The following is a 243,793-nucleotide window of genomic DNA, read 5'->3' as shown; positions in this document are numbered from 1 at the left end:
GTTTCTGGCCTCAACCACCACATGAATGAATAGGTATTCTCTTTGCCTGTGTTTGACTTATCTCTCATGGGACTTTTGTCTCACTCATGTTTTACGGCACACGTGAATTAACCATAGACTGTTAACTCATTAAAACTGTGTTGAATTAAATAACATTGGTATAAAAACACCGAGGTGAATTCAGGTCATATGGGACAGTTTTTGGTAGATGCTCCGGTAGACTCATATAAAAACTATTAACTCGCTCCAATGATGTTTCATTGAATCATTTTAGGTCTTATCAACATTTTATGTTTTAATTAAATGGGAATAGCCTAGCCTACTTTTTTTTTTTTAGGCTACACACCTTCAAACATAACATGACACCCTTTTTCGTTTGGGCACCATGTTCAGGTAATGTGGGACAGTTTGTTTGGTAAAGTGGCCTGGCACATGAGTTTTTTCTGCGACACCAACAAATTTCAGGCATCCTCGGTCCCGAGACACACACGACCGCGCGAGTGCACGCACACGAGGCGGCGCCAAACAGGAAGAAAAGAGCGACTCCAAGCACCGTGAACCTGTTGAATGGTGTCAAACTGACGAGCAACAGCAGGTGAGCGACAGAGCGATTTTTTTTTTTTTGGAGTGATACGATAGACAACGGCAAAAATAAAAAGTCTGGTGTGTGAACGCAATTTAAGCGATGCCAGCCGCCATTCAAAATCAACAGAAGTAGAAGGCGATGTCTTAAATTGTGGATAATAGGGTATAATCCATGTTGTGGGTAGATTATGAGCTGACGGTAAATAGTTTTATTCAGGCTCCTGTTAATTTGTTAAACGACAGGATAAACAGGAGTCGGTTTGCTCTGAACTTCTGTTGGTCATTTTTCAAAGTCAGAGCAACTGTAATTACTGTAAAAACAGGTCAAATCAGTTGTTCACTTTAAACTTTAAGTTTCACTTAAGATTACAGTTAAGATTTTTGCTGACTTGTCAAAGTGAAATTGAAACTACACAAAAGATGCTTTAACTTCAACTTACAGTATCATGTTGCAAAGACATGTGCTCATAGTTCACTGTAGTCAGAGCTGTGGACAGACTTTGATCAGAGCAATGAGCTGTAAAAACAAAACAAACAAGCAAAAAACAGAATCAGCAGATCCTGTTTTCTTAACCAAAAATAAAACCTTCCTGACCCACAAGAACCAGGTGATCTACTGGTCACTGCTGATTTTACATGATCTACTTTCTACTTCCAGATCTTCTCCCCCAGGTTTTTAAAACTCACCTCATCCCAGATCTCAGTGACGTTGTGTCTTCAGAGCAAGAAAACAACAAAACTGCCATTGAAGATGACGTCTTGTATAAATCATCTGACAACTGCTACTTTGTTGGTAACGTTGTTTTTTTGTTTTGTTGGTAAAGTTGTAAATTGCAGATAATCACAGGAAGCCTGTGTTTACTGTGTCGTAGAGTAAATGTCACACTGCTGCTCCTCTCCATCATCTCTGTTTTTATAAACCTTTTTCTCTTCTGACTCTGTGTCTCTCTGTCATTCATATTCAATCATTTCAGGATCCTGAAAAACACTGTGGGCTCCTCAGTGCTCACATGGTAGAGTCAGTGTGTATCATTCAGGCTCCTAACCACAGCAGGCATGGTTTTAATGTGACCTGTTGCTCTTTGCAGAAAGTCACGTCCTCTGTCTCTGACTCTCACTGTGACAATAATACAGGCAAAAGTCAGATATGACATCAGCTGAACTATGTGAACATCTGGCAGGAAGTGTTTAAAAAAATGTTTTCAAACTTGTGTGTGTGGGTTGTTCCCTTTGAGAATCAGGGTGCAGCTACATTACAGCTTCATATTCTCTCTCTACACTGAGATGAGTCGGGTTTTAATTCACCACCAGCACCTGTTAATTATAAATCAAGTTTAATGGTTAAATGAAGATAAGAGGAACTCCCACACAGCAGCAATATAATGGTGGACTTTGATAGACAATAATAATATGGAATGATTAAAATCAGTGCAGTGAGCAACACATTTTCCTCTTGTTGTTCCATAACATCAGTAAGTGTCAGTGCAGAGGTTTCTGGGGAACAGTCCCAACAGTAGGCTACATGCTACATTTTTGTCAAAGTGCTTCACGCAAATGAATACTGGATCTCTTATTAATACTGGGTTTTAAAAGGTAAAAAAAAGTATCCCTGTGATATATCTTTATTTTTGTAGTGGGTAACAAACATTTAGCAAATGATAAATGGACATGAATTAACTCTCAGGAAGTTTTACATTTTTTGACAATGACTATGTCTCTTATAGTAATATGTTGATGTCAGAGAATACTAACAGCTCTTACCAGATCTTACGTGTGCAGCAACTTTAGCATTTCTTGTTTGAAATGACTGAATCCATATGATTATCTTTAGTTACAACTTTCTTATGTAGGTTTTATAGTAGACAGAGGTCAACTGGGTTTTGTCTATAGCAGGTTAAACTGCTTTTTCTTTGCATGTTTGCAAGTCCTGTGTCAAAATTTACTGACACAAAATATTTTGTTGTTCTTCACAGATACTTATGATGAGAGTCTCCAGAGGAAACACACTCACATGCCCTCCAACAGAGTACCAGATAGGAAATGAATGTTGTCCCATGTGTCCAGCTGGTAAGATCCAACTTAATGACATCATTTTACTGCCATGTCAGTAAAAGTGCTGTGAAAAGTCAGATTTTTTGGCAGCATGAAGAATGACATTTTTCCTTTTTACAATTTTTACCTTCAATTTAACAGTTTTTCACACAAACACAGTAGTAATGTATTATCCTGTATGAAAATTCATTGTTGGTTTTCTTCTCCACAGGAGAAAGAGTTAAAACAGATTGCACAGAGTCCATAATAACTTCCTGTCTGCCCTGTATTGACGGAACATTTGTGAGTCAACCAACTGGACTTAAACAATGTTTTCCTTGCACAAGCTGCAATCCAGGTAAATTTCTGTTAATACTTTTTCATTGTTTGTAAAAAAAAAAAAAAGCGTGTGTCTAAACTAAGCAGAAGTAAGCGTTATTTATGTGTTAATATAAGTCTTAAATAGTTATATCTTCCGACAGCAATCACTTACATAGAGTGTTTGGACCGAAACACGGGTCTGTCAGTCACTCTGCTCTGCTCTGAGCCGAGGAGAAAACTTTTCTTGTATCCTACAAGTTTTATCCAATGAGGAGAGAGAACGGCATGCAGGGCTGTGTGTGCAGCCAGAGCCAGTCTGGTGCAGCCAAGGGATGCGCCTGAATGTGGTGACATAGGGACGAGGGCGGTTATGGTGCGTTCAAGGCAACTCGTAGCTCGTGTTTTTCCGACCTGTGAAGTAGTACCAGTTCGATCTGGTACGAGTTCATGGGTCGGAAGTTACGAGTGGCCGTTATAGTGACTTTCACAGGTAAAACAGATCGGAAAAACACGAGTGGGTTGCCTGGAACGCTACAAAGTCGTAAGTCGTGACTTGAAGCTGTAATTTACGGTTTCAAAAGCCTGCCTAGAACGCAGCATTAGCCAAAACGACCGGATCGCTTACTTCTGCTTTAATTAAAATCATTAAGTTAGAATATCACTACAGATCCCCCGGTGTGAGATACGAGACAACTGGTAAAGATTGATTTGACAGAGTCTCTGTAAAGACGCAAAAACTTTCATTCATTCAGAGTTAAATGGATGTTAGTAATTTTACATTGATAATGATAAGGATTCGATTCATGGAGAAATAATCTTGTGAAAAAGGTGTGTACTGCAAGACCAGTCAAAACATAGTCATGAGACATTTACATGGTGATGGCTTTTTATGAAAACACATGTTTTTTTCGGGGTTTAACCACATGTAACCTCTGTGTGTTGACAGGTTCTGGTCTGAGAACAAAGCGTTTATGTACAACAACATCTGATACAGTTTGTGAACCACTGGAAGGACACCACTGTATAGACCCTAAAGGGAACAGCTGTCTGGTAGCAAGGAAACACAAAACATGTCTACCAGGAGAATTCATCAGTGAAAAAGGTTGGTTCCCTTCTTCTGACTTTAAGATTGCACTGTAGGTTATAAGGTCCAATATTTATAGTTATAAGAAGTAAAAACCATCTCAAATAGTTTTACAATCTTCCCTCTCAGGCTTCTTCCTGAAGATCCACTAACAACAATTCGATGAGCCAAGTTTGTGATTCAGTTTGATGATTGGCTCACTGTTTTTCTAGTTACTCATGGCCAAACTAATGACAGGTAACAGGATATAGTCTGCCCCTGTAGCTTGGTAAAACTCACCTATACACATGATCAGTCAGTGCTGAAATGAGCAGAGCTGATGTTGGCTGGATTTTGTGTAGAGCTATATGCTATACACTGAAGCTTTGGATCTGGTCAGGTGTAAACTATTGCAAGATTCAGTCTGCACATAAAACCAAAAAACACACATAAAACAATAACAGCTGATTTTCAGTCCACATGGAACTCATAAAACATTAAACATGAGAAGTCCTCAAAACTGCTGAAAAGTGTCAATGTATTAAACTCTTTCAAAGGCAGAACAAAGCAGTTCTTTATTGAGATGAAAAAATATAGAAGATTTTAGATTAACACTCAGACATCGGATCTTCCAGGGTTCTACTGCTCTTTTCATTTCATTTAACCTTCATTAAAGTCCTGAGGAGTCACTGGTCTCAAGGACGTTACTGGGGGCAAAGCTGAAGGCAGTGAATGTCTCGTTGTGACATCACAAAGCTAACAAAGTCCTCACTTCTCATTTTAAGGCTCAGTTTCCAAATACACGCTGTGTGCACTTCTCTGTGAACCGAGCACTTTAAAGCTTTAAAGTATTACTATAGAACCAAGAGCTGCTTTAAAATAAAAAAAAGACATGTAAGTTGCAGTTGATACAATATGTAACTGTCAGCTTTTAGATGATCAACTGACTGCATGGAGGAGAAATAATAAAGCCGGTTCGTGATGTGTGGTGCATGTAAAATACCAAAAATGTAATTATAATGGAATAGAGAACATACCATACTGTGCCATATTTGATATTTACATTGGCTCTCTGCTGAGAAATGGTGTGAAAATTGAACGAATTTCTGTTTTCAACATGTCCCCAGTAAACTGTTGATAAGCATATCATTAAGTGATAGGAAAATAAACTGTGAAACTGTCCATGTGTCTAATCTGTGGTCACACACTGAAATGTTTCATTTTGCTGTACCCGTCTTGTCTTTCCATGTTTGAGGAGTTTGAGGTCACTGAAAACATTTGATTGTTCTGTCCTGACAGTAGTGAAAATGAAACAAGGTGCATTTCAGTTATTGATATTGCTGCTATCTGCCTGCTGGTGGACGGACCAATGAGCAGACAGAACACACTATTCTTCAATTCAAGAAAACAAGCAGGAAGACACTCACGGATGTGGGAAAAAAAGCAGAAAATCCAAACGCAGGAAACAGAGTAAAACACGGCTCAGGACAGATTCAGGAAGAGGACAGTGATGGACTGGCAGAGACTTCTATACACAAGAAAGGCAGGGAGGGTTAGGCTCAGGTGGAACATTTTAGGATGGAGCAGACACAGAGAATGACAGGAAGTAAACCACAAATAGAAACAGTGAACCCACAACAACAGCTATGTTGCCCAAAGGACAAACGTTTATAGTTACGGTTTAAAAACAGGGAAAATGGCATAATTAACTCATGCTTAAACATGTAGATAATATCAGTGTTGTGTACAGTAAACACTAGTTGGTTTGTTTATGAAGTTGATGAAACTTTGTCCTTTACACTGAATCAAAAATTCATCTTGTTCTGCTCTTATGAGAAAAAAGCTGCAGCTGAACATCTCATCAAATATTGAAGAATGAACGGGCACTTTGGAAACTGAAACAGAAATGTTCAATTTTAAATTATGAAATGTGATTCTTTCTGTCATGATACATATTAACTAGTTTCAACATGTGTGTTATTTGTGTTTGTACAGGAACAGCCTCCACAGACACTGAGTGCTCTAACTGCAGTGAAGGAACATTTTCTGATGGGACATTTACATCTTGTCGACCACACACACAGTGAGTGACACTTTACATCACACTAAGACACAAGGTTTCTAACAGCTGCAGTGAATGTGTAGTTTACCTGTAAAAATGTCTCTCTGTCATTCCAGATGTGAATCAGGAAGTAAGCTGGTAAAAGCAGGAACTACTGAAAGTGATGCTGAATGTGGAGAAGAGGAGAATTCAAATTTGACAGGGATTGTGGTCGGCATTGTAGCTGTACTGCTGCTTTTTTTATTGATCGTCATTGCTCTACTGGTTTACCGTTTCAGGAAGAAACTATGTCCAGGTAAGATCTGTGTGCAGTCAAATAAAGTGTTATGGTTTAATAGATTAGTCTGCTAAGTCATGATATTAAGATGTCTTTCATTGGTTTTGTTTTTAGGCAAAAACAGAAATCCTCCAGAGGTATGTTTGTTACTGTCTTTTACAAGCTGAATGGACTATATGGTCAGTAGCTGATAATACTTGGTTTATCTCTAATTCAATTATTTCATCTGTTTATTATTATTTCACCAAAAAGGAAAACGGACTTGATGGACCAGAAACAGAGATGTTGTCACAACAAACACCAGAATGAGGTAAGTCGGCCTGATAATTTTCCTTGTGTTCTCTGTCACTGACTGAGCTGACGTCACTGTGTGAATCTGAACAACTGAACCAGACGTTTCTGCTTTAACTGAACATGTTTCTCTCCACAGTATAAAAGACGACATGGAGACAAATTCAATCGCAGTGTCTGTTCACTGCAGAGTAAATGTGCTCAGTGACTTCAGCTTGGGTGATGAATGAATCGACCTCTGAGTCCTCAGCCTCTGCTTCCTTGACGGAAGGTGTGTCAGTGGGATTGAGGAGATCCTCGAAGTATTCCTTCCACCGCCCGACGATATCCCCAGTCGAGGTCAACAGCTCCCGACTTTTAAACCTAAGTCCCAATTTTTCGCCATAAGCAACAACCCCAGTCTGGTGGAGTTCACTAAAAAAGTTGACTATGATATTAAAAAACTGTTTGACAAACCCACCCCACCCCCACATGAACACAACCTGACACTCCCTGAATGTACAGCTTTAAATGATCTTCAGAACAATAAAGACATTATTATAGAACGAGCTGACAAGGGTGGAGCTGTGGTGGTGTGGTGTTATGATAAATATGTCCTTGAAGCCAGCTACAGAACATCCAGTACTACACTGAACTGAGTTCGAATCAAGGGGGCAGTTGTCGGTCTGAGAAGTGAAGCTCACTTCCGCATTCAAAAAGCTGCAATCCCCCCGGCTGTCGCTGGGGGCTGGCTCCAGAAGGGAGCAACTCCAATCGAGCCCCATGTTAAAATAGCCGATTTTACAGCTTAAAAAAACATATTTACAGCCTGGTACATTTTATTTTTTTGGTCTCAATCGATAGTTTCTACCCCCGCACACACTCTGAGGGGGGTGAATTTTTTTAAAACTCTACCGTTTTACCAGAGCGATAGATCTATCGCTCTGCGTTTTACTATTATTAGGGTTAAAGTTCTGGCCAATCAGGGCGCAGAACCGTTGAGTGACAGGTCCGGCGACCGCTGCTACGAGGCCAGTGGGCGGGCCCTCGGCCGGCCAACGGCCGCACCGCTCCAAATATGGCAAGTAGAATCCAACATGGCGCGGTTCTAACCCCCGTAGTAGCGGCACAAAACAGACTCCCCAAAACCAATGGCTGACGTCACGGACGCTACGTCCATTCTTTTTACAGTCTATGGTTCGAATCCCCTTCTACAAATGAAGGAGGAACTCACAGCTCTTCTGAATAGAGTTAAAGACTGTGGTTGGATCAATGCTCATGAACAAGGCTTCTTATTATGTGAACACCCAAGAATTGCTGCCTTTTACATATTACCAAAAGTACACAAATAACCTAAAGATAATCCGCCTGGTAGGCCAATTATATCTGCAAATGGTACTTTGACTGAACCGGCCTCACAGTTTATTGATTATTATTTAAAACCTTATGTTGATAAGTTACCTTCATATGTACGGGACACCACAGATGTTATAAATATAAACTGAACCAGGTTGATAATGCTATTTGGGACTTTATGGTCACTTTAGATGTTGAAGCACTTTATACCAACATTGATCACTCTGATAGATTGAGAGCTTTCAATCACTATTTATCTGACAGAGAGGGTTTAATGCCCCCTACTGGCTTTATAGTAGAGTCGACTGAATGGCTGCAATTGGCCGTGGCTACACTGGCAGCACATTCCTCCATGTTCAGCCATAGGTTTGTCCTACTGTGTGTATGTGTGTACATGTGGGCAAGGGTATGTGCATGGTAGTGTGCATGCGGCAGTACGGCCTTGCTTTTAACAACATAAAGCTCTTTGTGCTGCAAAACTGTATGAAAAATGTTTTTAAAATAAAGACTGATTTGATTTGAAATGGTCATTGGGTCAGCTGCTGTCTCCAGTGCGTGCAACCAGAAAGACTTGAGACATGTTCCTGCTGCTCACAACAGAGGGACAGAGGCCAACATGAGGAATTACAGGAAAAAAATGTAACTCAACAACTTGGGATATTATTTGATGGGTTGCCATGGCAGCAGGGGACAGGAGGAAGTTAAGCTGACAGGATATGAGGGAAAGCAGCTGAATCTCCTGGGGGCAGATGATATCCTGTGAAGTGCTTTGGCGGCCCGTGGACATATGTTATTGTCCTTTAATGCTTCCCCCTGATCACTGATGATGAAAATGTTGCCTGTGAACACGGTGGAGCGCAGCCAGCTGAGCAACACTTCCAGTCTACACAGGGATGTGGAAGTCCCAGGATGGGCCACACTACAGTGATTATCTGTCTCCAGCAGAGGGCGCTTCATACTAATGTCTGATCTTAACAGGAGGAAGCCAATGGAGCCTGAACCTGGGGCAATCCAGACTAATCTTAATGCTCTACTGACCTCCACAGTAAGACAACAGTTGGATGGATTTCTTTCCTCTTGAATAGGGTTAGGGTTAGACCCATCTGCACTGTGTATAGTGTGTACAGTACAATTATTTTTATTTTGTTTTTACTCTATTTTTATTTTAGAAATATTTATCTATCTATGATTTATTTAACTCTTATGTATAGACCTATCACTTTCATTTACTATTCAGGAACTTTGTAATAAAATAATTTCAATAAAGTAATTTCTGATTCTCTCATACGTTTCACCTACTGCAGTGACAATTTGCCTGTAATCAAAGTCAAACATAAGACAAAAGGGTCAAGAGGCCACTAATGTGCCATGGGAATACACTGTACATAGGTAAAACAAGTGCGGTGACTGTGCTGTCTTTGTCTTTTTGTGAATGTTATTCATACTAGAACATAAGAAGAAAAAAAAACACATCTTATGCTGAGCAACAACAAACAAACCAAACCAAAAACACCTAAATCAACAAACAAACAAACTTGAAACATATTAATTTTTAAAATTGTATTATCCATGTTCAATAAGTCAATCAGAGTTTGGCTGAGTTGAGATTAGGCTCTTATAAGTAAAATTGAAATGAACAAATTCACTTAGTAACCTAATAGGTAGGCTATTTGGTCAGGAGTACTAAGAGTGTAATGCAATAGCCTACTAGCACATTTTTACAAAATAAAGATGAATTTGAATTATGTTTGTTATTCATTCACCGTATAGTTTCTACTACGAGTAATTTGCTGATACAACAGCAGGTGGCGCTTAAAAACCGCATGATGTTGAGGCCTCAACCATCACATATGAATGAAATGTAGGTAGGTCTATTCTGTTTGCCTGTTTGCCTTGTCTTTCATGGGACTTTTCTCTCACATGTTTTCTCATGTTCTCACGTGAAGACTTTACTCATTAAAACTGCGTTGAATTAAATAACATTGGTATAATAACACTGATACAAAAAACATGCGAAAATTAACAGCAAACTATTTAAGGTAATTGAAGAGACAGCCTTTACTGTAATATGCTGGAATATGACAAGGAGACATCACAATAAAGTTGAATTACGTATTTGTTAGTTAAATAAAACCACCCCGAAACTACAAAGGAAATTTAAACTCAGCGAGTTAATAATTCACTGTCATACACTGGATACATACTTTCATGAATACTGAAGTGTTTGTGTTTATTTTTCCTCGAGACGCCCCGTTAGTAACAGTCTGGGACAGGTGAATTTGGATTACGGTAACCATAGTGAGCCATGAAACTGTGTCAAGTTACTTTGAGTTTACACTCGTGCGATCAGTGGTGAAGAGTCTTTACCTTCAAAATAAAAGCGCTATACTGCCCCCTAAGGCCAATCACAGCACATATCTATTGGCGTTTGTATTATTTTGAAACACCAAACCGGAAACAGCAACGTTATTCGATCCACTCTGACGATTCCTCCGCCAGCAAACCCTCTCTATGGTGTCTAAAGCAAAGAAACTTTAAAGTAGCTCGACAAGTGTACTTTGTGACACGGTCAGACGAAGCGGTAACTTACTTCTGCTCGTGTTATGTAAACTTTTTAGTTTTACCGACGTCACCGGGTATACGGCGAGTTTCAGGCCTGTCCCGTTCCCGTTTGGCTCGTTGGGAGGTGAACCGGACTGTACAATGCATATGCTAGCGTCAAACGGATCCATAATGGACCTGGGCACGGAGGTGGTGAAAATTAAAACACACTACAGTGGGTAAGTAGCTGTCCGGACTGAGGGAAGGGGTGGTAGACACTAGTTAGCTGTCAGCTAACGGTGATAAGGAGAAACACCTGTTGACAGGAGACTTCACAAAGTTTAAGCTAGGTCAGTCACTGTGTACCTGGACCATGCTAAACTCACCTGGTATCAGAACAATAATGAACATTTTAATTAATGACACGTGTGTTATGTTTCCAATGCTCCCCCACCCTGATACGAACATTTAATTCTTATCAATATATTTTTTTTATTTCATTTTGCTGCAGCATTTGATTTGTTATTACAAGGTGAGGGACATCATAATTTTTTGAACTCTGTCTGGAACTGTGCCATTGCACTCTATAATCCACTATCTTTTATTCTTTGCTTTAGTATCGAGTTGATGAAATTAACTTTGTTGTAACTGAGGTGCATCCAGTGTTATTATTGAATGAATGGTCAAGTGAATCTCTTTCTTTCAAAATTATTTTTATTGAGTTTTCCTTGAATGCATTTTAACAGCAAATGTCAGGGCACAAGGGATTCACTTCAACATTTAAAAAATAAATAAATAAAATAAATACATTATCAAAGTAAAAACAATGCCAAGAACATACAGAATCAAATCATACCAAAACAATGCAAGTTAAATAAAATAACCATATGAAAGAATGAATGGTCAAGTGAATCTCAATCTTGTTTTAAAAGAGACCTGAATGTGCATAAAAACTCAGCATAGTGAAACAGTTCATGAACAGACTGTCTGAAAAGAATTTACAAATTTACATCAAATTATATAACAAACACATGTGATAGTGTGATCTGGTTTGAGAGACAGATATATAACATAGTCATTTCCAAAAAGGGCTCTTTAAATACAGAGGTACCAATACACACCATCTCTCTCTATATTACAAAACTTTTTGTAAAACAACTAAGCCTTCTTCCAAACACTAACAAAAATGCAATGATGTCACTAGAAACAGCAACATAATGTTATTGGAGATCCTTGATGCTGAACTCTGTTTAATCCTTATTCCTCCTCCCAGTCTTTGTGCCGAGGTTTCACTGTTAATCACTATACATAATATTTAACGACTGTAAACCTGTCACTCCTGGATCGTATATCACTAGAGCACCGACCTGCACTGTTTGTGGACTTAAATCACAGCACGTCTCTATTTAAACACTCTGTGGGTCTGATTTTTTTTTTTTTTTTAAAGGCTGCCTCATCTTTTGTCCTTAGGGGTTATGTCATTTTTCACATTAAGTTCAGCTTGGATAGATAACACCAGTCTACTGTTTTTTAGCTCCAAAGATTACAAATATAGAAAGTTTTTATCTTCCAACAGTCTGGAAAATACGTTGTGCTTAATTTCTTCCTCCTTGACAGAAGCAATTCTTTAATTATCTTTTCCACTCAACAAAAACATTAACATTAACATTTCTGCAGCAGCTAGTTATCTTCTGAGACAGGTTGTAGGCTGGATCTTTGGTATGAGGTATTTCTGAATTTTTACTCCATAAAACACACAAGTGTACCTTGAGATTTGTCTCTTTTGGTCATCTTACAGTTAAAAATGCAGATGATTGGGCTTTACACATGACCTGCTCATCCTTAGACAGACATTGATTTGTGCTTGTATCACAGTACAGTGAGGAAATGCAGTGGTGGTATAATTTAAACATTTCATTTTTATCGATGTTGGTATAATTTGGGTTCTTCACCTTGAAACCAGAGATGGTTAGAATTACAAGAAGAGGCAAACAGTAAGGTTTTATACACCCCTGCATGTCTCCTAATCTAAACAACTCCATAGTATCATGGACAGCAGGTGAACGACGTTCATGTTTTAAACTGTCTGCCCTGACACCAAAGTGACAGACATGATAATGTAATGAAACTAACCAAATAAACAAAATATTTGGCACTGATTTGAGACTTTGGGTCCACTTTGATATGTGTAATAAGCTAATATAAGCCAATAATGGTGACCTGCTGGTTTACAGTGGTTTCAGAGAGTACCGCATTCACAGTGGGTGCACCTGACCACAGTTTGAAGCCACAACAAACGTTTTTTGATTTTTGGCAATTTTAAAGTCGGGGAATTTCATCCATTTTCAATTAAATTTCAATTAAATTTACAGCACAATCAAACATATACATCCGTGGGTCTGATTTCTCTCTGAGGCCACTGTGTTTGTGGGAATACATCGTTAGGAATTTGACATTGATAAAAAACAAAACAAATATACAGTAAATATCAATCTTACATAAGAACTGCCTACTATGCGCTGCCATGTATTGGTGCATGAATCAATGAATTATGTTGAGGAATGCCTTCTAGATCTGTGCTGGATTAACAGTAACAAGGTCCACAGTACACTGGGACTGGCACGCACCGGCATCCCATAATCAAGAGATCAGAAAAGGTTAAACAGACCAAAATATTGTGGTCTGAGAATGAACGGCCACCTTGTTAAAAGGTTTATTGAGCTACTTAGCATGAAGGACCACATAGCAGAATAACATTGTGATGAGTTGTCCTCAGCCCTGTTAACTTGGGGAGTGAAGGTTTTAAAATGACACTGGTCTATAATTTGTCTGTTCGTTCATCCATCATAGGTCATCATCAGTCTATCATAAAACAGACCTCCGTGTTCTTGAAGGGAACTGGGGGGCTTCAGCTGGCCTATTCATCTGGTCACTTTGTCCAGTTGTTGGACAGTGAGCTTGTAGGTAGTGTTAGGTGTTGGGCCACAATCTGGGATGTTTCCTTTGCGGGACAGGTGTCTTCCTGTCTTCTCAGGTGGCAGTACGCTGATGTTGAACTCACTTAAAACTCTGAATTAGGTCAGAACTGTTTCTCAGCTCTCAGCTTGGTCATATCCGCAAATGTATTTTTAGAGGGGAGTGTGTGTACACAGAGACTGGGGGGTGATGTGTCCCCATTAAACTCAGCCAGATCCAGTTAGTTTTTAGACACAACCCTCCTGAATGGCATAAGTATGTTGCACATACTGAGCAGACAGAGCACATTTACACTAGGCTGCACGATATTGGACAAAACTAACATTGTGATATTTTCTTTTCTGCAATATTAAGAAATATAGAGTGTTTCCCCTAAAGTGTATTTTTCCCCAACAGGACCCCCAACCAATTGTAGTCCATTATTTGGCCTAATGAATATTTTAATGGAAAAGACCAATAATATACGTCTAATGCGTTGCTGTTGTTTCATTACATTCATTACAATGCATTTCTCCTCTCAGTGATGGCACTCTCCCTCGCTCCTCTCACATGCACGTGCACTCAGTGAGGCCTCACGATTACAACTGTTGAGAACTCAAAGCGGAGCATGGAGCTGGTTCAGAGATGGAAGCAAAACATCTCTGAACCAGCTCCATGCTCCGCTTTGAGTTTTTCTGAAGCAAAACAAAAGTTAAAGGGACAACGACGAGTTTCTCCATCGGCAGAACGAAAAAATTCCGCGACAATAAAAAAGTCTCATATTAATGTGGATGAATCTACGTTACCCACACTTGTTAATGGGTCCATTTTCGATAAATATATCGTTTTGTCTCTATCGTTATTTTGTTATTATGTGGTGGTGGAAATGCTGCCTGGCGGGTCATGTGAATAACGCCGCCGAATCGCCGTTTATGGTTGGAACTACGACGGTATCTGATCGTCTTCGAACCTCTGACTTTCATTCTTGATGAATGAAAACATTCTTGGCCCCTTTAACATGTTATAAAAAAAAAGAGAAAACATCGCACCTCCTGCCATGTGACTATTGCACATGCGCACATCGTGATGATGATGGTCAAACAATATATCGTGCAGCCCTAATTTAGATTCTAAGTCACTATACAACTCACATTTACATGTTTTTGTGATTCAGTACAACAATCCAATTGAAGACCGGTCTTGGTCTCAAGACTTTGAGGGGGTCGAGACTGATTCAAGACCAAGACCTAATTCCCTTGGTCTTGGTCTTGACTCAGTCTTGAGCCCCTCAAAGTCTTGGTCTTGTCTTGGTCTTGACCACAACACCAATTAGTTTGTTCGAGAACTTTGATGGAATGAAATTCAGTGTGTTCACCACTGGCAATTTATTATAGAACAGGAAACATGATCAAAGATTAACATTGTTACTGACCAGACACTGGCTGCCATTGTGACATCTCTTCTTTACTACATAGGCTCCCAGTGACTGATTATGGACAAGAGGGCGAGAGGATGTTCCCATGTTTGCTAAAGAGTTTTAGTTTCATTTAGAGCTGCAGTCATTAGTTGTATTTCATGAAGTGATTGGTAATACATCACTTTAAAAAAAATCTTTTTTATAATAATTAGTCATTTTGACATCTACCATCAATAAAAAAGAATTATACAATATCATCACTGTAATCCTACATTCTGTATGTATGGCACATTGTATAGGTGTAACCTTTCTGTGTACGTGTCTGTGTGTGTGTCGCTCCACATCGACTCGTGTGGGTGTTAACGGTATGGGGCAATGCTTGCTGGGAAACAAGCTGTCCCTGCTCCACCTTGTCAGAGTCCAACAAACACTTGCCATAAACACTTGGCCACACACACCCAGAAACCTGTCGGACACACTCACACAGACTCAGTCACTCTGGCTCCTGCATGTATACCTTTTATAAAGTGTGTTTACGGTGGTGGTATTTGTTTACAGCATGAAAAAAAACACACACACACACCCATTCACACATCACTGGTGTGTTCAGCACTTGTTACTACTGTTGTGTGTGAGTAGGGCCCACAGTGTCGTATCCAGCAGCGACTGAGCAGTGAGGGTTGACGTTGAAACTGAACATGCACACCCTTCTCTAGACTGATAAGAGTACTTGAAGGTCGGCACTGATATAATATTCAGCTACACTGTGTTTTCAGTTTCAGGTCAAACCAATCCTTCATGGCCACTGGTTTCACTGGTTACCTGCTTCATTTATGATATTTAATACAGCATAGATAATAAATGACAGGGGAAGGGGCTTCACTCAATTGTGTAAAGATTGTCTTTCTAGTGACAACCAGGGCACAGTGGGTATTTAACTTGACTCATAAGCCTGTCTGTCGCCTGATTGATGAAGACAAACCTTTAGTCAGCGTTAGGCAGGGCAGGATATTAAACATCAGTATTTTGCCAATCCACATTTTGAATCATGATCTGAATCCTGTTTTCACCCTGTTTTTATTGTGAAAGTCCTGACTGGAAGTTTTAACTCAGCTCTTTCAGCCATTCTGCTGCTTCTTTTTGACATCAGTCTTCTGCTCACTTTTACTATTCTGTTGACAAAGTGTATCACAACTAATCACACTTTATGCTCAATTCAGTGGTTGTAAACCAGCTAGCCCCGCCCCACCCCACCTCCTGTTTCCCTGCCTGCAGGCAGATCACTGGTCCTGCAAACACACTCAAACTCCACTGACATGGCCAAGACTAGATGCTGGCTTTTGATACTGAATGTGTCAGTTAACTTCATGCAAGCTGGTAAGCAGCTGAGACTCACTGGAACCAGCAGTAAATGACTGCGTTTACATGGACTTCAGTATCCCAGTTTTGATGGTTATCCTGATTTTGATCAAATTCGGGAAACTGATTATTCAGTATCCCCGTATACATGATAAATACCAGTATCCTGGTTTCTGATTACTCCGTATTATGTGCGCATGCACGTTTAATGTTTATTGTTTACAACAGGAAGCGCGGACAATTGGAAATCTGTAATTTATTAGCGACAGACTTGAATAGGTCGGCATTTATATGTTTCCTTCCATCTAAACATCCTGTTATATTGAGCTATTTCATTACAGAAAGGCAAAATTCAGTTTTCACGTCATTCCAGAAATATGCTCTTGTCGCCACCATCTTGTTAGTTGTAACGTATCTAAGGTAACGGTTACATCAGTTGGCTGAAGCGGCGCCTGCGCAGATGGTGAGCGGCTTCCAGATATCGAGGTGAGGTGTTTACATGCTTCAGTATCCTAGTTTCTTTCGGAGTACTCCAGGCAGCAAAATTGTGTTTCTCAAAATCGGGATATCCTGATTTCTGAAATTGGAAAATGGTGTTTACATGCTCAAAATCAGGATACTTAAAAACCCTGATCAAAACCGAGATATTGAAGTCCATGTGTCAGTGATGCACAAAACACGCTGCCCAGTGTCCTCCTGACATTACACCATTAACTGTGTTATAAACCCAGGAAACAGTTTCCTCCATCCTTTAACCTGTTTGAGCAGCCAAACATTCTTTCAATAACATGTCAAATAACAACCAAACTAAAAGGATACCAAGAGTGAGCGACCATGTCTCTAACCTGCAGTGTCAGACCAGAGGAAAAGTTAACTCTGTATTCAGTGAGAGTGAAGAGTTTCATTTTGGTGTTGACTCCTTGAACCCCCTGAGGGATCTCTTGGTCTCCGCTTCACTTAGACAAAGTGACTCAATCTTGACATTTTCTGTGTGTGTGTGCATTCAGGGACATGTTGATCACAGACTTGGCTGCCAAGGTAACCTTTGTGGAGTTGTGTGACGAGGTGAGAACGATGTGCAGCGTTGCCAGGCAGCAGCCCATCACGCTCAAGTGGATCGATGATGAAGGTGGGTGCTCTACAAACCCTGTACATCAGTTTGTGTGATCTCATCCTGAAGGCAGCCTCTGTGCCCTTTCTGGGCGACTGCTAAATTCTGGCCCAGTGACAATTTTCTGGGCTACCGGCCAGTGTAAATCCATTAGCCTACTACTTTTTGCAAAAGTCTTTATTTGTTCAGAAATCTAAGTGAATGTTGCATAAATTAAGTGAGACTAGGTCAAAACCTTGTATATGTCTGTCTGCACTGCCTTTGGTTAAATCCTGATATTATCATTAACATCTTCTGTCAAAATCACCAAACACATCAGTAAAAGACAAAGGCTGTAGTACTGTGATTTTAACTTACAAAAGAGAGTAAACAGAAAACCTTAACTGGTGACAGCAGCGACATATTGTTGTCACTCCATCCCAACCCATTCTTGTGGACATGATATCCCAGTAACTTATTGATGTAAGTTCATGATGTGATGGCACATACATTCTCTGGGGCTCATGGATGAATTGCTTAGATTGTGGCAGTCAAAGGTCTAGATCACCACAAAACACATTTTTGTCTATAATGCAATAATTCATACTAAGTATGACCCAATTTAACATAAATAAACGCTAGACTCCAGCTCCATGCAGCAGAGTAGGAGGGCTGCTAGCTGTCCCGGATGCTAGCGAGTGCTAGTGGCAGATGCTATCCACCACCGCTATCACCTGCTAGCTCAACTCTAACTTCTGCTAGCGGTGGCGGCTAGCATCCGCCGCTAGCACCCGCTTCCCAGCTCACCACAACAACCCTTCTACTCGTTACAGCATAACACTCGAGGCTCCTGTTGTCAGTGACGTCCGGGTGACGTCCGGGTAATGGCAAGCCACTCCAGCGCTTCATTCGGACTGTATTTCCTTTTCTTTGCATCCTGACAACTGCTGCTGCTGCTGCTGCTGTCAGGGGCAGGAGGCTACACAGTTCAGCCTGAGAGGAGGGGCCCATGTTTTGTTTACAAACTGCAACAAACAAACCTCCAGACTCTAACTTTAATCAATGATGTAACTCAAGGAGAGGAGGAAAGATTGTCACATTATTTCCTTAAACTTAACAGGTTGGTGGAGGAAGGCAACTATGAGGCTCTAATCCCAGTAATAAACAAACCAACTTGTGTAAAAGCTGGACAGTTTCTCAAGTCTTTGTGCTACAGCCTCTCTAGCTACTCTGGTCAGCCTTTTTGATTTGGTTTTGATTACTTTAACTTTGTTGGGGGACAGTCATATGATCCTAGCCTGATGCATCAGCCGCTTATTTCATTACATTTTATATAGCGTCTGAACACGAGCCATAGGGATTCGGTTGCTTCCGGGAGGCGGTTGCTTACATCCGAAACGCATTGCTAGTTTCCTGACTACATGGTTGAGGCAAATTAAATTTGCCGGAACCAGTAGGCGGCGCTAGCCTGGCTAATATGATCCATCCTAAGACGGTATTTCTCAGTCTATGGATCTTTGATTAATATATTAATCATGATCATCAGAAATGCTTTTCACAATTTCCTAAATCCCAACGTTATGTGCTCAAATGTTTTGTCTGATTAGTTCCGAACTGAATATAATCTTTAAACAAATAAAAGCTGCACATTTTCAATTGAACAACTAATCTCTTTGTCAACTGATAGTTGCAGCTCTAATCAAGTAGTAATTATAACAGTGTTGATAGAAATGTGTTTCTGCTTGTGTGTGTGTGTGTGTGTGTGTGTGTGTGTGTGTGTGTGTGTGTGTGTGTGTGTGTGTGTGTGTGTGTGTGTGTGTGTGTGTGTGTGTGTGTGTGTGTGTGTGTGTGTGTGTGTGTGTGTGTGTGTGTGTGTGTGTGTGTGTGTGTGTGTGTGTAGGAGATCCTTGTACCATCTCATCTCAGATGGAGCTGGAGGAAGCGTTTCGTATTTACAACCGGACCAAGAAGTCTGGACTGCTGCTGCATGGTGAGATGGTTCTACATCTCATAACAATTTATATTTTACACACACACAGTATTTATTTATGAATGTATATATATATAAATTTATTAGGCATTTAAAGCCCCGGTACGAAGCTTTTAACTGGATTTATACGCAAAAGTCTCTGGTTTCTGCTGATGTGTCTCTACCTACAACAACAAATGAGCCCATCAGTGTGAAGATACACTATTTCTAAGTAGTCTAATTCTATACCTCTGGAAGGCATGGTTGGGTCAGACCACTGACGAAACGATACGAATAGATACATTACCTCATCCATATGCACACTGCAGATAGCTGCTAAAAAAAAAAAGTTTTCAAAGCAAGTCCCGTCTTCTTTCCGACGTTTCCAAAACAAATCTACACGCGCCGGCCAGACAATTGTCTTCATGACAGTGGGAAATGCAGTCTTAATTCCGGCAAAACACCACCGCTTTCGTCCACAGGGGCCGCCAAAATCAACACTAAATGAAAAGTCTGTACAGGGGCTTTAAATATGCACTACAACTACATGCTATGAAACTCTAATGCATCTCTATATGAGACTGAAAGACCATAGGCAAGTTTAGTACCTTAGCAATAGGTTAACAATTAAGGAGTGAGAAGGAACTCCACACACTCTATACGACCCTGTAGGCTTTTTTTTTTTTTAATTTTTAAATTTTTTACAATATTGTAATCTTCCCAAAGTGTGGAGATGACTTTGTGTTGAAGATGTTCGGGTATAAAAAGTTAAATTCATGCATAATTCAAGGTGTCAATGTGTCTTCTGCAGTCTTCCCCAGTATCCCGGAGCGGCCCGGTCTGCCCTGCCCTGGAGAAGACAGTGAGTAAATCAGCTTTTCACTCTTCATCCCCCGGTAGGTCCTAATTACAGGGAGACCCCTAGTGTTAGGTGGTCATGGATACACAAGATCCCATTAAACCAGGTTAAGCACCAGTGTAGAAACCTTTGGCGTAAGGAATAAACGGATGAGTAGAAGAGCTCTTTGGATCGCTATGGTTAGATGTTACTGTCAGTAGCTCTAGAGGTCCTAACTAAGTACAAACTCTCAGACAGTGATGATTAAGGATTCATTTCCTGCACTTAATCTTATCAAGACTTGTGACAAATACATCACATTTGGTTTATAAAAAAAAAAAAGTTATGAGCAGAATAACTGAAATACTACAGGCACTATAAAACTGTGGCCACAAAGTGTAATGATTAAATATAAAAAAAAAGCCAAAATGAGAAAATTATTCTGAAACTATGAAATCATTGTCACTTACATCATATCACACTATCAGAAATGAGTTTTCCCTGGAAGTTAAATGGCTTTTTTATCACTTGACATGAAATCCTGTCCTAACTCATGCATTCAGACGGCTTGGTAGAGGAAAGGATGTCAGGTCATTAAAATGGAAGCTTAAAGTCATTTCAGCTTTTGGGACATGACTGTGCTCAGCCAATTAAATGACTCTCTTATTAGAGTACACAGGATGTTGTGAGCAAATTGGACGGTTTGCAAAGGGTTCACTGTGGTAAGTGCACTCACTGATGGAGTCTTCACCTTTGATGAACTTATACGTATGAATTCAGTCTGCGGACCAATTGCAGACCGTCTTGACAGTGCTGACCTTTAAGATAATAGGGAGCCAGAGAGTCCAAAAATAGAAGAATCATATTAGTTGTGGTGGACCATCCAGTTTTGTACATATAGCAGTGCTCTGTCAGACTCGGAGTAGGAAATGTTCCACAGAAATACTGCCTCCAACTCCCAGCTCAACCCATTTCACATCCTCTGTGAGTATGACCAGGAAATATTCAGGTCTATAGTGGACGGATTGAAACCCACCAATGGCAAACTTCGGCCTTATGGTTGGAGAAAAGATGAGATGTCATCAAACCTCAGGGTTCATCCACTGTGGACCATGAATATCTACAGCAGTTTGGCCTGTAGTGACCAAACCATCTTTGACCGTCTGATATCTCCTTGGCTGGCCGTCCCCACTGACACATCTGAGTCAGGTGACTGTTGTTACATGCAGTGTCCTTATCTGAACATTTCCAGCATGGTTCTACCATTAGTGCATGATGTTTTCTCCCTAAAAATGCCTAAAGATTGTAATTGAGGTGTAATATCAGTTGAGCCATTAACTCAACCAGCCCCTGTACTACTGCTCTTTTTCTCTCACGTATTCCCATGTTGTTTGCTGCACTCCCTGGCTGTCAATTTGCTGTGACAGCATGTTTCAGCAGCTTGTGGACTGCAATGTGTGTGTGTGTGTGTGATTTTGTGTGTGTGTGTTTGATGGGGGGTCAGCCCTGTGCTTTTGCCCTGAGGCAGACCACGAGTGTACTGTGCGAAGAGCAGAGTGTGACTGTCATACTGTAGGTAGGTAAAGGATACGCACAGACACACACACACTTGCGTAGACACGACACACACCAGGTCAGTGTGTCTGTGTGCTAAGGCTTTGCTTCTTGTACCCGGTGGATGATATATAATGTTGTATATGTGACAATAATGACTGTGGCTTCCTGCTGTGTTTTCTCTTCCGTTGAAATCTCATTTACATGCTGTTGATGTAAATAAGTGGAAAGAGGGGGAGTGATAGAGCTGCTGTTTTCAGAGAGGAGGAGGGAGAGAAGAAGGAGGATGAGTTGAGGAGGAGGAGGAGAACACCAGTGTTTCTCATTCATTTGTAGTGTTTGTTGAAGAATGCTGCAGGAGTAGTTGGGTGCCTAAAAGTGAGCAGAATGATAAAGAGATGAGATGTTGTTGAGCTCTACAGTGTCACTCAGTTGAGGATACCAGGGACTTACTCATTTTGTAGCTTATTACTCATTTTTCTCCTCCACCCTCACATACTGTAAACTCAATAAGGAATGGATACAGATACACATTGTATATGAATACCAGTTACCAGCATTACACTGGGCATAATCTGACCATGAAGATGATTATAGACACAATGATAAACACAAGAACACCAGAATGTAGCTGTAAGCAGATTTGAAGATGTATTTGTTAATTTAGAATATTTACTAACTTCTCCAAAGGAAACAGGTTCTATAATGTTACAACTCAGTTTAACTATTAGTCAGTGTCCACAGAAGACAATACAGTTGTTCATAAGAACATTTAATAAACACTTGTATCTGATTATTTGCAAATTGATTATATTATGGGGACTACACTGCGACTATCAGCAATGACACAGAATAATGATGATAATCAATATCAGTAATCTGGATCTCTGCTCACTGCAGAATAAATGTTTGAGCGCTTGTTATATGGGACTGAATAACCGAACTGATTTTAGATCCAGATTAGCATTATACAATACAAATGAAAATAAAAAGTGGTGTAAAATGATAAAAAAAATAAATAAAAAGAGGCGTCTGAGTACACAGAGCTCTGTGTTTGTAGCAGTCCTGGGGAACTCTGTGTAACAAGATGAAGGGCTCTCGTCTGTACCCACACAGTGCAGCAGCTCTACAGGAGTCCCTTCTTTCTTCACATAAAAGGTGGCAACCCTAACTCATGCTGACCATGGCTGTCCACCACGTAGCAGATATCATGGCAACCCCTCCAATAGTCGATGAAGCCTTTCACTCTGAATCAGTGTCACAGTGGTTCTAGAGGAACAGTGAGGGAGGCACCAGATTCATTAGGATTCATCCTCGGGGGACAATGGGTATCTGTGCCACGCTAAATGGAAAAATTGAAAATAGTGGGCTGATGCAGCTTTCCCCCAAATCAAGCTGGCAATTATTTTTTCCATTATCTTGTCACTCCCCTTGTTACCAGCTGTCACAGTCTGACACCTCTGCCTTTGTTCTGTCCTGCAGTCCAATTAATTCCCAGTGTAGATACATCCAGTTTATTGTCTCGCATTTTATAGTAAATGTATCTTTCCAAAATAAACAGAGGAGGGGTGAGGGCTGGGTCAGGGTTAGAGGAGATCTTACTGCTCTATGGAGAAAACTGACCGAGGTCTGACAACAATGGACAAGTCACCCCTTTAAAGCAGCTTTTTTTTTTCAGGCTTAAAGTGTAATTTTGTGTGTGCGTGTGCGCACGCGCGTCTGTGTGTGTGTGTGTGTGTGTGTGTGTGTGTGTGTGTGTGTGTGTGTGTGCAGAGTGAACAAACCCCCTCTGTGTGAAGAGAGGATGATGGAGGATGGGAGGAGGTGGAAGTGTTGAAATCCTCGATGATGCGCGCGGTGGATGGAGGCTGCCCTGCCTTGCACTGGATTCTCTGGTAGAGAGCCAGCACCCCCCCTCCACACACACCCCCCACCCACACACACACACCGTCATCACCAGCACCAAGCCACACCCCTCCCCCTACAGCCCCACCCTCCTCCTTCCCCTCCCACTGCCACCACTTTTTCCCAGCATCCCCCTTGCTTTTCTCTCAGCTGTGTGGCACCGCTGTCTCTCCAGGGAGGAGCCTGCAGCGCTGCTGCATCACACAAGACACAGAGGCGGGTGAGGGACACAGTGTGAAAGTGAGAGATAGGGGGAGAGAGAGAGAGGGAGCATTGTACCGTGCAGATATCAGCTTTTAATATACAAGGCAGCCACTCCATTTTTTCCCCCTTTTATTCTTCTATTTTTGGCTCAGCCTGCCACAGCAAAAAAAACAAAACAGAGAGGTACGACTTAATCGCGGATAACACGTCCTAGGAGCAGACGGGAGAAACAGACAGAGAGAGAATTAAACAGCCTTGAGAAAAGCAAGGCGGCTCTATCAGCTGTGAGGAGAGAGAGGAGAAGAAAGGGCGAGCAAGAGAGGGAGGGAGGCAGGGAGCGAGGGAGGGAGGGAGGGAGGGAGGGAGGAAATAATTAAATAAATCCCACGGAGGAGAGAGAAAGAGGGAGGGATCGTCAGAGAGAGGGAGAAGGAGGGGATGTAGCAGTGTGTATCCTCGCCGGCTCAGCACACATACACATATACACATACACACACACACACATGTACACATACACACACGCACACTTAGCCTGGATAATGTGCTGAAAGAGGTGGAGAGAAAGGAAGAAGGCAAACCGGTGAGCTATCTATCTCTGCATACTTCCATCCATCCACCCATCCATCCATCCATCCACCCATCTTTTCATCAATCCGTCTGTTTTTTCACACCAAAGCCAGAGACAATGGATTTGGGGCGAGTGTGTCCTTGCCTGGGTTCTTGTGTGTCTCTGTGTGTGTGTGTGTGTTTGTGCCTGTGTGTGTGTGTGTGTGTGAAATCTGCCTCCATGATGATCATTTGTGATTGCTTCATGCCCGGCCGCTTGTCATGTCACGCATTGCAGGCAGGTATTGTGTGCATGCAACCTGCTAGCTCTGCTAGCATGGCTGGTGGCTGCTGCTGGCTGGCTGCCTTCGCTGTATGGTAGCCCTGGAAGGCTGTCTGTTTGGCAGTCCGCTCCGAGGATGCACCTGCCAACGAGTGCGACATGGTGTTGATGTGCATGCATGTTTGTGTGTGTGTTAATGGTGGCATTGTTATGACTGCCTGTGATTTAAGCATTATATCAGGGCCAGGGCTGCTCTGAAATTCAGATGTGTTGTAGTGAGGCATCTATGTCTGGCATAATGGCTGTAATGCAGGTTGATTGCACATTAGGACACTGTTACACCGGTTCTATTGGAATCCTTTAACCTAAATTGACTCTAATGGTCTAAATGTTGTTTCAGAGGTTTATCCATCTTGACAAGAATACATTTCTGTCAGAGAACCTGTTATTTTTAGCCCCCATGAAAATGTAATGTTATGGTAAAACAGCAGTGATGGCCAATTGATATGTCAACATTAAGACTGACTTTCAAAAATGTCTTTATCCAGTCTAAATGTAATGTAATGGTGGACAAACAAAATTCCTGTCTGTGTCTGTTAGTCAGGACATACAGTATGTAGGCCTATATATCTATGTGTGTGGGTGTGTGGGTGTGTGTATGTATGTGTGTGTATGGAGGGGGTCCATGGCATTGCTTGCCTGGTGGCTGTGCTCGTTTTTTACAGAGGAGAGGCTCAGGGAACAAAGAGTATAAAAATACCAAAAGTGCTCTTTCTTCCTCTCCTCTGTTTTTTACCCTCCCTCACTAAGAGAGAAAAGGGAGTCTAACACAGTTGTGTATGTGTTGTGAAAGCCTTCGGGGGAATTTTACACACCAATATCAATTTACTCGTCATGGTTATTACTGCTTAGCCTGAGAAAACAACTGTAATGTTGTCTGCGCCTCTGAAGGAGGTTTACCAGTTGTGAGGAAATAACCCTGGTGATGTCATCAGGGTTTTCTCAGCTTGGGCTTGGAGACAGCAACACGATAGAACAGTTTTTATTTTTGATAAAGGCCAGGAAAGCAGGGTCCATTGAATTGATATTATCCATATGATAATATCATGACACTTGTTTCTCAATATGATATTATTGCAATATTAAAAATATTGCTGCAATATATTGTACATATGTCTCCAAATAAAAACTCATTTTTTTCTAATAAGATAAACTTCTGAGTCTGTTCAGATCGATACTTGACGTCCATACATTGATTCAATATTGCCATGCAAAATATTGGGATACTATGCTGTATCGTTTTTTTCCCCCCCACCTCTAGTGAATTGCATCATGAATTCAGAGTTTTGGGGCCAAACCAGAGACAAAGAATTAAAATATGCACAAATGTATTGCATCAGTTTAAACCATGTACCTTGCAATTATCCCAATTTTATTAAAATGCTGCACTACATTGCAGAGGGACCTTTTCAGTGGTCAAAAATGATTAGTTCCAGGAAGACCAAAATGTTTTTCCCTATTAAAACAACAAAGCGTTTTGAATTAGCAGCAGCTCTAATTTCTGTCTTCAGCTAAGACGCCCTACAGTAACACTGGGACTTTATCAACAATGTTAACAGTACAGTTGGTATTTGCACCACTTGGGTATTTCGTGGCTCTGACATCAAACATTACACCTGGATTAACACACTAGTTTTCAGCCCTCTGCTACACTGTATTGTCTTGTAGAGCACACACACCATAGACACACCTGTCACCAGCCAGAAACACAGCAGCTGTAGTGCACTTGGGGATGAAAGGGTGAGCACAACCCTGAAATAAGTCTCAACAACACACATACACACCACATCAAGTGTGTGTGTGTGTGCGCCTACCTGCATTTGATGGCATTACTCCTCACACCTGAGTCTGGCCAGACAAACTTACAGTATACCTTCTAATGTTGGTGTAAAAAGTAAAAAACTGTGCTCGAGGATTATGGGTATTATACCGTTCAGAGCTAGCTGCAGGTTGTCTGATCAGATTGAATTGCCAGTATATTTCATTTCATTCAGAAACCATGGCAGATTTCTGTTTGGGGGTGTTGTTTTGTTTTGTGAATGGTAGATCAGTCCTGCCAATACCATGCTTACTTGAGACAGACGCTGCAGCAGTAGTGGTTGTTCGGGGCAGTTAATGTAATATTTTTCACATCGATTGAAGAAACGTGCCAGTAGCTATTTCTGTGAGTCGATTTACAACAGTAACATCAACTGTGTCCATCTAAACCACAACATCAAGCCCATGTGATTGGACGAAGCCTTTTGTCTTATTAATTCTACTTCTGTTTGTACTTCATGGAAAGAAAGCCGGTGTCCATCTGGAAAGGAAGCCAGGCTGTACTAATCCTCCAAGGCTCTCCCACCATTCATTGTCTTAGTGACATTGTGTTAATTTCTCCCGTGTATTCTTCGATGCTGGCCTGGTAGTAACGGGTCAGCCCTGTTTACTTTAAACATTTCTTTGCCTAAGGTGACAAGGCACTTTAGTGTCCAGCCTCTCTGTCCTTGGGCTGCTCTCTGCAGTGCTGAGAGGTGAATACTGAGTCGTAGTATTACATCCTACAGGCTATATCTGGTTTGGGAGCATTTGGGGCTGTAGTGGCCATGCTCCGTGCAATCTGAGTCATCCTGTGTATCGATCCCTACGCTGCTTCCAACTATTTATGAGCCTGTGTGGGACTGTGTGTGTGTGTGTCTGCTTTGAAGTTACTTTCCTGTGTGTCAGTTTTGCTGACTGGTCACTGACCTATTAATAGCATTTATGGATAATACTCAGTTGAACAGCTCAGTTTGCAATGCAGTCGTTGTTACCTAATGCTACATAATGATACATCTGCTGCTCCCATTTCCTCTTGTTAGTGGACGTGTGTGTATCAGTTCATAGCAGCAGCTGCAGCTCTCCTCTGGTTCTTCACTACACGAGTGAGCGGGCCCATTGGGACGGCATTATGGAGCCCTAGCCAGTCTGTGAGTGGTTGAACTGGTTAGATGGAGACCACCAGACTGGGTGGGCTGCTGCCTTCGGTGTCTGGCTGGTATGTGCCAGTGTGAGTTTCTAATGTAATGGGGGAGCTACATACTGTATATCTTCCTCATATTTTACTATGGTACTCCTCCAGTACTTATAGTTACCACCCAATACCATAACACACTGCACACACCAGCTCCCATGCTCCCAGTGTGTATACACTCCTCCCCAAATGCAAAAATAGAGTCTAATGCGTGTTTAACAGAAGTGTCCTTACCATCAAACAAGAGAGAGAGGGTTTTCCATCCCACAGTCACTGATCACATCAGATAAAGCTCAAATTATAAATGGGCATTTGGACAAAACCCTTCCAGCCTTGAGGGATTAGTCCTGAAATGTTTGCATTAGCAGTTATTGATGAGGGTAGTTGCTTCTGTTGATTAACATGCAGTGGTATTAGTGTCATGCACTATTAGTTCAAGAAACCAAAAGCACAAAAATGCAGCGATAGTCATTGCAACTTAGCCCTTTTTAAAAATATGACCCAAGGTCGTCATCATGCTTTATTGCCACAATGTATCTTAATAGAGAGCACACTTGGTGCGCTCAATACTGGCGCACTGTGGGATTACGTAAACTCATCAAGCCTGGCTGGGAACCAGCCATGGAGGGAAGCTACTTTGAAAATCCAATTTCAGCATACTCATTACTTGCCTTAAGTTGTAGCCACTGATGTAATCTCTGGGATGCCTAATCTGATTGCTTCTGTCAGATGTGGGTTCATTTACTTCCACGACACCACAAAACAAAATGTGCACTGAAATCACTTCTTACACCCTCATCAATAAGTAAAAGTAGGGAATCCTTATCAAAAATATATTAAAATATTTGATGTTATGTGTTTTCATCAACAAATGAGTGTGTTATACCCTGTTGATGTCATCTACTGTTGGTTATCTCGGGTTGGGTTTATCATGAATTCCATGTGATTGAGTTGGAGTTTCCCCAATGGCTGCCACTTTTTCAAAATGAAATGGACAAACATTTTCATATGGTACGTTTGCAGCCTTCAGTGTTGCAAACCATTCAGTTTTGAATTATATTGGTCAGATAATGGAGTTTGTAGGGAGGAACAAGAAGCTGAATGGGCCAGGCGACCGTGGCGGAGGGTAACCACAGTTAACACAGAATTAGGATCATGCAATTGAACACAAGGACAGAATATACTAGAACATAATGTTTGTACTTTGTTAAACCGGTGAAGAGGAGGAATGAGTCGGAGGTTTGAATACAGCTGTAGCTTGGGGAGTTGATGAGTTGATGAGAAGGTGTTCAGGTGGATTGGTGAGAGAAGGAATTGGGGAGCCGTGCCCACCCAGACATAAACAAACAAGGTGAAGCACAAACTGGCGACCACCCCATCACACTTTGTCGTAGCAATGTCACCATGTCTCCAGTTCTCAGCAGTGACTTTTGTGAGCATGATTATTCCGTAACTTACAGAAAGATGTGGAGACCCACATCTGTCATTAAACCACGCAGATGACCTCATTCTCAGAGGCTCCAGGTGAATATGTGGCTTCACAAGAAATACATTATTCTGGCATTGGGATCTGAGTCAGACAATGTTCCCTTTTGTCAGTTGTATCAAAAAAGTAGTAAACACTGGGGAGTCAGAGGAGACTTCAAGGAGTAACAGAAAAACTCCCCCGACCCCACAATAATGATTTCTTCTTCCTTTCATAGCCCCTGCACTCATTTACTCACGCTCACTATTCAAGGAAACAAGTGGCTGTTTGATGGCGTCTTGGGTGGCAGTTACACACTCATGCTGTTCATTTGGACTTTGCATTTTTTTTGTCTTGGTTCCCTGACACCCACACAGATCCACTATGGGATGTATGATGCAAGAGCCAGCAGCGTACACCAGTGTCTTAGAAATCAAGAGAGGGCCAGAGAGAGGGTGTCCTTATTTATGGACTCCCACCTGCTGTTGGTGGTGCAGTGGCTGGGTGGAGTTAAACCTCATGGGTAAAGTTTATTCTATTAAGCTTGGGTGTATAGAGGAGTATTACCACAAAAAAAGAAAGACAAATCACAAAGTCACATTTAATCTTAACAAGGAAAGCAGCAAGGAGCTTGCTCACAGCATCTCAAGTCCAGAGGGAAACCCAGGACTGTGAAATGTCACTGTGAAACCAACAGGGGATATCACAAGTCTGTGTTCATGTATTTCTACTGTGCCCACTGTTGCCCCCTGACAGTAGCTAGCGGTGGGCGATTGGGCCAGAACATCATACCACCATCTTTATAGGTGAATCAGGATCTGTGTCTCCTGACAGATTAGTCATCGTGATCACATGACTAATGCAATGCAATATGCAACTCAGAGGCCCGACCTACAGATCTCTGCATCCTGTTTGTCATTTTATTCTGAAAGTTTATTCTGAAAGTGAAGTTTCCGTCACTGTAACACTTTTTTTTGGGATGTTTAGACACTTATTTCAGCTGCTGTCCAAACAGCTGACAGTGAGCTTTTCAGACCTTATGTGTACGTGCCTGCTCTTAAATATGGATTTGTCTATTTCCAAATATTAGTCTTTTGTCTGAGCCATTGTCGGTGAAACCATCTCTTTTACAAAGAGGCACAAAAATAGAATGGAATCAATTGAGGTTAATGGTGTCTTATAGACAACAGACTGCATCACATCAGTGCAGCAGTGCAGAATTAATTCACTGTTACATGCAGGAACATAAAGCGGGACCAGTTCATCAGCTGCATCAGTAACAATAGTGTTATGTAACGTACTTGCAGGAATTAATCACCGCACTGAAGCTGTGACCCACCGCCTTAGGATGAAAATACAGCAGGCTTCCAACAACAACAGTCAGTGAACGCTATAGTAGCCTCCAGACAAGAACAGCTGCTTTGTTTACTGGCGTGATGTCACACAGCTTCCTGGTTTAACACCTCTGGTCTCTTTAATGTTATCCGTCCATTAAGCAGCGGCTACGGCCACAGTGTGATCTGCGGTGCCACAGGCAGTGCTGAGCCAGAGACCAATCATTTCCTCCGTGGCATTAAAGGAGAAGTCTGTGATTTGTTTTTTTGATTGCAGGATATTGATCACAACTGTCGACATTATGAGACATAAGTATCAAGTGCGACACCCAAGAACAATTTATTCCAAAACACTTGATCACTGTTAAGAGCTGTGTTTCTGTGTGCCTTGCACTTCTGAGCCCGTTCAGTTTGCGGTGGAGTATTTGTTGCCCCTCCAACTGTTGGACCCAAGAAGGGCGCTGCTGGCCAGATTTCCATCTGTCTCATAGTTGTCCTTAATTGCAGCGCTTGAGTAAATGTACTCAGTTACTTTTCACCGCTGACAGTGATCTACTGCTTACCCTGACCTTTCTGTCAAAGGGATGTACAGTTGTAATTTACCTCCCACAAGGCCTTTAGGTTCTCAGACAGAGACAGATTAAAAAATGAATGTTAAGAGCAACTCTGGATCATTGGGTCTCACACAACCTGACAGCGTGTTTGGCTGGAAGCTTCCTGTCAAATGTAGCTCAGGAGGTAGAGCGGGTCATCCGCTAATCGTAAGGTCTGTAAGGTCTGTGCTTTGATGAATGAACATGTGTGCATGAGTGAATTTGGCACATATTCCTAAGTGTTTGGAGTGGCTTTTGAGACTAAAATAGCTTTATATACGTGCAGTCAATTTACCATTTAAATGTCCATATACTGTAGTCAGAGACAAGATTCCCTACATTTAGTCTCCCCCAGTGACAAGTACATTGACTGACTGTTACATCAAAAAAAATTGTGGAGAACAAAGAACTTGTTTTTGGTTAATGTGAGTCCTCAGACATAGATGTCTATCTCCAAGCTGCAGTATTTCTCATAATGATGAAATACCACCAATAGGTCCACTATTAGTCTTAGAAATAATACTCAAAGTAGAACAAAAACCCATCAGCACCAGATGTGATAAAAACAACAGACAGAGTAATTCTGTGGGTCTCTAGATTCTGTTGCTCACCTTTCCTCATCCTGCTTCAAATGAACCCTTTGTTTGTGTTCTGCCCACATGAATGTTTCATGATGAACTCCATATCCCAGTGAAGGTCAAAGGGAATTCAGTGTTTTCGTTTTACCTAGAAATACAGCGCAGCGCAGCATCCAGTATCTACACATCAGCGCCATTATCCAGGGAAAGAGACAGTTTTAACCCAGTGTATGTTGCACTGAAGATATACTGTAGGTTGGGCTTTGGTCCAATGACTTCAGCACAGTGGCAGCAACTCCCATACTGTATACCCAGTGCCATTTAATGACTGTTTGAGGCAAAGCCATCTTCTGATGCAACATGGCAGACCCTTAAAGTCTGTTTAATCATATGCCAATAATAGGTAGCTAGTTGAGAATGCTTTGTTCTATTATGCTGCTCTCATTGTGAACTGGAAGTTCTTTATGGATTTTATTCATGTTGTGTTGAATGAATTACACCACTGATTCATTTTCTGCTTTCTATCCACATCCCTAGTGGAGAAATCCATGCATTATTGATAGTATTATATATATTATGTACACGTACATCAATAGTTGACATCCAGCTCATCCAGTCTGATTAAAATGCAACAGAATACAGGGTGTCTTGGTTTTAGCAGTGTGACAGTGATTTGTTAGTGGTTTTCTTCCTGTTAGAACATACTGTGCATTTATGAAGTGTGTATTGTTCTCGCCAGTGAAGGTCTCTCGTGAAAGAAACTATGAAACAATGTGACATTAAACTGAACAAATTACTTCAGGTTGTTGCCCAGGTTCTCATAGGTTAAAATTCAAAGTTATAGTGTTTATAGTGTTTACAGAGCTTCTGAGGGGCAGCTGGTCCTCACTGTCCTCGTGTTCAGGCTGAATTGTGCTTGACTTGTAAACACTGCATCACACAGGGGAGTTGGGTCACCTTGGTTTACCCATCTATTCTCTGAGAATGAGCATCAGACAGTTGTGTAATGCTCTTTTGTAACTATAGAAACCTGCCAGATGTCTTGTTTACTTGTCTCTATAATGTGTGAGAACTGTGGCCTCAGAATGGCTGGATACTTATTTACATACAGAAAGCTTTTTGAACTTTTTGATGTCGATTGTTAGTTGATGTCTGTGAGGATAGCTATTAGATCTGATTGGACTCACCAGAGTGTGATGATGACTGTCTGTGCACCGCTACCTTTGCAAAGTGGTTGCTGAAGTGAAGGAGCATTTTTTGGCCTCCCCTTGAAACAATTCTGGAGATATCACATAGCACAAACCCAGTTTTTAAAAAAATAAATTTTTGTTGTCTTAATAAGTCAGTCAGCAATAAAGAAATGGGGATAGCATGTAACTATTGACCCTTTTCCACTACACAGTTACAGCTCTACTCAGCTTGGCTCAACTCGGTTTAGATGCTTTTCCATCACAGCTGAGTTCTTCACAGTTCCTCCTCAGCGTGGGCGGGGTCGTCATAACTCGGCGGTTACGGCCGCGTCGTCTCGTTCTCTCTTTTTGATCCTCTCGTCAGCTCCAAACGCACTCGTCTGCACCTCGATTATGGACCACAGCCTGGTTTTCCACACAGCAGTCAGTTAACTCAGGTGTAAGAACAACAACAGTCTCAGTACAGATCAGTCGCTGTTGTCGTGTGTTTTTAAATTTAGCTGGTTTGATTCTTGTGTCTGACGTTGGACTTGCGACTCTTCCAGTGACGATGCTCTGGCAAATCAGGCAGTCGGTTGACGTCACATTTTAGTATCGCCTCGGCTCTCTTGGAACGAGAGCTGAGGCGTTACCAAGAAAGTACCAGGTACCGGGTAGGGGCTAGTGGAAAAGCAAAAAAACAAGTAGAGCTGAGCCAAGCCGAGTCGTGCTAGTGGAAAAGGGCCATAAGGTTCACAGCATGGACATGACCTGGGCCTGCTGTGGTCCATGTTTGGCACCTTAATCCCAGGGCCAACATGGCGCCCTTACTACAAGTAATACTTGAATGAAAAAATAGAAATCATCTGTGCAAAAACATTGAACAAGTTGTAGCCAGCTGGAACCAGCTGTATTGATAATCGAATAACTCAAACAAAAAAACATTTGATGGTTCCAACTTCTCAAAACGCGGGATTGGCTGCTTTTCTGATATCTGATATCTGAAATACCTTTGGTTTGTGGATTGTCAGTCAGCAAGACATTTCAACACATTTCAGTATTTTTTACACAGTTTATAGACAAAACAATGAATGGATCAGCCCTAAAATAGCTGTCAGATGAATTTATGATGAAAGCAGCCTTGCTCCTCATACGTACCAGTAGACCTCCTCCCACTGTTTTCCTTCTCCATGCACCGTGGAACTGCATCGCTGTAGCAAACTGAAAGTGTCATTTTGTAGAGCAATCTCACTGATGTACTGAACATCGTTACTGTTGTCAGCAGTCATGGGAACAACATGAACTAGACCCACTCTCTCTGTGGAGATATCAGCGTAATGGCAGAGGAGTGAAAACCAGAATTTCAGAGCAGATAGTCATTTGAAAAAGAGGCTGGTTACTTGTTTATTGGAAACATTATAAGCTTGCAAGTGCTGACACTGGAGTTCCCTCCAGACTAGAAACTATGCTGATATTAGTTGGATTTTGTTTACCATTCTTCTCCTACACAAAACTTGGGGAAACTGGGGCTGCAAGCGCATCAGCTCTTACTTACTTATTGAGAAACTCAGGATCAGGTCTTGTGCCTCATTCTGGCTGCCTGCTGCAGGTTTACGGCAGAAAGAACAGAGAGCATCTAGATGGTCAGAGAAGGAAACATCAGACAGACTCAACCAGATGTTTGAGCCTCAGCGGACTCAGCAGTGCAGTCTGTTGTCAGAGAAGAGCAGATGCATCAGAATGGTTAGCGCAGTTGGCATGTATTTCAACTATGGTAGGCTATGTGTTGTGTTATCTTAAAAAACACCATATGGATATGTTAACGAGGTTAAACACTTGATCTTCTCGAAGCGAAGTTTCCACCGGCGTGGCACACTTTCTGCTACCACTAATTACACAAAGGGACCTCATTTATCCCTGATGTTTGCAGTCTTACCTCCAGCTGACGGAGGAATTACTACCAGACTATGTCAGGTAAACAGTCTGGATGTTCAGGTCATCAGTGACAAAAATGTTCCACATTACATCCTTATACACACATGAAAAGCACTACGCTGGATCTGATGACTGTAATAATACTGAGACCCCTGAGTGTGCAATGGTTTTTCAGCAGTTTTTTTTAGTAATGGTTGTGTGTGTGTGTCACCTTCCTGCTGGCTCAGAGTCCATCACATGACCTGCAGTTTCTGCTGTGACCACTGAGCTGCATCTGAGTTGAGCCCGGTGCTGCTGCTGCTCCTGCCGGCTCAGGATGAATGTACCTCCACTGCTGCCTGTTAGCATGTCAGCGTAACCATGTCTCACCAGCTCCCAGTCTGACTCCAGCTGTCAGAGCTTAGCTCATATGACAAATAGGGGTCAAAACATGTCGTGATACCAGAGAAAGGATGAGGGTCTTAAAACTAATGCTCAGCTCTTTGTGACAGACTGGTCTGCTGGGGTGTTGGGTTGTCAGTGCAGCATCTGTGTTGCATCAGTGACAATGGGACATGTGACACAGGTGAGATATAGACACACTGCCATGATTCCCAAAACTACAACTAGTGGTCTAGAGCTGTAAGACCATGTAGCTGCAGCATCCTCAGCTTGATTCCTAATGGAGATCATTGTTGCATATCCTCCTCCCCCCGACCCCCCACCTCTCTCCACCGTCAGCTGTCAGATAAAGGCAAAAAGACTCTGCTGTGATGTCCACACGAGTCCCAAAAGGACAAAAAATGGAAGCTCTCCTAAAGAGTCAACATGACTGATGAATCACAAGGCACTGAAGACATTACTGAGTTCAACAAGCCGTAGCAAAACTGAGATATTTTAGCTAATAAGCCTAACGCAAGCTAATGCAGACAGACCATAGTGTTTAAATTCAGGTATCTTTTTAAATGTAACAGTCAGTCTGTCACTGCCTGGATGTGGGTGGGTGTTACATAGCTAGTACTGGTGCTGATGAGCACACGGTGCACTGTGAAGCTCTGCTGGGAGATTGAAAGAAGGCACAGAGAGAGAGAGAGAGAGAGAGAGAGAGAAGGAGAGAGACCCACACGAGTCAGCATGGAGGTCCTTCACGCATCGCAAGACTCAACTGTCAGAGTGTAGAAGCCAGTGCGGCAGTGATGACTTACTTTAGTCTGGGACACGCCGGGCACGACTGAAAGACAAAGGGGCAGGGGCAGGGGGCCACAGAGGGAGAATGTTAATAGACTGCATCAAACCAGGCGAATATTTTTGCTTCTCAGGCCTTTGTCCAGTGTGAGGGAAAGATTTCACACATGAAGCATTTACAAAGACATTTATAAAGTGATTTTCTTTCGACACACCAGAAACAAGGTCTTAGGTAATTGGGACTATGAATGTCATAACATATTGACAATACATCACACTTTTTTCATATTTTACCAAACATGTCCTTGGAAAATCACTGCAACTAATTCAAAATACACTTGAAAAACAGTTTTTATACATGCATTCTACAGCAAACACAACTAGCTGTCTGAGTAGCAGATGGACTGCTGTTTCTCTTTGTGACTGAGAAACTTTGTGTCGTTCAGTTCTCTCTTACTTCTTTCTTGTGGGTTTTCTCAGAATTTCCATAATGACAGCTGAGTTGTTATCCTCAACAACTGTTATCGGGAACGGTCTTGGGGTTTTCTTCTCACCTGTGCTTTGGCTGCTTCTTCTTTTTTTGTTTGCAGCCGTAAGATGAGCAATGTCTCTGGCCTTCATTTCAAGTTTTTCTTTGGTTCCCCCCCAGGGAGGTTATCACTGCCTTGCTGCTTTGGAGTGGAGGTCTGCATTTCAGTAGCTGTCGAGGGCTCAGTGTGCTGCTTTCACGGCTTGCACCTGTACCCAGGCATGCAGTATCCGGCTTGGTGAGGGAGGGAGGGGGCACATTCAGGATAGTACTTAGACACTTGTAGGCTAAAATCTTCTGTCATGATACATGTAATCTTATGTTATGGTAACAGTTGATAGCAATAATTGCAGTAATTGTTCTGTAAGGTAATGTTTAAAATAACCACTATTGTCCTTCAAGCTGTGTCAGCTGTGATGCCTCCTGCTCTGTATTTACAATTTGATTTCAGTGTTTCCCACAGAATTAGCTGCCAATTGTGGCTTTGGCTGTAGTGTATTAAAGCTGCTCCACTGCTTTGAAGCACTGGAGCTGTGTATGTTGCTCAGATTTTTACTCGTCACAAAAAATAAACAAAACAAAAAAAAAGGTTCTGGCTTTGTAAAATGAACTCATACAACTCAAACAGAAGAAGTCTGACTCATGACTGTTGTAATGACTCACTGCTGATAAAAATTATTTTAGTATCCTGTGTGTCATATTGATAAGTGTAACTCCTGTACTGTACGTGTAACTCATGGCGGTTCACGTCAGATCAGATCCCTTCAAACACAACAAACTGTTGCATTCTAAGTTATATCTGTAAAAGTTTCACTAACAGGGTTTGGACTTTTACTCTGGTCAACTTTCTTTCTACCTTCATCAGATTTCCTTAATGTTAGTGTCTTGGATCAATCAGAGTTTTTTGTATTCCATTACATTTTTGGCAAGTTGGAAAAAAAAAATTTGGATATTGGAAGGCTATATTAACAATAATTTCCTTATCCTCCTTTAAATTATAACCTTATGGCAAAGCTTATTATTATTAAGACCTGCTCAATTCAAAATCCATTTTTTTTACATAGTTTTTAAGTCCATATTTAGTTTTTTGTATAATGCAAGAGGTACCATGCGCATAATTAACTGTCAACACAATGACTGAGTTTTTCCACCTTGGAATTGCATTGAACCAATGACAGTCTCATAAAAAGACAAGTCAAGACACCTCGAGCTTCATACATCACAACCCTAAACAACCAATCCTGTCTATTTGCAGTGCCACTTAAGAGCAAACAGCATAAACAAATGCTAACTATTTAACCAGTTCACATATCTGACTTGCTTTACTATAAATTGCCACCATTTGATTGAACAAATAAATGAAAACATCAGTACACTGTAAGAGATCCATCCTCTACGTCTACGTCCAGCTCATGGTGAGGTCCTGTGTCAGCAGCAGAAGATACCTTTCAGAACTTAGCAGACATGTCACACATTATTTCCCTCACCTTGACTAATTGCCTCTAGCGAGTCATTTGCTCATTTAGATGGAATGAGAATGTCATATGCCATATGTCATTTGTGGTTACCACTAATGAGAGCAGCTGGACATGCATTCGGACTCCACACCCATAATGCTCCGCACACCTCTTGACTTATAAGCATCTCGGGCTCCAGAAATAGCAACAGTGGTTTTGTAATGTGTCAGGCCTCCCTGCTGCACTGCAGCACACCCACATGTTCTCCCCGCTGCTGATAACCAAGCAGCTGGGAAGCTTTCTAGCATTGATCTGAATGCAGAAGTTTGCCAGCTCTGTGAGGATACGTTTGATTTGCAAATAAATGATGTCATGTCTATCAGTAGTTGGCTGCATTCATCTGGAACTCACGTGTGGATTGTATATAACATTGAATATGGAGACGAATCTTGAACAGGACTAATCTTAATCTGGCTCACAGAAATGTACGTGAAGTAAGAATTCAAAGACATGGAAAACCTTGACATCACAGGTTTAGGATCTGTAAGAATATCAGTAGCAGCCTTCATAAGCCAATCCTGCTCAGAACATTTCCTGCACCCCCTGTGGTTGTCTCTTGTGAAGTCATCTGGACTAGGGTAGGTTTATTTCTCAGGAGCATCCCCCCCCCCCCCCCCCCCCAATACAGAGCTAACATAGTTCTGAAGCTGTCAATGGTAGCCTTGTTAGTGGAGCATTGATGGTGGCACAGCAGAGTGCCATTGTTCTGCCCTTAACACACTGTGGTTTCTATACTGACCGGAATGATGCATCGTGGATGACAGAAGCTCTCTCCTGAGACAGCACTGGGTTTGTGTTAAGACTATATGTTTGTCTTTTAATGGGCCATTTCGCTGAAACACACAAGTCAAGTATTAATTGTTCCTGGATTTTCCTTTTCATAACATGCTGTTGGCTGTAAATAGAAGGAGAAGGTTTATATATTCATTTTTATCATCTTAAAAGGCTGAATATAATTCAAATTCTACATTTGTAGCATATTATAACAGCAAAATCATGATGTTTTGACTTAAAGGGATAGTTCAACATTTTGGCAAATTGGCCCATTGCCATAATCCCTATAGTTTTAGGAGTAGGTTCGTTACCTTTAATTGTCGGTGCAAGCTGTTTTTAGAACGGCGGAGATAATAACAGAACGTTACGAGACAGAGTTGTTTTTGAGGAAAATGCAGAGACTGCTTGCCGAATAACTAACTAACTAACTAACTCACTAACTTGTAACGTTCCGCTATTATCTCATAGCGTAGTGAATGGGCAGGTCACAACTTGTCCACGAGAGTGTTTTGGAGTTGTTGGATTGTGTATTTGATGAATTTGATGAGGGAAACCAAGAAATCCCATTGGCCTCCGTAGCGTAGCTCTGAGCAGCTCGCTGCTCTGCTCCGCCGTTCTCAAAACAGCTTGCATCGACAATTAAAGGTAATGAACCTACTCCTAAAACTATAGGGATTATGGCAATGGGCCAATTTGCCAAAATGTTGAACTATCCCTTTAATGTTGCTGTTGCTGTGTTGATATTATGTGGGCAGATAGACAAGAAATAAGATTTTTACTTCCCAAAGCATATCATAGCTTTGTACAGTTATTGATTGCAAAGTTTTATATTCTTTGGAGCAAGGTAACAGAGAACCCGTCTTGTTATCAGCCACAACTATGTGGCTGGTTCTGTTGTTTACACCATTCGCGTCTGTGTTTGTGTGAGTCATTATGGTCCTGAAGAGACGCTCTGTAGTTATTTTCAGTGCCTTGGCTGCTGTTCAGTGTCACACCTGTCTAAGATGCAGGCACAAAACGTTACAGGTGTGTAGCTGAAATCAAAGTGAAGGCATAGTATCTTGAAGATGGGTGTGGATGGGTCTGAGCCAAGTCAGAAACCATCCAGTGTTATTGTGGCATTCCTAATAAACTGCTTGGTGAGTAAGCTTCCATCTGTGCTAAACAAACGTGACTACAAACAAACTTGACTGTCTTGAACATCATTGGAAATAGTAACAGAGACATTGACTAAATGGAAAATCGTTCAACTTTGTCTTACCTCTTGTAGCTGTAAATCTACAGTTGAGCTGACTCCTGTGTCTGCTTACAGAGGCCTGTACTGCGAAGGAGGCTCAACATACCTAGGCTTTGTGCTCAAGATGCAGCTCAACAAACCCTCAAGTCCGCAATCAGAGCTAAACGGTACTGTGACGGTGGTTATCAACTTAATTAGTCAAGTCCGGTTCTCAGCTTTGTGCTCTGCGCGCGTTCACATAAAAGGGGGCGTTTGACGTCATATTATTCTACTTCCGCACGAAATTGATCCACAACGGGCTGATTTCAGCCAAGACGAGTGCAATTGTTTTAATGGAGAGAGTATGAGCGATATTAAAAAAAAGCACGATCACAGCCTGAAGCAACAGTGTTGCTGCAAATATGACAAGAGAGGAGGCTGCTTTTAATTTTTCTGACAGCTCTTGCGCTACTTTTAAATATGAAGCTTTATCCATTTAAACTAGAGCAACATCAACTGTCATTTTAAATTGTTTTATATTGTTATATATTTCACTGATCGCAATTATAACGCGAGTGTGTGTTTTATTGGAAGCGAGGCTGGATAGGTTACAGTGAGGTTTTTTTTAGGTGCTGTAGCTACAAGCAAATCTCATAAACAAAGACCTTTTTAAATGTGAAAACAGCGGAGACTTATTCAAGATTTGCGTTTGGGCAACACTGAAATATAACAGGCGACACATCGGAATTAATTTATTCACGGCCACATTAAGTGAAATTATTAACTTTACCGATTATCCATCTGATTATCTGTCCTGCTGCGAGCGAACAACTTCTATCAGTGGTGACTGACTGTAGCCTATATAAAAGTAAAATATAGGCTATAGTCTAATGAGCTCCTGACGCTCAGCTCAACGGGTGAGGAGGCGGAGACTCAGCGGAGACGCTCAGAGAAAGTAAACAGCAGCGATCAGCTGATCTCTCCCTCCGTACAAACGCTCCGTTCTGATCCAGCTCCACTGGACTTTCAAAGTAAAGGTGCCGCCAGCTGTAAATGAGTTAAAATAGTGAAACAGCGGCGCTTTTATAGCCGGTTTTATGATTAAACTCGGAACATAACCTGGTCGGGACCAGGTTATGAGCTAAGCATAAGTTACCATGGTGATCTAGCCTCGTTAAAAGACAGCCACCGTCGCAGTACAGGAGAGGCTGGCTTTACACTCAACATACCTCGCTAACCCACTAAACTGGCTTCGCAGTACAGGCCTCAGGTGTAACTACCTGTTGTGGTGCTGCTTACACCCTCATGAGGGTTTGCATGTCCTCCCTGGGAGAGGGATGTGATGCTCTGCAGTAATTTGTCACATTTCTGTACATGTGGCATTGCATCGGACGGCGTCGAAATGCAACCCACTCCTTGTCTGTTGTCACAGCTGTTGACAGGTACTGAGCTGCACTAGGTCTCTCCAGCAGCCCAGTCCAACGCAGACCGCCAGCCTCTCAACACTGTTTATCACAGCTCTGATGCCACACCACTCAATTGACTTCCCCCTCTGGCTGTAATGGCTCGGATGATCCAGTTGCCATGCAGATGAGTATGATTGTGTGATGACTGCAGTGTGTTCAGCTGTGCAGAAGAGAGGGACACACACACACAGAGGGAGAGGAGAGTAAAGTGGCCTTGTATGATGTGTAAAGTAATAAATCAAATGAAGCCTCAGCAGAGGATGAGCAGCGCACAGGGAGGAACTCCAGTCAACTTTCACCCTCCAGGGGTATTTCCTGTCCAGTCTCACACACTGTCCCATTTGCTTTCTGTGGAGGTTTTGCCAAATCAGTTGGCATTGTATTGTGATTGTTTTGTCATTACGTGTGGGCACGCAACATTGACAGCACTGAAAATAATCTATTACCTCTACTGTACTATTCTCTGTCATAACAGTAAATAGTAATTGATGATGAGAGAATATGCACAGTTAAATTTGGTGATGAAATACGAGCAGCTGGATCCAGTGGTGTTGCTTCTACTGTGCAAACATACAGGAGCAGATTCCCAATTATACCTGCTTTTTAATACTTCCAGCCAAGGTTAAGAGTCGATTCCTTTGAGATTATTTCCCATCATGCACCTGGTGGTCATTTACAGGATGGAACTTTTTTTTTTATCTTTACATTTTTTGCAGGCTTAGTGCCATTATTATTAATATCATTATTATCAGAAGTAGTTTATAAAGTTAGTAACCTGACTACGTCTCTACTGAGATCATAAACCTACAACATGTTTGATCATCAGATCAGTCTGACAGTGAAATCATTTGATCATTTTGAGGGTTGGTGTGTAAGGTCAGCAAATATACTGTATGTGATTCTTAAAATTTTGATGCCTTTGACACTAATCAACCAATAAATCTGCCATCAACAATGAACTGGTTCAGCATATCAGGTGTAAGATCAGGTGATTTTTTTTTAGACTTTATTTATTTGCACATATAAAAAAGAACAAATACATGCACATATCTCTCTTGGTAGGGAGGAAGATACGAAAAATGTGCAGGTGATGTCGGAAACCTGAAAGGCTTATAGAATGACCTCACCTTGACCTAACAATAATTTAAACAAAGTAAAGAAATAATATTAACATAATGTGCAAGGTAGAGAAATTAAAAAAAATTGAAAATAAAATAAATGAAGTAAATAAAACTGATAATAGTAAAAATAGTAGGAGTAGTAATGATAATAACACAAAATAAATAAATAAATAAGATATCAGCCAGTCACAACTGAGCCACATCAAAATATGTATTTCCGTGTGCATAATGGCACAAAATCACAGAATTATTTATATCGAGGTGAATGTCCAGGTCGACTGAAAAATTCCCTCTGTTTTTATCTCCACTCCCCTGGACAAAGGTTATGTCTATAAAACAAAAACAAAGAGCTAAAAGAGGCTAAAAGACCCTAACTCAAACTGAAGACATCTGCAGATTTTGGTGATAAATCTCTGTGTGTTTGTCAAGTCAAGAAACACCTTTCACCTTATAAAGACATCAATCCATTTTTAATGTAAGGATACTACAGCTTGAAATAACCTGACTTCTTGTGCTGCTCACTGTACTCCTGTTTTTATTAAGTCAGAGCTCAGAATAATCTGAATGATTAGGTGGAGCCTGACCTTGGGCAAACACGACATTCCTCAGTATCCCAGCTGATATTAGCATAGCTGAGATAGTTTGGGTTTCTCATAGAGTGAGAGTTCATCTGGATCATTGTAAACAGAACAGCAAGTCGTTGTTAAGCCAGTGTAACAAAGAATGTTATCATGCCGCTTCGTTGACAGGAAGACGCTGTGTACGAGCATCAGAACATTGTGTAACTTGTCACTGACGTAGTTCATATGTTGTCTGACATGGAGACAACACTTCTAATCAGAGCATAAACTTACTGTGACGGAATCAAGGAATTAGCTTCGGAGACTGTCCGTCTCTTTATTTTCACATCACCAACTGTGCATGTATGTAGTTCAGGACTTTTATTTTGTCACTTGTCCTTGTTTGTACACTGATTACATAATGCAGCGACTGTGTGAGCCATCAAAGCCAACCCTAACCCCCAGCAGCAGGACATCAGCCTTGGTCTCTTGCCCATCGAGGAATCCCTGATTTCCCAGGAGTGATTGCATTGAGCTGTAAGCTTCAAGAAGCAATGGACTGACTTCTCATTACGGTGTCCTAGTGAGCTGTGTGTACTGTGTGGGCCTGCGAGTCAGTGCGAGACAGGCCCCTGCACGCCTTGATGAAAAAAAGGAAAAAAAAAAAACGATTCTCTGGCCTCTGTGAGGAATCACAGCCGTGTGTGTCTGATGCATTCACATTATTACTACGCAGGTTAAGCTCCTCCTTTTCATATTCATACCTGTCTTTGCTCAAGTAACGTTCTCATCTTGGGACCCAGGAAATCTCTCTTTAGGAAAGACAACAAATGAAAAACGGTTGAGCCCAAATTAATTTCAGTCTGTTGAAGATGTAAAAGAAGCAGGAATTTGACATTTCGGTGTGATCTTCAATGGGGGGTAGTTGGACCTACGTGGATTCCATTTAATAAGCCCAAGAACAGGCTGCCTTGTGAATAACTCACCGCTTGACAGGTTGCAGCTGCGTCTCAGCCATACATCCTTTAGCCTCTTTAACTTTTAGTGCTCAAGATAGGAGGCAGGTTAGATTTCTCCTCTCGTCATAGAATTGGCGCGTGAATAAATGGCAGAAAATACTTTGAGGGTCTGGGTTAAGCAGGACCAATACAGAAAAATCTCTGTAGGCTGTGTGCTATAGTATTATGGCTGCAGGGTCAAAAGGTCATCCAGTGGTTCCGGTGGTGCAGGGCCTCTCTCTTATCTTTTCCTCAACACAAGTTGCAAACACTTTCCCTCCAAACCCAAACTGGCAATATCTATCCATCCAACAGCTCAGTCCAGAGCGAGATATCTCAACAGCTATTAACCAGACTGCTGTGGGATTTCGTCTTGCTTTATATATAGCCCCCAGGGGAAGGCACTTAATGATTTTGGTGACTTCTTGACCTTTCATTTACTGCCACTGTCAGGCAAGCATTTCCTCTTGACACCACACTGGGCTGCTGTGTGTACAGTAGAGGCTGTAGTGACAATACATACGTACCAAAAGTGAAATTAGAGTGTAAAAGTAAAAATGACTTTGGTGTCCTGATATTCAAGACTAGGCCAAACCTTAGTTTTTGTCTAGACCATGTCGTAGGCTATTTTCATTCTGCCTACTGTCAGCTGCTTTCTGCTCTATATCTGTTTCCTTCTCTCCTACTTTCTGCACAGTATTTTATTACAGTTGAATTCACAATGAAGTTTTTTTCTCATAAAAATGTTCTTCTGTTTCTGCTGTCAGATGATAGACTAAGTTTGGAATAGTGACTGAAACACAGCTTCAGTTAACTCCATGTTGCTGCTCGGTTGCTAACATGCTGATTTAAAAATTGAGACTCAGTCTATCAACAGAAGAATATTAGTAAGACCACGACCATCTGAAAGAAGTGTAAACTGGAAGTTGAGTTGAAGTGACACAACTAGTCATGGTTGCACATATTGAGTCAACCGTGTCTCTGCAGAGACTCGTGATTCAGATTGTGGATCATGATTCTATCTTAAAACAGCGTTATAATATGATGTTCAGGCCAGATCGCCCACCACCCTAGGCTGCAGTATGTTCAAGCAATCAATAACACAATGATAAGCACCCTCTGATTCAGTTTGCAGCAAGTCTTAAAGGAAGTCTCTTCAACTGCTAAATGTCCCAGGTGTCTTGTCTGCTGTTCAGTCCTGGACAGGTACAGTAGTTCACTGCAGGTTTATCAGAGCTTTCTTTTCTGTGAACAGATGCCTGTAGGAGTTGATCAGCTACCAGTCAAACCAGCAGTAAAGGTTGTGTTGACTACAGGCTGCATATGTATTTGTATACTATATAAAATGTTGATGTGTCAATACAACAGGTCCTGATGGCAGGATCTTTCTTAGTTTGTAGAGAAAAATAATCCAATGCAGTTCCCTCTACCACTACTAGATGCTCACATCCTCACCTGCTGGTTGATGGGTGTTTATTTAGAAACTCTTTCAGCTTCACAACTAAATATTCTAACATTTCTATGCTGAAGGCAGTGAAAATAATTCTTGGTTCAGTGACTGTCTAACAGATCTCCTGGGCAGTAAGAGAGACCAGACTGTGCTTCTGGCAGACTACTTACTGTATATCATTAGATATTCTCAGAGGATCAACACAATAACACAGGTGTGAGCTGAGCCTGAGAACTTTATGCTGTTCAGTCATAGTGAGTCGAACAAAAATGATGAAATCTTCGTGCGTGCTAGTTTGATTCATTCATCCCCCTGTGATAGATGATATAAACCCACCTGTACCACTGATGCAAGGCAGACATTATGGCATCTACGGACGGTATGTTCCCCAAGATGTAAACTTAAACACAAAGTAAACTGTATACGGTGTAAGATACTTAACTAAACGCCAACATTGACATTTACAACCATAATGTACCTCAACATGCTGATGTAGGCCACCCAGTAATGAAACAAGAAAAAATGAGGTGGCACCACCATGGAGGAGAGGCCTGTGTAGTATGCATTTCTATATAAATTGGACTCTTTGTTCCAGACAGAGGTCGAAAGGAAGGATTCATTCAGAAACCTAGGAAACAGATAAGTGTAGGTTTAGGTAACATATTCCTCTGGGGGGCGTCGTTTAGCTCAGTTTGTAGAGCATGCGCCCCATATGCAGAGGCTATAGTCCTCGCTGCAGCCGGCCCTGTATCGAATCCCCACTCAGGTGGCCTTTTGCTGCATGTCATTCCCCCTTTCTCTGCCTCCCATTTCTGTCTCTCTCTACTATCGATTAAATGGGAGCCCAAAAAATATACTTTAATAGAACAACATATTCATCTGGATGCAATTGATCCTTCCACTCAGGTCCTAGTGTTTGATGCCCTGATTCAGACCACTGATCTCAGCTTTGTGCAGTTCTTTATAACCACTTCTGATCTCGATTTCCAAATATTTGAACTTTTCTTTTGACTTAAAGCAGAAGTAAGCGGAATGTTTGTGTTACTGTAAGTCTTAAATAGTTATATCTTCTGACAGCAATCACTTATATAGAGTGTTTGGTCTGAAACACGGGTCTGTCAGTCACTCTGCTCTGCTGTAAGCCGAGGAGAAAACTTTCCTTGTATCCTACAACCTTTATCCAATGAGGAGAGAGAACGGCATAAAGGGGCGGTCCTCAATACAAGGGATGCGCGTGAATGTGGTGACGTAGGGACGAGGGCGGGGACTGCTAACTCCATCCGCTGATAAGAAGTTAGCCAAAACGACCGGATCGCTTACTTCTGCTTTAAAGAGGGTGTCTTTTGTATATGTACTGATTGCCGTTATCCACAACTGATACGACTTCATTACATTAGAATGTGACCTGATCTATTCTTCTTCTTCCTCTGTGAGAGTGACTTGGTTTCTGGAAAAGCCCAGCCAACAAAGTCAGCTGTCTGCTGAAAGCAGTGCTTTCTCCTCTCCTCCTATTTTTACTAACTGGGTTGGAACTAAACCTTTAAGTAACATGGCAGTTGTCTTATCCAACTTGAATTTGGGTCATATCACCCTTCAGATGAAGAAATGTTTTACTTAAGGACCGATGATTCAAACTCTCTTTAACCTGTGCCTCTGAGACCAATCCCCATCTCCCAAATCCGCTGGAAAGAAATGATTAGAGCTCTGAGAACTGGGGCATTTTAAAATAAGACAACCCCTCTGCTGGTTGGCTTTATGGATTGCAGTTCATTTATATCATAAGCTTTTTTTTTTTTCCCCCCTCCGACACATCTGATGGGTTAGCCCATGCAGCATATGACTCTCGGGGAAGAGCTTATGAGCTTACAGTGTATTGAATGGTTCATGCAAAATTGAAAGAGAGCTGTTCTTTTTCCTCCTCACAACAAAGATGGTGAGTCAGAGATGAGTTGAGGTGAGAGGAAACATGTTATACAAAGATAGGTCTGTCTTCCTGCAGGGCTGTCAGGAAGGTGGCCATGCTTCTGTACCAGAGGGACCAGATCAGGGTTAAACGCTGCTCTTAGAGGACATTAGTTGTAAAATACCTTCTGGTGATGAACCTGGGGTCATAGGGTGTCTCTTAGTCTTTTATAATCAGACAACCTCAGCCAAAGGTAATTACCCCCTGATTTAAGTGGTGCCCTGGCTTCAATGCCTACCTGAGTTCAGATACTTAATCATGATTTTTTGATACCTTTGGTAAATTAACTGCAATTATATGGTGCTTTAATAGTCTTACCAGCTATTAAAAGCACTTTACAATGGAAGCCACATTCACATTCACGTTGAATATATACTTCTCAAATCAAAATATTGTTTAAATGTTGGTAGCAACACAAAAACTTTGCCTACAGTAAGTAAGCTAAAAAAAAACCCAGATGTAATAAGATATAGTATAAATAAGTAAAGCATGAGTCATGTTTCAGTTTAACCGACACTCGCCATTCTGATTCGGAAGTTTGATATCCAGCATTCAGATGTTGTCTGATCTAGGCAAGTTTATACAGTATAGCCCGTTTTACACACAGTTTTTCTCAAAGGGCTTCACACAGCATCATAACAACATCCTCTGCCCTTAGACCCTGCACCGAGACATATATCCGGACACTCAAGCATCTACAGTATTATGACTTGCAGCCCAATGCATGATAATAATAAGAAATAGTGTGTTTATTATTTATTCCATGATATTATTTTTAAGTGTTCAGCACATAATCAGCACAGCCTTAAAGCCACTGGTCTGGTCTCTACCTCTGCTGCTGACCTCGTTCTGTTGTGCAGCTGGATTTGGAGTGGTTGGCATGTCCCACTATTGAACCTCTGCAGTGAATAGCGCTAGCCCGGAGCACATCTGTTCAGGAGGCTAATCCACAAAAGGCTGGTCCCTTGCATAATGCTCCCACTGGGCAACCACTTACGCTGGCACAAACAAGCCGCGCAACAATGCGGCCGCTCACGCCGGCCTCGGTGTGGCCACATGCCGAGCAGAGAGAGAGAAGGACCGCTAAGCTGCTACGTTGAGCTGACTCGTGTTTGAGTGCTGTTAACTGTCTGTGGCAGAGCCGCTGGCCTCATTTCAGAGGCCTCTCCCCGGCTTTTCCCCTTTGTCTGACTCTCCCCTCTTTCTTACACTGATAACCCCTCCTCATCTGTCTCCTCTGCTTTCTTCGTCTCATATATGTCTGCCATTTACTTGCATTTGCCCTTTAGTCTGCATTCCTCTGCTCAGTGAGTGCACCACATGCCTGCCCAGGTTATCCTGTTTTTCTTTGTTGTTGTTGATATTTTGATTCCAAAGTATTTTGGTACAAAGCCCTGCAATCTTACAGTAATACAGTAATACAGAACAATGGTCTGTCAGTGCTTTATAGACAAAGGGTTTAAAACTCTATCAAGAGCAGGAAAGCTAGGATTTAGTCTGGCCATTAGGATTTAGGATAACTTTATTATATGTTGTGTGTAGCATTGTGGGTTTTTAAGTGTGTGTTATTCTGGCTAAGTTGACCGCGTGTGAAGCACCATTGTTACATTTCAGCACAAGCCACACAGTCAACCTTTGATATCCAGTGAGGGTGCATGCTCTCAGTGATTAGACCAGTGATTCCCAACCTGGGAGCCAGGGCCCACTGGTGGGCAGCCAAGGTATTACAAGTGAGCTGACAAATCATTTACAAAACAGTATGCAGCACTGTAAACACCTTGAGAAAACAAATCCTTGCAAGGTGGGTCCTGGCGGGCAGAGGTCGGAGCATGGCTGGGCATGATGACATCACAAAGTTGCAGAAGTAAAGGTCTGACGGCTCAGTTTCTGAATACAGCCTGTGTGCGTTTCTCTGTGGACTGAACACTTTGATACTTTTACAATATTAATATAAAATCTAAACCAGCTTTATAATCTGAAAAGTCTCACTTTATAAAATTTTGAATCTTGAAGAAATAATTTATTCTAATTGTAGTATTGTAGTAATGCATATAGTACCATATTATGGCAAGTCTGAGTATGTCCAGCCAACAAGGTGCAAATAAAGTTGGGTTGAAATGAACTGAACAGAATATGTGATAGTGAAGGAAGAATAGGTTTCAGAATTAGAAGGGAAATGTAGTGTAGTTCCTCCAACTGTTTGATCATTGTGGTGAGATGGCATCAAGTGTGAAAAGCTAATATTTTAAAACCTATGGAAAACACTATCGCTACTTTCAAGAATGTGAAAACAAGCTGCGGTAAGGCCTTAAAGAGGAGGATGTTTGTTTGAATGAAGTTATCTGGTGTGGCTGAAAGGACCGCGTGTGAGTGCCAATAACCACACAGAGTAAAGAGAAACGTCTTATCTCCACTTCCAATCGCTCAGTTCCTCCCAGTGGAGAACCTCTTTAAAGCCAGGCTGCCCTTGTTTTCTGATGGATCACCCTGCTCCCAGTCACAGCGACTGTCCGTTCAGTGTGAATCGGTGCTACACTACACCACCTGCTCCTGGTAGCGCCGCTGATAAAGTTAAAAGGTGTTGAAAGTTGCTTTGATAAAGCTGTGGGTCCGGCCTGGAGAGCAGCCTTCCACCCTCACTGTGAAGGAATGCAGAAAATGCTTGCACAACCTCCCCGGTATTGCAACACTGGCGGGCAAGGATAGACATAAATTTGTCCAAGTCTGTGTTTGGCCGGGGGAGATGAGGAGAGCTCTGGGTGTGCCTGTATATAATAATAACAGTAAATAATCACTGTTTTTTATGGTGGAATTTACTGTACTGGGTTTAATCATCACGTCATCCACGGCCTGAACTTGACTGAAGCTTCTTCTGGTTTTAGTTCTGATGATTTATATATATGAATTATGAATACTTCACTGGATCTTTGAGGTCAATCCTGCTATTGGTATTTAAGAGTTAAATATCTAATGATATGTGGGTGATAATATTTTAATTTACACAGTCACATAGCACAAACAAACAGTCTTGATACAGATCAATTAAACGTATTATGATACATTTATATTATTAAAAAGAGTTGTGACATGGATACTGAGCAGGACTTTTTACAGCTGAAAATAAATATCCCAGTGCTCTCTGGTGGACAACCTGAGTAGTAGAGACATTTTTTTTTACATGATCTCAAACCTAGTGTTACAGTTACTTTGAGTTAAGTTGAATTTATACAAATAAAAAGCAAAATGCTTTAGCATCAGATTCTTTAACAAATACATAGAAAGCAAATATTGAAGGATAAAGTCTTCTACTATCAGTTTCCTACCCAGAAGGCTCACTCTTACAGTATCTTCCTGCTTTACTTGTATTTTTTAAGCGTGAAATTGAATTTGGTTTTCCATGAATCCAGTTTTAAAAAAGAAAGAAAAAAGGCCATGAAACAGGCGACTTCAGGTGTTACGAAAGATTTAAGATTTAGTCTCACAGTCTGTGCTGGTGAAACCCAGCCAGTATGTGCCTCCATCACAAAAACAAACAAATACAAATCACAATTAAAGGTCATTTTGTTGTTGGTTCCATCATTCATTTCAAAAATGATGTTTTCCATTATTAGTTTCAACCCAGTCATTCGATTTGTTATATCCTGTAAAGGTGGAACTTGAAAGCACCACTGATTTTCGTCTTTAAAGACAGAATGACTTTGCTAAAGCAGAGGTTTTATTTTTGGCATGAAAAACAAACCCACAGGGTGGATGGTGGCAGTCTTCCTTGTTCTAATTTCAATATACAGGACCTCTGCCTCACACAGGACAGTGCAACATTATAGTAGATGATCATCTGTAGGTGATGCGCAGTCGCCTACGGTTTTCCCAAGAAAAACTATAAATGGTCCCAGAGACAGGTGTTGAGGAAGGTGTAGCTGTCATCCAGGATGTGCTCCAATAGGCACAGAACGGCCACTAAAAATAGTCCACAAGGTTTAAAATCAGGTTAAAAGGAGTTGTGTGCACAAGATGCTGCTGTTCAGTATCATCGGTTCAGAGACACTTCTGCCATCTTGTGGGCAAACGTGATGCAGCTGCAACATGGAGCAGACGGTGGGTTCCTCAGACTAACCTCAGTCATGTGGTGCGATCCTTATTCAGACAAGCACATGAAGATTTTTTTATTTGAGCGGCGTATTTCAGTATTTGAAATGTTTGCATAATCCCTCTGTGAAGTGTACTATCAGTAGTGTGTGCGGTGTGACAGGAAGATGAAGAGAAGCAGCCTGTAGGGGAGTGAAGGCAAATAAAGAGGGAGGGGGGGGGAGGAGAGAGCGACACAGAGACACAAGCGAAGCTGTTTGGTGAGAGCAGGAGGAGGAGGAGGAGGAGGAGGAGGAGGAGGAGGAAGAGGAGGAGGAAGACAGGATGAGGAGAGGAGTGGTGGAGGAGGTACTGGAGACTAGCATGAGATCCAGGGAGTGAAGGCGAGGAAGCGGTACCATTCAGCTGGAGGGATGCTGCTCACGCTGCTTTTCTACCTTCGAGTCAAAGGTAGGGGGATCTGGGGTCAGCGCGGTGGGCTCTGCCTCGGGGAACAGGACGGTGTTAGTTCACCTGAGGTCTGTGCAGCGACAGACACTCAGCAGAGAGGTTGCATTGGGAGTGAGTGAAGTCAAAGTAGGCTGCATTGCCTTTTATCTTCTGTAAGCGATGACATCATTAAGTATCAGCCGGTTAAGGATATAGGTTACTCTGCTGAGGCTGGATTCGTCTTTTTAATGCTAGTCATTTAAAATTGCTTTACTGTCTTGTTGCATGCATCCTTTGGGTTAAATACAAAGAGCTTGAACTAGATTCATTCTCCATAAGGTCAGCTAGACTCCATAGTAACTGTTAGTGTGTTTGGTCTTCACATCAGCAGCTGCATCTAAATTGAACATCCCCATGTTTTTCCTTGCTGGGAGCATGTGAGGCTCTGCTCTGTCATCTGCAGACTGTCAGCCCTGACAACCACTGCCTCTGGTTTGTCCTCAGTACCAGAGCAGCTGATTAGGATCTGTGTAACCTATTTACATCCCTCAGTCTTTCAGTCCCCCCCCCCCCCCGGGGAAGTGACCAGTAACAATGTTATAGTCAAGAAACTGTATGTCTCTCTCGATTTAAGGACAGTCTGGCTTCTGTTAACCACTCCCAGGAGGCTGAAGCAGTGCTCTACGTATTTATGGATTCAATCATGCAAATGAGTTATTTAAAATAATAACATCTGCCACAGAGTGAATTATGTTTGAAAACACAATTATTGGAGCTATTCAGAAAATAAACTAATATACTATCTGCACTTGATAAGCTTAGAGCTGATTATTTTTAGATTACACACAAGATGGATCTAGTCAACAGAAACACATATAAGCTTCAAATGAAAAGCAGTGAAGATCTCTGATTAATGAATTTACATTCTCTATTTGTTTATTTATACTAAATCAGGACGTCAGATTTAGATGTATAAATTTCACTTCAAGTGAGACCCTAGAGCAGAAAGTGAAGTGATGAACAAAAAGAAATACTAATTGCAGAGATTCAATTTCTGATGATTTAAGTATGTAACCGGGTATGTATTTCTCTAAACAAACATAACAATAAGTTAAAAATTCAAATACACAACCAGATAAAATGTACTCATATTTCATATTTATGCAATTGCTGTTAAAAAGAGTTCTAAAAGTAAAAAAAAAAAAAAAAAAAAAAAGGGAAAGAGGGATAAAAAAAATAGTGAAAAATTAAGCTACATGATAGTGACAATATTTGTTCAGCAGAATAATCTTCACTAATGAACAAAACTTTACACCACATCTACACCACAATCACACAAAGTTAGTAATAGTTTGTAAGAGTATAAACAGAATCAGGCTTTAGAGGTGGACTGGTCAGTGATCAGTTTTGTGGGATGATGTTTAACATCTCCAACAACCTTTTTAGTCTCATTTAGACACTTGTTAGTAACCGTCTTTTTTTAAGAGATGTAAAAATTTGAAGAAGTGACAATATATTTACTGATTATTTTGTGTGTTGAGCTTGCGTTCGCCACAAATTGACGTATTGCAGCAATCTAACCAAGAAGCCCCCAAAAAACCTGTCTTCAGGATGAGGGCACCGGAAGTGCTAAATTGCTAACTCATTTCTGGGTGGTAGGACTCCTTCCTGTGGCACTCCAGACACTGACCTCCCTCAGGGTCTGAAGTTTGCACAGATGTTATCACATGAACAAAGTTCCATGCTTTGATGTTATGTGGTGAAAATACTCCTCAAGAAGCACATACAGTAAGAAGACCTTGAGTAAAATGTCTTGTGTGGTCAAGCAGATAGTCCAAAACCCAAAGAGACTGAATTTTCAGTCATGCAACACAAGCAGCAGCAAATCCCCAGCTGAAAGCAGCTAATGACTCATAAGATTTTCCATCAGCCCATAAACTGAGTCATTATTTCAGCTTTACGCTGCAATCAATAACCTGAGGAACTGGTTTCATGTAGAAAACTGTGATAAGTTAAAAAGAAAACACCATAGCTGAGGTATTAGAAACGCTGAGGTCATGAACCCACACCACAGATGTTCTGAAGTCTCAAAAATCTTTTATTCGGGTTTTTCATATTTTATTTATTCACACCACTGGTTGGATGTTTTCTGAAGGTGAAGGTCTAAATGCTGTTTCAAAGCCCGCTCAACGATCTGGAGTCTAATTCTGGAGGGAAACTGCGTCTTCAGATATTTCTGAAATCATCATCATCTTTTTACTGCAGCATGTACAGTAAAGCTTCCAGAGACTTGACCTCAGTGTTGCCCAGAAACACCAGTATTGAAACTTTAATAGTTTAGGGTGGATATTTTGGATTATCTTGTACCTCAGAAATGTGTTTTTGCTTCATTTTCTGTTTGTGAACCTTAATTCAATACTTTGAATTATAAAATAAAGCAATAATAAATAAGCAAATAAAAAATGTCCCTCTGACTGTTGAAAAACAAGTCAATAGATTCATCATTAATGTAATTAATTCTTAGTTGCATCGGTGCAGATCTACACAAAAGACACAATAACCAAAGAGGAGAATGTAAAAAAGATTATATCTGGATCGTCAGCTGTCACTCAGAGTTACTGGAGGCCGTTCTAAACCAGTTCACCTGTCAGTCTGACATGAGATGGAGACAGAAGAGGCAATAAATCACCACGTTCAGCCAGATGATCGAACAAACCGTACAAGACAGACCTCTCGTAGTCATCACACAATTTTCTCCTCTCTCACTGAAGGAGTGTAGGTGTAGAGGAGCCTCCTCAGTAGATGATTGATCAGTCTGCCTTCTCTCACATTTTAGTGGATGGGCCTGTGGTGTTCAATGTCTTTTTGCTTTTCTGATTTCCAAACAAAAAGAAGAACAAGCCGGCTGTTCAGCGACAGAATCATGTTTCAGTTCTGTATCTGAATAAACATTGTTAATGAGATTTGAAATTGTACCAAGTAAGATTGCTTTCTGACTGAGTGTGGCTTGTCTGAGGCAAATAGAAATATTCCAGATGCTTCCGTATCATCTCTCTGTATTTAAACGTGCGTGTCTGTGATGTTTCGTAGGCTCGTAGATTACTGCAGATGTTGCACAGATTCTCTTGTTGATTATATAACACCACTGATTAGACTTGCATCTCTAGATCACTGCACAGCTTTTATTTAGTATCGGTGCGTGTGTTCAGAGTAAATGATGAGAAATGGAAACAGCAGCTTTACGCCTGTGGCAACTCGAGCTGCGTTGTGTTAAACTAAAATGCTGGTTAGTTGAGGTCATGATCAATCTGTGACCTTAACACAGAACTGTCAATACACACACATACATGTACACACCATTACACTACAGGGTGAGTGGTAGTGGATGTGCTGATTGAACACTCAGATCTCAGTTCCCCAGCAGCAGGACTGTTTGTGGTTAATATTCAGATGGTCAGGAATCAGTGACGCTGAGCTGACGGACTTTCAACACAGTTTCCAAACTTGCCAAAGTTTGTGTAAGTGTAATCGCCCAAAAGCTACGCCCTAGATTTTCTTTGGTGTATGGACCTAAATATTTGATGATCAGGTCACAACGTGCACCAAGAATACTTCATCAAACTTCCTGACCTCCCAATGTTCCTGTGAAAAAAAAAAGACAACACAATCATGAAAAAAAGAAACTACATGGTGACCTGCAGTTTTCAGAACAGGCCACTACTAATCCTTCACAGAGCTGGGAGGAAAGTGGCCACATTACATGCACACAGAAATCTGACGGCAGAAATCACACTATGTAAATACTCATGTCTGATTATATAAGAGACGAGGCAGTAACACACTTAATGTTTAAGTGTTTGAATCAGGCACTTAAACATGTATAGCAGATCATTAATAGGGATGTCACGAGAGGATTGGAGTCCTCAGAACTGAAGAGAGTGTGACTGTAAGACAAGGACATGGACAAGGAGATGAAGCAGGGGAGATAATGAACAGTAATTCAAAATCAGAACCCACCACGAAACGTGAGAAGTAGATTTTTATTTCTAGTGTGAAATTGAGTGTGTGTGTAGAAAGTTAGAAATGAAGACGTTAAATCAAAGGATAGAAAGCAGCAGTAATGTAGTGTTTGATGTCGTCATATCACTCCATCTTCAGTAGGGCTTTACCTTCAACCTTTGATCTGGGTTCATCAGTATGGGGCTCACAGCAGCTGCATAAAACACCTACTAATCAAAAAGAAGAGAGTTCCGGAGGGTGATCATCATTTTATCATTATTTGCCTCTTGTAAAAATAAAAAATAAAAACATTAAAACTACAACCATTGCTATAGCCATTGAGATATGACTACAGTAATGCTAACTATATAACAAGTATTGTAACAGTGACACCACCACATACTCAGTATATATTTTTTCTGGTAATAGCCAGTTGTCACCTCAGTGCTCATTAATGATTATTATTCAGGTTCCCTGGCTGTAACAGAGGGGTTTTCTACTGTCGTTGTATTCATGCTCTTAATGACCAACACAGAGACCCATCGCACAGATCGGAGGGACTGAGAGACGTTCGCGTTTCATCTCCCACACCTCGGCTCCCGGTGGTCCGACAAGGATGTAGAGCTAACACGTGATGGATCCGTTGCCATGGCGTCACCTAGAGCGGCTGACTCATCAGCATGTGACACTGACTTATCTGCGACCCAGGGAATCCCACACACACACACACACACACACTGACTGCGTGCCCGTCGTACAGTACTGTACGTCCATTCCTTCGCGGTCACTTTGAGAAAAACCCCTGCGGTCCTCATAAATCTCTCCACCACTCCTAAATCCGGATCTAATTCCAGTGATCCCTAATTTAAATTGGACTTGTTTTGTAATTTCATGCACTTTGCAACATCCCAACCCCCCCCACCCCCTTTTATCTGAAACACACTGATTAAAAGCACAAGTGAATAAATGCTTTAATTAAAAGTCCATCTAACAAAGTTAGTCATGCCTCTGTTGGGCATCCCCTATCATAGAGGTCTAATTGTGTCTGAAGAAGCCTCAGGGCTGTTTCATTGATGCCTCTCAGCTCCTTTGAAAGTAGAAGCCTGTAATAACCTTGCTTTATATAATGGCTCTCAACAGTTGGCAGCAGGAACAGAGCGTCCAGAAAATAACTTGGCACTTGGCAAAAGTTGACAAGTGCCGTGACAGATATACGTGCAGCCACACACACTGCTGATTGCTGCTGCTCATTGAAAACACACAGTACAGTACGGTGCACTCCCAGTCCTGTGGTCGTTTTTTTTTTTTTTTTTTTTTTTCCAAAGGGTAATTGAGGCGGGGGGCGGGTGTTGTTGGTAGAAACTTGTATGCGGCTACTTCCCTCTGAGTTAGAGGAACAATGTCTGGAAATGAGTCAAGCCCTTGTAAATGTCCTGTCCTGGAGGGACTTGGTAGTACCACCCTGTTGTCCCGCTACACGGCTCCAGCACCAGCAGGCCCTCTGCTCTTCTTTATACCTTCCACGGACAAAATGGCGGGACTGTGCGCGTTGGCCTTTGCTTCCGGAGGTGTAGTATTGTGTTTTGATGTCATGGTTTTACAGAAGCGCTTTGACTTGCTGTGCCTGCTCTGCCTGTTTTGTTCCTTTCGCTCTGTGTCTTTCTTAACTCTCATTCTGGCACCTTGGCAGTAAAATGGGGCAATGCAACACTCGTGCTTCTCCAGAGGGGCATGTTGTAATAGGTCAGCTGCTTGAAGGTCTGATAGTGGAGTGCGAGCGGTGTGTTGTTTCAGCACATGTCTGAAGCGGTGGTGGCGTTTCTAGTTCCTATGGCCTTCAGGCTGCTGGGACGGTCCTAGCAGGATGTAAACGAGAACTGATCCACCCTCCCTTATCCAGACACTGATTTTTAATTGGAAGCAGTAAGAAATAACATCTGTTATAACCAGAGGGGGATTTAAGGCGCTGCTGTTATCTATGGGAAAAGCATGGAAGGATGGATGCGGCAAGGAAATCCCACTGGTATATTTATCTTTAGTTTTGTTTGACACTGACTGATGCTGAGCCAATATTGTGGCAGTATTCACATCATCAGGACAACTTGACTTTGAGGAGAAGTTACTGGTCATCACACGTTGCTCCTGGTTCCACCTCAGGTTTGACATCACCTGCACCAGTGACACTCTGGTCAGTGTGTGATTTCATACTTCACATCGGGCTGTTATAATAGATGTTACCTAAAACCTGGTTTGTGCTTTGAAGCTAACTTCACTCATGAAATGATAACATTTTTATGGAGGTTCAAAAGCCAAATAAAACCAAATAAACGTGAGGTTAATTAGACTCAGCTCTGACAGAAAAGCATCAACACTAGCAGGATTATTCTCCACCAATTAAAGAAGATCTGATCAAAAGATCAGGAATAAAAGTCATTTCACTCTCTTTTTTTACTTTCTCATGTGCTGAGGATCAGATCAGAGTACACTCAGTGTAATTAATCCCTGATATGTTGACAAGAAGGGTGTCTAATTGGCTTCAAGTCTCACAAAATATAAATAAATAAAATATTACATATTTGTAACTAAATGTGCTAGCTGAAGTTACACAAGAACGTATATATCCATATAGTCTGTTTGATGAAAATCTCAGTTTATCAGCTCCATCAGGACTGCATGGGTGTGTTTCTGTCTAACTCTGCTGGTAATATAAGCAAACAACCCCACAGCTATCATCACATCTTGCTTTAAATGTTGCTGAACTCTGATTGGTGCATGAAAATGTATGACATCACCTTTTCCTAACTGGGCCCCACCCAATATACTGTAAAGCAGTTAGAAAAAAAGTTCAAAAAGTCATGGCAAAAATGCAAAGCGATAAACCTTCTCAGATTTTAACATGTTGATAGTCTAATCTAATCTATTATACAGCTAATCAAATCTATAAATATTGCTGATTCAGAAAAATCCTTTCAGTTTTGCTAGATTTATTGTTGCTTAATCATTTCATTCATGTAGTAATCAGTCTATGAGTGATAATTTATCAATTATAACAGATCCCAGACTCATCTTTAATAACAATATTGACTCTAGTTCAAAGTTTTGTCCTGTTTTCACTTCAGTGTTTTTCTATGGCGTAGTTTATACTGGTCATGATGCTACACAGTCAACTGCTGCCTCCATGGTGACAGGTGAAAGAGCAGAGAGCATCAAGGGAACATGAGAGACTCAGCTACATGTTTGAACCTCAGTCAGATCCACGCGTAGATGAGGAGTATGTTGTGACAAACGCTGGTTACCAGGGACAACCAGGTAGCTCACCTGGTGGAGTGTGCAGTATTTAGGTCTTGTCTTCCTCAAGTGTGGCCTGCAGGTCAACCGCTCTTCATCTCTCTCTCGCTCCCTCCCTCTACCTGTCTCTACCTCACTGTGACTATAATAAAGGCAACAACACAGAAGATCTAACTTGAACCAGTCTTCCATACATCAGCACTCTAAAGACACTGAGCTAAGAGGTGCAGTTTACCACTTTGTCAAAACATCTGTTGCACATCTATTATTTAATCCCATACACTGTATTTAGCATCTGATGTGGGCACCGAGGACGTGTAATATGACGCGTAGGTTCACAGACTCGGTGGGCACATCGTGTCGTTCCCGGCTCCCTGACTCAACCAGTCTGGGTGCAGAGGAAGAAATGTTGGGTAACTATGGAAACACAGCGTAGTGAATCTCCAAAGGCAGGCGGCACTCTCCTTCAGAGGCCTCAAGTTAACAGGATTAGAGGGAGTTCACAGATGAGACCCTGAAGAGCGGGGCCTCTTTGTGTCGTCCCCTTTGCTTCGCTTTCACTCTGATCTCCGCTGCCCCGACTCCGATACAAGAATCACAAAAACATTCATCACCAAAAGATGCATGGCTTCTCAGGGCTGCAGAGGTCTCTATGGACATTGTACTTCTGTTACCATCATTTTTGCTGCAGTGCTGCCCTTTAATCCCAGGCAGTACCTCATGTACTGACTGTCTGGTACTCTGTTAAAATCCCATTCTCTATGGCTGCTTATTTGCATACAGAGATCAACGCAACTTACATTTTGGCTGGGACTAGACTAAAGCTGTTCGTCAGTGTTGCTGGCCAAACTAAGGCAACATTAAATATGTATGTGTGTGTGTGTGTGTGTGTACTTGTAAAGCTATACATGTAAGGACCAGTTTGAGTTTTAAACCATCAGAGTGAGGACATTTAAGGAAAGTGAGGACATTTTGGCCGGTCCTCACTTACTCAGAGGGCTGTTTGAGGGTTAAGACTTGAGGTTATAATTAGGTTAAGAGTAATGGTTAAGGTTAGGCATTTGTTTTGGATGGTTAAGGTTAGGGTAAGGGGCTAGGGAAGGCATTATGTCAATGAGTGTCCTCACAATGACTGCTGTACAAACGTGTGTGTGTGTGTGTGTGTGTGTGTGTGTGTGTGTGTGTGTGTGTGTGTGTGTGTGTGTGTGTGTGTGTGTGTGTGTGTGTGTGTGTGTGTGTGTGTGTGTGTGTGTGTGTGTGTGTGTGTGTGTGTGTGTGTGTGTGTGTGTGTGTGTGTGTGTGTGTGTGTGTATAACATACAGCCTACAGTGTACATCTTTAGCCATGAATATTGAAAATCTTGCAGATTGCAGACGATAGACAAAGATGGCGATCCTTTTCTTAAATGACGAAAACGATGTGAGGCCCCGTTTGTGTTAAAACCATCTGGAACAAGAGTTCACCCCAGGGCATGCAAATTTAAACACAGCTCTGCACCCACTGCTCAAGAGATCCCAGTACAGCTGATATACAGTATGTTCAACTTGACTACGTGCAGCGGCACGAGTCGTTTCTCAGAAGAGCACGGGGTTATCGTTGTCAAGATATACTTTTATTTGCAGACAATGTCATCTTGACATCCTCATAACAAACTAATAATAGCTGGCGTGTGGTGGGCTGTGGCTACCATAGCAACAGAGGCAAAAAAAAAAAGAGAATGAATGAGTGGTGGAGGAGGATATCAAAACCGCACCCATGACTGGAGCAACCAACCAGACTGGAAAACCAGTTGAGACAGGAGGGAGGATGCTGGGAGAACAGCTAGTGAATAATGAGTGAGAGTCAGGAGGGCAGTGGCTGGCGTGGTTCACCCAACCACATGGTGTTGGGGATGATTGTTATGGCTGATATTTGATTGATTTGTACTGTATGATGGGACAATACTGCACTCTACTCAATGGCTGTAAAGGGACGCTACCAATTTATACTGTAGGTGTCAGCCCTGTGTCAGCCTGTGAAAATAATCAGGATTGATTGTTGTTGAGTGTTGTTTATAATAGGAAAAATATAGAAATAAGAATTCAGCTACTCTTGATGCCCGCTGCTGTTTTGCTGTGTGACAGTGCATCAAATTAAATTGTTCTACTCTCAGCTCTGTCTTACACAACACCCAGAAATCAAAATTTCCTGCCGCTAATAGAAATACGATGGTCGTCTATCATCATTTCCCACAGTAATCGCTGTTAGCTGTGACACTTTGTTCACTCTGAACCATGACTAAGTATATAAACAGCAGACATGATGCATTATGGTTATACAAACAGCTCACTGGCCTTGACAGGAGGGGTTAAACCTCCAGTCTCAGTGCTGTCACACAGACGAGCCAGGCCATTATGACCACTCACAGAGATAATGAATGACGCTGATTATGCTGTTAGAACGGTACACGACGAGCGCTGGGATGTAATTAGACTGTAAGTGAGCGGTGGATTCTCATAGTCGGTGTGTAGGACGTGGGGGGCTGGAAAGACCTGAGTGACTGTGACAAGCCGTCATGGCCAGACACCGGGGTCACAGCAGGGCTCCTGAGTCTAGTGAGGGTAGACTCTGAACCAGAGACAGGGTGTTGAATATGGCAGTCCATGAGTGCAGATGGTTCAGGTGTGAAGAACCACAGGCCACCTACTGTAGAAAGGTTCTGCAGAGATAAGAGAGAGAATCCAGGCTGTGGTGGTTTACAGCTGTTTTGGTGGCACCAGTATTTCAGGTTTGGTCGTAATGTAAAATTCAGTTTTGAGAAGATTTGGTAAAACTATGGTCATTCTGACTTTTCCTACATTTGATAATGGCTGAAACTGCTTTAGATAGTGTTATTGTAGAAGTCGTTTTTTTTTAGATGCTTTCTTTTAAATTCTTATTTCTTTTCCTTTCTCGTTCTTTCTTTTTCTGTAGTACTTTGAGATTGTTGGTTCAATATAAGTGCATTACAAATCAAATTCATTATTATTGTGTTATTATTATTAAAGCAGAAGTAAGCGGAATATTTGTGTTAATATAAGTCTAAATAGTTATATCTTCCGACAGCAATCACTTATATAGAGTGTTTGGTCCGAAACACGGGTCTGTCAGTCACTCTGCTCTGCTGTAAGCCGAGGAGAAAACTTTCCTATCCTACAACCTTTATCCAATGAGGAGAGAGAACGGCATAAAGGGGCGGTCCTCTCTGTGTGTGCAGCCAAGGGATGCGCGTGAATGTGGTGACGTAGGGACGAGGGCGGGGACTGCTAACTCCATCAGCTGACAGGAAGTTAGCCAAAACGACCGTATCGCTTACTTCTGCTTTAAGATTTTCTTTTTAATTTAGTGACTGTGCCTCATTTGTCAAGTCAAACCTCTGCAATGCAAGATGATTGCATAAACAGATTCACTGTATCCATCATGATTCATGTGTTATGTGGAGTCCATGGCAGGAATGGTTTTAGACACGAGCTACATGTCAGATCACATCACCTGACTGAGTGGATGAAAACATCACTTTAACACAGGAGGAGTTGTGTGAATCAACAAACTGGCAGCTCTCCGCTGTGTGCCCTGATTTCTTCCATCCACTTGTAATTCAGGAATTGCAGAGAAACTTTTAGCTAAACTCAGGAAACAGAAGTACTGTACATGTACTGTACATAGGCTTTATAAACTGGTGGTCCCACGATTTGGTTTTTAAAACACAGACTCGGTCCAAAGAGAACAGAGACAGGAACATCACCCTGAGCAGAAACACACTCAACTAATCTGATTTAAAAAGAAAAGGTCAGGTATTTATCCTCAACCTTAGTCATGTCTTTACATCTAGCATCATCATACTGAATAATCACAGCCTCATCTTGATAAAGATGAATGAAGGTTTATTAAACTCTTTGTTAGAGGGTGTAATGCTTCCTAATTATAAACTTGTGTTTAATTTGAGGACAGAAGCTCCCAGCTCCAACTCACTGCTAGGTGCCTGTTTATTCTCTGCAGTGTATTAATAGCTGACTGCATGCTCTTCTTATAAATAGCTACAGCTACACCTTCACAGTCTTGTCTGAACTAAAGACTTCATGGAGTTCATTCATCACCGGGAGTGAAAGAGAGGAAGGAGGGATGGACAGAGGGAAGAGCAGGATGAAGAGGGAGGGTTAAAGAAGGGAGCAGACTTCTTCTTCTACACTTTTCACCCCATCTGCTCCCCTCCCCTCTCAGTGCAGCACACCTCCACCCCCCCACCCCCCTCCGTCAGTCCTTCACCATGCGGCTACTCTACAACTGTTTACTCTCTCTTGTAGAATCGATCTATCGCCGCGGGGCCAGAAGATGGAGGAAACTCTACCGAGTCAACGGGCACCTCTTCCAGGCCAAGCGCTTTAACAGGGTGAGTGTGGAGCACACACACACAGACACACAGACACACACAGACACACACAGACACACACACACACACACACACACACACACACACACACACACACACACACACACACACACACACACACACACACACACACACACACACACACACACACACACACACACACACACACACACACTAACTGATGTCTTAACCAAGCCTCAGTCAGTTCAGTTAAATCATCAATGTTTATTTCTAGTGCAGGAAATAGGTATTTAATCTTCTCTAATAACTCATAACTAACCAGTTTTCCTGCACCCACATCTGTGCATGGTTGTGAATCTGTGCGTCAGTGTCTCTCTGCTTGTGCGTGCAGTGTACAGTAGAGTCTGTCATAAACATACTGCAGCTAAATTATATATGACAGGTAATCAAGTCACCGCTCCAGCTACGCTATCTGGATATTGATGCATATTTCATGGTGTCCTACTTATGGCTTGTTTAGCGGTTGTCTCATATCAGCTCTCAGCTTCATGCTACACACACACACACATACACACTTACCTGAATCCACATCTGGCCTCTCATCATCTCTCTTCCAAGATGTTAAAGGGCTGCACCTGCTCACTCCCCCTGCCTGTTGGAGAGGAAGACTCGAGCATTAAGTGTTCTTACTCCCTAATGCTAGATGTCCACTGTGGATGCCAGACAGAGAGAGACGTTAATGCTGTTTCGAACAGGTCCTAAGTACCTAATGTGTCTCCTCTGAAGGGGAAGAAAGAAGATCAGGTTCTTGTGGTGGGAGAACAAGGCGGAGTCTTCTCCCTTTTGTGGAGCGCGTTCACTTGAGACAGATTGTATCGATGATTTTGTCCCTTGTTTAACAGTTGAAAATTTAAGCCGAGGCAGCTTTTAGATGAACAGCCAGACAAAGAACATGAACAGTACAGTTCAGTCGCCGTGTATCAAGACTCGCCGGGAACGCCTCAGGAGAGAGGTCGCTTCGTTTTCATTGCAGTGGGTAAGAACTCAGTTTCTCTCGGTTCATTTTACAATTAGTTCAACACTTGCATTGTCAAGGTTATTGAAAACGCAGAAACACATTTACTACTGTACAAACAGCTCCAATAAGGCTTGCAGGCAGACGGGCTGATCAGCAGACAGACGGGTACACATGATGGTCTGGCTGATCACCATCAGCTGTAACAACAGCGTTGGGAGCAGCTCAGCCGACTGAAGGTCTGGGGGTCAGGAAGTTAATCAGCAGGGGGGCTGCTGATCATTGGCTTCAGGGACTAACATCTTATAAAACACTTTTTTTTTGTGGCACTCCAGCCTGTAGATATCTCACTGCAAAATCCAAGTCCCAAGGGAAAGGGAACTGCTCAAGGTGTTGAGGATCAGAGAGGAGGCAAGACGACTGAGAGGCAGGAAGAGAATCAGGGTTGTTTAAAAAGTCCTTTAACAGTCCAGTTAAGGGACTTTGTCTTCAGAGCAGCTTCTGTGTACTACCTTCTAGCAGTGATGGGAATAACGGCGTTATAAAATAACGGTGCTACTTTTTTCAGTAATGATTAATCAAAAAAGTTACTGTTTCCCTGTTTATAACGCTACCGTTACTGACAATAAGATGCGCCGTTACTTGACTCAAAAAGGCAGGCTCTGCGACGTAATTAATTACTTTTATAATGTTGTAATTCAGTTACTAACAGTTACTTTTTAGGGAAAGTAACTAGTAACTATAACTTTTTGTTTGTTTGTTTTTGTGTTCAAATTTTTATTTGATTTTATTTCATGACATATTCATTCATCCAAACCCCTTTGTCCCAAGGGTAACATTCTCCTGGTTGTGATTAAGATTTAACTGGTAATACAACACATACAGCAGGTTAACAGGCAGCAGCAGATAGGAACAGACAGCAGGCCTCAGATAGCAGGCACACAGGACGACAGAAGGGAAAGTAAACAGATGAAGGAGCTGGTGACAATGGCAGGTTTTGGTGACTAGGTAACCAGGCACATGTGTGTGAGTGGGCAGGAAGGAACAGGTGCTGAAGAAAAGAACCAGGTGTGTAAGAAAACAGGAAAATCATGGTGGAAAAACAGCATGAAGTGGATGAACATGGCCGGGGAGACGATGAAGGGATGAGCAGTGAGGCCGAGGAGAGCTGAGGAACAGATGGTGATGTAGACATAACTCCTGACAGCACTGCTGTAAGATACAACAGGGAAGTTTTAATTAAAGTTCAGAGTCAGAATGATCTTGGTTAGAAACACTTGAGATGTGTTTCATCCCATCGGAGAATTAATAACTCAGTGCAGCAACTTGCTGACTCGGTACTTTGCTCCAACATGTTGTTACTGCTGAGGCAACGTGGAGACCGACTCATTCAGTAAACATCATATACAGTGGGGTGAAAAGGTCTGAGACCACTTTCCACTTTCCACTTTCCAGTCAGTAACATTGTGTTTTGTAATGAAACACTTTGGACAATATGAGTCAGCAAGGAGAGCTCAGGCCCAGCCGCAGAGAGGAGACGGAGCCTGTAGACTGTGTTTCATGTTGTACATCCCACTCTCTGTTAAAACACTGGGTGGAGGTTTGTTTAAATATTTAAGGAATTATTCTCTCCGATCTCATCCTTATTTATGTTATCCATGTGGTGGTGGCAGTGACATGATGACTCCTTAGCTCACCTTTTTTTCCCTCAAACTCTCTCCCTGTATTTATCAAGTAAAGGAAAAAAAAAAGATTAAAAAAGCTTTAAAAACAGTTGGATGGACCGACAGATACTCACAACCATCATAATATGAATCCTATTGACTTTTTCAGTTTTGTGTAAAATATCTTGACAGCTATTGGATTCTCATCGGCCCTCGTCAATAATGAAAACATGAAGACTGCACCTTGTTAACACCAGCAGTGTTTTTCACCCTGAACATGTTGAGGTGCTGACGGGCAGCGCAGCCTCTGAGCTCCTCAGCGCGGCTGTGTAGACTGCTGTCGAACATGGAGGCCACAGACAGGGCAGGGCCGTCTTAACCAACTGAGAGACCAACACTGTGTCTTTTCATGGGACTTGTTGACAGGAAGACGACAGGAAAGTCATTTTCCTTTAAGTACAATACACATTCTCAACTTAGCATTTTGTGTGTGTATTGTTAACCAGTTGTTTTTTTTGGATTGGGTCTTTTTCTGACTGTTGTTGCTATGCCAGCTCCTCAGACTCTGGTTGGTTCTCTGTGTTGTCCTCTGCATATAAATAAGCAGACGAGAAGTAGGTCAGGTTTCTCCTCCCTTCTCTCACTCTATCACTCTCTACACGTTTGTCTCCATCTCTCCTCCCGGCTCCTGCTCCATCTCCCCCTGACGTTGCAGAGGAGAAAGCTGCTTTGTGAATCTCTTCCCATCAGACATAATAGGGTCTCTTTAGCTCCTGTCTCCCACGTGATGGAACAGAATACAGTCGCCCCCGCCTCCCCCCTCCCCCCCTCGGCTGTTTGCCTCCACAAGCACTCCATTAGGGAGATGACTGACACCAGCCTCTCGTGGTACGAGACAAGAAAATCCAAACAAGAAGGCTGCTGAGAGCTGTGAGCGAATCAGCACCACCGCTGACTGGAGATGTGTTATCTGAATGAGCTGAGGGGAAGTGGATGTGCAGGAACATTAATCTCAAGTGATGCTCGGGAAACTCGGTTATCTTTAAATGCCATGTTTTTATTCTGTTTGTCAAGTAGAAACGTCCCCTCTGGATCCAAATGAGCTTCAGATTTTTAAAGGAGTGATGTGGTTGAGTGGGAGAGACTTGTTCTCCGTTCCAGCTTTGAGAGGAGCTATTTGTTGGTTTTGCTGTTGCTACATACACTAGCTACTGTACATAGTTAGCATTAATAGCTGTTTACTTACTAGTCTTTCTAAGAGCTTCATCCATCATTGCACTTGAAAGGTATGAGGTCATAGTTTGGGCTGTCAAAGTTAACCTGATAAGTTGTAGGCGTTTCTCTTTGTGCTCATGGATCTCTTCTATTTGTTTCACAGTAGAAGTGACTTTATGATTTTAGTGTCCACTGAATGAATCATCTCACAGCTGCACGCTAATCTGTCTCTAACAATTTAGATAGTTCAGTTCAGTTCAGACAACCTTTTTCATCCCAAATGGGCAATTCATTTGCAGCTTCCCACATGCATATAAACAACCATCAGTTGAGACATAGGGGCTCATAGAACCAATCCACATCAGTAAAATCAAAACATCCAATGTTGTCAGTGTTGTCATGGTATTATTTGACTATATTTTAAAGGTACCATCCCAGGTGGCTAATGTTTGGCAAAATTATAAAAAGAAATCTGAGTATATCAGGTAATAGACAGTAATCAATTACATAAGTGATTTGACATATCAATGATGAAATTTGGTCATCTGTGTAATGAGCAGGGGCCAAAGTTTGGCCTACCAATCAAATTAGTCTCAGACAACTTTGGTTGGATGGCCTGTCTGTCAGTCAAACTGCCAAATCATGCAACCGCCATCTCCGTTTAGGGCACGCGTTTGTGTCGCGGACTTGTGGTGCCACAGAGATGAGAGGTTTGGTTTTCAGCACTGGTGTGGAAGGCAGAGAGCCTCCACTCTCCCTGCAACAAGCTACAAGTCATTTATCTAACATCACAATTAGTCCCAAGCCGTTTAATGACAGTAAATAACCTGCATAGTTCTTCTGCTCTGTGCTACTCCGATCAAAGCGGCGTCCCTAGCAACGGACTGTTTTACTTAGCAATGGTCTATTTAACGGTTTTGGTAATTCCTGATTTGATGGAGGGGGTGGATGCCTTTGTTTCAGTAAAGTTAAATTTGCATAACAGCATATTTGCCCACTATTAAACAAAAAAGGGCGATTAATGTACAATTTTCAATTTACAATTTTCTCCCAATTAAATATTTGAATTGATGGACAGCCCCACTTATTATATGCTTTCTGTGCAGGGACTTGGTTGCCCTCCTGGTGAGCATGCTAACTTCAGCTGAAGAAATGAAACGCACACTGCTGCCCGTCCAGTTCTGTAGATACTGCATCAGTTTATGGTGGAAATAGATTTCGTTGCTGTAATGACCTAATTTCACTGTACAGGATACTGCAGATTTCATTGGTCAGTTTGCTCTGATAAGACGTCCTTGTTGCAGATGAATCAGACATCATTTCTCAGCATATTATTCCAGGCACTCGTATGACCGGTGATGCTTCCTGCTGGGATGAGGCGGGGGCCGCCAATCGATAGAAGAAGCTTTTCTCATCCTCTGGTTGTCACGACCAGTGCAAACAGAGCAACCAAAAAAAACAAAAACACAAGGACACAACCCAAACACAGAACCGGAGGCAGAGCTCTTGCAGTTCAGTGGTGTTTCTACATTGTGGAGGCAGAGGAACAAAAAGCCTTATGGGATGGCGAAGGAGGCTAAGGTCAAAACCGCAGAGAGCAGTTCAATCAGGCAAACAGACCCAGTGAGGACCAGGGAGACACGCACAGTTACACAAACAGGGAAACAGTGGACACTCAGGGACGGCAGGCTGGGAGGACGAGTCGCACGCAGCAAACTTAACATCACGTTTTGACCTCTGAGATGTGACCAGGCTTTACAAATACATTAGAAAACAAAGGCAGGAAGTAAGAATAATAACAGGCACATGAGGTTAGTGATTTCAAAATAAAACGGGAAACACAAAACGTACAGTATCTTTATTCCCAAGATTCTGGTGTCTCCATTCACAGAGAATGGCAAAATAGAGTGGACACCACATCAGTGCCAGTGGCCCAATTTCACACAGGGTGCACACACAGGAAAAATAAAATATTCATTTAAAAGTCAACCGAGTAAAACATCAGGGGAGCAAGTGCTTCTACATGACAAACACACGCATCTGTGGGGGTTTCAGTTACACTGAGTTATTTTATTCAGGTTAACCTCAAATTGTGGTGAGGTCTTTTTCACTGGTCACGCTTGAATATCGCTACATGTCATGCGATGTAGGAGGAATATGTGGTAAATCCAGGAGTTAATGAAATTCCACATCAGAGCACAGACTCTGGGATTCTGGGATTAAATTTACATCCAAGAAGGAGATCCAACTAGTCACGGACATCACTGACACACACACGCACACACACACACACCGCTCTGATCTGAGGCACAGCATCAAGTTAATGTACCGTCACTGATCAGCACTCCTGTGGGGCTGATTTCGTTGTTGTTTTTTGCGGCTTTACGTAAATTGAACTCTTTCTTTAGATAATACAACAAGCCAAATGCTATATAGTCATAATTATTTGTTCTTGATATGAAACCTGTGTGTGATGGAATCTGTCAGTTCTTCTTTTCATTCACACCTCTGGTGTTTTGAACACTTCTCTGCACTCTGAGATTTTTGACTGGAATTGAAGTTGACTTTCTTGTCATCACATAAAAAAAAAAAAATACATGACATCAGATTCTTTTATAGTTGACAGTGTTTGCTGGATTACATACAGAGTCTGTCAGTGTTGTGAGCTGGAGGCAAGAACCAGGGGTGCAGCTTGTGAACAGGCCAGACAGGTGACTTCTGGGGGCCGCAGGGGGTCTGACAAACTTAACTCCACAGCAGAGTCTCCCCCTTAAAGACCCAAAGAACAATTTGCTAAACAAATTTGTTTTGGTTTTCATGGTTCTTTATAATCTGTATTCTGAAAATTCTATGAATATGAAAATTTTGAATGAATTAATGAGATTTCCCACATCTTTTGTTGATGCCAGATTATTTATTACATAATGGTAATGAATGCTAACTGCGGAGCCCTTTGCAAGTATTTGTCTAAAGCCTCAACAGACTCGTCCTTAAAAACACTGGCAACAAGCAAAGAAAAAAGCCATTTTCTCTGATTCGCAGACATTATTACTGCTATACCACTGTGTCATCCTCATCACTGTGCATTACTGTGTTAGCATTTAGCTCAAAGCATCACATTCCCCTGAGTGCAGCTTCACAGAGCACACTTCTAGACTCACTATTTACACAGTTGCAAAGCCTCTGCTGCACGTCTCTGATAGTCATAAAAGAAGCTTCAAGACGTCAGTCTGACTCGATTCGATTGCAATCTGTAACCTGAAACTGGGGGGAAAGCAGCGTGCGCCTGACTGTCTTCTAAGCTGTGGAATAAAAGGCATAGCTAATAGCGCTGCGTGTTTTCGAGCCTGTCTAAAGCCTGGTGCAGTGACAGGCATCCTCAGCAGCTCTTTTTTCCTCAGACTACTGATAATTCTCAGGTTGCGTGTGATGTGTTTGTGGTGTGTAGGAGAGAACAGAGGACGCAGCAAAAAGTATGTGATTAATTTATAAATGTTCGCCTTAACCTCTATGTAGAGTTAGATTTGAAAGACTGAGGGAAGCCTTTGAAGTCTCGCTGCATTTCCATGGCAACGGAGCCCTGACTGGGACTCTTTGTTCTTTACACTGTCAGCATATACACTCTGTGAATGAATGTTGTGGATGCACCGAAGTACACGCGCTGCATCTTAAGTGTTTGGTCTCCAGTGGACAATCGTAGCGGCACATTTATTGATGTCCAGGGACATTCAGCTGCAAACACAACATCCTGTGGTGCTAATACGTATGTGTAAGAGATACAACCTAAAAAAAAGAAAAAAAACTCGAATAAAGAACCAGTCAAAGACCAAGCAGTCTGGAGACCACGTTATGTAACAGAGCGAACTTCAGACAGTCTCAGCTCTACTATAGATGTCTGTGAGGAAAGGGAGGAGCCTGAGCCAGTGAGACATAACAATACACTGCACACAGGGTCGTAGTAAATGACACAGTCAAACCAGGAAACTAGAATGTAAACAAAAGAATAAATGTGGTCAGCTCGGCGTAGCTCTACAGTTGACCTGACTCCACCAGGACATGAAACTAACAGAATGGGCTCTATGCACAGCTCCACCACTTCCTGAATTTAAGGCAGCTCTTTTATTTCCTGTCTTACATTATTGGACAAACTGATTAATCCAGGTGTGTCTGAGTAGTCACAATGGTCAGACACACCTGGATTAATCAGTTTGTCCAATAATGTAAGACAGGAAATGAAGGACCTGCCTTAAATTCAGGAAGTGGTGGAGCTGTGCATAGAGCCCATTGAAAGATTTGGAAATGCTTCATTTATGTGTGGCACTGTTGGTTGCAAATCAACTTATAGTGAAAATAAAATCTACTTTCGAAGCTTTGCTCAAAAACACATTTAACTGTAGGTTTAGGATGCACAGACAATGTTAATTCAACATTTGAAAACGAGAGAAACATGGAGGAAATACCTGTACATAGAAAAATGTTACTGACTATAACAATACTTGTTTATATTTGATGAGTGAATGTGTACATACATTTGTTAATAGATTTGCTGACCCTGCAGTTTCTTTTTTTTAAGCTCTCTACATCTCCAGACCTGCTTAAGAAAGTGGACATTGTGTTTTTTCAAGTATACATTCATGTGAAGGATAAAATCCTTGAGCAGAAGCATTTCATTTTCAAGGGTATTCTTGCTTAACATAAAATACAGTATGTGAAGAACAACTGTACGATTGTACTCAGACATACACAAGCTCTCGCATTCCTGACCCCTCTCACAGCCACTCATTCCTTTTCTTTGCCTAAATTTGTATGAGTTAAAAAGAAAGAACATTACAAGCAGAGAAGGTAATAAAAAAAGAAAAAAGAGGTATATTATTTATATATTAACAGGCTTCATGCAAAATGAAAATTGAAAATGAAATAGAAATTGAGCAGTCTCTGTACAGTGTTCACTGTATCACCTTTATAAAGCCATAATAATAAGGTCCAGTGTGATTTTAACCAACCACTGTATCTCTGTCATAAATCTGCTCCCTGTCAATTAACCCTTGACGAATCAGCAGCGACTGTGTCAGTGGGTGTGTAACCTGTTTGTGTGTGTGTGTGTGTGTGTGTGTCCTGTCTTCCAGAAAGCATACTGTGGCCACTGTAGTGAAAGGATATGGGGGCTGGGCAGGCAGGGCTACAAGTGTATCAACTGCAAACTGCTGGTCCATAAGCGCTGTCACAGACTCATCCCTCAGACCTGCCAAAGGCTTATGGTGAGTATCTCATCATGTGCCGAGCAGCAGGAAGCACGATGTCAGCCCGTCACACCGACACACTAACACACACTCACAAAACAAGCTCACAGTACACGCAGCCGACAAGAGGGAACAAGATTTGATTCCCTCAGCAGGAGAGAGAATTATGTGGTAACAACATGTCTTACATATTTATACTGTACTGTCTCATTTCTATTCATGACGGTTGATTTAGGTTTCAGGCATCGTTCTGGACTCATCACCGTTAGTTACCGAACATGAGAAATGAAAAAGAAGCACAAGCATGTGAAGTCTCTTTCCTGTCTTTATTAACAACATTGGTCTTTCATTAATTCTTCATGTCATCATCAGATTTTGTAAAGTTAATCTGTCATATAGTCCCTGCTTACCTACTGCAAAATACCATGTCCAATCGCCTAGCAACAGTGTCCACATAATTGAGCCTAATTAACACTTGAGAGCCAAGCATATTATCATGGATGTATCCCAACGCTGCAAACATGACTTCACCCCATTAAATCTGAAGAGAGTGGCAGCGCAGTAAATTCTGACCTGAGGTCCTTGGCTCAGGTGATCTACGCTGGCAAGTGACGCGCTGCAGCTGGATAAATAGAAACAGCCCGAAATAGAGAGAAGAGGCAGAGACACTTTCATTGATCAATGTCATACCTGGTTGAGGGATTTTGACATTTGAGCATTTTCACAAAAATGTGAGAGCACGAGCAGAAATCTGAGAGCAGAGGTTTGAGAAGCAGCCTTTAGTGTGAGGACGACTCAAACCGAAGGACGGGACATTTAGACACTAATACTATCTGGGTGCAGACACACTGTTTTGAGCACCTGAACAGTGACCATTAGAGAGAGAGCACAGGGTTAGATTTACAACTAAATGTTAAATGAAGAATCAATGAAAGACCAGGCTGTTGCACAGAGGAAACCAACACACAGGCAGTCAGAATATGACTGAGCTTAACCAGATTTGGTTAGATGTTAGATGAATTGCTCTGACTCACTTAGGTGTAAGTTGCATATGAAAACCGATTCGGTGCAGTTCTCAGGAGAGTTGATGCATTTCACATCAAAACTTTGTTTACATGTGTTGAAACGTGCAAAGTCAGTCAATCACCTCAACATTGCCACCAGTGAACACTGAACCAATGAAAACCATCTCACCAGTGCTTTGAGTACCAAGATAAGATTGTTGATCACCTGTGTTTGCTTGTTAAAGGGATAGTTCAGCATTTTGACATATTGGCCAAGTTGGACAAGTTGTGACCTGCACATTCACCACACTATGAGATAATAACGGAACATTATGAGACAGAGTTGTTTTCGAGGTAAATTAATGCAAAACCACTGATGCGTGTTTCTGTCGAGTTTTTCAGCAAGCAGTCTGCATTTGCCTCGAAAACACTCGTACCTCGTTGCCTCGTAACGTTCCATTATTATCTCATAGCGTGGTGAATGTGCAGGTCACAACTTGTCCACCAGAGCGTTTTGGAGTTGTTGGATTGTGTATTTGATTAGTTTGATGAGAGAAACCAAGAAATCCCATGAGCCTCCGTAGCGTAGCTCTGAGCAGCTCACGGCTCTGCTCTGCCGTTCTAAAAATAGCTTGCACCGAACCCACTCCGAACTTGCACAAACCTACTCCTAAAACTATAGGGATTATGGCAATGGGCCACTTTGCCAAAATGTTGAACTATCCCTTTAAGTATCTGTAGCCTGGGAAGGTGCATAGGATGGTCTGACCACATGAACAACATAAAAGCAGCCACTGTATCTGAGATGAAGCATCTATGTGGTCGTCCAAAGCCATGATTCACAGACGGACTGAGAAATGAAAGGAATGAGACGTCTGGACAGTTCTGTTGATCCACACAGTCTATCGGCTGAGATCAACTTATGAAACAGCAGAGGAATAAATGTCGGCAGAAAAAAAAAAAAGAGATTCAGATAGAGCCTTCTGCTCCCACACCATCACAATTGATTTGTTCATGACCTCACAGAAAAACCTTTATGGTTGTTGGCCTAACTGTTCATGATGGATGAACATCATTATAAATGATAAATCAAGGACAAAACACAAACAGCTCATGTTGTAATGAATTGAAGTCATTCTTCCATCAGGTTCAGGGTTGTTCAGCTGAATCACAGACGAGTCAAGTGAAAATCAAAAACCTGACTCTCCTGCTTCTAGTCAGAGGCAGAAATAGAATCAGGTTCTGCTGTTACTATTTAAATGCCAGGCTGACTGTTGGAAGTGATCTTAATGTGAAGTTTAAATGGAGGGAAATTAATGTAGCTCCCTTTCTGAGCACGAGAAACATTAATTACATTTCAACACGTGCTCAGTTTGCACGGTTTCTAAGATGAAACCTCTGAAACGCCCACACTGTACTCAGTGTTGCACACTGAAGAGTTTTTCTCTTTTGGTTTGTTAGCACTTAAATATGCACTTAAACCTCAGTTCCTCTATATGCTAAATGTTTTCCAGTGTTTCATTTGAAGTATTGATCCATGACAAGAAATATTTCTGTTTTTTTTTTGAGTGATCAAGTAAAAATGTGGCAGATTTCCAGGTAAACACAAGGTTGGATGGTGGGTCCAGGTGGACGGGGCTTTGTTATGAAGTTACAGAAGTCCTGACAGCTTGTCGGCTGAGTTTCTAACTACAGATTTTGCGGCCAATGTCATAGTATTCTTATCGAACATAGACCTGCTTTTTTTGCACATATAAAATAGAACAAATACATTTACATATCTCTCTTGGTAGGGAGGACCCTACCCCTAGAAAAAATGTGGAGGTGAGGAAACCTGAAAGGCTTATAGAATGACCTCACCTTGACCTAACAAATCATTTAAACAAGTAAAGAAATAATATTAACATACCATGTGCTTTGTAATCAAGGAGGACATGGACATCTCACTGTGTACAATGTGGGGCCATCACTAAATATATGAGAGATGTTGTGTAGTTTGTTAAGCGTTTTAAGAAAAATCCAACAGATCAATGTGTTTAAACACAACACTTCCAGTCTCTCTGTTGCTCTTCGTCCTCCTGTTGGTTCCTCCCATTCTATTGAAATGAGACGTTAAGTTTAGAGACAGTGAATCAGAGCGCTCCATGTAATCAGTTCATCTGACCACAAGGCAAAACACAAACATCCACGATTCAAACCTGATTAGAAAATCAATACAATCAATACCAAGACTTGCTCTTGTACTGTGTGAATTGATCACAGCTTCAGCCCCGTATCTCCAGCTCCAGATAAGTGACTTTTGCAGTTCGATAAGACGCAACTCAAGTGAATCAGTTCCCTCTCCAGTGAAACTCACACTTTGCCATTAGAGTCTCGTATCAGCTGAGACCAGATGCTTCCTTCGTCGTCGCAAACATGATTCATCAGAAACTCTTCCAGGAGTGTAAAACCATGAGTGGATATTTAAGTGGGTATTTGGGGGAACGCACTGTTGAATATTTAGGTGGATTTTTTGACTTCTTTATTCAGGATCCAGTCATGCCATCGCAGGAGCCCCCTTCAGATGCTAAGAGTGAGGAGGTGGACCTTCCACCAGACGACACAGAGGACACAGATGAGAGTAAGACACTGAAACCTTCTTCTTTCTTTTCTTATTTTTACCTTTGTGAAAGTTATTGGCTACATGCTTGTGTATCTGTAGGAATAAAAACAGGATGGTTCATCTTAAGGACTTAACCTTAAAGTTGGAAATAAATAGAGTGTGTTGTGGGGGTCGTCTGAGCCGACCTGACCCAGCCAACGTCACAGTGTCTTTCTGACAACTTCCCACTGTGCTCAGTGCTGACAAGTCAATGTGTCGACATAGAGGTCACTATAGCCGCCCCGAGTTCTGAGCATGTTGATGTTGATCGATACTGTTCTCCCACAATGCAAGGCAGAATGGAAATGACAGAGCTGGAAGAATGTGAAAAGTCATCATGGCTTGTGGTAAAAATGCAAATGCAAAAACCACTGTTACACAAAAAAATTCAGACCTGGAACAAACAGTTTACCTATCTGACCAGATGTGTGTGTGTCTGTGTGTGTGTGTGTGTCTGCAGCTGTCGTTAAAATGAATCCAGAGTCAGCAGACCATAAGGACACAGCATATGGTGTTCTGTTGAGTTGAGGATCTGCGGCTGACCTTATGTAACATCCATGATATTCCGCTCCAACTGTTAAGTGTTCAGCCTGAATTGTTTCCTGTCGATGGACAATCTTAAGGACAGGCAGAGCTCTGAATGACTGAAGGATACGTAGGTTAGCCAACATACGCATGTGAAAAAGCAAGAATAGATACTGTCAAACCTATGACCTCTAAGCTGGGGCCTATTCCATAAAGACAGACTGACTGTGAGACTTCACAGAGACATCCAAATTCATCCATTACACTGTTGCTGCAAATTAACAGGCTCAGCTGTGTTTAATAGAGTTGCTTTGAATTCTGGGTAATTTCCAAACCAAATTTGTTTCAAGCAGAGTATGTTTAGTATTACATTTTATTATGATATAATTTAAATTTGCATCCATCCATAGGCTCTACCATTCATCTGCAAACAGGGTCACAGTGAGGGGCTGGAGCCAACCCCAGCTTACACTGGACAAAGGTGGGGCACGCCATTAACAGGCCACCAGTCCATCACAGGACCCAAATATAAACTCAAACAACCTCACACAGTCACATTCACACTTCAACTTAGTGTGTGTGTTTGTCTTTGGGTTGTGGGAGGAAGCTGGAGAACCCAGAGGGAACCCACACAGGTACAGGAAACACATTCAGACTCCAGGCAGAAAAGCCCTAGACCAGGTTTGAACCCAGAACCTTCTAACACTGTACCACTGTGCCACCTTTTATTATCACATTTTATTATCATATAATTTATTATACCGGCCACCCGTCGAAGAATGTACCCTGCCCTCGCCCCATGTCAGTTAGGATTGGCTCCGCCCCCGCTTGCGACCCTGTATGGATAAACAGTATAGCCAATGGTCGGACAGAAAATGTATTACTACATTTTGTTTTATAACCTTAATTAATTTTTACACTCTCTTGCCCTTTCATCAAAAACTCTGCTAGAAATCAGATCTGAGCTCGGAGCTGACCCGTACTGAATCCTGTATCACAGCAACAGCATCAAACACAAGCATACTGTACATGACTCAGCACAATTTGACTTTCAGTGAGGAATACACAGGAAAATTGATCTCCAGGGTGATGACAACATTTTCTTAGGTATCCAGTACATTTGATTGTGGTACTGTATATTCCACGCACAGTACAGTATATACAGTAGTGCAGTGGGATCAAGGACCCGTCAGTGACTCTTGATGTAAACCCCGGAGTCTCGGACTAATGAATAATATAACTATGTTGAAAAGATTCACCGTAGACATTAGTAGCTTAACCTCACATTCACTGTCATCATTTATGTAACACTGACTCTCCACCGTTATCTAACCACATTATTGCTCTCTGATGGGATCCCTTAGAACAGAGCTTTAAATCCTATTACAGGAGACTGAGGACCGATGTGCTGGACTGTTGCTGGGGGTCCCTGCTATGAGATGTTCTGACACCCCCTGTGGATTGACCTAGTTTGGTGTTTCCTGTGGACAGCCAGACTTTATTGTGTACTCTGCCTCCCTCTGCTGGCCTGGACAAAAACATTCAACAACTGTGTGTATTTTTTTTTTCTTTCAGTACCTTTAATGCCGCAGACAGAAGTTACAGATACAGAGGTGAGAACAGCTTTGAATATCTGTAGAATATAATTAGACATTGTCACGTTTGTCATATATAATTATCACTCCTTAATATACTACACACATCACATAATGAGGAAAAATATATCAATGATTTTGGGATAAGGAGGATTTTCTGATCATTCTTAGACTTAAAATAAATTCAGTCCAATTCAAACTAAAACTCTGCTGGTTCGTACTTGCTCTGACTCATACCAACACACTCCTCTACCTCCTGCAGGACATCAAAGCAGTAGTCGATGGCATCGATGGCATTAAGCTGTCCCAGGGCCTGTCTCTCGGACTGGGTGACTTTGACTTGATCCGGGTGATCGGGCGTGGCAGCTACGCCAAGGTCCTGCTGGTCCGGCTAAAGAAGAACGAGCAAGTTTACGCCATGAAGGTGGTGAAGAAGGAGCTGGTCCACGACGATGAGGTGAGGCACTAAGTGCACCTGGGGGAGGCAAAGAGAGACAGAGCTACGTGCAAGGTATTTAGAGCTGTTTAATGCTGACAGACAGAGCAGGTCAGGGAAACACCTCTTATTCATTCATACATGACAAATGTGCATCTATTAATCATCAAGATGAGCCATCTCTGCTCTAGTTCTAATTTGTTAGTGCAGTGTTATTCAGAACCAGAACTAGATAAATCTTAAATGTAAAGTTGATCTTTGCATCATAGTGCTGCAATGTGTTAATAATGAGCACAGAGACTGGAAAGTGCTCTGTTTGTTTGTCTTCAGTTGTTTATTTCTGCACAAAGACTTTGTCCTTTTGCCTGAAGATGAAGACTGGGAATGAAAGCGATGTTACTGGATGGCTCATTCCTCCTGGATAAACACACCACACACCAGTAGTATATTATACCATACAAAAGCTACTGATGTCTGTGCAAACCCACGTGTAACCGCGTCAGGATCTGCCACTGTCCTAGTTCCCGGCTTTAACATGCGTCACTGCTCCGGTGCAGCAGTGTAATCACTCTCCAGGGAGAAACAGCCCAGCTTCTGCACCTCCACTGCTTTTCTAGGGACATGAGCCACAGACATTAAATGACATGATGCCAGCTGATGTGTGTTGCACGGTGAGGTGAGGCAACACACAAAAGGTAATGATATCTAAGGCTTTTTCACAGATTCAAGATCAATGAAGGAGAGATCAGCGGGTCAATGTGTTTATAGACAAGGAGATGAATTTTAAATACCTTTTGAATTATGCTTTCAATGCGTGTTCTTAGACGGTGAAGACTGCTGGTTTTGGATTACACCATCTATTTAATTGCTTTGACCTTGCATCTTGAAGAGGCAGCGCCTGATTAGTCGGCCAGAATGAAAAGCAGCAGGACTCAGGGTCCCGGGGGGAGGGGGCTGCTGGGTCTATGTAACAGCAGGAGTGATCAGTGAGGAAAGGATGAAGGTGTAATGTGAAGTGTAGAAGTTGTTCAGAGAGCGAGGGTGAAAATAGGACGGGGAGAGATGGAGATTGAAAGATTGAAAAAGACTGAGTCAGAAACTGGTTTTGAGCCTGTAAAAGGAAAGAGGGAAAAATGGGTAGAGTGAAGGGGAGGGAGGAGAAAAGTGGGGGTGGAAATCACACAAAAGTGGCAGAAAGCTCATGAATTGAAAAAGAAAACAGGCTTAGGAGGAAGGAAGCAGGAATCAGTGAGTGGGTGACTCATAGGAGATGATAAAATCCGGATATAACATCTTTTGCAGTGATGAATCGCCTGATGAACATGACGTAAAATTCACAAGAGACTGCATTATGCTTTTACTGCAGGAAATACACAGACTCACGTATAGTCCACATTTATTATTTATTATTAATGCGAGTGCAGCGAGGAGAGTAGTGTCTACTTATTTCGCTGAACTTCTGAAATTGTTTATTTGCAAGATCTCATGAAGGAAAGTTGTGTATCACCATGTTTAGTCTCTCCAAGTGTCAGTTCATCCAACAATAAACATTTTCATAGACCTCAATACTGTGAACAGCACAAACAAAACTCTGGGCAGAAATCTCAGATTGTGAGATGTTCAGATGAAATTCATACTCTGTCTGTGTGTTTAGTTCAGAGTAGGAACAGGAGTAAGCAGTTAGCCTGGATTAGTATACAGATGAGATGGGAGTAGGGGAAAACAGCCCACCTGCACCTACTAACACTCATTGATAAATGTGTTGCACCGCATCAGATCAATTTGCACACAGACAGGAAGGTACAACAGCAATTCACAGTTTTAGAGGGATTTATATACTGGAACTATTTCTTATCAAGTGACAGTATATCCTTCCACCCAGCACAGCCAGACTACTCTCACCAAATCTTTCTCTATGAATTAAATTAAATTGACTCTACCTTCAAGAAGCTGCACACAGTCACTGCAACTGTGAAGAAGTATACAGTTTTTATATTTCTGTTTTATTACTCTGATACTGGTAATCTGTCAGATATGAGTAAACGCCAGTTAACTCGAAACTCCTCAGTTGATCATTGCACCATTTATAAAGCAAAGACTGTGAATTTAGGATAACCCAGTCTCTGTTGGAAGACTCACTGTCTCCATTTAATCCAACACAGTGCTTCATCATTCAGTCATTTCAATTTGCAAGGACACTTAAAGAAAATGATTAAAATCATGTATTATTATTAGACACTGAACTGAAGTACCTAATCTGGGTGTTTTGATCGTATGTCCCTCTTGTAAAACGAAATGATGTGAAGGCTGCTGCACCTCTGACCAGTTCACTGTTAGAATATAAAAGCACCGATTTATCCCACGCAGTTCATTTACTGAACTTGTCACAATGAGAATCAAAGACCAAGGTGAATGAGAGACTGACACAGAGCTGCAAGGACCTTCAGCCTGTTGAATATGCTGTGTTGTTGGTTTAAACAGACACTAGATGGCGCTGTTGCTCAATAAATAACCTATTTAAAAAAACAACCCAATGGGCTCATATATCCAGACAAACCCACTGTCCAGAGCAACAGCATCATCCAGCATCTGCACACCTAACTTTGGACAACATACATGATGTCACCAGCCTCCACTTTCTTCACTGTTATCATCTTGTTTTTCATTTTCCACCCAGAAACACTTTTAATTTAAATCCAGTGGCCAAGACCAACATTTCTATGAAAAGAACAAAAGTGATACCAGAAAACATTTGAAGAAATCATCATGTTCTACTAATCTTTTGAGTGAACATCCCATTTTTATTTATTAATAGCTATACTGGTGTACATTAATTTAATAATTCATCTTTGCAGTAGTCTAATGCCTTACATCAAAGGAAGCTTGTAAGAGCTGACTACAAACTACTAAAGCAGATGAAATGACCAACAGGAGATGTGTTGTGATGGCGGATTCTGCATAATTATAAATTCCTCCATTAGTAATGAGTTGACCAGAAAGAATTTGGTATGGTGTGCACAATATGGGGTCTCTATTGTGGTGTTATAAATTAACCATAAGGTGCAGGAGCGCAGCACGGGGAGCTCAGAATTCTGACGCACTCTGTTGTAGCCCACATAAAACATTAACCATCATCAACTTTAAGACTCTTTAAATCTTCATCAAACATCCTCACCTCCGGCTAAACACTAGTTCACAATTAAAACCACGAAGACCTGATCAGAATGGCTGATCATGAATAAAAGATAGTGCAGGTTTGTTGTAGATTGGTTGTTGGGGATGTTTGCTTCAGTGTTGTCCCTCTACATTCTCCACTTTGAACACATTAAGGTTATAAAAGAACAACTCTGTCTGTGTGTCCTTTTTAAAAAGATTATGTTGAGTCTTTCTTTGAGTCAGTGACTCACTGATGGTTTTCAGGATGCTGCCCTGTTATCTATTGGCACACCATCCAAGGTCCACCCACCTAAGTGGGACAGTCCAAGGAGCAAAACAGTCTGAGGAGTATTCTCTGCACTAACTGCATTCTTTATCTGTGGTTCGGTCTGTCTCTAGCTGTCTGAGGAGGTCTATTGATCAGACAAATTGATTGTTAATACATTTTCTTGCCTTCATGCCATCTCTGTCTCTGTCTGTCTCCCCTCATCTCTCCAGGATATCGACTGGGTGCAGACAGAGAAGCATGTGTTTGAGCAGGCGTCCACCAATCCATTCCTAGTGGGCCTGCACTCCTGTTTCCAGACGGAAAGTCGGTAAGAGCTTGATAAGGCTGAAATTCAGCGAGAGCTCCCAGCGTACTTCACAGCACCTGATAGTAATTTACAGTAACATAACGTTAGTTTGACTGTGATCTGCTCTTCATTAGTTCACAGGGCTGGTGTTTTATTATCATCAACAAATCCCATGAATGTCAGGACAGGAGTGGGTTGTCCACTAATTAGAAGGTCGGTGTGTCTGAATGCAGGCTGTGTGAATATCCCTGTGGATTTAGCACTTTGATACATTCACAATATTAATGTGGAATCAAGACCTGCTTCATCAGAAAAGACATGGAGCTCTCACTTTATACAATATGGGACCTTCAAGGCCACATGTTGTGAATTTAAACAGTTCTCCTGATACTTCTTGCCCTTATTTCTTTTTCTTATTCTTATTCGGGTTATTTTGATCCTCTGATAGCTTCCTACACAGCTTTACCCTCAGCTTTTACATGCATCAAGAAGCCAGGTGTGCTCTCTTTGATGTCATTTTGAGATTCCTTTTTGTCAGATATTTGCCTTGATGAAGGTCTCATCATCAAAAGTTCGGCTTCATTATGATATTCTTGCCTTGAAACTGTGCAGAGCCTTCCATTCTTCATATGCCAATGTGCAGCTGCATAGCAGAGCTGCAACCTTCTCAAAACTATTAAAACACCCCAAAGGAGACATATGAAAGAGTATTTTTAAAAAATATATATATATACGTATATATATATATATATACTATATATATTTATCCAGGAAGGATCCATTTAGATTTTACAATCTCTTTTTCAAGGATGTCCTGGTCAGGAAGAGCAGCATTACAAAAAAACGATCTAAAACAAGCAAACATACACAGCAAGAGCAAGGTAACAGTTAATAATGATAACTGATACAATGAAAGAGACACCAAACATGCAACACAATTTGAAAGCTACTGTGCAACTGGTGACTAATAGTTCAGAGAGAGTCTGTTTAAAGCCAGAAAGAGGGATGAGAGATCCCATCCTCATCCTGACTCGCAGGTCCTTCCAAGACCAAGGCCCAAAGTAGGAGAGGGTCTTCATCCCCAACTCTGTGCTCATTAGGGGAACCTTAAATCACTATTAACCACCTATTAACTCTTAAGATCATGGGCAATCTGAACAGCAGTAGACTTTGAGCAGATGTATGAAGGCCAGCACATGGAGTGAGTGAGTGAGTGAGTGAGTGAGTGAGTGAGTGAGTGAGTGAGTGAGTGAGTGAGTGAGTGAGTGAGTGAGTGAGTGAGTGAGTGAGTGAGTGAGTGAGTGAGTGAGTGAGTGAGTGAGTGAGTGAGTGAGTGAGTGAGTGAGTGAGTGAGTGAGTGAGTGAGTGAGTGAGTGAGTGAGTGAGTGAGTGAGTGAGTGAGTGAGTGGCATTTTGTTTTGAAGTTGTCTGTCCATCTGTCCACTTCACTTTCATAAATGTGGCAGCGCAGTAACACCTTGAAGGAATTTCTTCAATTTTGGTAGAAAAGTTGATCAAATGAAAAATAAAAGCAATGATGTTTTTATGGCCACAAGGTCAATGGTCATATTGGTCATATTGACTGTGACATCATGTCACTGCGACCAGTTTTCAGACTCACACAACTGTGAGGCTGTACGTCTAAATGCGATATTTCAGTGTCATCGGTTCTGCATGGCACGGAGACATAGCTATATCAAACCACAAAGACAGAACTCATTGAGAATAATTGAAAGCCTTCATCACTTTTGTCTCTTTAAGTCCCAGCCTTTAATTCCCTCTAGCACCGATTCTGTAGCATTCATCAGGGACTTATGAGTCAAGACATTTCTATAAAATCACATTTAAAGATACAGAATAATTTTAAAGAAGCAGATCCATGTAAATCCGTGTAAAAAAAATCTTTTTTTCAGTTTGTTTTTTTCAAACTCTTTAGTGTCTTTTCAAAGATCCACCGTATAACTAATGCATTTTCCCATCATGCTTTGGTTTCCAGGTTATTTCTGGTGATTGAATATGTGAATGGCGGAGACTTGATGTTTCATATGCAACGACAAAGGAAACTCCCAGAAGAACATGCAAGGTAAACATGCAGATGTTCGAACATCTGTTTACATACATGATTAAAAAAGTCCCAGTTCAGACTTGTAGCATTTATATTTAGTCACATTATAAATCTTTCAGGTGGAACTAGGAATCAATGAGTTTTCATTAGCATGTTGCCTCACCATGTAGGTTCTTCTACGTACTTTGATAGAGTGGGCTGAGGGGTGGGCTTTCTATTGGTTATAATCTGGAACTTCATCACCAGGTGTCACTAATTCCTACACATACGTCCTTTGAGTGTAAATGAAGTGGAGTATTTCTCCTCTGGCTGTTCTCAAATGTTCAGAGCATTTAAAAGATATCAGGTGGACAGTGTTGAGGTTTGTGCAGGGAGGCGTCCAGGAATAGGCTTCATGACCGGGGTGTGACATACAAGAGGGTCACTTTATAACTCGATCTTGGTGGAGTTGACATGACGGAGTCGGCCGGCTGCACAGGAAACACATGTATGTTGTTTGGGCAGACTGACTGAACTTCCTCCAGATGGTTCCTCTGCGTTTGACGGTGACATGATGGTGTCATGTGAAGGGCAGAGCGTGTGCACTGTAGCCGTTGCCTTTCAGTTAAAACAAAAAACTCACACAACGCTGCTTCATGGAAGCGTTGTGTGAGTTTTGTGGTGTGGGACAGCTGAAGTGGGTGTGCATGGCTGAAGATGCTTTTGTATCCACCTTCTTTGCACTCCAGTCTAAACTGTTCCTCAAGAGCATACTTCCTCCAAGCACTCCACACAACCGTAGGCTTAATGGGAGCCTTTAGCAGCATGGATGTGGCAGTGCTGCCAAAACCCAACTTAACACTCTTTTCCCCCCTCTGAGAAATATAATGAGCACCCATAATTCATTGTGCCTGTCTACTTGCAGGGCACTCCAACTGCGGCTCTGATAAATGCTGGATCAAAGGCTGGGTAATTTAAAGAGGCACTGTTGGGCCCCCAATCGGCCCCTGCAATCTGTATTCTGGAGACAGTGGCTGTACATATGCAAAGCAGCATGTTAATCACTCATAATGATTGTACATATTCATGAGCAGTGCTCTTAGAGAGAGCCCTGCTGCATTCCCCCGTGCAGTGGGGGAGGCGGGCCGGTGGGCGATGGATGGTGCTGCCGATAGGACGCAGCTTCTATCAGTCTGATGCCAGCAGTGAAACAACGGTGTACAATGAAGGCTGTCACAGAGAAAAACGTGGGGGAGCAATGTGGGATTTGTGATTTTTCTGTCAAACATTCCTCCACGACAGTCTTTCCCTCAGTGTTTGACAGTCATGGATTTACAACAGGCAGACAGAGAGAGGCTCATCACTGTTAATGAAGGCTTATCTCTCAGAGACAGAATACACACTACCTACACGTGAAGAGGCAACATGCTACTGACTCACAGGAGGCACACGGTACATATAATCACTGTTAAAGCCGTAGAATGTAGAGGACAGTGTTCACTTAAAATACGGTCACATGGTTAGATTAATGTTAGTGACAGGAATCACTGATCTCCTTTAGACTTCAGAACTCGTCGATCCACCGAATTAAACAAATATGCAGCATCTTCATCATTATATACTTATATGTTAGATTTCTTCTTCTAACCCAACATTCATATGTTTCATTTAAGCCACATATGCACATTGATACTTTGACAGTATTTATATAATCAAGAAAAATATGGAAATTTCATTTTATACAATACTGGACCTTAAAGAATCTTCTGGAACATGCTCGGATGAAAGCTCATACATTGTCTGACATCGGGCGAGGGCAGAAGTACTGTATTTTTCAAGTCTTTGGACTGTGGGAGCAAGCCAGTGCCCTGCACCCGGGTTCAGACCCAGAACCTTCTTGCTGTGAGGCAACAGTGCTTACCACTGTACAACCATGCCACCCATCACAGATTATTTAGAACGGAGAGGGTTCATCCTCTGGAGGCATGAGCGTGCACAGTAACCATGTAAACGTTCCCAATAAGCCCTTTCAGCGATGGAGCTCAGTTAAAGCAGAAGTAAGTGATCCGGTCGTTTTGGCTAACTTCCTGTCAGCCGATGGAGTTAGCAGTCCCCGTCCTCGTCCCTACGTCACCACATTCACGCGCATCCCTTGGCTGCACACACAGAGAGGACCGCCCCTTTATGCCGTTCTCTCTCCTCATTGGATAAAGGTTGTAGGATACAAGGAAAGTTTTCTCCTCGGCTTACAGCAGAGCAGAGTGACTGACAGACCCGTGTTTCGGACCAAACACTTTATAAGTGATTGCTGTCAGAAGATATAACTATTTAAGACTTATATTAACACAAACATTCCGCTTACTTCTGCTTTAAATGAATGAGTGTTACAGAGATACAAGGTAACTGTTACCTGGAGCGAAAACCAGCTTTTCATCAATTAGTATGATATATAATGAAGTATGATGGTTATTCATTTTTTATTCTTACATTACATGGCTAATCACCACTATCTATATTGCTGTGTAATATATGGTACAATATTATAACCTACATTTTATTACTGTACTCTTATTTCTTTCAATACCATATCATTCATTTTACTTTTTTAATATATATATATAATATATATTTTAATATTTTTTGTAATAAATCAATGAAGTCTTATCCTATTGTAATGTTGTGCTTTTACATTAATGGGGCAACTCTCATCTTATACACATGCTGTGCTGGAAATATTACAAATGTGTTGTATTAGGACCAACCCAGTTAAAACTTCCAGACAACATGTAGAGGCTCCATGGTCTGTAGATTTTGGTATTACCTGGGTACAGTTAGGAGTATTTGGCCTGGTGGTGGCGGTAGAGGACAGAGAAGATATGTCAGAGACACCTCATCTCTCCCTGCCTCTTCACAGATTTTATGCTGCGGAAATCTGTATCGCTCTGAACTTCCTGCATGAAAAGGGCATCATCTATCGCGATCTGAAGCTGGACAACGTTCTCCTGGACCATGAGGGACACATCAAACTCACAGACTACGGCATGTGCAAGGCAAGAGACGGATTGATTTTTCCAGTAGACTGTGTTGATTGCTGGCGTAGCGTTATCAATAATGCAGTGCATCAGCATCGACTGAAAGTACTACACCGGGGCCTCTGTTGTTTTGTTTTCCACCATTCATTTTCTTGAGCTCATCATATCCTCAATTTCTTCAACTCTCTTCCGTGCTCTTATCTGCATCTCTCCCCCTCTCGTCGTCTTCTTCTGCTTCTTCTTCTAGGAAGGGATCAGACCAGGTGACACCACCAGTACTTTCTGTGGAACACCCAACTACATTGCACCTGAGATCCTCAGAGGAGAGGACTACGGTGAGTACAGGAATGGATCAGTTCATGTCTAGACACAGGTTGCCTGAGGTTGCCAGTCTCTAAGTCTATAGAGTTATTATATTATAATTATACTACTTATTCTGGTGTGATGGGAGAAGATTGGAAAGCAGTCCTGACAAATGTAAATGTCTTGTGTTATCTTGCTCTTCCTCTCAGGCTTCAGTGTGGACTGGTGGGCTCTGGGCGTGCTGATGTTTGAGATGATGGCAGGGAGGTCTCCATTTGACATCATCACTGACAATCCTGACATGAACACAGAGGAGTACCTCTTTCAAGGTGAGACAGGAATGAGGGCTTTGCACTAATTTTAGAACTATTTACTTAAACATATTGCCTTTTATTGACTTCTTTCACATGTGGTTCGATTCTATTTGTTATTATTACACACTGCCCTGTCCTCTAAAAGCAACAACACCAAAGCAGAAGTTTCAAAAAGCTGCCGTGAGTCTAAAAACATCTTTCTTTGACATAGAACAAATGTACTTTTTAAAAATTTGTCAGCATCTGCCCAGTGGAAATTGAAAATTTCAATTACCTGTGAGTGTCTTCTAGGGGTAAGGTCAAGTTGGCTAAATATTTTTCAAAAGGTTTAATCATGTAGAGACCAAGAATTATAATTACTATATATTCACTATTATTTATTTATTTTATAGACCGTTTCAGAGAGTATAAACAAATACAGGTGTTACCAAGGATACTAATTAAGGCTCCATTCAATTTAGTGTACCAGAGCGTTTTCTAATGAGCCACACCTGTCTTTGTTTATACTCTCTGAAAGGGTCTATAGGGCCATTCTGTACAAGAATACAAATATTTGTAAAGAAAACGATGGCCTAATGGTGTCGTGGGAACTATAAGGGGGTTGGCAGATCTGTGGTCATCCTCAGGGAAAACTAAATGCCAAAGCCCACAACAACCTTGCTAGCTAGACATTACATTACATCCAGGCAAGCAGCTTTGCTTCACTAGCAGATGCAGTGCATTTTTCCCATGTCCATCATCTTAGTTTGGTTTGTTAACATGTTAATATTTGCTAGTTAACATTACAGTCATGATGAGTGAAGCTGATTGGAATGACATTATTATTTAATTAATAAATTAAACAGAGGGGACATTAAGTAGAGACATTTAACTCTTAACTAAACGCAACATTAACCTGCCGGTGGTGCTAGGGGACTAACTGGCATTGCTGCACCACTCATGTTGTTGAATGAATAAAAATATACTTTCTAAATCTGAAATAGGAAAAGAGGTAATGGAAAGAGAAGACACTGTAAATACTACAATCACTCTAAATGCTGTAATTTGTCAGTGACTGCAATTTTGACTGTAAAAAGTGGTATTTTCTTTTCGAGAAAATTCCCACTACAGTTTTTTGTCCTCTCTCCATGCTGCCCCTGTTCCTTCAACAGGAATGTTCACAGCTCCCAACTCGGATCTCTATGGCTAAAGGGATTGGGAGTATAGAAGAGTAGTGGGAAGTCAAATATGAATATTGAGAGCACATGGTAGGCTGTTCGGTGCCATTTAAACAAACACATGTTAATTTAACCCTTTGTGACGCATAACTGACACTCTGAGAGTGGGTAAAATAGACTCCATGTAATGGAATAACAATCAGCTCCAGGCTGTTAAGGATTTATGTCTGTGTAAATCCAGGCTTAGATGGAAACGGTACGCTTCATTAAAATGGAAGAATCTCAGAAAGCACGGCCAATTTTATTTCTCTCAAATGTTAATTAGCTTTAGTTTGCTGATTTTCTATGTACAAATAAATGTGTGTATACACACACACACACACACACATACATATTAAACATGACTTTCACATACATCACACTGGAGAGCTACAGTAGTATGAAGCCTGACAAGGCCAAGGAAGAGGGGAGAGCTTACGTTTCCTGTTGATAAAAATGCTGTAGTTGTTTTATTTTTGTTTTATTGTTTCCTTTTTTGTGTAAATTCTCAAATTTCCACCTGTTTTCCTCCTTAGAAATCCAGTTCAGTGGTTTGTGTGATGCAAATTCAGTTGACAGCCAAATTAAACTCTTTAAGGCACATTAGGTGAGAGAAAATATGCAGTGGCCTGGCAAAAAAACAATCAGGCTTTAATGTCTTAAAGGATGATGACACTGCACCCACACAGACCTCACTACCTAGGAGCTGACTTCATGCTGTTAGTGTGTGTGCATGAGTGCAAAAAATGAGTTAATATTTGAGAATTCGTGTAATGATGCACTGCTGCTTACACATGCTGTAATGCCTGCTCCCCCACCCTTCATGAACTGTGGAGAATCTGGCAGTACATCACGGCCTCTCTTACAGATGAGATTTAGGATGCATGTGCGGAACACTTCAGCATTTCTCCGTCAGTTGGCAGCTGACCGCATTTTCACTCAAAACGGGACGGCGCCAGATAACCGCACCGAGGCGGCTGATAACACAGGTCTCTGGCTCCCATCAGTCAAAATGCAAAGTAGCTGTTGGAGTATCAGGAAATTTCACCCAGAACTTATGGCTTTGTGAGCACATTTCCTGTTGCTGGAACTTTGTTTTATGTGATGATTTTAATAGTATGAGGAGATGGATGTAGACATCTAAAGCCAGCGGTTACTGGAACTTGGAAAGCCTCACACAGCAAAATGAGCTGAGGGAGAATGACCTCAGTCTGGACTCATGCTTACATTTGGGCATTTTTTAATGTGCTGTTAGATTTTTTGTGAAGGACAGACTGGCTTGTGTTTCTAAAGAGAGGTGTTGACAAATCAGTTTCTGTAACTGTTACGTTCCTCAGCCAAAACAAGTCTCTTTCACTATATGCTGTGAAATCTGCTTAATGCAAAGAGAAAACATTTGTGAGGAGGGTGGAACCACTGTGCCATCTGTGCCATGAGGATGGGGGGTGGGTATGGAAGGGGTTGTTTCCATGGACCACACTGTTGACAGCATCACCACCCCATTGTATTTGCTCTGACTGCTGCACATGGGCGGCTGTAGCTCAGGAGGTAGGGCGGGTTGTCTTCTTGATGGTTCGATTCCCGCCTCCCGGGGGGAGGGGGCAAGATGATGAACCCAGAATCCTCCCTGATGAATCATTGGTGTGTGAGTGTGTAGTGATAGAAAAACACAAAATGAATTTATGAATGTGGCTTGTAGCGTGAGGTGCTTTGAGTGGTAGAACGACTAGAAAACCACTATATAAATACAGTCCATCCACCTAATGTGTGCTACAGGTGTCAAATTATGAAGTTATTTTTCTGCAGCGAATTACATTTTAAAGGGATACTTCACCCCAAATCAATAACTCACCAATTTTGTACTCACCGTCATGCCAAGGAAGGGTTTGGAGAACTTTTATAGTCATCAAAACGCTTTAGGAGTTCCAGGGGGCTGGCAACAGATTTTCATATAATGGCGGCGGATAGAGCTCACTTTTGAATCGTCCAAAACACACACTATGAAACATCCAAATACCTCCATACTGCTCGTCTGTACTGACCCAAGTGTCCTGAAGCCACCAAATGAAAAAGTTGTTCGGAAAAAATTAATTTGATCTCTGTTTTTAGCCTTGTTGCAGCAGTAGCTCCCAGTGGCTCTGTTGATGTTTGTGTGCATGCACAAGATTTGCTATGAGATGTTCTTTCTTGTTGTGTAAACCATTGGATGTATGATGTAGACACAAGAACATCTCGCAGCAAATCTCGTGCATCTCATACTACAACAAGGATAAAAACAAAGATCAAATTCATTTTTTCCGAACCACTTTTATGTGGCAGTTTCAGGACACTTGGGTCAGTACAGACGAGCAGTATGGAGGTATTTGGATGTTTCATAGTGTGTGTTTTGGACGATTCAAAAGTGAGCTCTATCCACCGCCTTTATATGAAAATCCGTTGCCAGCCGGACCCCCCCTGGAACTGCAAAAGCATTTTGATAACTCTGAAAGTTCTCCAAACCCTTCCATGACGGTGAGTAGAAAATTGGTGAATTATCGATTTTGAGTGAAGTATCCCTTGAATAATTTTGTGGCGTTTGGGTCAAATATTGTCAAATGACACTCATGCCCATTTTTAGTTCATTCTCAGTCATGCTGTACTTTACACGCCCCAGGGTCGTTTATGACATGAGCTTGGATGTTACATTTGGATTTTTTTGATTTTTCTTTCAGCCATGGGAGTTCAGGCTTTCCTGATGCTTAGCTCCACACAAACCGATGTAGAGCTTTAGAAGCTGTGCACATCTGCATATTTGCAACCTACAGTTACCCATAAGCCCATAACCATAATTTCAGCCTCACAGGCTGACAGAGCAGACTGTTCTAGCATCAACGTGATGCTTTACAAAGGCATTGCCTCTCTATGGTAAATCTTGAACTGATCAGCAGCACCCAGAACCCAGCTAGAGGGTAATAATTAGTAACATCCCTGTGACAACCTAAACCACATAAATGAGATGAATTCAAAGTGGCTTGGACCAAAGAAAACAAACTGTGGGTGTGATCGCATCCTCGCTATAGATGAACCTCTATAATATCTGTCCTTCTATTTGCATAATGTGTTTCCTCAATCCATATGGTACCCATACATAGCTCACGCCCTCACCCACTCCACCCCCCCCCCCCCCCCACTCTCTCTCCTGCACACCCACACAGTCCTCCATGACAGAAATTCCTCCATAGTACAGAAGCCTTGTGTGACGCATAACGTCTCTGCTGTGACTGTCAGGAGCATCGCGTGGCTCCGCGGCTAGCATCTGCCACTACCACCGTCCTCCTGGCGGTCTCACCGGTAGAGCACCAGGTTGCTGGATGAGCGCCTGCCAACGGAAACCAGCCCTGCCACTATGGGGCCACCCAGCCATATGCCATCGAGCTAGACCCTGTGCTATGCCCTGCGTTGGGTATCAGTGCTTCACATGCCAATCCCAGGGCTGTAGACAGACACGGAGAGAGAGGGACTGGTAAACATAAGATTCACAGGCAAAACCAGACCAAGGAAGGGATTCACACTCAAACCTGCACATCTTTGATTACAAAAATATATGGGAGCAATTGTTTCAACAGTTTTGTCCAGCACTTTCAGCACCTCTCTAAGTCTGGATCAGGTTCATAATAACAGCCACACAAATGTATTGATTAGACTGGGTTAGAATAAACACTAGAATGCCTTTAACGCCCAATAATCATTCAGATGTGATGATGAAGAGCAGCAGAGAGGAGCGTGTGTGAGGCATGATGACAGCATTTTTTTTTTATGTTTTGGATGTAGTTTGCCTGAGAGGATGTGACCAAGCAGCCGTCAGGTCTCTGGTGGCTTGGATTTTAAAAACAGAAGAAGTTTAAGTAGAATTAAGGTTGTTTCTTACATATATAATAATGATATAATACAACAGAGGAATGTATCATAAAACATCTTTTTAGTCATCATCAGGGTGATCAATACATTGTGATGCTAAGAAAGAGCAGTGTGTGAGATATGGTAGAAGATACTGTATATGCTCCTGCATCGAAGACATTCTGGTGTGTGAATATCTTCATAGGGAATGAAGTAGAAGAAATGAGAAAAACATTAAACACTAGGGTCCTACTGGGGGGAAATCTTGATCTGCTCTGGTGGGGTTTCTTCACCACATCATTTACCCTGAAACGTTACTTTGATAGGGAATAACCACAGAGATGTTAAGAATACACAGCGGTCACATGACCGTGAGCAGAGATGGAAGAAAAGAATCTGTGGTCACCTCAGCGTGAAGCACTAATGTGTGAAGCGGCGCTGCATCCTTGGATTTAGGTTTTGAGGGGGAAAAAATGAGTTTTCAGAGTGTTTTTTGTTCTCCTTCATACGACATTGTGGAGCTGTGGGAGTCTCAAGGTTGTGTGTAGACCATCAAAAGTGAGTGAAAGAACAGAACAGTGTCCTCTGTATCTTCTCCCTCCCTTTAACTCCCACACAGCAGACATGGGCACCCACAGGCAGGTTGGACCGTGAATCATCCTCCTCCCTACTCACGATTGTCCTTTTCATTCCCTCCCTCTCTCTGACTCTCTCCCTCTTGTTGCTGTCCTTCTTCTCTTTTTACCAACAGTTATTCTTGAGAAGCCCATTCGCATCCCAAGGTCTCTGTCGGTGAAAGCTGCCAGCGTGCTCAAGGGCTTTCTAAACAAGGTGAGAGCCGTCCACTCCCAATCAGCCTCTCTCTCTTTCACTGTGCACTGTGGCTCTGTCAAATCATCATGTGTGGGACCATTGCCAAGCCAGGGAAGGCCTCTTTATTTGGCTCAGACTGCCTGTTAATTCCTGTCACAATACAGAAAGCAAAACAGCTCCAATTTTACTGCTGGACACTTTTTGACACATGTTTTACTTACTTAATATACATATATACAGTATATTCCAGCTTTAAGATGACTAAAAATAGAAATAGTGCAGATATGATCATATCAAACCCCAATTGATGAAACGAGAAATATTTCAGTACTTTAAGGAATAATTCAACATTTTAGGAAATATTCTTATTTGCTTCCTCTCAAAGAGATAAAAAAAAAGATCAATATCAGCCTCCTCTTGGCGCTGGCAGTAAAAAGCTAGAGCCAGATAGCAATTAGCCTAGCATAGTTAAGCACTGAAGATAAAAATGAAGAGGTTATAGATTTTCCCATTGCGTTTATGCAGCATTTTTACAGAAATCACTGTGGTGAACTGAAAAAAAATATTTCAGTGTGTAATTGAGCTGGAGAATTGTAGCTATTATTATTGCAGTCTTCATGCTCTACTGGGCTAACTGCATGTTCTGTGCGTACATATCCATTTTCTCATCGAACTCCCAGAAAGAAATCAAATTTATATTTTTGATAAAAAATGTTGCAGCAAATCAGTGGAAATGAAAAAAGAGCTCCAATGCAAAATTAGATTTATTTACATGAAAATATAAAAAACTTGATACATCTTATGTTCTTAAATAGGGATTCAGGCTATACAAACCGTCATAATACATTGAAAAACCATAAGAGGCGCCTCTTTTTAAACATGATAATTAAATCAGTGGACCATCAGACTAAATCAATTAGACAGGTATGATGGATTCAGTTTAGTCTGATGGTTTTCTGTGTTTTTCTTACGAAGGGAAATAAGTTAAAGCCAGATGTGATGTTATTGTTAAATACATTTTACTCTGGGAGGTCAATTAACTTTGTCACAAAAGTGACAAAGACAACAAAGGGAGATGAACAGGTCAACATGTGTGCTGTTTAAAGAAAATAACAAAACCAAAAGACTCTACCTAACAGGGACTGAATTTATGATCTTAAACCGAAAAGGCAAACAGAAGAAACTAACTACCAGTGTTCCTAATTACATAAACAATGTTTCCTCTAATATAGAAAATGACACAAACTTATAACACACTAATACCTACCACTACAATTGCAATAGTCAAATAATTCACACAATCAACATTTGCAACACAGTAGTGCTGAAGGACTCAATCAGCCGCCCTGAATGTCACGGTGGCTCGGCTTGCAATAATCTTCACTGAGCTGCTGGAGCCGGGCCAACCAGACTGGAACACACGCCGCACCAATCGGGTTGACCGCAGCTCAACTCCAAACTCCACCCCCATGTCTCTGAACCAACCACATCTCAGGGACTTGCGCAGGCTGCTTTGCATACTATAAAAAATTACTCGCATAGATTATGATTCTCACGTTGACAGGTGCGTGCAGCCCGGTGTGTGAGAGTGCTGCCCCGCCCTCCGACATGCTGGGTCAGAGACAGAGAGGTGCAGACAGTCACAACACAGACACAACATCTCAATCAGAAACAGAGCTGGTAAACGTCTCTGTTCTCCTGTGGTTTTTGCCAGAGGATGAAATTTAAAAATGAGGTTTGTCCCTCCCTCGGACACATGGAGAGTGAGTTTACTGCGTCCTCTCACATTTGTATGCGTCAGAGATGCAGGACACATGTTTACTTCCACATCCACAGGCAGACATGTGGGAAAACATTTGAATAACAAAATACATAAATAATAGAAAGACAGAAAAAGATAGAAATAAATGAACATGTTTATTTATTTGACATAAATATCTTTACATATTAAGAGGATGGTATATAAACTTGGCTAGACAGAGATCTGCTGAGTATACTGTGCTCTACCTGAGTGTTGGTGTGTGTGTAGACCTGCTCTACCACCCTGAGCAGGTCTCTTCCAAGTTTCACTTAATTGAAGGTCACATACCCTACACACACCAAAAGGCATGTAACTACGACTAAGGTCACATACTTCTTATGTAGGGTATATGACCTAACATAAAACGTACAGTATAGATGTCCTGACCCACACCATATAATCATGTCAGTCGACAGGGATGATGGACATGACGGCTGTCTGTCATCAGGCATGTTACAGTGTTAAACTCATTATTATAAAATGGTCTTCAGCAACGTTTCCTACACTAGCTCCTCCCTTCATGCTGCAGCAGTGCACACTCTGCACATTGCCTTTCTGCCAGTGGGACTTTCCAGTGTAAAATAATAACAATAACTTTATTTATCATGTATGTTTCAAAGCAAAGTCACAAAAATAGAATCTAACCCAAACTTCAGCCATTTTGCTGATGGCTGACATACTGTAATAAGACACCTGTGTGTCAGCCTGATCTTAGAGGTTGCCATGGTGATTTTTTTTTACCAGAGAGATTCAGTTGGGCTCTCTGCTTTTTGAGCGCATTGTGAGATATATGATAAGTTTGTCTACAACAGTGGAAAAAATCATGAGTGTGGAATGTAAGCAGTGTGGAAAGAGAAAAACTTCTCAGCCCAAACACTCCATGCAATACACACCCATTATAATCACAATATTTCTCCAAAAATGATCATGGTCATCAAACAGTGATTGATCAAAAACTATAAAACGCATCAAAAACAATAGCGCCTGGGCGCAAACATTAAAATAAATAAATGATCAAACTATAAAATCACTAAACTAGATATAATCACCATGTAAACGCAGGCTATTTACTTTCTTATTCCTCTGAAGCTCCACTGTTGTCTCCAAAAAACACATCAGTGAGTCACACTCCTGTCACTAGATGTTCCTCCGTTACCATGAACACAAGTTTATTCTGACTAAATATCCATTAGTGCACCAAATGCGGATAAATCCGCCATTGAATGTAGTCCCCAACGAATGCATTGTTTCCTGTGTGAGTAACGTTGGTTAACAGCTGCAGTGTCCAGCTGTTTCAGGAAATTAGAGAAGCTGTTTTAAAAAATGAAACTATATATTTGAATTTGTGAGGTGTTCTTCCTCTGCAGCAGGAGCCAGTGGGACTTGGGATGAGAGTCTGACAACTGGGCCCAGTCAGAGAAATACTGAGAGAGACAGACAAAAACAACATTTTAAAACTGTATCTGCATTACAGCAGTAGTGACTCACAAGAAATGAACCACAACCGCTATTTCAGCCCCTTAAGAAAAGAAATGTTTTGATCCTTTTATATGTGTTCATGTGTATAATTACCATAGTACTTCTTTCTGTGTGTACATTTGCAGAACACTGTGTGTGTTTATGCATTGCAGCCAGTTTGATGTTTTTGCAACAGGTCTTAATGTGTGTGACGGGATAGTGTAGCTTTGAAGCATGCATGTATCTCTGTTTGTGCAGATAGCCCCGTGGCTTTTCACATGCACTTTGCCTCTATAAGTCATTGCCATAATTGTTGTGATGAAAAAAAAAAAGAAAAAAAAAACGGCATTGCAATTGAAGCAGTCGGGGGTGGGGTGGGGTTGGGGGGTAGCTGTATGCCTATTGCCTATGCAGTGCAGGAAGAAACATGGAGTTGAACATTATCACTAATTGTCCACATCATGTATTGATCTTTCTAATTGTACTTGTGTATAAGGCAGATGCTTCATCCTCTGAGGATCTGTGTAACAACTGATGTATCATAATAGATTTTATTACTGAGCAGATGAAGTACAATCACCCCGCATTGTCTACGCCTAGAATCCACACTGCGAAAAATAATTTCACATTGCCGGGAAACTAGAGTTGATTCTGTTAATGTTTCGTTTCTGACCGGCTGTTTCCATCCCAACAGGATCCCAAGGAGCGGCTGGGTTGCCAGGTCCAGACAGGCTTCACAGATATCAAGTCACACACCTTTTTCCGCAGTATAGACTGGGAGCAGGTAAGAGAAAAAAAAAACATGTTGCTATGATTTGTCCACTTGTGTGTTTCTTTTCTGCTGAGGCAGCAGATGGTACAGTCAGAATCTGGCGTCAGCTCCATGAATCCACGGATCAACAGTCCAGGCTGGAGGTGGTGGTCAGAGGGTAGCTGCAACGTTTTCTTGTCACACTTTAGACCCTTCAAAACAGTCATTGATGGATTAAATTCTCCAGTCAGTAGAGAGTATTATTGCTGCCAAACACACTCATCCCATACCCCCCCCACCTCCCCCCCAATCTCCAGACCATAGACTGTATAAAGCATGGACGTAGCACCCGTGACGTCACCCATTGGTTTTGGTTTGGTTTGGTTTCAGCCGGCCGAGAACCCGCCCACTGAACTCGAAGCAACCGAGCCGAACTGAGCTAGCTAAGGCTAATCAGGTCCTCTGTCTGTATCAGCAGGGACCATGAGTTGGCAATAAAGTCATTATAAGCCAGCGGCAAAATATGCCGATACATGCCAATTAGTGCAAACATCCAGGTAAAATTTATTTTATATAGTCTATGCATACTAGATATTTACTCACCGAAAAAACTGCAACACAGACTCCTTGAACGCTCAGTTAGTACAGTCAACAGCACAACAAGCTATATTAATTACCAGAAAAAACTATAGGCAAACAAACACAGACACTGCAGCACCTGTTAACCGCTGGATGTAGCCGCGGGCCTCTGGGTGTAGCCTGGCCCAGCCGATGCTTTAGCAAAGAGCTAACAGCCGGTAACTGTCTGTGAACCTGTCACTCAACGTAACCACGCCCCAATTTACAGTATGTAAGAATTTTAAGCCTAAATAACACTAACCACAGTGTTCATGGAGGTGGAAAATATCGGTAGAGACCAAAAACAAAAAATGTGCCAGGCTGTAAATATGTTTTTTTAAGCTGTAAAGTCGACTATTTTAACATGGGGGTCAATGGAGAATTGCTCACTTCTGGTCCCAGCCCCCAGCGGCAACCGAGGAACATCTTTGTTCATTTTTGCCAGAATACCGTCCCCTTGCTTCACATCTTAAATGTATGAAACAATAAGCCAATGCTTTAAGCCACTGAGGCATTTCAACAGGAAACACAACTGACGCGCTTACTTTACCATGACACATGAATGAAAGTCCACTTGGTTTTTTAGTTACGACATACACAATTCATTTGGTTTACATCTAACACATGTAAAATCCCACATTCTCCAACAGCACACTCCTATTATCTCATGACTCACGTCATATAAATTAACTGTGAGGTGAAAGGTGATCCCTCCACATGTTCCACTTCCACTCCCAGTACACAGTTCGTCACCGGTGAGATCCAGGTGAGTGCTGCTTCGTGACAGACAGTGGCTGACAGCCGATCTGGATCTTCACTCTTACAACCTGTCAGCGCGTTCAGAACTAATGTAACAACAACAGACACAGAATAAACACGGCACGCCCACATCTAATGTCAATCAGCTCAGAGAACAGTGCACAGCTGTCAATCTATATTGTGAACTGCCTTTGTCAGGCTCCATCATACGTGTCTGCTGTAAACTTCAAGAGCCTCAACAGCACACTCAACACACCCTCCTATTTACGATCTGAGCAGGCACATGAGCGAGGTGGAGCCCTGTGTATGTGCGTGTGTCTATGTGTTAAAATATGGATGATACAGTCATAGACATTGTGCGTAGACTACTGCTGCGTGCTGTAAAGTACCTTCCCCCCTCTGTGGAGCAACAAGGCAAATAAAAGTGAATTTCTAATCACACATAGATTTTCGCACCAACTGAAGCACAGGCAGTGAATGCATGTGCGTGTGTGTGTGTCGAGGTTGACGCACAAAATTATTTGAAAACCACATGAAAGAGGGTGCGAGTCATACAATATTAAGGGTCTTTACATTACCAAACTACACTCAGTTGGCAGTTTATTAGGAACACCTAGCTGATGTGAATGTAGTCTAAAACAAGAGTGCGGGAAGAAATCCTCTCTCAACTGTTTCAGAGAAATGTTGGTTCAGGTTTAGGATCATTTTGGAGAATGTTGTTTGTGGTTTGGTTTAATTGTTTTGCATTAAAAGAGCAGAGTTGCTCTTATCTTGTCTGGTCTGTTTATATCATTGAGGTAGGGTAACAGAACAGATAACACAAGTAGCTTTGTCTCTTCCTCTGGTATTACTTACTAATAGAAAATAGAATTTATAGCTGTGATGCTAGTTTTTGTATTTTAATCCATAAAAAAAGAAAATTGAAAACAGTGCTCTTATTACACACATTCTGATTTTTAATTTTCCCAAATGAAAATTACTAAGCTGTTGAAGCTGCACTGTTAATGTGTTGCGTTATCAGACACCAGAGCAAATCCTAATTTAAGATGAATTAAGGCCATTTTTAATATCCTCATTGTAGCCATGTCCCTCATAGGACAATTAGGTGAGATGGCAGGTAGTGTAGTGGTATAAAAGAGGAAAACAATTGTCAGAGTGTGTTAATGAGTGCTGCCACCGCGCCTGTGAAGTACACACCAAAGGCAAACTGGGGAAAGATATCAAAGCGGGCAGAAATCCTGAGCCCAGCGACAAAGCTCCCATGTAGCGCAGAGGGAAAACAAGTTGACAAAGCTGTGAGAGGTGGAGAAGCGACGCTCTCTGCCCTCAAACTAGAAACCTGTCTCCAGACCTGACAGGCCTGGCATGCCGCTACTGTTGTTACCACGTATTAATATTCATCAGACAGTTCCTGAGGGAGCGTGGAGTTTTCTCTCTGAAGAGATGACACATTTGAATATCATTTACCTGCTGTCCTCTTTTATTCCCTCTCCAAATGCACAGTTCTTTAATGCCAGAGAACTGTCAGGTTGATGAACACGGAGAAGGAGTCAATCATTTGGAAACGGGTAGTACTGATTTCACCAATATTAATTATCTTTCACTGATCCTCTGATCCCAGTCGGGCAGGGAAACAGATATCCCTGTTGTGGCTGCGTCTGTGTCTCACATATGAACAACAGGAAGTTCCTCCTGCACAGCACAGCTCTGTGTATTTGGTCAGTGGTCACCAAGCTTTGAGATAATAACGCAACGTTACGAGACGGAGTTGTTTTCGAGGTAAATTCATGCAAAACCACTGATGCGCGTTCCCGTTGGAGGCAGTTTTTCATCAAGCAGTCATCTACCTCGAAAACAACTCTGTCTCGTAACGTTCCATTATTATCTCATAGCGTGGTGAATGTGCAGGTCACAACTTGTCCAACAGAGCGTTTTAGAGTTGTTAGATTGTGTATTTGATGAGTTTGATGAGGGAAACCAATAAATCCCATTAGCCTCCGTAGCGTAGCTCTGAGCAGCTTGCACCGACAATTAAAGGTAACAATAAGATTATAGGGGTTATGGCAATGGGCCAATTTGCCAAAATGTTGAACTATCCCTTTAAGCTGCTGACCGGATGTGCAGCTGCAGCACCTCTATTCGAAGGTGCTTCAAATTAATTAATTAATTGCAAATGAAGAGCATGTGTGTGTTCACACTGACTGCTACTATCAGCTCCATCTCTCAACAGAGTCTGTCCATTTCTGGTTCTTTTCATTGTAAAATCATTTCCATTTTATTTCTGATAGAAAATGTCAGTAAAGTGCCACTTTTTTCACACACAGCTACTAAAACGATATATTAATTTTTCTTTACGTCTGCCACAACTTCAGATTCCGCCTAGACATAGAAACTTTGGTGGAAGTTGTCAGTTTTATGTGATGTTGCTGGTATGATGTCAATATGACATCATCAGGTCTTCTCTGTTTTTTGCTGGAAGCCACATGTCACGCATGAGAAATAGAAGAGACGCCGAATCTCTAGATCATGCAAAACAGCCGCGAGGTTGGAGGCATCACACACGCGTCGGGCACAGGCAGCCAGGGCGCTCTGCAGCCGCCACGCACACGCCACACAACCGGCCTCATTTTGTTTCATGCTTTTGGACTTTTCCATGAATCTTGAGCGATATACACATGTACAGTCTCTATTTATCTGTCCTTCTTGCAGCCCCTGACTTTCTTTCAGTGTGCGCACACAGTTTCCTCTTAGCTAAACTGTGAACTGCTGCTTGTTTACAATCTGTTGGATTGTCCGGCTGCTTGTGCGCCTTTGCTCTAACGTCGTCACGTCGCCATGCTTCACACAGCACCAGGTTTCATTCCAGCCGTCTCTCTGTCCACTGAAGCTCACCGCGTATGTGAACATCAGCAGGTTTCTCTGTGGGATGTCTCACTGTCCAACAGAAGTCCCTACCTTCTGATGTTCATCTCCTTGTTCTTATGGAAATGGGACTCCAATGGAGAGACAAAGAGAGAGAGAGCTCGGTGTGTGTGATTAAGTGAGTATGTATGGAAGTGTGTGATGTATGGCTCAACATCTGTTGACTGCGGTATGTCTCCTCCAGTCACATTAGCGCCGGCCTCAGATCAGGCTGACTGTCGCAGCGTCTAATCCTGTCCCGAAAGCAGCAATGCCAGTGGAACACACACACACGCACACACACACACGCACGCATGCACGCACATACATACTCTGACAGGTGCTGTGATCTGAGAATCCATGGCTCTCCTGCATCGCTCTGGCGCCTCACTTAGCTCTTTCATGTGCCCCTCTGGCCTCAGGGGCACTTCCCGTTTGTGTGTGTGTGAGTGCGCCTCTAAAGGTGCTGGGCTCGTTTCTGGCCTTCAGTGCACTTCATTACCAACACACAGAGCTTCAGCCTGCCCAACAACACATCAGAGAGACTGGGGAAAGTAGGTGGAGAGAGGAGAGGGATGTGAAAAAGATAAAAGAATTGACAATGAGTAAGACAGAGACAAACGGAGAGGAGGAAGATGGAGACAGGATGTGAGGGGGTGAAACTGACAGAGGAAAGTAGGTAGGCACTGAAAAAGTTGAAAAAGAAATTAGCGAACAGAGAGCGAGATAGAGAGAGTTTGGGGGAAGGTGGGCCAATTTGGTGATGAGGGAACGAGAGGAAGAGATACAAAGAGAAAAAGTGAGTTGCTTTGTGTTTGTTTATTTGAAGCTGATCTCACAAAGTGCTTTGAACCAATAACACTAATGAAGCAGAGAAACTGCCGCAAAAACCAGCAGGAGAACCAGGAGCTGTGTAGGAGCTAAGTACGCACGCACGCACACACACACACACACAGAGGAAACGACTGACAAACAAAAAGCAAGTGGTGAGTGTGTAACAGAGTTCTACAATGTTCACACCCAAACAACAAAACAGGTTGTTTGTCAGAACCGTTCAAAATAAACCACAAGAACATATGATTCACATTTTTTTCTCATTAATCCACTGGCTCTGTGTTTTTAAAGGGGCCATTGGGTCGTTTTCTGTCCTGCTGAATGTGGTTTCCTGTCGGATGAGTCGTGTTGAGGTGTGATGGTCGCTTGTCGACAGCCTCTCAGCCATCATGTTGTTTGATGGTCATTTCCTCTCTCATTCTTTCTCTCTCACTCTCTCACGCTCCCTTAACCTGACCTGTCGAGGTACAGTAGATGGCCACTCACCCTGAGTCTGGTCTTGTTCCTGAGGTTTTTGCCTCTTAGAAGGAAGTTTTACTTTTCCACTATCTTTTTAATCAATATCATGTAAGGGATAGTTCAACATTTTTGGCAAATTGGCCCATTGCCATAATCCCTATAGTTTTAGCAGTAGGTTCGTTACCTTTAATTGTCAGTGCAAGCTATTTTTAGAACAGCGGAGCAGAGCCGCGAGCTGCTCAGAGCTACGCTACGTAGACTCATGGAATTTCTTGGTTTCCCTAATCATACTCATCAAATACACAATCCAGCGGGGCGGTGCGTGGCGCAGTGGTTATAGCGGCCGCCCCATGTCAACACAGGCGTCCCCGGTTCGAGTCCCGTTTCGGGCAGACCTTTCCTGCATGTCATTCCCCCTCTCTCTCTATCTCACTGTGCTATCAAATAATGGCAAAAAAGCCAAAAAAATATACTTAAAAAAAAAAAAAAAAAATACACAATCCAACAACTCCAAAACGCTCTGGTGGACAAGTTGTGACCTGCACATTCACCACGCTATGAGATAATAACGGAACGTTACGAGACAGAGTCGTTTTTGAGGCAAATGCAGAGACTGCTTGCTGAAAAACTGTCCCTGACGGGAACGTGCATCAGCGGTTTTGCATGAATTTGCCTCTAAAACAACTCTGTCTCATAACGTTCTGTTATTATCTCATAGCGTGGTGAATGTGCAGGTCACAACTTGTCCACCAGAGCGTTTTGGAGTTGTTGGATTGTGTATTTGATGAGTTTGACGAGGGAAAGCAAGAAATCCCATTAGCCTCCGTAGCGTAGCTCTGAGCAGCTCGCGGCTCTGCTCCACTGTTCTAAAAATAGCTTGTACCGACAATTAAAGATAACGAACCTACTGCTATGACTATAAGGATTATGGCAATGGGCCAATTTGCCAAAATGTTGAATTATCCCTTTAAGAGTCTTGATCTGCTCTAGAAAAGTACTTTGATATAACTTTTTTTTGTGATTAGGAGCTATGTAAATAAAAACTTGACTTGACTTCTTTACAATACAAGAGGTTCTACTGTGTCCTCTGAGCAGCAGTCATTCACTATCAGGAATTTGGTCAGGCCTTGCTGAGCAGAACTTGAGCAGAAGAAGAAGAGTCATAAAGATTGGGGCAGTTAAAGCGCTAACATTAGCCTTGCTATGCTTCCCATCATTGGAGACAGCTCTTGGCAAGTAAAGGTCTATGAAAATATCATTCTATCCTCAAATAACCACAGCACCTCGTTGGTAATAAACATGACTGTTATTGCGTTATTCTTACAAAAGCAACATGAAAACACTGTTGTTTTTATCTCTTTTATGTGAATGGCATGATGATGATGATACTATAAAAGCAAAACATATTGATCTTAAAAACTGTGATTGTTTTCAGTCACTTTCAGCAGAGCAAAAAAAGTGTGACAAGCGTATGAGAGCACACACACTAACAAGAACTGTGAAAATTATTTCATCATTTCATTATTTAGAAGCAGTTGTAGAAGTAGTAGAAAGTGAATACCAGTGATACATTACACTGAGATTTCAGCGCATGCATATGAACATATGGGTCTTTTTTCTATGTCTTGCATTTCTATTCTGTTCTGTTCTAATCACTAAACAGTTTTATACACATGACGCACAGCATCAGGCAGGACCCGGATTAGCCATCGAAAACAATATTGATTGAGCTCCATTATAATCTTCCTGGTGCTACTCCTAAAGTAGCACATTCTTAGATTGAGGAAACATCATGGAGAACAGAGATGTGTACCTGTGGTCTCTCTCTGCCCATCTGACTTCATTGTGTTCTCAGAAAATGTCCTCAGTGCACATTTTAACAGGATGAGGGACCGATGTGAAACCATGGAAACAAACCAGACAAAAACTCTCCTGGCTGAATCACTCGGGCACAATTATTCTGCTGCCTCAACCCTTTCCATTCTGTTGTTTTTCTCTTCACTCCTCAGTCCTGTCTGTCTTCACCGCCACTGAGAAATGCAGCAACAAGGTGCTTGTCTCTAACCGTGGCAGATCTGTCCATATGGAGAAGAGCCACAGAGCCCGATGTACAGTACTATATGTGCTGTGCATAAAACACAACTGTTTTCTACAGGCCTCTGATCATGTTCTCTTCCTTTTCTTAGGATTAGTGTGTCCATTTGTCCAACATCAAATTAAACATTTGACTTTGTCTCAGAGTGCTCATGTACAAACCGGTGTCCCAATTCAGGGGCCACATCCTTCTCGACGATTGCATTACATCGGCATGACCAGGCTGTCCCATTTCAGAGACGCCATTTCTGAGGCTACAAAGGATCAGACTAGTGGATTATTCATGGCAAAACCAAAGATTCACACCAGCCACTAATGAAAGCAAAACAAACAGTGTCACGGCTCAGTTCGACTTCTACTGCTGCAACTGTAAAGAAAAAAGAAAAAAAAGACCTCAAGTGTTTCTGAAATGAAGTTACTTATTCTGTCCTCACTCTTGTGTATCTGTACAAGGCTAGACAGATAGCGTACAAAAACTCAGCCAAACCGTCTTCAGTTGTATGGTTTTTTACTGATGCCGTTTCTGTAAAACTGAACAGTACAGAACAGAATTTACTTACATGCAATACATAAATATACATAAAATACTGACACTGTAAACATGTGCAGAATCACTTTTTACAAACAATACTTACGGACAAATCTACTCCAAGGCTGAACGTAAAGGAAAACACTGCTCACTGCAGGCTGCTAGGCTACTAGCTGCTAGCTGCTAGCTTTTGACTGTAGCATATGGAGAAGGGAAAAAAGAAACTTAAGGAAATGACTAATACCAAAAGTCACCACTAGGTGGCCACAAGGTCAGGGGCACAGCACACTCCCCGCCTGGTATATTTACAAATATACCACTATAAATTAGTTATTCTGTCCATTTTCAGGTAGGAGTACAATCACCTCCGTAACAGGCCTGAGATATGTTTTAGCAACTCCTTGCTTCCTGATCTTGACTTCAACTTTCCGTACTCGGTTGTCAGCACTTGGTAAAGTTTTCACTATAAGCCCAATAGGCCACTCATTGCGTTTGACTTGACCATCTTTAAGCAAGACAACATCGCCTTCCTGTACATTTCGCTTCTCGCCTTGCCATTTTCTTCTGGTTTGCAATGTTGCAAGGTACTCTTGCTTCCATTTTTTCCAGAAACAATCTGCAAGACCTTGAACCTGTCTCCACTGACTTTTATAGAGGTCTTTGAGTTCAAAGTCTCCAGGTGGCACTGACACAACACTGGCCTTCTGGGTCAGAAGCATTGCAGGTGAGAGAACTTCAGGCGTTTCAGGGTCGGTCGAGACAGGAACCAATGGTCTGGCATTCATTATAGCCATGACTTCAGCCATTAGAGTGGTCAACACCTCATGTGTGAGGCGAGTAGTTGAGGATTTCAACAGCAGACCATCAAGTATGCGTCGTGCAACACCAATCATACGTTCCCACACACCGCCCATGTGAGATGAATGCGGTGTGTTGAACGTCCATGTACAGCCTTGATCCTGAAAGTACTCTTTGACCTCTGGGTCATTGACGTTAATCTTTAGCTCCTTGCAGGCCCCAACGAAATTTGTGCCTTGGTCTGACCGGAGGTGTTTCACTGGTCCTCTGATTGACAAGAACCGACGCAAGGCATTGATAAAGCTGGAGGTCGACATTGACTCCACAACTTCCAGATGCACTGCTCTGGTGCTCAGGCAAGTAAACATTACGGCCCATCTTTTACTTTCAGGGCTGTGGCCTCTTGTGCGACGGAATGTGATGTTCCACGGCCCAAACACATCCAGGCCAACGTGTGTAAAAGGTGGGTCTACGACGACTCGGTCTGCAGGCAAGTTAGCCATTTTTTGTACCTCCATGCGCCCTCTCAGCTTCCTACAGGTGACACACTTATGCACCACGCTGGCAATGAGCCTCTTAGCTCCAACAATCCACAGTCCTGCCGTGCGTAGGGCCCCTTCGGTGAACTGACGGCCTTGGTGAGCTACCTGGTCATGGTAATGCCTGACTAGCAGTACAGCAGCATGGTGACCCGCTGGGATTATCAGGGGATGTTTCTCTGCTTCTGAGAGATCGGCTGACTGCAAACGACCTCCGACTCTCAGCAACCCCTCCTGATCAATAAAGGGGTCGAGTTTGTTAAGAGGACTTTGTGAATGAACCTCTTTCTCCTTTGAGAGACTTTCAAACTCTGCTTTATAGACTTCGCGCTGTACACACTGAATGATCACTGTTTTTGCTTTTGAGAGGTCTGTAGAGTGCAGACTGTTGCAGCAGTGCCAGCCTGCGCACTTTCCTGTGTGAGAAGTCTTAGAGAATGACTTTGCAATGTGGATGAGCATTTTCATTGCTCTTAGAAGGGATTTCCAACTTGAGAAACGTTCAAACCTATGTGACCCTAACATCTGTTCTGCAACATTGGTGACAAGAGATATGACCTGAGGGCGAATCTCTGTATCCAACGTTGGATCCACGAGGTCAAAGGATTCTGTCGGCTCGCACACCTCCAAATCAGCCTGTTTTAGAAAGTCAGGGCCTGAGAGCCAAATGCTGTGCTGTAGGTGAGCTGCCGGAATGCACCTTGTTCCTTGATCTGCTGGATTTTGATCAGTACTGACATGATGCCACTGGTCTGGTGTTGAAGACTTTCTTATCCTGGTCACTCTATTCGCCACATACACATAGAATCGGCGAGTGATGTTGTGAATGTATCCCAGGACGATTCTACTATCCGTGTAGAATGTGACTTTGTGTAGATCCATGTCGCTCTCCTCTGTAATCAGTTCAGCCAGTTCGACAGCTAAGACGGCTGCACATAGTTCCAAGCGTGGAACTGTATGAGCAGAAGTTGGTGCTAGCTTAGCCTTGCCCATGATGAAGCCGACATGGCACTGGCCATCAGTGTCTATGACCCTGAGGTATGCGACCGCTGCTATAGCCATAGTAGATGCATCTGAAAAGATACATATCTCCCTCCTCTGAGTGCAAGACAATGACACTGGAACATAGCTTCTGAGTATCTGGAGATGTTCAAGTTCGCTGAGTGAGTCAGTCCACTTCCTCCACTGCACTTCCCTGTCTGCCGGTAGAGGTTCGTCCCACGCTTGCTGCTCCAAGGTAAGTTCCCTGTATAATGATTTCCCCTGAATCACCACAGGGGCAACAAACCCAAGGGGATCGTACAGACTGTTGACAACAGAAAGAATTCCTCTCCTTGTGAAGGGCTTGCCATCTGGTGCCACTTGAAACATGAAGCTGTCAGTCTGTAAGTTCCAACTTACTCCAAGGCTTCTCTGAAGAGGCAGAGGATCAGCACTCAGGTCTAAGTTCTTGAGGTCATTGGCTCTCTCCTCTGATGGGAATGCATTCATGACCTGTGGACGGTTGGAGGCTATTTTATGAAGCCTGATATTTGACTCTGCCATCATGCTTCTTGTGTTTGTCAAGAGGTCGATGGCTTCCTCTTCGCTAGGCACAGAAGCGAGTCCGTCGTCCACATAAAAATGTCGAAAGATGAACTGCTTCGCGTCTGAGCCGTGCTCCTCTTCGCCTAGTTCAGCTGCTCGTCTCAGCCCATAAATGGCTACGGCTGGTGAAGGGCTATTACCAAAAACGTGCACCTTCATGCGGAACTCAGCAACATCTTTACTGATGTCATTATCTTGGAACCAAAGGAACCTGAGATAATTTCTGTGGTCCTCCCTGACCCGAAAACAGTAAAACATTTGCTCAACATCGACGGTGATAGCTACCTGCTCCCGGCGAAAGCGCAGCAAAACACCAATCAGCATGTTATTGAGATCTGGTCCGCTCAGAAGTGCATCGTTCAGGGAAATCCCCTCACATTGAGCACTTGAGTCGAAGACAACCCGAATCTTACCCGGTTTCTGGGGGTGATAAACTCCAAAAATGGGGAGATACCAGGCCTCCTCGCCAGATGTCAGAGGTGGGGCTGCTTCTGCTTGATCGTTTTCAAACATTTTTTTCATGAAGTCAATGAACTGGTCTCTCATTTCTGTCTTCCTCTGAAACGTGTGCCGCAGGGTGGTGAGACGCTTCAGGGCTTGGTCTCTGTTGTTAGGAAGAAACCGCCGTGGCGTTCGGAAAGGCAGTGGTGCCACCCAGTGGTTATCTTCATCGATGTAGACCTCTCTGTCCATGATTTGAAGGAAGATTGTATCTTCAACTGATAGTGCAGGTTTATCATCATGTGGACTTTTTTGAAAAACAGTGTCTCCCAGATTATCTGTTTCAGCTGAGCTGAGATGAAGTTGCTGTGTAGGACTGCTGTATTTCTCCTTCACACGGATCGATCCTGTACATGGCACTAGAAATGAGGTGCGTCCATTCTGTAACACATTTGTTCTGTAGACGTTCACGTTGGTTTGCTTGTGAGCTCCTCCCAAGCACACCTCGCCAACAATCACCCATCCTAGATCCAGGCGCTGTGCATATGGAGTATCATGTGGGCCATTGCGCTGCTCTCGCACTTTATGAACACTCAGAACATCCCGTCCTAGCAACAGTAGAATGGGAGCACTGGAATCGGCTGGTGGGATTTTGTCAGCAACAGGTGCAAGATGTGGAAAGTACTGAGCAATGTCAGGGGTAGGAATTTCGGATCTATCGTCCGGGATCATATTACACTCAAGGAGAGAAGGGAGTGCTACCTGGATTTTTCCATCAAGTGATGCAACAACAAAATTGCTAGCCTTTCTCCCTACTGTCTCCATTATACCTGAGCAGGTCTTCAGGGTGTAGCAGGATGGAACTCCATTGATACCAAAGAGGTTGAAGAAGTCAGATTTGACTAACGACCGATTACTTTGGTCATCCAAGACTGCATACATTCTCTGAGCCTTGTCTGGATGATTAGCAGGATACACGTGGACTAAACAGATTTTGGAACATGATTTTGGACCAGGAGTATTGCCACAGATCTCTGTGCACTTTGACGTGACTTCAAGAAGTGAATCATTTTCTCGCTCCCCGCCATGCTCTTGCTCCCTCTCTTGAGCCTCCTGTGACCAAGGAGCCGGACCTGGGTGCAATGCAGAAATGTGTCTATCACTGTTGCATTCCCTGCACTTCACAGCAATCTTGCAGTCCTTAGCCATGTGTCTTGTGGATGCGCAGCACCGGAAACAAATGGAGTTTTCCTTAAGGTAAGCTCTCCTTTCATCTAGATGTTTGCCTCGAAATCCACGACACTTTGCTAAAGGATGCGGCTTGTTGTGTAATGGACACCGATCATGAGGTTCATCTGTTGTTTTCCCAGATGTGTTTTCCTGGAAAGCTGTGGGAAGGTAAGACACTTCTGTTTTCCTAACTGAGACAGCTCTCTGGCTGTTGTACCTCACAGGTTTCTCTGTCTTAGAATAGCTGAAGCTACTGGGTGTAGAAAAGGCAAAACTTGGATCATTCCTGATCTTTGCTTGGTTGCAGATGAAATCTACAAAGAAACCGAAGGGTGGAAAGGAAACACCATATTCTTCTTTGTATTTGGAGCCTTGCACAACCCAGCGTTCTTGTAGGCCATATGGAAGCTTTTCTATGATAGGATTGACTCCTCGTGAAGTGTCAAGATAAGCTAAACCAGGTAAGTGGCCACCTGCCTTTGCTGACTCTACCTCTACAAGTAAGTCTCCTAATTCTCTGAGGTATTGGCTGTCTTTGTTAGTGATTCTTGGAAAATTCTCCAGTTTTTGTAAAAGGGCATGCTCAATGACCTCAGGAGAGCCATACGTGTCCTCTAATCGCCGCCAAATCGTCCGAACACCTTCTGCAGGATTGTGGACATGAGCAGATCTGATCCTCGTTGCTTGTGTAGCAGACTGTGGACCAAGCCACTTGATCAATAGGTCAAGCTCTTCTCTAGCTGATAGGTCAAGACCTATCATAACATCTTGGAAGGAAGATTTCCAAGCCCAGTAGTTTTCTGGACGGTCATCAAACTTTAACAGCCCAGAACTCACCATTTCTCTCCTGACTAGGTATTTGGCTAAATCTGTCATCAGTGGAGCTTCACCTGGATGATTGTGTGGGCTAGCTGCAGGAGACTTGGGGGGAGGCGACTGCTGTGAAAAATATCTCCTATGTTCATCATCAACAGCCTCGTCTTTGATTCTTAGCTTGGAGAGAGGATTCTCTGACTTAACAGGTGGAACAGCGTAATCTGCCTTTTGTTCAACATGGTAGGGTGTGACAGGTGTTTGCTGCAAGACTGGCTCACGTTGAATGCTTGGTGTTATGGAGTGAGCCTGAACATACTCACTTGTGCGTTCAATAGCAACCTGGGCTAAATCTTCAAAAGGATCGACTTGGATCTCTGCTGCCGCTTCGTAGACCGCTGCTTCAGCTGAGGCTACGGTGGCACTCTTCTCTGTCTGCAGCACATACAGACTGGCTTCTAAGTCTGCTTTGCGTTGTGCTGCCTCAGCCAACATTTTCTGTTGCTCTGCTTCCACTCTGGCTTTTTCCCTCATCATAGCAGCCTCCTTTTCGGCGTATGATACCTGTACACGAGCCGCTTCGGCTTTGGCCCTTGCCTTGGTCGCCGCTGCGCTGGCCGAAGACCTGCTTGATCTGGTCGATAACTTAGAGCCAGAGACTTCTGACCTGACCTCCAAGTGTTGCTGCGTCTGATCAGCTTCATCTTGTTGCTCCATGGCGTAGCTGCTCAGTGTTTGATTCCTGTGTCTTAGCCCGCTGTGTGGATGTCCTTTTACTATTCTGTCCTCACTCTTGTGTATCTGTACAAGGCTAGACAGATAGCGTACAAAAACTCAGCCAAACCGTCTTCAGTTGTATGGTTTTTTACTGATGCCGTTTCTGTAAAACTGAACAGTACAGAACAGAATTTACTTACATGCAATACATAAATATACATAAAATACTGACACTGTAAACATGTGCAGAATCACTTTTTACAAACAATACTTACGGACAAATCTACTCCAAGGCTGAACGTAAAGGAAAACACTGCTCACTGCAGGCTGCTAGGCTACTAGCTGCTAGCTGCTAGCTTTTGACTGTAGCATATGGAGAAGGGAAAAAAGAAACTTAAGGAAATGACTAATACCAAAAGTCACCACTAGGTGGCCACAAGGTCAGGGGCACAGCACATTACTTGTTGTCAGGGTTGCTAGGCGTCAGAAGCCGCACTTTGAGATGTATTGTAATGGTGGCCACAGTGTAAAGCGAAAGACCTCCGTAGACCAGACGGCCGGTCTGCTACAGCCTGTCGTAGACCACATCCTCCATCCAACCTCCTGTCCACCCCTCCCTAGCTTTGTGGCTCTCTGCTCCAAATCCCGTTCCAAACACTTCCACTGTGTTTGGATGACCCAAGTAGTATCTGTCACATGGAGCGCCAAGCTACATAACTCATCTAACAACTGGAATCTGCAGGAAAAACACTAATAAAATGTTGACTAATTATATGAACTGCTGGAGTTTGACAGTTCACTATGATTTTGACAGTTCACCATCAGCAGTGTCTTTTGAAATTGTGACAGAATAATCTTATCATATCAAATTAGAAGACTCTGCAGGACTCTGCAGTATCAGTTCTCATTACCTCCAGTTTGATGATGCAAAATTGCACATTATTCCTGCAGTGCTGAATTCAAATGTGAGCTAAACATGTGTTGCTAAAAATGAGGATTTGACAGCTCATGGAGAAGAAGTGTGATCACTTGAATGCAGCTTCATATATTTTGGGTAATGAGTGACAGACAGTCTGTTTTCTGTAATTGTACAAAAAAAAAAAAAAAGTTTACAGACTTTGGGAGTATTTTCTGCATTGTCTCTGTTCTCCCTCACTAAGTAAAAACAATGGTTGTACACGCTGTGTTTGTTTCTTCCTCAGCTGGAGAAGAAAGAGGTGACGCCACCATTCAAACCTCAAATCTCCGATGAGTACGGCCTCGAAAACTTCGACACGCAGTTTACTAATGAACCAGTGCAGCTAACACCAGATGATGAGTGAGTACAGCTCCTTCAGTCACATCACTGCCGACACATTATGTGAATGACTGACTCCTCTTTCCTCCTTCACATGTGTTAGTCAAAAGAAAACACCTCACTTACATATGAAGATCTGTGTGCTGAAGTTTATTAACATGTTGCATTATTATTTTGGTTTCCCCACAAAAGGTTGTATAAGCACATCTACTCTTCATTCCTCAGTTACAAATTCCCACCCACTGCAGCTGCTTACTTTGTGCCAACAGGTGAAAGTAGAGTAACATGTGTTTCACATGTTTGAACCTCGGTCAGACAGAGGAGGCTGCTGTGCAGTCAAATTGGCAACTAGCATACCGGTAGATATATCTGACATGTTAGTCCAGTAGATATAAGATTTAAGGTTTGGATTGGCTCTACCTGACTTAGTGTCAGTGGTTGTGTTAATACAAACTCTTCTCTTCTGTACTGACAAGGTTTCAGGTTTCATGTTTGCCCAGCCCCAGAACTTGGCTTCGGTTTGTGATGGATTAATCCCCGGTTGTCTGACGGGTTCACTGTGGTTCCAATGTGGAAATATTCGATCATGATATGACTCAAACACTTGATTTTCATTGGAGGGTCTCTGAAACATCAAGCTGATTTCTAGTAACTGCAAGTAAATGTGGTGATGGTCTTGTAACCCCAGCACTCTGAACAGCTCAGTCTAAACAACACAGTAGTGTGTATTTAACTGTCTGGGCTGTTGACATCAAAGTCATCCAGTCTTTAGCCACACACATATTGAACTAATGTGTGTGGTACAGCACTGACGGTGTTAGTTGGTGCCAAATGTTTACACCCACTGGAAAAACAATAAGGGACATTGCATTTCTTATCTCTTATATACTGAACAGAATATACATTTAAACTTTTGTTTCTCCCTTTTTATCAGTTGGAAATCTAAGACACAGATACATACACACACACATAATACCCTCCGTGTCTAATAAATAACCTAAACTGCACATGTTAAAGTGAGCAGTCCAGGGCACACTTGTGTTATGATGCTGTGTGCCACACCTGTTAGGTAGAAGGATGAGCTCACACTCTGATCCAAACACATTTCCAAAGAAAATGCGAAAGAAGCAGGCCTTTTTTGAGCTTGGCAAAAAAGTCCTGGATATTTAATTTGATCATGTGGGAGCAATGAGAGCTGCATTCATATTTTTGTTCAGTTTATTTTCCCCCTTTTCAAATTAAATCTTCTCTTTTGTGTCAACATCAGTGAATGAAGCAGAGCACCAGGCTGCAACAGGATTTGACAGCGATCGTACTTGGCAGGTGTGAAATGTGTTCAGGTGATCGGTGGATCCTGTCGTGATCAAACACAGGGTGAAAGGGAACGTTTATTCTCACACTAACAGTGGGTAATGTGCCATCTTCCCAGAAGACTTCTGCATCTAATAAAGAAGAACAACCCCCACCCACCCCCCTTGCGAGTTCCCAACATTGACGTCTTTATCCATCAGGGACATTGTTTTGATTAATGCAAACATGCAGCCTTCAGGATCTGACAGGAGTCCTCGTTTAAGAGAAAAGGCTGAAGAGATCTGGCACAACAACAGACGCAGAGCAGGCTCCACTGGTGCAGACCGTCTGCATCCGCCGCACGAAAACACAAGCGCAGCCTGTTTTCCTTTGTGCCGTCACAAAATGGATTCCATAAGGCTTTAACAGGCCTTGCCAATAGATATTACCGGGCTCATGTAAGACAACATTTTCATTTAAATCCATGCTGGATTGATTTTTCCAGGCTCCAACGTTTATATTTTTTCTGCAAAGCTTTTATTTTGTGTGTTTTAGCCTCCCAACAGCTGCACTGCTCAAAAGCAGAAACTAAACTGAAATTGAACACAACATGCACCTCACCACTTGAAAAAAAATTCAGGCCCTTTAGCATTAGTAGTGAGTATTATTAAAAAAGGATTGTACCCAATCATTTATAGGGAATTTATTTTTTGGATTTAAGGGCATGATGATATTACCATTTCTTAGTTTGAAGGGAGTTTATATTATGCACAGAGAAAAAAAATTAGGGGGTCACCATCACAAAGTTTCAAGACAGTAGTCAAGAACCTGGTTATTAAAAGCTGATTGTAGTCTTCATCCTGTCCATCTATGAAAGACCATGTACAGACATGTGAGGGAAGAAGCATGAACTATAAAGGGTTTCTGAATTAATGAAACAACGACGTGTTATACAGTCTCATGTCAGCCATGTTAAAGGGATAGTTCAACATTGCCATAATCCCTATAGTTTTAGCAGTAGGTTCGTTACCTTTAATCGTCGGTGCAAGCTATCTTTAGAACGGCGGAGCAAAGCTGTGAGCTGCTCAGAGCTACGCTATGGAGGCTAATGGGATTTCTTGGCTTCCCTCATCAAACTCATCAAATACACAATCCAACAACTCCAAAACACGCTGGTGGACTAGTTGTGACCTGCACATTCACCACACTATGAGATAATAATTGTTTTTGAGGCAAATGCAGAGACTGCTTGCCGAAAAACTGCCCTTGACAGGTACCCGCATCAGCAGTTTTGCATGAATTTACCTCGAAAACAACTCTGTCTCATAACATTCCATTACTATCTCTTGGGTTGTTGGATTGTGTATTTGATGAGTTTGATGAGGGAAATCATGAAATCCCATTAGCCTCCGTAGCGTAGCTCTGAGCAGCTCGCAGCTCTGCTCCGCCGTACTAAAAATAGCTTGCACCGACAATTAAAGATAACAAACCTACTGCTAAAGCTATAGGGATTATGGCAATGGGCCAATTTGCCAAAATGTTGAACTATCCCTTTAACTAACCAATTCAACGGTCTCAGTGTATCACTCCACATCTGTCTGGCAGCTGACCAGAAAGGTCTCATCTGAGTGCGGCTACATCGTGTCTTGAAGGAGTCACTGTACGTGACACCGACTGGGTCCTATCACATGTGGTCTGACCACATCTGAGGGCAAAGTGTTTGTACCTGATTTGATCGTCCACATTGAGCAGGGCTTCAGAACAAATATCTCCCTCCAAGAGGCTGGTTTTTCTAATCTCAGCGTGATGAAACGTACAGTTTGACCTGAGGGCATTCGCTGTGCACAGAAGAAAAAATAACAGAAGATGTTATTTGAAGAATGAAAACAGACAAGATGAGAGAAAAAAGTCTAAACTCTGCTTCACCTTTCATAAAGCTCCAATCAACAAACAGCCTCCATCCTTTCTAGACACTGTTAGACAATCTAAAAGCAGTTCGTTAAAGCGTAATGAAGACTTGGGGTCCAGACTGGGTTGGGGTACATATGTCAGCCGTGAGGTTTGACATCTTTGCTCTCTCCACAGGAGAACAACAGATCACGCTGAGGCAAAGCAGTTCTGCCACGTTGTTAGAGTTGGCGTTACCACCTCTCACTCTGGACTGGAAGTCAAGCAGAGCTAGGACTTTCTCCAAAATAAAATGTGACACTCAAGCTGTCGGTGGCATCATCATCACCATCGGTTCATTATTCCACCAGCTGGGTGGAGACCGACAGAGGCGGGCATCGCGGCTTCTCCCCGCCCGTGCTCTCGTGAACATGTGCAGCAATAACGACGGCGTTAACGAAACGGCAGGGCACGGAGCAACAGGAGCTCCCAGTGTTAATTGGAGCCTTATTAAATGCCCATCACGCTCTGCACCCATGACAGATGTCTATGGGTGGCTGCGGCGGCTCTCCCTCCACGTGAAGGTGCTGCTCGCTGGATGCTGATCTTCAAACCAGCCTCGGAGTGGGTGAGACTCGCAGCTCATTAAGGGGGCTGCAGCGAGACGGCTCTGAAGCTCATAGCAGCTCATTTGTGACAGGGTTTAACAACGGGAGTCCCTGACAGACTTTTGGGGAGGCAATTGTGGAGGAGGTTGGGTTGTGCAGTGAAGGGAGCGGGGGGGGGGGGGGGGGGGGGGGTAGAACGAGGTGGGGAGCACAATGCCAGTTCAGTAGTGGAGATATCAACCTGGCATCAAACACCACGGCACATCAAAAGAAGACGCACGCCTCCTCCCTTCGTCTCGCACTTTATCTCCCCATCCCTTTCTTTTCCCTCTGTTACCAAGGAGAAGGGGCTGACGTCGCCCACTCCCGTTAGGAGGGGGTGATGCAAAAAAGCTCTCCAGTCTCCCCTCTCTCCCACTCGTGATGGGCTTGGCACGAGAAGAAAGAGAAGCGAGAGTCGTGTAGGGAGAGAGAAGGGTAAACCCTCCGTGTTAGAGATTTACATTGCTACATTAAAAGCCAGGATTGCTGGGGGCTCTTGCCAGCGTGGGGAGGGGAGGGGAGGGGGGAGGGAGGCTTTAGTTTTGCTATGCCAGCTCTCTGTCTGAGAAGATGGCAGCCTCAGTCAGGGCCCAGGGAAACATACTGTAGTCCTCCAGCCTGGGTCCTTGCTGGTTGTTTGAATGGAACAGGACCGCAGCACCACTCTGGTTTGGTCAGGTGGTTTCCTACACTGTTGATGTTGGCACCAGACTTTGATTTGATCTTTGTCTTTTGACCAAACATTTTCATTGTTTCAGGTCAAATTTCAGTCATTTGTTTGTTGATGGTTTCTGATTCAGCTGTGGCTGTCCTGGTCTGTTGTGAGGTTTCCACTATTCCTGCTTGGACAGTTTTCTGACCAGCAGTGCTATGTTGGGCTAACTTTGACTTACATGGGTTGTTATTCATTAATTAGACCGATAGTTTGGTTTTCCAGCTATGAAAGGTATTCAAAAGGTTCAAAAGGAGGAGCAGAGTGAGAGCCATGAGACAGAGATGGTCTGTGAGGTGCAACACCTTTGTTCTGAAGGAAACAGGTCATTTATTATGGTTGAGTTGAGCTGCAGCAGCGACAGTGATGCCCCGCTCATAGAGACTACTATAAAACCTTTAGTGCCTCATTTGAGCATTTTGTGTCATTCATTCATTTTAATCTTAATCTTTTTATATTTAGGATATTATGCTAGGATTATTAAATGTTTTTCACAAACACATGTGCATAAACCAGTTAGAAATGAGAGGACTACAAAGTTAGTTGTCAGTACATCTAATGGTACATAGCAGACATGACTTACTAATTCAACACACTTCAACACACTTCAGGTTCCAAAATGTAAATGAATTTTGTCTAATTGGCTCATACAAGACGAATAAAGACCAATGTAACAACATCCAAAAAACGTCATCCAAAGACAATGGAAAAGCATTTATCCATCTATAAAGGAAGAAGAGAATACCCTCTCAATGAAAATTTTAAAAAAGTGGGCAACTTTCACAATGGTCAGGGTGTATCTATCTATCTATCTATCTATCTATCTATCTATCTATCTATCTATCTATCTATCTGTCCAAGAATGTTGAAATAGTCAACATGGATCCTGGAGATCCCTCCGACAACAACATGATGGAGAACAGAGACTGAACATTACTGAACACAACTTGCTGTTTATTACCAGCAGGGCAACAGGTCAAGTGGATAATTCAGTGTCTGAAGGAGAGACGAGAGACGGCAGAGCAAACACTTCTTCATATGAGCAGCTGCGGCGCCACTGAAACCAGGTCATCAAATCACAGCATCAACAGTATTTTTCATCATAGTTTTTATTGAGAAAGCTGTGACCAGTGTGGTTTCAGCTTGGACACCAGGGAGTTGGATCCATGGTCGGGCATGTTCACGAGCAATTAGTGGAAGTTGTAACACAATTGTATTTCAATCATAAAACTGCTCAAGTAGGCGGGGCTGGGATGTTTGTGTCTGTCTTACTTCAATGTCCTGGTTGTTATGTGGTTGATGTGGTTCACTGGTGGAGCGCTGTGCAGTGTGCACCCCACACGTCCAACCAAGGGTGGGGTAAAACATGGACATCAGTTGTGACTACAGGGAGCCTCTGCTTTACCAACGTGTTGGTCTCTTAGATTAATATCGGTGCAGAATGTCTGTTCTTTTCAACTGAAACCCTCTTTAGGTATCCTCGTGCTTGTTCAGTCTCTCCCACTTCACTCCCTCCTCCTCTGTCCCGTCCCTGTTCTTTCCTCTTCATTCTGCATCTGGTAATGCTTTCAAGTCGTCCGAGCCCGGGGGAAAAAGAAAAAAGAAAAAAAAAAGAAGCAACATTTACGTTGGTTGAACACCCTGTTTGTTTTGGTCACCTCCCAAACCTTCTCCCCTCTCTTTTATGTGTCCCTCTCTGTGGTCTCTCTCTGTACTCTCCGAAACTCCAAAATAGAAAAACACAATTTTCTAAATGTGATTGTTGTATTGGTGGTTGACCTGCTCCGACAGCGAGAGCACTTCACATGAGATCAGATGGAGGAGAAAGATTTTTGCTTCATCAGTATGCCGGTCGGCGAGCCGGCGGTGTAGCGTTTTATTCACTCCTAACAGCGCTCTATGTGGGTGGGATCTGCAACCTGTTAGACACTGCTGGTGGCCCCTAAAGTGAGACCCCCACCCACCTGGTACAGCAGGGGAAAGTCCAGTGAAGGCACCTATTGTTTTAACTTCAAAGCCCCTCTGCTCAGTGTCTGCGGGGAGAAAGCCTCTCAGCCTCTCCCAGCGAGAGGCCTCCTCCTCCTTTTTTGGGCTTCAGTTCCTCATCTCACCAACACACACACACACACATGCACACGCACACACGCACACGGAGATGAGTAAACAGCCTGTTGCTGCAGGAGGAGAAGCCAGCAGTGTTGCTAAGGGAGTACATTTATTTTTACCCAGCCGCTCCGAGCCCACTAGTTATGGGGTTCCGCTCCATTTACCTGTGATTATGCCTTTTGTTAATGGAAGCAGCACAGTCGGGAAACAAAAAGCAGTCGGAGCTCTCCACTGATTAGTCCACACAGCGCTCCCTGTGTCCCTCCTAACTTCATGTACAGAGCACAGCCATGTCACAGAGTGTGAAGGTCCTGTGCAAAAGAGAAGACGTCAGCTCAGACTTTTTACAGCAGCAGTTTCAACCCTTTTACAATGAATACAGTGAAGAGTCACCATTATAACTGCTGCTCCTTTAAACATTTAGCCACTCTGTTCAGCCACTGTGGGGCACCAACACTCCAGTCCCCAGTACATAACACTGCCAGGTGTTAGATCAGCGCTGGGTCCTGGCAGGTATCGAAATGGGCAGCAGGACAGAATAAGCTGGACGAGTGCAGCGCTCATGACGGAGTATTAGGGCAATTGTAGGTCAAAAAAACAACCTGGGAGAGAGACGGGGAGGTAAAAGTTGGAATATTCAACTTTAAAATAGCAGATTTATGAGAAACAAACTGACTCATTTTGTTTTGTTTTCTATCAGGGAAAGAAACAAATCTCTGCACTTAACAAGGTTGGGCAGGCGTGGCTCGGTTTCATTATACCTGCTGTGGAAAATCTTATCAAACTCCACTTTTCCATTGGATTTGGTAACAAGGAAACACTTGATGTTACCACTTCATTATGGTGGCTGAGCTCCTTGTGAAGTGTAGAGTCATTTCCTTCCTGGCATTAAAAATATTTTTTTTTCTCTTGCAGATTTGTGAGTTTTTAATGTCAGAGACTTTTTTTTTTTTCATATAAATTTGCAGCTTGAAAATTCAGAGTTTTAAACTACAATGGCCCTATTATTCTGTCATACTAACCAGTTGTGGGGGTTTGACTAAAAACAGGGGGAGAGTCATTCTCTCTGTCACTGCTGTGAAACTCCAATCTGTCCCCACCTTTGTTCAGAACCTGATCCGCTGTGCTCTGCTGCTGCTGCTGTTGTTTGTGCTTGTGGATGGCATTGTGCTCAGGGTCTGTGATTGAAACAACACCTCTGATTCTTCTCTCCATCTCCCCCTCCTCAGGGACGTCATCAAGAGAATAGACCAGTCAGAGTTTGAGGGATTTGAATACATCAACCCCCTGCTGCTATCCACAGAAGAGTCTGTATGAAGGAGAGACGAGCTTCCTCCTTCGCCCACCTACTGTCTGTCCAAGCTGCCGTCTCAGCCAAAAACCACTCGCAAGCCAACTCTGCAAGGCAAGCAGGAGGAGGAGGAGGAGTAAAGGACAACATGGAGGATGAACTCCCTCTCTGGACCTGTCAACAAGGCAAAGCAAACAGGAGAACGGGAGAGTTTCCCTCCTGGACGATTGAGATTGTTTTGTCGGGGTACCGCTCTCTCTTCTCTCTTGGTATCCACAAGGAAACTAAAGACACTGAACTACAAAGACATTCCCTGTCCTGACATCGTCTTACCCTCTTCTTTTTTTTCGTTCTCTCCCTCAGCTTCATTCCTTCCTCCCGTCAGAATGTCCATCCTCATGTCAAAGCATGACTGGCTTTGTAATTTGAACAGAGAGCTGTTGTTAATTCTGTGCCTGCCATCATGAACACATAATTTCAACCCGACTCACATCCCTGGATGAATATGACAGTTCTGCCGAGGAACTTGAAATTTTACGTGCACTTTTTTTTTCTTTTCTTTTTTAAAAAAATTCTTTCTATCTTGTAGGGGGGAGGGGGCAACGCCTCACACGAAACAAGAATGTACAATGACAAAGGAAAAAAAATAAGTTATTATTGTGTATAATATTGTAGGTAGTGAATCCAAAATTGACGATGCCTTTTTATTGACGCAAGTGGCACATTTTCATCTGTAATCACGAACTTCTTTTCTTTTTGTTATCTTTTATGATTTTCACAAAACAACGGGGGGAAAACAGCTGAGTGGGAGACGGCTTTTTATTTAAGAAGTGCCTCAAAGATCAAATTAATTACCTTGTCTCTGAATGCACTTATCTCCTATTGAACATTTCTTCACCCAACTGAAGCCATGGCCACACTCTGCCAGGGGTTGGTCCAAACCGATCAAAATTTGAGGGGAATCAATACATGTGGAGCACAGTAACCTGCCAGGACTGAATCTTTTCTTATTTAACAAATCAATTCAAATCATCAGTTCAGAACTGATTGTTTTTGACTGGTCTAGAGACTCACAAGAGCAGCATCTCAGAAACTGGTGGCAGTAAGAAATGAAATCCTTTAACATTAGGTTTGATGTTAAGATATTAAATAGTGGAGATTGTGTCCTGCTCATCAAGTTTTCCCAAAGCCAAACTATCATTTTCAAATGTCATCTAGCAGAGTCCACACTGTCCTGCTTTTGGGATAAAAAAAAAAAAAAGAAAACATGTATAAAGGCGTGGAGAGGCCGCGGCGTGCTTTCTGCCAATCACCGTCTGGCAGCTTCAGAAAACATGATATCAGGACCGTTGATTGGCTCTGGCCTCCACAGTGCACAGGCTTGCTGGCCGAGCTCAGATTCTTCCACACCAGCTGCCACTGCGTGACCATCTGCGGCCGGTCGACGGTCTCATGTGACCGGTTGGTTTGTTCGGCCTTGTGGAAACGTGTCTCCATTTCTATTTTGGGCTCATTGTGTGTTTCCATCTCCGCACCGAAGGCTGGCTTTACATGGTGCAACGACAGCCGACCGAGGGCCACTTCAAGTATAAGATTGTTCCTTTACTTAGAAACGTCCACATGAAATGACAGAAACGGTCTCAGTGTGCAGTCATGTTAAAAAAAGAAGCTTTCCAGTGATCCATATAAAATGCTCCTTTAGCCTCTGCGGGGGCGGGCCTGTGGTTGATGGACAGCTCTGCTGACAAGGAGCACTGACACACAATGTTGCACTGGTGACAGAAGTGGTGTTGAATAATAACAAACACACCTTTTTAGAGTCAAGATTATTTTACACACAGCAGAACAAAGCACTTAGATTCATCTTCATTCATTCAACATGTTCACTTATTTAATTCTGGTGCTTCACATATTTATTTATTGAGACATCTTCACCTCAAACTGAAGTGGTGATTCAACATGGAGCTCCAGCCACATAACAAATCATCATCTTTCTCCTTCAAATACCATTGGTAGACCATTGATAATTGCTAGAGGGTTACCGATGAGGCTCATCCTTCTAACCAATCAGAGAAGGCCAATCTCAGGGGTGGGATCTCGCAGCTGTCAATCAAAAAGTGAACGCCCACCTGGCCAACGGCTATTCTCACGCCGAGGCTGTGAGTTAGCATCAGCTGCTGGAAGACGCTGCTCACATGTTAGCATCCTCCTGTTTCCTGCGAACACAACATGGTCTAGCTACTGCTGGTTTCATTTGTTAAAGTCGCAGACAGAAGCTTTAAGTTTTACACAGAAGATCGATCACAATCCAGACGGGGGGTTTTGCTGTTGACCCAGGTACTCCGCTGCAGACCGGGCCTGGACCTATAACAACTGCTCTCACGCTTGAACAGATGTGCTGGACCAGCCAGGTCACGGGTCCAGGAAAAAGATGCAATAACACTCGTCAGCATTCACAGAAAATTCATACCTGTCCAAGTCTGCACAGAGCTCATGTGTTCAGTCCAGAGCGTGCTGACAAACGTGACTATATCTGTGTACACAGACGCCCAGTGTAATTCAAACAGAACCACATGTGCATCGGCCGTGTGTCTGGGCTTTATCTCCCCCTGACGGCTGCTCAACAGAACTCAGCACCGACTCAACTGTATCTGTAGCGTTTAAAATGGTCAAGTATCAGTTATCAAATGCTTCAAGTCTGGAGACAATTGCACAAAACACCATGTAAAGATTTTCCTTAAAGTTCCTTGAAATAACAAAAACAGTTGACTCTTGAGACTTCTCTGTAAGGGTGTTTTCTTATTGGAGGTTCTCTCCTTACGTTGCTCATATACTTAAGGAATCACTTAAAGTCAGTTGCACAGAAGACCTTAACAACCAAACTAAAAAAAAAAAACAGTAAAATGTAACTACCGTACACCATGGCCGACTTTATGGCAAGCAGGAAGCCCCATTGAGGAACTGATTTCACAATAAAAGTCTAACAAGCGGTCAGTTTGAATACAGTTTGGTGTCGGTCAATCATTTGTCTGACTGTTCGGAGTCGGTCGAAAGATTATTGGCCTTTTTATGATCTTTTTGGTCAAATGTTGTGCTGATGTTTCATGCCCACAGATCACCAGTGCATCACCTCCTTCTCCAAGTTTCAAACACTCTCAAACGTCTGATCTGCTGGACACAGTGGTGGAGTTCTCTCCCAGAAGTGATTAGCAGGTAAATGCTAATGGCAGCAAATCCACAGGCTCAATGGAAACTCTTTCACTGCTGCAAATGCCTTAACTCTTTTCCTTAACTAATGAAACCTTTTAAGCTAAGCAGCTAAGGGGAAATCAAACCACAAGCCTCATTCTTTAACACTAGAAAACACTGGTCACGTCTCTTTCTCTTTGTCAGGAATATTTCTCACATCAGACGATATTTTATTCAGACATAATTCTTCATAATGTTAAAGGGTAAAACGTCCTCAAGCGAAGGCATCAAGGAATTGGTTTTTAAAACTCAATTTGATTGACTGATTGATTGATTATAAGACCAGGGTTTGTCACCTGCAGCTGACACCAAACAGTTGGCCAGTGTAAAGTCAGCCTGACACATGGTGGTCCACTCTGACGTCAGTGGTCTGGAGGCTCTGCTCACTTCTGCAGCTCTGATCCATCAAACCGTTTCAATCCATCACCATTTCTTCATTCCTCCAGTCGACAACAATAAGAATCCATGAGTTCACTTGTAAACGAGGAAGACCGAGGCTGTTGCTCTTCATGTACTGCCACCTTTATACACAAGAAGCTGCGTCTCTTTAAACCAATGTGGGATCCCTGTGCTGGTAAAAGGCGCCGACATCAACTCCCAACACAGATTAAACTCCTCGCCTCTCGCACAAGCTGTGTTGATCTCCACGTCTGCGCGCTTTCAAGGGAAAGCTCTCTATTGGCTGGGAGTGATTTGATGAAATCTGACCCGTGCTAATTTGATAAACCACATAATAGGATTTATGAGATGATCCTGAGTCAAAGGGTCTCAATTAGCTGCAGGCAAGGAACAGAGAGAGGAGAGATAATGAAGCAGTTCCACAGTCACCAATTAGTCCACTACGATGCACACACACACACACACACACTCGAAGAAGCTGGAAATCACTTCAACATTCAAGGAAGCTTCGTCCTCTAACCCCCTAGACTCCTCCCCCTCTGCAGCATTTTTATTAACGTCATGTTTTGTCAATCTTTTGGCACACCAGGTGATACATTGTTTCTTTTTTTTGTTGTTTTTATTTTTCTACGGGACCAATGGATGAACTGGGAGTCCTTGAAATCACAACACGGAGCAGTGAAGGCCGTTCACACACTTGAGTCAAACAGAATCTTTCACTAAAACTGAACAAATTAGTCCATGTTTTTTTGTTTTAACATACTGCTGGTGGGATTCGCTTCATTTTGCTTCACCGCATCTTTGTAAATATGTGTAATTATTAAAAATGATACTGGTTTTCCGTGAACTGGGTCCTTCCTTTTTGCAGACGGCGGCAAAAAAAAATCTTTGCAGATGCTACAGTTTAGATGTGTGTGTATGTGTGTGTGTGTGTGTGTTGCCTGGGAGCTGGCATCGCACATCCTCACATCCTCTGATCAGCACTTAACTGAGGTCATTTTGTTAGACTGGAAAAGGCAATTAACCAGTATTCATCCACTAAATCAATTCTCTGTGCAGTTTAGTTGATACAGAGAAAATAAAGTTGAGCTGTTTACTAGAAATTAATATTAAAACAGTGCAGCGCAGCAGAGTCTTTAGTGGGTTTCATCAGCTCAGTCACAACCACAGAGCTGGTGTGAAGGCCGGCATCTACGTTCATCCACTGTCCCATGTGCATGATTAGCATCAGAAAGACAGATAAATCATATGAAATTTGTCTTTATTTTTTTAACTGTAATTGTTAACAATGTGTGAACAATTTTTTTCATCAGATAGTGAAATAATGTTTGTGCAATGAGCCAGAGCTCAGAAACTGTGTGCGGCTTTCAATACAATTCAAGAAAAAAAAAAAGGTCAATGTTAATCTCTGTTAGACTTTTTAAGCAGTATCTCTAAAGCTCCCTGATGTAAATTTAATTAATCTGCACACAAACACAAATGTACAAAATACAATTTGTTACATATTGGAACTATTTCATGGCAAACAACAGTGTATCCTTCCGCCCAGCTCACTGTGACATGACTTAACATCACTGCACACCATCCAGTGTGTTCAGCAGGGTGGTGGCCACAGCTCAGTCTGTGAAACGTCGTGTTTCTCCTTCACTGGATTTGTTTTCTACACATTCTGGGTTTATGAAGATTTTTCAAAAATAAAAATCAGGCTGAATGAAGCTGCTGAGCTCCAGCCTCTTTCACTCCATCCAAACACAGTGAGAGAAGAAACACCAGAAACAAACAGAGATGTTTCCAAGAAGATCCTTTGGTTTTTAACAGAGAATTGGAAATGATTCATCCCCCAAAATCCCATAATACACCAATCTGATGATACATACAGTGAATTCAGTTCCACTGTTGCATACACTCTCTGCATATGAGACCAAATCTGAAAAATCAATTCGCAACAGAACTAAAATAACATTTTCATCCTAACAAGATAAGATCCAGGCTGAGTGCAGGGTAGCAGCAGCCTCATTCTAAGAAAACAACGGCCTCTGTCAATCAGAGTAATAGATGTTTTATTAGAGCGGGAGGATGTGCTCTTTTTTATTTCATCTCAGTCTGGAGATTCTCTCATCCAGCCTGAACCACGGCGGATGGATTCGAGGGGAGCCAGATTCAGGATCTAGTGCGTAAAGAGGGTAAAGTGTACCGACGGCAGGGTCGTTTCGTCTGAGAGGAGTCCTCAGAGCTTCTCCAGAAAACCTTCTTCCACAGCACAGGAATGTTCTTCCCACCACCGGGGCCCCTCTCAGTGAGCAGCCAGTGTAAACGATCCTGTCATTCCTCGGTGCGAGCTGCTCCCTGGGTGTGTCCTCCATACGGCACGGTCCTGGAGGGAGTGTGGGGCAGCTCGTGGACGGCAGCCAGCGCAGCATCCTGTGGACTCACCAGGTCATGTCCACATTCATCTCCGACAGACACTGGGCCAGGTGGCCGTCACAGTCCATCTGGGTGAACCTGGAGTGACATGAACAAGGAGATGTGTTACTGACACCGAACACAACACTTCACACTCTGATACACATAGTCTGTGCAGGGGCTTAGATATCGAAAAACAACATTTGATTAAGGTTATTTGGCTTTTAATTGAAAATAACAACTACACTTTGTTCTTTTTGACACAAAAAACACTGAACAAAACAATCTAAGCTTCACCTGCATGTTAATTAAAGGTCACACACACTTAACCTGTTTTATTTCAAGTGTTGATATTATAAAGACAAATGGTTCATGTGTTAAGTACCAGAAACCAACATGTCTCTGAGGTTTCTCTCAGCAGCTGTATCTGTGGGCGGAGCAGTGACTGCTTTGTTGTGACATCACAAAGTTACAGAAGTCGTGACAGCCTGTCCTGAATACAGACTGTGTGCATTTCACTGTGGACTGAGGCTTTGATACCTTCACATTATGAATGAAGAGCCAAGAGCTGATTGATGATCAGAAACAAATGGATATCTCTTTTTATAAAATATCTTGAAAAATGTACTGTGATTCCTGTTGTGTGAGTGGATGGACAGTCAGAAACATGCCCACCAGGTCAAAAGGTCAGTTTGTTGCTGACGTTGTTAGCTGAATGCTAACAATGCTATACACATAACCTGCTATTCATGTTCGCCTATTTGGTTTACTGAGTTAGCATGCTAACATTTGCTTTTAAGCTCTAAACACCAACTGAGGAATTAAAGTTCTGGACGAATGAATGCACTGAGCTGAATCTTTATAATACTTAAAGGGATAGTTCAACGTTTTTGGCAAAGTCACCTATGAAATAATCATGTATGTAACATTACGACACATGGAGCAAATACTCTGAACTACTTGCGCTTTTGAAATCACTCCACCAGCAGCCTGGAATGTAGTTCTGGCTGCATTTGCCTCGAAAACAACTTTGTCTCGTAATGTTACATTATTATTTCATAGCGTGGTGAATGTGCAGGTCACAACTTGTCCAATGGAGGGTTTTGGAGTTGTTGGATTGTGTATTTGATGAGTTTGATGAGGGACAGGGGACCTGTACCGTTCACCTCCATTGTGTTCGCTGAGCAGCTCACGTCTCTGCCCCACCGATCTCAAAACAACATGCACCGATAATTAAAGGTAATGAACCTACCCCTATAACTATAGTGATTATGGCAATAGGCGAATTCGCCAAAATGTTGAACTATCCCTTTAGAAAACAAATATAATCCTGCGTCTGGTTATTTAAACACGCTTGTGCACGTGAGAGGAACACGAGTGGAGGACGCAGAGTAAGAGCAGCAGCAGAGTTGAGCTCCTCCGTGTCCACTCTCACAGAGGTGACCATTGTTCCTGCTGCAGACCTGCAGAGTGAGCACAGCCTGGTCCTGCAGCGCCGGCCAACATACACACAGTCCAGCTCAGGAGCCACCAGGTCAGACCAGGACTAGACCGGCATGAGCACAAGGAGAGGATTATTCACGCTGCTGCTCCTCGCCCTCATCACTGCACAGCAACAAACTGACCTTTTGACCTGGTCGGCATGTTTCTGACTGGTCAAGGGTCTGCTCACAGTCCAGTCTAGTGGAGTTTATCAAGGATATCATGTCTTGGTCTGGGTGTTTAGTCCGGACCAGAACTAAATCAACTTTTCGCAACAGTCTGACCAAACTGAATTTATATGTTTACATTTTCTATTGATCCCAAATTGTAAATCGATAACATCTTGAAGAAATATTGAGTTTAATTCATAAAGGAGTTGGAAGGGAACAAACCAACCGAGCACTTTAATGAAGGGAAAGGAAAACGTGTTTAGAAAAGAGCACATTTAAAGGCTGGGACATGTTATTCTGGGCTGTGTGGAGGAGAACGAGCAGTTCAGAGATGTTTGAGCGACTGTTTCCTTCACACTTGAACAAATTATTCCAAATCCATCCACAGTTAGAGCAGCAGGGGAACAACACTCATGGAAACAGCTGGAAATGAAAGGCAGCTGAACGATGAGCTGGTGAGTGAGACTGAGGCTGAGGACAGAGACGTGGAGGGAAGACGCAGAACCTTTACATCAGTGCACTTTTAGATGAAAAAACAGAAAATGTGTTTGTGTCTCTTACCCGGCAGGAAACACCAGCAGGCACATGGGGCAGCACTGCAGCCGTTCTCTTCCTCCTCCTCCTCCTCCTCCTCCTCTGACAATTCCCTGCACGTCCTCTTCCTCTTTGTCCTTCACCGCCTCCTCTTTCCTTCTGCCCTCCTCCTGCAGAGGAAGTCGGCTGTCGGAAACTTTCACCTGGTTTGTGAGACGCTGCTTGTTGACTGGTCCATCCTCTTGTTCTTCCTCTTCTCCCTTCATCCCCTCCTCTCCTCTAATTCTTGAACATCCTGCTGACGATGCCCCCTCCTCCCGGCTGTGGAGAGACAGCCGTCGTCCTTTGGCGAGGACTCGAGGAGACGCTGCTTTCCCATCCTGACTCTGCCTGCTGTGAGAGGACGGCTGTCGGCCACAGGTGCGTGCTGCAGGTTCGCTCTGTGCTGGGAGGTCGCGCTCGGAGGAGACGAGCTCCACAGGATCTGGACTCGACAACACTGAGGGTTCAGGGAAGGGAGCGACCTCTTCTCTGAGGTCACACCACCGCTGGTCGTCCAACTTTAGTACTGTCGGCCTCTGGAGTGACATGGAAAGAAAATCAGGGGGAGTCAGAGGCAGCTACATTTCAATTCAGAGATTTAAAGGGATAGTTCAACATTTTGGCAAATTTGCCCATTGCCATAATCCCTATAGTTTTAGGAGTAGGTTCGTTACCTTTAATTGTCGGTGCAAGCTATTTTTAGAACGGCGGAGCAGAGCCGCGAGCTGTTCAGAGCTATGCTACGGAGGCTGATGGTATTTCTTGGTTTCTCTCATCGAACTCATCAAATACACAATCCAACAACTCCAAAACGCTCTGGTGGACAAGTTGTGACCTGCACATTCACCACGCTATGAGATAATAACAGAACGTTACGAGACAGAGTTGTTTTCGAGGTAAATTCATGCAAAACCGCTGATGCACGTTGCCTTCAGGGACAGTTTTTCGGCAAGCAGTCTCTGCATTTGCCTCGAAAACAACTGCTCCGCCATTCTAGAAATAGCTTGCACAGACAATGAAAGGTAACAAACCTACTAACAAAACAAAACTATAGGGATTATGGCAATGGGCCAAATTGCCAAAATGTTGAGCTATCCCTTTAAGCAACAGGAGGAGGCAGTTTCTACAGCTGAACACAGATGACCAAAGTTGCAAAAACTGAAAAAGTAAAAGACGTTTTACGTATGATGATGCAGTTCAAAGTTGAGCAGCTTGAAAAAATAGAAACTTGTAAAAAACAAAAAACAAAAAAAACATAAATATAATGAAAATTTAAGGAAATATGACAAATACACACAGCATCAGTAAGTGTCTCCAGTCTGTTCCAGTTGCTGTAAAGCTAAAGTCAATAAAAAGCATCACTTCCTGCAGATCCTGCAAATCATACTGAAATATTTAAAGCCCACTGTTAATGAGACGGGTGATGCACGCGGCTAAATGTGCAGGAAGTGTTGCGTTACTGACACTAATGATCCAAAAATAAGCAGCAGGGAAGTGACTGAAAATAACCGGTTAATAAAAGCTGAGAGGAACTGAGTGGAGAGGATGTTGTGATTATGACACTGACATAATACGGAAAACACCAGGACCACAGGAGAGGAATGTACAACAGAGGGATTATGAATAAAGACCTTTTCAAAATAAAAGCCTGGCTCTCGCTGTGGCTGAGGTGAGTGATGTCTGTTAAACAATTCAAGATAAGAATAAAGAGACCAGATTAGAAGCTCTATCGGTTCTTAATTGGAAAATGAACGAGTGATCAGCACGAGCGTCACACTGCAGACATTTCTCCCTGCGGCACGTTCATTGATAACGAACAGAGCCAGAGTTCTGATCCCGACACCTCAGACTGAAGCACATCAGTGCAGTGAGAAGGTCTCTGAACATCTGAACTTTGAAGATTCCTAACTTTGTGTGCGTCTCTGATGTGAGTCTTGTTGTGAGTTGCATCATATTCACTACAGGAACGGTGCGATGTGGTTCACTCCATGGTAACGCACCGCTGTAGACGGCTGGGGGAGATCAGGAACCAGGTCCCAATGCTGCTTCTCCAGGTCGGGCAGAGCAGACTTGAGGGTGAGCGCCCACAGGCTCTCCACAGCAGGAGGAGGCTGACCGGTCCACCACGCTGCTGCAGGGGCCGCCGACCTGTGGACCACATGTTACACACAAGTTCAACCTGTTTCTCCTTCAGACGCAGCCACAGAGAGTACCACACATCACACTGTATGTCTGTGTGTGGAATATTAACTGGTTTTTGAGGAGTTCATCAAAAGTTGTATAAAAAATAGATTTAATTTAGCAAAGAGAGCAGGATACAGTGATGGTGTTTTCCATTTTTGAATTATTTTGTATGCATTTTTCATCTGTCAATCAAATTATTTATGAAACAGCTCTTTGATCTGGCTCAGAGTGTCAGAGTGTGCTTGTGTAAATAACAAAGCAAGCTGTAGATAAATGTAAATGAGCCCACCCTGTTTATTTAAAGAGTAAAGACAACTGTTCAGTTTTTTTTTCAGACTTCTTTTATATTTTTTTGATCTGTTGTTTCAAATTACAAGCGCCCACTTTCTCAATGTGTTCTACTACATCAGAATTAAGTGTAATTCACTTAAGACACTGTTGCTGCCCCACATCTGCCTTCTCTCCTGTGTCTTTACTTTGACATCTACCAGCATGCTCCCATGTGAGTCTCCATTTGGAATAAAAACTTTCCTAAAATCTCTCATCTCTTTGCTCCAGCTTGGATTTAGCCTTACACTAGTTACAATTTCATTACGTGCAGCCGTGCAACCTAATACGACAGCCCTGCAATACATCTACATCCTTTTATTAATGCTTATGATCAACCCCTTTGTGATGGTACGTGTGTGTCTCCTTGGTTGTGACTCTTAACATCCGTTGTGCAGTGGCAAACACAGTTGTAATGGCTGAATTAAGGCTGAATAGCAAACCAACATACTACTGAAATTGTAATATCAAGTGATGCAATTTTATGATGAAGTTAGAATGTATCAAAATCTCATCAAGGTAATTTTTTCCCACTAAAATGATTCATATCAAAATATATATTTGTAAGCCCTCATGGACATTTTCGATATGTAAACAGGTGAAAATCTAATTTGCTTTGAATCAATAACACCGATTTGCAAGTTAAAATCTGCCCACAAACACTATTTCCTGAAAGCTGCACTTCAAGTATTCATTCTGCATTATTTTCAGTGTCATCCTTTATCATCACTGTAACCTTATAGACCCTCACTAGGAAACGGCCACACTTTATTTAATATTTCTCAAAGGTCGAAAATCTTTCATTCTGTCTGTGATCGTTTATAGGCTATTAGATTATTAAAATGTAAAGTTTTTATGCGTCTGTTTTGTCTCCTCTGAGTTTTCGTACTCAACCTGTTAGTAGTTGAGCTTTGAGTGTGATTAAACAGCACTAGGCGACATAATTACTACAACTGGCCGAATGTTTCATTAGCAACCACTTGTTCGTAAAACATCTTCATAATGTTTTATTTGTGACGTACTTTAGCGGATAGGCAAGAAAACATAGAAGTGTTGCTTTTGTAAACGAGGTTCAGTCTGTCGGTGTGGGCGCCTCGTCCTCACCGTGTAATAAAGGCTTCAGAGAAGACACGGACCGAAGCGGAGACTGTCCTATAATATGAAAAAGAAACACAATCATAGTCTGGAGCCATGTTTAACTCTGACGCTGCTGTGTTGAAGAGTTGTCGCTGTAAACAGCTCACCCACCCGCCGCTGTCCGCTGTCACCACGTCGCCAGAGGACAGCGCTGGACGCCCTCTGGACGCTGTGTCCCTGAAGGACACTTCCGGGTTCTGCTTTTCAACACAGAACTTCTTTCTTTTGAGCTTGGACTTGGAGTAATGTTCAGACATGTCGGTTTATTAAAGTACGGACTTCAAATTTCGCGCGAGCCAAAGCAAAGGGGGACTTCCTTATTCCTGAAACCCTACGTCACTCGATTTTATCCAATCAGAGTGGAGTCCCTCCCCCCCGCGGGATTCCCGGCGCATGCGCGCACACGCTCAACACTGTAAAACCCCTGAATAAACTCACGGTAGTTTATTGTCTGTACCATAGACTGCATATAAAAAGGTCTGTACACAGAGCACACCTGGGTCAGGAAGCAAATAAATAGACTATAAATGCATTATCTACTTCTATTTGTTGATATTTCAAAGTCATAAGTATCAACAAACATAAGTAGTATATAATGCATTTATTTATAGATAGATAGATAGATAGATAGATAGATAGATAGATAGATAGATAGATAGATAGATAGATAGATAGATAGATAGATAGATAGATAGATAGATAGATAGATAGATAGATAGATAGATAGATAGATAGATAGATAAAATAAACAATTTCAAATGTGACATTATTTGCTGTATAGGTACACAAAAGCAAATGCATTGCTCGTTCTAGCCTGTGTGGCACCCAAACACTATCTGAAAAAGTCACCCCATCCAGTCATCTCTGTTTTTTAAAAAGAAATTCTCTGAAAAGCATTGATGGGCACAAAAATATTTACAGGGAGTTATAGGGGTCACTGTACTACAAAATGTCGAGTGTGATTTCATTTTACTATGTGGCTAATTTCTCATTTGGATTTATTTAAATTTGCATAGTAATACCACAAATTTAATTAAATGATTATGTATAATTATAGACTGTGCGTGCCGTGCAATGCACTAAATCTGCCTCTGGATGACTACAGGTATTTTAATCGGCCCATAAAATGGATAATATTATCCATTTATGAGTGATAACAATCAAATTATCTCCATGTAAATGGAGCAAAAGGAATCATCTGAGGAAGACCATAAGAGATGGTTAAAGGCTCCAGTCAAAGCAAGTAAACTGACCTTCTTTCTTTTATGTTAGTGAACAAGTGGCTGTAAATGACTGATGGTATGAAACCACTAATTTATCCCTAATTTACAGACTTAAATTCAAGATGTGCATTTAAGTCTGCAACACATATAAGAAAAAAATATATTGTTAAATCCAGTTCAACTAGTTCAAGTCTCTTTTTCCATGACAGCTCATCACAAATGGAAAACGACTGCTGGCTAATTTTGCAGAGGCTGGACCGAGACTTTCTGTGGCCTTAAGGAGAATTTGACCCAAAGATCAATTTGTTCTAAAAACACAGGCGGGGACTGTAAATCACTGCAAATTTCTTTAACAGTGATGCTGAAAAATAACAATAACAATGTAAGAAATGTGATGCAAACAAACCTGAATTCAGTTTTAAGTGAAGCAAGTCGTTTTGTGGAGGAAATAGGGGCCCAAAAAACAACAGGTCAGCAGGTAAAATAAACTTTGCGATGTGCAAAACGAGCTGAGTCCTCAATTCAAATCAGCAAAGGGAAAAAATAAACAAACTAGAGCATTTGGAAATGGGAGGCTTGGTGGCGTTCATCAAAGTGTAGGATTGTCTCCAAACGAAACAACACGATAAGGAGCTTCTTAAGATCCACTGTTTGATCATATCACATCATCAGCAACTCATATTTTTTAATAGACTTATATTATGTCACTCTTGCATAAGGATTTCTACTCAGTGCGCACTGAAGCAGGTTACATCATGCAAGAATGCTAACTGTAATGATAATACTTTGTTCCCTCTGCTAGGACACACATAAAGTGGAAAGTTGAAGTCATAATAATGGTGGGACTTTCTGAGCCTTTTAAGCTTTTGGCCAGAAGAGAGGGACCAACGGAGAGTGGCTACAATTATGCAATGGAAAAAGACAAGGGAAAGCTGGACTGAACGGAAGGAAAAGAAAAGAAAGGAAAGTGGAGAACATTATTTAAAAGAATGGAAAACAGCACTATGGGAAAACCTGCCACTTTGAAATAAGGTGAGAGCATTGTTTTTTTTTCTCTTTTGGACACATTGCCCCGTTAGATGAGTATTCCAGAAGGAGCGCTGCTGAAATGCTGACATTGGCCAATCAGTTTGTTCTACCTCAACCGCAGATGGGAAGAAATACAAAAGCAGAGCAGTGGGCCAGGCCTGTGGTACATAGTGCTACTCTGGGAAAAAGCAATCCGGCGCCTGGAAAGAAACGTTATGTCACCCGTCCCACGTGATGCTGTGTTGTGCTCCGCTGCCATGGAGACGGTGAAGATGATGAGGAGAATAAAAGTGAGGCAGAAGCAGCAGCAGTCTTAACTGTTTAAGTTTTTTTTTCATGCACCCAAGTTTTGGGGAGGTTAGACCAGTGGTCAACTTCTCTGTGATGTGTTGAGAACATACACACAAAACCAGTCAGGTGTTTGTATCCAGATAGAAGACAGACGTCTACTTGGAAAAATAACCGATTGAAATCTCTGCTGTTTTCTGGGTCAGACAAGTTGCTTATTTATTCCCTTAATTCTCTTCGCTCCATGGGCTTCCTCCTTCATGCCCTATCGTCTGCAGCATATTCCCACCAGGTCTTGATCGTCTTGTCTATTTTGTCCTTCACAGCTCTTTTCTAGGTCATGTTTGGACTTCCAAACTTCTTCTTCTGCCTGCTCCATCTCAGTCCAACCTTTGGGTTGTGATCTGTTTCCACCTGACAAGCACCTGATGATGGTATGCAGCTTAAACTTGGTCTCCAGGATGTATTGCTTGGACCAGAGTTCAAGTCCATTTGCAGAGGTTGGGAAATGTACACTGCCTGTCCAAAAAATAGGTCACCACTTGGATTTAACTAGGCTAATAGGTCAGAGCCTCCCATTTGATAATTACTGCATGGATGATTATGTTTCAGCTGGCAACAACTTATCTAACTCTAACTGATGCAGTCTCATTTCCTTAAACAACATCTTGTAGTCGTGGAGAAGATGCTAATCGGTTTCAGAAGGGTCAAATTATTGGCATGCATCAAGCAAATAAAACATCCAAGGAGATTGCTGAGACTACTAAAACTGAACTGTCCAACACATTATTAAAGACTGAGAGGAAGAAATGGGGTCCAATGTGAGCACAGAGTCCAGAAAAATAAATCCAACTTCGGACGGAAATAAATGCTGTGACACTGCAGAAGCTTATTGAAACGATGCCACATCAAATGCGTGTCGAAATCAAAGCTAAAAGTGGTCCAATGAAATATTAGAGTGTGTGACTTTTTTTTTGGACGGGCAGTGTACATGATTTCCCCACCAACCTGTCTTCATGCCATTTTATGTCACCCAACATGGGGCTGATACGGTTTATACTGTTTATAGATGAAACTGGAGTCAAGATGTGGTTCCTTAGCTTAGCTTAGCGAGAAGCCTGAAAGCAAGTTTCAACTTGCTCTAGCCGAAGTGAAAAATAAACCTACAGCTGACTAATTAACACTTGATGATGTAGTTGGATATGTTTTTTGAAACATAGAGGTGAGAGGCCACATACTGAAATCCATCCAGTGTGAAAATTCACTGTTGGTAATTTTAACCACACGTCCCCAGAACTTCTCCAGCCCAACATTGGTGCTGTAAAACACAGGTTCAGACCCAGAGGGTTCAGCAGGTCATTTATTTATACACTCTTAAAGTCACATTTAGTTGGGTGGTAGTTCATACTGAGTATATGTCAAATAACAGACAACGTTTGTTGGCAAGTCTAAGGCAATGTCCTCATTAGTCTGGGGGTTCAAACCACCATTGGAAACATTGCAGACCCCTTTTTAGTTTGAAAACGAGTTGGGTCTCATGACCCTTAAATACCAATTGTGAAAGCAACATGGATGCATTACATTCATACAGCCATTAGGACTGTGTTGTCTTTGCTAGCAGCTGTTGTTTAACAGGGACTGAAACCCAATACTGTGTAAAGAGAGACTTCAGAGAGGTGTCTGTGAATTTTTGTAACTTTTCCAAACAGAAAATTTAATGGCCTTCACTTTACACTAGGCCTGGCCTGGTGTGTGGACTGGAGGTGTGAAAACAGACCTTGAGTTCCTCTCAGAGCTTTGAAATCCTGGATGTCAGAACTTATCTGGACATAGTAACAAAGGGGGGGTTTGTACTGACAAGTGCATCACAAGGCAATGGTCAAGTTATTGTGCTTAAAAAAACAATTACACCAATACGAGTTTAGCATTATGAAGAAGGGGAGGAGAAGATTTGGACCTTCATGTTCACCATGAGCAGCAGATCATGTGCACCATGCACTGGACTTACAGCACCTACAGCAACGAAATAACTGCAGACAAGAAAATAATTTCAAAAGCTCAAGCAGAGTGCGCAGAAACATACAGAAAAGAGCAAGTAAATGATGAGTAGAGATGAGCTGATGAGAGAAAAGAAAAGCAGAGCAAGAGGACAAGCACTGCAATGCTGGCAACATTATGAATCATTCAAAATGAGGATTGGCATACACTCCATACTGTCTAGCAGCTTTGGCCTTGATAGGATGAGAAGCCTGAAGGAAGCACAAGCTTTGTATCTCACTTGCTCACTTGTATCCATTACCACTTAATGTACACACACAGACAGTGATACAGTATGTCAGTGTGGTACTGTAGGCCCACTTCCAGCCTGTAGCTGTCAGAGCTCAGTGCTGGCTGAAAGCACGTCTCTTTGCCAGACTGATAGGCCCAGCGGAGGCTCTGGTCTGCCTCAGGAAAGGTTACTTATCTGCCAGCTGAATGGGACAAACATCAGCCCTGTGGCTCCAGCACTGGCACCATCACTGCCCACTGCATGCTATTGCTTCATGAGGCTCTACACACAATGCACTATGGGGTTATAGTGGCATACTGTGCAGATAAACTTCATTTAAATTGTGCTTAGTTGCTCTTCCTCAGTGAGATGAGGGGAATAATATTATGTGTTGAGTACAAAGCTGGAATCAGGATGTGTTTAGCCTAGCTTAGCATAAAAACTCAACTCCTCTGAAACCCGTTCTGCAGCCCGTGTATCTTTTTTGTTTACAACCTACTTCAGTGCAGCGTCTCCAGCTACATCACCAGATGGCTGCGGTCAGCTAGCAGGTTTTGTGGCACCAAACCTGGCAACCTTGCAGTCACAACAAGACATCAGGAAGCTGCACACAGTCACTGCACCTGGTTGTTGTCTATCAGGAAATAGTCCAGCATGTAACTCACACCTTCAACCACAAACTGTCATTTGCATAGATGAATAAAATCAGTTACGCTACGCTAGGCTAACCATGTCCTTACTATCTTACTGTTCTCGAACATAGATAGTTGGTTATAACCATGAAGCCAGGTTGTTGTAGTGTTACAAACTACAATCAATCATGTTTACTCTTCTTGCAAGCTGCATTTCTGTGAACATTTTCTGAGATTATCAGTCTGAATGAAACTAAGTGGGAATGTCTTTCCTCACCATCATCTGCTATATTGGTCCAAAACTACATTTTTTCATTCATGCACACTCAGAACTCTTGGGTCCCATTTCTTTTACATTTTTTATGGTGTTTTATTGTATGTCTTGATCCATAACAAGGCATGTTTGTGGTGTTAGGAACCAAAAATCTCAATGTAGTGAACATAAATCTCCCTCAGGTTTTTCTCTTGAGCTCTGGTAACAACACGTTGGTGTTAGCCAATCAGAAGAGAGTAGGCTATGATCCTTTCTGATTGGCTGCCTGATTTTGAGTGAGTGGCATAAAAATACTACATATTTCAAACACTCAAAGAAAACAGATCCTGCTAGGGTGGATGGAGGGTCCAGGTGAGGAGGACTGCTGAGTGGTGACTGATTATTTTGTGACATCACAGTGTTACAGAAGTCATGTTGTTTTAAGGCTCAGTGTCTGAAAACAGGCTGCGTGCATTTCTCTGTTGGCTGAGCAGTGTGATACGTTCACATTGTTAATATTACACTTAAAACAATGTGAGGTTGAAATCAGAACCTGAGTTCAACTCAAAGACCCTGGACACGACTCTGATGTGAGCACATGCGTCACAACAGAATCATCAAAAAGAGGATTATACCCCCTAAAAGGTCTGTTGTTGCAGCCCACCTCACACACAACTGATCTCACAGATTTGCCAGTATACAGTACAACAACTGCACAAAACATGATCACCCTCAGCAGACTCAACAGTTAGGCCACATGCAAAACATAAACCACAGGTTAAGACGTAAACCTGCTTCAGTCTGATTCATCTCAAACCGCATCAAGGGCTTTCAGACTTTCAGTCTAGTCACTGGTTATCCACCCACTGAGGGGGTCATGTTACATAGCCTATGCCACTGAGTGCCCCCACCCTAAACTGTGTGTCGCTAAAATTCAATGCACCCACTTAAATAATCACACACAACAGCACCATGAGCGGATGGATCAAACCCACTCACCACTCTCCCCTACGCTTCTCCTCTGTTGTCATTGATTTGCATGGAAAACCTTTTTCTCCCACTGTTTTCATTTAAATGTCTATTTCAGAGGAGTAGGTGCATTCACAACTTTAATACTGGACTCAACCCGGAGGCTCTCTGCTGGCCTGCAGAGGAGGAGTCCTCCAGATCTCGACCCCTGGCATCCTGCTGCAGTTACAGCAGTGTTTGGCTAGGGGACGCCACAGGAACAGCAAAGTGCCTCCTGCCTGCTGGAGTTGAACTTGCTCTGGACACATGACCTCCTGAGGCTGAAGCACTGTGGCCTTGATTATAACATCAGCTTTACTGCTTTCCTCCCTAAAATGAGATTTTGAGATGATGTGTCAGAGTTGTGTCTCCCTGTACAAAAGTCAGCCTGTAGAAACAAGTAGGCTGTTACACGTTTACATAACATACCCCCCTTAAAAACAAAAGACTTACTCATCCTTGAACACAACATGAGCAATCAAGCATACCTTTACAAATATACAACCTACTGAAAAATACAGCTCTGCAATTCTTTTAAATTTGCAACTACTATTCTGCAAAAAAAAAAAGTGGCCTCCAATTTAAAGAAATACCAATTTATAGGGGTAAAAATTGAGATAAATCTAATATATTTTTGTTGTTGTGCAAGTGAATTGGCCACCTGCTAACATCTACAAGCTGATCTGTGAAAAACAAAAACAACAAAAATCTTCTCGCGTCATTTCATTAGCAGGATTGTCTCTCAAGGTCGCCAACACATGAAACTTGTTTATTCGCCGCCTCTTGCCAAACAGTTTTGACACATTCAAGCAGAAGGGAAAATAAATAAACCGCAGTCAGTCGTGCAATTTGCGTTTCCCCTTCCAAAGCTAAATTTGTCTTGTCTCGCAAAACACCACCCGTCCTCTCTCTCTCTCTCTCTCTCTCTCTCTCAAACCCTGTCCCTCTGCTACATTCAAGGCCCATGGGAAAGATGGTAAATATGAGCTTCCTGATGTGGAAATTCCACCCACCTCAAAGTTTCAGGGCTCGCGAGGAGTGACCACATTTCTGACGATGTCGACGTCAACACATCTGCAGCCACATGTGGAAAACAAGGCCAATAACTGGAAGACTATGTGGAAGAATATTTATTCTATCGCAAGTGGGTACAAAACAAAACAAAATAAAAAAAAACATCTAATGGCTTTAGACGCCACATCACCTGAATGCAGCATCAGTTTTTTATTATTATTAAAAATAACCAAAGTAACCATTTTTTTTTAAAGATAATTAAATATAATTAAAATAATGGCGAATAATAACCCCGCATTTGTTTTTTGCAGGAATAGTATTAAAATTGATATAAAATGATGAAATACGTGCAAGTCATTCGGTAGTCTAATTGTAATAATTTCATATCCTGTAGCTTGTGTATTTTTTTTTTTACTGTATAAATATGTAAATACGCAGCCTAATAAATATGGAAGACTACAATAAGACTTCCCTCTGTATTGTGGTGGAGCAAAGGAATAAATTACATGTATCTAGTTACTTTGCCACCGCTGCAGAAATGACTGTAAGAAAGTTTAAAGTGAACGCAGTCTTCCCCTCTGACTTTTTCCCTCTTCTCTGCTGTCTGCACTGTAGTGTGTATTTGGGGAGTGTAAGTGTGTGTGTGTGTGTGTGGTGGGGGTGACGGCTTGTTCCTGGAAGAGCCCAGCCTGCCTGCAGAGTCACTCACATTCCTGGCTGGGATTCAATGACTGAGCCAGACACACAAACACAGAGGGAGGGGGGCGTTAGAGAGAGCGAGAGAGAGAGAGAGAGAGCTAAACAGAGCGCGAGGGAGAGAGAGAGATAGAGCCATAGACGGGGGTGAGAGAGAGAGGGAGAGAGAGAGAGAGAGAGAGAGAGAGAGAGAGAGAGAGAGAGAGAGAGAGCAGGCTGGCTCTCAGACTTCTCATCTCCATACAGTCAGAGTGAACTGCGGGGGCAGACTGAGTGGATAGCTGCAGTCCTCGACAGCGGAAAGAGACTCAAATAAGGATTTTTCTTTTTTTATCGAGCCGTATCGACTCATAACTCGAGCTTTTGTTTCATTTTGTGCCGCTTCGTGCTTCTTCTACTTCTTCTTCTTCTCGGACAGACGGAACTTGTCTCTTCCCTGGAGTTTGGAGAGCCGTGTGTCGGTGGGATATGGACAGTCGTCGACCCGCTGCAGGGAGCGACTGGCCGGTGTTCACTCACTAGTCGCGGAGATTAAAAAAAAAAAGAGAGAGAGAAAGAAAAAAACAGTAAACTCGCCGTCTGGGACTTTTGACTGGATGTTTGATGAAGCGCTTCGACGGCTCGGTCACTTCTGGCAAACCGTGGATTTACCAGGTTCACTCACGGATAAATACTCGTGATTCCCGGTCGACGACGACGACGACGAGGATTTACGCTTCTAAAGTTGCAGGAAAAACATGGAGACTGTAAGTCGGCAAAGCTTCCAGCCTCATCCGGGACTGCAACAAACTCTGAAGCAGTTTCACCTCAGCTCTATGAGCTCTCTGGGCGGACCGGCCGCTTTCTCTGCCCGGTGGCAACATGAGCTCCTCTTCAAGAAGGACGGGAAGGAGCCGGAGCCGGTCCTGCAGCATCTGCCGCCGCCGGTGATGCCGGGCCCGCTCTTCATCCCCTCGGACCGCTCCACGGAGAGGTGCGAGACCGTGCTGGAGAGCGAGACCATCTCGTGCTTCGTGGTCGGCGGGGAGAAGAGACTGTGCCTGCCGCAGATCCTCAACACGGTGCTGCGGGACTTCACCCTGCAGCAGATCAACTCGGTGTGCGACGAGCTGCACATCTACTGCTCCCGGTGCACGGCGGACCAGCTGGAGATCCTCAAAGTCATGGGGATCCTGCCCTTCTCGGCGCCGTCCTGCGGCCTCATCACCAAGACGGACGCGGAGCGGCTCTGCAACGCCCTGATCTACGGAGGCGCCTACCCGCCGCGCTGCAAGAAGGAGCTGAGCGGCGGCGGCGGCGGCGGCGCTCTGGAGCTGGAGCTCACCGAGAGGAGCTTCAAAGTCTACCACGAGTGCTTCGGCAAGTGCAAGGGCTTGTTCGTGCCGGAGCTGTACAACAGCCCCAACGCAGCGTGCATCCAGTGCATGGACTGCAGACTCATGTACCCGACCCACAAGTTCGTGGTGCACAGTCACAAGGCGCAGGAGAACAGGACTTGCCACTGGGGCTTCGACTCGGCGAACTGGAGGGCGTACATCCTCCTGGGCCAGGATTACACGGGGAAAGAGGAGAAGGCCCGTCTGGAGCAGCTCCTGGACGAGATCAAGGAGAAATTTGACTTCGCCAACAAGTACAAGAGGAAAGCTTCGTCCAGGGTGAGTGGGGGTCCTCGTGCTGTGGCACCTTTCTCTGCATCATGTGTTGTGGGATGTTGGGTTGGGGAGTCCCGGCTGGGAATCCTACACAGAGTGAGATGTGTGTGTCCAAGTTAAAGACAGGGTTACCTGCACATTCCTGATGTCTCATGTGTCACATCCAGGGGTCACTGACCCCCCCCCCCCCCCTCATCCTCATCCACTCAGTATGGTCATCATTGCCATATTGTCACTAATTGGGCCTCATCCAGCAGTGACAACAAAACGCCTCTGGTGGCTATAAAGCCATTATTTACCTCTCAGACTCACTTTTTATTGGTCCTCTACTGTAAATACAAACTCATTCACCAGAAACTGACTCAATGGGAAAACACATCACACTGAATTCAGATGTAAGTGAGGAAATAATTCTTCCTCCCCCACTTGACATTAAGAGACATTTCAATCCACACACACACACACACACAAAGTAGTTGCAGGACAGTGTGTTGACTTCCCCACACCAGGACCTCAGAGAGAAACATGTTTTGCCTCATTAGGGGGGGGGGGGGGGCAAGGTCAGTGTTTATACCGGAAACTGTCCCAAAGAGGTAACAAAAGCTAACTAACACACACATTTTCAAATTGTGTGTGTGTGTGTTTGTGTGACAGTTGTGTGTGTGTTTAATCAGTATCTAGTGTTGTGCGCTCTCCGCTCTCTCACTCTGATTCTAATTGCTAGAGTTCAGATTTTCTTCTTCTCTGCAGCTTCCAGCTCTGCTTTGCTTCCTGTGTTATTTCTTTGTTTTTGTTTTGTTATTTTGAATGTGGTTTTTCTTCAGCCCCCCACCCCCCCGCACACACCCCTTCCTCTCTGACTGACTGTAAAGATGTATGAAGGGATTATAATCTGATCTCTGGTGTGCAGGCAGTGAGTTTTGCAGAGAGAGGGGTAGCTGGGTGGTAGACTGATAAAAAGACCCCCCTCCCCACTCCCCACTCCCCCACCCCACCTCTAGAAAAAAAAAAAAAGGCTAGTGTGGCCATTTGCATGAACTGTTACACATGAATGGAGTTGATGAAGCAGGGTTTAGAAGTATTGTGGTGGAAACATAATATGATCCCAACAAAGGGGAGCATTCAGCAAACATCGGGACCCCCCCCCCCACCACCACCACCCTCTCACCCATCCACCCTCCCCTCCCTCCCTCCTCCCCTCCCCAAAAACATCCACTTTACCCCAGGCCAGCCACCCACCTCTGACATACACGCACTCGCGCTCATCCTGCTCCTCTTACCTACTTTTTTTTTTTTTTTTTTACTCGGATCTAATTGAAACCAGAGGGGGGGGGGGGGGGGGTTCTGGGGGCAGCAGACTTGTTGATGAGGCACAGAAAGCAACTGCAAAAGTGTTTACAAGCAGCTTCTCTCCAGCCCCCACTGAGGCTTCTTTAAGAGGTGGGGGTCTGCTAAAGAAAGAGGAATCAGAGAGACCCTCGAAGTTCCCGAAAAGTGCCAGAGTCCTGCCATGCATGGTGAATACCCACTCTTGGCACACACTTTCATTCAGACTTGAGTGGGCACACCTCTAGGACCCCCACTTTTAAGGGGCCTCTTCTATTTTTATAAGTGCCGACAGGGCACCCAAGTGTTAAGCCCAAGGCTCATTTGAGCCTCTACCCGGCTTTTTAATTCGACTCCTCCTTTTTTTTTTTTTTTCCTCAAGTACCCCGTTTCAAGAAAACGCTAATGAGGGAATACATGCTGGGTGGGAGTTGAGGAATATTGCTAAACTTATAGCAACAGAGCTCCCTGTTGTCAGCACATTTCAGCAGGCGCTTTTGAAAAAAAAAAAAAAAGAAGAAAAAAAAAGGACTTTCTTGCAGGATGTGAGGCAAAGTGCTAGACTGCTTCTTACCGCTCAGCACACACACACACACTCACACAAGAAAACGCCATCATCTGTGTGTGCTGTCGGCCAAGGAACTGGGCGGCTCTGTGAATATTAATAAGCGTGTTACAAAAGTGTTAGCAGCAGTCTCGCATGCAGACAGACACAGGAAGTGATATTGCCGCACTTCCCTCCTTGCAGACGCTCCTCTCTGAGCTGAGCCTCCTCCCAAGATGCACGCTGGCAAATATCTGAATCACACACACACACACAAATGTCTGAGGGAGAAAAAAAAAACTGCAAACTGCTCTTGTGTGTTTGTGGATGCAGCGTGAATTTGCACTAAAAAGTTCATTCTCCGGATGTGAGAACAGCAAAATGCAGTTAACTATTATATTGTTTAAATTAATTTAGACGCTGGGTGTGGAGCACTTCTCCCAAGTTGCTCATGCCAGCCCCCCCCCCCCCCCCCCCCCCCCCCCCCCCTTTGGCTGCAAATCTTTTTGGTTTCTGGCTGGTGCACATGTGGGTGGCACACATAATCAGTGGCTTTCCGCATCAGGATGTTTAGATAAGGATTGTGGCTGCAGATTTAGTATGTTGCTAACTTTATAATTTGCCCTCAAGATGATGTGATTTCTACACAATCCGTCTGTTTAAGGGAGATATGAGAAAAGAGAATTGTGGGGCGGAGGGGGGAGGGGGGTGGTGTTTGGTTGGAGTTGGGCGGCGCTTGTCGAGGAGCCAGCTCCAGCTTGAGTCATGCTTGGTTCAAAACAAGCAAGTTTACATCAGACTTTCTTTTTTTAGTTGCCTTCCTAAACAGCGAGAATCCAGACTCTTTTCAGTTTTTTAAAAAGAAATGAGGCAGCGTCGATTGGACACAGGATCTTTTTTTTGCTACAGATGGATGCTGGTTTGTTCTGAGCTACAGTACAGAGAGGTGGACACGCTCTCCACAGCTGTTGCATGAAAACACTGAAACATGTTCCTGTGCATGCGTATCCCCAAGAGACGGCACGGTGACTCTGCTGCTTCCTGGTGAAAAACCCCCAAATGTCCTCTTATCCAGTGATTCATGTTGGTTCTGAGGTGCCGGACAGAAACAATATCGCAGCACAGAAGCCATTTTGTGTTTATGCTCCACATATAGTGTACTGCTGCTGCACATTCCTGCACACTGTTTGCATGCTTTATCCTATGGCTGGGTGTGCAAACAGCTGATTGGTCTTGTAAAACTTCAAAAAATGAGATAAAAAAGGAGACAGAATCTTATTTTGCTGCCGTGCAGGAGCTCAAACTTCCCCTTTTACTTCTGCAGCCGCCCCTCCCCTCCTCACCTCCCCACCCCTGAGATGCCCTCACTGCTGCTCAGGATATCTGGCCTGCAGCAGAAAGGGGCAGCTTGTTTCAGGAGGGGAGGGGGAGGTGGGGCAGCGGTGGTGGCGGCGGCGGTGGTGGTGGTGGTGGGGGCTCAGAGGAAGTGAACTCCCCAAGGGGATATAGGCCCATGTCCTGTTTCATATGCAAGGCGCAGTGTTGGCTAAGCCTGCTGACAGCCAGCCATGTCCACACAGTGGACATGACAACAGCTGGTGGCTGTGCTCTGCAAAGGCAGCTGAGGGAATATTTTCTATTTGGCGAAATGTGACAGTTGCATAAGGTCTGCTCCAGAGTTTGGCTTTTTTTTTTTTTGTCCTGGGGAAGCGCATGTGAGGAAAAAATGTTTGCCGTGTTGATGTTTCTCCATTTTTTTTTTTTTTTGTCAGTCAAATAGAATTCAGAGTCTGTGCTCTGTGCTTTGAGAAAGGAGGAAGCGGCTGATTGAATTAGGTGTTTGCCTGAACGTGCTGCCAGTCTGGCTTTCTAATGGAGGACAGTCGGTCCAAGCTGTGAGGCATGACCGAGGGTCAGAGAGATCAATGGCGTATTGACATGTGAGCGTCTTTATGTCGAGAGTGATTGAAAACTCCATCGCTTTTGGCGGTGAATCAAAGCGGAGTGACAGACTGACACTGAAACTTCGCCGGCCTGTTTCCTTTTGAGATGATGTTTTATATCTTGGGCAGATGTGAAAGTGAAGATTAAGCTCTGAGAAAAATGATGTTGACGACGCCCAACGTGAATGATACGGAAACAAAAGGCAATGAAAGCTCTCGTATCATGTCTTTTTGAATTATAATGTAATAGCCTATAGAAATATGCAGGGGAGGCATAGATGGTTTTTGGTGCGAAAAAGCAACAAATATATCTTCCTATGGATTAACACTTTAAATAAAAAGAATGGAAAAGTGTAAATTATGAAAATGAAAATAAAACATAATTAAGCTGCACAGATTCAGCCTTTCATGTGCAAGAAGTCGGTAGCAAAAAACTACATTTACATTGCTCTTTTAACTCCCTCTGTGGAAAAAAAAAATTCAGCGAGGAGCAACTTTGCTCTGAGGCTCCTCGATGAAAAACTTTTGAGGAACAATTGTGCCGTGCGACGAAAAGTCTGTACAGTGGTTTTGATGTGCCTTTAAACATCTGTGTCGGCCGTAGACAGGAAAGAGCTGTTAACAAACACGAGAGACACAGAGAGAGACAGAGAGAGAGAGAGTGGCAGAGCAGGTTATATAGCTTGTTGTGTTGTCTGGAAAATGTTTTCAGAAGGCTGCCATTGAAGTAGCGGCGGAAAAATGAATTAAGTGCAGTGATTCTTCTCATACAGAACGTCTCCCTGCCAGAAGCTGTTTATTTCAAAGCCTTTAAAATTCGGTGAACAAAAGGGGATTTTCCCAGTTACTGCTTGATTGTGCACAATGGATGAAAGCATCTAGAAAGCAGCTCTTCATGTAGTTGTTTGCTGTGGGATTCTGACTTGACTGTCACTTTGTCATATTCAGACCGAGCCCTGGCCAACCTTGTCTATGTGTTTATTTCAGCATTCGAACCCTCAACCCCCACCCCCGCCCATGATAACTTATAATTGTCGACATAAACCAACGTTGGCTTTGTAAACCACGCCAGGTGCTGTTGTTGGTTTGCGTAGGAGTCCACTTTGATCCGATCCATTCATCTCGTGAAACGTGTTCGCATTTCTCCAAGTAAAACCCTGAAAAATAAGATCGCCGACGAATCAGATGCTACATTTTTTTCCCAACAATACCTAAACCTCTCCAGAATTTGACCCACTGACTCTGTTTCTGTGTTGCAAAAAAGACTAAGACTCGGCTCATTCAAACACCTCAGCATCACCGCTGTGGTTCACGCATAGCATAACCCTCTTTCAGACTGGAGGAGAACAAGAAAAGGAGAAGTTTAAGCTCTCATAGCCAGCCATTGTCTGCCCCCCCTCCCTCACCATCCCCTCTGCCGTGCTCCCATCCCCCGTCTCCCCTGGTCCGCTGGCTTCTCCACCATCCATCAGCGGCGTCTTCGTGTGACAAACCAAGCGACTGGCCGAGCGCTTCATGAAGAGCCTGGACAGGCCGGGGTAGGGGGGTGGGGGGGCCGGACAGTGTATTAATATACCTTGGTGGTCGGTCTCTGTGTGGAGGAAGAGACGAGGGCCAGGGGGAAGGAAAAAGCAAAGCCTTCTGGCGGCTGTCCATGATACCTCCCACCTACCTTCCTACCAGACCGTCCATTCAAAGAAGATGGAGGAAAGAAAAGCTTTCCAAGCAGTAGTCCATGTTGCTGCGGTTGTAGGCAACCATGCATGCGAGTTATGTGGGAAAGCAGCGCACGCGAAGCTCAGGGCAAATGCGTTTGAGGAGCTGAGAGCATGTATGGAAATGAAATATTTCCTCCCTGTCAGAATATTCACAGCCTCCCGATAAAGTGGGAAAACTAACAAGCGCACTCAGCACGCGGTGACAAATCTTAAGTCTCTGAAAGGGGCCGTTAGCGTGTCTCATCGGGATTATTGTAAGAGCGGCACGGAAGGAAGAACCTGGTGACCTTCTCCAGGTGTTGCGTGGAAGAGAAGCCCCTGCCCTCCTCCCCCTCCCCCCTCCCTCGGTCAGATGGTGCGATTCGATGTCTGGCCTGGCCACTGGCTTGTGAACTACAGTGTCAATTTTTTTGTGTGCATTCAATATTGATGGTAGGGTTACCATAGGCAGCTAGGTCCGGTGTGTTTATTTAATGAGAGGGTCTTTGAAATATTCATCGACACACATGGTGCTGTAAGCCCCGGCTTCTACCTTAACTACACATCCCTGAGCACCGTCCTCTAACCTTTCGCCTCCTTTAACTTAACCCCCCACCCCTCTGGCTTCTGTAGCAGCAATTTTCAGATGTGAGGCCGGCATCACTTGATTTGTATGTTTTGTCTCTCCTAAGCGGCCGAAAGCTTCAAGCCACACACACTATTAAACAATTTGAAATGTTCTGACGATTTTGTTAATAAATGCAGTTTCAATAGCGAGGAACGTCTTTTCATTCCACCGCCCACACACATTATGAAAATGTAAATGAGATGCTGCTCAATACAATTGTCTTGTTATTTAAAATTAAAAAAATTTAAGTGTTGTAGCCAATCTGAACAGAAGCTCAGAGCCTCTCTCGTGAGGGCAGTGTGACATCAGAAAGTTCCATAAATCCAGATGGATCATTTAAGGCTCCGTGTCTGAATACAGACTGTGTGCATTTCTCTGTGGACTGATGCCCTGATACTTTCACAGTATTAGTATAAAACCTAAACCTGCTCTATAATCCAATATAACATAAAAATCTCACTTGATACAATATGACAATATGGGACCTTTAAGTCCTACTAGATTTAGGGTTAGGGTTCAGCCGAGACGTTTAAATGTCTGCTCCACTACGAGCCACAACTGTTTTCAGTTAGTGAGTTTACAATACCAATGTGGCAGGGGCGGCTCCTCCGACATTCGTGTATGGATTGCACGCATGATAAACATTCAAGTCATATCTGTGAGCAGTTATGCTGTCTGTTTGTTTTGACGTGCGGGCTTGCATTGCATCATGGGGCTGAACGTGAGATTTATCGCTATGAGGTGTTGAGAGAGACACAAAGATATGTGAGACATGCTTTACATGCCCTATGTGGATATCAGTCTCCGCCCCATAAAAAAATATAAATATAGGTATATTTATATATACCTATAACAAAGGTTGGGCAGTGGAGAGCAGAATAAACTGCGCTGGTTGATTTCAAAGAGGTGGCTTTAAACCTGGAAACCACTGTCAGGACAGCTTCAATTGCAAGCTGTGATGATGGGATGGGGGGTTTCACTTTGTGCTGCGTCAGCCCAGGAGCACGCTTTGTGTATGACGGCTGTGTTGTCCTCTGGAGTTGCCCTGCCCCCCACCCATTTCCCCCCTGCCCCCCCTTTGCGCTCTCATGTTTGGAAGAGCAGCCAGCACCGCATGACCTTTCCTACCCCAAATAAAGAGGTGACCTACCTCACCCCTTGCCTCTCTTGAAGCACAGTCGGCCAATCGCGTGCCGCTGTGCAACTCCCACGGGGCAGATGGCTGTCTGATGAAGGCAGCTAGACACACGCACACACACACACACACTACAATCTAACAAATTATCCATGGACAACATAATGTAATGAGATGAATGTTTGTGTGATAAAAGCGGAGCTCAGATGTGTCTATACGATTTTGGGGCTTACCAAACTCAATGTGTATGTGAGACACATGGAAACGTTTGAATAGCGGAGGTATCCTCCGCCTCATTTGGTGTGTGATTGCGCATGGGGCTGGTCGAGCATATGATTCGCAGTCGTGTGGGTATGGAGTGCGTGAGTGTGTGTGCGTGTGTGTGCATGCCTGGATCAGCTGTAGGAGCTGTAGGAGGAGATTAGCATGAGCTCACTGCCTACTCATTTCCATCCCCATCTGCCTGTCTCCCACAGTGATGCCCCCCCCCCATCCCAAACTCCACCCCCGCCCCTAACCACGCGCATGCACACACACACACACAACAAAGTACATGCATACATGAGCACGGACATCCACACAACATCCAGATCCCACCCCCGCAATGCCTCCTCAGTCTTATAATGAATACAGAAGCAGACAGAATCGTGTGCTAATACACACACGCGTGCCCATATACACACACAGACTTGTCAGCCGCACAGCCAGCGTGTAACACAACATCCACCAGGCATGGCCTAGAATATCCTCCCATAGTGTCATGTCAGAAGCGAGCGGGCCATCTCAGACTGTTGGAACAACAATCTATGGGTGGACTGATTTCTCTAAAGGGCAACTCCTTAATGATTGTCTCAGTCGGGAGGTAGAGACAGGCAGGTCCTCCAGCTAATAACCCGCGTTAATCTGATTTCTGATTGAACTGGTGTGATTTCTCTGAGGAGGAAACTGCCAAGTCAACTCAGCAGCTTTGGCAAAATCTCTGTCAAACTGATGGGATAGTAATAAAAACAGGAGAAATATGGATTTTTTTATTTAAAGAAGCTCAGCAGTAAAACTCCACTTTGGCACAAATTTAAAAGTTCAGTTTAATAACAAATAAACTGGTCCTCTGATGCAGAAAATGTTTCCTTTTCATGTGTTTTGTTATTTATCCTAAAAAATCACATTCCAGCTCTGGTTTTCGAGGGAGTGTTTGGGTTCACGATCCGATTTGTTTTTCATCAGCTAATCAACACGTTACTTATAATCTCAGTTAAGGTGGTTAAACTCACTAGTTTTATTGTAGTTCCTTTTTAAAAAACCCTTCTCTTCTTTTTCTTTTTGCCTTTTTTTGTGAAAAAACATTGCTAACGGGTCTGAAAAGTTAGTAAATTCCCCAACAAAGGCGCTAAGTTAGCTAACGTTAACCTCACTTAATGACGTAACAGGTACCGCGCGCACCAGTTTCATTGTTAAAGTGTAGCGGCCATTGGGGAAACACAGCCGGTCAACCAATTGCGTAACTTCATCACTCAGTCAGTCAGCTACATTTGCGGTTATGGGGCTGCCCGGCCGGCTGGCTGTCCGGGTCTCGCTCACAAAGCTTTCACCTTTTTATTCCGAGCACAATTGTTGTGTGCGAGGGGCATTAAGTACTCCACTGCCCCATTTGAAATAATGGCGAACAAGCATTTGGTCCAAAGGCAGAGGTCTATGTTCTGTTGTGGAGGCAGGCTGGGTGCTGGGAAGCATCCTTTTCAAAGGTTAGGGGGGTGGTATAGGACTGGAGGTCATCCTGGCTTGGCCTCAGCCATGTGGAAGGGCAGCTCCCAGGAGCTCTGAGGAGTATTGTTGTGAGAGTCCAGGGAGGTGGTGGTGGTGGTGGTGGTGGTGTCTGGGGTGGGGAGGGGGATGGTCGCTGTCCGCCGGCTAGCCATTGTCACCTCTTTTGTGGTGGGTATCAGCTGTGGATCTGTGATTGTGAGACAGATAGAGGTGATATCCCACTCTCCACCCCCTCCACGGTGGGATGATCAGTGTTCCCAAAGCGCCTGAGTCATGGACTAGCACTCATTGTTTGCCCCCCTCCTCCTCCTCCTCATCCACCTCCTCTTCCTCCTCCTCCCCACACACCCACCCATCCCTCCATCCTCCTGCTCATGAGCTTTAGCTCGTCCTTCCTGGAAGCATCGTGTTTGGTTCTGTCCAGCACAAACCCTGAAGTGGCCATGTCTGCTTTTTATTAACATCTCACGTAAAATTAACTTTTATTATTATTATTATACATAAAAGTTATAATTACCAGTGCAACAATGACTCCTCACAGTCCATGTCATTCACACCCGTGGAGGAGAATGTGTTCTGGGATATCCTCAATTTCCAAATATAAAAAAGAGCGTATTGTTCACTCTGAAAATGAGTTCCAAAGTAAGTTTTAGTCCAGAATAAATAGAAATAAACCTCCATTGTTGATTTTTGTCGAAGAATTATAGTAGATCTTTTTCGTTGCCTCAAATTTCTCCTTCATTGCAGACCAGGGGGAATATATTAAAACCAGCAGGATGTAAGAGTCTTCAGGGACTATGGACATGCCTTCAGAAAATTCAGTTTAAAAAAACTGAAGACTTCACCAGAAGCTGCAGGCTGTGCATTTTCCTCACGGGCTTTTTCCTAGTTTTGAACGCTGAAGAGAATAGATCCGGCGCAATCTCGAGCACGTCTCTTCTCGGAAAAAGGTGTATCTTCCTGGAAGTAAAGTCCACAAACACCTCCGATGTTTACTTTTGTTTAGTCTGCTCACAGTTATGTCTTACTTGCTCTCAAGGAGCCACGGGTTAATCTTAAACCGGATTAATCAGGAGGCCGATCGAGCTGCCCTATTGATCCAACAAAACAACTCAGCTCTGAACTTTGATTGACCATTATAACCGCCCTCTGTTTATCACGACAGTGGTTTATAAGAAGTTGCCGTGGGGGCCAGGTGTGCCGCAATCATAACACAACCGAAAGAGGATTTGGTCTCGGCGGCTGTTTTTCAGGGTGGGTTACCGTATTTGGGTTTGAAGTGAAACCAGTTAATCAAGAGCTGAGTGCAGACTGGAGAGCAAGGGTTAAACCCAACGGGGAGGGGAGGGGAGGGGGGGGGGAGGGGAGGGGAGGGGGAGTTTAGACTGGCGGAGCAGAGCTAGATAGTTTTTTCTTTCAGGCCGCCTGTGCAGAAACAGAAACACAGTCGGTGAACTGCGGCCACACCTCAGCTGCAGCTTGTCAGGAAGTGGAGGTGGAAGGCGTGTGTGTGTCTGTGTGTGTGTATGTGTGTGTGTGTGTGTGTATGTTTTAGCAAACCAGGGCCTCTCTTGGTGTTGGCAGCGAAGGGGTAGAGCTCGGTAGGCTCGGTTTACTCCTCAGGAATGAAGTGTTGGAAACAAAGGCTTATAATGTGGTTAACATCCTTCCTCTAAGACTAGCTGGGCCATTCCTCCTCTCCAAGTCACCAATCTCCTGAATTAATCCATCCCAGCTGCACTCTGGCAAATGAAGCGGCCATGCAGATGCTAAATAAAACAATATACTGAAAGGGGATCCCTCCTCCTGGCACAGACGCCTGCTTCTCAGGTCTCAGTCTGAGCCTCCACCACCGGGCTCAGACTATCCCCCAACCCCCCTCCATCCTAAAAATCAAGCAATTGATTTCACATCCCACACACACACACACACACACATGCACACACTCCTTCCACTCAGGCAGAGAAGACAATAGGCCTCTTGAAGCTCCTGGATTATAATTAATGTAATTGTAGATCTCTAAGACAAGGTAATGTGTGGAGCGTGTAACCACCTCCAGCCCACTGTTGAGCACAAAGACCTTATTCTCAGCGTCGTCCTTCAAAGAAACGCTGCCAAGGCTATGTTGAGCACTAGGACATCTGTTTATATAAAGTCCCTGGCCATTTATATATGTCTGCTGTCACTGTGTGTGTGTGTGTGTGTGTGTGTGTGTGCGGATGTATGGGGAGGGGGGTTGGACAAGCTGACTTATCCCATGTGACCTCTAGCCTTCTCACCGGGCTCATCTGTCTGCCCTGTTTAATTATCTTCTCTCTCTCTCTCTCTCTCTAACACACACACACACACACACACACACACACACACACACACACACACACACACACACACACACACACACACACACACACACACACACACACAGAGGTCAGGGCTGCAGCTGAACCTTGCCACGCCACCTTCACTCCCATGGTTCCCCTCCCTCCTCCTCCTCCTTCCTCCAGTTCCCTCTCTCCAGGCATGGCTGCTGGTCGTCTGCATGGCTCTGCAGAGGATTAAGACAGATGTGTGTGTGTGTATCTGTGTGTGCATGTGTGTAACATGTCTGTGTGTGTAAGCACTTGTGGTCTGCATAGCAGTCACACTTTTCCCACAGCATTATCGCAAAGGACGATGTATGCTTCCCTTATAGAACAGCTGTCTAGCACTGAGGCTCTTCTACAGGGTCAGACCGTCGCATTTCTCCATTTACACATCTGTAATGTGCAAATGGTTCATAATGCAGAGGTTTATTTATACAGAAAGTGCTTCACCTGTCTTCACTAATTTGCTGATATTACAGCTTACGTTAGAACAGCAAATGCACTTGATGAAATGCTTCATATTTCTTCACATATGAACTCTTACCTACATATTTCATTTTTTGTTGAAATGAAATATTAAAACAAACAAGCAGGGTCCTTTACGTCTTTAGTGTCTCTGTAGCACCACAATGCCTGACACATTTTACATTGTTCACATATTCACCTATTCAGCCCCTGTAAAGTCTCTTTAATGTCTCGTCCAAATGATTCTGAAAGACAACATCTGGCCAGTGTCTGGATGAGTTCAGGAGTGTGAAACAACAAAGTTGCCTTAACATAAATGACACCATATATAGGACATATTCTCAGAATACTGCTTGTCCCACATGACCGGAAGTGTTAGATGTGTCATAGCTAAGTGCATTAACTTCATCAGTTTGTAGGTCAGACATTCAAATCACAGTTTTCACTACCTTCTTTTTACGCACACTTTCGATAGAGTGAATTGGCACATTGTGAAACCCTTGGGCATTGCAAAGATCCTAATCAAAGTGAGGTATAAAACATCTGCCACATCCTCCTCTGCTTGGCAGGGTGGCCAAGTGTAAATGCGTAGGTCTATGTGTTGTTTTCTCTTTCAGAAGTGGTTACATTTCTCACAGATAGAATCGAATGCGAGCGAGGAGGTTAGATCCAATCAGGAGTCGTCACCCAGACGTATTTACAGCCTGGTTAAAGTGTACGCTGCGGTACTACTTATCTAGATTTAGATTTATCTGGATGTATATGGTGACGCAACTGAAGAGGGCGGGTAGGAGACGGAGGAGAGCGTTTGTAGGGGGGTTGCTGCTTGATTTCCCAGGCAGCCGAGTCGGCCTTCAGAGAAGAAGCGGAGACAGCGGGCCGGTGTTTTGTCTCTCAGCCCAAGGACAGAGCCAGAGGTGTTATGTCTCTCCGTCTTTTCATTCCTTCTCTCTCGACCTTTTATGTTTTCTTGAACCGCTTGCTTCCCCCTGTGTCAAACCCCTTCCCCTTCCCCTGCCAGACCCCCACCCCTCACTGCTTTCACCATCCGCGGTGTAGCAGTCCAGCTCAGGAAGTGCTGTGAAACATCAGATTCCACTTCCTGCAGCAATCAATACATCTCAGGTCCGGCAGACATGCACCCACAGCTGAGAATGCACACATGTTCTTTCTCCCTCTCTCTCACTCTCTCTGTCTCTCTCTCTCACACACATACACACACCTGGTGTGATTTCACACTGTATGCATGTAAGAGGAGCTTTTATTCAGAGGAACACCAAGATCAGACTCAATTTCTAAGACTTATAATGAAGGAGAAAGGTAGCAAAAGGCCTGGGTGTCCTTCACACCATCCAATCAGGAGCCGTCAGCCGTCAGTATCCCAATGAATCCAATGAATGGTGTGGAATCAGTTAACTATCGTCTTAAAACACTTTGAACATCAGCGCTGTCAATGGGGTGCAGGGGCTCTTTGAGACTGTTCAAGGAGATTTTGAAAGGGCTTTCACATCTACGTGTATTTATTTGGCAGATGCCTCATTGAGGTACAGTCCAAGCTGCAGCAGATCAAGGCGAAGCTTTTGAGAAGTGCTTCAACAATATTTAGTTGCACAAAGTTCCAAGTGCCAGAAAGTTTGCAGGTGCACAAAGCAACGTTTAAACAGAGAAAGAGCTGGATTGACTGACAGCGAGAGCAAAAGGTCACCAAGCCATTCTTGAAGACAACGATTAGTTTGGTAATGTTGTGAATAGAAGTTCGGTCTCTGGAGCCGACGGTGGAGTTTGTCCAATATCCATTGTGGGATGTGAGTAAAGGAAGCTGAGATTTAGACAATGGAGCGCAGCAAGAATGAGTCCTGAAACCCGGAAACTGGTCCCCCTGTCCTGAAGTCTCTGGGTTTTCTTTTTGAATGAGTTTTGACTCAAACTATCTCTTGAAAATTTCAGGTTTTATTCTACAACATATAATATGTTATATGTTTCTTTATGTCAACCTTACGGCCTTGCTCCGTTTATATACTTGTGCACTTACAAACTGCTAGAGGAAAGGCTTCTGTAGAAGAGATCAGCAGTAGTCCTGTTGAATCCAAAGTGGAAGTATCATAAACTTTTGTCGTCAGGGAAGAACGGCAAGACTCTGGTATCATCGACATAGAAGTGACATCCCACAAACAAAAGATAAGAATTCCACTTTAATTCAATCAAGTTGAAATTATTCCATTTAGAAGACACCAAATAATTACAATTAGCGCTCATCGGTTTCATTGATACCCTCGATATCTGATCTCGGCTGACAGTTTAATCTTTTACTCTCGGCAGCCTTGGCTGACTTCTCTGTGGTTGATTTTGGCACGGTGAAGAAGCAGCAGCCAAATGGATAGATGGATGAATCGAAGGAGGGATGATGGACGCCTGGGCCCTTCCCTCCTCCTCCTCCTCCTCCTCCTCCTCCTCCCCAATGGCAGTAATGAAATGATAGATCCCTAATGTGGATGGGAGCAGAAGTGAAGGGATGACCTCACAGCCACCTAATCGCCGCGGAGGGACAAGCCGGCGGCTAATGTGTCCATTAGCCTTCCCTCAGCCAGAGGAGAAACCAACCTGGCTGGGAGTGAGATAGAGGGAGAGAGAGAGAGAGAGAGGGATGAGCTGGAGGACAGGAAACGACACACAACTCTTTTTGCTCTTCGCCTGGACTCAATTTCATCCTCATTTGTTGAGCTGTTTTTTTTTTTCTTTTTAAATCTCCTTCTAGAAAACATTCCATCCAGTTCTGTCACACCTTTAAAGTCTCCAAACCAGTATCCAACTCTGTATACTGGTAAAAACATCCCCCTCTGTCATTGTGTAAATGTTTGCTACTGGGGGATCCTGTTGTTCCTCGTCTGGCCTACAGTTCATCACTGGGGGTCACAGAGGTTGCTGATACCAGAGTTTGCTCCAAATGAAGCCCCCTCCCCCGCTTCATCATGTGACCCGTGTGGGGTGACTGTCAGTGGACAACAGCCAGAAGCCCCAGGGATGAGGCCTTTTTTTTTTTTTTTTTTTGTACTAAATGAAAACACACTTACATGCACATGCACACATGCACACACACACACACACACACACACACACACACACACACACACACACACACACACACACACACACACACACACACACACACACACACACACACACACACACGAGTCAATACGGAGCAAGTTGAACCCACGGTGGTGTCACATGTTCACCTGCTGCAGTGCAATCTCTCCTACTTCCCCTTTTCCGAGTAGGGCCGGGGTGAGAAGTGTGTCGGCTGTCAGTCACAACAACCCTGCAGACTGTCAGTCTGAGCTCCTACCGCAGAGCCAGCAACTTAGACTTCTGGTTTCGACACCGCACCGGCTTCCTGTGGCGTCTCCGCCCTGCTGTCGGAAGCATCTTTAAGACTCCTGACATAACTCTCCCAAATGCACCGTCTCGCCTCGCTTCTTACTCTTTGCTATCTCTTTATATTTTTTGGTGCTTTATGACCAAATATGGATCTTTTTTTTTTTTTTTGTCTCCAGTATCGGACGTCCAAAACCCGTATTGTGTCAAACTAAACTCCAGACTCTCCCCCTCCTCCCTCACCACTGCAGACCATGTGATTTGGCTCCAGAGTGAAGCCTCTCACTCTCCCTTTCTCCCTATGTCTCTCTTGCACTCACTTAGCCTCTCCCAGAGTTCAACAGTGGAACAAAATGTCCGGCTCTGGAGTGGAAAGCGCCAGTATGTGCTAGCCAGCCAGCTCGATTTTGAGGCTGCCCAGCACCCTGCACTGAACCAAAGGGCCTCTTTGTGCTCTGCCCTCACAAAGATATACCCCGAGCAGCAAAAAAACACCTCCAAAAACAAAACTAACAGCAGTGTCCCAGCCAGGGGGTGGGCTGGAGAGGGGGTGGAGGGGAGGGAGTGGGTAGGGGTGGGGGGGGGGGGGGGGGCTTCCTGCAGCCCTACACGCAGCGTCCAAGTGGAGGAGCTGCCAGAATTGGAGGTTACAAATAAAACCTGGTGAATAAGCTGGAGAAAAACAGAGGAAGGAAGTTTTCCATTTGTGCTAAAAAAGCCCCACGTGGTCGTGGCTTCCCCTTCATTCCTCTTCCTCGCGCACAAAGCCACGAAAGCCCCCGCAAATGCTCGTGTTCGCCCCCCGCCCCTCTCCCCCTCCCCTGAAAGCGTTTTGCAGTCAGCGAACGCTCCATTTGCACCGGGAGGACGTCGTTAATGTGACTTGTTAATGTTGTATGAACCTGTGAAATTCTCCACCAAGACACCGGTTTGGGTCCCAAAGCCGTGAGGAAACTGTCAAGTGGGGTTAAATAAAGATCCTTGACTTTAAAATAATCAGCTGACTATTGTGTCAATGAACCAATTAAACATTTAATCTATACAAAGATAAAAACAAAACGAAACAGTGTTAGTTCCCCAGAGCGAAAGGGAGGAACATCAGACTTTTCGTCTGACTAGCATCCAAAACCCAGAGAAATGATATGAAACAGTGAAATTTTTAGAAACGTGACATTTGACAAAGTGGAACCAGTCAGAGTTTGAGGAACACACACTCAGGTTGAGTCTAGATTACTGGATCAGGTCATTTGTCATCTAAATTGTAATTTTCAAAAGAAAATTCAGGATAAGTGCTTAGACAGCTGATTGGTTGTTGACAGAATTTATCATTTGAGATGTTTGGACTCTTCTCAGGTGTGTATCGGTACAGTTGCATTATAGTCTCACTAAACCAAATAGATATTATGAGAATTATTAGTGTCATGAGTGATTTTTTTTTTTTTTTTTTGGTAGGGCCTGTAGTGAAATTTCTCAATGAGAGCTTTGATATCCATTTTACTAGCTGTTCTTGAAGCAAAGTGTGTGTTACATCTTAGATAATCATAATAATTATTAGGATTTGGTCCCTAAGCCTGAAGTGAAACACAGACTTTGTTTTTTTCTGTGTGTGTGTGTGTGTGGTGAAATTCCTCCGTCACATGAGGTCCTCAGGTAATTGCGCTCCAGAGTAAATGACGTTTAAAGTGGAGACGGCGACAAACGGGGACAGTGTTGTTGAAAGAAATAACAAACTCATGACTATCACCGCCTCTGACAGTCATAAACAGCCAGACGCAGTCTACACGCTGCTACTCTCTCTTAACCCCAGTGTGTGTGTGTGTGTGTGTGTGTGTGTGTGTGTGTGTTTCCTTACAGTAGCACCACTGAACTTTGAGCCTCGTCTTGAGACCTCAGCCGCCGTCTGTGATAGTAAAAACACAGTTGGCAGCCGCACCAATGTTATTTTCTGTCTGATAATGGAGCTATACCCGCTGCGCTGACCTGACTGCTCCACCCTGACTCTCAGCTTTACAGCATCAGAGATATGCCTCACTACCTGCCACACACACACACACACACACACACACACATACACAGCGTGGGCAACCTAATTGTCGACTGCTGGGCGTGTTGTACAAAGTCCCTTTCACAGTGTTAATTTGGCTCAACTTGAAGTTCAGCGACTCACGCTCCATTACAGAAATAGCACTGAGGTCCAAGAGAGGACGGCTTGAAATGTGTTATATGGTGTGTGTGTGTGTGTGTTTGTGTGTGTATATGTTTGCGTGTGTGGACACAGCCATCACCAGCAGCAGCAGCAGCAGCTACCACGGAAATTTCTATTTCAGTCTATTAGTCTGAAGGGGAGCCGCAGACAGTCAGACACCTCTGTGGCGTAGAGCGAGAGGGAGGGGAAAAGCGATAATGGATTTACTTCAGTGTGTGTTTCAAGGTGCCAGACAGTCTCTCTCTCTCTCTTTCTCTCTCTCTTCCCCTCCCTCCCTCCCTCCCTCCCTCCCTCTCTCTCTCTCTCTTTCTCTCTTAAAGTGGGCTAAGCAGTAGCTGGAGCATCAAGGCAGTCTTGTATGAAAAAACTACTCTCCCTCTTCCTTTTATGCTTGAAAAGAGCTGCAGCATTAAGTGAGAGAGGCATCAGAATAGTGTGTGTGTGTGTGTGTGTGTGTGTCAGTGTGAGTCTAATGCACCGCCTCCACACAGCACAGCAGAGCAGAGCAGAGCACAGCGCTCTGGCCCTACATTATCCCAAATGCTGCTGCTGTGATTGGAGCGGTAATGTGGTTGCTAAGCAAATGCAGTCTTCCTGGACTAAATCGGAACGGGCAAAGACTGCTTCCTGGCTGGCTGGCTGGTGGGCTGGGCTTTGGGTGCTGCTGCTGCTGCTGCTGCTGCTGCTGTGTGCTAACATGACTCACACACACACACACACACAGACTCGCACACACGCACATGGTGAAGTTGTAGCACCAGACAAACCTCAGAAAGTAGCTCTATATGAATTATGTTATGCATGTTTTAGCATCCTCATTCAAAAATACCATCGACACACTCATTTTCTCAAAGCAGCAGCAGTGAGATGAAGGCTGAGAAACAAGTTTTTTTTTTTCATCTCTGGAGCGAGAAGGTCATGACCAACAAACCAGAGAGCGGTGGTCGACCGCAACAAAAGGTTTGAGATGATTCAGCGACGGCAGCTGCTGCTGGTAACCTCGCTGCAGCTGGACGCCGCCGCCCAAAAAAAGGCAGCGATGCTAAGAATAATGCGTTTCATACAGATCTGTAGTTGATCATTTTCTTGCAAATGAGAAGTTGAAACTAAACACATCCTTTATCAATTCACTTCAATCACTTTTTTTTGGTTTTTGTTTAGCTCGGTTGATATGGTTATATTTGGTCTGGTAGGACCAGGAGGTCAGGGTGGCCAATGTCAGCTCATGCTCATCAGTAGGAGACGTGTTTATTTTGTATTTATTCTGTGGCCTAAATGATTATTATTGGCTGCTTTTCCTTAAAGGGATAGTTCAACATTTTGGCATTTCCTTAAAGGGATAGTTCAACATTTTGGCATTACCTTTAATTGTCGGCGCAAGCTATATTTAGAACGGCGGAGCAGAGCCACAAGCTGCTCAGAGCTACACTACGGAGGCTAATGGGATTTCTTGGTTTCCCTCATGAAACTCATCAAATACACAATCCAACAACTCTGTAACCTGCACATTGACCACGCTATGAGATAATAACAGAACGTTACGAGACAGAGTTGTTTTAGAGGGAAATTATTAATTAATGCGAAACCGCTGATGCACATTCCCGTCGGGGGCAGTTTTTCGGCAAGCGGTCTGCATTTTCCTCAAAAACAACTCCGTCTCGTAACATCCCGTTATTATCTCATAGCGTGGTGAATGTGCAGGTCACAACTAGCTTTTGGAGTTGTTGGATTGTGTATTTGATGAGTTTGATGAGGGAAACCAAGAAATCCCATTAGCCTCCGTAGCGTAGCTCTGAGCAGCTCTGCTCTGAGCAGCTCTGCTCTGCTCCGCCGTTCTAAAAATAGCTTGCACCGACAATTAAAGGTAACAAACCTCCTGCTAAGACTATAGTGATGCAATGGGCCAGTTTGCCAAAAATGTTGAACTATCCCTTTAAGCCCATTAATCTGCCTGATTATCTATTAGCAGCGTGGAAAGAAAACAAATGCTGCTAATGCCACATTTCAGCTTCTGTTCAACCACATGAACGTGGTTGAAAGGCAGATCATGTGATGCTGATGAGTTGAGACGGAGCCGCTGTACCTGCTCTCCAGTTTTCGATCAGTCGCCGGCTCATGTTTCCGTTAAGGCGATATGGCAGCTCGGGGTCAACTGTCAAAGAGTGAGATGGAGGTGCAAGGTGGTGGTGGGAGGGGAGGGGAGGCTGGCGGCGGGGGGGCAGTGTCTGAAGACGGCTTTAATTAAAGCAGCAGGTTAGCGGTCAACACGACACACTCTTGTCAGGAGAGTGGAGAGCGATGGGGGCCAGTAATTAGCCTGTGCAGAGGTGAAGAGGTGGTAATGTGGAGGGCCCAGAGGTGTGTGCAGGGATCCACTTTCAAACATGTTTGGGGGGGTTGTACTACTGTCTATCTATATATGTGTACGAGTGTGTGTGTGAGAGAGCAGGGTGTCATCTACTTTTAGCTTCACACACACAGTGTCACATTTCCTCACCTTGCGTCTGAGCTGCTGCTCGGTGCGAGTGTGTCTGTAACACATTGACCAGACTATGTGTGTGTGTGTGTGTGTGTGTGTGTGTGTGTGTGTGTGTGTGAGGAAGCCGGAGTAAACACCTCAGACACAATCAGCCACTTCACATTTCATCTGTTTATTCAGTTCAGATGCAGCAGAGACATCCAGGAAACAGACTGCTTGTGTCGGTGTTACAGGTTCACGTAAAGAATAATACCATAATAATAACGAGGTGATTTTTGTTGGGACTTGTACGTGTCCCGTTACATCTGGAGAAAATTATTAGTAGGCAACACAATGCTTCATTTATACAACAGTGTGAAATATTTTACTGTAAAAAAAAAGAAGAAAAAACTGCAGCTGCTGTAATTTGGATGTTGCCATATTTTGATTTTGATCATACTTCAAATAATAAGAAACAACAGAAGCTGTGCAGCAGTTTGTCATGTCATGGCAATGTCAAATTTTTTTCGTTTATTCCCAGATGATAATTAGTGCTGTCAATTGATAGACACAGTTTATTCGGATTAATCATACATAGATATTTTTCAAGTGTTAAATAAATTAGATTTCCTCAAAGTCTTAGATGTACTCCGTTGGTAGCTCTTTCCACCTTGACTTCGTGTTTGCCATTCAGAGGATATTTTTCATTTTCAAATGGGAGTGGTGACTGAGCAGAGACAGTTTAACCTTAGACTGAAAGATGATTCATTTCTGGCAACTGATTCAAACTATGGGTCAGACCAAAGGACAAAATCACAGAATGTGCATTAACCACGGAAAATAGTGGCAGCAAAATGAATCAGCATTAATGCTTTATCGTCGCGTTAACCTCATTATATTCACCTCAGTACATTTAACCTTTTTCTATTGACACTTTATAAAAGTTAATTCTAATGCACGTGTTGGTCTGTGCTTTAGAACGACTGGTCTCTTGTCAGTGGATCTAATAGACAGCGGAGGACGTGTTAGTGGGACGTTGGTGCTGCAGCTTTAACAGGTTCTCCACAGAACCACAGAATGTAGAACAACCCTGCAGTGATCTCAGCAGTGTGGAACCCTTTTTGTTGAGAGTGTGTGTGTGCGCGGGAGGCCTCATGTGGGCCTGACCTGATTCCAGCCAAGCATCGCGTGCCTGACCAGAGCGTCTCTCTGTTCTCTTTCTCTCTTTCTCTTTCCCATCCATCCATCCATCCAGCCATCCAACCATCCGTCCATCCATCCCTCCCTCTCTCGTTTGCTTGCTCCTCACCCCCTCTCTTTCTCTCTTATCCATTCTTCTCTTGCTCTCTTTTTCTCTCTCCTTTTCCCCCGCATTACAGTGTGCCTCACTGCCCATCCTGCACGGTCCACTTGAACACACTCTTTCCTGTGTGCACACACACACACACACACACACACACATACACACACATACACACAGTGTCCCACAGGCTCCCAGCATGCTTACCTCAGTAGAACTGAACTGAACAATTTCACAGCGGCTTTACGGCAGACAAAATGAGAGTGGCGCTGTCTGCCCCCGCCATGCTCACTGGGAAGGGGATGAAAATTTACATATCTGGGTTAAAGTTTAGGATTAAATGGGAAATCGTCTTTTTTTTTTTCATTTAAGACATTAAAACCTCAACGTTATTGCATCTGTTCCTTTAAAAAGTAATGATGCTAATGCACGCCAGATGCTAACCTGATAAAATATGTTTCCTGTGACTTGTATTGCTTGATGCATCACCATCACCATCACCATCATCATCATCACCATCATCATCATCTTCGTTGGGGCCGGGTGTAACACACCAGCCTGCTGTTGGCGTGGTGCCAGCGTGGAGCAGAGGGCGTGAATCGTTTGCCACAATTTATGTTTGACTGGGCAGGTGGAAAGATGGAAATCGTGCATGTGTGTGTGTGTGTGTGTGTGCTATCCTAGAGCGGCAGTAGATTTTCAGTGCACTGACAGACACACTAACACTCACTCACACACACACCGAGATGGAGGGGCATGATAATGAAACCTGGAGATGTAAACGATGCCGTTGTTCACTTTGACACAAAGTTTCTAGAACGGTAGACTGCAACCCCCACCCTGCTGCCTTACACACACACACACACACACACACACACACACACACACACACACACACACACACACACACACACACACACAGTCTTCTCTTCCTTAGCCCACAGTTTCATTTTCTGCGCACATGCTGATAATGTAACTTGAGAAAAAAAAAACAAAGATGTGCACTCTTTCAACAAAGTTTCATGTCTTTGCAAGCGTTTTAAAATAAACACCGGCATTGTCCTTTATCAGCGATTTTTTTTCCAAGCTTGCCCCTATACTCATTACTCACTGCACAGGGTCACAGGTACACCCCCCTCCCACCCCCACACACCCCATCTTTCAGAGGTCCTGTTGTTGCGAGGGATGATCCAAGGCCCTGTCATCCCCAATTAACCAGATGTGGGTCTCGGCCCCTCTCCCTCCCACTAATCCCTCCTTTCTCTCCCTCTCTTTCCTCTCCATTCTTCTGCTCTGGACACAAAAAAGCTAGAGGGCCGAGCAATGCAATTGTGTATGAGTCTTATGTAACGGTTATTAAGGCATATGTATGCATGCTATACAGTCCCGCTGGGTTTCTTTTAGTCAACGCCTCATTTTACTCACTCAGGTGCACAGCACAAAGAGACTCATTAGAGGGGTGTTTTTGTCACTCCATTAATAACCTCAATATTGTAAAAAAAAAAAAAAAAAGAGAGAGAAAATATCTTGTTTAAGGTTGTTTCATGCAAATTCAAACACTGGTGGCATCAACGGCCCCTTTAAGTGGAAGTCCAAATGTTGCTGTAAGAAAACAAAACAATCTAATGAATTGGCAGCAGTTGCAACAAAATCCCAGATCCCTTAAAGGTCCCATACTGTACAAAGTGAGATTTCCAAGTCTCAGTTCAGTATAAATCAGGTGTAAATTCTATATTAAAAGTTGCGTTTCAGATAAATGCACACAGCCTGTATTCAGAAACTGAGCCCTAAACAAATCGTCAGGACTCCTGTAACGTTATGATGTCATAATAAAACGCTGTCAGTCCTCCTTTGCCTCTGTCAAAGCTCGGTCCTGCTGGATCTGCTTTATTTTTATTCGATCACTCAGAGAGCAATCAGCCAATCAGAAGAGGAGACTGATGGTTTTTGTGGCTTTTTGGAGGCGACGATCTGAAAGTGTCTTGGCCGTTGCATTAGCAGACGTTCCAACTTCTCTATCGACTTTTCATTGAAATTATGGTCGCGCTGCCTTGTTCGTTTGAAGCCCCCTCATCTCCTCCATCCCCTCTCCGGTTCTCTTCGGAGTCGGAGGCAGCTTACAGGGAGTCTGGTATCATTTCCGGATTCATCTTAACTCTCCAGAGGAGAAAAGAGACAGAAGGTCAGCAGTCTCAAAAATAGAGCAGAGCCTGCTCTCTCTCCTCTGGGTACGCCCTGTAGGAGCTCAGAATAGTCATCTGGTGCTGTCTGCAACGGAAACAACACCTGACGAGCTCCTAACATCATCTTTTCACATCTCTACCGTTTCCATTATGACTGGGAGGTTCATTGTGAACCCTCACTGATGCACTTTCTGTGGGAGGCCCATCACACATACCGGGGTACCTGCTTGTATCGACTGACCTACTTCTTCGCAGCACATTGTGCTTGCATTAGATGTGTAAATTTGGTGGGCTGCACCTCTATGTGGTTCTTTGCAGCTGCCTTGTGAGAGGCTGGCCCGTGTCGGACAGGGGGGAGAGAGGACAAGCTGCCACCGCTGCTGCGTCTTTAAAAATTCCCTCCAAGCTGCTTTTCAGATTACCAGCACTGCAAACTAGGTAATCGCTCCTCAGCACGAAAGGGCTTATATACCAACTGCAAAGTACGCACAATTCATTTCCAAGCGCCACCTCACCCTGCTTGCTACTTTAATCGGATTCTTGTTTTTGCTGTTTTGTTCTCACTATTGTGTGAGTGGGTGCTGTTGTTTACCACTCCTTCTTGTTTGAATGCACAGCACTTGTGCTTATGGCCGGTGCTTTTGACTGTGGGGCTGTGTGGTAGGCTGTGTGTGTGTGTGTTTGCGTGACTGATCATTTCAAGCCTTCTCACCTTTTTCTTGGTGGCAGGTGGCGTCAGTCTGGTGTTACAGTCTTGAGTATAAACCAGAGATACATGACGAAGGGAAACATGCAAAGAGATTAGAATCAGTTGTAATATGGTGCAGTTTTGGCCATAATAAAACCTTTTTATGATATTATTATTTAGATCACATAGCAACTGAGATTATCGCTAATAAAATGGCAGAAGCAATGGCTAAATTTTATAATTTTCCTATGTTTTACACCTCTGCCCTTTGGCTTCTCTGTGGAGCTGTAGTAACAACAGGTCAGTGGAAGAACCTAGACCTGTTTTATAATCAAAAAAGACATGGAAATCTCCCTGTGTACAATATGCAAGAGGTAAAAATTATGACCAAATGCTTAGTAACAACTAAAAAACAATAAACAACCATATCAAATCAATTCCAGATCAGGTGCAGACCACTTATAATTATATTATTTTTCTGCTTCTTTGGTGTTTTCTTTCCCCTATTCATAGCAACCATGGAAACGTAGTGATGATAGTGCTGGTGGTGGTGGTGGCAAACCACCAAACAGGGGAGAGCTGCACCAGAGATCAACGCAAGGGGGTTTGTCTTGGCTCTGGTAACTGGTGCAGCGATGGAAAGAGTTAGCCAGTGAATGGCGGGGAGGCAGGCAACACATCGTCCTTCCAGAGCCAAGACAAGTTCGTCAACATCCCCCCCTGCAATGTTTTGCAAGAGGGAGGAGTGCGAAATAACTGTGATCTGAGGTTCCACATGCAGAGCCAGTTCCTGCTTCTTAAACTAGTAACTTTCTTGCTAAATCAAGAAGATAATTGTCCTTTTATTATTAAAATCCCACTAAGTGCAATCAGCGCCTCCCGTCAAGGATTGGATGGAACAATTGAGGCAGAGCCATCAGACGCTCTCTAAGAGCGGTACTGTAGTTGAAACCAAGGGAAGAATCTACCTGGAATAGTGTCGGGGATTACGTTGCAATCAATATGGTTAGAATCTAATGTCCGGTTGTCTTAAAGCTGCAGCAGCAGCAGCAGCAGCAGCAGCAGCAGCAGAAGCAGCAACTTAGTATGTTTTTAAAAAAGCCCTGGAAAAAGTGAGTTATTGTAGAGTTCTGGCAGATAAGTTGTGTGTTCTGGTGACAACACCCCCTTCCTCCAATGTTCCTTTCTCAGCTCATATGCTTCCCATCAAGCAGAATGGTCTACATGACGTCAGTGTGTGTGTGTGTGTGTGTGTGTGTGTGTGGATGCATGGGGAATTGCAGGGAAACCAGTTCTGCTTTCCAGATGTGAGAAGAAAGGAGGGAAATGGGGAGAACATAGCGGACAAAGGAGTGTGTGACGACGAAAACCGGACTAGCAGCGACGTAAAGGGTCGCGCTGATCTCAGTTCGAGTCTGTCATGTGGTCGGTGATGCTCGTCGGGGACGAGGTGGATTCCCTATCACCTTTTCTGATGCTAAACCATCTGCTTGCAGATGATATATTACCCAACAGCAAGGCCTGACACCATCCTCAAACCACAGTTTCCTCATTTGCTCGCACTGCAAAGGAATCCATTTGCTAAACACTACTATTGTTTTGTTTTTCCTCTGCGTACCCTTGGCCTTGAATATTCTGGCCTCCACACCTCCTCCTCTACAACAAACTCCGTTCTCAGAAGCCACAACAGCTTCTTTCTAAGGTCCTCAGTCGCCCGTACCCGAGTGGGCTGAACCTCTGGCTGCCCTGGACGCAACCCAAACTCTCTGTCTGCCTGTTATTCAACCTGACCCCTTCCTGACCTCTGCGTGGCCTCGGTCCTTTGGCCGTTAAAGCCCAGAGACATAAAGACGGGGCTGTGACTTCTGGTCATTAAAGGACATTTGGCGCAATTAAGCCCTCAAGTGTCCCTCCCTTGATTACTTCTCAAGATAGTGTTTGTAGAGGCTGCATTCTAAAGGCCAGACGTGGTCGCCCCCCCTGCCCCCAACACCACCCCCTTTCTTCTTCTTTTCTATTTTTACAGTGGTCCAGACCGTAAAGTCAGTCAAGAGGTGGCATTGGCTGCTCCGTAGGGAGGTCATGAAGGGTCGCGAACCTTCTGTGACACCTAGAAATGAGCCCTCTGAGGCCAGACTGTCGAATACACGTCTTTATCAATTGGTGTGATTAGGGCTCCTAATAAGGAACAAGCCCAACTGTGAAGCCCCTCAAGAACCCCGCTACAAGGCTTCACAAGTGACTGGATTCTGCAGGATGAACGTCCTCTCTGTACAAATTCAGATCTGGACGATGCAAAAACTTGGCAACCCGTCCACAGGACCAGTTTCCAAGGTTACTGTGACGCTTCTTATGATAAGAAGAGCAGCCACCAAGGTCTTTGCACTAGGTTTTTACCCTCAGAAGTGAACACTGTGGACCGGAAATCAAATGGGGCAGTAGGGGGTGGGGGCAAAGTGTAAACAACAAGCTGTGCTTCCTCAGGTGACTCGACTGGAGTGACGTGTCTCTGTGGTTGGAGCCTTGTTGTCTTAGACTTTACGTTTATATGGCTCCAGGGTCAACTGGTCACTGTTTTACAGGGGTGGAGGCGAGTTCACAGGCAGCCCAGGCCCCTCTCATGCCATCTGGCAGCCATAAAGACAGTCCAGTAAGCCTGACTTTTGCACTGCTTAATGGGGCTCTCTCTGGGGGTGAGCTTAGGTGGAAGAGGGGGCGTAGGGCTTCTGTTTTGCCCCTCGCTCCCCACCTTTCAGTCAAGGACTGTAGCTTATTTTCACCTCAGAACAGGATAAGGTCAGATGTTAGCCTTTGACACATGTTTGATTTGTTTCACCTTGCAGTTTGTAGACCATTCCTTTTCTTTGTGTACGCTTGGGGGGGAAGGCTTTGCAGCAAGAAGTGCTAACTGTTGGCACTAAGAGCTGCAACAATTGTCAGCGGGTTGTCAAGCGCAACTGACCTAAGCATCTTCACAGTGGTAGTAACCTGCCAAATGTCCTGCCCTTCTTCATGACTTATTGATTTCTCGCAGCAGAGTGCACGCTGAAGGTTACATGGAGGGTGTTGCTGCAATATCCAATACACATCCAGTTTCTCTTTTTTTTACCCTGGGCAATGTCAGCGGACGAGCGCGAGGAGCTGCCGCATGGGAAAGAAGCAGGCGCTCTCTTGCATCTTCTTCTGATTCTCTGACACTTCCTAAGCCTTCCACACTGGTCTCAGTGGCCTCACAGACATGTCAGATAAGAGAGTGAGAAAGGAAACATGTGAGCATTCTCAGCACCACCAGAACTAGACAAGGCAGGAATAACAGCCGGGACAGTGGAAAGGTCACAGATAATTGAAATGGTTCCCCAATCCGACATGTATTCTTAACCTCAAACACCAAGGGAATCTTTGCTGAAGTAGTGCCTGAGGAAAATACTGCCGGAATGCCTCATTCAGAGCATTTAAGATCTGCGCATTAAAAAAAAAAAAAAAAGTATGTGCAATAAATTAGTCTGCAGGGTTCTTCGAATACAATTTTCCTGCAACTGGAATTCAAAATTCCTCCAAGCAGAACAAATTTGACTAGTCAGAATTGATAAGACGCCTACAGAGGAGCTGACTGTAGTTAGCGGCCTGTTAAAGAGGGAGGCCCCGGGAGGAGAAAAGCTTGAGGACAGTGCTTTTGTCCCAATTACACCTAATCCCTTTAGTCGCAGAGAAAGTGGGGACCCCCTGCTAGCCTGCTCTGAGCACACAGAGTGAGCTATGTGGAGAGGAGAACCAAGTAAATGAGGGGCAGGCAAAACCTCAGCACCCCCCCAGGAGAAGGGAAAGTCAAGAATTATCATCTGTCTTTTGTCTCTGCGATTCATCTGCCTTTTCAGATGAAAACTTGCCACTTCTCAGCCGGGGCTTGAAATATGTTAAGCAGAGAGACATTAGCCAGACCAATCCTGTTATGAGCATCAAGCGCTGGGGAAGTGAGTTGGGGCTACAGGAGGGAGAAGGAGGGAGGGGGGGCTGCAATCTTCTTAAGTGATTAATCAGCATGTGAAAGTGAGACCTACTGAGGGATTTCTCCATTCCAAAATTAACTACCTTCATTGTGCTATTGTTTTTTCCCCCTCTACGCACATATTTACATCAAACTGTAAAAGAAAAACATTTCACGTTTCGTCTGGACGTGAAACAGGTTTTAGTTTTAGTCAGTTGTATTTCATATTTTTCACTTCCCATATTGAATAAAAAGAGATTTCCATTTTTCATTATAATAAAGCAGGTCTAGATTCTAATATAATAAAATCTAAGTATAAAATCAAAGCCCCAGCCCACAGATGAATGCACAGCCCGTATTCAGATAGTGAGCCTTAAAACCAGCCGTCAGGACTTCAGTCACTTTATGATGTCACAGCTAAGCAATCCCCTCCCACCTGGACCCGCCATCCAACTGTGCAGGATTTTCAAGGACTTGAAGTCTGCCAGAAGTTCAGAGAGAAGCCAGAGTTAGGAGATGTAAAACTATATCAAAAGGGTATTTGTTATTTAACAGCACATATCGTGTCATATCATATCGAATATCAGACCTTTAAAAAAAAAACACTGAAAAACAATAACAAAACAAAAAAAAAACAGCACTGACGACGGTGACTTAAATCATTATTAGCATGGGGAGAGTGGTTTGTCAACTGGCATCATTATGCAAACTGTGGGGTTGCAGGAGTAGGCAATTAGCAGGGCCCGGGTGTGAAAAACAAACACATTTGGTGAAGTTTCACCCTTATTACCTCATTAGGTTGGTGCAATGAAGACGTTTTTTTTTTTTTTTCCTTTGCCCACAGGCCTGTGGCTACAGAGAGAGTAATGTCAGCGGGGGCTGTGTGAGACAGAAACCCAGAGCGGAAGAATATAGAGAAGTAGAATGGGGCAGATTGTGCTGAGGGTCAGAGAGGAGATACAGTCATGGTAGATTTAGTCGTGTGTGTGTGTGTGTGTGTGTTGTGGTTTGGATGTTCGTAGCCGGTCTGTGTGTGGGAGCCTGTGCTCTTTGTGCATGATTAATCACTGGTGCTCACAAGAGTGGGTATCTGCATGTGTGGGTATGCGTAGGGATGGACGGGGATCTTTCTGCTGTGATTTGATCTACCTGGCCATTATAATAAGGTAGTCACATTAAAAGATTGACAGAAGGCAACTTGAAGCTTCCACACACGCACACACCAACACTTCCAGAGTTGGGGGTCCCCCCCATTGTCCCTACACCCCGACCCCACCCCGTACCCCTTACTGCCTTGCCTTTTTATAGGAAGAGATGGGGCAGCGGGGTCTTTTTTATGAGCTGCTGTTCGCAAAGCAATTACTGTGCTTTAATGAGGCTGTCTGGAATTTCACAGGCCCCCTCTGCTGTGTCATTTAAGCCAAGTGCAGGAAAAATATAAAACCACCACTGAGAGAGGAAACCGCCTAACTGGAGATGGAAGGATGAAAAGGAAGGGGAGAAAAATAAAAAGGGAAAAAGATCACCTTCCACAGTGGTGTTTGTGCACTGATTAGCAGAAACTAAAATAAACTGTCCGTAGCAGAGTGATGAACGATGTTTCAGTTGCTTCATACGAGAAGATCAGATATATTTTTCATGTCATGGCTGCCCTGAACGGGGCCCCAGACCTGAAGAGGTGATGTTGAACAACGACTGTGAAGACGATCTGACTAACGTGTCTCTCTTCTCTTCTCCTTTCCATGGCTCCGTGCTGCTGTTCCCCGCCGCTGCTCTTCATCTACAGGTGAGTGTCGCTGTCTGTAGCTCTTCACATTCTCCCACTCTCTCTCATTTCACTCACAACACTGTGTCAGATGTAGCAGCCGCTGTTCACTCTCACCTCCGTAACACACTCTCTCCCTCGCACATGCCTTTCACACGACGATAGCTTTACACCGCGGGGCCGCAGTAAAACACAACGCCGTCTGTCCACGTTCGTCATGTTACATGTGCTGCATAATTGTGATTTTATGGTGGCAGCAGCAGCAGCAGCAGCTCCACTCACCTACATGCAGCCTCGCTTTGTAAAGTGAGATTTCATCTGGTAGTTTTTTTTTTTAAAGAGGGAGGAACTGCAACATTGGTGGGGGGGGGCGGGGGGGGGTGCGGTAGTGAAACCCCCAGCGTAGACCAACATGGGTTTAACCAAAATGGCCGCCTACCACAGGGCCTCTGTGAGATGGAGCAGGGTGTAACCACATGTTTCTGCTATCTTCCACGTAGCAGCGGTGCACGCTGTGACCTACTAACTGTTAACTGTGTGCACACAACAAGGCTTTGCTTTGTTCAACCCCATATCTCAGACTTTTTTCTTTTTTTTTTCTCTCTCTCTTCTGTGCCCGCCACCGTCGCTCAGTGAAGTATCAACCTGCTCCACGGAGCTCCTCAAAGCCACAGACCTCTGCAGGGTTGCCAGCTCTGCCAATTGTTACGTAACCGCTTTTGTAATTTCATGCTTTGCCTTCCTTCTATTTTAGCTTCCAATGACCATCTCTTTTAAAGGAAAAACAAAAAAAAAAAAAGTTGAGGGTTTAAGGTTGACTCTCGGCCTTTGGAAACATTGGTTTTGTCTTCGTCTTCGCTGTGTAACAGATGGAGTTTGTCCTGTTCGCATTTGCTGAAAAGGCTTCACATGTTTCAGGACGCACATTTGTCCTGCATTAAAATCATTGCGAGACGCTGCCGTGGTGGGAACGTTGTTGTTTGCTGTCGGTTGTGCAGGAGACGCAGCCAAACACCTCCAGGGGGAAGCGCAGGTAGATGTGTGTGTGTGTGTGTGTGTGTGTGTGTGTGTGTGTGTGTGTGTGTGTGTGTGTGTGTGTTGTCCAAGTGAATGAAGCCAGTGCAACGCCCTGCTGGATGATGTCATGTTGCGTTGCTGCTAAAAGTCAAACCAGGTTCAACTTCAGGCCAAGTGACGCAACGGTGCAGAGTTTCAAAGGCTGAGCGCCGCTTTCTCGTGACGAGGAAGACTGTGGATGATGTGGATGATGATGATGATGATGATGATGATGATGGTGATGATGATGATGATGGTGATGATGGTGATGATGATGATGATGCGCTGGTTCCTTCTGTAAATGGATCTGATTAGTCACTCGACTTCCAGAGAACGCGTCTGCTCGCGGTCAGAGGTCAGGGTCTGGGTCTGCGGCTCTTCAGATTCCAAATAAACATGATGAGCAAAGCCACCAGACACCTTCGTACTCCACTTCCACTGCATGTGTGTGTGTGTGTGTGTGTGTTTGGAGGATCGCGAGGGCTATCCCAGGACAGGGGTGAGAGGTCATTGTCTTTTGCCGCGGATCAGAGGGGAAAGAGAGATTAGACGCTGATGAGAAATAAGACGAAGCCGAGTGGCAGTTGGAGCCGTGATTTAGCTCTACCCTCTTTCTAAATGAGTTTTGATTGTTATTGGAAAACTTTGACAGATGATGATGTTTAATAAGCGGACCAGAGCTTTAACAATAACAAATAGCACCACAGACACATTAGTAGGAGGACACGGCTGCTGAGGTCAGCTTAACCAAAGACTGAAGAGAAAGAAATGATGGTTAATGATAGCGCTGGGTGTTGGAGGTTGGCAGGGTGTACAGTTAGTATCGATGCAGACACTTGTAGAGTAAACAGAACCGCAAGTCTCCATCCATCACACTCGGGTCTTGAATGCCCCACAGAGAGCCACGACATGAAGTGATCATGTGACTCACATGACCAGCTGCAGGCAAACTGGTGTCGACAAGTTCAAACCACACGCTCCAAACCACTTTGTTTTGACTTGAAAGTAACCCATTCAGGTTGCAGCGTTAAAGATATTTATTGGATAGAAACCCAATAAATATTAGTAAGTCATATTTATCAAGTTATTATCAAAATCCTCGGAGCCTCCACCAGACAGCGGGCGTCTGGGTCGGTGATGTTACTACGTCCCGGCGCAGACTCGTCGGGAGCAGAGAGAGGAAGAAGAAGAGGAGGGAAACCGTGTGCGTGCGCGGCAGACGTGTGCGTGCGTGTGTGGCGGGCGGCACGCCCTTGCAGGTTTCTCTATCACTCAGCTTCCATTAATTTTTAATTGCTTCCTCCGCCTGGCACACAGCTCCACTTTTCACTCAGCGAGCAGAAAGAGGGAGGAAGGACTCCTCGGCAGAGGAGAGGGGAAGGAGAGATGGAGAAGGGGGGGAGGAGGGAGGAGGGGAGACAGAGTGAGAGGGGAGGAGAGGACAAGAGAGGAAATGGTGGAGAAAACTGCTTCCGTGAGCCAGATCTGGCTCCACCAGAACCTCAGAGCCTCGTTTTCACTTAACCTGCTTCCTCCTGCGTTTCCTTCCTTCTTTACTTCTTCCCTCCCTCCTCTCCTCCTTCTTTATTCATCCATCCCTGAGCCTTTCCTCTCAGCCACTGTACCCCAGCCCCGCAATCTCCTTCATCACTGTTGGTGAATAAATGAAAAGCAGAGGAAGCCCAAAGCCTTTGATGGGAGAAACAGTGGAGTTTCAGCACGCTCGACACTTCCACTGTCTCCCTCTCCATCAGCCCCCCCCCCCCCCCACCCTTTCAGCCTTCCCCTCCCTCCCTCTCTAAATTAAACATCAAAGGGAGAGCCCTCCACTAGGTGCTCTCGCTCGCCCGCACCGCCAGCGATGCCACGGCCTCTTCTTTTCCTTTTTTTTCCCTTCCTTGTTTGAAAGTCGCGGAACGTATTTCACACCCAATCTAACCCTCTTCTGCTGCTTCTGCTGCTGCTGCCTACTCCTACTGGAGAGCTCTCTTGAGTTTTCAAGTGTATGAGTGGGGGTGGGAGGGGATGGGTGGTGGTGGTGGTGGTGCTGAGGCTTGGAGGTACAAAGACCTGAGGAGAGAGATAGAGAGAGAGAGAGGGAGCATGTGAGGGATCTAATGAAAGCGTGGATTGTGGATTGATCACTTGTGCCGGTGGTTAAAAGTGGTCAGTATCTTCCCGACACACTTATCTGACTTTGGTTTATTTCATTAATAGGCTGAACTGACCCTTTAAAGCCCCGGGACTCTAAAAAAAAAGAAGAGGTGAAACATTTGGATGCAGTTCACTGTGAGGGACAGAATAATGAAGTGGTGCAGGTTAACAAGAGCAGCATCGATCAGGTTGATAAAATATCTGTTTCCTATTGTGCATTCACAGATGATATTGGAGCTTTAATTAAAGCCTGTTTATTGGCAGTGAATATCTGGAGGACACACACACACACACACCCCTGTTTCTAGTTTGCGGGATGTACTAATTAAACTGGCGAGAGAGGGAGGAAGAGGAGTTGTGCAGCTCAGAGAGAGAGAGGGAGAGGGAGAGAATTAGGCCCCGTCCAGACGAATTCGTTTTTTTTGAATCCGGATAAATACTTTATCGGATTGGCCTCGCGTCCACACGGATTCGGCGTTTTCAGGGGGTGAAAACGGTATTTTTTGAAAACGGGTCCCAGAGTGGGAAAATTTGAAAACGCCGCCCCAGCGCATCCGTCTGGACGGCCAATACGGACTTTTTCAGAAACGATGATGTCATGATGCCCCCCGCCGCTCTACCTGTAACCTGAGACACACACACACACACACTGACACACACCGCTGCAGCAGCTGCTGCACACTGACAGTCTATGCACGTAACAACAACAACGGCCGACTAACGTCGCGTCGCTCAGACGCTGCGGCTGAATCACGGCTGTTTAATCATCACTGATCATCATATTTACTCTGACACGACTCCCTGTCAACATTTAATCCATGTTTGAGTTTGAATACAGCGGGGAACTTCTTCTTCTATTGAATTACAGCGGGGACCCCGTCTTCTTCAGCTGTCTTAAGTGTTTATGTGTGGCAGGCAGCGCTGCAGCGACACACACACTCCACACACACGCCTGCAGTATGCAGGTACTACAGCGTTTTGGGTCGTTTTCACTGGATCAGTGTGGACGCAGATATTTTTGAAAACGATGCCGTGTTTACGGAGATTTTTTTCAAAACGATTAAGAAAAAGATCGGATTCAGTGAAGCCGCGTTTTCGTGTGGATGGGGCCTTAGTGCAGCAGAGAGAGGGAGGGAGGGAGGGAGGGAGGGAGGAGGATGGAACAGCTGCAGTCTGGGCCTACAGCCTCCTGGCTAGACTGCTAAAAGTTATTATTGAGCTCCGGACCAGACTCCCTCCAACATCCATCCATCCATCCATGCTGCTTTTCAACTTAACATTTGATCTGATAAGGACATAGCAACAGTTTGACTGTTATTTCCTCTGAGGTCCACCTGGTTCCTCATATCCAAGACCCCGGTCCCTGACAGATTTCACACAGATTTCAGTGTATCAGTGTCAGCCTCAGATCCAGGCTGTTTGATTTGAAAGTTCATTTACATTGAGCCTGTGGGGGGTTTTCTGTGATTTTCTTTCAGATCAGGGCAAAAATGTGAAATTGTAAAGACTGATTTTAGGGTTTTCAACCACCGGGTACCAAACCCAGTCTCCACTGCCCCCCCCCCTCCCCAAATAAACCCCGACTTCCACCTGCAAGTATCAGGCTTTTGTAAGCAAAGGAAAAAGGGACACTTGTCATTTGTGCCTGGGTCAGATGACTCCGCAGTAGACTGGTGTGCACATCTGGAACCTGCACAGCACAATGCTGTTAAACCAGAGACAGACAGCCACCACGCTGAAAGACAGAGCTGCAGCCTTGAAATAAAATTTCAAAATCACACCATCACTGCTCACATGGAGTCTCTGACACATCCAGGAGCTCCATCGCTGGGGTAACAGCCCGTCTCTCCCTCTCTGCTCTGTAACCACATGTGATGACATTGCTCCTCACAGTTGTGCATGTCTACTCCGACTAGAGAGACAAACTCGTCTGACGGCGTTAAAAGTGTTTATCGCCTTTTTTTTTTTGTTAGTGGATGTACCCACATCCCAAAACCTAGAAAATCCATTTGCATCTCTAAAGCACATGGGAAATAGAAGAAACTCGAGTTTACTGTGCCCACAGTGGCTGCTGTGCTGCAAACATCACATACATGTCAGTGTCTGTGATCCAAATGTTGTCTGGAGATTTATTTTTCAGTTTGAGAGAAAACTAAACCAAAGATGTAAATTTAGTTTTGACGATTCCCACATTAAAAAGATGCTAAAAACTGCTGCAGAATATCCACCACCTACAGGTTCAGTCCCAAAATAAGAGTCAGCTCCAGCTTTCAGAGAGTTACTAGAGGAGAGGTGGAGTGGAGAGGATGAAAGAAAGACGAGGGGAGGGCAGGAGGAGGAGGAGGGGGAGAGACTGCTGGCTGGTTGCCATGCCCTCTCAGTGTGACCTTCCTCGTAAATAGCTCATACGACTCCCCCCCCCCCCCCCCCCATACCCTTCTTGTTCCGATGGGAGGAAGATAGAGAAAGCTGAGATGGATGTAAGCGCCGCAACAAGCCCCTGTTTTATTTCTTCCAGTCTCCATTTTTATAACAAGAAAGCCAGGTGTAGCAGACACACCGACACACTGACCCCCCCTCAATCATCCAGCGCTGCTGGGAAGATGAAAAGCAGCAGCAGCAGAAGAAGAAGAAACTACATTTGCCAAAACCGGTTGGGTTTTGTCACAGAGGACAGTGCGCACAGTGAACTATCGCTCAAGCCACTTCCCAGCTCTGATTAAAATATATGACATTTCTAAGGTCACAAGACCGAGGACATCTTCCAGAGCTCATTTGACTGTTAAATAGAGCAGTGTTGCAATTAACTATTCCATAAATTAGTTTGCCAAATTAAATTGGCAGAGTGTGACATGGAGTCTCCGGAGATGGGTCCAATCCCTCCACTTTACTCCACGCTGCAAAAACAGATGTAGGTTTGTGTAAGTTGACATTAAAGAACTGGACTGGAATCAAGAGGTTTGCAACAACAACAAGTTTATTGCCACTGTTATTAGAAGGCACTGCTGGCACCGCAGCGCAGCGCAGCGCACCAGTGTAAAGAGCAGCAGCGTGGAGCCTGAGCCAAGTCTGTCAGAGCGAGAGGGAGAGAGAGAGAGAGAGGAAGAGGGAGGTGGACGGCAGCGCTGATGATGAAAGCGAGCAAACGATGTGTAGGTCTTTCCGTCTCCTCCGTCTCCGTCCTCCGTCCTTCTGCTGCGTCCGTGTCGCCGGTGTGCGGTGACTGTCGGGCGAGGCAGATGGCACGTGGATTGTGAAAGGGCAGCGCCCACCAATCGCCAGCCACCGACCCAGCAGCACCCACCTGGGTGCCACCTGCTCCATTTGTCTGTTTGACCCTCATGCCAGCCACACACACACACACACACACACACACACACACACACACACACACACACACACACACACACACACACACACACACACACACACACACACACACACACACACACACACACACACACGCACACACACCACATGACCAAAAACTGTGAGGAGAAAAGACTGCATTTTACACTCGTCTATATTTTTGGGCTCCACCAACACCGCTGCGCCTCCTCTTCTCTCAGTCTGTTGTTTCAGTTGAACAGTTAAAAGTTAGACGCACAAATATTAATAAACTCGTATATTTAAAAAAAAAAAAAAAAAAGTGAGGAGGTTTCCTTCCTCCTGTTCCAGGAAGTGTCTCCTCTCCTCTGCCGCTGAGCGCTGCTCATGGTGGGAACTGTGCTGCTTCTTTCACCCTGACATAATGGAAGTCATGTACTTGGCTCTATATAATCAGCCTTTGCTGCATGCAGCTGTCCACACACACACACACACACACACACACACACACACACACACACACACACACACACTGAGCTGCTGTAGGAGACATGAACGCCCCATCAAATACGATTTTTTAAAATTATAAAGCTGGTCCAGCTTCTATATCGTTATTTCAACCATCACAGTCATCACCCGTCGTCAGCGCTGTGACCTGTTCTGTCGTTCCCATTAGATGCAACTGAAACATCTGAAGGTGTGTTTGCTTCAAGTCATATTGTTCTCGTATTGTTGGTCTCTAATGAGATGAATCTGTAGCGACACGTATCAGAAATGCCATTCACGGCGTTTTGCAGGACATTACACGACTCTTACTCTCAAGTGCTTCTCCCGGTTAGATTTTTTTACAGCGGTGGTGTGGATTACCTCAGTGTGGGCCTTGAATAAGACTGCTTGTTCCAAAACAGATGTGGTGTGTTGCGCGGCACTCTAGCAGAGAGAATGAGCTCATTGTTTACAGTTGAACCTGGTGCTAATCTTTTCTGAAATGCTAACAGCTGCCTAACTGCACCCCCAGCCAGCCCGATATTGCCCCCCCCTGGCCTCTGTGTGTGTGCATATATGTGTGTGTGTTGGCCCTGGCAGACTCTAAAAAGACCAACTAGGCGCCTGATGATTGCCCCCCCCCACCCCCCGCTCCAAACACACACACACACACACACACACACACACACACACACTCAGAGCACCATCAACTCTATCCCAGTGCACTCCCCAAATCTAATCTACGCAATGAAATCGATCGGCGTCACTGCTGGCTGCAGCCAATGCAGACTCGCTAGTGTTGAGTTGCCTACTTAAGCCCCCCCCCAACCCCACCTCGACATCGCCAAGGAGGGCCTGTGTCAGATCACATTGGAGGGGGTGTGGGGTGTGGGGGGTCGTCACCCCACACGCACAGATACGGTTGCACAAACCGAGATTGTTGAGTTGTGTCGACTTGAACGCTGGTTGTGAGAGAAGTGATGGACGTGGAGCTGCAGTGTGCGATGGCAGCGGTTGATAGGCTTCTTACACAACCTTTTTTTTTGATACCATCGCACACTCTCACACGCGCATTATGCACACACTTCTTTATCACTGGAACACAGTCAGTCCTACACACTGAGAGTGTTGGAAGTCATTTTTCATGACTAATCCAGTTAAATAACTAAGAGCTGCTGTTGCCTTTGCAGGGGAGTGAACATAAAACTAGACGACTGGAGTGATGATGAAGCCGGTTGAGGGATGATAGTTGCCCCCCCCCCCGCCCCCTCCCTCATAATTGACTTAAGTGCCCTCATTAGTCTTGGGCCATTAGCACCTCAGCCTCGTTCTAACTCACCACATCTAATTGCAGTCCGTCCGTGGCCCTTATCTGCAGTTTCCGAGCACGGCGGCTTGTTACGGCTTCCTGCTCTGACGCCGGTAAACTTTGGCGTATTATCTGTTAAATTCAAAGCGTCGCGTTGGTTTCACCTCGGTGGCGGCGACGAGACATGCGAGTTTCTCTTCCTTTAAATGTATTTTTTATGGGCTGTGGAGGGAGAGGCTGGGCCCTTGTTTGTGGCGAGCTGCGGAGTTAAAGACAGTTTGATGTTAATTTCCCTGCACTTAAGCCCACAGGCGGCTTCCTGCCTGCTTCAGCTCTTGATGCATTTTTTATTTTTCTTCTGCCTTTCTTCCCCCTCCCCCCCTCTCTCTCTCTCTCCTGTCCTTACATTTTCTGCCTGTGTTTTTCTTTTGTGTCTTCCTACTTTCTCCTCCCTGGTACACAACTGTACTCTCCCTCCCACATGATGGGACAAAATAAAGGATATAGGGAAGTGGAGGAAATAGCCATTTCCTCTTGTTGCTACCACACTGGCTTCATGCATCCTATTCCCTTTCCCCTTCTGTCCATACTCTGTTTTGTTTAGCGTGTATATGAAAGGCTTATCTTCACATGTTGTCTTGGGGGAGATAAAATGATGAGGCTGTAGAGTGAAAAGAAAAAAAAAAGCATTCAGGAGAAAACCAGAGAGAGGAAGGAGGGAGACCTCTCAGGGAAGTAGAGCCAGTGGAAAATCTCCAGGCCTGCCAGTTCCAACTGGTACATTCTTGACTCTGGACACAACACTTTTATTTCTCCAGCCCTGTAAGAGAAAAGACTCTTCAATTAAAGCTCTTTCCCCTCTGTTCCCAACCCTCAAAAGCCCCCCAAAAAGTTAGAGTTGTTGGCACGATTGCTGCAACCTCCAGGTCTCATTGTCAGAATGGACAAAAGAGGTCAGGAACAGTTTGCATTACCGTTTGTTCCTGCACTGAACGGGATCTCGAGCACCTAAGGTCACGAGCCTTGGACGGCGACCAACGGAATGAAACCTCAGATACAAGTTGGTGAAACGGGTTTCCTCTTTACGACGGCTTGGCTCAGCATTAGAGACAGAGTGAGGAGCTCGGTGTCAAAAGGAGCCGGTTGAGGAGGTTCAGGTGTGTGGTTTTGGATACCAAGAGGACGCCTTCCATTGGAGGTCTTCCAGGCGTAGGTCGTGGGGTAGACCCAGAAAATGTTAGAGAGATTATATATCCCATCTGGCCCGGGAACACCTTGGGACCCCCCCCACCCCAAAGCAGGAACTGGAAACCATCACTGGGGAGCGGGATGTCCGGACCACTTTGCACTGCTGCAACCTGACCTTGGATACTCTGAAGAAAAATGGGTGGATGTAGGCTCTTTACAGGGTCAGGTCAAGACTTTACAATATTATATAGAGAGAGACCCACCAGTTCCCTGTGTGAACCTTTCAGTGTCATAAAGACCAAAGAAACCATCAGCGTCCTCTACAATCGTTGCAACCGTCCACTCAGATGTTCCATGTGCAATGTATCCATCAGGTCTTCAAGTGAACATGCAGTGATGTGGTTGGTCAGGCTGAGGTCTCAGTGTGCCACCAACATTAGCATTAGCATTAGCATCAGTCAGCCAAGTCCCCAACACTGATAAAGCCTCATTTGCCCAAAAAACAATGAGCTCACCGAGAAGAGAACGCGCGTTGCAGCCCGATACCAAAAGTTGTGCAGCATTGTGCTAAACTGATAAAATGGAGATTACAGCTGGGGCAGTTTTATCTGGAGTTTCTCAGCATTGAAACGACAGCCCCGCAAATTCAATCTGTGATTGGGAGGAATTAGTTTTTTTTCTTCCTCTGAGAAAGCAGATGAAAGTAACTGTGTGTTCCACAGCGCAGTAACAAAACAGACCGTGATAAGTCTGTCTGGAAACCTCGTCTCCTCGGCCTCAGACATAACAGATGAGTGCGATTTGAGATTGGGGAGGGAGGGGGGGGTTAAGGGGGAGGAGGTGGTGGTGTTACATAGTTTACCAAATGCAATTATGTAACTGTGTCATGGTTGCAGAGGACGGGGAAATAAGAAGGGGGTGGGAGGCGTCTGGACAAGAGAGAAGACCTCGTACTTAACAGGAGCTTCACATTATTAAAGGAATCCAGTAAAACGTAGTGTTAGTGAGTCGTTAAGATGGACCATATAGATAAAATACACAGTGGTTAAGATCATCTTCCCCAATAATATTATCAGTCGAGACTTTGCTCCCTTTTTTTTGTGTTTAAAGCTTTCGTAGCGTGTAATAGTATCAGCAGGGTCTTTGTCATGGAGTGGGGTTTTAAATTGACAGGGACAGACAGGACAAAGCACTTGAGTGATTGAGGTAAAAGGATGTGTAAAGAGAGAGAGAGAGGGAGAGAGACAGTAACAGACAGTTGACAGAGTCCAGAGACAGCTGATAGAGAGTCTGTGACGTCTTCTGCCACAGTCTGACTCTCTGGCTCTTGTCTGTGTGTCACGTACACTTTTCCCATAGCTACCACCAGCACTCGCCCTCCCTCCCTTTCCCTTTCCCTCTCTCTCTCGCTGTCTCTGTCTCTCTCTCTCTCTCTGTCTCTCTCTCTCTCAGCCTAGATATCCCAGGGGGCCGTGGGGGTTTGCTCAGGGCAGTGGGGGCTGATTGTCCAGAGAAACAGACTGGCTGGCCGATTGGTCTGGTGCTGGCCAGTGTCAGCTGACAGTGACCGTGTGTGTGTTTGTGTGTGTGTGTATGTAATGTATGCCCTCCCTAATGAATGTGTGCATTTCAGATAAAGAGAAAGCACAGTATTTATGAGAGCTGGCATTCAGACTGTAGGTTGCCAGAGCTTTCCATGATGTAGATTTGAGTTCATGGTCTTATTTTCTGCCTGACATTAATTATAGTGACGTCTCTTTGTCGACGTTGGCCCATTTAGCCTTGGGATGCAACTTTGTTTCTTCAGTTTTGTTTATACGTTTTCAGGGTTTTATTTAAAGTACGGTGACACATAAAAAAGTTACAAGCCAAAAACCACCTCGGTGTTGTTGTACATCTCCCCTCTCAGGCTTCCCTCTGGAGGTCTGGTTTCAACAGCCTCTCTTTTGATTGGCTGACTGTATATTTTAGGTAAACACTCAAAGAAACTAACCCTGGAAAGGTGAATGGGAAGTCCAAGGGGGTGGGGCTTGGGGCAGTTCACCTGCTTTGTTGTGACATCACAAAGTTGCAGAAATCCCGACAGCTTGTTTAAACGCTGACTTACTGAAAACAGACTGTGTGCATCTGTCTGTGGACTGAGGCTTTGATTTTGTACTTTGACAGCATTAATTTAGAGGCTTGACCTGCTTTATAATCAATGAAGACATGGAAATCTCTTTATACAATTTGGGATCTTTAAAATTCACTTCCATCCTGCATTGATGAAAATACCGTCCTAAAGTGGGTTTGGGAAACCAAGCCTGCAATCATTCAACGGTTACGTTGGCATCGCTGCATGTGCTTCCCCACTTTACAGCTAGAGATAAATGAAGGCCGAGTTGCACCACGTGTGCAAGTTTGCCTCTTTTAACTGCCGCTGTTTTCCACCGATTCAGACACTCAGTGATATGTGTGGGTTTCATTGAACAATTTGCGTCTTAGGAAATGGCTTGGAAGTCAGCCTTCCCCCTGCTTCTCGAGCCAGGAAACGCCAAACGTCTGAGATTCGTCATTTGTTCCATCTGGCAGACCCAGTGGAGGGTTTGGAGGGGCCAAGGGTGCTTACATAACTAAAACAAATATCCAACATTTTAGGGGATTACATCATAAGAATGGGATCAAATTGGTAGGTTTTTAGCGGCGTTTATGTGCTGGGAAGGCACAGTTTCGTTGTCAGAGCAACAGATTTGTGTAAAGTCATTGTGTGGCAGCTGATATGAATAATGTGACGATCGAATTACATCGTACGTGTTGAGTGCATCATGTCATGTCTCACCAGGTGATGTGGTCATGAGTAACAGTATTACAGGACTCCTCTTAAGATGTTATTGTATTGTCTGGCATAATGATTCCATTTTCAGGTTGTGGAAACATTATTATATGGTTTCTGGATTATTATTCCTGCAGATTGAAATGCTTATTGCCTTTAGCCGGCGACTTGCCGAATGACGTCTATGTTCAAAACTTTGTTCTGGCCCCCCCCACCCCTCTCGTCCTGCTGGAACTGCTCTAAAATAAGGCGTGAATGCTTCACGAAAGAGAGAGAGAGGGGGGAGAGAAAAAAGGCTTTTGCACACACCGACTGAATGATGGATTTTATTTGGTCTCTGTTTGCTGAGCCCGAGCTTGGCTGTGTCGGTCTGTTATGTCGGTTTCTATGGTGAAAAACACAGGCCATGCCAGACTCCAAGTAGTACAAGAAATAAAAAAATAAAAAAAAGCATGTGCAAGGACAGGGAGAGGGGCGGCGGCGGGGTAACGAGGGAAACTTGATTCCAAGAATTCGGAGGGTGTGGAATCACAGAGAGCAAGACAAAACAGACAGAAAGTATATGTGCTGCAGAGCGAGGAGAGGGGGAGGGGGGGGCAAGAGAAAAGAAGCAAAGGCAGAGCAGCAGCAGCCTCTTTCAACACTCGAACGGAGTCACGTAGAAATGAACTGGCAGCTTTGAAAAGTCCAGTCTCTGAAGTTGCAACATTTTCAAAAAAAAAAAAAAAAAAGGAAACAAGGGTTTGACGGACACGACTCTCCAGATGCTCGTTCAAAATGAAGCTGTGGAGCAAAGTTTGAGGGCTCGTAGGCATTTCTATGAGCCGCTGCACTCAAGACTCAATGGTGCATTATGCAAAATTCAAATTATTCACTTAATGGAGAGGGTGACTCAGATGAATCCTTTTTTTTGGGGCTCATAATAGGTGCTTATAAAGTGCGCAAATAACAAGAGCTGCTCTGAAAGTAACAGAGGAAGGTGAGGTAAAGAAGGATGTGGATGATACACAGGTTGTGTGCTATAGTCAACAACAACACCTTCGCTCGCTTTGATCTACATTTCTAAACCGATACAGAGTTTTTTTTTTCTACTTTGTCCGTAAAATTCACCACATGAAGCAATTAGGGGGTCATTTTTAGATTTACAGCTATGGCTTATTTTCAGTATAAATTACCTATAAAATTAACTACATTTCATGGAGCAGCAGCTCGCCCCAAACATTTTTTCCAACTCGTGGCCCACTTCTGCGGCTCACATCCAACCCTGTAACAATCCAGAGGTCGAGTTATAGTCTCTCAGAGCACTTTTTGTTTTTAACGATAACTATTGAACAGTCAGGACTCAGGACTGAGCCGAAAGCTGTGGAAACTCTTTTTTCCCCCCTTCTTCCCGTTGCTAACCAGCTGTACATTTTGATTTTGATCCCCCAAGTTTTTGCCATGGATGTGTTCTCTTACCGCACACCCAGACTGAGATGGAAAACAGTCATATAACATAAAAAGTTCCCGTCATTGGCTTCAATAACATAAAAAGTTCCCGTCGTTGGCTTCAATAATTCAGGTGTATCGGAGAGATACAGGATACCGACAGCCGACCGGCATCAGCCTGTCACGCTGGTGAAAGCCCTCGACGCTAACACATGCGGCGTCACGCAGACACTGTGCTGTAATTGCCTCTCCCTCCTGCCTGAAGTCCATTCAGAGACAGAGCGAGGTTCAGTTCAGTTAACAGTGCTAATCCCACATTTCAGCATGAACAGAGCTGTTGCTTATTCATGCCGCTTCCTCTCCATGAATGAAAGATGAGGTGCATTAGCGCATGCTGACATGTGATTGATAGTGCGCGCGTGTTTGTGCGCCTGTGTGTGTGTGTGTGTGTGTGTGTGTGAATGAGAGATGATGTATGTTAGCAGTGTCGGAGTCAGATTGATGGGGTTCATTTTATTTAACAGATTGAAGTGAGTGAAAGGTCAGCTGTGAGTGCAAGGCTGCTGCTACTGCTCTGCCATTTCCTTGATTGGTGTGTGCATGTGTTTGTGTGTGTGTGTGTTGTGTGTACGTATGTGTATGTGTCTGCAGGTGTTCCTAAATGTTTAGACTAAATCAAAACACTTTTTCGTCGGTCTGCTGTACGCAGCTGCATCGAATCTCTCTTTGTTCATCATGTCACATCTGTGCCTCTGTGTGTGTGTGTGTGTGTGTGTGTGTGTGTGTGAGAGAGTGTGTGTGCGTCTCTTGCCCGTACCTGCTCGTCTGTTATCAGTCCATCTATCTGCAGCTTAGCTTGTGGTATGCAGCTCACCTGCAGTAAAAGAACTCCCACACACAAACTGTGCCAGCACACACATGTTTTTGTGTGTGTGTGTGCGCGTTGTTGGCTCAGACACAGTTACTGAGTCCAAAAGTAAGGTAGTCAGCACCTACTGGCGCACACACACACACACACACACACACACACACACACACACACACACACACACACACACACACACACACACACACACACACACACACACACACACACACACACACACACACACACTTTCATGCCTTCTATTGCCCGTCTACAAACAGGCGAGGTGAGTCACAGTCTCTTTGCCCTTCCCCTCATGCTGTTAGTGTGTCTGTATGTGTGTGTGTGTGTGTGTGTGTGTGTGTGTGTGTGTGTGTAGTCAGCACTCTCCCACGCACACGTATACACTTGCATATATACACTGTCACGCACACATGTACACACACTAAAACTCGAGCCAAATCCACGAGCAAACAGATGTCACTCTGACTGAAAAAACAACAACAGTGTACAGCTTGTCTCTGGCAGGCCGTGGTGATCCCTGCTTTCTGCTGTGGGCACCCTGTATGTGTGTGTGTGTGTGTGTGTGTGTGTGTGTGTGTGTGTGTGTGTGTGTGTGTGTGTGTGTCAGGTGACTAAGGTCATAGAGGATCAGTCACACCGGGGTCTGCTTTGACTCTGTATCAACAGTTTAGTCTACACTTCTCTACAAAAGCAATGGGTTTACCAGTTGCCACGGTGATGGCTCTGGTTCTCCAATCTGATTGGCCGCCTCCATCGTTCGCTGCCGGCGAGTGTTTACTACATCCACGGATGACTGCCTTGACCCCAGCAGACCTCGACTGACTCTGCTTTATACAGATATTGATGTTTGTTTTTTCTTACTCTCTATTCTACCGCATGCATCCATATACTTTGTTGTTTGCGTGAAACCTTCTAGAAAGTAGTTATAAGGTGTTTGTCACTCATAAAAATAAAATTGAAGACAGTGTTTGAGAAACAATTCATTGATAATATACACAGAAAATAAATCAGCATCACTTGTTAGAGCCTAATTAAGATGTTAACGAAACACGAAGGCCAAATTTCCAAATTTCTTGGACGTATCTCACGTTAAAGGTCCCAAGACCCTTCTCATTTATTTTATTTGAAGTGTTGGTCCATAAAAGGACAGAGGTCATCTCAATGTTATTTTACAACATCCCTCAAACAACACTCAGAGAAACCAAATGCTGTAAGATTGGGTGGTTGGGATTTGGGGCATGGCCGAGAGAGGTAACTGCTTCGTTGTGACATCACAACGTTACAAGAAGTTGTGGACTTGATACTTAATATAGAACCTAGATGTGCTTTATAATTAAAAAAAAAAGGAAATCTCACTTTAAATGCGATACAATGTGGCACCGTTAAGCAATTAGATGTACAGACAGTCAGTAAACCAGTCTGTGAGATGGTCTGTCATGTGACCTTTCAAGACCTGAAACACTACAGGGAGCTTTTCTCAAACTAATCGACTGTAACTTCAGAGCTGTCTGCTGGTCGCAAGGGCATGGCAGCTCGCCCAGGTGTGTGTGTGTGTGTGTGTGTGTGAGAGAGAGAGAGAGAGAGTGTAGCTGTATCTGAGGAAGGCACGGCAGTTAACACATCCCAACACATCCCACTAAACAAACCTTGATTGATGAGACAGCAGCCGATCTGCCATTCCAGTCCTCTTAGACAGAGGCTGGAGGCAGGCCCAGCGCAGGCATACACGCACACTCACACGCACATACGCACGCAGAGGGGTTTCCATTTTGCTGTGGCAACGACAAGAGCTGACAAACATACATCAAGTAGTTTCCAGGTTGATCAGCCTCCAAACTGGCTCCTCGTTTAACTTTCATCAGCTGCTGATGAAGCCTCAGGAACAACAGGGCTCTCCTCTCTCTGCACACGGCCATCACTCTGACAGCTCTGGACTCTCCGGGTTCAGTCCGCCCTCATCTGGATCTCTTGTTTCAGAACCTTGTTAACTGCACAGTATCTGTCACATGGAGCAGAGCGCTCGTAAGAGTTGGACCCCTCCTCGTTTTCCCCCATCGCTCATTTCAGAATACGTTAGCAGTGCAGCCGGCTCCCCTCAGGCTCGCACTTACTATAAAACCAATCGTTTTTAATTAAGACTGATTCTACTGAGGAAAGAGTTGCTACCCCCACTTCCAAACACACACACACACACAACCACAACATCCTCTCATTTGTTTTTTCTTCCATTCTCTTTTCCTTCCTCATCGTGTTTCTTCTTTATCCCTCCTCTTGTTCCTTCAAAGCCCCATCTCGTTGTTTAGCTGGAGGTGTGTGTGCTTGTGTAGTCGGAGCAAACACCACAAACCAAGATGGCAGCAGGATTGACCTGGAGAGTTCGACCTGAAGCTGCTCTCTCGATGACCCCAGCGTTTTTAGTGTCCACTCGGCCTCCCTGTGAGCCACATGGTTTTTAGTAAACTTCCCTTTGTTTTTTACGGCGTCTTTGCCCCGCTTGTCTCTGTTGTGTCTCTGCCCACCCCCCACCAGTGAGCCGCCAGGGCCAGAATGCAGCGGAACAACAAACCCAAATAGTGGCTATAAACTTCAGACTTGTTTATGGCGTGGGTCTGCTTGCTCACCTCTTGGTGAACCCCTGCAACAGACACCACTGTCCCCAACCGCGACCCCAACTTCACCCTGCCCAACCGGCCCTTTGGACGACCTCAATGGGCCCGCACTCCTTTTTTTACTCTTATACAACTGCCGTCTACAGCAGTACCATTCAACACGTCCTCCATTGACCAGTTTACCACTTCATTTATCCAATTTAATCAGCCTATTGTCCATATGGTTTGACCCATTTGAAACAGAGATCCCGCTGTGTTGCAGTAAAGAAAACCCCTCATTAGCCTCCCTTGCTTGTTTACACTGAACCAAACCAATCCTGCCACCATGTCTGGATTTAGATGGTTGCCGGCTCAGAATAAAGGGGCATTTCCATCATCAAGGTGCAGCCAAGGTGACTTAGTATTTGATCAGATTGGCGCCGAGTTTCCAATATCTGCACATTGATGAGTCCAACATCGTCAGGATATTGTTAACTCCCAAACTACACCCAGTCCAAAGGCCGAGACATACGTTTTGAGCATCGTGGTTGGCTGACTAAATGTTTTCTCAGCTGAGTTGTGGGACCTCATGATGGTGTGTTTGGCTGGGTGGCGGTCCATGGTTAAGGATAAAAACAAAGTTAGACTCAGATCACAAGCAAGCTGGTGTTGAGTGGTATCTACCAGGTCTGTGAAGTCTCTGCCAAAGTAGTGGTGGTGGTGGTTGGCTTTGAGGAGGTTGGCACATCCATTGTGTGTGCATGGTTTTTTGGGTGGAAGTTGGGCCTGGCAGCAGCCCCAACTTGAGTGCTCTACCCCCTGAAGAGAGGAGGCCAGTACCAATGTTTTCTCTGATTGTATGGTAGACACCATTAAAACATGTACTTGGACCAATGTAGTCAGTCCACCATTGCCTTTTCAATGTAAACTATCAGAAACATTCATGGTTTTACTGGATACTTTTAATACTTTAGAGAGGGAAAAAAATGCTTCTACCAGCACAGCCTTGGTTATGGGTTGTAAAGTTCCTGCAGGGGAACCTGGCCACTGGTTCACCTTAATCTGGCCCACGTTTCATTACCAACCACAACAATAAAACCGGGCTAGAGGAACAGTCTCCTCTGCCACCCACATTCTGACCAAACCAGATCTCCAGTTTATTACTGTCTCCCCTCGCTCCCTCATCTCATTTAATTATGCTGATTCATGAGGTTTGACCTCAGCTGTGACCCACGGTTTTAATATCTCTTCCCTCTGCCATTGATTGGAGGGAGTTTAGGGTGTCTGTGGTTCCTTAAGAGCCAAACAAAATCATCACGAACATCATCTCTCAATCCCCCCACCCCCCTCCGCCCCCTTCCCCTCGCTCTGCTCGGAAATATGCAGTAATTGTCTCAGCTCCTCTTACTTACTTAAAGTGCGTCTGTTTGGGTTGGTGCGAGGTTAGCTGCTGAGATTTTAATCTGCTCACCGAGCCATCTGCTGCTGTCGTCGGGGGCAGCATATCTCAGGGATTAAATCAGAGGTTTGCGCTGCACGTGAGATGCTCCTCATGCACGCCGTCGCCCGGCAAAAAAAAAAAAAAAAAAAATCCTCCGTGACACACGCACGTATCCAGCCACAACAAAAACAAATGACACGTCCTGCCGAGCACATACTGCCGACGCACACGCATGGATGAATACACACATGTTCGGCAAACGCGAGTGCAGCGAATGTGGGCCACTGTCACTTTCCCCACAGCTCAGGTTGCCTAACAAGTCCCCGCCGCCTGCAGCTAAAGGCCCTGATTACCATTTTATTTCGGCATGTCATTATTTTGATGCTATCAATGGAAATGAATTGGCCGACAATTGATTTACAATAACTGTCCCCCTCCCCCCACCCCCCTCCACTACGCCGGCCCTCAGGGAGCCTCTGGTGCTCATTGATTCATTCCTCCTGCACTCTCTGTCTGACTGGCTCTAACGAGGCTTTCACCTATTATTGGCTACCTTACTTCAACATGACACAGATTGGATTTACGGCTGGATTTCAATAGAGTCATGGTTGGCCTTTCTCAGGGAAGAGACGCTAAACCTTTCAAGCTGGAACTGGGAAATTGACGTGACCCCTAATGGCCACCATGAGTGCTCTTCACCGGACTGAGAAGGTTGATACTGTCACTGTAATAATAAAGAGCCTCGGTCTGCTTTATAATCAGAAACACATGGAAGGAAATCTCCACTTTATAGAAACCGGACCTTTAAATGTCCACTTTTATACTTTATGTGAGTTTGTTCAACAAGTTCTAAAACAGAGTATTCAATGTTTTTTGTTTTTTTTGCAGGTTACTATTTTAACTTATAAGATAAGGCCAAGCTGTAGTGGTGTGGCTGAGCTGGCATGTTGCTGTGTGCTTGTGTGGCTGCTGGTGAAATTGTTCAACACACTGATTGGAGGGAGAACACGTAGTAAAAAAAAAAAAAAAAAAAAAGAAAGAAAGAAAAGAAAAAACTCTCAGCTGGCCACAGGGCATGCAGAACATCATTAGTGCCAAGTGTCTGAAAGCTGTCGAAAACATTCCCATCACAGCACAACTGGAGTGCTCACTAACAACCCAGACCATTATGCCTACTCACTGCCTGAGCAGCAGACAGAGCCCCGCAGACATCGAGATGCGTCTTAGGTGTATGTAGCACATGTGCAGTGGCGACCATTTTCTCTCACCTCAGTCGAGTGTGTCAAGAGTCTCAATGGAGAGTCTCTCGCCTCAGAAAGAAAAAGTGCATGTGACAGTTTGGGGACTTTACTTGGGTGGTTTTTTCCTCTTAAAAATACCTTTACAGATGCAGCGGTGGAGGTGGTTCACCGTGCTCTCTGCCCTGTCCCCTGTGGGATGTTTAGTAAATGCTAGCTGGAGCGCCAGTCTGATGGTTAATGGCTTGTAATAGCCGATAGCTACTGTACACCGGCTGCAGCATTACAGGACGATGGCCGCCCAGTGTCTCTTTTCTTAAAGGGATAGTTCAACATTTTGGCAAACTGGCCCATTGCCATAATCCCTATAGTTTTAGGAGTAGGTTCATTACCTTTAATTGTCGGTGCAAGCTATTTTTAGAACGGCGGAGCAGAGCCGTGAGCTGCTCAGAGCTACGCTACGGAGGCTAATGCTGAAACACTTCTCCTCCCTGTGATTGTTAACTTCCTGTCTATCCGACACACTTCCTTTTATATTGCATGTTTGTTATGGGTTACGGCCTCTCCATCTTTTTTTTTTCTTTCTAAGTCTTCTGGATGTATAGCTTGCTGTTAAAACATCAAATGAATGTTAGCAACTGCAAGTTGACCGTGAAAAAAAACAAAGCAAAACAAAATACACGCACCCTCTCATCTCCATACCATTAGACTGTCTGAGTGAAGCAATCACCAGCCACACTCAGGTGTATTCACTTGACAGATACTCTAATTGCAAGAGCTTTTAACTGATGCAAATGCTGCTAATGCTAATCCTGATGCCACTCATGTCTGCTCTGATAGTACTACACTATTTACTGTGTTACAGCAGCTCGTCACAGGCGGGTCAGCGGGCTGGCAGTGGCTGCTCTGACAGCTGCTCGACTGCGCCGTGCTCTAAATGTGAAGGGAAGTGGAAGGGGCTGTCTGGAGCACCTCTGCCAATCTAAGCAGGGCTCTGCACAACTGACGCTGCAGCGCGGCTCACAGGGGTTTGAGCTCGTTTCTCACATTCTCTGAGTCCTTTAGCTGCTTTTTCTCAGGAGGCTCCAGTTCATTGAATTGAGATGAACTTCAATCGAAGTGTAGAAACATCTCAAAGATGATCAAGACACACCTACCTGATGTTTTCCCACTATTTCTCCACCCCTCACTTGTTTTTCTCCGTCTCTCCACATAATAACACTCAGAGACCACAGCTTGCATCAAAGCAGGCGGCATGTGTAAGAGCTTGTTTCGCCATGCTAGTTGATGGTATCAACAGCATGGTGGTTGTATTGACCCGGCGTGTCTGCTAATGCATTAGCCAGAGCCATGCTTGGCCCACTTAATGCCCCAACGACAACAAACACGCCCATGGTGGACAGACAGCCGCTGTTTTGTGCAGCGTACAGGGAGCTGCTGACTGCCTGTGAAACACCCAGTGTGTTCAGCGGTCTGTCTAAAAAAAAAAAAAATGCAGGCAGCAGGGCTCGGTCAGGAGAGTGACGGTGGCCAGTCATGGTGTTTGAAACAGCTGACAGCCTGACCTAATCCCATCCCACAGACAGGAAGGAAAAGGTTTGTAGCCCCTGGCCATGCGAGCCGTGATCCCTCAAAAGACTAGCTGTTTTGTGTACAGCCAGGGGTTGGTCACTGGACGAGCAGGAGGAGGATTTGCTTGGGGTGGGGGTCGGGCTTGTAAGCTTTACTCACATTGGACTACAACTGACCTTATCGCTTCTGATAGTTTGGGTTTAGAAGCTATTTAAGTACAGACAAACTCTTGCAAACTGAGCCGTCACCGCTGGATTTAAATAAGTGCAACGACCGCTGAGAAACTGGCCATGGCTGACCGCCTCCCCGACCTGCTGGGGAAATGAATTTGAACTGGAAAAACACAGCAAATGTCCAGCAGCAGACATCGAAAGCAAAGACAGAGAGATCTAATCCAAGAAACAATCAACCCCTCGCGGCGTCTGACACACACCGGTGCTCTGCGGTGAGTTTCCCCCTGCAGATCGCAGGCAGTCAAAAGCTGTAACCCCGCCGGCCCTCGGTCAGAATGCACAAGGGGGGGAAATGACTCTGTGGTTTTTAATCAAAGGGATTGAGCAGACAGTGACTTTAGGGCTTAACTATCATTTCTGACCTCTTCTGGTGTCAGTCCCTTAAAGAGTCCTAATCCCAACTCATTCTCCTCGATCCCACAGGTCTTGACCACAGCAGCAAAAACGCCTCCAGCGCTACAGTTGCAAAGCGGTGGATTTTCGTGTTGCAGCAGACACGCAGCCAGGGGGGGTTGGCTTGCAGCTGCCCGAGCCGGTTCCTCTCCATACATTAAAAATAAGACACATCTTCCCCCGCTGTGTTTGCTTTGAGCAGGAACTGTAAACACAGACACACGCGGCTGAGCCGGATAGTCACACATACATTGAGTCATTCACTCTGAGCCAGTGACCTGTGCTGTTTACCGCCGCTGCCCGCCCGCCCGCCTGCCCCCTCCCTACAGCGGCTGCTCTCGTGTCGGACGCGTTGGTAAGAGGACCCTCACACATCGTTAGATTCACACCTTCTATTATCCTCTAAACCATCATATCACCTCCGCTGTCTCCCAGCGCCAGAGGCTTGTTTATGTTATCAACAATTCATTTACAGCTACTGAGTCACAGCAGACCACTCCAGCTGTGCGTTATCACCCCCGGAGCCGTTTTATTTACTGTATATTGTGGCTGCGTCCTGGAAGATTTGACTAAAGTGAGAATAAAGTCATTAAGGCCCCTTTGAACAATGGAGCTGGTTAATCCTCTGCATATTACTCAGTAGTCACATTATGATGAACTGCTGCCATCTCTTATATTCTGAATAGACAGGATTAATTACAGTCCTGATTAACCCATATTAATGAGGCCTAAGAGAAAACAAGACAAAGACATGTGTGATGTAACAGAGGAAAATGTTGGAGGCCAGACTGCAGAACAAGACCGAACCTGAATACTACAGCCCTGAGTAATGCACTTGTTACAGTTTACCTGTCTGTCTCGCCAAACGGCTTTTCACCACCACGTCCGTGACGACGCTGCTGCTGCTTTTTTTTTTTTTCATGCATCAAAGAGTGGAGCGTTGTAATAAAAGTTTAAGACGCCACAATGGAATTTTCTCATTATTTATGGTGCATTGTCGCCATGGCGGTGAAACACAAACAGCCAGGGAAACACTGCACAGTGCTCCAGCTCGGCAGATAATGTCTTTAATGCCAGCAGCTTTCATGAAGCAGCATCTTTATCAACCCCCCCCCCCTTCACTCTGCCCTCTCCCCCAGCTATAGGTGTCAGTGAGATACAGACAGAGAGGGCAACCGAGAGGTTAAGACTGTAATTGGTGGTCTGTCCTGGTCCCTGGTAGCCGAGGGCTCCAGGGAAGAGGCTTTAGCGGGCGTAATGATGCCTGTAAGATGAGAGGGGATTTGACTGCAAGCCCCCCCACCCCCCACCCACCCTCGCTTAAATCCCCCCTCATCCTCCTCCTCTCTGACAGGAGGATCCATGTGCAGCAAACTGCCAGCACACACCATCACAAGGACACGCGCTGCTCCCACGGCACGGCAACACCAGCCGTGTCCATTGTCTCCCCCCCGTCCTGTTTTCAGGAAGTCCACCCACCGAAGCAGATAAATGTGAATGGGGCGTTCAGACACGAGCAGGAAGCACAACAAACTCTTCATGTCAGATTTCAAATTATAAAAGCTGACATCATTCCACAGACCCTAAACCTGCACTAATCCTCTCAGATTAGTGGAAACGTCAGGCGGGGAGAGAGTGCGTGTTCAAAGGATGAGGGGCAGAGCGGGTGTCAGGGAGCACCCAGTCATCTGTTTTGTTTGGGTGTCCATCTTAGTGCAGTCGAGAAAGGGTCGAGAGTTTGTTTTAGGTGTTGGGATGTGATTTATCATTATGGGATGAGGCCCGTGTCTGCAGCTCTGCTCTGCTGCTGGGAGCTCCTTTGATGTGTGAGAGCAGGCGGGACTTGCTTCTTTGTGTGTGTGTGTGTGTGTGTGTGTTTGCATTTGCGCGCAGAAGTTAGTGTGACTTGAAACAAGTGTGGAGACGTACACATGTGTGTGTGTGTGTGTGTCTGCGTGTTTGCACAAGCGGTCTTGGCGAGGTCGTCACATGTTAAGGCATCTGCTGCAGTGCAGGCTGGACCAGGGCACCCGAACATGCCTGCTGGTGTTCCAGTGCCCCGTAAGTAATACTTAGAAATCAAACTGCCTCTGTATGTGTGTGTGTGTGTGTGTGTGTGTGTGTGTGCATGTACGCCCTCCATGCCAGCTGGCAGCAGCAGCCATGCCCACACAGCCCCCCACCCCACCCCTCCCCCACCCAACCCCCCCAGTGCTATTTATGTATTTGCTCAGCCATGCGACTTAACCCTTTCACAAGCAACCTCAACCTCAGGGCACGTTACACTCCAAGCAGAAATCTGCCCTATGCCCCGCATTCCCCCGACCCTGCGCACACACAGACACACTGCTCCCCTTGTTACCCATAATTCACATCTGGCCTCCTTTTTAAACGGAGGCGGCTTTTTTCTCTCTTTTTTTTCCCTCTTTTTTTTTGTACCGACGCGAGGAAAAGAGCCATCAGCAGATTCCTCCTCACTCGCGCCTCCCTACGACCTTCCTCCGCGCAGAAAGCGTCGTTTACGAGGCCGTAAACGCAGGAATTTTCTTCTCTCCCCTCTGCTATTCCAACGGCTCTGATGCCAAACACAATTCTGGCTCATCACAGCTTTTACCAATCAGCCCAAATTATGAAAAGGGGTGAGATACTATAACTGCAGGAATTGTATAAACTGAACCGAAGGCCTTTGATTTTTTTTTTAACCACAAAGAGAAATATAGTATGGCTGAAGGAAATGGTTTACATCAGCACCAGTCAGTACAGGGGTTTAGCTTGTCATCTAATATTATCAACTAGTAAGCATTCAGACGTCTTTATATGAGACTGAACACACAGACCCACACACGGACTCACCCACACACACATATATGCACACACACACACAGACACACAGATCAATGGGAAATGTCCATTAGTGTATAAGCAGGAATTAGAACAACTTTAAAAATGGAGCAAATTGAGTTATCCTGCTTTTAGATGGCTCTAAAACATTTGTTGTCTAAGATCATAACGGGGGACATTAAATTCTTTTCTTGGCTTTATTTGACCGTTTCAGAACTGGCCTGGACTAAAAGCAAAGTTGCAGGCCTAAGTATGCTGTTATTTCGCTGCTGTGTGTGAAGTATCTGACTTGAAAATCAGCACCAGTGCAGCTGATAAATTTGTTGTTGCTGTATTTGTTTGCATACAGGTGTTGAATCTTTATTTATTTATATTTTTATTTATCTTATATTGTATAAAATAGGATTTCCACATAGTCTGTATTCAGAATCTGAACCCTAATACAATCGTGTAACTTTGTGATGTCACAACAAACCCCCCAAGCCCCGCCCACCCGGACCTGCCATCCAATCCTGAAGGATTTGGTTTCTCCGAGTGTTTGTCTGCAATATTTTTCTACTGGACTATTCGGAAAACAATCAGCCAATCAGAAGAGATGCTCAGAGAAAGACCACCCCCAAAGCTTATTTTACACTGTAAAAACACCACTCCTAAATATCGGTATTACCTGCTGCTTAGAAATGCAGCGATGCACATCTCAGATATGTGGAGGTGGAGGCTCAGTCTGGTAGCAAGTTCACACTGGGGTAACGACACTGCGGGCCGTGCACGCGTCCAAGCCTTTTCACCGTAGCTTGTTATAAAACGTTAAGTTGCATTTCGCCCGTCTAAAAACAGCAAAAGCCAAGAAAGGGATGGAAAAGGAAAAGCTATGGAAAAGTCCAGCTGTATTTACTTACCCCCACCTCCCTCCACCACCACCACTCCCCCACCCCCCACCCCCTTCATTCTCCATTTTACGTTTCTGAACTTTCCGTCTCCTCAGTGGGCCGAGCCCTGGCTCTCTCCGGCTGAGGGGAGCTACTCTCTCACCATTCCCACGGAAAGAGTTGCCAAAGCAAATTTGGCGAGAGGAAATGGAGACCCTGCTCCCTTCCCAAACCTCCCAATCTCTTCCCTTTCCTTCTCTTTGTGTGTGTGTGTGTGTGTGTGTGTGTGCATTCAGAGCTGCTCTGCATGGCCTCCAGGCAGCAGTGTGAAGGCCTGCTGTACACGATTACTCATCCCATGTCTTCCCTCTTTGCTTGCCTGCTCTTACTTGCGCTCCCATGTTTTTTTCCATTCATGTCGCCGATGTCACATGAAACTCGTGAAACAACACTTTTGGTGATTTCCATGTTCGGACTTGACTGGTAGAAAGTCTGTGTGCTACTAATGGGGAGCATGTAAGAGCCGTCAGATGGTTGTGGAGCTAAAAACAAGGCTGCCTGTCTTCACTTCCTCTCTGATAAGCAGCGGTTTTATCTGAGAAATCCTCTGTTTGTGTGTCTGACTGTCGCTCTGTGCTCAGACTTGATCTCCTGCCATAAACTGTTTATTCTTCTCTTCTCGCTGTTCTTTTTTATTCCCTTCTTCACCTCACTATCCTTCCCACTGTTTTCATCCATGTGTTTTTGGAATGGGTCCTCCTTTCCTTTTGGGGCCTGGGGGCTAATTTAGCCTCTTGGCCTCTAAGTTTTGACAACAGCATTGCGTTGCATAGCACACACATACACACACACACACACACACACACACTGAACATTTTTATCTAGCATAGAGCCCTGAAACCTGGAAATGAGTTTGCATTTTAACACTTCCAGTTTCCTCGTCCTGGTTTTTCGGTAGAGCTGCACGACTAATCGCAGCATGGCCAAGTGCAATATCAAAATAGCAGGAACATTTTTTTCTAATAAAAGGTAAAAAAAAAAAAAAAAAAAAAGTGACACAACACTGTTGTGCATTGTGAGCACTCTGTGTGTTGTGTTGCTACAGAGACGCCCCGGCCAGCAAATATTATTTAGACATGTTTGTTTGGTACAAGACCAACAAAAATCACATTTATTTGGCCAGTATCTGCCCAAACAATGGCAGTATGATGGGGCTTTTTTTGCAAATGGTTGAGCCCAGTACAAGCAAGTTAATACAAGCTCAGACTGCTCAACCTATCATCACTATGGCACTCTCATCATTTCACATGTACTTTCTGTGGCTTGATGATCTATATATAAATAAAGGAGACAAACACTCACGTTACTGGAGAGAGTTCAGATGCTAAACACTGTAAAGCTCTGCAGCAAAGATATTTGGACAACCCTTTGACTTAATCAAAGACACATTTCATCACATACAGATATGTTATGTGTCCTGACAGTTGCTTTCTATCCGTTGTTCTGAGCCTTTAAACTTTAGCCTGGCTGGTGCCGGCAGCTCCGAGAGGTCTCTCCTCTGTTTTGTCTACCAGCCTCTCCGGACTCTTCCTGGAAGCGGAGACCTCAGGAACAACAGCAGGTTCTGATGCCATAAAAGTTTCAGAGAAAAAAAAAAACTCTGATGTTCATGTTGAAATAAGAAGGAACTGAGCATCACAGCAGCGTCGCTCCAGGAAAACACTGGGAGGTGACAGGAGAGCGGGCACATTCTGTCATAACAGCAGTATCAATACAAGCTGTTTTCAATACAAGCTGTTTTTTTTTTTTTTATTATCATTATTTTTATTTTTATTTTTCAACCAGGGCTGTGGAAACACTCTGTCTTTTTTGTTTTTCTTTCAAGTAGCAGGGGAATGCAGGAGAAGCTCCATGCTAATGGGATAAATGATGGGTTTATGTGAGGGGAGGTGGTACGGGCAGGTACTGCTGGGGCCTCCACTCTGTATACAGCTACCTGATAGTCTGAACATCTGCCGCACACACACACACACACACACTCACACACACACACACACACGCACTCAGCCCTGTGCTTTTGCCTGGCAGGTGTCTTTGCCTCCAAGACTTGAACTCAACAAGTTAATACTCGCTCCTTATAATTCCAAACCTGAAGTGAATAAATACAGTAACTTATGTGCTGAGCACGGGAGAAATTTCTCATCACTAAATCAAAGTGAATATTAGATAAGTGCAGTCAGCAAACCAGTTTATCTGGAAGTCAGAACTCTGCCTCAGCAAGACTCGGGATTCTTGAATAATAACATTAATTTGATCTTTTTTGCAGTGCAGTGCTGCAAGAGTTTGAGTGTAACTATGTGTGTGTGTGTGTTTTTAGTTTTTTTTTTCTTGCTATTTACTTGACTGGAGACAGAGAGCCCATTGTTCTGTGCGACTTCTCAGCCAAGGAGACGATGGTGGGATGAACTAGTTGCCAAAATTGGAGCTCTGCGTGTGTGTAACCCACAAACGCACAGTCGAGGAATCTCACTTGAGCGAGCAGCCGCCGCGCTCGGTGTATTTTTATCCCGTATGTCCGTGTCTCACACACACACTCACACACATACACACACAGGAGTGAGTGTCATTCGGACTGAGAAATTAGCATAGACAGGTGGTAAATTCAACAGCTCACCTTCCCAGCACTGCTCACAACAATTCACGGCTCAAACCTCAGGGGGGGAAACTAAAGTGTTTGTTTGCTCCGAGGCCGACAGCTAATGAATTCAGCCTTGAACCTGAGCGCCCCCGGTCACTACGCCTCTTCTGTTTTTTTCTCTCTTTTTTTTTTTTTTTTGCACAAGCAGTGGAATGACATGTTGTCTGACACCTGTTTGTTTCTCAGCGTATGTGTGTGTGTGGGGCTGTTTTGCATGAGGTGAGCTAACTCTCACTTTGCCTCCAGGAAGGGGCCCCTCCCTTTTCCACCACTACGGGCCCCTCAGCAAGACATGCAGAGAGGCTAAAGTCAGGTCACAGGCTGGGTGCGGCTCCGCTCGCCCTCCTGAGTAAAGAAACGGCAAAGAAAACAGGTTGTTTGCCCTTTCATCTCAGCCTGGTCTGGTGTAGAGGGGGTGTGTGGGGGGCTGCTGGGTTAGGCAACCTGTTCAGCACCATACACCACTCTGTGACAACCACACGGTCTCCACGCTGTCACACCGTGCGGTGGAAGCTGAAATGATTTCTCGCAAGTGTTGTTATCGAGATTTGAACACAGATTTATCACTTTTTATTTCATATTCCCGAAACCAGTCTGACACGTTCCAGAGCTTTCAGCCACATCTCACAGCCTTCATCGTCAGGCAGTTTGTCTCTTACAGACAGGACATTTATAGATAGTTGTAGATAATTACAGCTGGGTGATAAAAATCAACCTGAAGAACATAGTTAGTAGAAAATGCGTGTTATGCTCTCATCTGGATGATGACTGACAACCATCATGTTCCATAAGATATTTCAGCCGCAGACACTTTAGTTTTTTCCCATGATGCTTCTTCTCTGCAGCCTCTAACTTCTTCTGCTTGCTTTCTTTCTCTGTGACTGGAATCTTGCTTGTTTGTAGAGGACATCCGGTAATCTATGACACAGGAAACGCTCTCAAACAGACAGGCGAACAGAGTTGGGTGGAGGGTTCGGGGGCAGACGGCAGCAGAGCAGCAGCAGCAGCAGGAGGAGGAGGAGGAGGAGGGGGAGGGAGGGGAGGGAGTGGCAGAAGAAGAAAAAACGAAGATGAAACTGACAGATCTTATCAAGAACCAGATTCTGCTGTCTGTCACAAGAGCGGCTTGAGTCAAAGCCGCTGGGATTTGGTTTTGTTTTTTTTCCAAAATCTTAATTAAGGTGACACTCCTGTTTTCGACACCACCAGATTGCAGCGTCGTTCCCACATCCAAACCTTCCCACGGCGGGTTTCACCTCAGCTAGGAGATCAAGTTTTGAAAAAGACAGTGATTGTCAAAAACCATGAGCTTCCTCGCACGCACGCCTCCTCCATATTTGCTGCTTTTTTTTTTTTTTTTTTTTTGTCTAAGTCGACAGCTGCTGTTTTTATAGCTTGAGTAGAAAGTGTGGTGACGTCGTGAGGAGAGCGATAGAAGGTTGTGGTGGGCGGTCGGGTCAACAAAGCAGGACAGCAGTGTTTGTGTTATTCTCTCGTGATCTATTGTAGTCATGACAGCAAAGATTGTCCCCGATGACGAGAAAGTCCTTATTTCATCCCAGATGAAACGAAAACGATCTTCGGCCATTATTATAGTAACCATGGTGACGAAGATGGGTACATGACTCTTGGTACAGTCCATAATCAGAGGGTTGGAGTGGTTGTTGGGGTTGGAGGACTTCCACAACCTCCACATGAACCCTCTCCTGACTGACTCATCCCTCTGCTCCCTCGGCGTCCTCTCCGACAGAAACAAACCTCCGACATGTTCAGAGAGAGAACGACAGGATAAAGTGTCTCCGTAAAGCACAACCGATCCACATGGCACTGCTTCTCTATCGAGAGCTTTTTCTGAATGTCCACAACTCACGGTAGTAAAATATAGTGAAACCGCCTAAAGGTCAACGTAGGGAAAGTGTAACAAAGTCAGTTTTAATGGCAAGTTTCACTTCTTCATTTGCTTTTTTGAACAGTTCTGTAGGTTTTCTGCCCCACTGGTTGACGTGGTTGGACGTCCATTTGCAGAGGAGATTAAAGTGTTAAGAGATGAAGAATATTTCAACAGGCAGCAGAGACGGCTTTGCGAAGTTATGAGACTGAAGGACTGTGCTACATTTTTTTTTTTTTTTTTTTTTTTTTTACAAAATGCTATTCATAGCGTTGAGTCTGAGACAAACAGCAGCGGCCTGCAGACAGAGGAAGTGTGCCGAAACCGTGAGGGTTTCAAAAGGCACAGACAGTCTTCAACCGAGAATTCTGTTATCACCCCACCCATCCTGTCTCTGCCACACACTCACACACAAACACACTTACACACAGCCTTAGACGTTTTACACACACACACACACACACTGGCCCAGACACGTGCTGGCACATGAGTCCCTGCATGGGGTCCCCCTACGGCGGCTGAGATAAGCCCGGCCGCTCTCGCTGTTTCCACCTTCGCTGCCCCAGTGACTGGAGGATTTGTGAGTTTCTCATGCGCGGGATATTCCTGACCGCCGTGTGTGAAGTAAGGAGCTGTAAATCGACATTTGACAGATGCATGCTTCAAAGGTGCGGCGCTAATATTTTTCTGCTCTCGGCGCTCCTAACCGTGTTTCACTGGAAGCGTGAATAATAATCATAAAAGCATATCTGTCTTTTAATAAAAAGGCCAATGTCAACCCCTCCCTCCCCTCTCAGACACCAGCGTAATGCTGCTGCGTAGATATTATGAGGTGTCATGTTCTCAGTGTGAGGTGTTGGAGCTGAGTACATAGACGGCGCAGCAGTCTGGGCACGTCTGACACACACCTCAGCTAATCGGAAAGCCTTATCTTAGAAGTGTGACATCCTGTCTATGCTGTGTAATCCACCCCGGATCATGAAGAGGGTGGGCTGCAAAGTGCATGGATGTTTGCACACACACATGCACACACATTTTTGTGTGTCTGAAGTTAGCCCGGCTCTGTCACTTTGCAGCAGGCCTGCTGTAAGTCAGAGAGCACTGATAAGTTTCCATGAGTGTGTGTCCCTGAGCCACAGACCCTGTTTGATAATGTTTAATCCCACACAGGAAGATATCATGGCACTCTGCTGGGATCATTTTAACCAAATCAAATTATAGTGAAACTCCACCAGTCTTCATTTTTGCACCGGGTCCCCTGAGAACCAGCACCACAGACACCACTGGGGATCTTTTACAAAAAAAAACAAAAAAAAAAACAGGAATTCCCACCCCGGCTGTCTGTTTGCCTCATGTCTCACAGTCCCACTGTTCAGTAATCGAGACATGCAGATTTCTCCCTCCCTGAAGCCCCCACCACTGAGCCCGAAGAGCTCAGCTGCCAATTTCCCTGACCCCCCGACGCTCCTCTCCGTCCAAGATTACCGGAGCCAGATCTCGCCCTGATGGAGAGCCGCGGCGTTGGCAACTGGTAATCCACGAGACGAGGACTGGCACGTGGCACAGACGCTCTGCCCAGAGGCAGCACTGTGTGTGTGTGTGTGTGTGTGTGTGTGTGTGTGTGTGTGTGTGTGTGTGTGTGTGTGTGTGTGTGTGTATGATCAGCCACTCTCCGGGCTGAACTGCAGACTAGCCTCTTGCCTCTAGCCCTCTAATGCTGGCCTGTTATGTAGGACATATCTCTTCATCTTTAGATAACACACAAACCTACCAACCACAGTCAGGACTCCTCTGTTCTACTGTTTGGTATCTTTGTTATATACAGCAATTAAAATCCATCCTCTCATTACAAAGAACGGGATTTTAAAAAGCACGAAAAAAAAGGGCAAACAACGTGTGCACAGCTTCTTCTCACTGTGACTCAGTCAGTCAGTCGATCACCGAAGGGAGATATTGCAGTTACAGATATTCTGTGAATCTTTATGGGATCTGTTCAGGTGTTTGATAAGTCCTTTTATAAGGTGTTTGTGATTGTTCGGACATTTCAAGCTGCTTCAGTCTTTTAGGAAAACAGCTCGTTACTTAAATATATTCTGACTGCACAGAAAACTACACACCACAAGTGACAAAAATAAGACGCCAGGTTTCTCTTTGATCTTTGGAGCATGTGTCTTTTCACAAATAACCTCCTCTGATGTGGTTATTTGTGATAAAAAAGCTCTTCAAACGAAAGCTAATCTCCAGTCTCATTTATTTGAAATGAAACATCTCGAAATCCATAAATGTCATTTCCTCATTCGAAGGACATCTTCAAAGGGAACAAAAACGTGGCCCTTAGATAAAAGCCTTAAAGGACCCACATTTTACACTTTCTCTGTGTTTTATTTACAAGTGTTGATCCATAAAAATATACATTTGTGGTTTTAAGAGCTAAAAATCATCTTTATTAAGTTTTTCATCACTTCTATCTGTGAATTAATGAGCCAATCAGAGGAGAGAAGGCGAGCCTCTGCTTTACTGTGACATCACAAAGATACAGAAGTCATGGCGGCTCGTTTTAAGCACGATTTCTGAATACAAATTTTGCATTTCTCTGTGGACTGAGCACTTTGAATCTTTCACAGTATCATCACAGAACCTCAAGCTGCTTTTTAATCAAAAGACATGAAAATCTCGTTCTATAAGATATGTGACCTTTAATCTTTCAGAGGCTGTGTGACATTGTTAGGGAGCGACACAGACGGTCGTGTAGCGGCCAGGTGGACGGGGGACAGCTGTCACATCGGCAGGCCTCGGTCATAGTTGTTCGTCTAGCCACGCTGCTTTCCTGTGAGAGCAGCTCTGGTTACACACACACACACACACACGGCAGAGCATGACACACTGCCAGCATGGTGGAGAGAGAGAGAGAGAGAGAGAGCATCCAACCCCATTACCAATGACCACCTGTTGACACCATGCAGGGGGTGGTGTGTGTGTGTCTGTGTGTATGTGTGTGTGTCGGTGTGTTCTGCCCACTGCAGCAGTTCACTGTAGATTCCTGAGGGAGATCCTCAGAGAGAGAACATGAGAGCGAGAGAGCACCAGAGTGAAACGGAGAAAGAAAAGAGAGAGAGAGAGAGCAGTGTGAGTGAAAGAGCAGTGTGAGTGAGTGAGTGAGTGAGTGAGTGAGTGAATAAATCCCCTCTAGAAACGTTGCTGGTTTGACAGAGCCCCAGATCTGGGCTGCATGTGTGTGACCTCTACTCCCAACACAGGACCTCTGCACAGCCAGAACACATGTATGATAACAGCAGAACCCAGCCAGCCAGTATACAGACACATGGAGCCTTTACTTCCTCCACATGTTGAAGGAAAAGATTTATCTCAAAGGAAACTGCTTTTCGCACAACATTTCACGTTTCATGTCAGATCAGACCTTTCCTGCATGTCCCCCTCTCTCTGCCTCCCCCTTTCCTGTCTATATCACTATGTACTATCAAATGAAGGCAAAAAGGCCAAAAAAATAATCTCTTTAAAATAATACTTTAAAATCCAAATATCAGAAGTTAAATTTTTGCTATGAAATGAACAGTTTTAGTTAGATTTAGATTTTCATGTCCACATCAGAGACACACACAGGCGCACAGCCTCAGAGTAGTTGGATCATTCATCTGCTGCTGTGATTCCTGTTCTCCAGGTAGCAAGAGAAGACAAGAAAGATTTGTTAGATTTAGATTTTTCTCGGAAAGCAGCACACACACAGACAGACACACACACACATTGTTCAATTAGAAATGCATCGAGATTGCCCTTAGCTTTTGTGTGTGTGTATGTGTGTGTGTGTGTGTGTGTGTGTGTGTGTGTGTGTGTGTGTGTGTGTGTGTGAATGAGGCAGCTAGTGACAGCCACAGCTTGGAGAGGCTGAGGTCATGGCCACAGAGCCAGCCTAATGGGGGAAAGAGAAACAAACCCCTACTTGTCTGTATGTGTGGGTGTATCTGTGTGTGACAGACAGATATATACACACCCACACGCACAAAACACACACAGACAGACACTGCCCCAGTCACCTCTTGCCTCCTCTCTTGGCTGCCCATGAGCAAACACGATTGTGTGTGTGTGTGTGTGTGTGTGTGTGTGTGTGTAACCCTGTAGCAGCTTCCCACAAAGACACACAACTTTACACAGAGTCAACACCACGCCTAAATTTAAACACACTCACACTTCCAGCTATCAGACACCTCCGCTGGCACTCCTCTATCAGGCATCTGTACACACACACACACACACACACACACACACACACACACACACACACACACACACACACACACACACACACACACACACACACACACACACACACACACACACACACACACACACACACACACAGAGTTATTGGTCTGTCTGACATTATTGGGTGCATTTCCAGTTCATTGACGTTTTAGCGCGACAGCCCTCAGCCGGCTGCCAACTGGGCGGCCTGTGGTGCGTTCATATCACGTGGGAAAATCAATCAACCCGGACGTGTTTACACTTTCAGACCTGTTCCACAGAACATATATTTCCTGCGTGAAACCAACCAGTTCTCACTTGCATAAAAAAGCCCCTAAAACAAATCTCTTTCTTCTTCTTCTCTTCCAGCCATCCGATCCCACCCCGATCAAAAAGTCCAAGCATGAAGACTTCCCATCGCAGTCGCCGCTGGCCGACAAAGAGAAGCAGCACGACTGGCTACAGTCCCTGTCCGCCTCCAATAAGGTCAGTGTCGCTGAGCTCAGGAAGGAGATGTGGGTAATGATAATGACGCATTGGTGCCTGAGATGAGATGTCATGTAATATTATACAGAAGTTTTCAGATGAGGGCAGTGCTTAAATTTAGACTTTGGCAAGTCAGTGGGTGTAATTGTAGACGCCACAAGCCAGAAGGAGTCGCTTACTGATGGAGTGAAGTGTGAGGGAGCAGTGAAACAGAATCTAACCACAATAGAATGATGGATGTCGCCTGGGAAGATCGATATTCGCTAAAAAAAAAAAAATCTGCCATGAGGGTAAACTTAGAATGTCCTCATACTGACGCTTCTCCAATGTGATATTACTAAATCAGTATAATCAGGAATAAAGTCCTGAAATATTCTACTGATGGATACCCAAGGTCAAAGACAGCTGGCACAACAAACTACATGTGGAAATGTTTGCAGTGTTTCTAAAGTGTCTTCTCAGTCACCAAGAACTACAGCCACATACTATATTTTAAAGGTCCCATATTGTAAAAAGGTAACATTTCGTTTTTCTGTTTTTTTTTTAAGAATATATAAATCAATCTATATTGATAGTGTGAAAGTATCAAAGCCTCAGACCACAGGGAAATGCACACACTCTGTATTCAGAGATTGAGCCTTTAAACAAGCTGTCTGGACGTCTGTAACATTGTGATGTCATCATGTCAACATGTTAAATTAAACACAGGTGTAAAAACATGGGACCTTTAAATAAATCAATCTGTAAAACATAATATTTATGTTTCTCAAAGTGAAACAAAAGTTTCATACAATGTAACATCTGTTAAAACCACCAGATATCATTCCTTTATCACATCTGATTTAAACTATCTCTATTTTTTTTTTCCAGGGGCTTAACTGCATCCAGCCCAGGCAGAGACCGTCGGCTTTCCGGCCCTGGTCCCCCCACATCTCTGCTGGTGATAAGGAGCCCTCCACTCATCCCCTGGCCCTGCTGAGAGACAGGTGAGTGCAGCACAGGACAACCAGATCTAAAATGAAGGATACCTTTACCGAACAGCACTTCACTGACTTAGAAAAAAACCCCGCAATCACCAACAGTGACATATCTGGACTGTAAGTGGAGCTTTTGCTGCGAGAGATGATAGCCGTTTTGTTTAGCTGGATCTGATGAGCTCCCAGCACACACTCTCACTTGTCTGGGTGGGTTGGTGTCACAGAGGTCAAGTCTGACTGTACCGCAGCCTCCCACACTTCACCATTCACACACATTTGACACACACTCATAATGTGGGCACCCACTTGCCATGGTGCTGCCAGTGCATGCTGCACCATATCACAGTTGATCTGGCCCAGTTTCTCACAAAGTGGGAGGATAGAGCTGCAGGCACTTTATTTGAATGTTTCTCTACCCTGCTTGGCAGAGAGCGTCCTGATCGGACCATACAATATGGTCCTGGCTGTGTTTACTTGCATGAATTCAGCTCTTGTAAATGAAGTTATCTTGATTTGGATTATTTCATGTAAACATCATGAGACGAGTAAATGAAACCATCTGCTGTCCCCCCAGCTTCTACAACTACAAGAGCCTGGAGAACGGTGTGGCCCCCAATGTTGCCCTCACACCGCTGCCCCTGGGGAAGGTGGGTCCCATGTCTCCGTCGGTACCCGGCACCTCCAACCCAAGCGGAGGTGAACCCCCAGATGAAGGTGCCAACTCCAGGTCTCGCAAGAGAAGAGCCACAGAGGAGCTGCAGCCGCCCGCTTCAGAGGCCCCCTGTCCTCCGTCCTTCACTGCCAGCAAGCCGCCGCTGCCACTGCTGCCACCGCTGCCACCGCCACCGCCTCAGGAGGACAAGGACTCTGAGGTGGAGATCGAAGTGGAGAGCCGGGACGAACGTAAGTTAAGAACTCAGTTCCAGCTACTGGGTATACAAGATCTCAACTATCTGCTTCAATGAAGACACGCTGAACTGACTCTCTTGTCTCCCGTGTCTCCCAACAGTCACCTCGTCCCTGTCCTCCCTGTCATCACCGTCTTTCACCTCGTCCAGCAGCTCAGCCAAGGACTTGAGCTCCCCGTGCGCCCAAGGGCCCATCTGCACTGTCACGTCGGCTGAGGGCACTCCCCCCGCAGCTCCGCCCCTTGCGCCCATGGCGCCCGTCGCAACCCCGATCACCCCTACAGAGCTGGGGCTGGAGTCGGAGCTGGAGAGCCTGAGGCAGGCGCTGGACAACGGACTCGACTCCAAAGAGTCAAAGGAGAAGTTTCTGCACGAGATAGTGAAGATGAGGGTGAAGCAGGAGGAGAAGCTGGGATCAGCCCTGCAGGCCAAACGCAACCTCCAACAGGTAGACACCAGAACGTTGATATCAGCTTTATTTGTGTGTGTTAAGAAGAGCAAGAGCTATATTGAGCTAAATCTTTTAGAAAGAGAGGCTCAGAGCCCCTGCTTTATTGTGACATCACAAAGTTACAGAAGTCCTGACGGCTCGTTTTAAGGCAAGATTCCTTAATACAGACTTTGTGTATTTATGTGTGTGATTGAGGCTTTGATACTTTGACACACTTTGTCACAGTATTAATATAGAACCCAGACTTCTTCTCAAGCATAAAAATCTCACTTTTTACAGTGTGGGACCTTTAAGATGCATCGAATTGACCTCAGACGACTTAAAGACAGCACACTGACACACTGACTGGCTATATTAACACAGAATATGATTTCATGCACGATATGTGTCACTGTTGGCTGAGAGAGTGGGGTTTCCCAGCCGTGACAACTCACACAAGTCTTTAGCTTCCCCAAAGTTTTTCCTTTCTTTTTATGTAACTAAACTTGACAGAAACTTTTTTTCAGAGTTAGCGCTCTGAGGAAACTACTCGAGCAAAGACACAGAAATGCAGAAGTGGATTCAAAGTCATTATTACTGTTCACAAAGCTTAGCATGAGTTGGCAAGTGATAACAATGACAGCGGATGTTGCTGTGAAGGGAAAAGGCCAGACTTCCATTTTTATTTTTGGTCTTGGACCGAGAACAAGAAAGCTCAGAAGAGTGTGTGTGGGTGAGGAACACAAAAATGCATCCTGAGCAAAAGAAAAAAAGTGATTTCAGCGTAACAGCGCCTCACTTTCACTTTCCATCAGAGCGGAGAAGCAGGCAGCCGACCTCGCGGCTCAATGAACGGTGGTCTGGCTTTAAAACAACCTGCTGGTGTAGCTCCTGCTGTGTTGACTTGAACTCACCCTGACGCCAGTATTCACCGACTTCTTATGTAAAGCCTCTGCAGAGTAAAGGGTGTGATGGGGATTGTGCCTTTTCACTCTTTTTGTGGGAACTAACAAAGCTTGATGACAGACATGTTTGTCCCAACTGCTGGGTTCCCATGAGAAGACTATGGGTGTGTCACCACAACACTCTCTCACACACACACACAAACACACACACATGCACCCACACTCACACTCTCTCAGTGATTCAGAGGAAGGAAACCTAACTTCTGTCAGCCCACACGTTGCCCTAACCCCTGACTTGGCTCGATGTAAACACTGACATAGACACTGCAGCAGTCTGCTGGGTGTCAACAGTGAAACAGACATGTGACAGCAGCGTCCACTGGTGTTAACAGTGGTTACATAAGCACCGCCAGACATTTAAGGGATCATTTTGAGTTGTCAGTTTAGTGAGAAATCTAAATTATGATTAAAAAATAATAATCACATTTATATAAACTTGTGGGCAAGTTTTCAGCAGGTTTGCAGTTTGATTCCTGGCTCCAACTGTCAGTATGTTGATTTATCCCTGGGCAAGATACTGACTCCCAAATTGCCTCCGAGCTGAGATTGTGAAAAACAAAAAACATTGTAGTTTAAAGTGTTTTATAGGTTTAGATGGAGCCTATTTACAATTAAAACTTCCAACCTCTACTCTTTGCTAACCTTCTGCGATCTGGTCTCTCCAGGAGCTGGAGTTCTTGCGGGTGGCCAAGAAGGAGAAGTTGCGGGAGGCGACCGAGGCCAAACGAAACCTGAGGAAGGAAATCGAACGTCTGCGAGCCGAGAGCGAGAAGAAGATGAAGGAAGCCAACGAGTCGCGGATCCGTCTGAAGCGGGAGCTGGAGCAGGCCCGGCAGCTGAGGGTCTGCGACAAGGGCTGCGAAGCCGGACGTCTTCGCGCAAAATACTCGGCACAGGTCAGTTAGAAGCGACGGAACTTTTGTGCCATAAAAACTCTGTTAAAGAGAAGACGAAATTTTCTCGATAATAGAAACGTGTCTAACGAGTGTAAATGAAGCCAAACAAGGCTGAGCATGTTGGCAAACCAGACTAACAATGTGTGCAAATGCGGTGGCACAACGTCTAGACAACACCCTTAGAGTAATTGCAGTGTTTCATTCGCTCACATATTTCCAAGGTCAGCAGAGGAGAAGGCAAGAGAAAAAAAAAAACACATTTCCTCTTCCCCTGTCAAAAATAAATGGGTGTAGCGCCTAGTGCACAGACGTACGATAAGTCCTCCAACGAAAGGAAACAGGAAGAGACGTCGACTTCCCCCAGGCACCATGGGAAATGCAGATTAGACAAAACAAGAGGGAGAGGTTATGCTCTCCAGCTGCATCTGTGTTGCCTTCCCTACAGAGACTGCTCTCGTCCTTGGAACGGCTGCACTGACACAAGATGTTTTAGACGTTTAAGTCGCTGCAGCCCACAGGAAAGTTTCAGACGCTTCCAGTGTCACCAGTGTGCTCTCTGCTAAAGAGGCCACCTGTTTCCAACACTGACTGAATGAAATAACAGCTAGAAACTTCCATGACTGCATTTCTGAAAGACATTTAATAAATCAAGCAACATTAGTTTGATTTTGGAGCCAGTGCTGCAGATAATCTGACTGGGAATATCCTCACTGATGATTTGCCTGCAGAAAGTTTTTGTTTCCAAGATCACAAACGAAAATAACAGTTTAGTGATTATATTCTGATCACACTCTACTGTAGAAGTCCTGGGAATTAATTTGGCAAATTCAGAAATATCTATATACAAACACAGTGTTGGTCCAGAAACCAGAGGAAGAAGAAGGTTTAACAACAAACACTCACAACTTAATCCGACAGGCAACTCCAGTTGTTAATGAATGGCAGGCTTGGGTGACATCCAAAATTCATTATCTAAATACTGTCCAGCCCAAATATCACAATTAGGATGTTATTCAACATGAGGCTGAGACTAATTTACATGTTGCGGTACATTGGGATTTGATGCTGCTGCAGGGCAAGACTCTTGTGTGTGCGACCTGTTTGTCACAGACCGGTCAGGGCGGTTGTATCACTTGGTATCACTACGCATCTAGGTTAGTTAGCTTCTTCTAGTCATAATTACAACTTAATATGAGCAGTATTTACAGTATACAGCCACTCTATAGTGTGTAAGCAGGTGAAAGACTGAGTGAAGGACTGGATCAGAGTTGGTTGCTTCAGTCCAGAGTCAAATCAGTTGTGCTGTATGATGACAGCTGTTTCCTGCCATGTGTTCTCCAGATCGAGGACCTCCAGATGAAGCTGCAGCACGCCGAGGCCGACCGCGAGCAGCTCCGAGCCGACCTGCTGCAGGAGCGGGAGGCCAGGGAGCACCTGGAGAGGGTGGTGAAGGAGCTACAGCAGCAGCTCTGGCCCAAATCCAGCAGCGATAAGGACGGGACGCCCAAGGACATGTCAGCTGAGAACTAACCCGGCAGCGTGACTCACCTCCCCCCCAATCATTCACACCCCCGTTGCCGTGATAACCCCCCCACCCCCCGCCGCCACCCCCGACATCCTCTGCCCAACTCAGACCAGAGAACCCAGCACCCAGGATTTCCTGGGCCGGCCTCATCGCACCACTCTTAATCACGCTCGCCCTCCAGAACACAAAAAAACTCCAGACTCTCGCCTTCGGACCAGAGACAGAGAGATGAACACGAGGACCTGCGTCCTACATCGCGCCCCATGAAAAGTCAAGTGAATAGAAACTGCAAAATGCAATTGTTCAACAAGGAAGCATGTGTTTCTGAATCAAGCACTGACTCGCACCTTCCAGACTCACAGAACTTCACGAGAATGAAAGAAAAAGTGGATGTATAGCACAAAATGTGTTTGTGCCTGTATTTTCTCTGACAAGAAAAAGAAGCGAGACTTTTGGACAGACGTCTGTGATGATAAATGCTGAGAGATGATCATATTCTATTAGAGGTGTTGTAGCGGCGCAGCCAGGACGGGCGGGGCTCACACTTAACCTACCGTTCCCTAAAACGTCTCCACCGCCGTCCCTCACCACCACCATGAGGACAGGGATGGTTTTGAAGACATTATAAGCTATTTAAGAGACTACATAGCGATATGTAAAAACAAAAAAACAAAACAAAAAATAGCAAAAAAAAAAAGAAAAAGGAAAAAAAGACAGTTTCTTTGTTTCTCTGTGCTCTTGGAGTTGGAAAATATAAAAAGATACAAATAAATGAGAAGACGAACAAAACAAGCAGATGAACTCTCCACAGTGCCACCGTGGTTTTGTCGGTTTTTTTTCAGGAAGCCATCGCAGTCCACTGAGGGGGAGGAGCTTTGAATACTCATTTCCTCCCCCTGTTGTTTTATAAAAATCAGGAGCGGGGGGGCGGGGCTTAGATCAGAGTCTAAACGTTTCTCACTCCTCTCTCTCTCTGGATTGGACGCTGGACATAAAAACATGCTGTACCTTTTTGAGTGAGCACATGTGTTGTGTTGGATGATCAATAACAATATCCAGCAGTCTCCATCTCAGAGTTGCTCACACACACGCACACATACACACACACACACGAGCTGCCATATGTGTTTTTTAGCGCTCGGGTCAAAACCCGGACGTCTTTATCTTCTAAAGATGAAATCCTCCAGATGTGCGTGGTCTTGTTTTTAATCCAGCTGACACCAGAAGCATCACGTTTGAAATCAGAGTGGACTGGATGGGGCACCTTTGGCAAGAACCACAAAATGTTCATTTTAATTAAATTATTGTAAATATAAATATATGTTTTTTTTGTTGTTTTTTCTTTTTTTTTTACTTTACAATAATGAATCGCACTTTGTCATAACAAAAATACTGTTATAATGCATTGTACTCCCACTATTGTCTTCAATCTTACTTTGAAAACTCTTATACATGACTGCTACCATATAAATTCAGTAAGCGTTTTATTGATTATATGCATCTCGAATAAATACTGTTGCTTTGTTTTCTTGAGGCAAAGTATTGTAAATAAATGGAAAGAAAAAAGGCTCTACCTGTTGCTTGCTGATGCAGTCTGGGATTGTTACAAAGGTTCTGGCAACACATTCTCCCCGTTGTTGTAATATAATGACACCCGGTTTCAAACTTCGCTAACGACTCACAGCACATCATCGAGGTGAATTTGTTTTGTTTTTTTACAGGTCACCTGAACAAAAAGTTGGAAGATTAAAAATCTGATTTTATTCTGAAGGTGGAGAGCACGACTCTGCCGTCACACAGCGGGTACAATGCAATCAGAATGTACATTGTGTTAATGCAAATTTTTTCTTTGGTTGTTGATGTTGTTTTTAAACGTGGAGATACTTTATTGCTTGTCTGTTATGTTCACTTTTTTCAATAGAAAACTCATATTTTCTTTATGCATGAAATTTGAGAAAGTTTGCCATACATATAGTCAGTTATTGGGCATTGATACTGTACATGTAAGGGTTTTATTGTGTTATGCAACATAAAGCAATTTGTCTTATTTAGAAGAGGAAGAAGTAAGTAAAAAAAAAAGCAACAAACCGTAGATTGTTCTTAAGAAAACAGAAAACTTCACACTTGCAAAAAGCAGAAGATGACAACAAAAAAAAAAGAGAAAAAAAATTAAATGCAATGCTGGAAAACCTCAAGTGCCTGGTCATGGGCGAAAGGTTTCCAGAGTAGGAGAACTGATGATGAAGCTGCAGGGGCGGGGCCTCTCATCAGCTACCTGTGTGCAGGTTCAGCAGCTCAGCAGCTGTTTTTATCAGTGTTCCTAAAATCAACCAGTTTACAAACTCCTTTCCTTTTTCAATGCAGAGAACAATTAAACAAACGCTAGATGCTTAAGGCTTTTTTTTTTTTTCTTTTTTTTTGAATGAGTGCTTTTTGTTTCCTTTATTTGAAATCAATGATATGCATGTTCAAACAATTTTTATAGAAGATCTTTAAAACCCACTTGCTTCGGTGAATTGTTACTTTGGGTTGTACATAAAGACTTAACTGTTTACTCCCAGTTTTGCTGACTTGTCCCGAGGCGGACGTGTCGAGGATAATAAAGAGGGCATTATGTTGAAAAGCCCCGTTTCTTATCCGCCATCGCTGACACTGTGTCTGTGACTTTGGCAGACCTAAAAAATTGGTACATTTTGTAGTTGTTTTTACACTCAAAAAGAGTTGATAGCCTCTGTGTAGTTTACTTTACTCGTGGTTTTCTACAAAAGAAGGGAGACAACAACGACACTGGCTCTTCACTCTCCCGCGCGTTCAAAAGAAGAAAAAAGCAGTTTAACAACATCTTGTTTTCTAAAGGAGAATCATTTTGCTAAATAATGGACAGTAAAGCAGCAATAACAGTCCATATTAATAGACAAGTACTAGCCAGTGTGAAGATTTGAATAAGAATTTTCAAATGTAAATATTTTTTTCATTTACAATATTGTATAATATATGTACATGGTGTTTCCTTTTTCAAAAAGAAATCTTTTCTTACAATAGCTTGTCTTGTTTTTGTTTCTGTTTTTTTTTTTTTTTTTGAATTTGTGTTTTAACTGAGATGTTTCAAAAACAGTTAATGATGCAGTGCGTAAGAGAATATTCCCTACATAAACATGTTAATCCATTTCTTTTCATTTTTTTTTTACTGTAGAGTCTTTATATTGAATGACTTTTTTCACCAGTTCATATATATTTTTAACAGTATGTTCAGTATCAGATAACAGACCTACAGTATGGGTCATACACACACACACAAACACACACACACGTACAGACATTACAACGCCACTTGCAGATTGTTTCCCCCCTAATCCTCATGTATCTTTTTAGCCCTGTGCTGCTGCTAATACTATATAAACCTTACAATTCTAGAAATATTTTTATGTAAGAGGTAAATGTAAGCTTTCCCATTTATTAATACCACATATACAGTATGAAAAAAAGCTTGGCTTCTTCATCTATCTCCTTGTTTCCCTCATCTTTTCACGCCTTTTCCCTCATCTCTCCTCCGACGACACCCTTCCCCTTCTCTCACGACACGGACTATATTGTAAAGTAAAGGACTTTATGAGATTATGTTTGAAAATAGCTATGCTTATATACTACAGTGACTGAATGTACAGTGTATAGATGCATTACCAGAAATAAAGTTGTTTGTCCAGATTGACTGACCCAGTTTTTCCTTATTGCTGCCTGTTGGGTAAACAATCCAAACCCTAATTATCCTGCGAATACTGCAGACGGAGCGTTTTCCTCCTAATTCACGTCACTGATGAATTCAGTTCAGTACAACATCCGCCAGCCCAAGGAGGGGCTGCTGTCCTGCTGCGTGGATACAACATCTCCTCTGGTCATTAATGATACTAGTAATAATTATTATTATTACTATGATTTTTACTTATGCCATCTTTGTGAAATGCAAGATATAATGTTATAAAAAAACGCCTCCGGTGGGCACATACATTACAAGTTTACATACTGGTTGTAAATGCTGAATAGTAGGACTCACTGTAACACAAAGTGTTAGCACATACAGTCTGCAGCCTCAAACATTTCTTTATTTCAAGAAGGGATCACAAGGTGAAATATTTCCCTCTGAAATGTAGTGGAGCAGAACCGTAAGGCAAGAGAAAATGAAACACATACTTCAAAGATGTATAGATAGACTGCAGCCTTTTGCCACGCTATTCAAGGGGCATGGAAATATAAATTCACTTGCTCCTGCACAATGAGACCGCACTGGCTTCAAGTTGGAGGACCTTCACGAAGCAGCAGTGGCTGAGATATCCTGACCTTTGGACTTTACTATGGGTCGACGGTCTGGATACTACACTTGCCATGTTGCAGATAAATACTGTCCTCTGTTAGAGCTTCCATGCTTGGTAAACACCCATATAGTTTTCAAATCCAAGCTGAGGTAATCCTAAACAGAAGCCCCCAGAACTAGAATAAATGAAGGAAACGCTTCAAAACAAACATGTTCACAGCCTGCCTCGGCTAAACTGATTCACTGTACATGACTCCCTGGCTGTGTCTGTGGTGTTACTGCCTTTTTCACATCAGTATCAGACATTCTGACAGTCTGACTATAATTCACTGAAATTCGACAAATATTTTTTCAATACATTAGCACAAATTAGCTGGTGTAGATGTCTCTGCTCACAGTAAAAATGTTGTTAAGATGCCATCATCAATCACATAGGAAGTGGTGGCAAACTTCAATTGAACACATGTATCATATGGAAAACATGTGAGTCCCAGTGCAGACGAGCAGTGGAGATAATTTGGGATTTCCTGAGACATAAATTGATTCGTGAAGATGAGTCGGAAGTTAAAATCTGAAAAAAAACTGAACAAGATCCGAACACATAGGCTCCATTCTCTGGTGTTCGCAGTTATCCGTATCATTTATATCTCATTCATAAAAACAAAAAAAGCACAAGAAAAACACAGTCAGAGAATGAAAAAATAAAATGAAATGCGTCCTGTTTGAATATTTCACACGATTAATGCATAAAACACATGCTACCTCTTTCAGGTAAAACAAAGCAGTGCTGCGTCAGGGCAGCGGCCTCTTTTTCAGCGAAGCAACACTAAACATTCTTCTGGTTTCACCCTCTCATCCGGTTTATATACACGAGCAGCTGCTACAGAAACCTCCACAATCACTGTGAAAATAGTGAAATGGAAAAGATGAGCTGCAAACACTTAACCAGAAAGGAATGTACGCTAGGTCTCGAGTTAACGCCCACTCAGGCTGACAGCATTTGATGTAAACATTCATTAGCGAGTACACACACACACACAGCCATGTTACGCAGCAGTGCGTGCACAGCATAGGTTAGCTGGCAAGGAGAGGTTTCTGGTTTGGCTAAGAGTACCTGTAGCTCTCTGATAGACTAATTAAAAACTAAGACCTTCAAACGCTGTCTTGAATTTAATTCCATACAAAAATAAAGACAAAAGAAGCTGACATATAGTCTCTGCCATTATGAAGAGGTACTATATGTGCTTTAAATTTGAAACAAGATGCTACATGCTAGAACCCAAAAATAACAGCAGTGACTGAACCCACTGAGAAGCTACTGTAATCTATTCAGTTAGGCTTCCCCAAGACAAGATTATGGCTAAATGCTAATATATTAACAATGAAAATATGTAAAGCAGGTGATGTTTGCTATGTTTCACCGCAGTTATCAAGTTAGCATTTGCTAATTAGCACTAAACACGGGTTGATGGGATTCTCAGTGGCTTTGTGGATAAAGAGAGAAGGTTGCCATCTGCTACAGCTGAATCGTCCAGACTGCTCAGGTCGTGTGGGACAGGTTCACCCTGTCTTCCCGGACTCACAACGCTAACTTTACAAAACATTGAATATCCAAGAAAAGTGAGATTTTCATGTCTTTACTGATTATAATGCAGGACTGGGATTTGTATTAATACTGTGAACGTGTCAAAGCCTCAGTCCACAGCGAAATGCTCACAGCCTGTATTCAGACACTGAGCCTTAAAGACACACACCAGGACTTCCTGTGACTTTGGAACAAACCAGTCACTTCCCTGTGCCAGAGAGGTTCAGAGCCTCCTCTCTTCTGATTGGCTCCTGTTGTTACCGGAGCAAAGCCAGAGAGGAGATATGTGAAGCTGCACTTTTTTTGATTTTTAAAACCACAAATCTTCTTGCTGATCAACACCTCAGATAAAATACTGTAAAAATGTAAAATATGGGGCCTTTAAACTCCGCCCACAGCATCTGAACATGGCTCCACTTGTACAGTGAGTGGAGGAGGCTTTGCGGCCGCTGCTGTGGCCCACATCGTCAGCATGGTGTGGGCCAGCCTGTCAGACAGACTCTGAGCTCCTCCACAGCAGCAGCAGCAGCACCACACAGGGCTATTGACTGACCCAATTACTGCAGTCACATGAGGAAGAACGCCCTGCAGTTAGCTCATTAGTCTCTGGAGTCTCTCTGCAGCTCTCTCAGTCTTACTCTGCCTCCATGTCTCCTGCTGTTTTATAATGTACAGTCAATTACTAAGTCATGTTTAATTCATTTCCTACATTTTCAGTGTTTTTTTCATGAACGGTCAGACGGGCGTTTTCAGATATGCTTGCACTTCTTTTGAGGATATTCTGGAGTGCGGAAGCATGTTGGTTATATGTAAATGGTTGAACAAAATAACACACACAGCATAATGTGATACCCCACAGTCTGCTGTAACACAAAACAACAACAACACATTTAATGGCTAAAATATTTAGCTTTGAATTAAAACGTCAACAAATGGAGTTTCTGTATAATACAGATTGCTTTACTGTTTGTGTGTGTATCCAATGATTTTCTATTGTCATAGGCTCATTGTTAGTCAAAGCAGAACCACGCCAAGTCCGGTCGCTTTTTCTCTGTTTTGCTAACCCTCCCCCTGGCCATGTGCATTTGTTTTCAACGAAGCTGGCGAAAAGGCAATCCATGGAGCGGTGGATAACATTATATATCATATACGCTTTATGATGTATATTTGTGTAGTCTTATCCGTCATAATCAAGAGATTATGCGTTACAGAGTGTATTAGTGTTGTGGTGCTGCCAAGACCAGAGCTGGGACACCCTTGCAAGTTTGGTTTTCGGCCAAGAGACGTGGAAGGCAGAGAGCCTCCATTCTCCCCATAACAAGTCACCAGAATAACTCCAAGCTGTTTAATCAAGATAACATAGTTCCTCTTTAATAGTGAGAAGTGAGTGAAGGGTGAATGACAACATATACATTTAAATAATTAATCTGCCCTCTCAGAGTTCTTAAAAACAGGATGGAGGTTATCTTATTCATGAGTAATGACTTTCCTTGGTTACCATATCAGTAAATATGTCAATATCCTGATATAAAACTGCAGGGTTTTATCCAGTGTTGGCACTGGCACACATGGGCTATTTCCATGTTCAGTTCATACAGGTTAAAATGAACTAGTTCAAGTGTACAGTTACAGGCATATTGAACTAAGTCTACTACTATATTTTAGTTTAAAACATCTCTTTAGCTACATTTTCAACTCCCATTCACACTACTTAAACTTTCAGAAAGATCTGTTTTAGTTTGAAAACTCCAGGGTTGTGCTGACTTGTGAAAAAATGTGATTTCAATGTCTTTGACATGATTGCGACATGATTGTTGGTGCCAGATGGGCTGGACTGGGTATTTTGGAAGCTACTGATCACGTCCAGTGAGAAGCAGCTGTGTGGAGGAAACACCTTGTTGATGAGAGAGGTCAGAAGAGAACGCTTTGACTGGTTGGAGCTGACAGAAATGCTACAGACATTCAAGATAACCACTCTTTACAACTGTGGTGAGCACGAAAGCATCCAAATGAACAACATGTGCAAAGACGAAGACCACATCAAGTTGCACAACTGACAGCCAAAAACAGAAACCTGAGACTGCACTGGACACAGACTCACCAACACTGGACAGTTGAAGTCTACAAAAATGTTGAGGTGTAAATCCATGGATCCAACGTGGCTGGGTCACCAACACTTTGGGCCCTTAAAGACTAACTATGCAAGATTTGCCCCTTAATTAAACAGCTTTGGATTAATTGTGATGGTTAAATGACTTGTTACGGGGAGAAGAGGCACTGCCTTCCACCTAGTGCCTCTTGGCTGAAAACCATCCTTGCAAGACACCTGTGTCCGACCCTGTGTCCTAGATCGCATATTGCAAGAAACATGGACTGCTTTACGGCACTATGAGACAAACACACCCGACAATCTCTTGTTAACATTACCCACATTGGTATACATCGCTCCATGGATTGCCTTCTCACTGGCTTCGTTGAAAACACATGGACATGGCCGAGGTGGGGAGGGAGAAGGGTTAGCGATGAGTTTTTACGACAGTGAAAATATGCATTCCGAAAATGTAGGGGGAGCTCTGTAGAGAAAAAAAAAAGCGACCAAAACAGCTAAAAAGCAACCAGACTTTATAGTTCCCCTTTAATGCCAATAAACCATGTTACTTTTGAATACCACAGCCTATCTGACCATGCGCTCCTCTTTATGGCCACAGTCTTCTAATGGCTACTTCCAGCTCAAACTGGATTCATGGACATGACAATGAGTTCAATGAACTTTACTGGCCTCCCCACACAGTCTCCAGACCTGAGTCCAGGGGAACACATCTGGGATGTGGTCGATCCAGAGATTGGCAGTGTGAATGTGCAGCTGACAGATCTACAGAAATCATGTGATGCAATCATGTCAAATGGGGCAGAATCTCAAAGGGAAGCTTCCAACATCTGGTCGAATCAATAACTGAGAGTAACTGAGTGCAAAGGGAGGAACTACTTAGTGCGGTGTTCTCATTAAATTGGTTTACGTCTTAAAAAGCAGAAAATGCTAAAAAAGAAAAACATGTTGAGGTGTTATCAGGTGGTATATAAGCTGGATTTGGAATCCATAAATAAAGGATGCTGGGAAAGATTTTGTCTACTGCATTATTTCTAATAGTGAATATGTTGCTGGCATGATGGACACTGATGGTTGAGAAAAGTAATTGTATGCTGTCAGCACACAGTATTTTTGCATTTTATTTGTAATTCAATGTAATATAAATCGAGTTAGAATGTTAGGCATGTTGATACCGTCTATTATTGCATTATTCCACCAAGGAAACAACTCACAAAACACAGAGGACTTGACCTTTCCCCCCATTTCTCCTTGTGAATGGACACTTCCCTATAGCCTAATGGACTCATCTCTCTCCAACATTCACACACACACACACACACACACACACACACACACATCCACTTGCCTCGCCAGAGAGGCCACAATCAGCCGGTGCAGGTCATTGGCCCCTAGGCAGGTTCAATATTTATGGGTCGTTGCAGCATTTTAGCATCTCCGCTTGACAAAAATGATCAGTGTCTCAGACACTCTGCCTGTCAATCCAGGAGCTCGGCGCATCACATCAGCTGCCATCGCAGTAAAGCCCCTGCAGGATGTCGCTGGAAGGAAGCCAATAAGATGGGTCTCCTCAGCCAAGGATAAATCACTCTGGATCCAGAACTGAAGCAGCTCAAGTCTGACGTCTGCGGAGGAGATGGATGGATGGATGGGTGGGTGGATGGAAGGAAGGATGGATGGATGGATGGATGGATGGATGGATGGATGGATGGATGGAGGGGATATAAATTCTAATAGGCTCTTTGCTTGTTTGTCCTACAGTTAAATTCAACGCTGACAACAGCTGAAATCCTGATTAATACAGGCTCATTGGATCATTGTCGTGTTTTGCTGTGCATACTTTACTGAGTTTTCCAAAGCTGGCAGGCTCAATAGCTCAAACTGATGTACAACCAGACTTAAAGAGTTCAACATCGCAGAAACCTGTAGTGAGTGATTTTTGGCCCCGTGGGAGCAGCAGAAACGGGTTCTGAGCGAAACACTGACATACGTATCATTATGTTTTAGGTTGAAATGATGACAATGGGCAAACAAAATCCTGAGAGGCTGTGAACAGCCTCTGAGTGGCTGGTCTCTGTTTGTGGTTGAACAACCAGTGAACAGCTCCATCCATACCATGTTTTCATTTTAAAGGAGACATATTATGCCTCCTTTCCACAAATTAAAATAGTTCCCAGGTGTCTCAAAGACATGTCTGTGACATGCTTTGATCAAAATACCCCAAGGATCAAACATCACAGCTCTTTTCATGCTCTCAAAACGGCCCTGTTCAGAACGACTGGTTTCAGTGCCTGTCCCTTTAAATGCAAATGAACCTTAATGCTACAATTGTCTTTGCTCTTCATCCTGTTTTCTGCAATTAACCAAAATGTAGTTCCTGTTTACACCAGCTTGCGTATCCCCAGTGTACATGAGTGGTCAACTGATATACATTTTCAAGTATTGAAATTTTTCTGACAGCTAAAATGGTAGTCTGGACAGAGATCATGGAAATGCGAACGCAGCCTGAGACCGAGAGCAAATTTTGACATTTGACTGTGTATCTAAGACCTCTGAGAGAGAATGCATTTTAAGAGTTTGTGGTCTATAATAATGATTGACATTCTGCCTGTGAGTGGATTTTTTTGTTTTTGTGATGGATCCACAAAGATCAAGAGAGTGGGGGTTGCCAACACTTTAATCTTCTCTCTTTCCAAATAATTGGGCACATTGAGGATCCAGTGAAATACTGGGAAAACCCAAAATGACTTTCTCCTTTTTGCCTTAACAAGCTAATGGAGTGTTTGTGTTGTCCAGCCTCATCTGCGCTGTGTAAAAAATAATTCACAAAGGCAGGGGAAAAACCAAATCATCTTCATCAGTGCTTCATGAAGATCTATCTTTAATGAGGTGTACAATACTTGACTCCTCTATCAAGTGAGTGCAAATGTTGGATTGTCAGTTTTGTGGAGTTAAGAGAAGTGGTCAGGCAACGACTAAATCATTTTTTCAACTGCATATTTATTTTCTGTTTATTCTGTCCTTTGTAGCGCCACCACCTGTGTGATAATTTAGAATGTACAATGTTGATGGATCTAAGCCATTAGTAGCAGAAATTTGCGACTGTTTTCACCCTGAAAATTCCCACGGATTCACGGTGTTCACAGTCTGTGCTCTGAGGTTAGCTTGCGGCTCCCGTCCAGTTCTTTGTTTGTCTGTGACCAGGATGTCTGACATTTGCTGACCACACTCACATGCCGAAGAGAAAGACAGCATTTCATTTTTTGTGACTCTGTGACCCTTCGTAGAGGCTCCATCAGGTCAAGCTCTCACACTTCATATGAGCATAACCTCATTACTGATGTATTGGGAAGGGTAACTTATATATAAACTTATATCATATCACATAGCAGATTCTTGGGCACCACTCAAAATCAATCACTACCAGCTGTTCTCCTTCCAGTCATATCAGTGTGTTTTCCTTTTAACAATCTTTTGCTTAATTCCAGCTGAACCTCCATTTCTATTCATTAAAAGTTTAAGGTCAAACATTTTTGAGTCTCATAGAATTATCTTTAAAATCTCTTCAGTCCTCTCTTTCTGTGCACAGAATTTGAAATATGCATCTGAAGCTGGATTGAAAAACACGACTAAAGCCTATAGTGAAGTGGAACTACATTACGACTGTGGCAACAAAAATACATCCAATACAATTTAGATCTTCATAATAAGATATAGAATTAGGATTTTTCATGAAATGTCATTATTTGTCGGCCAAACATTTGAGCCTGAGATTTCAGTTTGGCTCTGAAAACTGCAGCTGCCTCCATCTGCTCCTGAACGGCCGTTGGACGGTCCGATGAATTTCAGAGATGTCAGAAATTTGGGTTGGCTGATGTCAGGCTCCCACACAGTTGAAGCAGAGTCATGAGTTGATTCCCCAATGTCAATGCACCTGGCAGGAAAATCTGAAAATGCCATGGCAACGCACGGCTGGACGAAATATGGAGGCCATGTTTGCCACGACCGATAAGAACGAAAGACGATGGCAGATTTTTTTTTTTTTTTAAGAAAAGCTTTTGGCACACAGCACTGCTCAAATTATCAAAGGGGCGCATCTCCTCTGTCTTGTTAGCACTGTTGCTTTCAAATTAATCTTTATGGACAATTGTCAATAGTCGGGATGGCCTGCAGGGGTTGAACAGAAAGAATACTCAGGTCAGGAATGATCATGATGATCATGATTTTCTCAAAAAATCTGATTTCCATGTAAACAACGAGATTTCTAAAATCGTACAGTGTATCTCCAACTTAATGTGACTTAAACTGACTGTTCTGTTTCTACATGCACTAAACACAACACTAATGTTGTGTGTGAATGTGATTTGAACTTGTTTAAAGACACCTCCAACAGAGCTGGTTTGAGTAACAGAAGTGAAGTGACAACTAAATTAATGCATTACCTTTGCAGATGAGTAGTAATTAGTAAATCAATGTAATTATGTTTTCAAGAGAGGAATTTGTAATGACAACTGATTACGATTATCACTTGCCAAACACTGTACAGAGAAAGTTTAGGGGCTGCTTGTCTTCATGATAGCTCAGTATCCTGTGGGACAAAAGTGTCCAACAATAACAAACAGAGTAGCAGATGTAGCAAAGACAGTGATAACTCTGGGCAAATTCTATATTTAGTATGGAAGTGGCAGATAATTGGGACAGGTGCTCCACATTCACCCCAGAATAGAAATCGATTACCTGACCTGGAGTTCAGGAGGTCAGAGGATTGTGGGAGGTTTGTAGGAGAAGAAGAGTCCTGACATAACGAGTCAGCTCATCGAGCTGCGGCGCTTGGACCTCTAATAAATAACACATGGAAGCTCCTTATACATATCTGTGTTTGGACATGAAAGTGATTTACAAAGCTTTCAGTCCAAATAATGTCTGGATCTGGTCTGATTTCAAACCTTAAGGCAGTATCTTCTTTACTTGTCATCAGTCTCACATACACTATAAACCTGTGGTATAGCGTCCATTCACGCAACACTGCAAACTCCTCCAGGTGAACTGAGCTGAGCTGCCTGACACCCAGCTGCCACTTTAACACAGAGAGGCCAACTCTTGACTGACCACTGAAAGCATGCTTCTTGAAAATGACTCACACATTTACCCATGGGTGGCATTGGCACAGTGTGCTTACAAGGTCAAATGAAAACACTTCGCTAATTTGGTGATTCAGTGTGTCCGGCCAAAGGAACGCAAGGAAAAAGGAAAAAAAAAAAAAACTGTCAGTGGCTGTGTGAAAATATTGCCACTAAAGTGTTCCTTCAACATCACCTTGGGGCAAATTTTCCCTGAAGAGTGGGCCAAACATGTCATGTCCTTTCTATATTCATAAAAATCTCTTAAAAAACCAAGGATGTGGACTTTTCTCGTAATTTAATGTCACGTTTGAACCTTGGACAAGGTAATAATCATGTCCTGACTCCAGCTCTGTGCTTAAACAAGAGACTGGCAACCACCTGAATATCTTAAAGGGATAGTTCAACATTTAACTTTAATTGTAGGTGCAAGCTATTTTTAGAACAGTGGAGCAGAGCCGCGAGCTGGTCAGAGCTACGCTATGGAGGCTAATGGGATTTTTTGGTGATGAAACTCATCGAATACACAATCCAATAACGCCAAAATGCTCTGGTGGACAAGTTGTGACCTGCACATTCACCACGCTATGAGATAATAATGGAACGTTACAAGACAGAGTTGTTTTCGAGGTAAATTCATGCAAAGTCGCTGATGCGCGTTCCCGTCTGAGGCAGTTTTTCGGCAAGCAGTCTCTGCATTTATCTCAAAAACAACTCTGTCTCGTAACGTTCTGTTATTATCTCATAGCGTGGTGAATGTGCGCTTGTGGCTCTGCTCCGCCGTTCTAAAAACAGCTTGCACCAACAATTAAAGGTAACGAACCTACTCCTAAGACTATAGGGATTATGGCAATGGGTCAATTTGCCAAAATGTTGAACTATCCCTTTAAAGTCATGTACAGTACCTACACATGTGTGAAAATAACATGTAATATTGCTGTTCATGTCGTTTTGTTGTGCTGCTGCTTCTTGGTCTGTGCTATAAATACGCATTAAGATGTGACAAACTATGATTTGTTGAGAACATAGAGTGACCAAAATTCAGCCCAAGAGAAACATCTTCAGTTGTCTCAGTGCGGCTGTCCCGTGGCTCACCACTTGTTATTGTTCTCATCGAGTCCAAATGAAGAGAAGCAAAACAGAAAACACTGCAGAGTTTGAATGAACCACTCAGGACATGCCTGTAGTGAGAACATCCTGGGTCTCTGGCGCATGAATCATTACCACAACAGCTAAATGCAGTAAGCGATGTGAACACAAGTGTTTGAAGAGCTCCACGGCCGAAGCTTTGAGGATGGTGGTCGGGGTGTGCCCTCACAGAACATGACGGAGGCAACAGGACGCTTCTGGCAGTGGGCAGCTTTCATCAAGGCCTGTGTGGGCACGATTTCATAAAGACTGTGGGCACCTGTGGGTGACTCACACAGGCCGAACGGCTCCTCAGGGCTAGAGTGACAAAAATCCTAACTGCAGGGTTGAGAAATATATAGGCCACAGTTTCTCACTGTGGTTAGGAGCAGCTAACAGCTTTCCAAACCCTGTGCTCTTTCAAGCAGGGTGAGCATATGAAGGATTTCCCCTGAGACGCGGCTGTCGCAGTGATCCAAGTAAACCCTGTAAACAGGAGACTTCAAAACAGTACAAAACAAAAAGAAACTTAGGAAATACCTGGGGCTGCAGCTGGAAAATCCAGAGCAGGGAAGAAAAAAAAACAGCATTTAGAGAAATTAATGAAAAAAGACAGCTTCAGCTCACTTTCAATATGGGGTGACTGGCCACGGTGGGTGCCACATCGCCTCCAGTGGCTGCAGGGTGGGGATTGTAATTGACGGCAGTCGAGGAGGGGGGTAGATGGGACGCGTCAGCGTTGGTCTGATGAGGCTGAGCTGGCGTGACATGCCCGTCAGCGGGGAGAGCAGCGCAGCGGGCTCCTGTCACGTGCGCGTACAGTTCAGCTCTTGTAATGTACTTTGGATGTGTACATTTGTTTACATGCAGAGAAGACAGCGTGGAGCTTTTGCAGGAAGAGACATAACACGGTCGGGGTAGGCGTAAGACACAGGGAGGAAAAAAAAATACAGGAGGTGGGGGGAAGGGTGACTAAAGGAGAAGTAGGACGAGTGGGACATGATGGGCCGGCTGCCTCCCTCCTCCTCCTCCTCCTCCTCCTCCCACCCTGTCTTCGCCGTCTCGGAGGAGATGGAGGAATACGAGCACGGGCCGGCGCCTTCGTCTCGCCCGCAAATGAAGCCGCCGTGGCACCACGGTGTCGCCTGCCAATTCTTTACTGAGCTCTCGTCATTTGCATACCGCCTCTCCTGTGGGGCGTATAAAGCTCCAACACACAGGGGTAAGGCTTGGAGGACCTCGCTATTCGGTTTGAAATGAACGCATCACACACGGGGCGTAAAGTGCTACCCGGGCTACTGCTTGGGTTTTAGAAGCAGTAACGAGGAAGGGGACGGGGGAGGAGGAAAGGAGCGGTAAATTTATTGACTTTAAAAAAAAAAACTTCAATGAGGAGAGGCAGAAAAGATAGAAAAAAGCTACATAAAAAAATTGAAATGAAGGAAGCGGGCAGAGAAACAGGCAGCGTAGAGCTGAAGCTGCAGGGGCCTATTAAAAAATGAATCAAAGGCGTGCAGGCTTCCCCACTGAAAGACAGACAGAGCCGCTCACACCTCCTTTAGTGAGGTAGAGAAACATTTCTGGAGCCGTAGTGAGAGCACGTCAGTCACAAGACACGCGCACACACACATGCACACTCACTACATTGACTTACATTCATTTCCTGGAGAGTTGCTCTAAACCTGAACCAAAACTACTTACCATAACTGAACCAAAACTGACCTTACAGCGTGCATCTCACCCTTCTAATTTAAATAAATACATTTTGTGAAATGCATATTGGAGTCTTGCTGTGTGTCCCCATAATGTTTTCAGGTCCCCACAATATGAGCAGTACCTGGGTGACACTTACACTCAACATGTTTATGGCTTTACACAGCAAGAAGATACACTGGGGCGTGTGAACACATATGAACAACACACTAATTAACCTTCCATTCACTGTATCTAACAAATCCTACTCCCTCTGATCTGTATCAACGTCTGAATTGTTTCCTCATAATTATCTCGCTGCTGAACTGAAACAGCATTTAGAAAAAACTCATCTGAAATCCACCCTGAATGAATTCTTCAAGTGGGAGCAGCTTTAACCCCACCCCCCCCACCCCCAACACACACACAGTCTCTTTTCTCTCTCACTGGTTTCTGAATGTGAAGATAGTTGGTTTTACTTGTGCAGGTTTCATCATGTTCTCTGACCTTAACCGTAGAATAAGGAATAATAGTTATTTGATTAATCACAATTATGATGATCACATAATTGTTTAGGTATTTTACTGAGAAAATACACTGAGCATTTAGTGCTATTTGAAGATCTCCCATGGCCCTGAGACTCTGTTTTCCATTACAAGTTGAAATCTTCTTTAGACAGAAAACTGTTTGTTGTCCAGATGGATGTTAGAAGAAAATGGGATCACTGGTCATTGGAACACACCTTTATCTTTGATTTGTGTAGATGAATGTGTCATGAACAAAGAGTTCTTTCAAAGGGAAACACCCGCTCTAGACAACTAAACTGAACCTGTAAATATTTTTTTTTTTGCTTGGAAACATCTTTCCTTGCTGGAAAGCTGGAACCATATCCTGTCAATGAATGGAGTGCTGTGTCATTAATGGCAGCAGTATTTTCCCAGCATGGTTGAGGTGGATGGTGAGGGTACAACGCACATGACGGTAACACAAAGGATCAGAGTCCTGTCTGTGGTTTGGGCAACAGAGGGGAAGATGGTGGTTTGGGTCAAAGGTAAATAAACAAGAGTCTGAACAAAACCATGAAGCAGTGAAATGAAGCTGCCATCGCCACAAGTATCAGTGCTTTAACAACCAGATACATGCACTGACGTCACGCTCTCACTGTGTCAATAGTTGGTGGGGGTTCAGGCAGGGTCGGGTCTGACACAAACTCCTGACTCATCTGGCAAAAATGAAAAAACAACAAATGGGAAAATTTGATTTTAAAAAAAGGTTTTGGGTTCATTATGTTGGGATGATTTACCTCATGACCACGGCAACAAAAAAGAAAAATGTCATGTCAGTCAGGATTGTTAAATGCTGTCTGTAACATTATAAACTACTGTGGAGTGTTTTGTCTGGTTAACCTTTAAACACAATTAATCTGTTAATCCACGTGGACTTCCTGGATTGTATATTTCCTGTTAAACTGATAACATGTCTACTTCAGGATTTAGTTACCCTAGCCTAGCATAAGGACTTGAAACAGCTATATCCAAAGTAAAAAAACAAAACAAAAAAACAACCAAAATGTACCAAATGGAACTATTTTATTGAAGTGGGATCTGTATTTCCTAGTAAACTCATTCACTCTAAGCAGCTCAACACTAAGGCTTGTTGTCAACAAAAGCTCTTAAATGTGGGTCAAAGCTATGTGTTACTCAAGCTAATGTGTTGGTGTAGTGGAGGCATGGAGCTAGAGGAAATGGCTCTGTGTGAATGACGTGTGTATAAAGATGTCAGTAGAACATCACACCTTAATCTCCCCTGACAGAGTGGGAACTGCAAAGGGAGGAGGCCTATGTAAAAGCAGTCTTAAGGTGGCACTCCACCAAACCTCTCAGTCAGATGTTCCAGTCATGTAACACGATGCACAGATGCAGGGATTGAACTCTTACACCCTTCTGCATGTATTGTCCAAATGCAGCCCATGGCCCGCGGGTGCTTCAGCTTTCTGAATCAATATTTCAGCGCGCCGAGGCGTCGCTCAGCCTCCATCCACCTGGAGTGCTGCCAACATCCAGTTACAGTACTACTATAGCCTGCAGTGCATGGCTCCTGCCCACACACACATCCACAGGAGCATTAGCAGTCAGAAACAGCTATCATAGCTCTTTGTTTTGTCTTGCCAGGTGGAATCATACATAATAATAAGCCATGTGAAATATGGCCCTGTAGGTTTGAAATTTGTTTGAACAATCTATCAAAATGTACATTTTTCATAAATGAAATATAACGTGCATCCATTTGACTTATGCCCTGTTTAACAGCAGTCAGTTTTGCTGACAGCCAAGCAAGGTAAGTACTTTCAATATGCATTAAAGATCCAGCAAAGGTCTTGAGGAATATGATCTCTGAATGGCCAGTGTATTCACATAATTATGTTCTTGAGCTGCAGGTTTGATCTTTAACCTTGAGATGAAAAATAAACTCTCAACCAATCGCATTTCACTTTTACATTACTTTGTCGAGACACTACAAACTTAGCTGTCAAATTCTGTCAAGTTTTGTAATGGAAACAGTCAGTTTTAGGTTAAGGTGAAAAACACAGTCCCCAAACTGATATTGAATTTTGAAGAGAAAGAGCTGACAGACTAAGTCATACTGACAGTATTTAAAAGTTCATGCCAGAAAAAAGAAATTCACAGTTTACTCAGAATGATTTCCTTTCTGTTTGGAGCCCAGGATGGAGTCTGATAATATGACATTTCAAATCAGTAATGCAGGGTTTCCCCCTGAAAACTTGTTAAACCCGGCGGTAGGGTGGCCCACCGGTGGCCCACCGGTGGCCCACCGGTGCCCAAGCGTGTTTTTTGCGACAGGAGCCTGATCCTAACCACTGACTAATGGCAGGGCCCTATATTCAATGGCAGGGTTCCCCATTTTTTTTAAAGACCCTGCTATTCCGAAAAGGCTATTGGGGAAAACCCTCCATTCCGAAACCCATTCTAATGCTAATCCCTGACAAGCACCCAGAGTTCAGACCAGCAGGCAGAGCCGCAGTTTAACACGCCCCTCTGCTGGTTCCCTCTTGTTGTCACCCACCCAGCCTATAGAAACTGTGTCTGCCTCGAGGCTGTCTAAGCCTAAACCCCAATCTAGAGGAGTTGTTTATAGCAACTTAGTTAAAATCAAAACCACTGCTCCAGCAAGCCAACCTAATAGAACTATTAAATGTGGTTTGCTCAACATTCGTTCTCTCCCATCCAAGTCTCTCCTAGTGAATGACTTAATTACAAGTCACCATATTGACATATTAACACTAACTGAGACCTGGTTGCAGCAAGATGAATATGTTAGTTTGAATGAATCTACCCCTCCTAGTTACATTAACTGTCATGTGCCTCGTAACACAGGCCGAGGAGGAGGAGTGGCTGCTATTTATCAGTCAAATCTGATTATCAACCCTAGACATAATAGTTCATATAATACATTTGAAAGCCTTACTGTCAGCCTCTCTCACCCAGACTGGAAAGCAGAAAAACCACTCTTACTTGCTGTAGTGTATCGTCCTCCTGCACCTTATTCTGAGTTTCTAGAAGAATTCCCTGACTTTCTGTCAAATTTAGCAATGAGCTCAGACAAAGTCATTATAGTAGGTGACTTTAACATTCATGTGGACGTCGATGATGATTGTCTGGCTACTGCGTTCAAGTCACTTTTGGATTCAGTCGGCTTCTCTCAGAGGGTAAACAAACCCACTCACACTTTTAATCATATCCTTGACTTAGTACTTACTTATGGAATAGAAACTGACCATGTCACAGTTCTTCCTCAGAACCCCGTCTTGTCTGACCATTCTTTAATAACATTTGAATTTACTTTAACAAATTATATCCTACCTGGGAAAAAATCCCGCTACAGTAGATGTCTATCTGACACTGCTGTTTCTAGATTTAAAGAGCTTATTCCAGCAGAGCTTGGTGCCACATCCTGTAACCATATTATGGGCAGTTATGCTGATTTCACCCCCACACAGGTGGACTATCTTGTGGATAGCACTGCAGCAGCACTCCTTGGGACACTTGATGCTGTAGCTCCCCTGAAAAAGAAAGTTATCAATCAGAAAAGAATAGCTCCCTGGTACAGCCCAAATCTGCGCGCTCTGAAACAGAAGACCAGACAGCTGGAAAGGAAAACACATTCCAGCCAACATGAGGAAGACCGTCAAGCCTGGAAGGATAGTTTATTAATATATAAAAAAGAACTCCGTAATACTAGAAGCAATTACTATTCATCTTTAATAGAAAAGAATAAGAACAACCCCAGGTTCCTTTTCAACACTGTGGCCAGGCTAACCAAGAACCATAGTGTCGTTGAGCCATCCATCCCTCCAACTCTCAGCAGTAACGACTTCCTAACTTTCTTTACCGAAAAGATAGTTAATATTAGAACAAAAATTGCTAGTAATGGACCACAGATTACGGTACCTATAGAAGCACCTCCCAGACTTGGTACACACTTGGACAGCTTCTCTCCCATCGACCTGTCAGACTTAACTTCTGCAATTACTTCTTCCAAGTCAGCCACATGTCTGCTGGATCCAGTCCCGACAAGACTACTTAAGGATGTCTTTCCCTTAATTAACATTTCTTTTCTGAACCAAATCAATCTTTCCTTAGCCACAGGCTACGTGCCACAGGCCTTCAAGGTGGCTGTCATTAACCCTTTACTTAAAAAACCTTCTCTTGACCCAGATGTCCTCGCCAACTATCGGCCTATATCCAACCTTCCTTACATCTCTAAGATCCTTGAGAAGATTGTCCTGGAGCAGCTACATGAACATCTGCACAGCAACGAGCTCTTTGAAGCTTTCCAATCTGGATTCAGAGAACACCATAGCACTGAAACAGCACTTGTCAAAGTCTCTAATGATCTTCTTATAGCTTCAGACAGAGGTCTCGTCTCTGTTCTTGTACTTTTGGACCTCAGTGCTGCATTCGACACCATCGACCACAGCATCCTGCTGCAGAGACTAGATCATGAAATAGGGATTAAAGGGCCCGCCCTGAAATGGTTTAAGTCATACTTATCTGACAGGTTTCAATTTGTTAATGTTAATAACGACCATTCAGAGTATAGCAGAGTTACGCATGGTGTACCGCAGGGTTCAGTCTTAGGGCCAATCCTCTTCATTCTTTACATGCTCCCATTAGGTGGCATCATCCGGAAGCATTCAATCAATTTTCACTGTTATGCGGATGATACGCAACTCTACTTGTCCATGGAGCCAGATGACAGAAGCCGGCTCATCAATCTGCAAGACTGTCTGAAAGACATTAGATCCTGGATGTCCTCTAACTTCTTGCTACTGAATTCAGATAAAACTGAGGTCATTGTGTTTGGACCTAAACATCTCAGGGACACTTTCTCTGATCAGATCGCTACTCTAGATGGCATCACCCTGACCCCGAGTACAACCGCGCGGAACCTTGGAGTCATTTTTGACCAGGACCTTTCCTTTAGCTCCCACATAAAACATGTGACTAGGACCGCCTTCTTCCATCTGCGCAGTATCACTAAGATTAGGAATATTCTCTCCCAGAGTGATGCTGAGAAACTAGTGCATGCATTTATCACTTCTAGGCTAGACTACTGCAACTCTCTCCTGTCAGGATGTCCGAAAAACTCTCTAAAGAGTCTCCAGCTGGTCCAGAATGCCGCAGCGAGAGTTTTGACAGGAGTTAGGAAGAGAGAGCACATCTCTCCCACCTTAGCTTCTCTCCACTGGCTTCCTGTAGGATTTAGAATAGACTTCAAAATCCTTCTGCTGACTTACAAGGCTCTTAATGATAAAGCTCCATCCTATCTGAAAGAACTAATCATTCCTTACTGTCCTACCAGAGCACTCCGCTCCCAGAATGCAGGTCTGTTAGTGACTCCCAGTATCTCTAAAAACAGACTGGGAGGTAGAGCCTTCAGTTACCGGGCTCCTTTACTGTGGAACCAGCTCTCTCCATGGGTCAAGGAGGCAGACACTCTAACTACATTTAAGTCTAGACTTAAGACCTTCCTTTATGACAGGGCTTTTAGTTAGGGCTGGTTCAGGTAGCTCTGAACCATTTTATAGCTACGCTGCTATAGGCTTAGACTGCTGGGGACACATCTGGTTACTCAGAGCCCTCTCCTCTCCTCTCCTCTCCTCTCCTCTCCTCTCCTCTCCTCTCCTCTCCTCTCCTCTCCTCTCCTCTCCCCTCCCCTCCCCTCCCCTCCCCTCCTCTCCTCTCCTCTCCTCTCCTCAGTATATTTTTGAACTGTCATTTTCTGTTGTACTTTGTAGTTTGGCCTTGGTGTCTCGCACTCTCTCTGTGTTTCCGCAGATCCACCGGAGCTCCATCTCTCTGCACCAGCCGCCGCCTGCATCGCCCCCATCCCACCCCTTCCCCTGCCGTTAGACCGGCCTCCCCTCCCTTCCCATGGACCAGTCTGCCACCCAGTCCTCCCATCGAGCTGACCGGCTCTCCCTGCCCCCCCCCCTCCCCTCACTAGAGACTGCCTTCATCAACCCCTGCTAACATTTCCATATTCCGCACATTCTGTGACAAACTGTAAACTGTTTTCTTGTCTGTAACAACATCTATTGCACGTCTGTCCGTCCTGGGTGAGGGATCCCTCCTCTGTTGCTCACCCTGAGGTTTCTCCTGTTTTTCCCTGTTAAAAGGGTTTCCATGGAGTTTTTCCTCAGTCGATGTGAGGGTCTAAGGACAGAGGATGTTGTTACGATGCCATGTAAAGCCCTTTGAGACAAACTGTTTGTAAAAACGGGCTATACAAATAAAATTGCCTTGCCTTGCCTTGCCATTCCTAGCAGCTAGTTAAACTGTAATTTACGCTATCTAGTATCAGTTAGCAACACGGACTGGAATCCAATGTTATAAACTACTGGTTAGCTTAATTTTAACTTAACGACAAGTTAGAAACTCGCCAACGTTACACTTCACTTGTTGTGGCTAAAGTTGATAACTAGCTAACAGTTAGACCTTAGCATTTATTCATTTAAAAAGATAGTTAGCCAATGCTACTTACCTACAATGTGTGCATGATGCACAGTAGCAGAGACCTGGGGACGGAGGCAGGGAGATGAGATGTTCAATCGACGTCAAGGTTAAGAAATCTTATGGTCCTCTATGGGGGGTCTGAAATCATATTACAAGATTCTTTCAGGCATGAATATGGGAGCTATATTGTTTATTATTAAATAGCCTATTACAGTTCAGGGTAAAAAAAATATATATTTCTCAACCCCCTTAAATGTTGATTTTATCTGTTCTGGGAGGTGTAATTTGTAATTAATAGTTATATTATACCTGAATTATTTATAACATGGTGTTCTGATTTAATATGATCAGAATTAACCAAAGGGTGAGAACATGTTCTGTCAAGCTGTAAACATATTCATATAAAATGTCATGCTAGTCCTATGTGAATATTTTAAAACAGATGGGTGGAACAGTCATTTTAATATTCCACATTGATAACGACCGGTAGAAGTTTCAGCATCATCTGACACATATCCTGAGCAGACAGCCATGAGAACAAATATTAATTTTAACAGTGAACTCGCCACACCCTGATAACATGATGAAACAAGCAATACCCGCTTGGCATTCACTGGAAAACCAACATATTAAAATACCATAACTGACTGACTACCATCATGTTTATGTTCTGTCAGCACATTCCTCCAACTGTAAAGCCTCCACACACTAAGACACTGAATGAGTCACTGAGTGAATGGCTGCATAATTAAAGTGACAGGAGAATTCGTCAGATAGTGTGAGCGCTGGCTCTGACAGCAGAGTGCAGCATCTGAAGGACAGGGACCAGCAGCCTCTGGGGCAGTGCAGGAGAAATCGATGAGTCTCTGGCAGCGAGAGTCATTAGTTGAGTCACATGACTTTATTCAAGTCTGACTGGGGTCATAGATCACATAATATCATGCCTCACCTGCCTGCCCTCAGACCTCTAACATTATAGTGAGACTTGTCATTTTTGTTGACAGTTTCACAGAGAGGATGAATTAAATAAATAACGTATCTGTTTTTGAGGCAGTTGCTTTCCAAAGCATTAGGATACATTAGCTTTTATGAGCAAAATACACCTGAATCTCCAACCTAACTGATGGTGGCCCAGTTGCATTGTGTGCAAAGTAAGTACTAGTACTTTTTTTTTTTTTACAAGGAGGAAGAATGTGTGGAATAAAAAAGACCACATCTCTGATTGGGCGACACAGTGGTGCAGTGGTTCCCACTCAGGTTCTGTGCTCAGTTTCCTCACCTGGGGCCTCTCTGGGTGGAGTTAGCATTGCTCCATGTGCCTGCATGGCCTTTCATCTTCATCTCTATATGTCGGCCCTATGATAGACCTGTCCAGGTGTACCCCTCTGTGTCAGCTGGGATAGGCTTCAGTCCCTCCCATGACCCTGCACAGATAAGCGGTATAGACAGAGGATGGATATATTAGAACAGAACACAATAGGAAACTTTATTGTCCAGCCAAGGCAGGACAGTTTTGTCTTTGATCTTACCCACATACATAAAAACACAGGGTTACGTCACCTCTAGATTGCTCATTACCCTATTTATTATTATGTTGACGGCATTGTGGATAAAGGAACCCTTATAGATCTATTTCTTTGCCAGAGGTCGTCTATAGCGCCACCCTGAGGGGAGCAGCTCAAACTCACTGTGGAGGGGGAGTGTCTCGTCATTGATTATTAACAAGGCTTTCCTCTGTGCAGCTGCGTTGTAGAGGTCATCTAGTGCCTTATGTTGGTGGCCAACTATCTTCCTTGCCGTCTTAAAGATCACGCTATAACATGTTATAAAAGTCACAAAGCTAAATCAGAAACATCTCAAAGATGATGTAGAGAAACAGGCGGTTCCTGTGCTATAGCACTATACTGTGGGTATTGGTATTGCAACACTTTACTGCCTCAGCTCAGTCAGAAGATTGACATGTTTTTCCACCTTCCACTCCAGGACTGGCAGATCCCAACCAACCATATTAATAAAAACAAGGCAGCTAAGTTGCCTAATGGGTTGAAAATTCAACCTGGGAACACGCACTGTGTGGAAGGTTTAGTTCAGGGCAAAGCAGTCCTTTTTAATTCAATTTCTAAGTAATGTAAGATAATAGATCATTATCACTGTGTCCAGCTCAGTTAATTAACCAGATGGCCAAATAGCCTTGGTAAATCACACTACGGAAACAGCTAAAGGCATGTCCATCTGATGCTCCTGTGAGTTAAGCACCTGTCCAGCATGTACAGTAATGGCTTCCTCTTGTTTCATGAATAATTACTATATACCTGCTGCACTTGAATCATAACAATTATTGCGCACGGTGTGTTACGAGCCATTATGCAAGTCCTCTTAGGACCAGTAACAGGTCATACACCTCGCCGACTAATTGATTTGATAATTGAGAGATACACATGCAATCAGGCCATCCTTTCTCATAATGGGAATTCATGCAAATCAGAGGCACGCATGCAGGTCCCAGTCCATTAAGCTAAAATGACCTTAATATGAGACAGATGAATAGATGGCTCAAATTTCTCATGTTTGTCTTCCTGTAATGTTTGCATTGATGATTTACACCGAAGCAAACGGGATTAAGATTCAATTTGAAATGTGCGTCCTCGCTCTGCTCACATCAGCTCCCCTCGGGGATGGTGCCGGCGGTGGGGGCCTCATATCTACAACTGCTTTATGAGCAGACAGGACGGAGCTCATTTGAAGATTGCACCGATATTGTTGTGTCCTGAATACACCTGCACAGCAAACAGCAACCATGTTTTCCCCTGTAATTATCAGTCGCAGGCGACCCAATGGATCGACTCCTGAATGGACAGCTGACAGTCACTGTCCGCTGTCGCCGACCTGAAGCGTTTGTTAGCGGGGACATTGATTTTCGCGCCTGTTTAGAAACCGCATTAGGAGCTGCCATGTGACGCTGCAGCATTTTCCAGCTTATTATAGTCGGCTGAGTGAGGTCATGTCTGCCTTCTCAGCGTCAGACTTAATGTGATCACTTACCAAGAGCTGTGTCTGAATTACCATCATTAAAATTACATATTTCATTAATTCTGCATTTTAACATTTGGGATAATGTTATTACACAACTTTACACAACACGCAGGCCTAATTCTAATGTGGAAACTTTAAAACTTAAAGTGTCATAACAGAGAATAAGGAGTTAAAAGGCATGTATATATATATATATATATATATATATATATATATATATATATATATAGCTACATATGATCCGCTTTACATCGCACATAGTCAGTCCATCTATTAACAATACTGTTTAATGCAGCACTCGGTAACTTTTTTCTTTGTTTGTCGAAACTGTTTAATGCATGTTTAGAATATTATGAATTATAAATTAGTATAAGACCAATTCAATCTTGATAATAATAACGATACTAATCAAATAATCAAAATCAAGTAGTTGATGACATTAACTGGTACAATTTTCCAATTTTAAAAGAAATATTAAATTGAATTGACATCTCTGTCCCCATATGACATAGTACATATGCAGTCAGCCATTTGTCCCACCCTGCTCGGTCAGTGTATCACACAGTGAAACACAAGTGCCTGCAATACTACACCACACACATGACTTGTTTTGTTCACTTTATGACCAATAATGTGGTTCAGAAGGACACACACTGACAACCCTGTCTTCTCATTGATAAGTAGCTCACGTGTCTTGGACAAAGTGCGTATGTGTCTGCTGTAGATACAGATCCAATACTCATGTAGAGAGGGATAGAGCTGCACACAATCAGTGTAGCATACAGCAAACGCATGCCTGCACACAAACTCACACACACACACACACACACACACACACTGGACTCTGACCTTGGGGTCTGTTATAGGGGCCCCTCTGCCTTTGTTGTGTGGAGAATTATTAATGTGCAGAGTTGTGTGTTCTCAGAGTTAACTCATTATTAATGTGTGCTGTGTGTTGTGTCCTGCTTTCCCCACTCCTTCGTGGATGATGCCTGTGTGTGTGTGTGTGTGCGTGATGAAGTAAACTCAGCCTGTGCAGAATGTCAACTTGTGTGTTTTCTGTTTGTTCAGGGAGCAGGCTGAATTCTGCGTGTGTTGGCTTCTCTGTGTGTCTCTGTGTGTAGGCGATGTCGTGCAGTATCAGTGTTGGAGGGAGCGAGCAGTAAGTAGGTTTGGAGAGCGGCTGTGCTAAGTTGACCAGGTTCTGGCAGTGGTGGACACGTGTTGGCTCACCCACTCACTGCTCCTCTGGTGCCTTTCAACAGACACTTGATGAGCGAAAGTTACGAACTGGACAGTCTCGCTGCACCCACGCACAGACACTGAGGCTAACTGAGGGGCGCTGGAATCAAATGTTCTCCACACAGTCAGGGACATGAAGACACACCCAGCCCATCGCCGATCTGCTTCCTGCTGCCTCAACCTAAAGCTCGATTGTAAAGAAAGCTATACAGTTACCATGAGTGCTATCGGTTTTGCTTTTCCAAAACAAGCCTGTGACGTGGCCATTCATTAAAGCTGTGTACTTCAGTTCCTTCTGCTTTACGGGCAGTGGTTCCCAATCGTTTTTGGCTTGTGACCTCATTTTGACATCACACATTTCAGGCGACCCCGCGATCACGTGCAGTCACGTTGTCGCAGACGTCAATCAAGATGCGCCAGCTCAGATACAGTATGTCTATATGCTGCATTTTATTTGAATTGAATTTATATTCGAGAAAGACAAAATACAGTTGGTTAAGATTGTGTGTGGTGTTTTTAATCATAATTTTAAAAAGAATAATAATTAGTTAAAAAAATATATCTATCAGTAATTTTTTTCCGACCTTAAGGGTGAAAAACACTGCTTTATGGTGTGTCGTTTTGCAGTGCATGATCAAAATGTGTCCCTGTCAGTGCGGGCCTGCATCGATCTGCCAGGATTTCTGATCCGCACAACTTCACACTTGACACAGGCTTGTTTGTTGCAGCTGGAGCTCAAACATTTGTCATAATTTATGACACATGATCACATTCCTCTCAGTTTAGAACTGTATCCCCATTCAGGGGCCACGTCCTTCTGAGGCCACTTTTGATGATCAATTGCGACTAGGGTGTCCCAGTTCGAACTTTGCTTCAAATGAGGCCTAAGTTTATCCCTGAGAAACAAAGGCTCCAATGGGTGGTTGCTTTCAGGCATACGCTGTCCCAACATTTTGTGCTTGAAATGAAAATAATAAAGCAGCCAACAATCCAACTGAAATCAGAGGATTACACTTGATCTGTAAGTATTGGGCCTCAGCTCAGTTGAATAGCTAATGGCACATTTGTTAAAATCTTACATGATTTTGTGACAAAAGGTGGCTTGGCGACAGGAGCTGTACTTTCAGATACAATGGTAAAGGTGGGCACAGCTGGTGCCAGTCTCATGTCAGTTCAGCCTTATTAAAGAGGAACTATGCCTATGCAGGATTTGTAGCTTTACCATGCTACAGTTGTACCTTAATTAAACAGCTTTGGAGTAATTGTGATGGTTTAATAAATTACTTGTAACTTGTTACAGGGAGAATGGAGGCGCTCTGACTTCCACCTAGCGTCTCTTAAATGAAAAACAACTATGTAAGATCAGAGCTTCCGAACGGGTTTCCCAGCTCTCTTTTCTAAGCATCACGACACAAACACGCCCATAACCCATAATCTTTTGTTTATGACAGATGAGACTACACAAATATACATGTCGTTCCATCGTATAGATCTATAACGTAATGTTCCGCGATTGATTTCTCGCTGGCTTCGTTGTGAATAAATGCACATGACCAGGAGGAGAGTTAGCTTAGCAAAAGAATGGAAAATAGTTCCCCTGAATTGAGGGTGTCAGCTGTATCTTTTGGATGTTGCGTTTGAAGACCAAATAGGCTGTTGCATTTCTAAGGCTTCTTCAAATGCAGCCTCCATCTTCCTATTTAGAAGGATCTAACTTTTGGATCTTCTGGTGTCCAACCTATCCCACAGTGCATTTTAAACTGCTTGGATTATTGCACAGAGATGGTGACAGTGCAGAAAACATAAACTAAAATAATTTTAATAACACTTTTACCTCATTTGTAAATGTGATGGTGTGGGAGAGCTCCCAGTGAGTGATCAACTGAACATATTGCAGCTGTTAAGGTATAGCTAGCAAAGTGAACAGTGCTTTGGGAGCCACCTCTCCGTAGGTTAATTAACCAATGCTCTGTTTTGGTT

The 243,793-nt window shown here is 43.7% G+C and overlaps 3 protein-coding genes across 4 annotated transcripts; all 3 read left to right on the top strand.

Annotated features, from left to right (window-relative positions):
• Window positions 1-1,265: 1,265 nt before the first annotated feature.
• Window positions 1,266-7,271, top strand: LOC310988497 (tumor necrosis factor receptor superfamily member 14-like). Its single transcript, XM_083975134.1, has 6 exons — window positions 1,266-1,378; window positions 2,559-2,652; window positions 2,849-2,974; window positions 3,884-4,039; window positions 5,996-6,083; window positions 6,179-7,271. The coding sequence occupies exons 1-6, from the start codon at window positions 1,337-1,339 to the stop codon at window positions 6,411-6,413; spliced, it is 741 nt and encodes a 246-aa protein (XP_083831260.1). The 5' UTR covers window positions 1,266-1,336; the 3' UTR covers window positions 6,414-7,271.
• A 3,232-nt stretch (window positions 7,272-10,503) lies between these two features.
• On the top strand, window positions 10,504-121,926 carry prkcz (protein kinase C, zeta). Of its 2 annotated transcripts, XM_083975942.1 has the most exons (18): window positions 10,504-10,745; window positions 17,245-17,366; window positions 19,228-19,317; window positions 20,108-20,158; window positions 63,635-63,720; window positions 72,702-72,833; window positions 76,349-76,439; window positions 78,561-78,598; window positions 78,843-79,037; window positions 82,671-82,768; window positions 84,744-84,830; window positions 87,706-87,841; window positions 88,071-88,158; window positions 88,336-88,455; window positions 94,264-94,343; window positions 98,279-98,368; window positions 113,857-113,972; window positions 121,826-121,926. In XM_083975942.1, the coding sequence occupies exons 1-18, from the start codon at window positions 10,669-10,671 to the stop codon at window positions 121,911-121,913; spliced, it is 1,785 nt and encodes a 594-aa protein (XP_083832068.1). In that variant the 5' UTR covers window positions 10,504-10,668; the 3' UTR covers window positions 121,914-121,926. The 2 variants fall into 2 exon arrangements, with proteins under 2 accessions (XP_083832068.1, XP_083832067.1); XM_083975941.1 differs by lacking the exon at window positions 78,561-78,598 and having other exon boundaries at window positions 78,769-79,037.
• Window positions 121,927-142,482: 20,556 nt separating this feature from the next.
• LOC310988801 (ski oncogene-like) lies at window positions 142,483-218,209 on the top strand. Its single transcript, XM_083975556.1, has 7 exons — window positions 142,483-143,881; window positions 208,743-208,859; window positions 209,730-209,845; window positions 210,411-210,739; window positions 210,846-211,192; window positions 212,805-213,035; window positions 214,377-218,209. Exons 1-7 carry the CDS (start codon window positions 142,964-142,966, stop codon window positions 214,563-214,565), a joined length of 2,247 nt encoding a protein of 748 aa, XP_083831682.1. The 5' UTR covers window positions 142,483-142,963; the 3' UTR covers window positions 214,566-218,209.
• Window positions 218,210-243,793: the final 25,584 nt, after the last annotated feature.

Source organism: Trachurus trachurus (assembly GCF_905171665.1).
Source record: "Trachurus trachurus genome assembly, chromosome: 7".
Taxonomy (NCBI): Eukaryota; Metazoa; Chordata; class Actinopteri; order Carangiformes; family Carangidae; genus Trachurus; species Trachurus trachurus.
Note: the sequence above shows the minus strand (reverse complement) of the source record. Positions and strands in the feature narration are given on the sequence as shown.

Coding starts and splice junctions, on each gene's coding strand:
- LOC310988497 (XM_083975134.1), top strand. CDS start 1,337: ATGACGTCTTGTATAAATCATCTGACAACTGCTACTTTGTTG. Junction 2,653..2,848: donor TTGTCCCATGTGTCCAGCTG/GTAAGATCCAAC, acceptor TCTTCTCCACAG/GAGAAAGAGTTAAAACAGAT. Junction 2,975..3,883: donor TTGCACAAGCTGCAATCCAG/GTAAATTTCTGT, acceptor GTGTGTTGACAG/GTTCTGGTCTGAGAACAAAG.
- prkcz (XM_083975941.1), top strand. CDS start 10,669: ATGCATATGCTAGCGTCAAACGGATCCATAATGGACCTGGGCACGGAG. Junction 63,721..72,701: donor AGGCCAAGCGCTTTAACAGG/GTGAGTGTGGAG, acceptor CCTGTCTTCCAG/AAAGCATACTGTGGCCACTG. Junction 88,159..88,335: donor CCTCAGAGGAGAGGACTACG/GTGAGTACAGGA, acceptor TCTTCCTCTCAG/GCTTCAGTGTGGACTGGTGG.
- LOC310988801 (XM_083975556.1), top strand. CDS start 142,964: ATGGAGACTGTAAGTCGGCAAAGCTTCCAGCCTCATCCGGGACTGCAA. Junction 209,846..210,410: donor CTGGCCCTGCTGAGAGACAG/GTGAGTGCAGCA, acceptor CTGTCCCCCCAG/CTTCTACAACTACAAGAGCC. Junction 213,036..214,376: donor GCGCAAAATACTCGGCACAG/GTCAGTTAGAAG, acceptor TGTGTTCTCCAG/ATCGAGGACCTCCAGATGAA.